At 37.9% G+C, this 272,377-nt stretch overlaps 1 protein-coding gene, 1 long non-coding RNA gene, 2 other non-coding genes and 1 pseudogene across 7 annotated transcripts; 3 read left to right on the forward strand and 2 right to left on the reverse strand.

Moving 5' to 3' along the window:
• Positions 1-9,880: 9,880 nt before the first annotated feature.
• CSRNP3 (cysteine and serine rich nuclear protein 3) lies at positions 9,881-211,473 on the reverse strand. Of its 3 annotated transcripts, XM_061436413.1 has the most exons (7): positions 211,374-211,473; positions 196,949-197,119; positions 174,039-174,127; positions 96,154-96,324; positions 38,729-38,988; positions 22,603-22,899; positions 9,881-20,372 (listed from the first exon to the last, which is right to left on the reverse strand). In XM_061436413.1, the coding sequence occupies exons 3-7, from the start codon at positions 174,049-174,051 to the stop codon at positions 19,323-19,325; spliced, it is 1,791 nt and encodes a 596-aa protein (XP_061292397.1). In that variant the 5' UTR covers positions 174,052-174,127; positions 196,949-197,119; positions 211,374-211,473; the 3' UTR covers positions 9,881-19,322. The 3 variants fall into 3 exon arrangements, with proteins under 3 accessions (XP_061292397.1, XP_061292413.1, XP_061292405.1); XM_061436429.1 differs by lacking the exons at positions 174,039-174,127; positions 196,949-197,119; positions 211,374-211,473 and adding an exon at positions 113,950-114,424; XM_061436421.1 differs by lacking the exons at positions 174,039-174,127; positions 196,949-197,119; positions 211,374-211,473 and adding an exon at positions 112,145-112,619.
• On the forward strand, positions 20,189-28,845 carry LOC133259220 (uncharacterized). 2 transcript variants are annotated; one of them, XR_009740318.1, is made up of 3 exons: positions 20,189-20,276; positions 22,780-22,963; positions 28,670-28,845. It is a non-coding gene; the product is annotated as an uncharacterized LOC133259220 (long non-coding RNA). The 2 variants fall into 2 exon arrangements; XR_009740319.1 differs by having other exon boundaries at positions 22,780-22,935.
• LOC133236513 (U6 spliceosomal RNA) lies at positions 52,410-52,516 on the reverse strand. Its single transcript, XR_009732917.1, has one exon. It is a non-coding gene; the product is annotated as a U6 spliceosomal RNA (small nuclear RNA).
• LOC133235257 (small ribosomal subunit protein eS4, X isoform-like) lies at positions 121,834-122,594 on the forward strand (annotated as a pseudogene).
• LOC133236420 (U6 spliceosomal RNA) lies at positions 162,462-162,568 on the forward strand. The gene has a single exon (XR_009732884.1). It is a non-coding gene; the product is annotated as a U6 spliceosomal RNA (small nuclear RNA).
• Positions 211,474-272,377: the final 60,904 nt, after the last annotated feature.

Here is a 272,377-nt window from a genome sequence, read left to right on the forward strand (position 1 = left end):
CATTCTCCCTTCTGCCACTCCCTTGTGGTCTTATGTTTGGTGAACTTGAACTTTGCACAGTTGCCTTGACTGGAAACACCCCTTCACTCCTTCATCTGGCTGACTTATACCTGCACTGCTTTATTACTTGGTTTTAATTATTACAATTACTTTCTGTATATTATGAAAACTTCTGCCTGGGTTTTAGGAAGCATAACTTCCCTGGTGGCTGAGATGGTAAAGCATCTGCCTACAACACGGGAGACCCGGGTTCGATCCCTGGGTTGGGAAGATCCCCTGGAGAAGGAAATGGCAACCCACTCCAGTGTTCTTGCCTGGAGAATCCCATGGATGGAGGAGCCTGATGGGCTACAGTCCATGGGGTCGCAATGAGTCGGACACGACTGAGTGACTTCACTTTCACTTTCACTATGAACAAAGCTAGTGGAGGTGATGGTCCCATCACTCCATGGCAAATAGATAGGGAAACAATGGAAATAGTGACAGACTTTATTTTCTTGGGCTCCAAAATCACTGCAGATGGTGACTGCAGCCATGAAATGAAAAGACACTTGCTCCGTGGAAGAAAAGCTATGACCAACCTAGACAGCATATTAAAAAGTAGAGACGTTACTTTGCTGACAAAGGTCTGTCTAGTCAAAGCTGTGGTTTTTCCAGTAGTCATGTATGGATGTGAGAGTTGGACTGTAAAGAAAGTTGAGAGCAGAAGAATGGGTGCTTTTGAACTGTGGTATTGGAGAAGACTCTCAAGAGTCCCTTGGACTGCAAGGAGATACAACCAGTCCATCCCAAAGGAAATCAGTCCTGAATATTCGTTGGAAGGACTGACGCTGAAGCTGACGCTCCAATACTTTTGTCACCTGATGCGAAGAACTGACTCATTGGGAAAGACCTTGATGCTGGGAAAGATTGAAAACAGGAGGAGAAGGGGATGACAGAGGATGAGATGTTTGGATGGCATCACCAACTTGATGGACATGAATTTGAGCAAGCTCCAGGAGTTGGTGATGGACAGGGAAGCCTGGTGTGCTGCAGTCCATGGGGTCACAAAGAGTCGGACACGACTGACAACTGAACTGAGACTTGGCAGTTAATTCCACAGGGGATGATTTCAAGAGTCCTTAGGTATCCAAAGAAAATTTCTATGTAGTGTAAACATCAGTTCTTTAAGCAGACTTCTTTCGTTATAGTTTTTTGTCTCTTTACAATTCTGATCCTTCTTCTCTGAATACAGTTCAGGAAGTGGATGTTCTTAAACTGCAGTAACCAGAACTGAAGTCAGCACTTCACAGCGTGGGTGGGTATCAGGGTGGTGGTGTAGGGGGAGTGTTCATTTTTTAAATCTAAGTCCAACACTTTACGTTTAGCTCTTAATTGTTACACATCTTCACTTCCTTCTTTTGAATCCTGAGTTTGTGATGGACACAGTAATGTCCCATTCCAATTCATGTCAGGCTGATGTTGTTTCTCTTTCAAGGACGGCCTCAATTACAGAGAGATGCCTTGCTTAAAAGCATGACCAATCCAGGGTACTCACATGCAATGATTGATCACGGTGGGCTTAAAGACCTGATGTCCTTGGTTCACTAGGGGACAATTCCCATGGGCCATATTGGCTCTGGGGCTCCCTGTGGGTTGTACTGAGTTCACATCACAGTTTCATTTATTCCTCTGTTTAATTCCTTCGGCCTCTTTGATTCTACAGGTATTAATACCTAATAAATATCTGCATGTCAACCCCCATTTTAGAGTCTGTTTCTCTAAAATCCAGTCTGATAAGAAATGGTTCAAAAAAAGTAGTCAATATGATGGGATTCTGGAGCTGCACTTGCCCTTCACTGATGGTATATGCACCACAGATGCCCAAGGTGGTAGTCCATTGGGGTTAGCCGAACTCAAACACAATGAAGGACAGGTAGTGGCACCTAACTGCTAAAAGCCAGAAGGTTGCACTTATCATAATGAATGTCAGAGACAGAGTAGCAGGAAAGGGTCCTGACACAGAGAGCTATGGAAATGGCTCATAGATACTGGTGTATCTACTGACAAAATAGATGGGCAGCTTTTATACCATCACAAGAAATTAGGATAGATGACTAACAGCCTAAAGGCAATCACTCTGATAAAAAAATCGTAATAGCTCTTGCCCATTTTCCAGACCTGAGTTAGTTTTCAGATTCAGGATGCACTGACCCAAGAAGGGGCTAAGTCCCTAGGAGGAGGAAGGACCCAACTGTATCATACAAGTCTATATGGTAATGGTTCCCCCAGTCCTCCTAAAATGGGACCTACAACCATTTACTTAGATGACTGTGCACCACGGAAAGAGGAATATCCCAACATTTAAGGACTGTTTGATGCTGCATTAGACTTGACTATATCTGGAGAGTTGAAGCCTCACCATGAGCCTCCTGTTTAAGAGGGGACCTGTAAGAACCAGAAAATAAACAGAGTCCTAGTCCAGGGCTGGCTTAAGTCCACTAGGTTTGTAGATCCACCAGTGGTCAGTTCCCCTGTCTCAGATCACATAATTGGGATTGGCATATTTGGTATACATGAAGTCCCTACACAGGACATTTGGCTATGGGATAAAGGCTATAATAGTGAGGAAGGCCAAGAGGAAATCTCTGAAACTGTTCCTTCCCCCTCCCTCTAATCAAAGTAAAATAAAATAAACAAGATTGCATTCCAGGGAGGATAGTGAAAATTAGTCTTATCCTTAATGTGTCCAGGGGTGGAGGTCCCATCACATCTTCACTTAAGTCACTTAAGTCCCCGTAGAATGCAGATAGATCTTGGAAAATGAGAATAGATCATTGCAGATTCAACCAAGCGGCTGCTGCAATTGCAGTTGCCATGTAAGATAGAAAGAACGTTTGCTAGAGAAGGCTAATGAACCTCAGGTATGTGAGTGAGGTCATTGATTTGGAAAATGTATTCCTTTCTCTTCCAACCAGAAAAGAGAAGTGAAATTGTTTGCATTCATGTGGATTGGGTGACAATATACATTTAGTTTTGTACTTTGTCATAATATAGTGCAAAGAGATATTGATTCTCTGGACATCTTGCAGTTAATACCACCCCATCTCTGATATTCTGCAAATCAGGCCAGGTGAGTAATAAATGGTCAGCATGCTGGAGACATTAGGTGCTCTAAAGGGCAGAAGATAAACCCTTTGAAGACTCAGGAGCCTGCCACATCAGCATAATCTTTGGGGATCCTGTGGTCTGGGGCATTCTAAGACATTTCCTTCACAGTAGAAATAAGTCATTGCTTCTCCTACCATGAGAAGGGAAGCACAGTACCCAGTAGGACTCTGGGTTCTGGAGGCAGCGTGTTGCACACCTGGGAATGCTGCTCTGACCATAAACTGGACAACGGGACAAACTGCCATCTCTGAGTGAACGCAGAGCACACAAGGTCTGTGTAGCAAGTCCGGGCTGCGGTGTCAAAGTGTGGCAGAAGCTATGACATCAGAGGTGATGGCAAAAGATGTGGTATGGAGGTTAGGGCAAGCACCTGTGGTATAATCACAAGCCAGGCCTGTGCATCAAGGCATGGCCATTTGTGGTGGTAATTTACATGCCTTTTGAAAAAAACTCAATATATTCCTGAGGCTTGGTAGAGACTAAATACCTGACTAGGGGATGCCAAGTGACCATGCCTTTGGAATCAGATCTCAGAAGTTGGGTTCCAACAAAGCCACTAAGTCTAAAGATAAGGCAGGGCTACCAGTGATCCATGGTAAAATCAAAGCAGAAAGACTGGGGCTAAGCACAAACCAGACTGGAAGGTATAGGAAGCTGCATGAACAGGGAGCCCCATCTTCCATCTCTGTGCCAGCACCTCTCACTCAGCTCACCCTTCTACCATGTGGAGGATTCCTTATGTCCATTCCTTATGGAGGAGGAAAAAAAACTTGAATTTTGTTTGGAAAGTAGATGCAATATAAGTTTAAAACGCATGGCAGCTGTTCTTCAGCCTCACTCAAGGGTTCAGTTCATTTCAGTTCAATTGCTCAGTCGTGTCTGACTCTTTGTGACCCCGTGGACTGCAGCACACCAGGCATCCCTGTCCATCACCAACTCCCAGAGTTTACTCAAACTCATGCCCATTGAGTCGGTGATGCCATCCAACCATCTCATCCTCTGTCATCCCCTTTTCCTCCCGCCTTCAATCTTTCCCAGCATCAGGGTCTTTTCAAATGAGTCAACACTTCGCATCAGGTAGCCAAAGTATTGGAGCTTCAGCTTCAACATCAGTCCTTCCAATAAATATTCAGGATTGATTTCCTTTAGGATGGACTAGTTGTATCTCCTTGCAGTCCAAGGGACTCTCAAGAGTCTTCTTCAACACCACAGTTCAAAAGCATCAATTCTTTGGCGCTCAGCTTTCTTTATAGTCCAACTCTCACATCCATGCATGACTACTGGAAAAACAATACCCTTGATTAGACAGACCTTTGTTGGCAAAGTAACGTCTCTGCTTTTTAACATGCTGTCTAGGTTGGTCATAACTTTCCTTCCAAGGAGTGAGTGTCTTTTAATTTCATGGCTGCAGTCACCATCTGCTGTGATTTTGGAGACCAAAAAAAATAAAGTCTGCCACTGTTTCCACTGTTTCCCCATCTATTTGCCATGAAGTGATGGGACTGGATGACATGATCTTTGTTTTCTGAATGTTGAGCTTTAAGCCAACTTTTTCACTTTCCACTTTCACTTTCATCAGGAGGTTCCTTAGTTCTTCTTCACTTTCTGCCATAAGGGTGGTGTCACTTAAGGTTAGTTTTGAAAGATAGTGGCTGGGGAAGACATTTCATATGGGCAGAGCATCAGTGGTGTGCCTGGCTGTTCTGCTGTAGAAGGGAAAATGGCTCTGTTAAGATATATGGATCATGAACTGAAGTGCATGGCCTGGCTGATAAGTCAGGGCCCTGAGATGAGAGAGATCAGAAGATTAGGAAAAAGGAGGTCTGGGGTAGGATCATGCGGGTGGGCATATGAGAGTGGGCACACAGTGTGAGGATTATGGTGTTTCATGTTAACACTGACCAGACAGCATCCACGGCAGAAGGGCCATGAGACGGCACTATGGACCCATGCTGCCTATTACTTTGTCCACTGTGCACATGTGGCTTGTCCAAACTGAAACATGCTGTTGGTGAAAATACTGGACTTCAAAGATTTAGGAGTACAAAAAAGGAACGTAAAATGTTTTTTGTTGTTGTTGATTACATATTGAAATGTTTTTTAATATCAGGGTGAATAAAAGTATTTTGAAATATCTTTTTTTTTTTTTTTTTACTATTTTCCATGCAGTTACTAGAAAACATAAAGTTGTATGTGGAACTCACCCTTGTGGCTCACATTATGCTGATGTAGGCAGAAAAACTTGGCCAGCTAACGGCAGTGAGCCTCAGCCATTGTCTACTTCAGTGCTGCCATGATAGGCCCGTGAATTGGGCAGCAGTGGGAGACAGGAAAGTTATGCTGGCCCCTTGAGCACAGCCTTCCATTTACCAAGGTAGATAAAGCCACCACTGCTGCCCAAACTGCAAAATGCCAGCAACAGAGACTCAATATGGTAAGCCCTCGATATGATGCTATTTTTCCAGAAGTCTAACCAGACACTTATTGGCAGATTAATTACATTGGACTTCCTACATCCTAGATGGATAAGAGGTTGTTTTTCATTGCTGTTATTGTTTGCTTCTAATTTATATATATATATATATATATATATATATATATATTCCAAGTCTGATTTTGGTTTTCTTAGCTGCAATGCTTACAGTATATTTAATCTGCTCATATGAGACCCCCTATCACACCATATCAGAACAGTGAACTAACTTATAGGAAAGGAAGTGTGTAGTGGGCTTGTGACTATGAGCTTTCCCTGGCCATATCATGGACACAGAAGCTGCTGACCGGACAGAGCGCTGACCAGCCTGCTAAAGGTGCAGCTGGAGAGCAAGTTTGGAGGTGAAATTCTATAGGATGGGGTTATGTAGTCTATACACTGGATCTTTATATACTATTACATCCCCAGTAGAAAGAACACATGGGTCTAGGAACCCAGGCGTTTCTTCCATAGGGTGAAAGCAGAAGTGGCCCTACTTAACAGGACCCACTGGGGAAAACTCTGCATCCTGTTCCACAACTCTATAGGCTCTGCCAGCCTGGAGGTCCCAGTTCTCAAAGTGGGCACACTTTTATCAGGGGACTAAAGATTCCCATAGAATGTAAGCTGCTGCCTGGGCATTTGGGGCAGGGAGAAGAGTTGCCATCTTAGTAGAAGTAATTGATCTTGATCATTAGGAAGAGATGGGTTTACTGTTATACAGTGGGAACAGGAAGAACTATCCATTAGGATGCCTCCTGGGCCTGGGTCTTACCACCAAGGAAGCCACTGAGATTAGCAGAAGTGGTTGCTGAAGCTGAGGAGAAAGTAGAACGTATAGAGAACGAGGGAGATGATGCGTATCAGGGTGGTTCTAAGACCATCCGCAGTGGCAAAAGCTGTAGTTCATTCTACTAACCAAGCTCTTCTAAGTTTTCTTGAATCCCAGAGGGCCTGCTTCCTGAAACTTAAATGAAGAAGTGGGTCTGAGTTGTGGTCTGTGAAAGACACAGAGTTGCCACCTTTAAGAATTCCCCTCCAGGGTAGGGCTTCCCCAGCTTCTGAGAGTGCTCAGTAAACAGTTTCCAGCGTGCAGCTCTATTTTGGGGCATTTCTACTACAGAGGACCAACTTGCCCCAGAGCACTCCCTTCCCAGGGGACCACGTTCAGTGACTGATTGTGGGGTGGGTATAAAGTTCCAACCATTTTCAGCCCCCAGGCTTGGAGAAGCCCTTTCTTGTCCAGAGCACCCAACTGGGGATGGCTGGCTGGGGCTTTGTTGGATCTGCTCTGTAGCTTGATCTCCTCGTTACCTGTGTCCTCCTCAAGCTTCCACAAGCATTAGTTCCTAGGGAAAATCCTGGTTGCTAAACTGCATCTCAGCATTTCTGCTGGAGAGCACAGCCTGCAACCCCAGGCTCTGCGAGGTTCAGTCCTCTTCTTTGTACCATTCTCATTCTCTCTCTACAGTTAGCTCTTTAAACACCCTTTCACTCTCAATCTCGCATCTTTATCTAAGCTCTAGATTTATATTTCCTTCTGTCCATTTGGTATTTTCACTGAGTATTCCAGCAACACTTCTTGTCCAAAATGAACACACCTCCTTGTAACACTAATTTCTGTTCATGATGTATCTATTCACTTGAATTCTTCCTTGTTCACTTAAATTCTCCACCTGTAGTGTCTTGAGTTCATCATCTTTTTGCTGCTCTTAATCTCTCTCACCCAAGCAGGCTTTCAAATAACCAACCTTTTCTTTGCCATAATCGTCTGGATCCCTGTCCTTGCTTGTCTGGAGGGGACCTGTCTTGTTCATGCTGCCCCCTTGTAATCTAGCAAAATGTCCTAAACATAGTAGGCCCTTGACAATGATTTGATGAATGAGTAGTGACTTCAGTAGCTACAAGGAAGTTTTCTACTCTGGCATTCCCATCTTCCCAAACTGTCTGCATCCTGCAACCACTGTGCTCTCACACTGTTAAGCATCACTCTTACTTGGTTGAACCTCCTCTTCTAATACCTTCAAGATTTCCTTCCTTCCCTAAGGATAAAAGGAAGACTTTCCAGACTAGTCTTCAGAATTTTGCAATATCTGAATAGATTTTCCTCATCTGATTGCTCATTTGTCCCTCCAGGTATATCATCTGCTCTTAGCAGCGTCTTTCTACCCTGCACAGAAGGGGGTGACCTGGTCCTGACTCAGTCCCTCCTCAAGCCATCCCACATCTTGGAATCTGGATGTCCCCTACCTGTAAAATTTCTTCCTCCTGTTGAATCTGACACCATCTCCACCCTTTCAGACAGCCATCCTTCCTTCATCTGAACTCCTGCAAACGCACCACTCAGATTTGTACTGAACATATGTCAGTAAACATATTTTAAGCATCTACTATATTCTGGGTGTTAAGTTGGATGCCAAGGACATGGTGAGTAAAAAGACACGTTTTTGGTTCTCAGGGAGTCCTGTAGAGGGAGTAAATAGGTAAATAAATTCAGTGAGACTTGAAGTGCTGTGCTGTTACTCAGTCATGTAGGCTGCCGACTCTTTGCAGCCCCAGGGACTGTAGCCCACCAGGCTCTTCTGTCCATGGAATTTTCCAGGCAAAATACAGGAGTGGGTTTCCACTTCCTACTCCAGGGGATCTTTCCGACCCAGGGATGGAACCTGCATCTCCTGCATCTCCTGCACTGGCAGGCAGATTCTTTACCACTAGCGCCCCCCGTAGCATCTGCATTTACCATGAAAGAGCAGGCCATCAAGGAGATTCAGAAAGGCAGCATGAAGTTTGAAGGGGCATTTGAGTTTCTGTTCAAAAAATAAGTACTCACTAGAATTGTGCTGTCAGGATGTAGTTGTGGGGTGTATATTCTGGGCAAAGGAGGAGGCAGAGAAAAAATAGTGTAGTAGAGTCAGACACACGGAGAAGGCAATGGCACCCTACTCCAGTACTCTTGCCTGGAAAATCCCATGGATGGAGGAGCCTGGTAGGCTGCAGTCCATGGGGTCGCAAAGAGTTGGACACGACTGAGAGACTTCACTTTCACTTTTCACTTTCATGCATTGGAGAAGGAAATGGCAACCCACTCCAGTGTTCTTGCATGGAGAATCCCAGGGATGGGGGAGCCTGGTGGGCTGCCGTCTATGGGGTCACACAGAGTCGGACACAACTGAAGCGACTTAGCAGAGTCAGACACAACTGGGCAACTGAACAAAAACAGCAAAGGCAAAGTCTAAGCAGTCTGTCTGTGGGCAATGGAACAAACAGTCTGACAAGTAAAACAGCTAGAGAGATTTGCTGTACCCAGATCTTACATCACCTCGTGGGGACATTCCAAAAGTGAAAGTCGCTCAGTCATGTCCAACTCTGCGACCCCATGGACTATACAGTCCATGGAATTCTCCAGGTCAGAATACTGGAGTAGGTAGCCTTTTCCTTTCCCAGGGGATCTTCCCAACCAAGCGATCAAATCCAGGTCTCCTGCATTGCAGACAGATTTACCAGATGAGCTATTAGGGAAACCCTGGGTACATTCCAAAGAGTTTGTGTTTTATCTTGTCAACAATGAGAAAGGAACTCCACAGATTTTTTAAGTAAGTGAGCAACATGATCAAATTTGTGTTCGGGGTGATCAATCACATATTATGATTTAACTTTCAAAAATATAGATCTAGTGTTCAAATGTAAGAAAAACAAGTTGTCTGAAGACAGTGACCTGTACATAATAGGAAATTAGGAAGGATCCATTTTCTTTTCTCTTCATTCTACTGCCAATGAAAAGAAGTTTGGTTACCTTGAGTCAGCATGATTAAACAGACAGGCATGTATGTGTACCTATGTGTACATATTCTAAATACCAAATCACACAGATTCTGCTTCCAGCAAAGCAAAACACAAATACTGCTAAACATGGGAATTGCAGGATACTACTTACAAAAGACTGGATTTGTCTTGGTAAAAGTATCCTCCCCAATTTCACTGGAATAGGAAGTTCCTTTCTGGCCCTCATATTTGTTTACATGTCATTACTTGATGAAAGGGTTGAATACAGCTGAGGAAGAAAAATGTTATTAAGCATCTCCACTTAGAGATCAATCACAGTAGAGTTAGCACATCTTTGAGTCATTTCACAGGAACTGGCTTCACACACAACTTTTCAGGAATGTATCTATTATACCGAAGGAGGGAGGTATTCTTGTATGTGTGTGACCGCTTTGAAGGTAAGAACAAAAGATTTACACAAAATGCAACAGTAGATACAATTTAGAAACTGGTTTTACTCTGCTGCAAACAAATGGACAAGATATTTGTACAATATATAATAAAAAGTACAGCATAATACAAGTGCCACTAATAAAAGAAACTTAAGGATAAGACTTAAAAATGCTTATTTGTAATATATATATATATACACACTGCAATAAAAAGCCACAATAAATACACGAATTTCCATGTCATTCATAATAAATACTGAAAATATAAATACAGAAGACTACAGCTAATATGAATAAATTATTACAACATAAGGTCCAGGTTAAGTTCTGTTGACTATTACTGTAGCTTATTTCATATACCCTTTGGCATCTTTGATGTTATAACTTATACACAAGAGAAATCAATCTAGAAACTATGTGACATACAACATGATGTCTTAGTGTAAAGTGAAGGTATGTATGACTTGTAGTTTGATTTTCTTCCCGTCAACCTTTCTAAGTGATTATATTGAGCATAACAGTAATAAAGTATCTATTGAAATATTGTTGAAATTGAGTAAAGGTCATAATAAGAGTCAACAAAAAGATAAAACCAATCACAATATAGAAAATGTTATATGGTGAATTGATCCCACTGTGTTTAGATTACTTTTTTTTTTTTTGCCAGTGAAATCCAACAGATAAGAAACAAAAAAACTCCACAAATACTCTCAAAAGACTTCCCTTGTGTAAAGACCATTCCCAATGTCCGAATGGTTCAATGTAGACTGAAGGATAACACCCAAGTGCTTTGGATCATTTGATCTACCATTACATTCAGCTCACAAAGTTTCACCAGAATTTGCAAATGTACCAAATTTCTATGGCAGCTGGAAAGTGGACACACAGTTGATGTCTAAGACTATGATCAAGGTAAAGATACTGCAAAAGGTGACATTTGTCTATGCAACCAATTATACATACACATTTTAAATGGGGAGAATGCATTTTTGACTAATGTCAGATGACCTTTTCCTATCAAACTGTTATACCCTGTGACACTGAGGGAAACACATTGAAAGAACAAAGTGCCATTTTCTGCATTAACAGGCATTAACCAGTACATATGTATTAATAGTTCTATCTTAAGAGGCTATTACACCAGAAATGCAATAAACTAAAATGAAAGCAGATCAGCTTTACTAAGACACAATAAAGGCTGAGGTTCTTAGGAACAGAGTTGTAATCTACATTTTTTTAAAAACTATTTCTGTACTGTAAATGTCTAGCATTTATTTTACATCAAACACTTTTGAAACATGTTTCACAAACTACGCCTCAGACTTATTTCCAAAGAGGTGTCTAGAGTCAATTAAAACATGGGCCAAATGATTCAACATTCTTTACATAAGCAATATATAGGGTTTTTGTTTTTTGTTTTTTTAAAGCAAAAAAAGGTTATTTCCCCTAATGTTATTTATAGGGAGAAACCACATGGATGTGGCTGTCATTTCACAAGATCATCTGAGTTGGGGGAGTTAAGCAGCTGTACCTAGACTGGAAAAAATCCTGTAGAGAGAGGAGAAATTGATTTCCAGGGTGCTCCTTATTTTCCTGCTAGTTCTAACTCCAAGCTGGAGGCAACTCTGAACAAACAGAAAAAGCTCTCTGCAGGCGGTGCTTGGATCAAGTGATGTAATCAGAAAAAAATCACCACCCTCCTGGACTCCTCCTTCTGTTTTCAGGCCTTGTCAGGACAACACATTTTTAAATTATTGTGTGAAACCCTGAGAAGGCAAGCAGCCACTGTTTCCAGAACATGGGGACAAAGGCTGGGATCAAATGGTGGCTGAGTAATTTCTCTGGAGTCATTCTATCCCACACCAGACTCTCCATTGCCAGTCCATTCCCCAGAAAACGTGGGAAAAGTAGAGATTCTCCTTTGTCATTTTAGGGTATAGAAAGATGAATGCGAAAGTACCTATTTGGAAGCAAGAAGGGAGAAAATGCTCCCTTTTTGTAACTGTAACTTCTCAGAAAATTGAGCAGTTTAAAAGCGGAGTCACTTGATCCTAGTTCTGATATCTGTCACTGGGGATCTGAAACAGTCACTTTTCCTGATATAGCAGTGGCAAAACAAAAAAGAAGATAAAAACAAACCAAAAACTATAGCAATATTTGTCATGAGCAGGTCAAGTTACTGAACATTGTCCCAATATCCACATCTTTATTTTTAAAACTCTGATTTCTTAGGAGTCTTAGGGAATCATCAAATGTAACAAACACCAAAGGTAAAGGAAACCCAACTTTCTGAGGCTCCCAGGACAATGGCCCAAATCACCACATCTGTTGCCAGGTGCCTAGTTCACAAAGACAGGCCAAGACATTTTCCTACTGTGAGAAAAGCCTAAGAGAACTGCATTGTGTTGCTAAGGAAACCATCTTCCCCAGAGATGTTAAGAATAGATGGGTATCTATCCTTTAGAGCATGCCTGAGTGACAGTCTTCCCTAGAGGTAGATGGATGAGTTAGATGACCTCTGGAGCCACAGGGCTATAAAATTTGAAGAATACAGAAGAATCTCAAACTTTCCATTATTCACACACAGTTGGCCATCTTAAGTATCTTTGAAAAGATGAAACTATGCTGAGATACCCGTTTGGCATGACTAGTGCCTAATGAATCAAGACAGACAGTAACCTGTGGCAGTGAACCTTATTTGGTTATGGTAAAGACGAAATGACTTTGCCAACTACTAAAATTTCACATCAATTATATTCAGAAATCATTTGGGTATCATTAAAACATTCAAGGATCAACACTAAATTAAAAATAAAACAACAGCTAACCTTGGGCAATTTATATTCTAGTTTTAGATATTTGGGTTTTTCCTCTTTAGAAGAATTCAGATAAGGATTTCATTTCATTTCTTCTTTCTCTTTCATGTTAAAGTATCTTTTCAAAATGGTATATAGATCTTTGGATTTTTTTTAAAGATAAGCGCTTTATTTATGGCTAAGGAGAAAAGCTTGGTGGCCAACATAAAAAGAAGGAACAAAACAAAATTGGATAAATTTTGCTACAAAGTTAGAAATTTCAATTTTATTTTGTATAGGTTCCCTACTTCGAGACAACAACAAACCATATTAGGAGGTCACACCCCTGACAAGGTCATTTCTGGTCCTACGCAACATGGCAGGAGATAAAGAGCTTAGGTGATAGAAGTTCCTAGACAATTTTTAAAGAGATATTTTCTAAGCCAATTTCCCTTCTAAAAATATTCATTAATAAATAACTTGCAATATCCTGCTAAGCCAGATAAAAATATTGGGAGAAAGCCACAAGAGAAAGGAGAATATCTAACAAAGAAGTATTCCAAAATTACAACTGAAGTCATTCAAACAGGTCACATAAATTAATTTAGACAAAGGCTAGGCTAATTTCTATCATAAATTTGTCTTCTCCTAAACCCTTCTAATCAATATATATTAGCTTAAAAATATTTAAGCGGCCTCACACGGCACTAGAATGAGTCATTGAACTGAGCTGACTATCACCATGGTAATGAGTAATGCAAAGAAAGGAATGCCACCATTATGCTGAATACAAGCATTATCCAACATATCACCAGTATGCTGAATACAAGCATTATCCAACATAAATTCTACATTCTTGAAACTTCAGTTCTGCCAGAAGCTTCTATGAGATGAAATAAAATGACACACTAGAGTTGGCTTTTCTTGAATTATAAGCAAGTATAGAGTATCAAGTGGAAACAATTACCCTGTATAGTGATATATTTATCACAACTGAAAGAAAGTAGTCAACAACCTGACTTAAATCTTTGAAATTCATTTTCCATGAATGTACTAAGTATCTGAATTTACTAAAATCACAGGCTATATGTTAGATTACAAAAACTGTATATAAAAATGAACTGGCTTAGGTTTTGAATCTGGTTGTAAAGACCTTCCTGCTTCCCATCATTCTGTCTGAATCACCACTGCCAGGATACAGAAATCAAGGCATTATTACACTTACTATCCAGACAGCGCAAAGTTAGACTAACCCCAGGGCTGCTTATCAAGTAAAACCCAGGTCACGTCAAGCTTTTCAATTTGAATTTCTGATAAGAAAGAAAAAACCCAAAATACTTGCATTGTTATAAAGGGAGGAATCTCCTGCTCCCTTTTGTAGGAGAGGGGTTGAAATAAAACCAGAAACAACTGTTTTAAATAATCACATTCAATGTAAGATTTGGCAGGTGAAATATTAAAGAGCTCTTTCATTTCCATATTCATAACTTTTGACAAGAATCTATCAGTCTTTTTAATATAAAATGTGTTTACATCTTTAAAATAGTTTTTTTTTTTATCATGCTGTAGCTCTGTATTTTTTTTTAAAAGCATCAAATTATTTTTAGATAGTTAGATGTAATTGATGGGAATAGTAGGTCACAGATGTGAACACCAACTGGGCTGTGAGGGCCCACATTGTAACTTCTAGGTTTGGGGTTGCCATTTATGAATCCAGTTTTTCTAGTAAAATAAAATTATAGTTTCTCAGCTCAGCTCAACTTTGATTCTTAGGAGATACCATAACTTTTTAAGCTTATAGTCCATTCTCACCCCACCCAAAATTTCTATAATTCTAGTGAGTTTTCAAATTGCTGATATTCAGTTAAATTAAGTCAATTACATTCTTTAGTGCTACAGAAAACATCTGATGAGCTGTGCTACTTGCGCAGAGCTGTGGCAATCGGCTTAGGCATTTAAGTTACTCTAGCACAAGTTAGCAGATTTCAGAATGAATAATGTAATCAGTAGTTGCAAATGCAAGAGTGATTAAGGCTTTAGTTTTTGGTGTTGGTTATGGTAAGAATTCATAGCTTAGTTTTGAATTATAGTTGTCTTGCCTTTGAAAGCATGAAGCTAGTTCCCATTTAAGGTTGGTATTTTCTACATCGACTACAATAATAAACTGTGAACTATCTTGAGACAACAAGGAGCAGATGCCATTTGAAGAGAAAGATTAAGTCTGTATTTGGAGAAATGGAAGTCTCGTGGCACCTTTTACAAGGGTAGTCTCTTAACTTTGGAGGATGTCGATTTTCTACCTGCTAATTCAATGGTTTGTAATCCCTGGCTAGAAGTAAGGATGCCGAGTGACCTGTTTTCTACAAGCTGCAAGGCAATGCTGTTGGAACCAGGAACTCAAGCTTAGCTATTTTATAGGCTCTTTGTAAACAGAAATGAGTGATGGTGCTCTACATTGTGGCTTCAAAGGTTTCCTGAAAGGTTTCCTGGGTTATGTGTGAGTCAACCTGCCTTTGAAACTGTCTGGTAGGAGTGCTGGTATAACTTTAGTATAACTTACCTAGGTCTAACACCAAAGAAGCAATTATGTGAAAATCTCTTTTTCATTGGGTTAAGTTCTTCTAGTTGTGGCCAGATTTAATTCATAACTTTCAGATAGAGAGGGAAGTACGAGGATCCAGTGAGTTCTACTAATTTAGGCAAAAGAAGTATCTTTTTTAGTTGCAGTTTTCATGTAATCAGACAAGAATTGATGTCATCTTTTCTAACATCACTTTATAAAGTCATAACTTAAAAGGACTGTAATGAGGTTTGATTATTTCATTCCACTTTTCATCATTATCATAATCCCTTAGAATTTGTAGTGTTTCCCCCTCTTTTTAACCACCTAGGACAGTTCCTCTAACATAGTAGATGTTCAATAAATATTTGTTAAAAGAAAGAATTGATAAACACATTGTAAATATGTTAAAACCAAAGGATTTTGACTTGTACAACAATCTCAGAAGTTTAACCAAAGAATCAGTGATATATCAGTTAATAAGAAATAAATCTTTCATTTCCTTGCTTAATGACAACCAAACCAGAATTCTGCCTAGAAATCATCTGTCAGAGGATACAATTTTAAAGAACATAATCATTTATAATCTCCTTTTTCCTTTGTTAATGTGTGACCAGTGTTTCTGTAATTTATTGTTTTTATTGGGGGAGGTATCGCTGGGCTATATATGATTATGAAGATTTTAATAATAAAATTAATTAGTAAATATTAGCTTCAAATTTTATATGTGATTGGCACTCTGGGAAACATGCTGTTTCACCACAAAGAAAACACTGGCTTTCAGAAAGTAACCATATTCTTCAATTAACCAAAAGACAGAAGACAAATGGATTTTACTGATGTCTTAAATAATCAATGATCAAGAGAAGGGAAAAAAGTAAATCTCTTTGATTGATTTCTTTCTCCCAGAGGAAGCCTAGAATGACAAAGGAAATGCAAGCTGCTCCAGCCACTTGACTTGCAAATCAATTTGGCCTGGATTATAACTGGGAATTAAACCCTAATAAAAGGTAGAGGGCTGGTGCTAAAACAACAGTGACTAAAGCACGAAGCTTTGCCATTGACAGTGAATGACTAAAAAGCCGTGTGTCAAAACAAGACTATAATTTGGCTAGCTAGACTACGGGGGTAATACAACAGCTGCAGGTCATGTTACTGTGTCTCCATGTAAAGATCTGAAGAATCCACTGGCTGCGTCCAGCTCTTGGTCCCCATTTAAAAATGCTTAGAAAAACTGTAGCCCTTCCTGGCATGTGGGCATTTTTTTGTTGAATAGATGATCTATTAATGGAAAAAAAAAAAAAGTCAAATGGCACACTGTGCTCTCTCAGCTTTTCTGGGAAAAAGTAACAATGAAATGATTCTACCATTAGTATCATTTACAACTTGAACCAGTATATTTAAACTATAGCTTTAAAAATCATCTTCATTTCCAGACCACAGTTGTAGATCATAAAACCCAACCAAATGCTAGGGTAGGGAAAATTCAGTACTCCTTATTGGCCTAAAATCTGTCATTCTCTGATGTGTGGTATTACACCTACTGTGTGTGTTGAGGGAGGCATGTGCGCGAGTGTTTTCATAGGTAATCTGTGTATGTAGGCAATATTTAGGGGTTAGGTTATAAATATATATGAATGTTTGGCTGGAAGGTTAATCCTGTGTAGCAGTGACTTTTGACCCCAATTAGACAGATAGGGGAAAAGCTCTGTTTTTTGTTTGTTTTCCTGTTTCTAGATTAAGCATCTTTTTGGAAATGAAGCTACAAAACAGAGTCCCCGTCCAACATAAACAAGTAGGTGTCAACCTTCTTGTGAAAATAAAGCTGAACTGAATTAAATATCCATCCTTTCAGAATCTAGACTGGCATTCTACCCTTCAATTCTGCACAGAGACACCTCTGCCCCACTCTGCCGCACTGTGTTCCAAGCATACGCTGAGTGCTTCACATGTAAGTAACTATTTCAAAGGCTTGCAATGGTCTAATCAATATGGCACACAGGATTTTTCATGTGCTCAAATGAAGGAACAATAGTGTCTTGTCATTTTCTCTTTGGGCCTGTGCTCTTTAGATTGTATTGATAGGGGGAAAAATTTGGAGATCAAGCACTAAAAACTGTAATTTTACAGACAACATGAGATATGCTATCAAGATTTGAGCAAAACCCCAATCTGAATAGCCCAAAGGGCCTGTCATTCAAAAGGAGCATCCCTGCCCCCATTACTGCTACCTCCATAAAGACCAGCCCAAAGCTGCTTTAATATGAATACTAATGGTTCTAAGGTTGGGTTGGCTCATTGTGGGGGTAGAGTAGGGGCTGTAACCAACTGCACAGTGGAAGAGCTGCCAAGTAAACATGTTTTCCCCAAGTCAAGTCTTAGTAGAAACTCTTCCATTGGAGGACTTTCTCTAGACCAAACATTTTTAAATTCAGTGAAATAAAATAGTATTTTCTAAGGACTTGAGATCTACAATGTATTTATATCCATATTTCTAAACACCCAAGTCTAAGAGACAAAAAATAAGTAGTGATGCAGTCACTGAATAGCAAGGCATGTCCACATTTCAAAGAGGCATAAAATGTGAAATGACATAACAATAGAAGGTCAAAAATATGAAACAGATTTAGCATAGTCATATTGCATTGGAACTAAAAAGTTAGAACACACTATTTAGTTACCTAAACTAATTTACAGGAAAACAGGATCTTAGAAGTCCTCCGACGAACCAAGTGCAGATAATCTAAAGGTGGGGAGTGCATGTTTTATTTCTATCTGTCCCCTTTTATAAGAGAACATGAGGTAATTAGAAAGTATTCAATGCATTCTGGACTGTTCTGCTAATTGTCCCAGGCAAGAGAAATCAAAATGCTTCAGAAAAGTAAGGCCTAGTTGAGTATTTGGGTAGAGGCCCCCACTTCAGTCAGCTAGTCACTAAGTGTAAATTTCATTAAACACTCATTTTTGTAGAGACGGATTGATCACGCTGTAGAAAAAGGCTGGTTGCTGAGGCTGTGTCTCTTCCGTGTTTTCTCAGCCTCCTCTGCTTTGACCGAGTTAGGTCTTGAGAGTGGTGAAGGAAAACAGGTCATTTTTCCTTCATAAAGTATCATTGGATTGATTCCTCTATTTAATTCTATGAACCTTATAATAGTTACAGATTTTAAAAATGTTTTTTGTTTTTAATTTTTCATCTCAAAGAGTTCTTAGTCCCCACCCCTCACAAGGTACCATGAAGGGGCACTAAAGTGCATTTTGATGCAGGGGAGTAGAGTTTGAAGGTGCTGTCCAAGCTAAGAACCAAGATGATGCTGTGTTTAAAAAAGAAAGGCAATAATACCTTCTACCTCCATCTCTGGAGTCAGCTGAGGGAGGGCAATGAACTAGGCCCTCACCAGAGGATTGTCCTAACTCTTGACTTTAGAGAAAACTGTGTAAGGACCTGCACATACAGACTCATTTGTTTGTCCAAAATAGCAAAAATAGGCCTATTTCACCCTTAAGAAAGTATTTGCAAATCTGATCAGACATGATCATAAAAACGTGAATGGATTCCAGAGGCAATCCATGTGGGCATGCTCGGTGGTACTAACTATGCATCTTCAGCTGAAAAGAACATGCTGCAGTTCGTTTTCATCAGAACATGACTTCTAGCTACCATAAATAAAATACACGTGGGGCAATTAAATCTTTTTCTTACAATAATAACTTTTACATTAAAAAGTCACCGTCATCTTCAGATATATTGAAAATTAGGACTCTAAATCTCATTTCCCAGTCTCAGTTAACAATCTTGCACAGGCCCGATAATCCAAAACTTGGAGCTCTGATCTACACAGCTTGGCAGGTTTCACACAGTTTGACAGGTAGGCAACTGTGAGATATGCTTTTTTTTAAAATTAGCATTTTCTATCAAAACAGTCTGAAATCATTTAAAATCCTCATAGAGATTGCGTTTGTGCAATGGCACAGTCGCATAGCTAGAAAGGAGAAAACAAAATACAGTCTGGAAGCTTCACCACGGGCCAAGTTTTCTTGGTCCTCAGTTGAAACCACAACGAGCCCAGGAAATCCAATTAAATACAGTGCTTTAAATAGGAGAAGAGTTGGTCCTAGAATAACTTAAACTACTAAACAGGGACAGTCTCGACCACAGGCGATTTGATGCACTCTTCGTGCAATCTACTCTTTTCTGCAAGGCTCAAAGGATCTTCAGCAGGATGCTCTGAAATGTGACTGTCACCATTCATCGCAGAGACAAACCCTTCCTGGGAGGGGCCTTTCAAGTATGAGTGAAATTCCACTTGAGGATGATTGGACCTGTGTTCGGGATATAAGCTATTGCAGGGCACGCCGCCGTCATTTTCCGAAGAGGAGCAGCAAACGATGACGGAGGGGTTGGCCGCTGGATAGTGGGAGGCGCCGTACGCCTCCTCGGCTTGCCGGGCGTAGTCCACGAACTGCTCCGGGGTCATGGTGTAAGGCACCAGCGAGAGGGTACCGCTCTTGACAGTCTCTCTTTCCGGATAGTTCTCAGACATCTGGCTGGGAGTTCCTGGAATGTGGCTATCTATTTGGTAATAGAGGGTCGAAGAGTTGGCATAAAAAGGAGCGTTCTTCGCGTGGCTCTCGTGGACGGCGGTGCCATCGGAATAACAAAGGACGGAAGGAAGAGGAACCACCTCGGCGTGGGGACCCAGACCTTCCACGAAACTGTCTCCTTTCTCGTCGTCGTCCTCTTCCTCCTCCTCCTCCTCTTCCTCCTCCTCTTCCTCGGACTCGCTCGGGGCCAGACTCTGCGTGCTGGAGTCCGTGACTCCGCTGCAGAAACTGCTGCCATCCTCTTCCTCCTCCTCCTCTTCCTCCCCCTGGCAGTCTAACTCCTCGGCCGACTGCAGGTGCAGCACGGCAGCCTGCGGTTCCGTTTCAATCTCGAAATTGTCTGCGAGAGCATATTCGACGGAGTGAGCCACCGGGCCCATGGAACTACCGTGCGCACTTATCTCCCCGTGGCAGCCGTTCAGCGCGGGGATTTGCTGCTCTCGGTTTTTCTCCAGTTCGAGTTTCATTATTGTGTGCAAAAAGTGAGTCCGGACACGGATAGGATTAAATTCAATTCTACCTGCTGTGTTACTACATCCTTCTTTAGTGCAGCCACAGGGGAAAGACATTCGATCCACCTTGGGAGGAAGAACACAGATTAGGCCCCCTGGAACTCTTAACAAATCAAATCAAAATCCGGTACCTCACGGCAAACCCTTGGAATCTGGGATGACAAACCCACTTAGGCCAGAATAAATGACAATCAAACAGCAAACAGAAACAAAAGGGGAAGTGAAGGCTTAGGACAGAAGAGTTAAAACTGATTTTAAACCTATGCTCCATATAAAAATGAGTTGATGGTATGGTTTTAATCCGTTTATCCCTCCTGCGCTTTCTTTACTTCTGTTTCCATCCTCCCTTACCCCTTCTCTCCTGCCCATTAATTTCGGCCCCATTTTTTCCCCCCAGTGCTTCTGTCTTTTTCCTGAGCTCTTTTTTCAGCAGCAAGCCAGCTCACACGCCCAATTTTAAACAAATTTACTGCCCTCATACCCATCTGCTATTTTTAGTCTAAATAACATGACATTCCTCACACTAGCCATGAGTTTTTTCTTTTCTTATTATAAAATGAACTTCTCTGCCTGAGACACCATTTAGTCTCATGCAGCCTGATAATTCACTCGCATTGGTTCACTGTCTTTTTCTTTTGGGTCCTTGGTACTTGATGCACTGTGGGGGCTGCGAAAGGTACGCACATTCATGACTGTGACTGGTGGACTCTGGTTTAATTGCTGGCTCCCCCTCCCCTGCTCTCCCTTAGACTACAGGCTTCTCTAGAGAAGCTGCTTATTTAATCAATACCCCCGAATTACTCCAATAATTGGAGTGATCGAGTGATTGGGTTCAGCAAAGGGTGTAAGCCCGAGGTCCTCACTCAGGTGATGAGTGGAATTCTGGGCATCCCAAGGAACGCCTAAGATACGCTTACTGTCTTAGACCCCATCTGTATGCAGACCAGAGTACAGGCAACCAGGAAGAACTTGCCTTTCTTGCTACCTTATGCAAGCTCAGGAATTTCCCATGTTACAGAGAAGAAAGCAGATTCGATCCCAGTCATCCTGGCCCCAACAAAAAGCAGTAGCAGATGTCAGAGCCAGAATCTAGAGCCACTTTGGAAGCAGTGATTTCCTTTTCTGTGAATCCACCTCAAGCAACTGCTCAACTGATGAGAACTGCCTTCTCCTTTTGTCTGCCTGAGGGCTTTAACTGAAAAAGTTGAATTTCTGCATAAAATACCACCCCCTATTTAATCACATAGCACCAATGCTGCAGATGGACAGGAACCTGAGAATCATCTAGTTCAGAGGTTGGTAAGCTTTTTTTTTGTACAAGGCCAGAGAATAATTTTAAGCTTTGTGAGTCATATAGTCTCTCCAGCAACTACTCAATTCTGCTGTAGAAATATGAAAGCAGTTATAGGAAATATGTAAACAAAAAAAGAAGAACATGGCTGTGTCTCCATAAGATTTTATTTACAAAAATCAGGTGGCAGGCCAGATTTGACCTGTGAATAATCATTCCCCAACCCCTGATCTAGTCTAGCCCATTCAGGTCAGAGGTGCAAAAATTGAACCCAGTAAGCTTACCTGACTTGCCAGTTTCACATAGTGGCAGAAAACAGAGCCAGAACTCAGTTTTCTGAAGTTCCAGTCTAATCATTATTCCACTAGTCTGCACCACTTTTAACCAATCATCATATTATAGCCCATGGATGGATTAGAGAATGCAAACTCAAATGGTGGGGATGACATGATCTCCTTGGCTGCTTGTTAGAAGCCAAAGTGAGCTCGTATAATAAATGAATCCAAGGGGAAACAATTTCAACTGATAATTGCAGTTTGGATTGCCTTTCACACATATATGTCATATATGTGTGTATATATATATATATATTAATGTGTATACATACACATTTATATATATATACACATACACATTTATATATTATGTATACTATGTATGTAATACATATAAATATTATATATACAAATAATATTATATAATATATAAATAGATATATGTGTGTATACGTAATACACATACATAATATATAAAATATTATGTACACATATATTTACATAGATATGTACATATGCATGTTTATATAATATATATTATGTATAAGTATATATATTACATATACTCATGTCATTGAATTAGTATTTCTCTCTTCTTGAATCATGTGTCTTGCCTTGCTTCAGAGTTTTTTCCACGTGTGGGAAACTTCATTATATGTAACACAACTGCCTCTTTAGTGGGTAGTGTATAATGTCTTGCCTTTGGGTTCCCTGAAATCCCAATCCTTACCTGACACTTAATGCCTGCCAGGCTGCAGGTACATGTTTCTGGATCACAGAACACCCGGCAGTCACAACCACAGTCCTCTCGAGACAGGCGGATGGCCCTCAGCTCATGCTTTTCCTCCACATCAATCTTTTTAACTCCAGAGGCCCGCAGCAGTGCTCTTCGTTTTTTTGTTGGCAGGGGTTGAAGAAAGAAGTACTCATCCACCTCGGTATTGTCTAAATCAATATCATCATCAGAAATGTCATCCACTGTAAGAGTGCTCGCTTCTTCAGATTCCACGGTGCCATTCTTTGTCATCTAGAAATACAAAGCAGCAAATAAGAGACTTAGCAGGTTTGAAAATTCCCCACTTTTGCACTTGGTAAGAATGAAGTTATTATATAACACTATGTCCCTATAATCCATAAGTGTTTGTGGATAAGTGTGGGAGATTAAGAGGTCTACACTTCCACTTACAAATGATTCATATGGGATGAAAACAAAACAAAACAAAACTGTGAGTCAAATCATTTCCTCTTACTTTTCTCTTTAGAGAAGTTACAGGAAGGTACATGAACATATCAAAATGATAGGCTTTTATATGGACACAAGACCTGTTAATTGGAACTCTTAACCTCCTAATCTAGGAGCTACAGTTGTTGGAGCTTTCAGCCAGCATGATGTGAAACAGGCCAAAGGTTACAGATGCCCATCAGTGAAAGCTATCTTTAGACTCAGTTCGTGATGGACACATTTGATGTTGGGATAAATGTGTCCTTGTTCAGAGGTGATAGCATCTTAGTGGAAGCTGCTGCCACCTAAATCAGCAAAACATGTCCTTGAAACAACAACTCTGTCTTTTGGGCTCCAGAGAAGCCATGTACTAGGAAATAAAGTTTTGCTGCCCTGTGCTGTTGGGATTACAAACATGGTTTCTGTACAGAATGTTCCATGAACAAGGCCTTGATACGAAGCAGTCAGTCAGGTCAGTGTGCTCTCAGTAAGACAAGAGCAGATGGCAGTGAGGCAGGCTCTTGCACACAGGTACCCAAACAAACTCCGCCCCCAAAGGAGTTCATAGGAGACGACCCACAGCAGTACCTTCCGCAATACAGCCCCTGGGCGGCTGGGTCTCATACTGTAACTGTTCTCTTTCGTGTATATTTCTTTCCTAAATTAATTTCATTCATCAGGAAACCCAGAGTCAGTATTTCACTTCTTACTGCTATATCACCACAGAACATGTTTTCTTCATAAAAAAGCATTTAGAAAGAGACACTTTCTCTGAATATGAGCAAAACATATATTCTGAGAAGCAGCACAGGAATAAATGCAGAAACTCAGTAAGGGACTATTCAAAGAAGTTCTAAATAGAACTTTTTTGATTCTTTAGCTTTTCAATGTATTACTTTATGGATTTCATTAACTGTAATCATTACTATGCCTTTTGATCTTAACAACAATTCAGTTATTACACAGTAAAAATACCCTGGTGACACCAGACATCATTTTCTCATCTTCATAGGAAAAAGTCTGACACTTAGAGAAGAATATTTATTACTGACCAAAAATCCCAAACTTGACAACTTGACAACTCTGAATGTATTGAAAAACAAATAAAAGGTTGATCTTTGCCCTCAGGTGGAGGAAACTACACAGTAGCAAGTATGTGTGTGTCTGTGTGTGTGTTGCAAAGAGTCCCTGAAATACATTCTCAAAAGCTGTTGATTTATTTTATATATATATTTATATATATATATTTATTTATTTTACTTCAGAGCTTAAATCTATGTTCTAACAAAGTTAGGCATTTCCTTTTATTGGGTTTTGTTTCTTGCTGTGATCTGTAATTTATTACCTTCCTTGAAATTTCTTTATAAATGCATTGGTTAAGCTGTTTTCACTTTTCTTTGATGTCCACTAATAGGATATTACTTTGTTTGGCTGCTACTAGCACTTTTGTTAATTCTTATTTGCCCACAGAAGCATCTTTCTATCTGTAAAGATTTGATTTTTGAAGGAATTCAAGTGTATAACTGCCTAACATATACTCAGTCCTCTGAGATAGGTAAATCTGCATTAACCAACAGGAGGGTTACCTTTCCTATTTTGTCATCTCTGTGGCATTTAAATTATGTTTTCATTAATTCTTGGCTTGTCTATGTGAACTTCATCGAAATTCTGACTCCGTAGCACATGCAGGGCTCCCAGGATTCATTTCAGTACCTCCTTCCTACTTAATCTCCATGTTCTATAATATTTTTGCTCCCTTGTGAAGCTGGTAATATAACAAAAACAACAAAGAACTTCATTTCATATTAATAGAGCTTGATTTTTTAAAAAATAATGGTGGCTGTCATATAACACATGGAATTTAAAAATCAATAAAAATAAGTAAACATTTTAAAGACATGAAAATTTTTAGGACAACATGAATAACCCAACTGGCATCTAAGAATGAAAAAGAAACAACTGTATCTCAAATAAACTACAGATGATTCTTAATCCAATACCGCATGATCCACTGATTCCATTCCTGAGCATTTCATTCCTGAGCATTTATCTGGAGAAAACTATAATTTGAAAACATACATGCATTCTTGTATACACTGTGTGTATGAATGAACAATGCTGGTGTTCATTCACAGCAGCACTGTTTACAGTAGCAAAGACATGGAAGCAGCCTGAACGTCCATTGACAGAAAACGGATAAAGAAGATATGGTGTGTGTATATATACGTATGTATATATGTCTGTGTGATGAAATATTAAAACAAATGAAATGATCCCATTTGCAGCAACGTGAGTGGACCTAGAGATTATCATAACAAGGGAAGTAAGTCAGGCAGACAAAGATAAATATCTTATGGTATTGCTTACATGTGGAATCTAAAAAAAATGATAAAATGAACTTATCTACAAAACAGAAATAGACTCACAGACAGAAAAGAAATTTGTGATTACCAAAGGGAAAGGAGAAAAGAAGGATAAGTTAGGAGTTTGGGAATAAAATATACACACTACTATACATTGTATAAAATAGATAACCAACAAGGTCGGTTGTTGGTTCCCTGTATAGCACAGGGAACTCAATATCTTGTAATAACCTATAATGGAAAAGATTCTGAGAAAGATATATATATATATATATATACAAACACACACACACACACAAAACTGAATCACTTTGCTGTGTACCTGTCACTTAAATTACAATAAGTAGTTTCATTTTAAAATAAAAATTCAATTAAGAATCTAAAAATCCTTGATACAGAGTGCAAATTATTTTTACTCTTGTTCAAGAACATACAAGGGCTCTAATCAAGATTTTCAAAATCTCATATTATCACTGAAGTGGTCTGGCAAGGTTTTCTCCTCACCTATCCAATATCATCTCTGCCATTTCTAGTGAAGACTGGAACTATTCCAGTTCATCCTAGTTAACTGGCTTGTCTCCCCTCCTCACAGTATCTGGTTTGGTGTGTAACCACTGACAGGTACTATTTTCTCCGCTGTCCCCTCGGAAGTCCTTCTCCAACTCTCTCCTCCAGGATATGCCCAATTGCACCTTTAAAACTCAGGCCAAACCTACTGAGCTTAAATGCTCTTTTAAATTAGAGTATTGCATACATTATTTTCAAATGCATTTTCTACATTAGAGCAATGGAGAAATAAGTCAATGAGCATTTTATTTCTGTTCACTAACTCATGTTCATTTCACTTTCAAGATCTGGTACAACAAACTCTGGGGAGTCTTCCAAGATTTCCTCATCTGTTTCTGCTGACTCCTTTACCCCATGACCCATCTTCACAGGAATATTTATTCTGTACAATTTTTTTCTCTTTGACATGAATGATACCTTTAAATGTCTTTTTCCTATCTTAAAACAGAATCCTTGAGTTTTCAGACATTAGTTCATCAAATGCAGCCTCCTTATTCTATGCATTCCTGAAGCTCAGATTATTAACAATTACATCTTCTCTAAGACATGCTTATAGAATCTAATCCCCTAACTTCTATTTTAGTATGCTTTTCCCTGTATAAAACAGATGGATTCCAAGTTTCCAGTGGTACCTAATGCAGTATGGGGACTATTAATATAATGTGGAATTAAACCACAATGTGTCTAAAAAGTTCCTTTGTTTATAAAATAAATGCATACAGAGTAACGAGCACATTCAAAAAAATGCTCTCTTTTGAAGTTGATTCCTTAAAAGACAATCTGTATCTTGGACCATTTCTGGCTCAGTGCTGTTTTCCCAAAGAATGCTGCCTTTTCAAGAGCTCAAAGAAGGCTTGCCAAAAAAATGTGATTTAAGGAGACCATCAAATGATACTGACCTTCAAACCTGTTTGTGTGTGTGTGTGTGTGCGTGTGTGTATGACAGAGAATGAGAGAGAGAGAGATTGGAGGTGGGGGTGAAAGAGAGGTGAGAGAATCAGATATGAGATAATAATAGCAATATGAATAACAATAGTTTTGAATCTGCATATCACTGCTTCAAGCACTTTACCTGCATAAGCTCACTGAGCATCAAAAAATATCTCATAAAGTAGATATTAGCATTAGATTGTTTAACTGATGGGGAAACTGAGGCACAGGAATGCTAAACAACCTGTTCAAAATCATAGGCAGTGAGGTATGTACTATGTCAGAATCCTAAATATTTAACTCTGCAGCTTGTGTTCTTAACTGCTTTGGTAATTACTTAGATACACTCTTTTTATATATTTAATATATATCCAGTAATCTTTTGTGTTTATTTTGCATTAGGCTCTAGGTGTGTTGGTGCACAAGATATGGGTCTTGAAATCAATGGATTAAAGAGAAGAGGAATCTAGTAATTTTTGAAGGTGGGAGGAGAAGGGGACAACACAGGATGAGATGGTTGGATGGCATCACCGACTCAATGGACATGAGTTTGAGTAAACTCCGGGAGTTGGTGATGGACAGGGAGGCCTGGCGTGCTGCAGTCCATGGGGTCACAAAGAGTCAGACACAACTGAGAGACTGAACTGAACTGAACCGATAACGATTTCCTAACTGAACTTGGACACAGGGCATTGAGACTATGTAGAAGGGGCAACTGGTGGCTCAGATAGTAAAGAATCCACCTGCAATACAGGAGACTGGGGTTTGATCCCTGGGTTGGGAAGATTCCCTGGAGAAGGAAATGGCAACCCTCTTCAGTATTCTTGCCTGGGAAATCCCATGGACAGAGGATCCTTGTGGGCTACAGTCCCTGGGGTCACAAGAGTGATACAACCAGCAGAAGCTGCATCTGGTGGTGGGGCAAGCAGTGGAGTGAGGAGGGTAGACGGCACATCTAAGCTTGAATCTGAAGATGGAGTAGCAGTTAGCTGAACAGGTGGAGGCAGAAAGTCCCTGCTGAGCAACAATAGCTTTACAGGCCTGAGATGGGACAGAGCTTTCCCTGGCCTACAAAATATCCAGACTGGATGAACTTGTGTGGCATCCCTTCCTGTCTTGGCCCATAAGCAAAAAACAAAAAGTAAATAAACAGAACATTTTCAGAAAGTAGCATCTCCCTTCCTCTGCCTTCGCCATCTTCAGGTGATAAGTAATGTCTTAACTCATAATTTGATTTAATGATCCTTATATTTATCTCATTTATGTGAATGTGTGCTTATCCTGTATTGGAAATATCTTGAGGAATGCTGTGTGTTTGTGTGTGTGTGTATTTGCTTTGTTCTAATGATGCTACTTAAGATAGAGCTTAGTTCTTGAGCCACTGTGTAAACTTGTCCAGACTCACTCTACAATTTAAAGGATTATAGCTTTTCTTAAACAGAATTGAAACTCCTTACTTTTGCAAATCTATCTGATATGTACTGATAAGTATGAGTAAACTGTTTCCAAAGCCCAATAGAGTAAAAGTTTTGCCCATCTAAATATATTTGAGGGATGGGACATGTTACACATTACTTCCAGAATCAGCAGAGTGATTCTTAGACTATCCTGAACCAAGGACCAGATGGGATGGGGGAGTGAGTGGGGTGGTGGATTGGTGAGTGGGAGATTGTCAACTCAGTAGTCAATCTTTTTTTTTTTTCTGTACCATGTAGTGAATATATTCCACTGTAAATTCCAACAAGATGAACTTTTTGATGAATCGAAGGCTTGAAGAAACTAACTTAATGTAAAATAATTATAGCGAGGGAAACTACTGAAAACGTGGATCGACCATAATGCTAAAAACAAAGCAAAATCCCACAAAAATAAAAACACTTCCTTTCAGTGGTTTAATGTGTTCTTAATAATAAAAACTCCTGGTTATTACAAAGTCATTAACACATGTATCAATGATAGTGGCAATAGAAATGTGAAAAAATAATTCAGTTCCACATACACTGATTGCTGCCTACAATAATGAGGATGATGTGGAGAATGACCCAAGCCATCATAGCTTGAAAACCAGGTGCTGAATTCTCTACTTTATATAAATTATCTCACCTGATTCGGAAACAATCTTAGGAAGTATTTTAACAGTTGAGAAAATTTGAGCATGAAGATAATTTGCCAAAGTCTAGCTACTTAGATAATTGGTGATTGCACTGAGAATCAAACTCAGGTTTGGTTTGACTCCAAAGCTTGAGCCAGGCTTACAAGACCAGTCTGGAGTGAAAATTCTTAGAATAATATTAATAGAAAACCTGTATAGAAGAAAACAGAAGGATATGGTTACAGTTACACTCCAAGAGCTGATCTTAGTGCTGTGGGGCAGGAGGTAAGAGAACAGAAAAGCTTCCTTATAATTAGCTCATTCAGAAATTAAAAAAAAATATATGATTCATACACAGAGAACAAGAGCTCAAAAAAGAATACAGGAAGCCAGCTGAAGATATGACATTCTCACCAGTTAGCATTTCCTTTGAGTAATCTATTTTGTGAGCTTGTGGAGGTGTTCTTTCTAATAGACATGCCAGCAAAAGAAGCTAGTCCAAGTGATAGCTACCACTGTTGAACTCATGCGTTACTTTTGATTTTCTCAGCTGACTTGTAACTCATTTACCCTGTACTATATGCTTAGTCACTCAGTTATGTCTGACTCATGGGACCCCATGGACTGTTGCCCACCAGGCTCCTCTGTCCATGGGGATTCTCCAGGCAAGAATACTGGAGTTGCCATTCCCTTCTCTAGGGGATCTTCCCAACCCAGGGATCAAACCCAGGTCTCCCGCATTGCAGGCTGATTCTTTACCGTCTGAGCCATCATTGCTTACCCTGGGGGCATTTAATCAGCATAGTATGCTGCCTAATTTTGTAGTAATATATTAGTTTTGGTGATTGGTTTTATGTATATCTCCCTCATTATAATAGGAATATGTTGAGAATAAGGACCACCAGCTACTAGTCTGCTGGGGAGATGACCCTGTAATAAATATGATAGAGTGTGGTAAGTGCAACAAAATATATGAGCAAGTTATAGAAGCAGTGGAGAGGAGGAAATGACAAATAAAATGGGAGGCAGATACAAAGACACAAAGCAGAATCATTTACTTCCTATTCTGATTCCACAGTCTGTATCAAGAAGAAAAACCTTTAAACAAGAAATGGAAGAACAGATACATTAGGAAGAATTTCATGTAAAAAAAGAAGGTGGGAGATAGTGAAAGAGTGCTCAGCAGTTTTATGTAAGAATCCTTAGGCCTGGGCTATTCATGTTTTAAATCAATGAAAAATTTGAAAGTTACGACTGCTCTGCTTAGTATCTGCAAAGAGTCATGGGGAAAGGAATTAAAAGGTAATCAAAATGCAAGTGAATTATTATTTTTAAAAGTGCAAATTCTAGATAAAATTCCAAAAAAAGATGATTTAAAAAGATGGTCTCTGTACAGGTGGGAACAGGGAACAGTAACTATAAGACTATTGCCTGGGCTCACTAGGGAGAGAATGTCCATTTGTCAAATTAAAGTCCATGCAGAATCTTAACCTATTAAACAAACAAAAGTGAGAAAGGTATCAACAGCCCTGACCCCATGGAACATAACTGGAAAACCAGTGATCTAGTCTTGAGATTCTCTGACAAAGTTTCTTACGTTCTATACATGGAAGGATGGAATACCAGCTGATTAATAAGGATATGGTTGAATGCATGGATTTCAGTTAGTTGAAATGTTGAAAATATTTCAAAGAACAGAGATACTTAGCCTCTTTGCACCACCAATAAGGCGTGTGCTGCCTAGAGATCCTATTGGCAGTAGAGACTAGCCCAGGAAAGGAATCGCCATGAAGGTCACCTGGGGTGGTGACAAGGACCCTCTGACAGGGTATCATGAACTTGGCCCTGTCTTGTTAAATGTAGTTTTTAAATAATATCTTGGATGGACTAAAAGGCAGGTTAGCACATTTGTCAGATGACAAGATCAAGTTCATTCAAATAAAAAAACCCCAAATTTTATTCACTGCTCTGTGTACACCATATATAGTACTAAAAAAGAGTCTTACCCAGGAGATGTTAAAAAGTTTTAATTTGCATGATGATGCAGACCTGATTTACCAGGCCTGATATGCATGTTTGCTTCCTTGTCTTTTTGTTGTTGTTGATTTACTTACCACCAGCATAATATGAACAAACAAACTGATTAAGATCCAAAAAGCTCCTGTACCTTTAGCATATAACTGTGGATAGAGTATCTACAGCTCAGTTAGCAGGTAATATAACATATCCTTATGTACTGCAACAATCCCATCTTGAATGCAATGTCCAGATCAAGTTCCATAGTTTTTAACTGGAGTATAATTGCTTTATAATGTGTTTGTTTCTGCTGTACAAAACATGAATCAGCTTTATGTATACACGTATCACCTCTCTCATGAGCCTCACTCCCACCCCACCGCCAGGTTCCATATTTTGAGGTGGACATTAATAAACAGCACTATATTCAGAAGAAGTAACCAAGGCTATAAGGTGTCTGGAAAACAGAAGCATTAGAGAAAAGAACTAAGGATGTTTAAATCTATAGAACAGAGACACATGGAGCCCATATAACCTATTGTCAAATATTTGCATGTCCATCAAGACTGCTTTCCGGCGAAGGCAATGGCACCCCACTCCAATACTCTTGCCTGGAACATCCCATGGATGGAGGAGCCTGGTAGGCGGCAGTCCATGGGGTGGCTAAGAGTCGGACACGACTGAGAGACTTCACTTTCACTTTTCACTTTACTGCATTGGAGAAGGCAATGGCAACCCACTCCAGTGTTCTTGCCTGGAGAATCCCAGGGATGGGGGAGCCTGGTGGGCTGCCGTCTATGGGGTCGCACAGAGTCGGACACGACTGAAGTGACTTAGCAGCAGCAGCAAGACTGCTTTCAAACACTTGGAGTTTGGAGAACAGGAACAAGATTTATTCTGTGTCTCTGGAGGCCAGAATTAGGGTCAGAAGGTAATATTAGATGATAGCAGGTTGATCAATATGAAGAGCTTTCTAACAATTATCACTACAAAATGGAATGGGCTTTCTTAAAAAGCAGTGTGTGTTTATATTATAGGACACGACTAAGCGACTGATCTGATCTGATCTGTATACATATATATATATATTAATCTATATATATATATGTTAATCCCAACCTCCTAATTTATCCCTCCCTTTCTTTCATCTTTTGTAACCAACTGTACTTCGGTAAAGCGTCTGCCCGCAATGCGGGAGACCCGGGTTTGATCCTGGGGTCGGGAAAATCCCCTGTAGAAGGAAATGGCAACCCACTCCAGTATTCTTGCCTGGGAAATCCCATGGACAGAGGAACCTGGTGGGCTACAGTCCATGGGATCACAAAGAGTCAGGCACGACTGAGCGACTTCACTTTCACTTTCACTATACTTCAATACATGTTTTTAAAAAAGCAATGTGTTGGGTTGCCAGAGATGTGTAATAAGAGGATGGATATACATATCTGCATTTGTATACCCAAATACACATAGGATATATATTTGATGAAAGGAATTCCTGGTTACACGTTATGTGTTGAATAAATAGCCTGGGTGCTAATGTCTCTGGCAAACCAAACTAAAACATTCATATCACTTTGATGTTCAGTCAAATCTTACAGTGTAAGTCTTTGGTTCATTAGTTGTTAATTGTAGGTGGCAATTTGGAACCAGATTCATTATGTTCGGCTGTTTTGTCAGCTAATAAGAATTTCAACAACCTGAATTTACAATGAGTCCTTGGTTTACATATTACCCCAAAAGTCACCAGAAAAGATGATAATATCAACAAATAGACATAAATTTTCCATACATTCCTTTATTCTTCCTTCTGGTTTAGACAGGCATTGTCTCTTTTAGCAGAGGCTAATAAGTGAAATGAATCCAAGAGTGTCCTGGTAAATATTTAATAACTATGTCTCTGAAAAAAAAAGGAGGGGTGTTTCTAATTTGTTGTCAAGGTTGCTGTGTTTGTCTAATCTTGTGTTTGTTTTGTGCTTGTCAAATCCCACAATATGACTATTCCCATCATTGGTGATTTCAAGATACAATGGGGGAAGAGATGAGTCCAATCCACTTTAGTGATGAATTTTTATAAGCTGACTCCAGAACACCACTGTGTGAACCCCACATATTAATGAGAAGAATCAGCTGAATGGATGTCTCCTGAACTAGAAGATCACTGTTTATTGCATAGGAAAACTGTAGAGATTGATTACATATGTTTAATTTTTCCACTTAAATAAAAACGCCAGCAGTTTTGAAGGAACCTATTCTTAAATGTATTGCATTTGCTCAGGGCTGAAGCCCAGCCTCTCAGGATGCACCACTTTGGTTAGCTGTATTTTCTCTGATCCTCTCAAAATATGCTGCACATATGACATGACAAGTATTTGGGAAGTCCATGTTTTCCATTTGGTGTTGGAGCAATGCATTCTGAAGTACTGGTCCTATATAAGCTTTTGAGTAATCTCTACAGAGGCTGACAAAGAAATTCTGTACGGAGTTTAAAAATATTAAGTGGAGTTTAAAAATATCAAGACCGGCACACTCTTGTCAGTAATGCCTAACGCAGCCCCCTCTCCTCATTCCGCAGGCACGGATCCCGGGATGAAGGAGTCACTCTGATCCATCTAGTAAGAACTGTCGTATGAGGAAATAGTTAAAAACCTATCCCTAAATTTGGCAACTATAGGTTAGAGATACTTGGCGTCAGCCATCTCTCACAAACCTCTAATGGCTTCTATCTCCTAGAGCATTTAGGAATTTTACTTGAAGGTTAGTTAAATTATAAGACTGTTAAGAGGAAACAAGAGGGCAGGGCTGGAAGACTGGGCATGCAGGTGGAGAATTATAATACTATACAGGTAATTACTAACTGAATAAAGCACAGTCATAAATCTAAGACTGGGTGAAGGAAATTTAGACAGAGACATTTTAAAGTTTGCTCATTAAAGGAAGAGTTACCATCTGGCAACTCTTTTTTTATGACGAAAGAGAGCAAACAACCAAGCATTCCTCAAGGAACACATGGTAACCCCACAATGTAGAAACAGCTTTGACCTTAGAAAGGAGAGGAAGAACGATCAGGGTTGGGAAAACATTGAGAAAAAGAATCCAGTGAAAGTTGTGAAAACTAAGTTACATTTCCTATACCATGGTAACAGAATCCAGAAAAATATAATCCAGGTGAATTCAATGCCAAGGTTCCTTTGAAACATAGAAGCAGCCGCCTAATGGATTTTACAGATGCACGTGAAATGGGAATAAAGGCTAATGTAATTGTTCAACAGTGTGGTGCAGATGATGAAATCTAAGTACTTAATTTGGAAAAATGTGTAGTATTAAGATGACTGCAATGATTACTGTGAAGGGCATGACATGTCTGAATGGGCTTGACAGGGAAAAAGAGCTGTACTCTGTAATTTAGAAATTTAAAGCTAGTTATTTCTTCTAGAAACATGTACTTTATTCAATAAGCTTTCTCTATTAATTGTTTCTAGACAATGTTTGGAACAAACACCACCACCACCAATAAAGGCACAGTTGAACACCCCCCCCCCAAATAAAATTGGATTCATTCTATAAATCTAACTATACATATTACTTCTCAATATATCAAACTCATAATTAGATTGAGAAGAATCACTAAGACATTTTATAATGAAAAACTAAATTTCTATCCTTATTTTGTTTCTGAAGTATTTTATTATAAAGAAACACAAAAACACATGTCTGTGTTCTTTTTACTAATCTTAAGACTATCATATGGGCTTCCCTGGTAGTTCAGCTGGTAAAGAATCCACCTGCAATGCAAGAGATCCTGGTTTGATTCCTGGGTCGGGAAGTTCCCCTGGAGAAGGGATAGGCTACCCACTCCAGTATTCTTAGGCTTCCCTGGTGGCTCAGATGGTAAAGAATCTGCTTGCAATGTGGGATACCTGGGTTCAATCAGTTGGGAAGATCCCCTGGAAGAGGGCATGGCCACCACTCCAGTATTCTTGCCTAGAGAATCCCCATGGACAGAGGAGCCTGGCAGGCTACAGTCCATGGGGTTGCAAATAGTCTGACATGACTGAGCGACTAAGCACACAACGCAAGACCATCATACAGAGTAAAGTAAGTCAGAAAGAGAAAAACAAATACTGTATATTATCGCATATATGTGGAATCTAGAAAAATGGTATAGATGATCTTATTTGCAAGTAGAAATAGAGACAGAGACTTAGAGAACAAATGTATGGAAACCAAGAGAGGAAGTGGGGATGGGATGAACTGGGAGATTGGGATTGACATATATACACTATTGATACTAAGTACAAAATATATAACTAATGACAACCTGTAGTATAGCTCAGGGAACTCTACTCACAGTGCTCTGTGGTGACCTAAATGGGAATGAAATCCAAAAAAGAGGAGACATGTGTATACACATAGCTGGTTCACTTTGCTGCACAGTTGAAATTAACACAACATTGTAAAGCAACTATACGCCAATAAAAATGAATTTTAAAAAAAGGCCGCATTGGAGGAGATGTCATTGTATAAACTGATTCACTGTTTACAACCTGAGACACCTTGGAAAGACACACAGGTAGAGTGGAAAGAAAAACATCTCCTTTATGTCCTGGAGCTTTTGTTTCTGAGGTAAGTAGGAAGGAAATGACCCAGTACCAAGTCCACTGAGTTTCTTGGTGTGTTTTATCTGGTTGCCATAGTGAAGGCTTTGGAAGAAGTTTGACACTGAAAGCTTTGCAAAGTGGTTTTTGTTTTGTTTTTGGTCAGATGTTCCTTCTATCTCCTCCCTTAATGGGCAGTTCACTGTCACCCACAGAGGACCATCTCCAGGAAAAACCAAAGTGGCAAAGTTTGTCCTTAATAATCCTCCCTTTCTTCTTTCAGTCCCTCTCTCTGCTACTGACCCTCTCTAGCTGCTTTAGCCAAAAAATGGAATCAATTTAGTCACATTCTGTTGCTTATCCCAGAGGTATATTTCAAAGAAAACGTCATATTGAAAGTGAAATCTCAAGTATCTGATTGAAATTGTTGGATCCGTAATGTTTTTGGATGGCTAATTTTAGATTTTGGATAGCTAAACCTTAGACAAACATAGTCAATGATATTTAAAAACTCATTAAAGTTAATATACATTTTCCTCCATTAATACCCCTCAGATTTTTTAGTCAATGAGTCCACATTGCTTTGATCTTTTATTAGTTTTCTGTGAAATGTGTTTCCCAGTTTCTGAATACTTTCAATAGGCTTAGATCAGATCACCTTAGAATCCCATTCATTATCTTTTTCGCTTGGCATTCATTTGAAAGGAGTGATGATATCCAAATGCCTTTTGTTTGTATCTTCACCAAAATGGAAAGCTGCATGTTTTCAGACAAACCAAGGCATGACACCCACTCAGAAGACTGCCTCTTCAACTTGTAACAGTAAGCAGAATGACAAAAGTAAATCAATAACAGAAGCCTCTTTTTGCTTCTTCTTCAGCTTGCTAAAAATAAAAGGGTAGAAGTAACTGAATACGAATTATAGTATCAGAATACATCACTGCCTGGTAAGGAGGAATGTTCCTGAAGGCATGTAGCTCCCCCAATAGTCATTGTGTGTGTGTGCTACAAAGGTCACCACAATAAATCTTCTGGTTCTCAGATAGAATTACAGTTCCCCACCTGTTAAAAACCACTACACACAGTACCAAACCCCAGACAGGGATGACTCCCAATAGGTACAGAGATTGTCTTTCCCAACACCTATGGGGGGTAATCAATTAATTTTAGAATAGTAAGTAACAAGATAATAGTTTTCTATTGAGTGAGCCAGTTAACATCTTTGTGCTTCTTTATCTTCAGTTGTACACATGGTCTCATAATTTACCTATTCCAGTGGGTTTTTGTCAGGATTAAATTAAATAATGTTTATAAAATGCCTGGCAAGTAAAAAATCATTTAATGAATGGCAGCCATCACTATTGTTCCACCAATATTTTGAGCTTGGAGAATGACTTCATCTTTTGAGTAAGGGTTACCATTGGTTTGTAGTGAGTTAGAAAAGCAGAGAGTGTATTTCAGAAGCAAATCTGAGAATTATTATTAAATTAGGCTACATTCAAAGCTATCATGAAGAACAGCAACAATAGTGACTTGTTACCAAAAAAAAAATCTTAAGGGCCTTTCAATGAACTGTGTCAAAAATACCTCCAAAGGAGTTACGAGACTTGCTCTAGGCTAGGTTGTAACTAGCTTCGTTTAAGCAACTGTCTTCTTGCGCAGTTGGGAACAAAGCACATACATGAGGTGCAAAATACTTAAAAACAGGGGTTTTGAAACACACATCACACCTCTGCTATCTGACTTCATACTGGCAACTAAAGGTACAGGTAACACAGGTGTGCTTATGGTGTTTCTGCTACTTAGCCAGTGATCCTTTATGTTAAGCATCCTGGATTATGTAAGAAAAATCTTTGTCTTTCTTCCTTTGTCCTTAGATAATAATGGGAGGCCATTTACTATGAGCTGATAAGCTGATGGATCAATACAAATATAAAGAGTGTCTCTGATCGAGGAAAAGGTTTTCTGAGCTGTGTTTCTCTCCACTTAATCTCTAAGATGGCACAATGATAGTTATCTCTACCTGGATCCTTCCCTGACATCACTTTAATAACTCAAAAGCCTCTCAGAATCACCTGGATTCCTTGTCATATTCTTGTCATTGAGAAAGGTACTATCACCCACAACCCATTCAGTTTTGCAAGCCAGAAATTTAGGAGTCATTCTTGACAGTTCCCCACTTTCCTTCCAAATCCAACCCATCATCAAGGACTGTTGATTTTATTTCCTAAATTACTCCCTCTGTCCATCTCTCTTCATCTCCCCTACCATCAGTGTAATCTAACCTACCATCATCTCTCTCCTGGACTATTGTAATAGTTTCTTAACTGGTCTGACTCCATAAGCTCCCCCGACACGGCTACCCCTACCCCTAAACCATTCTCAAATCAGAGCATGAACCAGATCACATTATTCTGCCAACCGACCCCATGCCTAAAACTCCTATATGACTTCCGATAGCATTAGGATGAGGAGAAAAACAACGTCTTAATCAGACTGACAAAGCCCAACCCTACCCCCTTCATGATGCTCTACTCCTTCCATCTCTGCTCCAGGCTCACTAGCCTCTGTGTGCTCCCGGTGCTTCCTCCTGACACAAGGTAACTCAGTGTTCTCTGCTGCCTGAACCACTCTCACCAACCCTTTCTGGCTAGTTACCTGTTCAGATTTCAGTTCAATTGTCACTTTCTTAAGGAAACTCCTTGATATCTGGCCCCCATCAATTCTCGGGTACATACCTTCCTAGCACTTAGCAACTTCCCTTTATGGTACTTTATGAAGCTGTGATTTTGTCTACATGATTAATATTTTTCTTTTCTGTTAATATGTAAGTTCCAGGAAGAGTGAATAAATAAACGATGTCAGGGAAGTTTTCTGCCCTGTTTTCAGTGATGAGACTATACTCTTTTTCCTTTAAAAAAGCCTCAGCAGAGAGTCTGCTCGGAAAAATACCCATTTTAATCTGCGGATCTAAATATGAAAATGGGTTAATGCAACCAGATTGAGGTAAGGATTGGGGGTTTGGTAAAAAAAAATAAATAAATAAAAGTGCACTTCTAAGGTTTTTTTACCTTTAGCTTTAGAGAGTTCAGTTTTTCCTCCCTGAGGTGTTCTCTCAGCATCTCACGGTGGAGCCTCTCCTGCTCTCTGGCAAATTCGCCCAGGGTGTACTGGCGCACGCTGTTGTGGCGGCTGGACATGCCCAGGGTGCTGCCGCCCTGGCTGGGCACACTCGTGAAGCCCTGCCTCCTGGTGAAGTAGTACACAGTGACGCAACTGAAATGCACATTCTTGGTCCTCAGCCGCTTCTCTCTTTTGAGGATGGAGGAAGCTGAAAAGGAAAGAAACAACTCAGAGAACAGCCCCACAGCAGTTTTCGGATGAGGTGACGAATTAGAAAATGCCACTTGATGATCTTAAATTTATGGTCAACCCTTTCTGGCTGGGAGACACTAAAAATGTTGTCACTCAGAATTGGCACAGACTCCGCATTCCTTGCTTAGATTTTCTCCTAGCTGTGGTGGAGTAGACTTTTAAGACCTCTATAATGGTAGTCCAAGAAAACATTTGGGCAAGTTGCCAGTAGTCTGTGAATCAGTGGCAGAATTTAGTTTCTCATTTCCCTTCACCTTTTAAGTTTTGCTTTTATGATTTTCACATGAGTTGTATTTTACTATAATCAGAAAAGACACATACTACAAACTCTTTGGCTCTCATTTGATATGGAGGGCACTTGGTGTGAAATAAATGTCTATTTTTAAATTTTAGAAAATTCCAAAATGCAATAAACATTTATAGAAAAAGGCTCAATGGCACTATTTAGGCATTTTTACAATCTAAATGTAACCAAGTTTTCATCTGATGAAAACACCAATAAGTAATATTATGGACAGTGGGACTTTAATCTAAGTATACATTGAGAATACAGAAAATGTCATGAGATATATCAAAACCTTTACTATTAGTTACAGAGACATCCAGATGCGCAGAGCACCATGGAAGGTTGAGATGAACTCTGTAGTTGAGAGGAACAGAGTTACACATTGACCTTTTGAAGTTGGAAGATGTGCCGGTCTGTTTATTTTGTTGTGAAGTAACCCAGTCTTATAGAATTTGAGTGATTTCTTTCAATGAAACAAAAAGAAACAATGAACCCTTCAGATGTTTTCTATCAGCTAACATTTATGGACTGTTCAAAGAACTATGCAAAGGACTATGCATGAGTTATCTCATTTTATTCTTATGACTGCTTGAGTTGGAATAATCCAAGCCTCCATTTTGAGGAAAACAATCCACAAAAGGTTAAATGACATGGCCAAGGTCATATAACTAGCAGTGAAAATGGGATTCATTATTCTAGAGCCCAGTCTTTTAGCCATCAGGCCACAGTAGAAAGCTGGGATCAAGCTAAGCAAGATGAACAAGGCTAAGATTTGGTGCCACACTGCTTCTGGGAGATGTCAACTGCTCCAGACTCCAAAGATGATTTTTATTTGTAAGACTGTATAAACAATGAAAGAAAAGTAACTACAGGAGCACTGGATTTATATAAAAATATGCTTCTAAGGGAATAGAATGAACTTCCAAGTTCAGTTGTCTCATTTTCTCCTTATAAAACCTTCAAGCCAAATAGAGATGTTGCTGTGATACATATCATTTTGAGGATTTATATATTCAATAAATATAAACCAGTAGTTTTCCCAGGCACTTTCTAAATGATTGGATATATTGGTGGAAAAGACATCTGTGATCCCTGCCCACATGGAGCTTTCATTTCCAGTGATGAGAAACTCAGAATAAATAGACTCAAACAGAGTAAAAGAAATAAGACATCTGGGCAAGAATTTAGCTATCTCAACTTTTCCTCCTCATTAGTGCTTTACTTCTCCAGAAGAGATTGCCAGGGAGCAAATGCTTCCAGCATGTATGTAGTTTTTCCATTTATTTTTTTCTAGTTATCTATGTACATGTTCACGGCAACATACTTGTACTCCTGGAAGTAGTGACAATTTTCAACTTAGATTTAAAAGCTCTGATCTGCTTCATAACTGTAGGTTTAAATCATCTCAAAACAAAGAAGAATTTGTCAAAATGTAAAAGATTTCACCATAAAAGGCAAAATTCAACCATGTGCCCAGTAATTTGCTACCTGATCCGACAACCTCATCCATCACCACCTTACAGCAGGCTAGAGCCTCTGCTTTTTGGGTGATAACCTTGAACTTATTTTGCTCTTCATATCATGAAGATGCAAATGATGCCCTGAAAATACTATCTTTCAAGGCCATAATTTACAAATAAAAATATTTTAATGTACTCATTTAAAATAATTATTATAAACACATCTGATAATTTTCTTACTTGTTTTTTAGATAATTCATAGTACTCTACATGAATTTCCTTTAGAAATTTTTATTGAAATTTTGTACCTACGTTTTTGGATTATAAAAGAATTCCACCTTTTGGATGAATCTACTGTACCATCCTTTCACAAAAAGCCATATTATGTTTTCCCCAGAAAACTGTTAAGAGATGATTTTCCAAGGCTTGGAAAAAGACAACAGTGGCAGAGAGTAGGAGCCCTTCATCTGGGCTCCTGGCATTTCTAACACTGTCACAGTGCACATGGACTTATGCTTTTTCCTATTCACTACAGCTTATAATTCAAACGTGCTTATACTTGTTTCAGTACTTGCATATTATAAGTAGCACTGTAGAAATATGATCAAAAAGCCTACAGAATACATTTTAAAGGAAGGCTTTGAGATGTAAGATTAGCCTTATGAGGAATATTTTAAATGTGGCTTTCCTAAACTTAGGAGGCACTCATGTCTCTCTCTTCTGATGATTGATCTGGAGCCCTAGAACAGGCCCTTGTGGGCTGTCTCTTGCCTCCAGAACCAATTTGACTAACAATCACAGAATGAAGTTATCAAAAAAGAGTCTGTGTTTTTCAAACCTGAGAAAAACAGATGAAATCCACTCAGCACATTTGCCATAGGGAATCTGAAACCTCGATGCTACACCTACCTAGTAATCTGTGCCCTTTACAGGATAATTGAACTCAATGTTGTGTCTCTACAGAGTTCAGGGTTCATTTTACTACTGTGAAGTCAAGAGCAAGAAAAAAAAAATGAAGGAGACAGTGGCATTCATTACTGCTTTGAAAAATAACTAGTCTGTTTTCATATGCAATGCTAATTTTTTGCTGCCTTCCAGCTCCTCTTCTTTTATCTCACTCAGTTACCATCCTGCAGCAGAGGTGTCTAAGTGCAGCAGTATTATTTGTTCCAACCAGGACACAGCTCTTGGGACCACCATTATGGCTAGCACATCAGGGTGTACTGGTATTGCTGTAAAATCATCACATATTATGGAGATAATATTGATCCTTGTAAATTAAAGGAATAAACAGCACAGAGTAACCAGCATTAGCTATCTGCAGAAGCTACCCATCTTTAAAATGCTTTTAAAAATGAATGAAGAAGAGAGTTGAGAAACTAATTCATGATGCCAGGGTGAGAAAGTAAGTAGATAAAATAAAATAAGTTATACCATACATTTATATAAAGAGTTCATGCTCAGAGTGGATTAAAAATGGAAGCCATTTGGGATTATCAGATGCAAACTATTATATGTAGAATGAATAAACAACAAAAATCCTACTATATAGCAGAGGGAGCTATATTCAATATCCTGTGATAAACCATAATGCAAAATAATATGAAAAAGAATATATATATATTTTTATGTATAACTGAATCACTTTGTTGTATAGCAGAAATAAACACAGCATTGTAAATCAGCGATACTTCAATAGAACACACATTTAAAAAATGGAAGCCAAAGCTAAGAGTTGTACAGTGTGTTTTCAGGGCCATCCAGGGGAGCCAGTGCTCTGAGGAGACACACATTCTGAATATTCTGATCCTACAGAGAAGATGAGTATATCAAGATATCAAAGCGGCCTCACATCAGGCTCTAAGAAAATGCAACCAACCTTGCTCCATTTCGACACGCATAAACCAACCTGTTCATTCACATTGGAATATAACTTCAAAAGTCAACAAGACTATCTGATTGACTTGTCAATTCTATTTCTTGCTGAAAATAATCAAATTTGCTTTCAGGTTTATACTTCAGACATTTGTGAATGCGTGTGTCATTGCATCTGAGATTGCTCTCTCTGTATGCACAGAGACCATTGTGCATCTGAGTCTGTAAATCTGAAGACAAGATTCTCGATTATTGATTCCACTCTAGCGCAATCATTCTGGGGCCAGTGCTTGAGGAGTGATTCAGTTACTCTTAATGCACATTTGGCTCTTTTAGTGTCAACAACTATCAGCAAAGTCCAGATATAGGTGGAAAGGCAGAGAGCAGTAAACAGAACTATGTATTTTGGCTCTGAAGTTGCCACACGGAGGTTGAGAGTTTTTGGTCCAGTCTGATGTTAAACAAGGGGAAAACCGTGGAAAATATTAATTCTACCGTTTGGGTCTGATGAAGTTAATAGTATACTTCTTTCTCCTATGCAGTATGTTCAAAAGGAAAATACCAGATGATTTGTAAGTCAATATTGAGTTTACTTTTCTTCTTTGCGGGGTGGGGTGGGGTGGGAATTTAGTAGAAGCAAAGTGAGATTGTTGAAATTAGTTTATCTTGGTAAATCCCGGGTAATAAAAACTTGTTTTCTTAAATTATACAGGCCAAGTTAATCAGGGGCTCTGAAAGTATGTTGTTTCTCGCCTTTTGAAGAACAAATCAAGATCATATCAGTTATGAAGTCATGAAACCTAAAACCCCACTGTCATAAGAAAATATTTTGCATAGGAATTAACAATAACAGCTTAGATATTAAATCAACTTCCAATGGTTAAAGTTATTAAGACTTAAAAAAATATATGTCCTCAATCTTTCCAAGGGACTTCTACAAATCTCCTGTGATCATATTTTCACATTTTCTCCAGCTTGACGCAATTGTCAAGATCGGCCCCTCTTGATCCTGGTATCACAAGCATGGTCTCAGGTCTCAACCACAGGTAAGGAGTGAAATGGATCTAGCAACCAAACAATATAGGAATAGTTCCTTTGAAAATGAAGCCAGTTTGCTGTCAAAAGTAATTCTTCCTTGTTCTAATTGTTCCCTTTTATTCTTTTATGTCACATTCTCAAGTTTTTCAAATCTACTTACCACAGTTGTATTTTTGTGGTTTTTTTTGTTTGTTTGTTTTGTTATTTTGCTCAAGTAAGGTATTTAGGGAAATAGTAAATCTTTCAAGTGGAAACAATTCCAAAAGACTAATAAAAGGAAATGTCTTGAGGCATTGGGTAAACGAGAGGCAAATGAAAGTAAAGACTATTTGGGAGTATTTTCCTTCCAACTGTGAACAGAATTCAAATTACCTAAAGTATATAACACAAAGTGGTGGCCAAATCAATAGTATGTTATACTCAGGATGTTATTTTATATTCAGTGATGAAAGATATAGGGCTTCCTTGGTGGCTCAAACAGTAAAGAATCTGCCTGTGATACAGGAGACCCGGGTTCAATCCCGGGATTGGGCAGATCCCCTGAAGGAGGCATGGCAACCCACTCCAGTATTCTTACCTGGAGAATTACAAGGAAAGAGGAGCCTGGTGGGCTACAGTCCATGGGGTCACAAAAAATCAGACAGGACTGAGTAACACTTTCACTTCATGAAAGATATACCATGTGCAAAAATAATCATGAAAGAAAGACTTTTCCAAACACTGGATCTGTTAGAGACAATATTGGGATATCCCCCATGTTTTGGAATTGAAGGGCTTTGCATTTCCCAAAAGGACATCAGAATGGAGACAAAGTCGGTAAATGTAAGAAAATGTCAGGACCCATCAAATTAGGGACTTTTTTACTATTCCCTTATTTCTATGAAAGCAGCATTCAAAAACAAAAATCAAGGAAGAGTAGCTCCCACTTGAAGTGATGCTTGAGATATCAAGTCCCAGTTTGTTTCTGGTTCCCTGTAGTATGAATGATAGCTCTAACTGCTTTTCAAACTGCAGCACATCTGTCTCTCCAGCCCCTAAATGCCATTCTTCCCCATCTCCAACCAACCAACCAATTTATGTGCTAGCAATGTGGCAAACTGACTGGAGAATATAAAGTATGATAAACATACATAAGAACCAGTCAGCATTCTGATGTCAGTCCTTCTGTAGAGGAAAAATAGGTTTATAACTCACAGACAAGATTAGGTAGTTTAACCATTTAGCCCTAACTATTTTCCATCCTAATAACAGGTTGAAAATATTCACAATGGATTACTCTGAAGACTAATAAGTCCTTGTGTATTGAAGCTTCTGAGTGGAAATAACTCAAGATGAAACCCTTTTGTTTAAATCGTTAGTTTTACAAAAACAAAAGAAAAAACCCTCTCACATAAGACTATGTGATAATAAATTTTCTATCAAGACATGTACAAATACTGCATACGCATTTAAGCAAAAAATTTAACAAGAAAACAGAAATAATATAAAAAGTTGACCCTTCAGGCTGGACGACCAAGGCTTTGTTTTGGATAATGAGCATGCGCATCACGTCGTCATCTATTCAGTCTGTCAGCTGCGTCCACACAAGCAAGCCAGAGATCCGCGTGCAGGGAGGCAGCTCTCTCCCCAGTCTCTTGACAGCTACAGCCCAGGCCGCTCAGCACACTGCAAGCTGAATTTGACATTACAGAGCGTGGTTTAATAGTGTAATCATCTACTTGTAATTCTCTGCTTGAAAAAAAATAAAGTTTACTGCCCAGGATTTTGATATATATTTAGAAAGCTGCAAATAAAAATTGAGAACTTCGACCTTCCAGCTTTGATGTCATAAATAATTATGATGATTAACTCACAAAGAGTGGTCATTTCTCAGAACTAGCTCTTTTTTATTCATACATTTGAATTTATTAAAAATGCCCTCTGCACTTTCCCCCTAATTCTTGTGAGTTACCTAAAAAAATAGGGAGGGGGTCATTTTATTCTCATTAGAACAAAAGGAATAAATGCTGTATTTTGAAGTTATAAATTTGAAATTAAAAAACTGAAAGAAATGAATAAGGACCTACTGTATAGCACAGGGAATGCTACTCAGTATTCTGTAATAACCTATACGGGGAAAAAATCTGAAAAAGACTTGATATATGTTTATAACTGATTCACTTTGCTGTACACCTGTAACTAATACAACACTGTATCAACTATACTCCAATATAGTTTTTTTAATTTTTTTCAATTTTTTTTAAAAATTGAAAGAACAAAAATTTTAAAAAGAAATCATGTCCTCTCTTATCTTTAACCTTTATAGCTGATTTAGCACTAACCCTTTCACTGCTTACATTAGATTGATGCCCACTGAAAATGCAGTGTGACTTAGAAAGCCCTATCCATCAACATCAAATGCAATTAATACTGGGAATAGTGAACTGTTAAACTCAAACAAATTTAGATTAAACCATTGATTAAAATAGTACCATTAACTGAACGATCAACCAAGTTTCACTCTAATTTTCCTTTCTCATCAATTCATCCATCAAATTTATAGTACTAGGCATCATGAATCTTGGGATTCTAATTCTATATTTGATATGAAGTCTTCCTTCTGGTCTTTATATGATAAATAGTGTGTTTATATAACTATCACTTAAAGTTTATATATTAAAATCCTTTGGCAAGATATTTGAAAGACAATATAATATTAAAGTGTTTTGCTAAATTTAGACCCTGCATTCTGTTCAGTTCTGTCTCAAACAACTGAAAGTTCAGAAATTTTTTTCCCTGTTCTATATATTCAACTGGCCATCTGACTTTATTTCTAGTGAGAACAATTTCACAGAAACTGATCAATGTTATCACTACTTTTCTCTGTTAACAGTATGTATTTTCCTTTAGATAACATAATAATTTTCCAGAGAATCTAAGATTTCTACAGAGATATTAACATTTATATATGGAACATTGATTATTACTGAGGTCTTTGTCATCTCATTTTTAAAGAATGCTTCTTTATTGTAAGCATACCATATCACTAATGAACTGGAGAAAGTGTTATCCTATCCTCATACTTGGAAAATAATAAATTGTTAGATAATGTTAGATAATTCAAAATCTGAATTCTAAATTTGTTAATTTCCATTATACAGATTAAATTAAGGGGCACCTGCATTTTTCAGTCCCTCTGTTAGTATTTTTAGAATTATGTTTACCTCAGGAGTATTATCAGAAATATTACCTTTGTAAAAAACCTTAAGAATCACAGATGGAAAGCATTACATATGCAGACTACTATCGTGGTGATGCTGTTAAGCCAAACAAAAAGTGTGTTCCTTTTTTATCAGTGAGAAAATAAATACCACCTACTTCCCAGGCTGTTTCCTTAATCTCTCATATGTGCAATTAAACCCTAAAACTACATGCTTAAGAAATACATTTCACTGCTATTAAAGTAACAGCTATTTCCAAAATATATAAACTCTCATTTTATTAAAATCTCAACATGGATACCATCTTAGGACCATATCGTTTTTTCCTGGGAAAAAAAAGGTAGTCGTCACTAAACATAAATATTCGCAGCTCTGGCTGCAGTCCAAGTTGTAAGCACTTTCCTCTGCTGTCTCAGCAATTCTCCTGATGTCAAAGACACATTAAAATAAATGGGAACCATATGGCTCCGCAGCAGAATACCCGCGCTCTTACAACTGAGAGGGCAATGCAATTCATTACCACCATCTGAGAAATATTTGGGGGACATGGAATATCTCAATGCAAAATAAAGCTGCATGAAGCAGGCCATTTGATTAAAATGCTCACACAATGACAGAAGGAGATATTTGCTATTCTTTGGCTCCACGAACCTGTTTTGCTGCTTTTTACATTTTCTCAGTACCACCATGAGCCTCCACTGTTAGAAGGATTAAACAGCACTTCCCACCTGCTCAACGACTTCCCCACACTCTATCTCATCTGGCCCAACAATGTAGCCCCATCAAGCCTAATATATCATGATAATCCAGGTCAGAGCATCACTGAACAACAATAACAACAAAATGAAACAAAATCCTCAAAAATAACAAGAGCAACTAAGATCAAGTCATTCTGGAGAGGACTGGGTCAAAGGTAATGCACTTGAACTTTGCTATAAATGAGGAAATCTGGAAGCACATTTCTTTTTTATATCCTTAACCTAAAAAGCCTTTACTGTACTAACCCCAAACAAAAATCGAAATCATTAAAAAAAACATAAAAGGAAGAAATTCATCAATGCTGTATTACTGGCTCCATATGTCAGACATTCTAAATTTAAAAAAGAGATCTAGGGCTGCAGAGTTGGGATTAAAACGGAGTCTGGAAAGGCAGCTGGGAGTGGGGCAGCTGGGGTTACTGTGGTACCTTCTGTCTCCTGGCTGTCAACGAAAGATTTGGGAGGGTTGTAAACATCAAAAAGAAAGAAAGAAAAACAAAAGAAAAACTTCATGATTTTTCTACAAAAATAGTTGTTGGTTGATTGAGCATAGGCTTCAACTTCTCATAATCCTCTCATTGTCTGTTTTAACACTTTTAAAAGCTACAAATAAGGAAACTGCTTAAAGTATCATGTTTGGCATAAAATTACCACCCCATATCTACTATTAATAGAAAAATTAGTTGAGATTCAGCTCAAATGTCAACTTTAAGAAGCCTTTCATAGGATCCCTAATATGTGGTATGTGCCCTTTCTACACATTTCCAGAACACCCCTGACTTGGTATATAATATGAGTGTGTGTTTCTCCTCCACTGCCTGATAAACACCCAGATAAACACCCAGTTCATGTTGCTCCCTGCAGAACCCTCAGGGTGCAGCACACACCCAGGCACTGAAGACTCACTTGATAAATGTTTGTGTAACCAAATGAGATGAATGAATAACTGAGCTATGAGGTAAACATGTAAACATATACATTTCCTGAATACACTTTCCTTAATTTTAAATGATAAGATGGCATTTGACAGTTCTCCCCTAAAGCCTCGTGGTCAGTGTCTTCCTTCCTTCCTTCTTAGTTTCTAGTCACTTTATTTTTTGAAGGTATCTTTCAATAAAAAACATAATATACTGAAGGGAGGACACATTGCCTTCATGGCTTCAGGGTACACATAACTTTTGTATTACAAACCATTTGAAATATGCAATATTTTCCATTTCAATAGATCTGACATAAAAAAAAAAACCCAACAAAAACCCTAGCACCATAATAAACTTCTAAATAATCCATTAATAATAAGCTGGTAAACCCATCTCTAAAAAGCAAGTAACTAGTAGGGGAGTTACCTGAACATCATAAAACAGTTTTGAAAGAGAAATCCTGCTGATAAAACATCACTAATTGGTACTGACCTCTAGCAAAAACAAGGCTGAAATTTGTGCCTTTAGCAGTTCACTAGTGATAGATCTACAAAACAATTCTGTCTCTTGGTATTTAAATTATTATCTTTGCCTTAGAGTCATGACTATCCTGTAAAAATAAAATCATATCACACAAGATTTATTAATTTCCTATGGAATTTTATGATATATAGCCATGTTCTAAGACATCTAATTTACCTCTTTTTTGTGGTTGGTAGAAATGAAAGTAAAAGCCATGGTTGTTGAGTTCCTGAGACAAACTGCAGAAGCAAGCAAGGAGAATTTTGAATTTTTATTGAAATACAAGAGCCAGGCAGAACTGATACAATATAGGCAACTATGTAATTTGAGAGAAGGCAGCTATTTATCTTGTCTGGGACAATTTTACCCTGCAACTAAAGAGTTGTCCTCTTAATATTTCACAGATGGGGGCAAAAACATGAGTTTCTGGGTCAGAAACAAACTATTTCATTATTCACAGTACAAGAAGTAGAAAGAGCATCTTGTTTCTGTTGGTACTCCTTGTTCACCAGATTCTACAGGGGCAAGGTGGAGGAGCCAAATAGATGCTGCACACACAGTACGTTTGCATTATACCAAAAGCACAATGAGTTTGGGAATCCACTGTTTTTCTTAGCAAGCAGTAAACAAGCCTGTTGTTCATTGGGAAGGAGACATTACCTCATCCTTCAGGATGGTGGTGCTTTAGCTGCTAAGTCGTGTCCAACTCTTGCGACACCATGGACTATAGCCTACCAGGCTTCTCTGTCCATGGGATTTCTCAGGCAAGAATACTGGTGTGGGTTGCCATTTCCTACTCCAGAGAATCTTCCTGATCCAGAGATCAAACCCTAGTTGCTGCACTGAAGGCAGATTCTTTACCACTGAGCTACCAGGATCTCTTTGTAGCTCACAGATATCTCCCTTTGAAAACATCTTGCCAAAGGAGAGAATCAGCCCAAAGTTCTTGGGAATGTATCTGGCAGTTCCCAGGAGTGGACCCGGTTATGATTTGATATCACATCCAAATAGGAAAAGGAGTACGCCAAGGCTGTATATTGTCATCCTGCTTATTTAACTTCTATGCAGGGTACATCATGAGAAACGCTGGGCTGGAAGAAGCACAAGCTGGAATCAAGATTGCTGGGAGAAATATCAATAACCTCAGATATGCAGATGACACCACCCTTATGGCAGAAAGTGAAGAGGAACTAAAAAGCCTCTTGATGAAGGTGAAAGAAGAAAGTGAAAGAGTTGGCTTAAAGCTCAACATTCAGAAAACAAAGATCATGTCATCCAGTCCCATCACTTCATGGCAAATAGATGGGAAACAGTGGAAACAGTGTCAGACTTTATTTTTGGGGGCTCCAAAATCACTGCAAATGGTGACTGCAGCCATGAAATTAAAAGACGCTTACTCCTTGGAAGAAAAGTTATGACCAACCTAGATAGCATATTGAAAAACAGAGACATTAGTTTGCCAACAAATGTCCGTCTAAGTCAAGGCTATGGTTTTTCCTGTGGTCATGTATGGATGTGAGAGTTGGACTGTGAAGAAAGCTGAGCGCCGAAGAATTGATGCTTTTGAACTGCGGTGTTGGAGAAGACTCTTGAGAGTCCCTTGGACTGCAAGGAGATCCAACTAGTCCATCCTAAAGGCGATCAGCCCTGGGATTTCTTTGGAAGGAATGATGCTAAAGCAGAAACTCCAATACTTTGGCCACCTCGTGAGAAAAGTTGACTCATTGGAAAAGACTCTGATGCTGGGAGGGATTGAGGGCAGGAGGAAAAGGGGACGACAGAGGATGAGATGGTTGGATTGGCATCACCAACTCGATGGACATGAGTTTGAGTGAACTCCAGGAGTTGGTGATGGACAGGGAGGCCTGGCGTGCTGCGATTCATGGGGTCGCAGAGTCAGACACGACTGAGCAACTGAACTGAACTATGGGGCAAATAGGGGGATAAAGGTGTCCATTGGAATCCATGGGAAATTGGTTCCAGGACCCCCATGGAACCAAAGTCCATACTCAAGTCCCTTAAGTAAAGTAGTATAATATTTGCATATAACCTATGTACATCCTCCTGTATACTTTAAATGAGCTCATTATTTCTTATAATACCTTGCTGTTCAGTTGCTAAGTCGTGTTTGACTCTGCGACCCCATGGACTGCAGCATGCCAAGCTTCCCTGTCCTTCACTCTCTCGGAAGTTGCTCAAACTCGTGCCCATTGAGTCAGTGATGCCATCCAACCATCTCATCCTGTGTTGTCCCCTTCTCATCCTGTCCTCAATCTTTCCCAGCATCACAATGTAAATGCTATGTAGATTATTGCAAATATAATGTAAATATTATGTAAATAGTTGCCAGGGCACAGCAAATTCATGTTTCTCTTTTTAAACTTTCTGGAGTTTTTTTCTGAATATTTTGAGATCATTTGTTGGTTGAATCTGCAGATGCAGAATCCACGAATATGGGGGGTCAACTGTGTGCATCCACATATACTCTCAGGTACCTCAGGATGTATAGAAACAGTCCCCCTTCTCGGGTCTATGTTTCCCCTTTTCTATGCTACTCATATGACATATGGGTTGTTACAGGAAATATTTTTCCAAAGCTAAATGTGACTTTGGGCTATGAAGGACAAACAAAGGCATAAAAAGGTTTCTTTTCCTTCTACATTTTAGGATTTTCTATTCTTTGGGATGGAAGAGAAAAAAATAAGCAGAATGTGTATACTGAGTTTCATAAAAGTAGGATTCAACCCCGTCTATCTTCAAGAGCATCACTTCTCAATGATTTCTATGTTTCTTTTACATCTGGAGTGAACTCAACCTTGGATCCTTGGTTCTCAGCTTTCTCCACTAACCAGTTCCCTGACCTCCTCTCATGTATATATGGTCTTCAATGTCTCTAAGTCTAAGGTTTTCTTTTTAGTTAAAAAAAATGTGGCGTATATATTACTGGGGTATAGTTTCTTTACAATGTTGTGTTAGCTTCTGCTGTACAGCAAAGTGAATCAGTTATATATATACATATATCCACTCTTCTTTGGATTTCTTTCCTATTTAGGTCACCACAGAACAGTGAGTAGAGTTTCCTGTGCTAAACTGTAGGTTCTCATTAGTTATCTATTTTACATGTTGTTGTCTGTTACTAAGTCCTATCTGATTCTGTGATCCTACGAACTGCAGTACGCCAGGCTTCCCTGTCCTTCACTATCTCCCCGAGTTTGCTCAAACTCATGTCCACTGAATCAGTGATGTCATCCAACCATCTCTCTGACACCCCCTTCCCCTCTTGCCCTCATTTCATACATAGTAGTGTACATATGTCAAAAAAGTCTGGAACACTTCACAAATTTGCATGTCATCCTCGAGCAGGGACCAGGCTAATCTTCTCTGGATTATTCCAATTTTAGTATAAGTGATGCTGAAGCCAGCACTCTAAATTCAAGTTTTAAGTGACTTTATCTCCAGCCCTTGCCAGGGACCAATTCGCTCACCAAAGGGAATTGGTGCTGGGAGATGGCATAAGGAAAAATGTGAGAAGCAGAATCAATTTGAGGTCGACCCTGCCTTGACCCCCCAGACTTCTGGTCTTTGATCAAGGATTCAGTAGGGATAACACAGGATGTTTTTTGAGTACTTGAATAATCTTGAGAGAGTTAAGGGACTATTATTGTTCCCAGATGGTAATGGATATAATTACTTTCCTTCGACAGAAGAAGTTACCCTCTTTTCTACAGCAAGCCGTTGAAACTGAGAAAGACTAGAAAAGGCCATACGTAGCTTTGAGCAAAGAACTCTTCGGGGAGGAGAGGTCTGGGTACAAGAATCCAGGGGCAGCTTATGGGCATTAGGAAAAGATAAACCAAGACTTGGTGAATCATTGCTGTGACCCAGTTTAAAGTTTCATGCAATCTATTACTACAAACCACTGCTACACATTTTGACAATCTATACATAAAGTAAGGATATTTGTACATAGGCCAGTTTTAATGGTAGAGGTGTGTAATCACAAAGTTTGAAAACTTACTAGTACACAAGTGGTGAAGCTGTAAAACTAGTAATGATAATTGGGTAATTTTTAAATGCTGCTTCTATTGATGAAGTTTTATTTGTGTGTTGACCACGTGCCAAGGCCTTTCTAAGTGCTTCATAGGTATTAATTCTTTGAATCTTCATACCAATACAAACATTGTTGGAATAGGTAGACTGTTCAATTTTATAAATGAAACTGAGGTCCAGAGAGGTGAAGCGATTTACCAAAACCTCACAGCTGGTAGCAGAGCAGCCTGATGTGAATGCAGACAGCATCAGTCCAAGGCTCAAGCTGTTAATCTTAACAATCTCCTGCCCATTCTTAGTTCTGGAATGGGCTAAGACTCTTTTTTCTCCCTTCTTATGTTCCATGACGTAAGTATGTTTGTCAGATCAGACTTTAGTCAAGGATTGGCATCCATAAAAATAAAGAGGGCTTATGCCAAGGTATGGGCTTCCCTAGTGGCTCAGCTGGTAAAGAATCCCCCTGCAATGGGGGAGACCTGGGTTCGATCTGTGGGTTGAGAAGATCCCCTGGAGAAAGGAAAGGCTACCCATTCCAGTATTCTGACCTGGAGAATTCCATGGACTGTATAGTCCATGAGGTCACAAAGAGTTGGACAGGTCTGGGCGACTTTCACTTTCATGTTCCATGAAAATCAGCTTTCAGGACTCAGAAAAAAAAAAAAAAAACCTGGAATTATAGCAATGAAAATCTAACTGCATTATTAAGAAAACAGGAAGAGAGAAAGCAAGATGCTTTTGTTTTAGAAGCAGTTAGAAGCAACATAGGTAGTAAACTGTTGTAAGCCTCTGCTGTTTTATTACCAGAATGCTAGTGGCCTGGAGCTATAAATCGTAATGACACAGGTTTTAAAGTCAGACACACCAGTAGGCTCATTGCCAACTCAGGTCAGTGACTTAACCCCTGCTTCTTTATCTCAAATTTCCTAGGGCTGTTGTGACAGAGTAGAGGTTATAAACATGAACTCCGAAGATAAAACACTTAGTTCAAATCCTGGGTCTGCCATTTGCTTGTGGTGTGACCTTGGACAAGTTACTTACTCCCTCTATGACTCATGTACTAATATAAAATAGTTTTAATAATAAAACCCACTGTATAGTGTTGTTAACAAGGGTTAAACAAATTAATATTTGTTAAGCATTAAATAAAGCTTGGTGCATAGTAAGTACTATGCAAGTGTTTGTTAAATAAAAATAAAGAAATCAATAAATCATATAATTTGAATTGACATAAATCATTTATATAGAGCAGTAGAGTATGTGAAATGGAGACATCAATATGTGTTAACTATTCATTGGCAGGGACTAATCCCATATGACAAGTGTTTTACAATGAAAATGCTCTATTTTGTATTTTCAGCTCAGTTCAGTTGCCCAGTCGTATCCGACTCTTTCAGACCCCATGAATCGCAGCATGCCAGGCCTCCCTGTCCATCACCAACTCCCAGAGTTCACTCAAACTCATGTCCATCGAGTCGGTGATGCCATCCAACCATCTCATCCTCTGTCGTCCCCTTCTCCTCCTGCCCCCAATCCCTCCCAGCATCAGGGTCTTTTCAAATGAGTCAGCTCTTCGCGTCAGGTGGCCAAAGTATTGGAGTTTCAGCTTCAACATCAGTCCTTCCAATGAACACCCAGGGCTGATCTCCTTTAGGATGGACTGGTTGGATCTCCTTGCAGTCCAAGGGACTCTCAAGAGTCTTCTCCAACACCACAGTTCAAAAGCATCAATTCTTCGGCGCTCAGCTTTCTTTATAGTCCAACTCTCACATCCATACGTGACCACTGGAAAAACCATAGCCTTGACTAGACAGAACTTTGTTGGCAAAGTAATGTCTCTGCTTTTTAATATGCTGTCTAGGTTGGTCATAACTTTCCTTCCAAGGAGTAAGCGTCTTTTAATTTCATGGCTGCAATCACCATCTGCAATATTTTGGACTTTAAATACTTTTTTTTTCATTTTTGGTACATTTTTGTCATTGAGTATCTGACATATATATACACCCAACATAGCTGACATATATATTTTGGGAATTACACAAGGTCCTAGGGTTGTAGCTGAATAAGAGACAAAAGGTACCCCAAGTGAGGTTTAGTCTAAGGAAGATATTTTAATCTTGATTTTATGTAGGAGAAAATAGAGGCCCAGAGTGGTTCTCATCCAAGGTCACAAGCTGGTCGATGAGACGCATGTTCTACTCTGTCTGGCTTCATGCTGGTGCCCTTCGCATTTCCCTGTTCTACACTTTCTCCTCAGGTGTCAGCATACATCCTTCACTACTCTCAGTTTTGCTCCTTCTGTGTTGTGGGTACTGCAAATCCTCTCTATACCTCAAAATTATAGGATTTAAGCAACACTTTTCTTTTACCGTCAACAAGAATTGATTTACATTTACTTGTGTATTCATTTCTTTACCCACCCATATTTATCACCATTAACCTGGGGCTAGATCACTAAGATAATGAAGATATAGTGATTCCTCATTATTCATCGATTCTAGATTTGTGAATTCGCCTGGTGGCTCAGATGGTAAAGCATCTGTCTACAATGTGGGAGACCCAGGTTAGATCCCTGGGTTGGGAAGATCCCCTGGAGAAGGAAATGGCAATCCACTCCAGGACTATTGCCTGGAAAATCCCATGGACAGAGAAGCCTGGTAGGCTACAGTCCATGGGGTTGCAAAGAGTCGGACACGACAACGACTTCACTTTCACTTTCTTCTTGTTGAAACTTATTTGTAACCTCCAGTCAATACTTATGGTACTTTCATGATCATTCACAGACATGCCCTGCTAAGTCACTTCAGTCGTGTCCAACTCTGTGCGACCCCACAGACGGCAGCCCACCAGGCTCCCCCGTCCCTGGGATTCTCCAGGCAAGAACACTGGAGTGGGTTGCCATTTCCTTTTCCAATGCATGAAAGTGAAAAGTGAAAGTGAAGTCGCTCAGTCGTGTCTGACTCTTAGCGACCCCATGGACTGCAGCCCACCAGGCTCCTCCATCCATGGGATTTTCCAGGCAAGAGTACCAGAGTGGGGTGCCATTGGCTTCTCCGACAGACATGCCCAGAGCAGTGCAAACTCTGAGTAGCCTCATGTTCTCAGCTGAGGCTGAACAAGCTGACTGCTTGAATCTATTTCAGCTCTCCTATTGTAAACCAGCATCCTTCACATGGTATGTTTAGTGTCACAGGATATGCACTTTGGGGCTTTTTGTTGGTCAGTTTGCTGTTTGAAAATGGCCCCAAACATAATGCTGAAATGTCCGGTGTCCCTAAGTGCAAGGCTGTGATGTCATGCTAGATAAGCTTTGTATGGGCATGAATCACTGTGCTGTTGACTATGAGTTTAATGTTAATCAATCAAGAATAAAAATTAGGTAAGCTTCCCTGGTAGCTCAGATGGTAAAGAATCTGCCTGCAATGCAGGAAACTTTGGTTCAGTCCCTGGGTTGAGAAGATTCCCCCAGAGAAAGGAATGGCAACCCATTCTAGTATTCTTGGCTGGGAAAGAAAAGCCTGGTGGGTTACAGTCCATGGAGCCGCAGAATCGGACACAACTGAGCAACTAACATTGCCACTACTACCTTGAAACAGAAACACACTAAACAAAGTATGCATTGACCGGTGGATGAAAACATGACCACAGGCTCCCAGAAACCTGACCCTATATTTCCCAGGAGCAGAGGTTCAGTATTTGCTAATTTATTGTTTGCTGCAACTTTATAGAATATATAACTACTAGGAACAATGAGAATTAGCCGTACTTTTTCTCTGTTCATAGGCCATTTTCCAACAACTGACGGCTGAGCAAAGTTAATAGAAAAGTGACAAAAAGTGGTACGTAAATGATTAAAATATATAAAAAGTGTTCAAACTCACTAATAATCAAATAAGTAAAAATCAAAACAATAACAAAATACAATTTTTCCCATTTAATTAGCAAATAATGAAAAATTAGAATAACCTTAAGTTGTGGCAATAGTACAAAGAGATGAGCATTTTTCTATACTACTGATTGGTATATAAATTATTACAACATTTTCAGAAGGCAAGTTCTCAATGTATATTCCAAGAACCTCAGAAAAGTTTCATCTTTTTTTTTTTTTTCAATAAAAATAATTCTGGATCTAGGAACTGACCTTAAGGATATAGTAATCAGAAGTTTTAAAACGTGTGTGTCCAAAATGTTCATTAAGTTATGTATAATAATGACAAACTGAAAACCACCTAAATAGTTGACACTGTAGAAATGGTTGCGTTAAAAACAGGCTTTGTCTATATGAAGGGATAGTTCTGTAGCCAATAAAATTAATAAGATTTTGCAGACATTTTAATAATACTGGAAAATGCCTGATACAATGTTCAGTATAAAAAATAGATTAGAAAACAAATGTTTACCAATATATAATAGCTATATAATAACACACAAAAGAAATACTGAGAAAATACATCACAATTGATCATCTTGGAGTGATAGTATTACAGTTTCACAAAATCCATTTCTTTACAGTTTTGAATTTTCCAACTTTTCTACAGTGAATGCCACAAAAAGCAGAAAACTTACAGACATAAATTCTCCGTTTTGTACTTCAAGATCATAGTATCTCTTTTGAATGTAAGACAATAAAACTGTTTAATGCATTCATGAAGTGGCATTACTATAAATGAGTCATCTTATACTCTAGCATTTATGACCATATGTTTCACATTTTCAAAATTCCATTAAACATAACTACAAGTCCTTATACATAGATTCCATAGAGTATGTTTAAGACCTTAAACTACTTCAAAATAGTTATGAATGTGTCATTTCTTGTCTATCTCATCACAACCAGCTAAGTACTAATTCAGAGACAATGCGGATGAACCTAGAAATGTTAATAACTTCATCTCCATTAGCATGCCAGGTATACAATTGGTCTGTTCTTTCTTCACAGGACACCTTCACAATCACTGGACAGTCGTGTTTCTACCAATCTCTACCTAAAGATTCAGACAGGTTAAATCAGCCTCATTCTTGGTTCTGAAATCGAATTCCATTTCCTTGTCAGAACTGAAGTTTTCTTATCGAGAACCCTAGTCTCATTTAGTTTCCTCCTACTCAGAACTTGGTTTTACTCCTTCAATTCCAGCTACTTTATGAATAAGACTTGTTGAATCAACCAAGAATCAAAGCTCTATGACCTGCCTATTTCCTTGATCCCACACTATCTTCTGCCATACTTCTTTTCACCATATCAGCCATTTTAGCTAAAAGGAAATAAGTGGCCTAGATCAGAGCCATATGCCATGATACTATGAGTAGGATTGCTGGTTTTCTTACATAGGGGTCAACCCTACTGCCCAGTCCCTACTGCCCTCAATCCCAAGCCACTAGTCATAAACCAAATCTCTGTGTGCTCTGCTCCAGCATCGGTAAAAAGCAAAAGAATTTGTCGGTTATCAGTCAACTAATGCTTAATTCTCTAATTACTTAAAAAATAATACAAGAGTAGGAGAATTATCATGATGGAATTTTGGAATGGATGGGAAGAATATCCATAGAGTCTAGGTTTTGCTAGAATTCAAATATATGTGTAGTTATATATACAAATAACATAGAGGTATGTCTAAATAGTCATATATCCATTTATTTCAAGTATCTGGTTGATTGCTAATTTGGTTCTAGTGAAGCCAAGGTTGTACACAGTAACAGTAATTACCTCTCCTGTGTTGCACATCAATGCTATAAGTTATGAGAATTAAACGGGAGAGATGAACCTGAATAAGGCAAATACATCAGCGCTCCTGAAGCACCTCAAGGCATATGTCTATGATGGGAGTTAGAATAGTTTTCCTCATATAGTTAGAATAGCTTTCCTCATTTCAAATCTCTGAAAACAGATCATCCTCCTATGTTATTCACTCCTTCAAAGAGTTCCTCACAAATAAACACCTAATTTATGCACCCAATTATGCAGGCACACATTCATATTTATTCGTTCATTGAATAAACATATATTAAGCACCTATAACCCTGGCAATTTCTATGTGGCTTCCGCATAAATTGCCAATCTGCTGACATAATGAGTTTGCCACTGGCCCCAAGCTGATAAGATAAGGATGTTCATTTGACCCAATGGAAGACATTGTTTTTCTTAATGTTTGTAGGAACACTACTAAAACAGTGTCATGTGTTTACACAGATGTAGGAACTTGTTAGAACAAGAACCAGGTTTCTTTACTCTTTAGTCTGCCACTCCCATGCTGTGTTTGAATGTTTGAGAGCAGAAGCTGGAGGGAGCTAAAGGGCTTTGCATAATGAAAGGATGTGCCTTGCAGCTCTCAGGGGAGCAATTCAGGAGGCAAACGAAGTGCAGAGGAAGAAAAGAGCTAGGGAGAGAGGCGAGGTTGCACTTTTTATCATGCAACGATTCCCTATGACTCTGAAACAGATTTTCAATTCTGCAGAATCGGGTCATTCTCACGTGCAATCCTGCTGCGCTTGCATTGGACTACGGCCACAACTCCGAGATGACTTCTGCTGTCTGACACAAAATCTAGACCAGTCCAGACTAGTTTCACCATTAGGTGAGATACTGTGTGTAGGCAGGATGATATTACCTCATATGTAAATAGTGTAACAAATAAGATTAGGGATTCAAAATAGCTATTTGTACTGCATGCATCAGCACTCTATGATGCCATGTTTCTACCTGCATACAAATCACGCACTTGCTCTTTCTTCCTTGCTGTCTTTCTTTCTGCTTCAACAAATGGCCAACCATTTTATTAAATGGCCAACCAACTTATTAAAGCAGACAATTATCCCAGACAGTAAACTCTCAGACATGCCTTGTGAATAAGGGTTACAGTTTCTGAAGACTTTGGAATTTAGTTTCCAATTAAAATTCTTTCTTTTCCAGGGAAAAAAGAGAGGCAGGGTTTTGTCAACCTGGATAAATCAAATTGCCCCGTGTGGTACTGGAATACATTTTTGATATATATATATGCGGACAGAAAAAGAGTACGACTTTCTCCAAGTTCCGCCCACTCATCTCCACTGTGATCACAGTAAGTTTTTCAAACAGAAAGCTAGAGGATGAACCTCACTGGCGGCCGGAGGGCCCAGCCTCCTCGCACTGCTCTGGCAGCTCTCCCACTCATCAGACTCTCTGCTGCGGGGTTCTCAGTGTGGACAGTAATTCACAGAGGAGAGCAACTGGCTCCCTCTGCAGAGAACGCCCGGAAGGAACTCCAGGCGCCTTCTCCCCCAGCTGCAGGCTCTGCAGGGAAGGTTCTGCTCAGGACCGCACTGGCCGAGCCTACCAGTCTGCTGGGCCGGGAAGGCACCAGGCACCGCGAGCACGCTGGTGGACACCAAGATGAACAATCTGTCATTTCTTCCTAGACAAATTGACAATATAGCAAGGAACACAGAAGTACCTAAAATAGCAAGGCAACAGGCGCTAGAATGGCTTTCCTCTAGAGGTCGTGTTAGCTGTAGTTTTCCGACACAGCTGCTGCTGCTGCTGCTAAGTCGCTTCAGTCATGTCCGACTCTGTGCAACCCCATAGACGGCAGCCCACCAGGCTTCCCCATCCCTGGGATTCTCCAGGCAAGAACACTGGAGTGGGTTGCCATTTCCTTCTCCAATGCATGAAAGTGAAAAGTGAAACTGTGTGCAATAATTATCGCCTAGCAGGTCAGTTTATCCATGTTGATGAGAGCAAGGAGCATGCTTCACGTCTTTATCTTTTCAGCCCCTAGCACAAGGCCTTGCACACTTCCTCGTGTAATCCAGGTCTCTGTTCACGTGCCTTTTGCTCAGAGAAGCCCATCCATCATTCTTCAATCCTTTACCTCCTTTGTTGTCAGAGTCCCTATCACTGCCTGATATTATACATTTGTCTGCTATCATTATGACCATCAGCATATAAACTGACAGGGCCTTATCAGTCTTTTCACCGCTGTATCTTCAGTGCTGGAACATTGCAGAATGGGTGTTCACTGCATATTTTATAAATAATATTTTACAACAAATAAATACTTGCAGAATGAATGGATTGCTTTAATATTATAAAATAAATAGGGAATGCTATGAAAACTCAATGGAGAAATTCATCTTGGCTACTGAAGGATCAGGAAAGGTTTTATGGAGCAGGGCCTTGGAAGTGTGGGTAAGATTTCAATGGTACTGAAAAGAACCCCAAGGTTGCCAGTGGCAGAACACATTTAGGGACCACAGAGTGGATGGTTGCAGATGAAGTTCTGTTTATACTATAGTTACTAGTTAAATTTAACAGATGTTTATTGAGCACCTGCTATATGCCAGGCACTATTTTTAGCACTCAAGAAATAAACACAGGAGTTAGACACAGTACAACACAGAATAGACCAGCTTGGTTTTAAACTCAGATTTTGTGATTAGGAGACTGGATTTTTAGTCTGTTCTCGGCAGGGTGTCTCAGAAAGCTTGTAAACTAGGGGATTGAAGTTATTAGGTGGAAAACAAAGAAAGGCATTAGCATGTTGAATAAAGCAAGACTAAAGAAGCTCCAATTATCAGAAGAGATTTCTTTCTTCTTGTAATTAAAAAGTAAATATTTCCCAGGCTGGTTCATAAGACATTCTAGAAAAATAACAAGATCAAAATACAATGAATGCCAGAATCTGAGGTTTCATGATAGACCACTGCATTCTTCCTGAAAGATAGAAACCCAAAACCTGCTGACTCTGGGAGGTTAATGATCTGTAGTCCAATGTAGTTACAGGTGATTTAAGTGACAGAAACAATAAAAGACAGTGCTGGTTGCCTTTCTTTTAACAATATTATTACATTTTCAGCCCTCTGGAGTGAGCATCCCTACGTTTTAATCACTTGAAATGGTATTATCAGGTAATGACAGAGATGAAGGCTTTCAGAGACAAGGAATCAGCTTAACCATTCAGTGAGCATCTGGTTCACTCGGGTGGTCCTTTTGCTATGTTTAAGGTGACAGGAATATTTGCATTAAGCATGACATGAAAGAATGGTCAAATATCACAGACTGTATTAAAAAAAGAGAAAGAAAATAAACATGTTCACATTTATACCACAGTGCTCAGTGTTTTTCAGATTTGATCTCATTAACTCTTGGCACAGTCCTACAAATGAAATAAAGGGCTTCTACTCTGCAGATAGGAAATGGAAATTGACAGCTGCCTAAGTCGCTTTGTCCTTGTCGTTCAACTAGACTGGACAGTGCAAATTCTGATAAACACAGTAGCAAAATAAAAATGTAAGCGAATCATGAGGTATGCCACAACCATATTTATTGGGACTATCCCATGAGGAGACGTTCATTTAATCCAAGGTTTTTTTTGTTTTTTTTTTTTAATGAATCACAGTCAAGTATTCTACTGGAGAATTTCTTTAAACACAAATGGTTTCAATTTGTTGATTTCTAGATTTAGATTTGAAAAATGTAAATGTAAGACTCTCAAATCCCATTGCAGGGAGAGACTGTTGAAGAAAGAGAAAACATTTGGTTTTTCTTATTTCACTTTCTTTTTTCTTAATAGGATGTCAGGCTTGCGACATTGCTAAGAAAATACAAAGAACATTTTCTCACTAAATTCAGAATTAGTACCTAGGCAGTATTCTAAGCATTTATACAATGCTTAATGGTATTCTATTATTGCTCGTGTGAGGATGGTCATATTTCATTATTGTTTCTAGGTTTGACCACACTGCACAGAAATTGTGAAAATATTCCAAGCAATTCTCGAGTTGAAAGCTTTAAGTGCCAACAGTATTTGAACTCATCACTTTGAAATAGGTTCATGCATATTTTATTGCAGGGGTCAACAAACCTTTTTTCTGTAAAGGGCCAGATAATAACATTTTGGTTTTGCAGGCCATTCTGTCTCCTGCAGCTATTCCACTCTGCCATTACAGTGCAAAGGTAGCCACAGACAATGTGTAATATGTAAATGGACAAGGATGGTTGTGCTCCAGTCAAACTCGACTTACTAAAGCGGGTGCAGGAGAGGCTAGGCTTGCAACGACTGTAGTTTGCTGAACTCTGAATTATAAAATAGATTACTGCTATAAAATATCATTTAAGCAGAAGACATATTCTGATTGCCTGATTACTAGTTTGTGCAACTAATCTGTTTTCACTGCTGCCTCTTTTATTGGGTTGAGGTCTTTCAGAGCATGGAGTGCATCTGGCTTTCCCTTAATATCCCTGGTATATTAAGGGCAGGACAACTGGGTGGTTGCCAAGGGTTCCTTTTAGGGCATCCATAACGGGGTATTAGAATATCACAGGAATAAATAAAATATATGTGCCAGTAAAGCTGGATTTCTAGAGACTGGCAACTTGTAAATTGGTCTCATTCCCACTAAAGTATATAAAAAAGCCTTCACTGTCACCACTTATCTTTGTTGAGGATACGCATGGCACACACCCCAGGCTGCTTCTTGCAAGGAAAGGAACAGCCATTTCCCTGCACACACAGTGCCCACCCTCACCCAGCTACTAAGTCAGTTGCCTGAAGTAGTAGTCATTGGGAGCTGAAATACTGGAAGTGCCTGATATATGGCATAACTACTGTTTACCAGGAACATGTGATTTATTTTATCATTTAAATTAAAAACCGTCTTCTATGCCTCCTCAGAAGTGATCTGGTTCAGAAAATTGCAATAGCGAGGCAATTACATTTAAGTTGTAAAGCTATATAATGTGTAGTGCAGGTAATAAATCTCTCATTTTAAACATAATGAAAAAGGTATACAAATAATTGAAAACCCTGGCCCTAGTAAGAGGATGTGGAACAAACAATTCATCTCCCCAGGGCATCCACATGTTCCTGTGTGTCCCCGGGTAGGCTTTCAACAAATGTTTGTTGAATGAATGAGGGCAATAGGCCTTTGCTCCACCAGTTTTGAGGGACTGAAGGGCTGACATGGAACATGTTGAATATTAGCAATTTTATGATAAGAGATATAAAAGAATTTCTGATAACATTCCCACTGGAGGATAGCTGTGCAAGGTCAATGTCTCTTAAAATGGTGCTGAAATTCACCATGAGGGAGAGATATCCATGTCCAGGGTAAATATGAAGTTCTACCTTGTTTTTCATCTGGTATCGGGGAGGAAAAGAGATGCTGTGGAAGAGCAGTTTTGGGGAGGATCCTGGAGACCCAGGCTGGAGAAATTATTGGCGTCCAACTGAAGGGACAAAGCTCCATGACAGGTTCTCATGAGTGCCCAAAATGTGTCCACCACTTGCTACAGCTAGTGCCCTAGGGAGGATGTATGCTAACGGGAGAAAATACGGTGGATTTCAAAGTGATTAAGGAAAAGGCATTACAAATGGGCAAACCAAGAAAGGCAACAAAGCAGGGTGAATAACACTGGAGGAAAGGGAATCAGATTTAGCAGTAGAAGAAATAAAAATTTCAATGCTAAATGCCGTTTTAGAAGAAAGAGAAAAGACCAATCCAAAATATGTATGCATGATTAAGATTAATACATTGTTCACCAAAAACACTAGAATTTAATTTTTCAGGCAGAAAAGGAGACAAAAAGGAGCTTTAAAATGTCTTTAAAAATCAAAGAACAAGCACCTCGGATGGTGCACCCCAGGTCTTATTTTAGTCTATATACAGATACGAAGATTAAGGTTTTGTACAGTCTGTTGAGATTCTTTGAAAGAAAGCTTGTTTTAAACAATCAAACCCACCTGACTACAAAAGAAAAAGCTGCAACCTTTCTTTTAAGTGGTTGAGAACTGAACCACAGGAAATCAGCTTAGACTCCTCTAGATCTGAGAGAAGGAACAATCTGCTGAATACAGCAGGCAGGGCGTCCAGGATTAAAAGAGGGAATCAATGAATAGTAGAGTGCAAAATGAAGATAAATAAAGATGAAAACTTTTAAATGGAATAAAGAAAGGGTGATCAAATAGGACTAATGCTCAGCTGATGCTTCACATTTTCATGAACCCAGTAATTTGACGGTTCTGGAATTTCATGTTTACTAATTTGGTTTCTGAATGAAACATAACTAGAGATAGCTTCACTTCTCACTTGGAGACTATATCACGGTATCTGGAGGAAGATTACACTCTGCCTCCGACTCTGCCCTCTCTCCTGACTTGCTGCTGCTGCTGCTAAGTCGCTTCAGTCGTGTCTGACTCTGTGCGACCCCATAGACGGCAGCCCACCAGGCTCCCCCGTCCTTGGGATTCTCCAGGCAAGAACACTGCAGTGGGTTGCCATTTCCTTCTCCAATCTCCTGACTTGACAGGTACCCAAATGACCTTATGATGCTTCAGCTATTTCACAGAGATGGATGGATCACATGCACCCTCCTGAATTCAAAGCATGTGGGAAAAAAATCATGGGCGCTTTTCCTATGTGAAAGAGGTGCATGAACTGGGGAATGAGAAAGCGCAGCTACGCCAAGTGAAGTGAATGTGGGAGAGTTCCAGGGTCATGGGATCCGCTGTTGTTGCACATTATTTAATGAGTCAGGAGGAGGCAAATGGTGAGCATACACAGTGGTCCTCTATCTATCCATGGGACCCGAAGCAGAAAGGAGGGAGGAACATCAGGAGAACAACTTGGCGAGAGCCTGAAGAAGCAGATCACCCCTCTGAGCAGGGTCATATGTGATCCATGAATATTTTCTCAAACTTAATGTGTATCACACTCTAATATGTATCCATACATCGAACAGGCTGAAGCTAAAAACGACCCATTCTCTTCTTCAAGAATTCCACAGTGGCTCCAAGAGAGGGCACCAAAAGCATGGTTTGCATGTGGTGTGATCAAGTACAATGTTAAGGGAGAAGAGGGCTTTCAAAATGGAGAGACTGTCAGTGCGTCCTTTTAGACGAGGGGGAAAGGCTATTTCTAGCAGATTGCCACAAATAGTTTCTCAGTAAAAGTGGGCTATGCCTACTTCAAGGGTCCAGAATGAAAGAGAACTCAGGGAAGCTACCTGTGGCTACCATAGCACAGCAAGAGCAGCTAGTGCGAAAGGCCTTGCAGGCAGGGTGGCAGAGGATTTCAGGCGATGGAAAGCTCAGCTTGGAAGACACAGAAATCAAGAAAATGAAAAGGAAATGATTGCACCTGCTGAAGAGAGGAGATGGGTGGGCTTGTATCAGAGGAAGAGGTCTTCTCAGGCTCTGAGGAGAAGAATATTGAAGGGCAACATCCAGCCCAGTTAAATGGGTTCCACAATGTCTCAACACTGTCAAGTCCTGGGTGACAAGAAGAATCTTTAAGAGCATATCTGAGAAAACCAGGTAGGAGTAAAAGAGAAAAGTGTCACAGGAGCTGAGGGGTACTCAAAGGAAGCCATGAAGAACCTCTTCTCCAAAGTGCATGAAAACATAAAGCCAGAATAAGCAACATGTATCACATCAGAAACAAGGAGGCCAGAGACGCCGTCTGTACAACCGCAAGGGGAGTGCTGCTGGAGAAAAAAGGAAGAAGCTGTTCATTGTGCTCCTGGGGAAGTGGGATGGGGCTGGGGGTATGGGAAGCTACAGGCAGGAGTAGGGATTTTCTATGGTTTGAGGATAAACATAAGTAACATTATCCTTGTGTTAAAGAGCTTGGCAGAATAAAGAGTTTCCACACTGGGAGAGATTGGTCCACCCTGGGGTGAAGCTACTTGGCCACTGGGTACAAAGAGGAGACAGCGAGGGCAGTAAAAGGTGTTGGCAGCAGGCACAAAGAAACTGTGCATCTTGGCAGTGAAGTAAAACAGGAAGTTTTAAGACGTGTGCAGCTCTCGCCGATGCTTTACACAAGGAACTATCGAGTGTTAGCAACACACGAAAACTTTGAAGAAGAAAACACAATATTTATGCACCTGAAATACACCAGTCTGTATGCACTGTCAGGATTAATTTAATAGTTACAAGCTTTTGTGTTAGTTACTACTAAATCTTGCTTTTGGCCCTTTCCACTCTCCTGCCTAGAATATTCTTATCCCAGAATAACCACATTGCTCCCTCTGTGTATTGCTCCTTATTTATTACGGGTCTCCGCTTAAGTTTTACATTCTTGGAACAGTCTTGTCTTCCCCTCTTTTCTTTCACGCTCTCCTTTCCCCTATTTTATTTTTCTTTAAAGTGCTTACAAGATATGTATATTCATTATCTGCTTTCCCACTAACATGTTAGTTCCTTGAGAGCAGGGTAACATCTACCTACCCGAGGCTGTGCCCTCAGAACCTAGAACTGTGGTCAGCATATAAAAAGTACTCCACAGGGACTTCCCCCATGGTCCAGTGGTTAGAATTTTGCCTTCCAGCGCAAGGAGTGCTGGTTCAATTCCTGGTTGGGGAGCTAAGATCTCACATGTTTCATGGACAATAAGCCAATGATTAAAAAAAAAAAAAAAGCAACATTGTAACAAATTCAATAAAGACTTCAAAAAATGGTCCACATCAAAAAATTCTTTTAAAAAAACATGTTCCATAATATTTTTTTGAATGAAAGAACTGATCATTGGCCCCATATTACAAGTGAGAAAATGAACTCAGAAGTTTAGTAACTTGGCTAGGACACAAACAAACGATGGAGTCAGGATTTGAAATCGAATCCTTTGGACTGTCATGTTGTTTCAATTCCTCTGTGTGACCTCTTTAAAAGCAGAGCATGTACGTCTGAAGGGCAGTGTGACACAGTGTCGGCTTCCCAGCCAGACTGGGATTTCAATCCTGGCTCAGCCACTATTTAGCTTCCCACCTTCTTCAGGCTTTGTAACCTCTCTTGCCTGTTTCCTCTCTGTACAACGAAAATATCTACCTCGCTGGGATGTGGAGATTAACACGTATAACGTCTGGCACCTAAGCAATTCCTAGTGAATGGTAGGTGAGACTACTGGAGTGGACAGAATAAATAAAAGAATGAGGTGTTAGGAAGGAGGAGGAAATAGGAAAAGGCTGGGAAGGAAAGGTGAGAACTTCAGTGTGTTCGGCTTTCCTTGAGAGCTGTGGGATGGAAAGAAGCCTTCTTGGTTAAGAAGCAGAAACCAGGCAGCTTTTGTAAAGCTTTGTAAAGGAAATTTATGAGGCCCCAGTTTAGCAATGGAGGAGAGCAGCTGGCCAGCAATAGACTCTGTAGATACCACGGTACTTCAGAACGGTGAACCTTCATAAAGTTGCAGTGATACAGGATGAATAAGTTTAGACAGCTAATGTACAGCATGAAGACTCTACTTAATACTGTACTGTAGACCAGAACTTTGTTAAGAGAGGAGATTTTAGGTGCTCCAACCACACACACACACACAAATGGTAACTATACGGGGAGATGGATATATTAACTAGCCTCACTAGAGTGATCATTTCACTGTATATGTATATAATAAGACATCATGTTGTATACCTTCCATATATACAATTTTTATTTAAAAATTACAAAAAAGAAAGGGTATCTTGACCCTTTATGGTAAAAATGAAGAAAATCAAGGTGAAATTTTAAAAATATATCCTACATTGAGTGTATACTTTAAAATGTTGATTTTATGTGAATTTCAGCTCAATGGGAAAAAAATACAAGACGGAAAAAAAAAAAAACAGGTGAACCCACAGAACATTTGTTGTAATTTAAATCCCTGAAAGTGAGGAAATTGTGAGCTTACATCAAAGGGGGAAAAAGGCTGCCTTTGGAGGCCGTTTTAGGAAGAAGAAAGGGCTGGCTTGACAGAAGCCCTCTGTGTGATTCTGCAGCGCAGGCAAGGAGGCTTTGTTCATGCCCTCAGGAGGTCTCACGGAACCAGGCTGGGGCATAGATACGCAGAATCCCAACACAGTTCTGTTTTGATAAACCCTTTAGCTTCTGAATATATCGGGAAAAGTCTAAGGTAAATAAAATATTTAATAAAATGTCCTTATTAAAAAGACCAAATTATGTAAAACAAGGGCTATTTTCCTTCTGCTCTTTCCCCCTAAATTCCAGGATGACTTTTCTGAATTATCTTTAGGGCCCAACCCAGGATGAAAGAAGAAACAAAGCAACTGACTGGAGTAACAGTGCAGGCAGCTAGGACTCTTGTTATTGTTTGCAGGGACTGGGGGTGGGGTGGGGTGGTTGGCAAGAGAAAGCTCCAGGGAGGAACGGGAAAATGAGGCTGGTAGACTTCCTGTGGAGTCCAGGAAAATGCTAGACAAGGAGAACATAACTTTTGCAGAGAGGAGACAGTTAGGGTCATTTCACTTGAGACTGCTCTAAAATTGAAAGGAAAGTGAAAGTGAAGTCGCTCAGTTGTGTCCGACTCTTTGTGACCCCATGGACTGTAGCCTATCAGGCTCCTCCGTCCATGGGGTTTTCCAGGCAAGAGTGCTGGAGTGGATTGCCATTTCCTTCTCCAGGGAATCTTCCCGACTCGGGAATCGAACCCAGGTCTCCCTCATTGCAGGCAGACGCTTTACCGTCTGAGCCAACAGGGAAGCCCAAAATCGAAAGGAAGGGTGTTAGAAAAAGTGATGGTAAGAGGCAAAAAGCCAAGGCAACAGCCACCTATAAGAGGAGTCTGAGGTTCAAAAGTGGGAACTGGAAGAGCTGGAGAGAGATTAATGACATCACACCATGATATCTGATAACTGAAGACTCTGCTGGGCAAGGACATCAAAGAACCAATAAACTAACTGTCATACAAAAGGCCTGGGTACGAATCTTCAGAAAGGTGAGGAACAAGTGGATTTAAAGGCAGGAGGTCTGGGTTGGAGGAGGAGAAAATGGGATATTACAGGTTAATAGCATAGAGACTGGTAGTTCTTTTACCAATATTTTGACTATTTCTCTGCTAATGTCATTTCAAGCTAGTCACACAGCCTCCCTGACAGTGAAATGGGGTGATGAAGTGTCTAGGTTCTAACCAGTGGGGATGTGTAAAAATCATATGGGCAATTTCTAGGTCTTGTGTTTAAAAGAGGTGTCTTTTTCCTCATCATTCTTTTCTTATCCCCTACCCACGAGTGAGAATGGAACATGCTGGCAGGAGACGAGTCAACCTACAAATTGTATGTGAAATATCAAAGGTCAACAGGATAGAAGTAGCCTGAGTTCCCTCAACCAGGGAGCCGCCAAATGGGCTGCTGCTGCTGCTGCTAAGTCGCTTCAGTCGTGTCCGACTCTGTGCGACCCCATAGACGGCAGCCCACCAAGCCCTGCCGTCCCTGGGATTCTCCAGGCGAGAACACTGGAGTGGGTTGCCATTTCCTCCTCCAATGCATTTAAGTGAAAAATGATAGTGAAGTTGCTCAGTCGTGTCCGACTCTTAGCAACCCCATGGACTACAGCCTACCAGGCTCCTCCGTCCATGGGATTTTCCAGGCAGTGGGCTGCTTAGGCTTAGACCTTTAGGTTTAGGGTGAAACAAACTTTTATTTTCTTTAAGCTACATAATATCCTTAACCGTAAGCTATATTCTATAGTGTAGCTAAAGTGGCTATTATTCTGTTACATCAGCCAAACTAATACATAGATACTAGAGAGAAGGCTTAAATATAAGCCTCTCTTTAACATACTATTTTTAAAATATATATTTGACTCTTACAAAAATATGCAGACCCAGAACTAACCCATCAAAAGGTCTATAAAGCCAGATGTCAATTAAGGAGACTTAGCTGGATACTGATGTGGTGGAAAAATACATGTACGAAAGAAGAAAATGGGCTATTAGAATTAAAAATATTTATTTGCAAGGGAGAACCTTTTGAATTCAATTTGAGACACAGTCTCTTTTCTCACTGCCACAGTAACTTCTGAAATTATTGTTCAAAGTGGAAAATATGGCAGAACAAGTAAGATGCCTATTACAAAAGAAACATTTAAAAATAGAATAGAAAGACCAGAGCAAAGAGGGAACTTCTACCTGTCTTTCAAGATCCTTAGGAGTAGTGGAGGTGATGGAATTCCAGTTGAGCTATTTCAAATACTAAAAGATGATGCCGTTAAAGTGCTACATTCAACATGCCAGCAAATTTGGAAAACTCAGCAGTGGCCACAAGACTGGAAAAAGGTCAGTTTTCATTCCAATCCCAAAGAAAGGCAATGCCAAACAATGCTGAAGCTGCACAATTGCACTCATCTCACACACTAGTAAGGTAATGCTCAAAATTCTCTAGGCCAGGCTTCAACAGTATGTGAACTGAGAACTTCCAGATGTTCAAGCTGGATTTAGATAAGGCAGAAGAACCAGAGATCAAAGCTGCCAACATCTGTTGGATCATCAAAAAAGCAAAAGAGTTCCAGAAAAACATCTACTTCTGCATTATTGACTATGCCAAAGCCTTTGACTGTGTGGATCACAATAAACTGTGGGAAATTCTTAAAGAGATGGGGATACCAGACCACCTGACTTGCCTCTTGAGAGATCTCTATGCAGGTCAAGAAGCAACAGTTAGAACTGGAAATGGAACAATAGACTGGTTCCAAATTGGGAAAGGAGTATGTCAAGGCTGTCTATTGTCAACCTGCTTATTTAACTTATATTCAGAGTACTTCATGAGAAACGCTGGGCTGGATGAAGCACAATCTGGAATCAAGGTTACCAGGAGAAATATTAATAATCTTAGCTATGCAGATGACACCATCCTTATGGCAGAAAGTGAAGAGGAACTAAAAAGCCTCTTGATGAAAGTGAAAGAGGAGAGTGAAAAAGTTGGCTTAAAATTCAACATTCAGAAAACAAAGATCATGGCATCTGGTCCCATCACTTCATGGCAAATAGATGGGGAAACAGTGGAAACAGTGACAGACTCTATTTTGGGGGGCTCCAAAATCACTGCCGATGGTGATTGCAGCCATGAAATCAAAAGACGCTTACTCCTTGGAAGAAAAGTTATAACCAACCTAGACAGCATATTAAAAAGCAGAGATGTTACTTTGCCAACAAAGGTCTGTCTAGTCAAAGCTATGGTTTTTCTAGTAGTCATGTATGGATGTGAGAATTGGACTATAAAGAAACCTGAGCGCTGAAGAATTGATCTTTTGAACTGTGGTGTTGGAGAAGACTCTTGAGAGTCCCTTGGATTGCAAGGAGACCCAACCAGTCCATCCTAAGGAAATCAGACCTGAATATTCATTGGAAGGACTGATGTTGAAGCTGAAATTCTAATACTTTGGCCACCTGATGCGAAGAACTGACTCATTTGAAAAGACCCTGATGCTGGGAAAGATTGAAGGCGGGAGGAGAAGGGGATGACAGATGAGATGGTTGGATGGCATCACCAACTCAATGAGTGTCAGTTTGAGTAAACTCAGGGAGTTGGTGATGGACAGGGAGGCCTGGCATGCTCTGGTCCATGGAGTCGCAGAGTCAGACACGACTGAGTGACTGAACTGAACTGAACTGAGGAGTAGGGGAACATGTTAAATTATCTAACGAAAATTCTCTTTTTGGTAAAGTTGATGGCTCTAAGGTGAAAGTGAAAGTTGCTCAGTTGTGTCTGACTCTTGGCTACCCCATGGACTATACAGTCCATGGATATCTCCAGACCAGAATCCCTTCTCCAAGGGATCTTCCTAACCCAGGGATCGAACCCAGCTGTCCCGCGTTGTTGGCAGATTCTTTACCAGCTGAGCCACAGGATGTCTCTAAAGAGAAAAATAAATATTCAAATCCTTTGTGGAAATAATAGCATACTTAGAAATATCAAATGGGAAGACAAAACAACGAGATGCAAGGAGGAAACAAGACTAAGGCTATACTTTATATCTCACAGGTATGAAGATGAAAATGTGTTTAGACTTTAATTAATCTATTTAAAAGATTAATTTTTTTCAATGGTACAAATCATTAAGAACAAGATAGAGAATTTGATGATAACATATATTAATCTTTCTTTAACAAAGAAATACTATTATTTGCAGCTAAATAAAAACAAAGCAGTTCAAATATCCCCTCATCTGGATGATGTTCTTGGTCCATATTCTTTTAAACAGAAATATTCTGCTTCTGCACTGCTTCACACATCTTTCCCTACTTCTATGGAGTCATTTTATGCTCCATTGAAAACTGTTTGTATCTCCGTTTCCAATCACTAAAATTGGGAGTTCCTTGAGGGCCAAGTCATGTTTTATTTCTTTGTGTCTTCCATTCTTAGCATATCAAACGAAAAAATACTTGAGGACAATTTTGTCTGCTGGGAGGAAAGTGAGATGAAAAGCCAGAAAAGAAAGCCAAAGCTGGCATCAATGGTATTTCAAAAGAGGATTGAAGGAAGTGAGCAGAACACAAATAATAATATTTTGGTAAGACGCCTGCAGTAAAAGCTGCCAAGAACAGCTGTGGTTGGACAAGACTCAGCAAAGCACCCAGGACTACAATGATCCACAACTGCTTACCAAGGATGGTATTTGTTTAGTTTGGCTTCTGATTTCCAGCTTAAGATGTATCATAATGTGACCATATCTGTATGTTCTTTCAAACATCAGGGAAATAAAGTAAGAAAAGCAAGGTTACTATATGATGGTCATTACTCTCTTAAAGTATAAGTTTGAAGAAAGACAGACTAGAAAAAGACCCACTAAAGAACTGATCATTACATATATTATACTATATAAAATATATAATCTTATATAATATATAATTATCATATATATAAATCATTACGTATTCCCTGGTAGCTTAGCTGGTAAAGAATCCGCCTGCAATGCAGGAGACCTTGGTTCAACTTCTGGGTCGGGAAGATCCGCTGGAGAAGGGATGGCTACCCACTCCAGTACTCCTGGGCTTCCCTTGTGGCTCAACAGGTAAAGAATCCGCCTGCAATGCAGGAGACCTGGGTTCAATCCCTGGGTTGGGAAAATCTGCTGGAGAAGGAAACAGCTAACCACTCCAATATTCTGGCCTGGAGAATTCCATGGACTATATGGTCCAGGGGGTCGCAAAGAGTCAGACATGACTGAGCGACTTTCACATTATCTATTTATATATACATCACATACACATATGAAAGAGAAGATAAAATTAAGGGATGGTAGACAAAGCTTGAGGCCACTTAATCCATAGGTAACACTGACATTTTGTTGTAGAGAAGGAATTATAATGTAATATCTTTCAGATAAACTCCTTCTATGAAAATATATGAGCATCCACTGAATGAAAAGGCACTTTACAAATTCCAAAATGTAGGAAGATATCAGCCACAGAACTTCCCTGGCAGTCCAGTGGTTAACAATCTGTGCAGCCAATGCAGGAGACATAGGTTTGCTCTCTGATCAGGGAACTAAGATCTACATGCTATACTATATGACCAAAATAAATAAATAATTTAAAAAATATATCAGCCACCATATTTATGAGATACCAATACTACCCATGATGACCTTACATTACAAAATATAATGGAAAGTCAGTCACAATTTATCAAGAGTGTGCTTGCAGTATTTTACAAATTTGATGGTAATATTTAAGTAAAACCTTTTTCTGCTTTATTAAACTTATAAACAATTCTTAAACAAAATAAACATTTATGTAGAGTTGATCTGAATACTCATTTGAAGTGACAGAGGCATCTAGGAGATACTAATAAGTCCTGAACTGTCTTCTTTATCAACCCCATTGGACTTGTCCTTATTTCTTAATAAATCATATTGGAGTATCTAGAACAATGGTTTTTCAATGTTTTCAAACTGAGCTCCCTTTTACTATCAAAATTACCATCCCCCACATTAACTTTTAATTGGAAAATACACATAAAAAAGCTACTTTGGACTTGTAATTATTTTAAGTGAACATGTTTTATTTAACTACAACAGCATCTACATAGATTTCAAAAAAAAAGAAAAGAAAACTTAAAATATTTATTCACTTTACAACATTCCATTTTTTTTTTGTTTCTGTTTTTGAACAGTAGATGACCAGATATCTTAGATATTTTTAGAATGTTTATATCATTATAAGTTCTGTCTGGATCAAATTGATCATAAGAAAAACTAAAAATTTTAAGAGCTTATATGCTTTATCCAACAACATTTATAGAAAACCACATAATAAGCAATTATTAACTACAAAGTTGCTTTAATTCTACTTTAAAAAAACTTTGCAATTAAATAGTTTTGCTTAGGTAATACATGAAATCTCTAAAAATACAGAAGAAAAAGGCTGCATGTCTTTTGAGTGCCCACTTCAGATATATGCACTTCATCCGAGAATTTTTGATTTCCAAACCTTACTGTTACTAAGCATCTATTCCTTCAATGAGAGTAGCAGGTTTAGTCTTATTAATAATCAAATGAATGAGTTCACTAGTATGCTTGAAAAAACTCTAAAATAGTTTTACTCAGAACTTCTAAGTCCTTCTGACTTAAGTGACTGTATAAGCAATTCAGTACCATTATCAGATTGAGCAAGTATAAGGGAACAGCACAGGTGGAAATTACCTATAGCAGGATATTTGACAGTAAACCAACTCTGGATACAAGACAAAAATTTCTGAGTCTCTAACGCGTCTATTTTTGATAGTGCTTTTCATTGTGTGTGTAAAACTTTTATCACTGATTTTGAAAAGACATGTTCTCACAATATTTATACCATTTCTTCATTTTGCTAGCAGCTACCAGGTACAATCTCCATATTGGGAAGATCCCCTAGAGGAGGGCATGGCAACCCACTCCAGTAAGCTTGCCTGGAGAATTCTGTGGACAGAGGAGCCTGGTAGGCTACAATCTATAGGGTCGCACAGAGTCAGACACTACTAAAGCAACTTAGTACACACACTTGAGGTACTATATGGGGGAGAAATGACACGTGACCCCACTCACCGAGAAGCATTGTTTGCTCCCTAAGCTCACTCTTAATGTAATATAATAGTCTGTGGAAGCAAAGAGTCAATGTGATTCCACAGTTGCTATCTTTAGCATGTGTGAATCTGACTCTAAAAGGAGTTGGTTGTTTGGTCGCTCAGTTGTGTCCGATTCTTTTACCACCCATGGGCTGTAGCTGGCCAGGCTCTTCTGTCCATGGGATTCCCCAGGCAAGAATACTGGAGTCGGTAGCCATTTCCTTCTCCAGGGAATCTTCCCAACCCAGGGATGGAACCTGCATCTCCTGCATTGGCAGGTGGATTCTTTACCACTGAGCCATTAGGTAGGTAAAAAAAACACAAAAAAAAACTTGCAATTTTTTTTTACTTCACAACTCAGTAAGTGGAAAATGAAGACACAGAAGAGGACACTCACATTCTTTTAGAAATAATTTCAGGTAAAATTATAAATTAGGAGAGATTTGGCTTTTGTGCTCTTTTCCTGGATTTCATTGTAGCTCTTCTATAATTCAGACATGCAGGGCACTACTGGGGCCCCATGCACCTTCTATTAGAAACCAAGTCATTCACTACCTTGGCTATGATTGACAACTTCATGGCTTTAAAGCCCTGATGTTAACCATCCCCAAAGAAATAATGCAAAGGATGGGTTTAAATGAAAAGGAATGTGTTCCTAACGTGTTACAGCACTTTTGAACAGCCTTCCAAAGTCACACCACATAAATAACAACATTCATAAGGGTAATCCAGCATAATCCTGCTATATAATTCTTTTTCCAAATTCTAACACATTGCCAAATCATTCTTTAAGTCAAACCCAAGTTTGGTTCTCCTAATAAACCCTTTATAATTAACCTCAGAGCATTTCCCAACCCTGTGAAGGCTATTATTTCTAGCACTCCATAATCCTTCCACATATATAATTTTCTCTGTGTGGGCCTGTAGAGAGGGGGAAAAGGTGAGTGGATAGCAAAGATGTCTTAATGCTGGCTTCACAATTATATGAAATGGTGTAATTTGTGTAAATGTCAATTTGTTTAGTTCTTGGTTCATACTGTCTTTCTGTTAAATAACAAAGGTACCTAACTTTGTGAATTTAAGAGTCCAATTAAATGACAGTATTGTTTGGGTGTTAGTAAATATTCGCTAATGTTGATGACAATAAGCGCTGTGTTAATCAGGTAACACACTTCAATTTCTAAGAGGGGAAAAAAGACTCAGTTTTTCAAGCATCTACTTAAAGACAGCACAGCAAATGACCTGCTACCACTGTGCTAAAAAGTCACAGATGGAATATTTTTGTTGGTACAATCTGTGTACAAAGATCACTGAGGACCAAACAGTTTGAACTGTGTTTTTCTGTTGCTGTGGCACATTTTCATGTACTTGCCCTCTACCTCATTTCTGTAGAATTGGAGAATAGACAGTGTAGCTATCTGATCAGAATTGGGGCTAGCCTGTGTCAATGGAGGAGAAGGAAGCTGAGGCAGTGGTTAGTCTGGAATTGTGCCTGATAGTCACACTTGAATTGTAACTGAGCTAACTGACCACAAATCAGACAAAAGCTCATGGCATAAAAAGACTGGAAATGGTTGAGAAACATAAGAGAAAAGTTGATATTTTTTAAAATATTTAAGTATGTATAAATTATCACCCAAATTATTTTTTCATTTTATTATAATGAGTGCTGTTCCCCCACCAATTCTGAACAATTTTAAGAATTTGTAATGAGTCAATACTTATGATAATTAACAAAATACCATTTTATCAGTTAAGGAAAAGTGTAGAAAAAGTTTAAGGTGCGTAAAAACTGGTGGGTTTAACAACAATCACAGAGCTAAATCTAATAGTTATCAACTGGCTCTCCACAAAAATGTATTTATTTATATAAAGAATGCATAGACCCACTATTTACAAATAATAAAATATAAATATTCTTTATTATAATTCCATTTAATGAATTGATTCTCACAGAATTGATTATTAATTGAGTTTTGCCTAAGTTTTGTACCTATCACCAACGTCCGGCTGCAAATGATAGATGAGTGTAGTTAAGATATGAATACTGGCTGACATTTTCATTTAAGAAAATGGGTAACAGGGTTTCCCAGATGGTGCTAGTGGTAAAGGATTCACCTGCCAATGCAGGAGACATGAGACATGGGTTCGATCCCTAGGTCAGGGAAGATCCCTGGAATAGGAAATGGCAACTCGCTTCAGTATTCTTGCCTAGAAAATTCCCTGGACAGAAGAGCCTGGCAAGCTACAGTCCACACAGCTGCAGAGAGTCAGACATGACCGAGCAACTGAGCATACACACATAGGTCAAAGGAAAATGAAATATCAAAAACATGCTGAAACTTCACTCATCCGTCAATGACATGAATGACTCCTCTGCTAAGTAGGATAAAAATTTTGAAAACCAGAAGAATATTTATTCAGCTTCTTGTGTATGCACACTGTAAAAGCTACAGAAATGATTTAATTTGCATTATTCGCATTTTTCCATTGCTTTTCTACTGTACGATCTATAAAATAATAAATTGATAGCCCTGATGTGGGGGTATTTGCCAATTTCTGTGGAGCAAATAATCCCACCAGGGCTGGTAAGTTAATATAATTTTATATCAATATAATATTTATGGGAATAACTCAAAGTACACAATAAACATACAGCAAAAGCAAAAGAGCTCTGATGATAACCATCAAAATAGAGTCAAACAGTATTTTTAGAATTTCTCTGTTTTGATGATTATGATGTCATTTTTAAGATCATTTAAAAATCAAAATGGAATAGTTATAGTTCAGGCATCCAAAATGAAGCCAAGTTACCATCGTAGATGTGGTTTCAGACACCTTTCTTCATCACTAAGAACTTGAATTTTCTCTAGAACATATCAAACTCAAGGAAAACTCAAGCCACTTCAGACCCCAACCAATCCTTGCTTAACGAATTCTCTTACTGCTTACTAGCTCCAATCCTAATTATTGAAAACAATTTATGTAACCTTGCAGTTCTTTGCTTTCATCAGCCTCCACCATTTTGTAGTCAGGGAAACACAATTTCAAGGGCTTCTTAAATCTGTCGTCTCCCAGGTTTTGTCTTAACAAACCCCAAATAAATGCCTCTTTACTTCAATCAGGTCTGTTTCTGAAATTTTGGTTAAGAGTTACAACCAATATTTTCACCCATATGTCCTCAGACCTTTGGAAAAATGAATGAAGGTCATGTAGTACTCTGACATACACTCTTTTATACATGCATAATTCTATTATTCAAGAATTCTAAGGTAATTGACTTTGCTACTCCATATAAAGCATAAAATTGAAAACTGGAGAACTAATTGAGTACCAAGAATAACCACAAAAATAAAGTTAAAAAAATCTTTGCATATGGCCAATATGCATTTAATACTTTGGCAAGCATTTTGTGGTTTTGTAAATATTACATAGACAATATAAAGGTAATCTTTATTAAAAGCAAAAATATATATACGTATATTATAAATGTTTTTACTTTTAAGGCAATACAAATAAAAGCTGTACAATGAAGTTTTTTGGATTAAGATTATATTTTATACTTAGAAAATTAAATTATTTCATTTCATATTTAGAAAATTAAATCACACCCATACAGTTTTCTGCAAAGATTAAAATCAAGCCTAGATTAAGAACTGTAAATCAGAGGAGAAAAAGTTTCATTGAGCAGATCATTTGATGCTTCCGTAGAAAGGTCCCTCTGTCCTTGGGATTCTCCAGGCAAGAATACTGGAGTGCGTTGCCATTTCCTCCTCTAGGAGATCTTCCCAACCCAGGGATTGAACCTGTGTCTCTTGTGTCTCCTGCACTGGCAGGCAGATTCTTCACCACTGAGCCACGGGGAGAAGCCATAGAAAAGTAAATGTGCATGGTTAAAAATTCAGGTGCTAGTGAAGTGACCAGGGTTTGAATGTGGTTCTGCCCTTACTAACAATAGGACCCAGGAAGACATTAGCCTCTGAATTCCAGTTCCTTCATGTGCAAAATTAGGATTAAAAGTAACAGCTGTTAAGTGTATTAATGCATGAAAAGTATAGCAGTAAATATAATTTTTTAAAAAAATCTCACATTTCTTTTACCATTTGAAAGGAAACCCACCCTTCTAGTGAGTTTGGAACAGATTTTGTCTCTTAATTGGAAACTTTAAGAGATGCTAACTAGAACACCAGAAAAAAATTTTTTTTTTTTTAAAAATTTATTTTTTAATTGAAGGATAATTGCTTTATAGTATTGTGTTGGTTTCTACCAACATGAATCAGCCATAGGTTTACCCCTCTCACTTGAACAGCAATTGTTTTTTTAATGCATATTCTTATTTATTACTTGTTTACTGTCTGTGCTGTGGGCCTGGGCCAAGCACAGGCCTCCACCCTGCGATGCTTCTCCTGCTTGTTACCCTTTTTCCTTTCTGGATCCCATATTCTGAGTATGTAAGTATACATTTTCAGCGCAACCAACTGCACTATCTTCTTTCTCGCTCCCTTCCTCCTCCCTCCTTCCCTGACTTTTAAACCTCAAGTTACTATTTCTTCTAGTACACTGTCCTTGATAAATGTTATAGAAAACTGTCCAGAAATACCTGTGCCAACACCGTACTTCTCTGTGCTGGTATTTACACAAAAGTCACCCTTTATTGATGTTCTGATAGTGCCTAGAATTCAGGAGAATAAGTCCAAAAGACATCAAACACCTGCTGTGACTCTTTCCCATAAATCCTGTGGTGGAGTGCACTCATAAAAGCTCTCACGGTTCCATTAAGATGGTCAAAGAGAGAACTCTGCAAACGGCTGATGCTAATGAGCCCATAGATACTTTTAAAGCCTGATGTGGTCAATCAAAGGGGAGGCAGCTGCCAAGACACCCTCTTCTCTGCAGCTCTGAAGCACTTCCTGCAGGGAGGTGGGCCTGGCTGCTGGTGCCACAATGCCCAGCCTTAGGCCTCAGTCATAACAATGTCAGCAACTCTTCCCTGCTCCTTTTACTCTAAGAAGAAAATACAACTCAGAAAAAAATTAAGGGGTTCAGCTTCAAAAAAACTTAAGAGGACAAAACTTTGATTATCTGTCCTGCATTTTAAATACAAAGAAAACAATAAGCCAATACACCTTATTTACTTTGAACCCAATCCATGTAATGAGTGTCAAATTAGCACCTCTCATTTGAAATGGAATCTATGTGCTATTTGATTAATTGGCAGTAGACTGTATATTTTCTGAATTGCATGAAGACAGTTAGGAAATGTTTTCAGAAGTCTGAGAAGTGATGCTAGAATGAGAAAGATTGTCAATGCTGTTTTCAACAAGAATTATGGGAAACAATATGATCTAACAATACAAAAGTACAGGATCCAGAGTCACGCTGACATAAAGACCAAAAGCTGGCCCCATTACATATTAGCTTTGTGATTTGGGGCAACTACTTAAAATCAGCATCATATACCTCATAGGTTATGCCAATTAAGTACAATAACATGTGTAAAGTGTAAGTGCAGTCCCCACTACAGATGTTTAATAAAAGCGCAATTAATGCCAGTTATTACTGCTATAAGAATGGAGAGTAAACTCTGGAAATTCTTACTTCCATATCTGTTGTATTGAATCTTGTGATGTTCCCTAAATATTGTTCCCCTGCCTAGATCATGAGTATCAAACAGGTAGTAAACTGAACGTGGCCTCAAGAAGAATTTCACTGGACTAGATTTGCTGTTCTTATTGTTACTATTAAATCTAAAGTCTTTTGGGGAGGTATACTCTAGATCCACCACTCCTTCTCATCATACACTTGGATCCTTTCTCATAGACCTACGACTTGCCTGGATCTGAAGATTTATCTGGATTTTCATCTCTGATCTAGATTTTTTCAGACTTCTATCCCACTCTACCAAAAACACAACTGTCATATGTCTCCTTCCTCTTGAAAGCTATTCTCTGCTCATGTAGTTTTCCAAAATAAGTATTAATAAAATTTGTGTTGTCTCTCATTAGAGCCATCATTATAATAACAGCTAACACTTCCTGGGCACTTAATAAAAATCAAGTACAGTGAAAGCATTTTGCCTGTATTCACTCATGTAAGCCACAAAGTTCCAATGTAGATATATTTTTTACCAGTGTTTATAGATGAGGACGGCTTCCCAGTGGCTCAGGGGTAAAGAAACTGCCTGCCAATACAGGAGACACGGGAGATGCAGATTCGATCCCTGGGTCAGAAAGATAGATCCCCTTGGAGAATGAACTACTACTCTAGTATTCCTGCCCAGAGAATCCCATGCACAGAGGAACCTGGCAGACTACAGTCCATGGGGTCTCAAAGAGTCAGACATGACAGAGACTGAGCATGCATGCACGCATAGATGAGAAAACCAAACGTTAGAGCTACTACATTGCTTGCTACTGAGTAGACAATCTTTGAAGAGAATATAGGCAATCTGAGTCTAGACATTGTATTTTTAACTAACAGACAGACTAGAAGGCCATTTATTGTGGATTTTAATAGTCATTCTGAAGGAATCATCCCAAAGTGATTATATTAATGGTGGGAGTTTCAGTCATGTGGTAGAAGATATTTTCGGACAGAAAAGCCTCTTAAAATATACTCCCTAAAAGTGTGCACTTTGTGTTGACAAGTAGGGTTGACCTTACCAATTTTAAAACACAATTAGCACATAAATGAGACAAATGTAGATATTTACTTTTATAAATAACATTTCATGACATCAAATGACTATATATTTTATATTTTTAACATATTCCAGACAAATCATCCCTTCTAATTCTTCATTCTTTTGTGGCTTTCTTTAGAGATTTTTAGTTAGAATACTCCTTTGTGGTAATGAGATATTTCAGAATGTTCACTTATACATTTCAGATGAAGACAGCATTGAAGATAATTTTTTAACACCATAATAAGTACATGAATATTCTATTTATTTTCTAACATTTCACCGTTAATAGGACAACATACATTAACTCTTTATCCAACCATCATCACTTATTTATACTCCGTCCTCATTAAACTGTCTTTTTTTATAGTTCTAATGTACTATGGGTTTCCCAGGTGGCACAGTGGTAAAGAATCCTGCCAGTGCAAGAGACGCAGGTTCAGAAAGAGCTCCTGGAGAAGGAAATGGCAAACTACTCCAGTATTTTTGCCTGGGAAATCCCATGGACAGAGGAGCCTGGCAGGCTACAGTCCATGGGGTGGCAAAGAGTCAGACACGACTAATCGACTAAACAACAACAATAACGTACTATACTTTGAGTGCATTATCTATTTAATCAGGACATCCTAAAATGTCATCAATTAAAATAATTCACATGATTTTCTGTTCTTTATCTGTGAAACCTATAAACTAAAAATGCCAGATGGAATATTCTATGGGACTTGTATATGTACATTAATGGTATACAAACATAAACACTGAAAACACTAAGATGTCCTCAAGCATGATACCATAAATAACTCAAGCTAAAAGACCGTCAGAGGCGTATTATATTTGGAGGGAAAAAGGATTACCTGAATCTTACATAATTTAAAATACCTTGAAAATCAATCTATTTCATTTTTTTTTCAAATAAACGATATAATCATGGTCAAAGCTACTTCTAACAGAACTAAAACTAGACTGAGGATCTTCTGGCTCCTCAGTTGTGACTTTTTCAATTACAACAAACTGAAGGAATTTGCAGTAGAGTCTCATTCTCGCAAATTCAACTGATGCAATCAGGAAAGCAACATCATAGCAAACCTAAATATTTTTCTTTCACAATAGCTCTCAAATACAAGCAGCTATTCACTGATAATCAAATAAAGAAACAATATTCCTTTTTAACACCACAAAGGAGACATAAAGGTTATGTGGGACTTACTGTATATACAGTGTAGTAGTGTATTTTATAAGTACAAGAAGCAAATTTTGATGAGTATTTTTCTAGATATCACTGTGCAGCCTGGAACATGACACCTGGGAAAGAGATGGCTCCCTACATTTTAGGACCCAGGCAATGAAGGTATGAGGTGTCAGGAAAAAATTTGATAACATCACTTGGCTATCATTGTGGACAAGAGAAAGGCACTAAATGAATACATTAAATTTAGTTCTACCTAATGAAGACACACAAGCTGGAAATATCAATAACCTCATATATGCAGATGACACCACCCTTATGGCAGAAAGTAAAGAGGAACTAAAAAGCCTCTTGATGAAAGTGAAAGAGGAGAGTGAAAAAGTTGGCTTAAAGCTCAGCATTCAGAAAACTAAGATCATGGCATCCAGTCCCATTACTTCATGGGAAATAGATGGGGAAACAGTGGAAACAGTGTCAGACTTTATTTTTTTGGGCTCCAAAATCACTGTAGATGGTGATTGCAGCCATGAAATTAAAAGACGCTTACTCCTTGGAAGGAAAGTTATGACCAACCTAGATAGCATATTCCAAAGCAGAGACATTACTTTGCCAACAAAGGTCCGTCTAGTCAAGGCTATGGTTTTTCCAGTGGTCATGTATGGTTGTGAGAGCTGGACTGTGAAGAAAGCTGAGTGCTGAAGAATTGATGCTTTTAAACTGCAGTGTTGGAGAAGACTCTTGAGAGTCCCTTGGACTGCAAGGAAGTTCAACCAGTCCATCCTAAAGGAGATCAGTCCTGGGTGTTCTTTGGAAGGACTGATGTTGAAGCTGAAACTCCAATACTTTGGCCACCTCATGCAAAGAGTTGACTCATTGGAAAAGACTCTGATGCTGGGAGGGATTGGGGGCAGGAGGAGAAGGGGATGAAAGAGGATGAGATGGCTGGATGGCATCACCGACTCGATGGACATGAGTTTGGGTAGACTCCGGGAGTTGGTGATGGACAGGGAGGCCTGGCGTGTTGCGATTCATGGGGTCGCAAAGAGTCGGACATTACTGAGCAACTGAACTAAGAACTAACTACCAAATTTGGCCTGAAAGTTTCTAGTGGGCTGCAGGGCTCTACTGTTTTTCGTTATTCAGAATACAATGGTAAATAAAATACATATGCAATAGTAAACAAATATAAAACAGTTGCAAATTGTGGTATGTGCTATGAAAGGGAAAAAAGGTGCAGAGAAAGAAAATAATGGGGATGTGGAGAGTGGTGATTCACAGATTTTTATCCCAAGTGAAAGATACATAAAACTTGTCAAAAATTGTAAAATATTTCAAAGTTACAGATGTAACATGTACTTATTACCTACATTTAATGGATATTAGTATTTAGCATATTAACTTTAGATTCCTCCTTTTGAAATATAAATGAAAATGAGAAAGTACAGTTAAAGCACCCACCATCCATTCTTAGACCCTTCCTTTCTGGACTTCCCTGGTGGCTCAGATGTAAAGCATCTGTCTACAATGTGGGAGACTTGGGTTCGAGCCCTGGGTTGGGAAGATCCCCTGGAGAAGGAAATGGCAATCCACTCCAGTACCATTGCCTGGAATGAAAAAGTACAGTTAAAGCACCCACCATCCATTCTTAGATCCTTCCTTTCTAGAGGTACCAATTTTCACATCCTTTTTGATCACCCCTTCCTATGTATATTTTTTGTTTCATAAAATAGATTGTTTTTCTGTGTGCGTTAATGATGTAAGCACTGTCTTGAAACTTGTAATTTTCACTGAACGGTACATATATATACATAAACCTGACTATTCAGTTCAATCTATTACCTATTTTGTCATTATATGAACAAAGCACAGCTTATCCGACCCTATACTGATGGGCGCATGCATGCATGCGTGCCTGCTCAGTTGTGTCCGACTCTTTGCAACCCCATGGACTACAGCCCACCAGGCTCCTCTGTCCATGGGATTCTCCAGGCAAGAATACTGGAGTAGGTGCCATTTCCTTCTCCAGCGGTTTATCCAAACCAGGGATTGAACCTGCCTTGCTTGTGTCTCCTGCCCCAGCAGGCAGATTCTTTACCACTGAGCCACCTGGGAAGCCCATGTTGATGGACAGTTAATGGTTAACTTTTCACTACCAGATTTCCTAGATGTCATGCTCACATAGCATCTGACACTTACAGTGCATTTTGAGAGCTCCTGCCTCAATATATGCTTATCAATAAATGATATTGTCAAACTTTAAAATTTTGCCATGTTGATAGTATGTCATGTGTGAAAGTGTCTTCTTTCAACTTTAATTTCCCTAATTACTAACCACAAAATTGAACATCTATTCATAATTGTATTAGCGTTTTTCTGTGTATTATATATTTATATTCTATGTCTATTTTTTATTGGATTGGCTTTTATTTTTATAAGAGTTCCTTTCATATTGAAATAGTAATTCCTTGTCAGTTAATGAATTACAAATATTTTTTTTCCCTGTCTGTGCCCACTGTTTCACCTTTTTAATTGCATATTTGGTCATATAAACAAGCTTAATATATGCAAATATATATTTCCTTATGCTTTGTGTTACTCGCATCATACCTGACATAAAGATATTCTACATTTTTCTACAAGTTTTATAGTATTTGATTTTTTTTTTTTTACATTTAGATATTTAGTTCATTACTGAACTGATTTAGTTCATTGGGAATTTATTTTCATATATGGTATGAGTCAGGGATCTAATTTTATATTTTTCAATGTGACTGGCCAGTTGTTCAAAGATATTCACTAGAACAGTCTCTGCTTTTCCATCTCATTTGCAATGTCTGCTTTGATGTAAACTAAGTTGCCATTTACATGTTGCTGTTTCTAAGCTCTCCATTTGTTCCATGTGCAGGCCCATGTTCTTTAACCACTATAACACTTTCAGTACTGAGATATGTTAGGGTAAGCACATCCTCCCCTTTCCTTATTCTTTTTCAAAATTTTACTGGGTCATTTTTTAAGCTCTTGACCTTTCACAGAACGGAGAAGGCAATGGCACCCCACTCCAGTACTCTTGCCTGGAAACTCCCATGGACAGAGGAGCCTGGTAGGCTGCAGTCCATGGGGTCGCTAAGAATCGGACATGACTGAGCGACTTCACTTTCACTTTTCACTTTCATGCATTGGAGAAGGAAATAGCAACCAACTCCAGTGTTCTTGCCTGGAGAATCCCAGGGATGGCAGAGCCTGGTGGGCTACAGTCTATGGGGTCGCAAAGAGTCGGACACAACTGAAGCGACTTAGCAGTAGCAGCAGCAGCTTTCACAGAAATTTTAGGATAAATAGTACCTACATATTTTAATGTATTATGTAAAATTTTAATTAAATAAAAATATAAGGAGTAGCATACTTTTAAATCTCATTTCATCTAGCTCTTTTTTTTTTTTCTTTTTTTGCTGGGTTATTGGAAAGCAACTCCAAGATAGTACCATTTTTCCTGTAAAAACTTGGATATATATCACTAACAGATGAAGACTTTGAATCAGCATGCTCTGGATGGGGTGATCAGAGACAGCTACCTCAAAGAGCAGATATTTAAGCTGGAACCTCAAATACCAAGAGTCAGTTATTGGAAGACTCTTCCAAGAAGGATCTTAGAGCAAGAAAGTTTGTTACATTCAAATAACTGAATCAAGATCAGTATGGCTGGAGTTTGGAGATGGAGGGAAGGCAGGAGAGGAGTTGGAAAGGAGAGCAAAGTCTCAGTCATAGATTTTTGGAGGCTGAGGTAATGAATACAACTGAAAGCAACTAAAGGACTCAAATAGGAAAGAGATGTGATCCAATACACTCCTGCATAAAGAAGAGGCTGATTTTCCTCCAAGAGAGGAAGCTCAGAGCAGCTGGCAGGCTCCTGCAGCAGTCCAGAGGAGAGATGCAAGTCGTATGTACTGGGAGTACAATACACAAGGGGATCGGTGGACAGATTTGAGACCTATTATATAACATGTGACTCTAGGGGAAAGACAATAAGACCAAAACAGAATTTTTAAAAAAAATCTTAGGGCTGAAATAAACAGCTCAATATAGTAAGTCATCATTTATTAAGGCTACATGTGAGGTTCTGATTCTAAATTTAAACCAAACCAAACCACACTAAATGAACTGTACTTATATAATGTTAGTGGTATGAGTTGGTAATACCTTTTTTTCCCTAGCTGTTTCAAAGAATGGTGAAGGTGAAAGCATCTTGGATTCTCTCAAGTGTGTTATATTGCTACTGCCTAAATAGCTGCACAGCATCCAATTAAATAGTGATGTTTCTGCCTGGGAAAGCTGTATACAAGCAAATGAAACCAGAAAGGTGCATGTACATGCTGGGAATACATAATTACAGTGGGAACCTATTTAAAACCCAGTTCACCATTACACATATTTGGATATAATAACCGATAAATCAGGATCCTGATATATCACAATGACACCCATCCAAATCATAAATTACAGAGTTAGCCTGAAAATTGGTATTTATTTCCACTAATGTCCATATCATTATGAAGTCCTACAACAAATGCATCTTTTTTTCTTTATGTGATTTATTTGTACTAAAAAAGAAAACTCTTTACAAAGCTAAGTGCTATTTATCAAGGATTTATTAGCAATTGAACCAGCACCAGTCTTAGGGCTGAGACTATATGCTTAAGCTCTATACATCTCCAAAAAGATAAGGTATACACACAAATAACAATGGTGTAAAACAGAATACAATAATTTAAAGAAGGGCTGAAGAGCTATTAGACTGTAAGTTTCTACAGAACTGGATGGTGTCTCCTTTACTTTTGTATTTCCAGCTCCTAGTACTAGTGCTATGGCAAACAGTAAGTACTTAATAAGTGTTCATTCATTCACTTACACAAATATTTATTAAGAGGTTACTAGATACGAGACATACAAAGACCTAGCTCCTGCCTTTGCTGAGCTTACACTCATTCCTTTGAAACTCATTTTGAATGCCCTATTTAAAGACAGAAAGAAGGACATGCAGAAAAGGAAAAGAGGAAAGTAGGGTTCGTGGTGATGAGAAGGCAAGGTAATCTGTTCAATATGATGTCAGAGCTGGAGGGACTTGATGAGTCTGGTAAGTACTCTGTGCTTTGAGATGGAAGAGAAAACAACCCTAGGCACCTTAGGAGGAGGCCGTGTGGCAATAATGGGCAGCCAAGTTGAAAACACCCAGTTTTATCATTTTCCCCAAAACTTCTTAAAGTGTTCAGCTGTTTTGAATAAAAAGGAAATATGGAGTAAAGGATAGGGGAGGAAAATGGTTAAGAGTCCAGGCCTCACCGCACTCTCGGCAAAAAAAGCCAAAACAAAAGAGTGAATATAAAAGGTGCTCTGGAAAGATATGTAAAGATAAAAAGTGGGTATTATGTTGGGGAAAGGGATTCCCAGCTAGTGCTAGTGGTAAAGAGTCCACCTGGCAATGCAGGAGACATAAGAGATGTGAGTTTGATCCCTGGGTCAGGAAGATCCCCTGGAGAAGAGCATGGCAACCCATACCAGTATTCTTGCCTGTAGAATCCCATAGACAGAGAAGCCTGGTGGGCTATAGTCCATGGGGGTCACAAAGAGTTGGACGTGACTGAAACAACATAGCATGCATCCACATGTTGGGGAAAACAAGAGTATGAGATAAAAATATGGGTAGAGGGAGAAATGGAGTGGAAGGAGAAGGGGTATGGTCTGAGTTTATTTATTTATTTTTTTTAATTTAATTTAATTTTTTTTTTAATTTTTTTAAATTTTTTAATTTTTTTTTTTTTTAATTTCAGGTATACACGTGCTTGGTCTGAGTTTAGAGCACTGAGATTTGATATTTCAACGATAGAGCTGTACTGGTTTGTCAAACTATCATGGGTAAAGCTGTGGACACAAGCAGCTATGGGGAGTGGAGAAAAATGATATGAATGGAATAGAAGACTCCAGAATAGAGGTGGTCAAGGAAACAAGAGGCTAATGGTTCAGTCAGCTATCACATGGCTATTCACATCATGGTGGGAAATACTGGGATGGAAAGAAGATAGAAAACCATTGCCAAAGTGTTTGAAATACCAGGAGATTCAGGAAAGAGGATGAGTAGAATAAGAGACTTGGTAAAGTTTTCATAGAGAAAAAACATTTGATATGAGCCTTGTAGCGGGTACAGAACTTCGTAGTCAGAGATTGAGAAGCAGAGGAGAAGAACTTTCAGCCTGAGGGATGGGGAAAGTAAGGTCAGAGGAGGCAGCCATGGTTGACTATTTCTGATTCAATGCACTGGATTTCCCAGACCTCTCAGGCAAAATAATCTGAAAATAATTCCACTGTATATCAGTCAATGGCTTTTATAACACATTCAAGTGAGTATTAAATATTTTCCAAATGGACCACTAACTTGTATCTATTTCTTTCACTCAAACTACTTAAATCCCATATTTAAACTAAACTAAACACTTAATGACTTAACTGGTCCGTGGCTAGTGTCCAGATAGGGACATGACCTACTATGTAAATCTGCAACTGGTTCCAGATCTGATCTTACAATGCCAGGCTAACTGGTTCTTTTCTAGCACAAGGAGATGAAGGGAGTCAGGGTCTGGGAAGGTCTTAATTTAACAGCTTATCAGAGGTTCCTTGCCCTATGTTGCTTCTCTTTTCCTACTTGGTTTCTGCTCTAACTTAAGACCAATTTTGATCCTTGTTCTTAGAACCATATTACCACAAGGTAGGAAGAAGCTTTTGAGGGTCACATGGTGCCTACTCCTGCTCAAAGACTTCCCTAAAACTTCGATCTTCACTTTCTGCCTTAACACACCTCCATTGTTTGAAAAATTATTGATTCAGGGATTGATTGCTACGTTTGTTTTTGCTATAGTAAGTTCTTAAGTTATTATCACAATGCTGAGTAGACACGACCTATAATCTGAGCTGTATTTACCGCCGGTAGTCTATCATTTTGACATGTCTAAAAGCACCTACCACAGAGACTGAACATAAGATACACCATATCTGTCAAAACGGAATCTAAATGTTCAATGCATGTTAACTGCTTGGTAAAGAGAATAGATATGTTTTGGTTGTACTTCCACCACAAAGTTTCACGTCAAGATCTGATTTCCATTGATTTTTAATCTCTAATCCCTCTATAAAATGTGCAGTCAGTGGGAGGGAATTGACATTGGAGGGAAACGGTGACTTGGATGCACGTGGCAGCATATTCACGCCCTATGTATTCAGAGAGAAACTGAGGGAAGTATGGAAGGAGGGAGGGAGGGAGGGCGGGAGACAAACACAGATTATAACTCAGCCATCGGATAAATTAATATACCTCTGAATGTTAACTTCTACTTGTATAAAATGGGTACAATAATGGCTCCTAATCAAACAATGATTTTAGGCTACGCAGTGAACTCAAGAATGTGGAACTGTACATTAGAAACTCTTATCCTATGTAAGACATCCACCATCAGATTTCACATGCCATTTAGAATACCTATCATTTTGCCTTTTGATATTTCCACTTCCTAAATACTATATGTTTATTTGTAGAAAGACTGTGTTTCAGGAAAAATATGTGTTCCTTGGGGGAGGATGCTTTGTCGAACAGCTTCTCATTACTTGTGGGAAGTGCCAAGAACCTTGAAAGGGTAGGAAAAAATCATACCGGCTTCTCTGTAGCTCTCCCTGTGACAGAGCTCAAGTGCAGGCTGATTGGCTATAGAGCCACAGGGATTTGATGAAACAAAGCGTTCCACAGCAATACAGAATCCAGCGGCTTCTATCTCAAGGGAAGTACAAGATATGACCTTGGTTGATCGCGGGCGAGTATGCTAGTTGCCTAGCAAAACTCCAAAGTCCAAGGAAAAAGGCATAATGTCTTTACTGATTTACATTTCGAAGCTTTTAATATCATAATGTGATGTGCTACAAACTGAATAGGCTTACAGAAAGCATGGAATAGCATGGAATTTTCTACTACCATAGATGCTGCCTCGTTCCACATGATTTGTATCAATTCCTATATTTGTAATGATAACAAAATGTTATGTTACACAATATGTTAGTGCTTATAAAGCACTGGGTGTACCTGACATTTTAAATTTGAAAGATGACCTCACAATGAGTGAGATTTAAATAACCATATCTTAAAAGATCTGTGTGAAGCTAAATTTGATTTCCTAATACCACATAAATTTGATAGTAATCAAAAATCCTTCTTTACGGTAATTACTTTTATTTTGAAAGTAGAAAAATATATTAAAGAAATAAGATTCATCAATAATAATACATATTTCTATAAATGACTTCAGATCAGTACATACTTTAATCTAGCTGAAAAAATAAATAAAACATTTTACAAAAATTTGTGCCTCTATTTGGGGCTAGCAAATGATTTGAAATACATTTCAAGAAACAAGAAATCTTTTTAAATACTCTCACATGGGTTAACATGTTCAGATCTTTTATACAGCAAATACTAATAATCTAGGGAGAATTTTTGTTTTTTGATGTTTTGCCTTTTTTTCTCCCACTTTTTCTCCTTCCCCATAACGTTAATATGGTAAACTAAACAGACTGTTAAATCAAAAGGGCACTTTTGATTAAATCAATCATTTAATTGTCTTTAAAAATGAAAAATCTCTGCCAGATTTCATTTAATACAAAGTTCAATCATCAAGTTTGAAAACTAACTATTGCCAACTACCACTGGCAATAAATGATGAGTTGAAAATTTCAGTAACTTCTTGGGTACCACAAAATATGTCTATTTTATTCAACAGGAAAAATAACATCTGTTGGACATAACTCAAAAACTCTTTACTAGCTAACTGAAGCATTGCATGATTTAGTGATCATGCCATTTGCTTACATAAACACAATCTAAACTATAGTTATTTTAGTTTAAATTTAAAACACTTTTTGTGAAATATATAAATATTAACTGAAATAAAAATGAACAAATATGAAATTAATCTATCATTCTAATACTTCAAAAAACCAATTGCTTTCAGTTTTTAGAGTAATTTAATCATTGGAGAAGGAAATGGCAACCCACTCCAGTGTTCTTGCTTGGAGAATCCCAGGGATGGGGGAGCCTGGTGCGCTGCCATCTATAGGGTCGCACAGAGTCAGACATGACTGAAGCGACTTAGCAGCACTTAGCAGCATGATACAAAGACATTCCCTGGCAGTGTAGGTAAAATTGTGTGTTCTCCTTTTCTTAACACTACCTCATGTCTTCATGCTGTGCTGTGCTAAGTCACTTCAGTTGTGTCCGATTTTTTGCAACCCTGTGGAATGTATCCAGCCAGGCTCCTCTGTCCGTCATACTCTCCAGGCAAGAATACTGGAGTGGGTTACCTGTGCCCTCTTCCAGGGGATCTTCCTGACCCAGGGATAGAAACTGCATCTTCTGCATGCCCGCAGATTCTTTACCGTTAGCACCACCTGGGAAGCCCCATGTCTTCATAATTATCATGAAAATACATTAACTGTATCAGCTACCATAAACGTAATGAATCATTTCCCCACTCCTAGACACATGACCTTCCTCTTCCCTGCCCCAATCCCCATTTTTTGGCATTGCCCTCAACCATCAACATTTTCAATTATTTATTTTCCCTGCGTTTTTGATGTTTTCCCCTTTAGACAAATTATCTATAATTGTATAGATGTATAGAGATGAATATCATTATGGCTCTTATATTTCCAAAGTGCTTTATAAATTTCATTGCCATCAATAGCAATATGGATGTACATACAATTTGTACTGTGACCGTCACCAGCACTTAAGTACTGTACTACTATTTTTTATTGGAGAGAGGAATTTCATTCATAGAGATGAAATTTCCACGATTTCATACAATGAAGTCTCACTAGTACTACTTTACTCTGTTATTACTACTGTAATGCTTCAAAATATTTGCTAATTATATTTGCTATCATGTTGATTATCTTTGAAGGTATGTATCTTAATTTATATAAAAAATTTACATGTGTATTTTTGTATGCCATTAGACAATAATGCTTGGCTATACTAACTGCAAATTTCTTTCCAATATAGATTATTTTACTTTGGGCTTTTGGGGGGATCAGGTATGTTTAATACTTTTCTATTATTAAATATTTTAAGTATTTTGCAATGTGACTTTTTTATGTTACTTCAAAGCTCAGATAACAATCCTACCAAACATTTAGCAAATATGTAATTTCCCCCATGATATGAATTTTAAAAATCTTTGTCTACTTACTCCATCTGAAATGTATTTTGGTATAAGTTGTGAGATGGGTTTCTGAATTTTTCTATTTCAAACTCTAGCACCAAAATCATTTATTAAATACTTCCTCCCTCACATTGTTTTATAATGCTCTATTCATATAACATGTATATATAATATATAATTCTTATCTATACTACATTGAGATTTTCTCTATTTTCTTAGATCTAATACAGTACCAAAAATGTTAAACTATATAATTTTCTACGATTATTTGATATCTGGGGTAGCTTTTCAAGATTTATGGCTTCTTTTTAAAAATATCCCTTTATTCTCATTAGCTTATTTTTCCAAATAAATTTTATTATTCCATCACCTCTAAAAAAGTCTAGCTGAGGGTTTTATAAAGATTATACTTTTATATCCACAAATTAATGTGGAAAGATTTAATAGATTTACCTTTATATCCAGAAGCATAACCTGTCTCTTCATTAATTCAAGTACTTTTCTAACTCACAATAAATCGCATTATAAAGACATGTCCAATATTATATAATTAAAGGGCAGAATGAGATAATAGAAAAGGTGAAGACTATGGGATGGGACACATAAATATATGGAGATATATATATATATATATATGTATATATACACATACATGTATATATGTGTGTCTAGTCTTAAATCCTATGTGATCTTGGGCAAGATATTTAGCCTCTTTGAGCCTCAGTTATTTCCTCTGTAAACTGAAGGTAGTGGTTCTTCCAGGATGGTTGTAAAGGGTAGGAATAATGTCTATAAAGCTATTGGATCACAGCATGTGCCCAATAAATGTGAGCTATGAGAATAAATTTTAATATAACATGTGCTCAGTACTTGACATTTTACAAAGTTCTTTCATGTGTATTATCTCACTTGCTCTTTGATCTTCACAAAACCATCTTAGATAATGATGTTGTTGTTATTATCACTGTTAATATTAAGGCCAAACACATAACATACATCTTTAAAATCAAAACACAAGCTCATTTCACACTATCATGACATTTGTAAATATATCTGAAGATCAACCTACATCACACAATTACTTTGTCCCTGAATATTTGATGACATTTTTGTTATAATAATTGTAGATGTCCTCTCATTCTATTTTCTATGAGTTTTGCTTGCTTAAAGGAATGCTGTTGATTTTAGTATATGTGTCTCATGTTCAATAGTTTTATTGAGCTCCTTATTAACTCTTAAAAATATGATTAATTCTCTTGGTTTTCTCGGTAGTCACATTACCAAAATAAATTCTATATTATGTAATGACATATTAATAAAATCAGCTACTTAACTGAAAAATAAAAAACTAAAATTAGTTATTTGTCATCATATCACGATATATTAAAAGCTTCCTGTGGGAAACATAAACTCAAGATTATTTAGCTAGTAATAGTTTCATTTAGCCTGTAGACTGTATTACCTTATGAAATTCCCTTGTCAGTCCTTCAAACCTCACAGTACCTTGCCTGACAGGAAGCTGTGATGCTACAGGGCAGTGGAAAAAGAGAAAGAATACAGCTTTTTCATTTTGTGGGCTTTAAATATTATTCTTAAGGATAAGAGAAGAAAGGGATGTGTAGAAAGAGGTATAAACAGTACTTGCACATTTGGGAGAGTTTTGCTGCTGTTTAATCTCTTAAATCATGGTTGGCTATGCGCTTTCTCAGTGAGCCCAGACTTTCCACTCCCAAATACATCTTCCCCATGTTGTTGTTGTTTTTTTTTTCTCCTAGAGTATCATTTTAGCTATGATGAGGATACATTTTTTGTGCCTAGACATGTCTTTCCGCATCCCAGAGTAGGACATTTCCTTTGAAAAGTAATAATAATAAAAAGTCATTTTTCATTGAACCTGTTGGTTAACACTATCAAATAATCCACTAAACAAAGGAATCCACTGATGCCTCAAAAATCTTTCATTTTTCCTTAATCATGTCTTGCTTTTAGTTCAATTGTACAAGCAAAACAAAATTAGGAATAACAGTTAAAAAATCACCACAATGATACAATTGTTTTCACTGTAGAACCAAACAATCCGTCTCAGTCATGGCTTTTGTACTCACGGGGAAAATGATTAGAAGTGGATGGATTGACACTGTCCCCACTGTCAGCGCTTTCACTGCTGGAAACTTCATCATCTGATTCCCGCACAGAGGAGCAGGGCGAGGAGCCGTCAACTTCTTCAAACTTCCTCTTTAAAATTCCACTCATCGCTGCAGCGCTGTCACATGTACCTGTAACAGGAACGGGAGCAGCGGAGCATTGAAATATTTGACCGCTGGATGTGCAGCCAAGGTCTCTGGAGTCATTTTTATATGGCTTTTTATACATGAGCTGAGTTTTCCCTTGAAAGGATCACTAAGCAGTTTTTTAAAAAATATTTTCAGAAATGAAATTAGATTAAATATGAGCATCTGACCATTTGCTTACCAAAATGTAACAATTTTTTAGACATATTTCATTTTAATGCACTACCCCTATTCCTTTTTGTTGGCAAGTTGAGAAAATCCACTTAAGTCTGTAAAATTCTGTAACAAAGATAAATGTTAATGTTCCCCAAAGTCCTAAACGATTACTGGAAGGAACACGGATAAGTATGCAAAAACTTCATACTCAAGTTTTAAAATGCAAGAAACCCAATTAGCTGAGCACAACGAAGCATATGCAATCAGGTCTAAATTTTAGGTAGTTTCCGCTTAACTATTACAATAAAGTGAAACGCTTCCACATGATACCTGGTTGCTGAAGCTGTTGCTACAGTTTCAGAAACCTCCTAAGGATATTTACCAGGGATAGAGCACTAATTGGGTGGGAAGAGTGAAGAGTGGGAAGTGGAGGTAGTTTCTCCTAAATTCTTTCTCTAGGCTGAATGATGTGTCTTCTCTCCTTGAGCTGCCCTCTCTCCATCTTCAGCATTCACCTTGACGTATGCACAGGGCATAAACTTTCTGCCAATGTAAACATATTTCAGAAATAACTTATCTACATATTAGCTCAGATATAGGTGGATGGTCTAACATTGCTAAATTAAATTAACTAAGCTGAAGGTATTACTAGGTTGATTCCATTCATTCTATCTTCCATCTTATTTATGTCACCTGATTTTTAACTCCCATTTAAGTTCTTTGTTACATTATCTAGGTACTGGCTTCAGAAATTGCTGTAATTACCTCCTTCTCTATGCAAATCACACAGCGCACAGCCTGACCAGATCCCCGGAGCTGGGCCAGCTTTTCAAATTCTATTCGGATTAGCAGCATCAGAACCACCTAAGGGGGAAATCTCAGAAATGCAAACTCTAACTAATGCAAACTCTAAAGCCTCATTCCGGATCTACTGAATCAGAAACTCCCTTGGAGGTTAGGGCCTAGGACACTGCTCTCTGAAGCCCTCCAGGTGATTCTGACACATACTCAAATTGAGGGCCATTTGCCTAATTTCTAGTCTGTTCTCCAGTAGCTCCTTCCTTGAGTGTGGCCACACATCAGCCCCAGAGAGTTACATAACTCAGCACTCAATTCCTAATAAAATCTTCTGCGTCCATCACTGGTGTGACTTCTAGTAAAGTTAAGGACAGTATTAGATGTCTCTTAAGTATCATTAATTTCAATTTACTCTACTCATCTATTCATGTGTTTAGTAACCAGTAGGCATATGCTTGACTCCTTCGGTGGAGTAAGGGGATACAAAAAGGAGTAGAACGTGTTACCTGCTCCCAAGAAGCAAGCATTCACTATGCTGGGCTGCATGGAATTGAGAATACCTCCAAATTCATGTTCTATTGCCTTGTTTTACTAATTTATGTCTTTTCATGACTTATATTAACAATAGATAACTGATAGCAATAAGAAGATACTGCTCTGTCCACTCTTTTGAGAATAAAATCTCTACTCTGACACTTCTTTTACCACTATTCAGATTGGCTTATTATTTTCTCTGTTTTAAAGAGTATGAAATGCATATAATGTTCATGCATATCTGAGCAGGGTGGAGGGGGAAAAAGATATTTTAAGTAAAGTTCCTGAAATAAAAGTAGGACAGGATATAAATTTGAAAACTGTTCACTTCAAACAAGATGCAAAGTAATTCATGAGGGAGAGAGACCAAGACACAAAGTAATACAAGATGGAAACCCATGTTTAAAAAGTACATTTTAAAATAAGATATTACAATGGTAACACTTAAAAACCATGTCCTTAAGCGCCACTTAACCATCTGATCTCCCCCAACTTCCTTAAGAAAGGCAGATTTCTTGACAATCAAGAACACCCAACTGGCCAAAGGAAACTACATTCCAGCATGGCAAAACGTGGTACTTGGCACTCTTCTCTTCCTTTCTCACTTCCTCAAGCATGAGAGGGGAAATGTTTGGAGGGATGCTAAGAGAATTCAAAAATCTCTTTTCCCATTGTTGTTACATTTGTACTGGCAAGACCTGAAGCAGTGGAGTTGAAGGCTGACTGCAATTTCTGTCTACATCTTTGGGACTGAAAGAGCCTAAGCTCTTCCCAGGTCAAAGGAAAAAAGGAACTGACTGCTTAAGATGGGATTAGTATCTATGCTGAAAATTAAACATTCAAATAATTACAGGTGGGTATAACTTTAACTTTGGGCTTCCCTGGTGGCTCAGATGATAAAGAATCTGCCTGCAATGCAGGAGACCCATTGAAAGCAAACAGTAGTGGATGGGAGAGAATAATTAGGAGGTGGTTGTCCTAGTCCAAGTGAGAAATGGTGATACCCTTGATTAATATGTGTTTCAGGGTTTGATCCCTGAGTCAGGAAGATCCCCTGGAGAAGGGCATGGCAACCCACTCTAGTATTCTTGCCTGGTGAACTCCCTGGACAGAGGAGTCTAGTGGGCCACAGTCCATGGGGTCACAAAGAGCGACTTATACTTTATAACTTCATTCATACCAATGAAACTGGTTAAGTGCTAAACTGCTTGTGCAGCAACCAAGCATAACACCTGTCTAGTTTCACAGCCTTTAAAAAATATTATTTGAGTGTAACAAGATGTTATAACAAATCATGAGGGCCAAATGACCTATTGCTTACCAGCAGATAAACCTTGATCAAGACCTAATAGTGGAATGGTAAAAGGAGCATGTGGTTTTCTCCTACATCATCTATATTATCTCACTAGGAAGAAAAGAATACAAGAATTTAAAGGGAAGGCCTGTTAACAGAGGAGTTGTATATACTTGCTTTGCTTGTACCCTGTATTGTTTCTCTCAGAATTTGAGGACAACCATATGTAGGTAGCTAGGTATAAACGCAGGTAAGCAGAATCAATGCTTGTCCTGTGGCTGCATAGCTCCTTAACTTGTCATATATTTTCTTCCTAAAGATGAGACATAATTAAACTTGGTAGGTACTAAGCCAGTGAAAAAGTGGTCAACATTTCAAATTGGTAAACAGCATCAAAGCTTGAAGAACAGAAGATAAACCTGGACAGGCATTAATTTACTCTTAATATGATAAGCTGAAAATTTGTCTCATTAACAGCCATTTAAATACAGCTACCATTTTCCAATTCAAGAAACACATGTTAATCAATGGTATCACCATTTCTCACTCGGACTAGGACAACCACCTCCTAATTATTCTCTCTCATCCACCACTGTTAGCCTTCAATGGGTTTTCCAGGTTGGAAGCAGAACGATAAATTTAAAATGTAAATGTGATCATGTCCATAGCTTAAAATTCTTAAGTGGCTTTGGATTGCCTGAGGATAAAGTTCAAAATCCTCAAAACGGCTTATAAAGTCTTTAACAACATACTGTTGTTAACTTCACCTTTTTGGACCATTTGGCCTTGTTGCCAGTATTTCAGCTCTAAAAATAATTCACTTTCTCCAACCTGTCTTTTCTCTCTGGACTCTAAGCCCTTTGATGTATGCATGATTTCTTGCAATCTCCTTTTTAATTTCTTTTCCCATAGCACTTACCACCTTCTAAATCTATATTATTTATTTATGTACTTTTAGGTTTATTGATTATTTTTCATCCCCTGCTGGAAGATACAAAAGTGGGAATATTTGTGTTCTCTACAGATGTTCCAAGCATCTAGAACAATGCTTTATATCTAATAGGGGCTCAGTAAATATTTGTATGATGAATGAATGAAACTCTTCCATTTCCATAGTTTAATTATGTTGTCAGTGTCTATTTTCTCTGATAGACTAAAAGCTCCATAAAGCAGAATCATGTTCATCTCATTCACCATTCTATCTCTCCTAACAAAATATCTGGCATATTTGATTAGATGAGAATCAAAATGAGATGAAATTGACCTCAAAACGTCATACAATTTCTTTTTGCTTGCAAGCAACCCAAAAGCCAATTCTAGCTAGCTTAAGCACAAAGACATCTGTTGGAAAAATACTGAACTAGTTGATGCAATCTAAGATACAGCTGAAATGCAAAATTGAGGAACAGCAGGAATAAGGACAGCTTCTAGATTACGGCTGTAGAAATTCCTTGATGTGTTTTTTTTTTTTTTTTTTTTTTAACAGCACCACTGTTACTGGGTTTAAGTCTAGCAACTTCTGTGTCTCACAGTTTAAGCCTAATGTTCCAAGGCATGAGCAACCTTTAGCCCACTTTGGGTCAGGTGTCAGTCCTGTGACCATTATACTACAGGGCCAATGGGCAAGGAGCCACCCAATTAGGCATCACTACAAAGAACCTCACCCAGAGGCTTCAATAAGCTCACCGCATTTCAAAGTCAATAGTCTCTCCTTGTCTAGCACTGATTTCTCTAATTTTTTCATTTATTAATATATCCATGAATTCATCACTTGGCCAGCCTCTTGGTTTGGGATTCCTTTTTCCCTACACTCAAGTGCCCTTTCTATTGCCAAATTCAACTTTAAAATTCTAAAAAACATCTTATAATCCTGGGTATCTGTTATTCTTAATTAACATATACTATTTATTTCATATTTGTATTAGATGTGAGAAGCCTCTGGACACGTTTAAAGAAAAAGTAGTTGAAAAGTAGAAATGTCTCCATCTCTACTCAAAAAGATACTGATAAACTATACCAGATTTTCTATGATATAAGGGCTTCCCTTATATATATCTCAGCTGGTAAAGAATCTGCTTACAATGTAGGAGACCTGAGTTCGATCCCTGCGTTAGGAAGATCCCCTGAAGAAGGGAACGGCTACCGACTCTGGTATTCTGGCCTGGAGAATTCCATGGACTGTATGGGGTCGCAAAGAGTTGGACACGACTGAGGAACTTTCACTTCACTTCACTTCACTAATGAACTACCACATATGAATATTCCTGTCCTTTATCAATCAGACAAAACCCAGTAAATGAAACATGTAAGGTCATTAGGGTAAATCACAAGTTCATCAAACAACTGAAAAAAAGATGAAGGGGGTGGGAGATAGTTAATAAGTTAAGGGCAAGTGTGCCCTATTGCTGATGCTGGAAAAAATGCATTTAAAAGGAAGTAATTCTGGCATGGCAAGAATTTCTTTATATTGAAATGGGGAGATATTTTCAGTGAGATGCTGTTTCTTCCCTAGGCTGATGGTTCACTTGACCTGCAGGTCCTTAATTCCATGGAGGCTACTTAGACCAAGAGCTATACATGGTCCTCTCTCAGGAACAAAGAGGTGTGTCTAGAGCCCCTCTGCTCAGTTTTACCTGGGTGTATCCTTTGCATTGGTTGCTTGCTAGTTTTGTAGTTAATCAAAATGAGAGTAACCTTTAACCGCAAAGGTCATTAACAAAGGCCCTTCTGCCTTGGTGATGTGGCATATATCAAAGGAGCATGTTAGCCTGCATTGTAACCTGACATGAAGGACATTTCTTCCTGGTTTATCAAAGAAGAAAATAATTTACTTTACATCCTCATCAAATTCTTCCAGCAAGCACAAAAAGCTAAGAAACCATAATAAAGTTCTTTCCCAACAACTCTGATAAGCTAAGCCTGTTCACTTTGGTCAGCAATGGGCCCAGAGCCCAGGAACTACCAATGTCAGGATTCAGTTGCACAGAAAAAGCAGCTTATTCTCCTTTACTGTTACGCAGAATGGAAAGCAATTTTGATGTTTCCTCTGGTTGCTTCACCAAATTCAAATGATGAGATGAGAAGCACTGCAAACAGGTTGATGAAAATACTGGTGTACAGCTCTTCTGTGACAGCAGGTGGGAAAAGCTTAGCTGGCAAAACCAAGATTATTCACAATGTCACACTTCATCAACTAGATTGTCTACAGGGCCAGAGAGAGGATGAAAAGGACGGTTGCTCAATTGATGGTGTGCAGGTTTTATTCCAGTACTTAAGAAAAGAGGGCTTGTCTGAAAATATCATACTGAGTATTTTCTGGTGGGATATCATTAGTTATCCAGATATGTTCCTAATTGCATGCATGCTTAGTCACTCAGTCGTGTCTGACTGTTTGCGACCCCATGGACTATAGCCCACCAGGCTCTTCTGTCCACGGGATTCTCCAGGCAAGAATCCTGGAGTGGGTTGCCATGCCCTCCTCTAGGGTATCTTTCCAACCCAGGGATCAAATCTGGGTCTCCAACATTGCAGGTGGATTCTTTACCACTGAGCCACCAGAAAGCCCATCAGGATACAATTTTAAATGAGTTAGTTTAAATCAAAATCCTTTTCCTCCTCAGTTTTTTACAGCATGAATTTGAGTAATCTTTGTTCTGCCCTAACATTCACACTGCTACTGCCCTTACACTGTTACATGAATCAAACACTGACTATTGGCTGAAGTTGCTACTAAATAAGATAATTATAATCTTAAGAAGTTGGCATCAGACTTCAATGCCTTGACCACACCATGCCAAATGGTCTCAGAATGCTTATGCATTTCTTTTTAAAAAGGGGGGATATCTTCTTCCACAATACTAGGCCATATCTGCCTTAACCCATTTGGCAAGAAATTAACATAGCTGCTGCCAAGAAGATAGGGATTTGGCAATGAATTCACAAGGTAAAATCCTGCAAGGTGTTTCCATGGGGCACCACCAATGTGAAAAATGATACTGGTGGTTTGCCAATTCAAGGAGTGCAAGTTAGCCAAATACATTTCTCTTGTCCAGGTGTCTGCTTAAGCCAAAAGTGCTGGGAATGCTCTTGTCTAATGAATATTTTTGTTGGAGAAACAATTGGAGGGTTCCCCAATTATGTATGAATTCCTTATGCCAGAGTTAACTGTGACCTTGAGTTAAAGGTCTGAGTTACTTTATATATTTTGAATTTCGACAATTTTGTAGCTTGATGATTTGCAGTTTGAGAATTTAATTAAAGAAATGAATGCTTGCCCCTGAAACAAGTGCACACGTGCATATGCCATTTATCCATGGATTTCCTGGTTAAAAACTTCTGCTCTAGTGACTTAACGCCATTTCCTCAGCTTTGGTGGACATCCAGAACTTGAAAGAATAACTGATTGTGAACACATTAGTTTAAAGTATTCTAGAAGTCTGAGCATCTGTTGCCTCCTGTTCCTTTTACACTAGGGTCATCTCTCTCCTAAGGCAAGGTTCTTTCTCCCCTAGCTTCTTCTGCCATAGGTGCCAAAGAGTGAACTGCATCTCCTGTGGACATTCCTTACTGATTTCAAGGGTTCCTTTCTAAACAGTGTCTGTCTTTCCTAAGATGTAGTTTAGACTGCCTCATTCCTTTTATAATAATGCCAGTCACCATTTGATGAATATCTATTATGGGCCAGACACTTTGCACCTATCCTCTGTAATCTTTTCTCAAAACCTGCAGGTTAGTTTTAGCAAAGGAAACTGTGGTTTCAGAGATCTAGGTCATTGGTCCAGGAGACCTGAGCCAGACTTTCTCTGAAAAGTATTTCCTGACCAACATCACACTGGGTCTAGTGACCTCCCTACATTCACAGCACAGCACCTGGTTGATGCACTGAGCAGTATTTACTATACCGCATCAGAATTACTAGTTCACCTGACTGTTTCACATACTTGACTGTAGGGTTCTTCCTGGACTGAATATGTATTCCAGTGCCTGTTCAGTAAATGAATGGTCATCAATTTGGAACCTAATCCTGGATCAGCTACTAACAAGTGGCCTAATTTTAGGTAAGAGGATTACCTCCTCTGGGTCTCAGTTTCCACTTCTATAAAAATAAGGGGCAGGGCATACCTAGTAAGAACAGGCTCTGATGCAGTACAGTCCCCACAACCAAGGAGTACATGAGAAAAGCCTGGCCTCCATCAAAGGTGGGTGCCTCTAACTCAGCACTGTCCTGCCTCACTGTGTGCAAACTGCAGTGTCTAAGCTGATGCATGCCCTATTGGCAAAGAATGGAAGGCCACTCCACTTACTAATGCTAAAGGGGTTCTACAGAACCCCAATAAGCTTGCCACACTACCTGTCATTGGGATTAGTGTCCATATAAGATAGCCAGAACTTGGTTTTCAATGCTTCGTAACCCTAAAAACGTCGTTCATTAGTTGTTATTTGGCAACATGATATAATAGAATACATGTGGACAGAAAGCCAAAGTTGTTCCCTAAAGTTAACTTTCAGGATGCACTTTCAGTTAGCAAGAGCAGAGAGACCCAACCAGGAACATGATAAGGCTTTTAAAACTGTTGAAAACTGATCAAGTGCCTGCTGTAAGCCTATTTTTCCTACCCCAGTGACAAAAGTACCAATGAAAAATTTATTTTATATGCTTCTATTAAGACTTAGTCTAATTTCTTGGATGACTGGCAAGGCTTCCCACATTAAGGGGAACAAAAAAACCACACAAATGTGAAAGAATTTAGAACTATTACTGCAGCACTGGAAGTTAACATTTTTTTCTCCTGAGCACTTAAGAAGTTTCTCTTCAGTCGTTTAGAAATGTTCTGACTAAATAGTAGAGTAGTCAGCATAGATCAAAAGATATTTGAGAGATATGACATCCTTTTCCTTCAGAAGAATCATGGGAATAGACTGAAGTGAAAGATCTTTTAAAAACACTTCCTTGTAAAGTACCCTAAAGTGGACTTCATAATAAATATGGTCAAACTTCAGGACCATACCCATCTAGGCACTGGGATCCTGCCAAAGATACTGTGCAAAAAAAAAAAAAAAATTAAGAAGATTTGAAAAATTAGAATAAGTAGAAAAAGCACTTTACATGTTCTTTAAAATGATCACTACCTTAGGCAAGATATAGATTTTTTTACTATCAAAGGCAGATAGTAAATAGTTATTCAACCTGCAGCTGACATTGCATGAAGCAGCAATTAGTAAAAATAATTTAGAGAGTAAGATTAAATACCTGAATTTTCAAGTCTCAGAGAAGGTTCTCGGCATAAATTAAAATCATTTCACAATAGAAATAAATCACACCAAGCTCAAACAATCTTTTAAAACTTGGAAACCCACTATTGAGAAAAGTTTCATCATTCAAACTAGTTTCACAAAAGCAGCATCATGATATCCCCCACCTCCCACCACCAATTTATCCAACACCTGCTATTCATGTATAGTCATCACAGAGCACTTCTAGGTATGCTACTGTTAAAATAATTTGTAAGTTTCTTCTAGATTTCTTTTGAAAAACCTTGTGGCTAAATCAATTGATGCAGTATTTCTAGACTTCATTCTGATACAGAGGAAGTTTAAAACAGCAGTGAGTCCATGAATATTTTTTTCGTGATTTGAACGAATTAGCGCTTTTAAGTCACGAGGCAGAACTGGAATCCTGCTCTACAACAGCATTGGATCAGCAAACGTTTCTTGGGCACCGAACATGAGCCATGCTCCCTCTATAGCTGAAAGGTCCATATGTTAGGGGAAGGACACTGACGGAAACAGCCCACCCTGGCCAGGCACCATAGTAACCATTTGCATGAGTTGTTTTACGACAGAAGGTCCTGGTAAGGAACACGGAACTAATAAGCCACCACCAACCGCAGGAGTTCAGGAAAGGTCAAAAGGAAACAGCACATATCCGACCTCCTCCCAGAATCCTTCTCTCCGGCATCCATTTTGGCTGAGCAAGGCGTGTACCACCAGGAAGGACTCTGAATCAGAATGACTGGCTAAAGACAACCCGGAAAGAAATCCCATCACCATAAAACCCGAGACTGCGAGACATGTGGCAGAGCTGTTCTCCTTGGTTCCCTTACCCTACTGCTCTCTGCCCGGGCGCCCTTTCCCAATAAAATCTCTTGCTTTGTCAGCACATGTGTCTCCTTGGACAATTCATTTCCGAGTGTTAGACAAGAGCTCAGTTTCAGGCCGTGAAAGAGGTCCCCATTCCTGCAACACATAGTCTATGGATAAAGCAGGAACTGTGGGTGGAAAATGAACAACTAATGCCTTAATTGTACAAAGTCAACATGGAAAAGAAAAAATGGTAGAGCAAAGCCTTAAAAATGAAAATTTTTAAAGTAACAAAGGATATAACACCAGAGAATTAAAAAAAAAACATATTACCACATATGTGAGGATTCTGTGGCTATTATACTTACAGTTGGTGGACTACGAAACCACATATTTTGAATTTGATGACTATGGTGGCTGCCACCTCTACTTGTCCCATCTGAATATAAGGTATCAACTGCTCAGTACTTCCGAGGTATGACCTCTAAGAAACTCCTAGTGGGTTTCTATCTTTGGAAAACATGTCTTTTTCTCATCCATTGAAATCTTATCAAGAGTGTTGTAACTATAGACTTAAGCTGAACTTGTCATATGAGGACCAGAGAACCAACTCCTGTAGGCTAAAAAATATTACTAATTTATTACCATCAGTTCAGTTCAGTTCAGTCGCTCAGTCGTGTCCGACTCTTTGAGACCCCATGAATTGCAGCACTCCAAGCCTCCCTGTCCATCACCCAAACTCATGTCCATCGAGTCGGTGATACCATCCAGCCATCTCATCCTCTGTCGTCCCCTTCTTCTGCCCCCAATCCCTCCCAGCATCAGGGTCTTTTCCAACGAGCCAACTCTTTGCATGAGGTGGCCAAAGTACTGGAGTTTCAGCTTCAGCATCAGTCCTTCCAATGAACACTCAGTACTGATCTTCTTTAGGATGGACTGGTTGGACCTCCTTGCAGTCCAAGGGACTCTAAAGAGTCTTCTCCAACACCACAGTTCAAAAGCATCAATTCTTCGGCACTCAGCTTTCTTCACAGTCCAACTCTCACATCCATATATGACCACTGGAAAAACCATAGCCTTGACTAGATGGACCTTTGTTGGCAAAGTAATGTCTCTGCTTTTTAATACGCTATTACTATAGTTACCACTTATAATGCTCATATTCTATGCCAGGCATTTATCATGCCATTTTGTTTTCATAAAATCTCTTTGATGTGGATACAATTATCTCCACTTTGCAAATGAAGATGAGGCTTACAGTTTTCAAGTACTCTGTCTAGGACCACATGGATTGTAAATGGCAGACCATGCTTTAGAAGTGACGCCAGGGTTGGAACTTAAAGGTAAACTCCCAAACACTATGCTATTCAGTCTTTTCACGCTCCACAATATAGTGTGAACTCACACTCTTTAAAACTACATAATAAAAGCACTTACTTATCAAGAAAACAATATACAATATTTTCCTGATTTTTCAGTTGTTCATGAATTCCCCTAGATTTACGATGTTCTGTTGTATTAGAGAAATTACCCAGGCTTGTTAAAGTAGTTCTCAGGCATTTTTAAATGCTAGTGGGCAAAAGAAGACCATGATATAGAACTTTTCCCCAGTACTTTGGACTATTCTAATTCTTACAGAATGAGAAGCAACATTTCTTCAGCTCTTCAAAAATCTTTGGAATGTAAGAGACCATCTATTAACGGGTATGATATTAACCACTGTATGTATCGTAACATATACACTATACTAGTGAATTTTGAAGAAATAGGGATTGATGGCTCTGTTGTCTTACTTTTCTTGTACATGATTGGGGGGAATATTAGGTGTACATACATGTATACATGCATGCACACACACAAATGACTAAATAATGCATTTCTAAATGAATATGTGCATTCATAAGCTTACACGGAGATGAGAGATTGCCTGAGTAATAATTAGCATGGTGGTAGAAGGTGGTGTACCTAAAAGTCCCAGGATTTAAGAATGAAATAGACCACAACTCCTGAAATTGGTAAGAATAGATACATGCACCAGTGTTTAGTCAAATGCCACCAAGATAATTGGTCTGTGTGTTTTCTTTGGTATACCTGTTAGAAATTCCTCATTTCCCTATTAGAAAAGGTAATTTCAAATCCCTGTTGGTGATTTAGTATGACAGATTCTCATTGTAGCAACAAAAATCAATTTCTCATTTATCTGGAGTTCCAACATGATTTTAAATATCCTAAATGTAAGAAAAAAGAAGACAAATTCTATGTTTCTATGCTCAGTGTACTACATATCTGCATGTGTCAGAAGGTCAGCACATGGGGTAGTATAGAGGGATGTTTACCTCTCCCCACTTTGCCCACCAAAGTTTAAGCTATATAGAATTTAATGTAAAATAAAGTACATATACTTCATTTTTAATTACTTTCAGATAAGGAGTAATTATTAATTACTAAAATAATAAATATTAACAGGAGAAAAGAAAGAGTAAAATATAAAAGGCACATAAAGTATATAGAAAGTATATAAAGCTACATGCTAAAAAGTGTATAATAGCAACACTATTTAGTACTAGACTTTCCTGTAGCTCAGATGGTAAAGAATGTGCCTGCAATGCAGGATACCCGGGTGCAATCCCTGTGTGGGGAAGATCCTCTGGAGAAGGGAATGGCAACCCACTCCAGTATTCTTGCCTGAAGAATCCCATGGACAGAGGAACCTGGTAGGCTACAGTCTGTGGGGTCGCAAAGAGTTGGACATGACTGAGTAACTAACACTATTTAGTATTGGGGTACACAGTTGAGGAACAGTGTTATAATTTGCTATAAGTCAGTGTAATGGTGAAAATAATGATTCTTTTGCCATAAAGAAGGACCTAAACTGATTTCCACTTTGCTCAACAAAGCAGAATGATATGTACCATATCTTACTTCCATGAAACCAATAACCATTAAAGAAAAGCTGGCCATTTAAGTTATAAACTTTACATATTTGGAAAATTGGTTAATTTAGTAGATTACTTTCCAACTGTCCTAGACAAAGTATTACTATAATGTTGCCATCTGTCTAATAATATGGAATAAAAATAAGACCTTTAAAACCATCTTACAATTTTATTATCCTTATACTCTTCAACAAAATGAATACAAGTCTATTTACATTTTAGAATAGGCAATAAAAATGCAATCATTTGCTTTGTTTCCTAAGAAATGCCAGGTTAAGATGAAAAAATGTGATTGTTTTGAATATTCAATTATTTTGAACATTTTCCATCTATATGTTGTAATTTTATTCTTCTTTCTTTTTCATACGCACCAGAAGTTCAGGAGAAGGACACATATATTGATAATCCAACCTAAAACCTACACACACAATTTTGAGACAACAACAGTTATTTGTAGATTTTAGATTATGTTCCATCCTGCTAGACTGAGTACAACATGTTTGCCCTAAAATCTTTTCCAAGCTTACAATATGGTCTCTCGTTTCAAATGATGACAAAGACAGATTGGTAATCAGAAAGCAGGAAATTAATTTTTGAAAAATCCTTAAAGATTTCTTTGAAGTCTGATATAATACCACCTCTTAAAGTACACTAAGTGTATGTCCTTCAATGATTTGTTTTTACATTATTCTATTTACTCTTAACTTTCTAAATTTAATTTCATTTGCATTTATAGAAATGCATTTTTCTATATGCATTTAAGTATCCAGACCATGAACTTACTAGGTACCTGCTGCTGAGATTTGTATGGAAGCTGTATGGTTCAAGCAAATGCAAAAAAGACTTCAAAGTTTTGAGTGAATTTGCATAGAGACATAAATTCTCCAGGATATTCAAAGCCATAAATTTGCTGCAGGACATATATAGCTCTCTCATGGCTCACGAAAGCACAACAATTCTCTTTATTTCACATTTGTCTATTACCACATTTTCTACAAGACTCTTCACAGGCGCTCCTTCTTTGCCCGCACTGTTTTTATTTCTACATTCAGAATGTGCTAACGGGTAGTAGCAGTTGCATTTACAAAGTTAATAGTGCTGGACAGGCTAAATGAACTTTAAACCTAGTTCTTTCCTCTTCCCTGTGCCCTGCCTGTAACACATGTAGAGGGTTGGTAGGTATAAACTCTGGGCATGACCTGAGCTAAAAGTAAAGAGGTTTGCTTTTCAAAATTGTTGGATAAAATATAGTTGACTGTAAGAAAGACTTTATTTGGCTGTTTGAAATACATGTATGCATGTAGTATGTATGCATACATATATAATATATATATCATATATATTATATATAACATATAAATATATAAAATATATGTAAATATGTATTTCAAAACAATTATATACCTATATATAAAACAAAAGTAACCAAATATATTCTTTGGACCAAAGGACAGCATTTTCCATTCAACATAAAAAGGAGCGATTGACTTAAAATATACCCCCTTAAGCTGCAGTCATTACTGAAAGTTACAAATGAGAGTTTAGAAGAAAATGGCAGTTTATTTCTTTTTACAAAACTCATACAAAATATGAGTATCTTTTCCTAATTTAATCTCAGGATCCTAGATAAATGTCAGAATGTCCCCACAGAGAGATAAAGGATGAGAATCTGGCCCTAAACGACTACTATGAAGTGATTTCATAAATATTTAAAATACTTGTCCTTCACTGTTTTAAATGGCCATTCTCTTGTTTTGGTCTGCCCCTCATGCTCTCCGTACCCCATTTTAAAATAACAGATATTAGTGCCAAACCACCAAATCTTGATAATCATTATAATAAAATTAATACCCCCCTTTTTAATGCAAAAGAAAGTAATTATCTAAACATGTGCTAGCTCTTTGTAGGTAAGGTTCATAAAATTCACTCAAAATATCTTAGGCAAATATGAAAGCATAAAGCAATTTCACGACAAAACATTATTTTGCCTCTTCCATCTTTCCAACTTATTTTCATACACATATAACTATAATGTAAACATATAAATATCTGATGCAAATTACAATAACATTTTTCCCCATCAGCATTGTAACTGCTGAATTGATATATTTGAAAATTTTAATGACATAGATAGTCTGATCATGCTGCTTTAATTAAGTTTACTTAAAAATATGCTTTTTAAATAAAAAAGCAATATGAACAATAAAAGTGAGGACACATTTGTTTGGTTCAGGTCAGACTTTACTATGATGTAATCACACATTTTACGAAAGTGTGAAATTTAGTCCATGGAAAAAGACTTTTTTCCTGCCTGTGACATTTATGAGGTTCACTTCACAATCCAGACTTAACTGAAAGGAAAAGTCATAGGAAGCTGAACATGTTGAGTTCAAAATAGCATTATCTAAAAAGTCCCAAAGAAAATTAATAACAATTATGAAAATTAAAGTATTTAAAGGATGCAACCCCCAAATAAGAAATTATTTCTTTGATAACATGTTTAGTAATGAAATACAGAATGAAGACTCTCCAAAATGAACCCTCTCTTAAAAGGAAATGAAAATATAACTTATTGAAACTGTCCTTATGGTATCATGTGGGTTATGAACAAAAGAATTCCATTATTTAGTTCCAGATACCTCACAAGAATCTTAGGTTCTTATTTAAAACAAAATTCTTAAAAATGTGAAAATCCTCTAAAACTTTAAAGTCTTGACATTCAACTAGATGTTTCAACCCAGATACCTCCCTGCAATCAAAAACTTTCTCCAAAATGGAATTATTTAGAATCCTCAATCCAATTTTTTTCTCCCATGACATTATTCCATTGGAACAAAACACCCACGTTTCAAATTGAGACAACATTAAGAAGATTTAATAAACTAGTTAAGGGAATCTGAAAATCGAGAACACCCTGCCGATTTCCACAATGAATTAAAATAGCCAATCCTCATCGGTGTCTTTTATAGAAATAAAATCAGGCGCATCACGAAATCTGTCACCGTACCTGCGTGCACTTTAAACGACTACGGCACACACGCTGTAAGATCTTCACTCTGAGACATAAAGCACACTTCATGTAACTGCTGCAAAACACTGCTGCAGAGGAGCCCAGTGCATTTTTTTCGGGCAACTGATCCAGCTTTCCACCAGCCCTGTGACCTTTGAACTCCCTTCTGCCCCCCCTCCTCTCGCTTCTGCAGTCAAAGCCTCGGAGCTGGTCTCATTTGCATAAGGCTCGGGCAGCCCTCCAGCAGCTGAAACGGAATGCTGGGTAAGGAATTGTGGAACTGCAGTTCTGCCAGAATACCTGAATCACCCGAGAACTGGAATCCGCGATAGGGGGTGGGCACCGACTGCGCCGGGCTGCCCGCATCACAGCCCCACCCCCAGCCCCCCTTGTCTATTAATGTATAAGTGTTTTTAACTCTTTGTTTTAGAGTCCTGCTTTCCCCTTCCCCACCAAAAAGAAGCTGTCAGCAGCGACTATGGTAACCAAGGAAACCCAAATAGTCAAATACTTCATTTAAATACATGTGGAAGGCCAATTTAAAATTTTCATTAACTCCTCTTGTTTTTGAAACATAGCTATTTTTCCCCCCTTGGAAGGCACAGTGCACGCATAATCAGGAACATAGGATATTTCTTTTTGTTGTGGTTTAAACAGCATCTTACAGGCATTGAGTACATGAAGTCACTGTGGTAATTCTATAAAATGTTAAATGCGCCCTAGTGCCTTAAGATCATCCTAAATGATGTCCGAGAAATTAATTGTAAAGAATTTAGGTCCTACGATGCCTTTAAAACAACACAGCAGTAAAAATGTGGAGCAAAGTTAAACTATGTGTTTTGATCTAAAGATTCATGCAGCAGTAACGCTTGTCTCTCTTTGGCAGAGATGTTCAGTGTTGTGCTATTATTTGCTAGAGTTATTTCTTCCCTTGTCTTCCTACACACAGCAGTCTCTCTATTTAAAACACAAACTCTCTTGCTCATAAACCTAAGAAGTGATTATCTTCTAGGTACAGAAGGTCATGTATACATATTTTTATAAATACCCATGAAGGCACATATTCTTTTCTAAATGGTGAGTCAATGGAAGTATGCATCATCACATAATTAATCCATTCTTCTTTTTAAAATTAAGCTAATTTGTTTTCTCCTTTAATGAGTGAGTAATATTTAGGAAATAAAAGGTTTAATGCAATAAAGAAATATAACATGAAAAATAAAAGGCACACAACAGATTAATATAGATATATGCTATTTTATACTTAAATATAAAATGCATTGTTCTGGGAGATAGCATTATTAACATTTCAAAATTTTCTTGGTTTTAAAATTTGTTATTTAAATAATTAACTATGTTAAATCTCTTGTAGTACACTGAAAGATATCAATAAATTTTGAATGCTATATCATCCAATTCATAAAACACAAACTATTGCAGTACAGAATTTTTTAATCCTGGAAAAATAAATGTGAAGATTTTTATTTGAGCTATTTGTTGGTATTCTGCCATATGTTATTTCTGCGTTATAGAAGGTTAGAAATTACTGAATGATTTTTTTAACCCATAAATTTTTAAATAGGATAAATAACTTTTCAGTTTACTATAATCATATAAACATTTCTCTATCACATCTGACTACATCAGCCATTTAATTGAGTTGGGTCAATTCAAGTGCATCCTTCATATTACACACTGTAAATATCTTGCAAAGTTTTTAAGGCAAAATGCACATCAGCCCATCCTAATTTAAATCCAATCAAACACAAGGAAGTGTTGGAGTAATTTATAAAATCACTGACCTGTTCAAATAGCTGTAGTCTTAGTCCTTGCACTCTTTTTTCATTAGAATCCAAAATAAATTGATTAACATTTTCTAATGTGTGTCAGCATCACCGAAGGCACTGTTCTTCCTGGTTCAGCGGAATCTTCTGAAATTTGCCAGCCCTGTGTTTTATTGCTGGTACCGTATGCTTTATTGTTCATCGACAAGAGCTTCACTCTGCACAAAGACTCATTACCTACTGCTTGCTGCACGGCATCAGCCTCACTGAGGCTGCCTATATGTGATCACATGGGAGTTTTGTCTGAGAAAGCCAGGCATGCCACTGACTTCACTGTGTCTATGGATATTTTTATCAGCTGAGGTCTGCTAGGAGGAAGGAATAACAGATTAGGGAGCTGCTCTAAGTCATTAATGCAGCACAACTTATGGAAATCCCTTCACAAGATTTTTTTATTATTATAATAGAAAACATTTGAGCAGGAATTCAAAAGAAGTTCACTAGATTTCATTTTAATAGGAGGCTGGAAAATAATTTAAGGAAGGGGAACTAAGGAAAAAGCTGTTTCCCACCTTTTGCTTTCTGAAAGTACTTTTGTACAAATGTTATTAAAGAACCTTACTGAACTGAATGATTTGACAGTATGTTTAACCTTTAGATTGCTGGTGTTTCTTTTTCTTGGTTGTTTTCTAAAGGATAAGTCACTGTTTCCCTCAAAATCGCCTCAATGAAAATCTCAGTCACTAATAGATACGACATATGAATAAAAATAGAGATGTTCTAATTACTTTTGATAAAGTAGATGAGAGAGTGGGTGTCTTTTATTGATGTATATAAGTGAGGTAGATGATTAATTTATCTTCTCAAAAGATGACACATTCCTAGAAGAGCTGACTTAAAAGAACAATGAAGATTTCAATTTAAAGATCTAAAGGGCATGTGGTTCATATTAATTCTTAAAATCGCAGTAACTTATTTTAGACAGCTTACCTCAATAAAGCATATGGTTTACCTTATCTGATTTCAGTGTTAACAAGTAGTTTCAAAGCTGACTACTCAACATTTATAGTAAATTTTCTTCTATGTAAATATTGAATTAATACATGTACATATATACACATAGGTATAGTCAGATTATCTTTCCAAAGTATATTTTAAAATAATTACCTAAAATTATTTCTCAAAATTTGAAAATGGATAGTGGATTTCCAAATGAAAAAGCTATTTAATAATTGGAAGTTGATGAAAAAATAAACTTCTTATCTCTTTAATAATCTAAATTGAATTGGTAATTGAAAGCTTGTTTCTTGTTAATCTCAATGGAAATCTTAGGACAAATACATGCAATGTGCAACAAAGAGCACGAAGTAAAAGTCAGAAACACCATACATAAATATCAGAAAATAAAATTTTCTGTACAGTTAGATATATGGAACATTTTAATAATGCCTGTAAGTAATATAGTAATCCTAAAAATAGTAAATCTATATACCTGTTTAAACTTTTCATTAATGAGAAGTTATTTTTTGGAAATAATTATAACTTAAAATTTTTTTGTGTCAGCTGAAATTTTAAAAAATAATTTAAAGCCAAAATAGGCATGTGTGGCTAAATAGCCAGTCTCTAAATATGATGATTTAACATCATTCTTTATAATATTTTTTGTAGTGTTAACATTGATTTAGAATGTTTCATGACTTAAATAAATGTCTTTTCATGGATTTTTCTTAACCTTGAAAAAATATTCAGATATGTTTCAAATGCCACCATTTTAATGTATTTGTTCCAAAATGCTCATGTTCATTTTCCCCTGCAAACAAGAGATGCGCTAAAGCTAGAAAACCTTGGGGCATTAAAAGAAAAAGGAAAACAAGGGTTTCTGGCTTATAGTGGAATTCTGGGTTCTTAAAGATATGCATATTGTAGCTAATATCTTTGATGATGTCATCATGTTAATGTACAAGGAAATAAACAAAAGGCAGCCATTTTTCTGTTACTGCATCACTTCAAAAACAGTGAAATAAAATGGTCGCCAAATGGAAAAAAAGAATCAGCAGAAAACTAAGTTACTTTCAAATTTTGGGGAGAGGGAGGGGCAAAGGTTGTGAAGTTAAAAATAAAAATCTATATGTATGAATTTTGTATGAATGTATGTAAAGAAATAATTTATAATAAGAAAGAACTGTATAAATACAAGGGATATAGATATAGAAAGCAGTTTAAACAAATTATCAGTAAAATAATATCTCCAATGGAAAGACTATAGTCTGTAAATAATGTATTAAATGTAAAAGCTTATGAAATTCATTAATGTTGAAAAAGGTATTTAAAAATGGACAACAGAGTTGGAAAGATCTAGAAAAAACAAAATGATCATGAAACAGTAATAAGCTTCCCAGGTCTACTATTGTCTTAAATGACCTTGGTGAATTATTCTATCATCTTATGCCTTATTTGTCAAGTCTGCAAAATAGGAACAGAAAAATCCTTGGAAAACATATCATGGAAATAAATAGCAATATTTTTATACTTCAGTTCTCTAAGTAAGTTTTAACCAAGCATTGTCAACTAATATTAGTAAAGTAAGGAGAAACAATGTAAAATTCTAATGAATAGTTGAGAATTTTTAAATGCATTTTCCTAATAGCAGAGATTAACAGTTCTAGTAAGTAGATAGGACTTTCTGAAACAAGAGGTGATTTTTCCCTAATACCTGCAGAAAATAAACTAGAAATGAATTTAGTAAGTAATTTGAATGAATCTCAAAATTGCCTCAGGATTAAAACAAATTACAAAATATACCCATCCTTGCAATCAAAATTCTGTTACTTGGTCAGGGACATGACAAGAGAATTGCAGCAGAGTTTCTGATTCTCACACAATGAACAGCAATGCCTCTGCTTATATAACAGGTTCATCAGCCAAGAGTTCTTTACATTTGAAATTACCAGAGAAACACAAGATCACAGCTTAAAGAAGGAAATTCCATCCAAGATTAAAAGAAAATTTTAATTTGCTTTGTATATGAAAAGCTGTGAATTCAAAAAAGATATGTCAATTCTTATTATTGACTCTTACTAGCTTGACTTCTCTCTAATGACAAAGAGGCATAATAGAATCATTTTGTTTGCCCCTTTTTTCTACAAAATAACTAAAGCTTGTCAGAAGTAATCCAGAATGTTTGCTATCCAATTCATTCAGTTACTTGGATATAGACACCCCAAGTGAATGGTCCCTTGAAAATTCTACTGCATGAAGAAAGATGAAGATTAACAGATACCATCACCTGCATTAACTAGAACCGTATTAATTGGCATGTACATACACACACACACACACACTGGCATATACCAGTATGTCATGTTAGATGTATCCTTGATAAGGCTGGATTTTCAAGTTACCTTCACCCTTCTTTATAGTACATTCAAAGAAGTCAATAAGTTGGCCACGTCAATGTCAAAATCCAGGACTAACTCAATTCAATTCAACAAACATTTGAGAGTTTACTATGTACTAAGCTTGAGAGAGTTGCTAGGGATATAAAAATGAAAAATACACCATACCCAAGAAGATTATAATCTATCTAGCTAAAAAATAAAAGTTGCTCAGCAAGTTATGGGAGGAGTAGTACAGCAGAGATATGTTTTCTTAAGTTTGACTATTTTATTGACTTAACAGGTATTTTAGGTACAATGAATATAATTTCTTTTCAATATTGTTTCATAAAATCAGAAAATCATTTATCAAATATCATATCTAGATGTCTATACCTATATATATAAAACATGTAATAGCTACATATTCCTGCGGTATCCTTCTCATCAAAAGTTTGAATTTCATTTCCCTTGTCTTCATTCTAAGTTAGCCTTAATGATTTGCTTAACCAATAGAGGCTGCACAAGTGATGTTTTCGAGATTCCAAGGTTAGGTCCTAAGAAACTATAAAGCTTCCACTCCAGCTCTTGGAGTCTCTTGAGTCTTCCAGGAGCCTTGACTTGCCATGTGAGAGGAATAACTACAGTAAGACTGTCACAAAGAAGCCAGATAGTAGCACTGTGATCAAATGATCTGAACTGAGCCCAGGATTCTGGCCATTCCTGATGCCTAACCCATAGGTAAAGCCATCGTGGAGCCTCCAAATCTACCTATCCACCAAAGGTGTATCGTGAAGTTACCCTAGTTGTTACTATGGGGCAAGAATTGCTGAGCTGACTTTTTCTCAAATTCTTGTCCTAAATAATTCAAAAGATGTAATAAAATGGTTGCTGTTTTAGGCACTAAGTGTTGTGGTAGTTACTCAGATATTGGTATCTAGAACCTATTTACATGTGTGGGACAGAGACAACATAATAAACATAAAAGTACAAGAAAGGGCAATCATATATATATGTATATATATATACATACACACACACACACAAATACATATATATATATACACATACATGTTTCCCAAGGAGTGCTAGTGGTAAAGAATCCATCTACAATGCAGGAGACTTAAGAGACAGGAGTTCGATCCCTGGGTTGGGAAGAGCCCCTGAAAGAGGGCATGACAACGCACTCCATTATTCTTGCATGGAGAATCCCATGGACAGAGGAGCCTGGTGGGCTACAGTCTATAGGGTTACAAAGAGTTGGACACGACTGAAGTGAATTAGCATGCAAACATTCAGTGAAATGGATGAATTTAATGGATTCATTAAAAGAAAATACAATTTGGGAGGGTGGAGAAAAAAAGCAAAAAAAAAAAAAAAAAGAGTGTGTCCAAGCCCATGAGGACTGAGTTATTTAAGACGATTGTATTGCAGGAATGGGATATCTGAACAGAGACGAGATTGCTTCACTAGCCAGAAGAAAAGGGAATTCCCAGTAATGGTACTTTGGGAAAAACCCAGAAACAGGGGCAATAGCTTTACTATAAAAAGAGGAACTTTGAGGAAGTTTGGGTGGCAGGAGATTTAGGCATGTGCTGGGAGGCTAAAAGAGAAAAAAGGAAGTCTGGTGCCCCTGCTTGGAGTGTGATGAAGCTTGAAGTGCAGAGATTTTTGCAACGTAGGAGACACTGGGAAGTGACCAAGGCATAGAGAAGGCGGTATGGTTAAAGTGATGAATAAGGAAAGCAATGTTGGCAGGAGAGGAGCAAGGCTGCAGGCAGTCTTAGGAAGAGGAGATACGAAGAAACGATGAAACCCTGGCAACTGAGGAATGGAGAGAAAGGAATTCATCATAAAGAAAGCAGGAATTTTAAAGTGGTTGGATAAGCCAAGCTCTCTGATTTATTGCATTAAATTCAACAGTTCTGTGATTTAGTTACAAATTATATATGACCAGTAAAGAGCATCTAACGAGCTTTGTTAAACAGATTTAGTAATTTCATGGGTAGTTTGATTTGTATTGGCCTCAGTTTGTCCACTTTCAAATATTGTGAAAATTGGTTTACATCAGATTTTGTTAACATTGTGTTTGGGAGCTTACAAAAGACTATAAAACAACAGGATCTTCCTTAAATAGATAGAGTACATAGAGGAGACCACTTATGTTTCTTTCTGCTATTTGATTCCTAACTTGGGAAAATAAAAATATGTCTTAATTCTACAAAGATTAAAAAGGTAGATACTTTTGGATAATTCAAACTAAGACAAAATATGCCCCTCCACACCCCATGAAACTACACACCATCACCTATAAAAATATACAAGTCTACTAGAGCTATATTTTTCTGATTCTTCTATTTGGATACTAGACTACCAAAGTAGCAGATGTTAGGTTAAGCAGCCAGTGAACAGCCATGCAGAATGATGCAGGTTAAATGGTAGGTATTGCTATAATTGCTCTGCTGCATATACAATATGTACATAAATCATCTGAACATGGCTGCAAAGAAGTCTTTATGCAAAGTGACCCAGAGAAGAAAGTATCCAGGTTTCCCCCTACCCTTCATTTTCTTTATCAGCACAAAGGCATAGAAAACAGCATTTATCCAGAGAAAAGAGTAAATGAAGCAAACATCCTCTCTGAGAACACAAAGGATACATTTATTTCTTAGTGACCACCAACTTTGATTATAAAGATTTCTTTTTATGCTGAATTAGATGTCTAACATGGGACCAAAAATATGGAACTGGGCACGTAAAAAAAGAAAAAGAAAAAAATAATAATTTAATAGGACCAGTGGCTTTTCCATATCAATGGGAAGGTTATATCATAACTGGAAGAACTATCAGTGGTAAAGAATCTGCCTGCCAATACAAGGAGACACAGGACATGGGGGTTCAATCCCTGGGTCAGAAAGATCCCCCGGAGAAGGAAATGGCAACCCGCTCCGGTATTCTTGCCTGGGAAATCCCATGGACAGAGGAGCCTGGCAGACTACAGTCTGTAGGGTCTCAAAGTCAGACATGACCAAGTGACTAAGCATGCACACAAAAGAGCTGTGACACTGCTTTGGGGTTCAAGACACAGGAAGGAGTTTCTTATATTTTATTTCACTAACACAAGTCTATAGGTACTTGACTAGATTGAATCTACTCTGATTTATATGAAAGAAAGAAGAAAGAAAGTGAAGTCGCTCAGTTGTGCCTCTTTGCAACCCTATGGACAGTAGCCTGCACGAAGCTCCTCTGTCCAAGGGATTTTCAAGGCAAGAGTACTGGAGTGGGTTACCATTTCCTTCTCCAGGGAATCTTCCCAACCCAGGGATTGAACTCATGTCTCTTGCATTATAGACAGACAATTTACTGTCTGAACCACCAGGGAAGTCCCTGATTTATATGAGACACACAGAAACAGTTTTAGCATATTATTTACCTGAGTTCATTCATTCATTCACATATTCATTTTACATTCACTGATTACTATATGCTCAGAATCTGATTCAGTGCTCTGACAGGTTAAAGAGATGAATAAGTCACAGGCAGTAAGCTAAGTGGTTTTCCATCTAGAGGGAGGGACCTATATAAAGAAATAGATACAACATAATGGGATATATCCTCTAATTGAAAAATGTATAAGAACATAAAGACAGGAGTGAATACGCTATATAAAAATAGCTAATAGTTATCAAGTACTTAACTAAGACTGAAGTGTTTTATTTTACACATATAAATTGACTCTTATAACAACTGCAACAAGCCTATGAGGTAAGTTACTTTTACCATCTCCATTTCATTGATGAGAAAACTAAGGAATAGGCTAGTTAAGTGACTTGTTAAGTGACTTGTCAGTTAAGTGACTGACAGAGTCAGTATCCAAACCCAGATAGTATAACTTTAATGCAGTGTGTCTCTACTGCTATCATGTTACTTGAGATAGTCACAAGTGGGCTTCATAGAAGAGGTGATATGGAAGATGAATCTTAAGGGATGAGTAAGAGTTCTTCTGTGGAAAAGGAGAAGAGTATTCTGGGCAGAAGAGCTAAAATATATACAGAGTCTGAGGCATGACTAATGTATATGTGGAAGAAATTAAAAACTTTACTGTGAAAATGGTAAGTTTATTTGATCTTGATATGGGGTTGTGCATTTGTAATGCTGGCTTATTTGGAATTCAACTAAGAATCAGTTTGTACTCCTAGGGGATGTAAAAATTGCTCGACTACATCTATGTTTTGTTATTAGACGATTCAGAAGAATGAATTGGAGAGAGGGTCTGGAAAAAAAGGACACCAAATGAGACAGTTGAAATACCCAATAGGAAAAGGTTACAAAGCTATGAATGAAGGCTGTAGCAGCCCTAGTTATGGAAAGGAAAGATATTAAGGAAGTAAGTCAGCAGATACTTAGGTGGGAATGAGGGGGAACCCTGAATCCAGGATTTTTTATTTGGGGCACAGCATGGATGATGATATCAGTAACCAATGTTAGAAATACAGAGGAAATCTTTTCATGCCTAGGGCAGCCATGACTTGTGGTGAAACGTGTAGCAGCTCCAGAGCATGGCATGCTGGATATACTGACTGGTGTGTTTGCTCCTTATTCAGCTACCAGTCCCCATAAGCTGAGGGAATGTTTCCCCCAAGTTATTTTCCTAAGGAACAGGCTTAAGTATGCCCCAACAAAGGATGAAGTAGAGAAGATCTGCATACAGAATTTCGTTAAGATTGATGGCAAGGTCCACATTGATACAACCTACCCTGCTGATTTTATGGATGTCATCAGCATTGACAAGACTGGAGAGAATTTTCCTCTGATCTATGATATCAGGGATTGCTTTGCTCTTCATCATATTACACCTGAGGAGGCCAAGTATCAGTTGTAGAAAGTAAGACAGATCTTCATGGGCACAAAAGGAATCCCTTATCTGGTGATCCATGATGCTCACACTATCTGTACCCTGAATTCCTCATCAAGGTAAATGACATCATTCAAATTGATTTGAAGACTGCAAATATTACTGATTTCATCAAATTTAACACTGGCAACCTGTGGAGGTACCAACTTGGGAAGAGTTGCTATGATCACCGACAGGGAGAGACATCATGGTTCTTTTGATGTAGCTCATGTAAAAGATGCTAATGGCAACAGCTTTGCCATCCAGCTCTCCAACAATTTTGTTATTGGCACAGGCAACAGAACATGGATCTCTCATCCTCGTGAAAGGGTATCTGCCTCAGCATTCCTGAGGAGAGAAACAAGAGATTGGCAGCCAAACAGAGCAGTGTATAAAATGATCTCTAGGTGACATGACTCTCAAAGTCTTTGTACTTAATTAAAGATATGGAGCCAGTCAGTGGTAAACACTGAATGCCTAAAATGCACCCAGAAAAAGTACAGGCCCTAAGAACACAAGGATTCCATTCTGAGTGTTCAGTGCCTGGCAGAGGAGTTCACAGACAAAATCAATTACCCAGATATACATTTCTCTCCATTCTCTCAGTGGCCTGATTAAAGGTAAAGAAAGCACAATCAACTTCACAATCAAACTTCAAATCTGGAATACCATTAATTGAACTTAACTGTGATACTCATATAAGGAAACTATATAAAAGTGTTCTATGCAGACTAAGATCATGGTCCAGATCACAAAATCTACCTCCATGCTTTATATTAATCATACAACATGAAGACATACAAAAAATAAATTAGATTTCTCCTTTAGGCAGGTGTTTTAATGAGCTTAATCCCGAGGCTTGCTATTAATGCTAGTGACTGACTTCTTTGAAATGAGGAATGCGTTTTCTTTCCTATTCATATAGTCAGCTTCCTGTTTAGTATTCATTATTCATATCTATTTTTATCAAAGAGCACTATTACATGAAACCATGATCCAAGCATGTTTGGCTCTAATTTTTAACTCTCCAGGGAAGGAAATTATACACCCTTATTGTACTGGTATATAATTGACTTTCTTGGTGGCTCAGACAGTAAAGAATCTGCCAACAATGCGGGAGACCTGGGTTCAGTCCCTGGGTTGGGAAGATCCTCTGGAGAAGGGAATGGCATCTCACTCCAGTATTCTTGCCTGGAGAATCCCATGGACAAAGAAGCCTGACGGGTCCATGGGGTCGCCAAGAGTTGGACACGACTGAGAGACTAAAACACACACACACACACACACACACACACACACACAATTGTGATATACACATGTGATCAGAGTATATATGTGTTCCTTTGTATTAGACAGTGGTGTTATTTAATTCGGGTTATCAGGCTAAAGCACTTTTCACACCTATCTTAATTTGGAACATCAACATGCCATTGAAGAAAAGCCATCAGTCTTGCAAATAAATAGTAAAAAAGACTTTTGATCACAGTCTCATTTAAACTCTGTCTAGGTATTCTAAGAATTTCTTACCTTGGATTAAGAATAGAAAGAACTGTAAATACATTTTATCTGAATACTGTGACTCCTGAGGGATTCCTGGGTGACTCCTGATAACTTTAGCTGACAACCAGGGATACCACAGCTATTGCTACTCTTTTGAAGCTAAAGCAAGATTTTAATCTTTGCCTCTTTAATTGCTGATAGTTATCTACGTGTATGCTGTCACTTCAGTTGTATTTAACTCTTTGCAACTCTTAGACGGTAGCCTGCCAGGCTCCTCTGTTCATGGGCTTCTCCAGGCAAAACTGCTGGAGTGAGTTACCATGCCCACCTCCAGGGTATCTTCCTGACCCAGGGATCGAACCTGCATCAGCTGCATTGGCAGGCAGATTCTTCACACCCGAGCCACCTGGGAAGCCTGGTAGTGATTGACTGTTGTTGCTGCTGTTACTCAGTCACAAAGTCATGTCCTACTTTTGGCAACCCTTAGGACAGTAGCCCACCAGGTTCCTCTGTCTATGAGATTTCCCAGGCAAAAATACTGGAGTGGGTTGCCATTTCCTTCTCCAGGGGATCTTCCTAGACCAGGGATTGAACCTGCATCTCCTGCAGTGGCAAGCGGATTCTTTACCACTGAGTCACCTATGTGGGAAGCCCATATTTATCTGTGAAACACGGGAATTATGATGACTGAGACAAAATTGGGCATTATATTGCTACCATTTTCCAGCCATGCACAGTGAGGTGACTTTAATGTGGTCTACTGATGCTTATTACATTGTGTCTGTACAGTATCACTTTGACCAGGAAGCCTATGACTACATTATTTCACTTCCCCTTTATTTATTTATTTTTTCCCTTTGCTTTAATTTACTATATATTATAGCCACCCTGAAACCAGGTGGAAGCAATAAATTTAAGACTTAATAAACTACAAGTATTACATTATTACTTATTACATATATGTAATTAATATTAATACTTATTATATATTACATATTTATCAATGTCATAGAATGTCATATAGCCATTAAAGTCAGCATTATGACTATATAAAAATATAAATGTTTAAAAGATAATAACTAGTGAAGAAATTTACCAGAAATATAAACAAACATGATTACAACTAAAATGTATAAAGAAGACTGGTGAGGAATTAAAGGAATTTAGGGATTATGTACGAGTTTAAAACAATATACACATGGCAAGTTCAGTGTTTTAAGCATAGGATAGTTAGAAAAGTAGAATTAAAATCATAAAAAATAGTTATCTCTTGGACATCAAGTAATAAGTGATTTTGATTTTTGACTTTGGCTTTTTCTAAATTTTATAAGTGTTCTGTTGCCTGTTACTGATACAATGAAAAATTAATGATATTATAATTTCTATATTAAAATTAATTATGTTAAATTAATTTAATTGTAGAAAAAGAATTTAAAATTAAGGCTATTGTTCAAACAATTTTAACTGCTATGATTTTAAGCCTTCAGATATCAAGGAAATTAAACTCTGCCTCCACACTCCACCCTTGGGCCGGATTTGACACTATGCCATCTGGTCTACCAGGTTTTTCAAAGATGTGATTTTTTTTCATTGATGAACAGATTCCTTTTCAACATTTTCTTCAAGCAACTACACACTGTGTGTGCTGTTTTTCGTGGCTCACCTTTGAGGTACTGCAAGAATGGTCACGTGTCCACTCCCAGGCCTTCTCTCAGGGGCAGTGAACCAGAATGGGTGACTAGAGGTGGCACAAGAAGTCTCAGTTCTGAATGAGCTGCTGAGCCTTACATTATGATACATTATTTTACTTGCCTGGAGGAGGTGATTGTTGTTTCACATGCAGAAGAAGGTAAGAGCCCTAGAGTAAGAGATACATGTTTAAATTGGAAGAAGATGTTGGGATGAAAAATAAAAAATCTATAGCTGGGCATTATGTAGTTCTAGTTGAAACTCAACAGCAGAAAAATTGGAAAGCCTGGGGTAAAAGCATCTAATTGGGAAAATATTAATGTATTCATACAAAATATTCCTTATGCATGAGAGTTCTGGAAAACAAATGCCCAGCCATTTAACTCTGGCTTTCTTGCTATCCCAGAGAGACATGATGCTAGAACTTATGAACCTAATATCCCATCATCAGTTTTGTTACAGTTAATCATATACTGGAAAAGTATAACATAGTTAGGGAGTTTCCCAGCCAACAATTTGAGGGGTGACTTTTAATCTGCAATGACCCATAAATCTTTGGAGATAAATAGGAGACTCTGGAATAGAAGCCCATCCTCGGTCCACAGGCCAGTATTAACTGAGAGATGGTTCTCTGGTTCCTTATTCTCTCTTCTTTCCTTCATCAATCAACTCTTGCTCACCCTTTAAGACTTAGCTCAAAATTGCCTTCCCTTTAAAACCTATCTCCATATCCCTTGCGCACAGAAAGAAAAGGCCATTCCTTTCTCTCTCTTTCACATGTCTTCACTTATTACTCTACTATCCACCTTACAATATCATACTGTAGTAATGTGTTTGCATTTCTAGAAAGATAACAATAAACTGGGATCTCAAAGATAAGGGCTCCACATTATTCACATTTATATCTTTAGTGCCTCCCACAAGACTTTCACGCTGGGGGATGCTCAATGCTGTTGAACAAGTTGTTGCAAAAGTGTTTTTAGAATATAGACATAAAATGTACACAAGATTTTAGATAGCTGTCTTTAGAATATTTGATAACACTGGTAACACACAGGTTGCTATTCAGAGGACAGAATTATTGTTTAATACCAGCTTCCAGTTTGTGTTTTCTGAGCTTGTCTCAATAGAAAACAGATGAAAAGCTGGAAAGATTGTGCACACTTCCTCCTCTCACCCATCACAACAGGGTTATGAGAATTGGATCGGACAGGATATCTTGCAATTTCTCTCTTCTAGTAGCTGTTCCACAGCTGATAACACATTTTCAGCCTTGTTAAAAATTTCTCCAATGGATAAAACTTCTTGGGCCTTTTCCTCAAGTACCAATCATCATTACTATCCCCTTTGCCAACAATTTTTCTCCCTTCCCTCCTTTTCTTCTAAATACAGAAGAGATATGCTTCAACTGTTGCTATGTCCAAGAGCGGGGCCTGTGATTTTGCTTGTACTTGTTTGCCTAATGTGATCTCTTTGAAGTCAGAGGTCCGTTTCTTTCAGAGTATGGACACTTGCACATCAAGAGGTATTCAGGCTTTGCTAATGGGCCTTAACAAACATGTCACATTTCAGCTCAACACGTCTGCCAATATGTAAGCCATTTCAAGAACACTTTTTCTGTCAACAGAAGCTTTCTGTCAATTCATGACATGTGTTAAATGAAAGTATGTTAGATAGACTAAAATGTCCACACAGTAATAGTACATACAGAAGAGCTTTGTATTTATATTCGTTCAGCATTAAGTTCACAAGACTCTAACGGTCATTAACATAAGAAATGCTTATTGAGACTTTGATTGATGATGAGAACCCCCTCCCCCATCAAACCTACAGCAGATGGACCAGAAGCAAAAAGGGTTTACAAAGTAGAAATTTCTTACTCCGTTTTTGTTTATTGCAACTGTCTATTCTTTCCTCTTAAGGCAAGGGACATACTGTGCTGTAAAAAACAGTGAGATTTCAGTTTAGTTGTAGAGAATTTCATAGGACCAAAGAGATTATAAGGTGACCTGTATTGCAACAATTTTGTAAACGTTGCTGCTAAATTTATAGAAAAAATTACAATTTTATAATATTTGCAGAGAGAATAAAACCCAAAAGGTTTCAGTGAATATATTGCCAAAATTGAAATGACTTTTTACTGAATATCAAGAGCACAGAATAAACAGAAATATCATTATTAAATTGGAAAAGTAAGAAATCATTCTTGGAGAGAAAGAAAAAATATTTCAACCATTCTCCCTTTCTGAGTCCAATTTCATATGGCCTTTTGAGGGGGTTGTGCTGGGTAACTTGAATTTATTCAACCTTTTGATGGACCTGAATTTTCTCCTGAGATGTTTTAAACATTTCTTTCATCCTCAAGTAGCCATGCAAGAAAGAAGTACCACTTGTAACTTTATCCCATTTTACTGATGGGAAAAGTAAGACATAAATATTTCAAAGGACCATTTTCTTAGTTTAGACTAATGCTCTTTTCAGTCAAGCACTCTGGCTTTTTATTATTTAACTACAGAAATGTATTTGACAAGCAACAGTCCTTAGTAACTAATATAAGGAATTAAAGTCTTTCTTTTTATATGTTAGATAAATGGATAGTATTTAAAGGGATGCTTCCTGTTCCTAAATGCACTATATGAAAGTGGACAGCTAGAGCCAAATATAAAAATAATAGCATTTTTTGCTTCTCAAAAGTTTAAGCTTCAGTGAGCCAAATCATATCATAGACACCAGTGAAACAGTTTAGAGATTGAAGACAAATCACGAATGGAGTAGATCTGCAAGCCAAGCACATAACGGGAAAATGTCTGGTTTGCCATACGGACCTGAATTTCATATCTGATAAGTAGTTAGCCAAATTATACACAGACATTTTGAGCTTTGCTTTTAGATAGGACTTTATCACCTGATTACTGTATTGCTTTTCTTCTTGTCAAAAACAGAGTGATTTGAATAACTCAAGCTCAACTAGGGAGCCAGGCTTCTGGTTGTTTGGGTGGATACTGTCACTAGAGATGGAAGGTTGTGGGGCATGAATGGAATCATTTGGTGAGAACCACATGGCTTTAGGTTAGATAGAAAAGACAGTATGGAGCCTGGGTTGGCTATGGAATAACTTGATAGATGAAGATGCAGGAAAAGAGATGGGCACATAAGGATTATTCACACGTGTTACAAAAACTATGTTTGAAGTAAGTGCTAAAAAAGGGTCAAACTACCTTATTCTCTTATTTCAGAGACCTGTACCTTGGGGCATTTTCAAAAAATCTTTATAGAAGTCACTAAGCAACTTCTTCCATCCCTAGGAATATAGGTTTAATATTTTAAATTGATATTCATATTAAAAATGAATTTTTAGGGATGAAGTCCATTGATCCCATCATTTAACAAGGAAGAAATTTCCAGATAAGATAATAGTCTGTGAGCTCTCTAAGACAAGAAATAGGACTTAACTATAACTTAATATATAACCTTTTGTTCCTGGAACAGGATGAATTAAAAATGATATTGGTTTTGAAAAGTATCACAGAGCGTAATTCCATAATATGGGATAAATAGGAGACTAGAAAGATGACTTAAAATGCAAATGTGATATTTTCTGATTTGTTCTTATAGATCTCTTAACTTAGCTGTATTCCCTTAAATTCTAACATGTCAAAGCTAAATGGTGACCATAGAACCTGATTTTGTTCATTAGTACAACTATTAATCCTATTATACATTCCTTTTCTTTACTTGTGAATAACTGGGACTCCTTCCAAAGAATAGTCTGCTAATAAGTTATGTTTCATTCATTTTTTAAAAAAAAATCTCAGCTTCCCAACATTTATCTTAGTTTAATGCATTTAAGTGTTGTTCAGTTAGAAAGCCTAAAATAAGATACTTAATAAAAAGCATGTTCACTTGACAATCATATCCTATTTCTCTTAGTCTTTATCTATGCTGAGTTTGATACCATTTAAAACAAGTGCTCTTAAAAGTGCACCTCTATCAGTAGAGATCAACAGTTAACAGAATATTTTTATTGCTGTTTCTGTCACCTTTATGCACTGTTTTGTTTTGGGTTTTTTTTTCTGGTACCAGAGTGATTTTTTGAGGAAAATGGCAAAGAACCAAAAATTGGTATTTTTTGAAAACTGATGTAGTTGGAAATACAAAATGAAAATTCCTGTATTTGTAATCTCATATCCCAAATTAATTGATTAATATGCAAGAGGTTTTGATTTTTTTCTTTAGATATGCCCTCTCTTGCTCTGCCTCCCACACCCAAAGCTTCTGATATATCATTTTACTGTATGTTTGTCCTTTACTTTAGATCTAAAGTGTCTAGTTTAGAGGCAGCAGCCTATGAGTGTGAAAATGTGCCTAGTTACTATTGTGGTGCATGTATAGATATGTTTCTTTGTCATTGGGCACTATAATGCTATCATCAGTAATTCAGAGTATTATTTTCAACAATCTATGCCTTACTAGATGATTAATAATTAGGATGATCATGCCAAGAAAAGTATCATCATATATTGCCACATGTATAGCTCCCTTTGGAGATGGAAAACATTTATTGGGGGGCTAAAGAAGATTAGATCACTGAGTGCTTGCAAAATCAATCTTCACATTCACAATGGATTAATAGTTAAAGTCACTAACACTTCCACATACATGCTGTCACTTTTTAAAAATGTTGGTGCTTACTTATATTTGCTTATTAATTTGTTGTCTTGTAATTGACATGCAATATTGTGTAAGTTTAAAGTGTACAACATGATGGTTGGATATATTTATATATTGCCATATGATTACCACTGTCTTGCTGTTACTTTTTAAGTAAACAAGAGAGAGCTGATTGGGGTGAGTTTATGTATATTTATGTAAATATCCTTGTATGTGTATGTGTGTAAGTATATTTAAGTCACGATAAACATAAACCTTAAGCTAATCACTGTTCTTATGATTTCAGATGACTCTTCATTAGCAATTACAAATTTAATTTGTATGGGCCAGCAGTGTATTCGTATGAGTAGGTATAAAGCAGGAGAAACTGTGACAGTGGCAGTGAATGAGTAGTATATACCCAAAGGTGTTAGAATTCAAACTCTTAAAACCTAACATGCTGGCTAAATAAAATAACTAAAGAGCTGCCATATATTCTACTTGATAATAATTTTCCCCCTTAACTTTTCAACTTTCCTATGGTTTCTATTTTCCTCTTACATTGTAGTAGCTTTTTAAAAATCTGTGTTAACACCTGATATTTGTATAGTATTTATTTTTAAAACCCTTTAGAGATATACAATACTATTCAGGCTGAAAGAAAAGGGAAAACAGGCCAATTTTAATAAGAACATTAACTCTCTTTGACTACATTGACTCCATTTAGTGAACTGGAAATGAACTGAATAAGAAGCCAGCTTCCATTATCTTTACACCTCTAAACATAACATCAAACTTTAATAAATGTGGGCTCAGATAGTAAGAGAATTAAATGCAAGGCCCTAAGGGCAGAGGTTTCTAGGAATGTGCTTATAATAGAGTTTCACCTGGGATTCAATTAAATATTTAGTGAGAGTGGCTGAAAGAAAGGTAGTGTGCTGAAAGCTGTGTGGGAGACAGAGATGAATACGACACAGTTTTTGTCCTCTAGAATGTCATGATCAATGGCAGCTAACACATTTCACCTCAAGTGTGGGGTGTATGCGGTGGTGAGGGGAGCTCCCTTCCCTTTCTCCTCCAGCCCCTACAAAACTGTTTATATTTGTACAATCCTATCACGCTTTCCCTGTTTCGTAGGACGAAGCATCTTTTTTCCTTTTCTTGTCCAATACCTCTGCATGTGCCCTTGATCCCATGTCATCCCTCTCTCTTCTTAGGAATTGTGCTATAAATCAGTGGTCAACAAGTTTTTTCTGTAATAGTGCAGATAATAAATATTTTAGGCTTTTTCAAGACATGCGGTCTTTGTTGCAACTCTTCAGCCCTGTTGTTGCAATGCTAATGCTGCTATAGACAGTATGTAGATAAATCAATGGGTCTGTGTTTCAATACAATTTTACATATGGACACGGAAATTTGAAATTTTTATGAGTCATGAAATGTTATTTTTCTTTTTTCCAATTATTAAAAAATGTTAGAACATTCTTTGAGCAAATACAATAAGTAGCAGGTCAAACTTGACTCTCAACCAGTTTGCTGACCTCTGCTATGAATAATGGCCATTCTTCCATATCATCAACCATTCCTTTTCTACTTTCTTCCTTTTAGCCTATAATCACACTAAGGAGAATATAAAAAATATTTAGCAATGACTCTGGATACTGACTGATGACTCTAGATTCTGACCAATCAGAATAGGGAAATCTGCCTCTCATATATCTAATAGGAGCCATAAGCAACTAGTGAATAATTTTGATGTGTTTAGGACAAATACCAACCCAGAACACACCTCATTTCATTTGAAAAATGAAACAAAGCACATTTTGCACTGCCATCTTAATATTGGTCTACTCTCTTTATACTCAATATTTTTGAAAATTATTGTAATTTATCATCTCTCATCTATTCTTCAATAAGACATCTGTTTCCATCATTCCTTTAAAACTGGCTTTTTCAAAAGAAACTTTCTCTTTTTAATTTTTCAGCCCTTTTTATGTGTTCAGTTTATGTCACTTGCATTAAATCACCCTGCTGCTGCTGCTGCTACGTCGTTTCAGTTGTATCCAACTCTGTGCGACCTCATAGATGGCAGCCACCAGGCTCCCCTGTCCCTGGGATTCTCCAGGCAAGAACACTGGAGTGGGTTGCCATTTCCTTCTCCAATGCATGAAAGTGAAAAGTGAAAGTGAAGTCGCTCAGTCGTGTCTGACTCTTCATGACCCCATGGACTGCAGCCTACCAGGCTCCTCCACCCATGGGATTTTCCAGGCAAGAGTACTGGTAAATTCCCCTACGCATTTTCTACTTTTCCAACTTCTGATTCTTGGTTGCCATGGCAGATTCCTCTTTATCCAGCCCTCTTTTCTGCAACCATTCCCACCTGGTATTCCCCAGCATTCTCCACCCACTTCTCCCTGTTCCCTGTTCTTGCCTTGGCAGTCTGATCCACTCTTCAGTTCAGTTCAGTCGCTCAGTTGTGTCCAGCTCTTTGCGACCCCATGAATCGCAGCACGCCAGGCCTCCCTGTCCATCACCAACTCCCGGAGTTCACTCAGACTCACATCCATTGAGTCAGTGATGCCATCCAGCTATCTCATCCTCTGTCGTCCCCTTCTCCTCCTACCCCCAATCCCTCCCAGCATCAGAGTCTTTTCCAATGAGTCAAATCTTCGCATGAGGTGGCCAAAGTACTGGAGTTTCAGCTTTAGCATCATTCCTTCCAAAGAAATCCCAGGGCTGATCTCCTTCAGAATGGACTGGTTGGAGCTCTTGCAGTCCAAGGGACTCTCAAGAGTCTTCTCCAACACCACAGTTCAAAAGCATCAATTCTTCGGCACTCAGCCTTCTTCACAGTCCAACTCTCACATCCATACATGACCACAGGAAAAACCATGGCCTTGACTAGACGGACCTTTGTTGGCAAAGTAACGTCTCTGCTTTTTAATATGCTATCTAGGTTGGACATAACTTTCCTTCCAAGGAGTAAGCGTCTTTTAATTTCATGGCTGCAGTCGCCATCTGCAGTGATTTTGGAGCCCAAAAAATAAAGTCTGACACTGTTTCCACTGTTTCCCCATCTATTTCCCATGAAGTGATGGGACCGGATGCCATGATCTTCTAAGATCCACTCTTAGGGTCTCATTTTCACTTTTTTGCAGATGACCTCTATGTCTATATCTCTGACCTTGACCTCTCTTTAGACTTCAGAGTCATTTCATCACTTGGATTTCCCTGAGGTGTCTCCAAAGTCACCGTGTCAGACAACAAACCTGTAGACATATTCCCACCAGATATGCTTCTGTCTCACATTCCATATCTTAGTCCAGCAACGCCACCCCTGTTGCTGAAGCCAAGAAACTTAGAATCATTCTCAATGCTTTCCTGCCCTTACACCTAATTCCACTTAATTAAGCACTGACTTCTCCATCAAATGTTTCTTAATTCTGCCCCTCTAGCCACATCCCAACTATGGCTGCCTTTGCTCAGGCTTTCTCACTGAGCTGGACCGCTCTGCTGGTCTAGTCCCTGCTCTCCCTTTTTATACCTGCCATCAGGTAGGCCATCTCAAACACAGTGTAATCAAGGAAACCACCCTCTCCACTAACCTCCTGAGTGACTCACTATTAGGATACTTAGCATGGCCCCACAACCCTCCACCATATAGATTCTGCTTCCTGCCTCAGGAAGCCTCTTATTTCCTATCAAATCCTATATGTTTTATTTCCACCCCACTAATAGGGGCATGGAAAAAAAACTAATAAAAAATAATAACACACATATATATAATGCCCTATTATATAATCCAATCCTATACCTCCATGTCTTTGAATATGTTATTTCTATCAAAAATACCTCCTGTTTTCTCCTCTGCCTAGTCCTACTTATTTATTCAGCCTCTGAATCCATAAGACTGCTCTAAGAGACTTTCCTCATTGTTTCCATTTTATTTTTCATTTTCTGTTGAAAATATGATTACTCTTTTCTCTAACTATCTCAGCTTCACTATTACCAAACAGTATGGATAGTCATTGTCACTCGAGCTCCTACTCCAGTAACTGGTAAACAGGTCTAGGTGAAGACTACTTGGCAAGGCACAGGATTTAGAGTGTCTGGGTTCTGTTTCCAGCATCACAGCTTATTGCTCTATGGTTTGGGGTTTACGCTTTCTAAGCCTCATATTTAAAATGGAAACTCAAGTCATTCATGAAAAAAATACCTTTGGGACACAGATTATGTTTCAGGCATTTTTCTAGGCACAAAACAAATTCTCATCTTCAGTGAACTTTCATTTTAGTAGACATAAGGGAAGGAGGGGAGAAAGAAAATAAATAGATAATAAGAAAATAACTAAAACATACACTCTAACATATGGAAAGTGCACAGGGCATAGGGAGTGAAGTGACAGGATGGGGGAGGAAGATGGGAAATTGCAGGCAGTGATTAGGAAAAGTCTCACTGAGAAGTGATGTTTGAGCAGAGACCTGAAGGAGGTGAGCCATGAGAGTATCTACAGTGAAGAGAATTCCAGGGAAAAAGAAATAGCAACTACAAAAGATCTGGCCTGTTCCATAAATAACAAGGAGGCAAGAATGCTGGAAAAGAGTGAGCAAGGGAAGGAGAGAGGAGGAGACAAGTTGTGGGGAAGGTGGTCACGGGATCAGAAGAGAGCACACAGTGCTATCATTTGTAGCCTTTTGTAAGGACTTTGAGTGAAGTAGTCATTCGGGGATCTTGAGCAGAAAAGCAGATGATCTGAATAAGGTTAAAGATGACTCCGGTTGCCGTGTTGAAAATATATTGTGGGAGAGGAAGGCAAGAAAGAGGGCCATTTTGGAGGCTGTTAGCAATGAAGCAGATGAAAAATGATGGAGGTTTGAATCAAGTGAAGATGACAAGACATGGTTTATTTTGAACATATTTTGGAGTAGCGTAAAAAGAAAGACTTACTGGATTTCGGGTGTGCGAAAAGAGAGGAGACAACCTTGACTCTAAGGATTGTCACCTGTACAATTATAAAGGGTGTTAGTGCTTTTACTGGGAGATCCTGCAAAAATTTCCCAAGGAATAAATATGAATAGGAGTTTAGGTTAGATAAAAATAACTTTGAGTTGTCTATTATATATTTAAGTGAAGAAGTCAGATAGATAGTTCTGTCTATATATGAGCTGAATTTTATGGAAGGTCTTTAAGCTCAAGATTAACATTTTCCAGTGAACAAATTATATACAGAAAGCCTCTAGATTGTAGATAAAAAAGAGAGACAGTCTGAGAACTGAGTCCTGTACACCCTAGTATTTAGCTACTGGGGAAATGAGGGATAAGCAGCAAAGGAAACCAAGAAGAGTCGGCAAACATGGCAAAAAGAAAATTATGAGTGTAGCTTCCTGGGAGCAAAGTAAAGAAAGTAAAAAAATAAAATAAGACAGTGCACGAGAGGAAGTGATCAGCTTTCTCCAAAGCTACTGATGGGTCAGGTAAGTGGAAGACTGAGAATTGAATTTTATTTAGAAACTCAAATGCCACTGTGACCTTGATAAGCAGCTTTGATGAAGTGGTAGGGGCAATGCGTGACCAGAGAGCATAAATAACTCTTTCAAGGAGTTTTGCTAAGTGCGTGGATAGTAATGAGGCATAGATGGAAGGTGATATGAAAGAAAAGAGATTTCACTTTTTAAGAAAAAAAAAGGCATACTTACATGCTGATATAACTGATATAGTAGAGGGAGATATTGATGATATGGGAAAGAAGAGTAAATATCAGAGTAATTTCTTTGGATAGGCAACAAAGAATGAGATCTCATGTATACACTGAGTGTCTGGCCTTGGATAGCAACATGAATAGTTCATCCATAGTGACGAATATTAACGGAAGGTAGAGCTATGGAGGAGAGCCTGCACCATTTCTCTTCTGCTTCTATTTCTCAGTGAAGTAGTAAACAAGATCATAAGCTGATCACAAAGATGTCAGGAAGAGGTGTTAGAAATTTGTTATAAGAAGAGAAAGAATGTCTTTCAACTCTAAGGAACTTAGTGAACCTGGAGAATATGATAGGATTAGTGACTACCAGCAAAGCTCAGTTGAAATTAGTGGTTATAAGTTTAAATAGAAATAAATCAATACAGTTGTACATTTTTCTCCAATCATGTTCAACTGGAAATAGGTCTGAAATAGGCAATGTTAGGTTGAACCTGGGGTCGGATCATACCAGGAATGTACTATAAAGTGGGAGAGATGGGCAAAAGGAGTTGAGGATAAATTTAAGGAAGTGATTATAATAATGGGCAATGTAATCTAGTTTATTACTGTGGTGTTGGAGAAAACCTTGTGAGTCCCTTGGACTGCAAGGAGATCCAACCAGTCCATCCTAAAGGAGATCAGTCCTGGGTGTTCATTAGAAAGACTGATGTTGAAGCTGAAACTCCAATACTTTGGCCACCTGATGCAAAGAGCTGACTCATTTGAAAAGACCCTGATGCTGGGAAAGATTGAGGGCAGGAGGAGAAGGGGATGACAGAGGATGAGATGGTTGGAAGGCATCACTAACTCAATGGACATGGATTTGGGTGGACTCTGGGAGTTGGTGATGGGCAGGGAGGCCTGGCGTGCTGCGGTTCATGGGGTCGCAAAGAGTCGGACACGACTGAGCAACTGAACTGAATCTAGTTTATTTGGGGAAGAAAGGAAGACATGAGTATAAAGGTGGTGAGATCCATGCCTGGTAAGTCCCTAAGAGGTTGAAGAATTACAAGATTCATATTACTAGAGGGAGAAAGCAAGTAAGACAGGAGGTAGTTAGAGAATGGTGATCACAGAAGAGTTCCAGGGAGATTGAGATCATGGAAGGGCTACAATTATTGGATATGAAAAGCTGTATGGTATATACATAGAAAGAAAGCAAAACATAAAGTTATTGGAGAAGGTAGTCAGAAACCTACCACTGGAAGGCTTATCTGCCTGGACATTGATATAACCAAGAATTAGATTATGAAGGTATGATGTTAGGGAGTGCAACAATAAGACACTAAAATTTTCAGGGAAGGAAGGGGTGATATGGGGTTTGTAGATAGCTGTATATAGAGATATTGATAGCTTGTACCTTTTAGGTTGCTGAGGATTAAAGAAGACATGCATATAAAGTGGTTTCCAGAGTACTAGTCCATAGTGAATTCAAAAAAATATTGCTTATTATTATCCTATCAAATCCATAGCTGACAGCTATGTTGCCAGCACCAAAGCCTATCTCACCTTAACACTGGCTGATGGAGGATAAGTATTATACTAAAACAGATGGTTAGTTTTCTCTCTAGATTACTAATAGAGATGGCTGTAGGAGTCTGAAGGGAATGGGCTTAAGAGCACAGGAAGTAGAATTTCTGTGATGTGATGATTTTCGTAATATATTAATCAGAAATTCCATGAGGTCATAATTTACCTATTTGCGTAAAAACTAATAGCTTTTTTCTCTTTTAATTAAATTTCCATTTGAGCCACTCTGCCCAACATGCTTCTAAGTGAAAATGTAGGGCAACAGAATGGGTCACAGATTTTGTCAGGACACTGGCCTTCCCAGCAACATGAGTTCTCAATATTTTGGAGGATAGTGTTCTTCATAAAATGTCTGTAAATAAGGATGTAGGCTCTTCTGTTGTTTATCATCACATCATGAAAATTAATAGGCTAGATTCTTCATTGAAAATAAATATGAAGTCTTTTTCACACTTTCTCTATTTACTGAATTTCTGTATTTCTTTGGCAACTCTTTAAAACCCTCTGAAGATTTCCTTCCATGTATCTGTCTCATTTGGGAACAAGTTGACATTACAGCCTAAAGTTGATTGGACTTCTGAACTTTTTTTTAGAGTAATCTACATATTTTTGTTTTGCTCCCAGATCCAGAATGATAGCCCAATATTTTATGACACATCCACAGAGCTTGCAAATCAGTGAACATTATTTTTACTTTGTTATGAAATGCTACCATTTAGATTCCTCTGGTAATGCAATTTTGTTCTGCTCCCAGCTTTCTATTTTAGCAACGAACAACCAGAATTAGAAAGAAATCATCATTATCCAGATCTGCAGGGGCTTTTGAAACTGATTTCTGCCATTGCTGGATACACATGAGTGTTTTTAATGTATAATTTCTCTATCTCTATTTGCAATTTAGCACTCAGGGACAACAGAGAAAGAGAAAGATGAGTGGTAGAGAGACAAACAGTGGGAGTCCCACTATTCACTTGGGTGTTGGGGGAGACTAAAAGATTGTGGGGAAAATAGATAAGCACTCTGGAAATAAGTTGTGAAGGATACTTCATTTTCTCTTAATGGGAACTTCTAAAATGTCTGTTTCAACATCTTTTTGTAGAGTCACACTGGGGTGGAGAGAACTCATAACAGTGTGTCTATCCTAGGGTTCTAGTGGAGATGAAATGACTAGGGATATTAGCCTGATCTAGCCAGTGTGAAACAAGAGCTTCAACACTCCGTAAGAGAATGACCTTGGAATTGCATTGAAAGCTCAGGCAGATTTGGAATCAAAGAATGAGAGCACAGGAGGGGACTGTGAAAGCTGTGTAGTTCTGGAAGCAGATCATAGAAAAAGGGTAAGAGAAAGTGGATCTAAAAGAGCAACTTCAGAGGTTAAAAAAAAAGTCTTTGGGATGTGAGGTGGAGAAAGTGAGATTATATGATAAAATTAAAAATGCAGAGAAACTCTGAGGAAAAGCTGATCATGACTGTTTCATCAAATAATTGTTCTTGTCAGAGGCCTGAATCCAGGCAGAATGACTGATGAGAAAACCTTAACCCCCTATGGAATGATGGTGGCCTCTTAAGACACAGCTAGTGAATGTGAGCTGGAGACAGAGAAACTAGGACAGCAAGGAATGGGGAAGATTCCGAAGAGCTGGGCCAGATTTTTGCAGTGAAAATGTTATCTCTATTAGCCTAAATATAGAAACTTAAAAGGATTTGTGCCCTGACAGTGTTCTAGAAAACAATAATGGGTGAATCTTCATTTCTCCTCAGCAGATGAAGCCTTTTCTGGCTTCCTCTGTTGTCAACAGGAAAGATGTAAGCACATTTTAGTTCACATTTATGTGTAACATAAAGCAAGTTAGAACAGCTAGAATTTATTTGTCCCAGGAAGACAATGACTCTCAGTGAATTCTAAACCATTGGCACTTAATTGAGCTGTTAATACCATTCCTACTCTATTCAAAATAAATTGTCCACTCTGTTCCCCTTGATTTTTCTTTTTCCCACAGGATCACACTATAATTCATCCACAGACTTACTGATGTATTGAATTCTCTCTAAAATAAGGCCTTACTTGCAATAATATTCTGCAACATCAAAATCACATTTTTCCTTCTTTCAGGCATCCAATTCTTTTTTCTTTTCCATTTTGTTCATGCACAACCAGTGATATTTGAAAATTTTGTTGATGTTTTATTAATGTCTTTTTTTGCCCTCAAATCACTAATAATCATCACCATGGCCTGGGAAGATCGTTTATCATTTTACCACATCTTTAATTCCTTCCTAAAGCTAGGGTTATTTAGCCAGCTCTTAGAATATTCAAGGTCCTACGCATACAGTGACAATTAAATTGCTTAAAAACATGGTATACTTCCCACTCTAAAATGTTATGATTCTTTAGTGATGAACAACAGACTGCAGGAAAACCTTTGGGCTGGACTAATGATTTATTTTCCTCTGTACATTTCCAAGGTCATTTTGATGATTATCTCTAGATGTCAATATAAATGTGGAAGGACACATCACCTACAGCATATGGACTTCAGAAAAACTGAAAGCTTCTTTAGGCAGCCATAACAATGAATCTTTATTGCACTCTAGAGCTGTGTGGCCTTGTAGGGGATTTTAATAGGTAGAAAAAATATGGTCTCTATCTTGTCATGCTGGATTCTGTCACATTTCCCATCCCTTCAATTCTTCCTAGTTTGAGTGCTGGTGAGGAGATGTATCTTTCAGCAATTTTGTGAAGATTTAAATAGAATAACATGGAAGGAAAATATAACAGTTCACTGAGAACAATAATATTACATGTAATTGAGAGCTATCATATTTAAACTTAAATTACAGTTGAGTAACTAGCGGGTATTTCTTAAGCAAAGCAAAAAAACTGACTCTCTAGCATAGGAAACCCCAGAGCTTTCTATGCCAGAGGCCAAGCTCTGTAGCAGCTTAGTTTCATAAGCAGACAGTTGCTATTAACTTGGATTAATTGACTATAAGTGTAAACTTTCAAACTGGTCCCTTAAGTTTAAATGTACATTTATTAACCTAACTTTCAACTCTTCCAAACAAATCTGTAGTTTATAGTTGTGAACCTTGGAAAAGCTATGTATTTTTACATTGAAAAATTGAGAAGTATTTCTGGTACTTTCCAGATTTAATAGGACTCTGAGATGAAGACTTCATAAAAATGCAGTTTCTATTAGCTCAGATTATAAATAGAATCATCTTCACAATATGAAACACCAGCTCAAAATTATTCCTTCAGGCAATCTCAATATAACTAAGAGCAGATTAAATAGCCAGATTCAGAGAATTCAAGAATTCAAAAGTAGTTTTCCTTAAGTAAGTCATAAAACTCTTTACTAGTCTATGTATATTCAGTGTTTGTGTGTGTGTATCTCCTCAGTAAAAAAAAATATATATAAATATATATATATATATAAAACCTCAGTAAAACAATTACCAAAAAAGTTGAAAGGATGGGAAAGTAAGTAATGGGAAAATATTTTTAAAAGTGAATTCTCTCTTTATTTACACTGGAATAGAAATTCCTAAAGGAGTAGTTTTGAAAAATACCATGAATATGTATTATATTAATTTTTGACATAATTCTGTCTAAATCTTCTATTTAAAGAGTATCTTGTCCATGATGGATTCTTCACAGAAATATTGAGATACCATGATTAAATATGATACTTTAATGTCACTTAAAAAAACAATGCTATTGGTAGTTTTTATGTGCTTGCTCATGTTTACACTTCTCAATTTTTAGGATATATAACCATCTCCAAACAATTTAGATGCCTTTTTCTTGAAAATAATAAATGTTAAGACTTAATATGAAGCTCTTATGTTTTATGTCACAATATTAAAGTCTTGTTTGCTGTCTTTGTGATAAGACACAAAGACTTTTGGTTATATATTTATAACTAAATATATATATATTTAAATTATAGCATGTGAAAATAACATTATTTCCTATGTAAATCTAGTTATAAGGTAGATATAGTTATATGGAATAGTTTGGATAATTCAAATTCAAGCATATTTATTGGGCAGTTTGCCATGTGTCAGGCAGTAATGTCATTTAATCCTCAGCATATCTTGGATGGAGAGGTCTATGTTACTAATCCCAGTTTACATCTGAGAAGGAGAGAGGTAGTTCTTAATGTCAGACTATTAATAAATAGCAGAAATGGGACTCTAATCATGTCTTCATAACCAAAGGCTGTGTTTTATTTGTGATACTTCAGGAAAAGCAAAGTTCTGTGATTAATTATTCCCAGTGCATACTTTGAAGGAATTTCCACTTCATTATTGCCTAAGTAGTCTTTCTCCGTGGATCTGAATTGGCTTCGCTGGTGGCTCAGAGAGGAAAGAATCTGCCTGCAGTGCAGGAGACCTGGGTTCGATTCCTTGGTTGGGAAGATCCCTTGGAGAAGGAAATGGCAACCCACTCCAGTGTTCTTGCCTGGAAAATCCCATGGACAGATGAGCTTGGAGGGCTATAGTCCATGAGGTCACAAAGAGTTGGACACGACTGAGAGACTAACACACACACACTCCGTGGGTCTGAATACCAAAATAATAAGGCAATTGTTGAGGAAATGATTTAGCAAACCAAAAAATTAGCTTGTGCAGCAGCAGGGCTGAGCATGAAGTTTTGAGTTCCATATCATACTTTTCTAGCTGTTTGTGTGCTTTACCATGAGTGTGCATTATTTTCATAATAAAAATAAATTACAATTTAAAATACTTGCAGTTTAAAAACAGTATGCACTAATATCTTTTATTAATTTTGTAAACTGGCATGCTACAAAATAATATAAAGTATACATATCCACCTAAATGTTGATAGTGGTACCTCTGGATTGTTATTGTTAAGAGATTTTAACATTTTTCTTGTGTATTCTTAGTAGTTTTTTTTTTTTTAATAGTTTCCTGCACACCTGGATTTTATTTTTCTTATCATTATCATGACTTACTTTTATAGTAAAAAAATACACAAAAAGAAATATGCTTTTTATTTTGAAAATAATTATCTGCACATGTACTCTTATTTCCTGGGTAAAGTTTGACTACCCTTTGGACTATTTCAGTCAGATCTAAAAGCAAAAATCACTGAGAAACTGGGAGTATTTTGAATTCTATGCAGGTACTTAATAGAAAAAAGAAACACTGACTGTCAATATACATATGAAAAGATCCTCAACCTCTCTAATAATCAGGGAAATGCAAATTAAAACCCAGAGATACCAATAAAGCACACACACTAGATTGGCAGATTTCAAGACTGATGATATTCTATGTTGGCAAAGGGAGGGATGTGATAGCAGGCTTTCGCCTACTTCATTCCAGAGACAGTTTTTTGTTGCTGTTGTTCAGTAATTTGGCACTGTCAGAATTTTTGAATGTCCAACTCTTTTGACCAGCAATTCTACATCTAGGAGCATATTCTCTGGAAATACACAGGTGCTTTCTGTAGCACTATTTGTAACAGTGAAAAATTGAAAAGAATTTCAAACGTCTTTGAATGACAAAGGGGGACAACACAGGATGATATGGTTAGATGGCATTCCTGGTTCAATGGACATGAGTTTTGGTAAACTCTGGGAGTTGGTGATGGACAGGGAGGCCTGGCGTGCTGCGGTTCATGGGGGTCGCAAAGAGTTGGACACAACTGGGTGACTGAACTGAACTGAAGTGATGGCAAAAACTACCACAATATTGTAATTAGCCTCCAATTAAAATAAATTAAAAAAAATAAAGTTTATGAAGAAAAAAATACATTTTAATACAAGATAAAACTGCTAGAAAACAATTTTGAATTTATGGGGTGAAAAAACGCTTTAGGATGAATCTGATTCAAATAAAATGTTGCATTATCTTTTGGAGCAATATTTTTATGCAGAGCACCATCACTGCAAAGGACAAACTTATGTAGTAGAAAGAGCAGGAAGTCAGACAGACCCAGATTGAGCCCATGTCTTTCACTTCACCTTGTGATATCAGGGAAGATACTTAACATATCTCAGCTTCAGGTTCCTCATCTCTAAAATGGGAGTATTTGTAATATCTTACTACATAGTATAAAACTCTACCACATTATTGGCATCCAATATATATTATTTTTATTTTGGTTTTGCTATCTAAAAATCAGTGCCTTGTGAAGGCACTCACCGTCTGCCTCCACAAGGATGAAGTCACTAGCCACTGCAACTGCTGACCTCCAATATACTCTGATAGGAGTTTGGGGTGGAGATCAGGAAGGAGGCACTTTGTGCTCTGAGGAAGATTGGCAGAACAGGCCTTCATATAGTCAGATATTTTCAGGAGAAGATTTTATGAGCCCAGATTCTTGCATTTCCTCATATCTAGAAAAGCACTAAAATCATTAACGGAGACATCTGCACCACGTGACTAGCAGCAAGCCTCTGCCAAAATGGATGCCTGACTGCACGTACGCCCCTTCACATCCCCGCCATGTGTAACACTGACCTTCACCCTTCCTCTCTGGTGCAGACTCTCAGAGCTGAGATGTCCCCTGAGCTATAGTCCTTATTTTGCCCTCAAATAAATCTTAACTCACAACTTTCATGTTGTGCTTTTTTTTTTTTTCCCAGTCAACAGTTGAGAATTACATAGTATTTAGCAAATCACCCAAGATAGACTATTTTTCAAATACTGGATTTCATTTGAAATCACCAATTATAGGTTCCTGGATCCATTTATTTCTTGAGTGAGTATTATTAATAATATTCACTTCTTTAATTTAGAATGTAATAAAGGTATACACCTTAAAAGTATACAGTGCTATATGTCAACGGTCTCTCAATAAAACTGGGGAAAAAAGTAGTAAGGGTAAATTACACTAAGTGTAATAAATACAGAAAATAAAATGTCTCCTTCATCAGTCAGTTCAGTCACTCAATCGTGTCCGACTCTTTGCAAGTCCATGGACTGCAGCATGCCAGGCCTCCCTGTCCATCATCAACTCCCAGAGCTTACTCAAACTCATGTCCATTGAGTCGGTGATGCCATCCAACCATCTCATCCTCTGTCATCCCCTTCTCTTCCTGCCTTCAATCTTTCCCAACATCAGGGTCTTTTCAAATGAGTCAGTTCTTCACATCAGGTGGCCAAAGTATTGGAGTTTCAGCTTCAACATCAGTCATTCCAATGAATATTCAGGACTGATTCCTTAAGGATGGACTGGTTGGATCTCCTTGCAGTCCAAGGGACACTCAAGAGTCTTCTAAAACACCAGAGTTCAAAAGCATAAATTCTTTGGCACTCAGCTTTCTTTATAGTCCAACTCTATGGAAAAACCATAGCTTTGACTAGATGGACCCTTGTTGGCAAAGTAATGTCTCTGCTTTTTAAAATGCTGTCTAACTTTTAGACAGCATAACTTTTCTTCCAAGGAGTAAGTGTCTTTTAATTTCATTGCTGCAGTCACCATCTGCAGTGATTTTGGAGCCCCCCCAAATAAAGTCTGTCACTGTTTCCAGTGTTTCTCCATTCATTTGCCATGAAGTGATGAGATCAGATGCCATGATCTTAGTTTTCTGAATGTTGAGCTTTAAGCCAACTTCACTCTCCTCTTTCACTTTCATCAAGAGGCTCTTTAGTTCTTCTACACTTTCTGCCATAAGGGTGGTGTCGTCTGCATATCTGAGGTTATTGATATTTCTCCTGACAGACTTGACTCCAGGTTGTGATTTATCCAGCCCGGCATATCTCATAATGTATTCTGCATATAAGTTAAATAAGCCCGGTGACAGAGGTATAAGCAGGTATACAGACTTGACGTACTCCTTTCCCTATTTGGAACCAGTCTGTTGTTCCATGTCCAGTTCTAACTGTTGCTTCCTAACCTGCATACAGATTTCTCAAGAGGCAGGTAGGTGGTCTGGTATTCCCATTTATTTCAGAATTTTCCACAGTTTATTGTGATCCACACAGTCAAAGGCTTTGGCTTAGTCAATAAAGCAGAGTAGATGTTTTTCTGGAACTCTCCTGTTTTTTTGATGATCCAATGGATGTTGACAATTTGATCTCTGGTTCTTCTGCCTTTTCTAAATCCAGCTTGAACATCTGGAAGTTCATGGTTCATGTACTGTTGAAGGCTTAGAGAATTTTGAGCATTACTTTACTAGCATGTGAGATGAGTGCAATTGTGTGGTAGTCCGAGCATTCTTTGGCATTGCCTTTCTTAGGGATTGGAATGAAAACTGACCTTTTCCAGTCCTGTGGTCACTGCTGAGTTTTCCAAATTTGCTGGCATGTTGAGTGTAGCACTTTCACAGCATCATCTTTCAGGACTTGAAATAGCTCAACTGGAATTCTTTCACCTCCACTAGCTTTGTTCATAGTGATGCTTCCTAAGGCCCACTTGACTTTGCATTCCGGGATGTCCAGCTCTAGGTTGGTGATCACACGATCGTTATTATCTGGGTCATGAAGATCTTTTTGTACAGCTTTTCTGTGTATTCTTGCCACCTTTTCTTAATATCTTCTGCTTCTGTTAGGTCCGTACCATTTCTGACATGCATGAAATGTTCCCTTGGTATCTGTAATTTTCTTGAAGAGATCTTTAGACTTTACCATTCTATTGTTTTCCTCTATTTCCTTGCATCGATCACTGAGGAAGGCTTTCTTATCTCTCCTTGCTATTCTTTGGAACTCTCTATTCAAATTGGTATATCTTTTCTTTTCTCTTTTGCCTTTCGTTTCTCTTCTATTCACAGCTATTTGTAAGGCCTTCTCAGACAACCATTTTGCCTTTTTGCATGTGTTTTCCTTGGGGATGGTCTTGATCACTGCCCCCTGTACAATGTCATGAGCCTCTGTTCATAGTTCATTAGGCACTCTGTCTATCAGATGTAATCTCTTGAATCTGTTTTTCACTTCCACTGTATAATCCTAAGGATTTGATTTAGGTCATACCTGAATGGTCTAGTGGTTTTCCCCACTTTCTTTAATTTCAGTCTGAATTTGGCAATATGGAGTTCATGGTCTGTGCTGCAGTCAGCTCCCGGTGTTTTTTTTTTTTTTTCTGACTGTATAGAACTTCTCCATCTTTGACTGCAAAGAATATAATCATTCTGATTTTGGTGTTGACCATCTGGTGATGTCCATGTGTAGAGTCTTCTCTTGTGTTGTTGGAAGAGGGTGTTTGTTATGACCAGTGCATTCTCTTGGCAAAACTCTATTGGCCTTTGCCCTGCTTCATTCTGTACTCCAAGGCCAAATTTGCTGTTACTCCAGGTATTTCTTGACTTCCTACTTTTGCATTCCAGGCCCCTATAATGAAAAGGACATCTATTTTGGGTGTTAGTTCTAGAAGGTCTTTTAGGTCTTCATAGAACCATTCAACTTCAGCTTCTTCAGCATTACTGGTCAGGGTATAGGCTTGGATTACTGTGATATTGAATGGTTTGCCTTGGAAACGAACAGAGATCATTCTGTCATTTTTGAGATTGCATGCAAGTTCTGTATTTCAGACTTTTTTGTTGACTATGATGGCTACTCCATTTGTTCTAAGGGATTCTTGCCCACAGTAGTAGATGAATGGTCATCTGAATTAAATTCACTCATTCCAGTCTCCTTCATATAATCCAGTCTCCTTCATATAATCAGTGAATTAGAAAATATTTATTAAGCACCTCTTTAATGTGCCAGAACTCATCCTAGGTCCTAGGCACAATATAGAATAAATAAGATAGATATGGTTACTATCCTCATGGTCCCTGGTTAAAAATTAATACTTAGAACTAAGTGACAATAAGCCCAGATACCTATCCACACGCCCCCCATCTCCGCTCTGAATCTTGGACTCTTTGTACTATTTATAATGACACTGTCATACAGTGCCAAAGCAGTATATTAGAATTTTCCCAACATGCTAACTTTCCTTATGCACTAGACCCTATCAAATCCTGCTTATTCAAGGACATTGTGTCAGCAATTCTTTCCTTTTCCTATGTTATTAATTTTTTACTGTCTACTGGATCCTTCTCACGTGAACAGGCTGTTGTCTCTTCCAGTTAAGAAAATGACAATCTTTTCCCAACACCATTTTCTATCCAGTTACTGCCCCCTCCTTCTTTACTCCCCTTTGTGGCAAAATGCACTGAAATAATTAGGTACACATACATTAAATCTTCTCCACTCAGTCTCTCTTAAATCCACGTAAATGGGGCTTTAATTCCACTGGCCCACAAAAGCAGCTATTAAGGTCATCAGTGGTCTCCACGTTGTTAAATGCAATGGGCAATTCTCGATCTGCCTTTCCTTGGCCCATCAGAAGCAACTGACACAACCCATCACTTCCTTCTCTTTGATGCACATTCTTGTGACCCATGATGGCACATCCTTTGTCTTTTCTCCTACTTCACTTTTTGGTCCTTCCCAGTCTCCTTTGCTGGTAGTCCTCTCTCCCCAACCTCTCAGTTAAATTGGAGACGTTCAGGTCTGTATTTTTGGATCCTTTCTCTGTTTACATTGACTGCCTTTGTGAGCTCATGCTCGCTTTCATGATTTTACATATCATCACTGAGTGCTGAGTGCTAAGTTGCTAGGATGAATCCAACTCTGTGTGACCCCAACCCTGTGTGACTGTAGCCCACCAAGCTCCTCTGTCCATGGGATTCTCTAGGCAAGAATACTGGAGTGGGTTTCTGTGCCCTCCTCCAGGGTATTTTCCCAGCCCAGGAATCGAACCCCTGTCTCTTACGTCTAACGGCATTGGCAAGCGGGTTCTTTACCACTAGTGCCACCGGGAAGCCATCACTTCCCTGTTGAAGCTGTATATTTGGTCCTAACTCCACGCCCCACTACCTGGCTGCATCCTCACTATCTCACTGGGATGTATAATGGATATTTTAAACTTATTGTTTTCACCTGAACTTCTGATTCCCCCACTCAGTCCTGTCCTATGTGGCCCTCCCCATCTCTACTCATCGTATTTTGATCCCAGTTGCTCTGTTGTGTCTGTCCTCTCTCTTTTCCAGCACTTCACAACCTGTCAATAGGTCCCATTGGAAATACCTACAGCACATCCAAAATTAGACCACTTCTTACATTTCCACTGTTATTGCTCTGTCCAACTCTTTTTCTTAGTCATTCTTCTTAATTATCCTAGCCATCCATGGCCTCACTGATGTCTTTGAAGTGGAGCCACTCCCTGCTGAAGGCCTCCATCCTGGCCAATTGCCCCTGATAGCCCTTGACTACCCCCTCCACTTCTCCACGTCCTTCAGTTCTTTCCTTCTCTCAGTAAAGTGTCTACCTTATTTAATACTACAAACTGCCCCCATCCCCACTCTGTTCTTCAGATCTCACTTTCCTAGTTTTATTTTTCTTTTTCCTTCATCTCTTTTTAACCTACTATATGATAATCTGGATAGTTTACATATGCAGAATCTATAGTATTCTATATAAAGAGCATATAGGATACACATATATAACATATACACAGAACATAATGTTACATTAATTGCTCATTGTCTATCTTCTCTTTCTACGAAGTAAATCCTTATAAGTAAGTTATCCTTATCTCTTTTCTTTGTTGATGTGTTCAAGGCCCTAAAATAATGTCTTGCACATAAAATAGAAACTTAATCAATACTTATTGAATGAATTATTTAAAACCATTTATTTTATTGCAGCTTCAAAATAAGTTAAGTCTTACTATTTTAATTAACTTCTGCACTCATTAGAATATCAACACAATCCTGAATAAGAAGAAAATAATTGAGTTTGATGACTGAGAAATCTTCCCTTCTCCCTTTAGTAAATCAGCTTTTTAAAAATAGATAGAAAATAACATATCTGACCTTTTAAAGCTATAACTAAATGATAATGGAGATGTGGTAATAGTTACATATCCAGTTTCAAATTCTGATTAAAATAGAATTTAAATATTCACAGGAGCTTACTTAAATAATTTCAACTAATTTATATTTCTATCTTTACTACTAAATGTACTTTTAAGTTGCAAGCTTTTTGCTACAGATATTTTCTTCTATTTTTAAAAAGGCAGACCAATTAGATAAAAATTCCAACAGTAGAAAGAATAACAAATATAAGAATCCAGGAAGACCTTAGAGACAAGGGCAGCTATAGCTCTGTAGTCCAGGGAGATGTTGGGGATAGTTAGGGAAGATGATTGAAACAACCTGGTCTAGTAAATGTAGGAAATCCCCAAACCTCAAATTAAACATGAGTCAGTTGATGTTTCAGCCAATCCAGGAAGCCAGATAACTGTCCTCAGCATGTTCAGGAGAGGATACAGCCATATAACATATTTCAACTACTAGTAAGAGCTAACTGATTGCTTGATTTGTTTCAGAGGAGTATGAGAATCTACTGCTGCTTACAAAAGCACAGATTCTTAATAAATTCAGAGAATATTATTCAGATTTACTTCTGGATACTCCCATTAAGACTTGTCCCCAGAAATCTTGAAGATTATGAATATTCCTAAATAATCGTATCTATACCAACATAAACTTTACTACTAAGAGAGAATACTATGATCAGTTGAAATTACAATATGCAAGATAAATGTCCACTGAGTTGTCATTTCCAATCCAAAGTCTTAAAAAATTCATTTCCAAGAATTTCTGCAGAAAGAAGAACTATCATAAATGTATTTAAGCATTTAACTCTAAGGATCACTATGAATAACGGGAAAATATAAGCAATCTCATTGTTTAGAAAAGAGAATTTACCATATAATTTGATATAACCATAGTATAATATTATTCAGTCATTAAAATTGTGAGGCCATGTATATCTGCTGATATGAAAAGAGATTCATAATATATTGACAACTGAAGTGAAGTGAAAGTCACTCAGTGGTGTCTGACTCTTTACGACCGCATGGATTGTAGCCCGCCAGTCTCCTCTGTCCACAGGATTTCCCAGGGAAGAATGCTGGAGTGGGTTACCATACACTGCTCCAGGGTATCTTCCTGACCCAGGGATCGAACCCAGGTCTCCTGCACTGCAGGCAGATTCTTCACCCTCTGAACCATCAGAAAGTTAATATTACATAATGAAATGCTTGAGGGCTTCCCAGGTGGCACCAGTGGTAAAAAACCCACGTGCCAAATGCAGGAAATGTAAGAGTTGTAGGTTCAGTCCCTGGGTTGGGAAGATACCCTGGAGAAGGAAATGGCAACCCACTCTAGTATTCTTGCCTAGAGAATCCCATGGACAGAGGAGCCTAGTGGACTATGTCCTATTAGATTGCAAAGAGTCGGACGCAACTGAAACGACTTAGTGTACACACACACACACACACACACACGATGAAATGCTTGAATCTTTTGTTTAAGTAAACATGTAGATACTTACATGCATTTCACTATATATATTTCACAACATATATCTTACATATTTACGTATACATACATTCGCTAATATTGACAGGATCAACACCAAATGATAATAGTGAGTTTTAAGAGATTTACGAGTCCTAGGAAAGTATATACAAATATTTGTGTGTATGGGCCTTTTATTTTTCCCCCAGAAAGCTTTATCTAATTTTAAAAGGTTTGGTAGTCAACACTTTTACTTTCTCCACACAATTCACTTTCCCAGAACAGTCCCATCGGGGATACTCCGCATTCGGCAAACTAGTTTTCAAGAGGAAGGAGTAGAGTGTCATGAGTGCTGGGATGAAATTATAAAAAGGTATAGGAAGGAATAGGCAATTTGGAAAATACCTCTGAAAATTCTAATCACGGCTCGATGGCTGCAATAGCTATGTTTGGAAACTACCAGCAAGGACATCGGAGTGGTGAACAGATTTCCAAGTTCTAGACTTGGCCAAGATTTTGGACAAATCACTAGACCATAGACCACACACCGTCTCAGGTTCCTCATTGGTAAGAAGCCAATTCTGCCATCTCCCTATGTGACCTTGCTTTCAGGACACTATATAAATGTTTTTAGAAATATAAAATCTGTAGAAGGAAATAATTGACTCTCTTCCTCATTATGCTGGCCAGTATGAGTTAAGTCCCCTAAACCTGGGGTAACTGGGGAGTTGTGACCTCATCAAGTGCACAGTGGAAGGAATGGAGACAATTGCTTGGGTTGTGTGCCACTTAGAGTAAGAGTTGCTGAGGGTATGAGATCTTCAGGGATACCATTAGTGTTCAGTGGGCATTGCACCTAGATTCAATTGCTTTTATAGGCATAGATGATCTAATTCACCTTCCTCTCCCATGGAGTGTGTCCCCTGGGCTGGGTACCCCGTAATGCTCTAGATGTGTGTGGAGAAGAATTTGTACTATAAAATGTTCAGAACACTTTGATAGGAGGTGCCGTCCATTATCTGGTAGTCAAACTTCCAATTTCAAGTCATTTTAAAGTAGTTAAACACAGAGGAGAGGGGCCTTAGGATAGTCAGTGTCCTATAGGACAACCTCTAGTAGTGCTCATGAGTCACTGAGAGCCTGCATTCTAGAAGCGATGTGAAAAGTCATCACGTTGAGAATAAGGCAAAAGGACTTTTCCTTTACGAACATCTCTAATCTCCAACAGGTAGGTTACACAATAAGTAAAAGAACTGATAACCTTTGTCACTGTCTAAAATATCCATTTGGTAGAGAGGATGTGATTACCTTGCAGGTAATCAGGTAGTGAAGTTCTAGAAAGGGATTGAGTCAAAATTTGAACAATGAACATTAACTGATCCTTCAGATAGATCAGTTAAAAAGATCAAGTAAAAAAGATTGATTGATGGAATATAGAATACAGACTCCAAATTCAAGACATCAGAGCAATACAAAGTGTTATAATGCAGCATTTTCTTTGGAAAGGCATGCTTTTCACAGAAAATCTTGCCACATAGAAATATTGGATTTTTAAAAATATATGCAAAATGTTCCTGTGATGTTATTTCTAGATGCATAAATTATACAAATTATCCAGCAACTGTGTTAAAGATAAATACAGAATGACTACCACACTATCAGCCACAGAAATGGATTGTCCTTTCCAGGCAGGCAGGCTAGGCAGCTAAGTTCTCTCTCTAATTTACCAGAATCCAGAGTTCAGGCTTTAGAGATTTAGACTAAGTAGGTACTTCAGAATTCAGCCAGAATCCTGTAGGGACAAGCTAGCAGGGATTCCTGTGGAAAAAAAAGAACAGGTGCAATAAAACTGGAAAGATCAATGAGATGTCTTGTGGAATAGAAGGAGAAAGTCCACATGTGTCTCCAGGGCTTAGTGAGCAGAGAATGATGAGGAGAAGCTGACTTCACAGTTAAGCACTGGAAGGAGATACAGACTGAGAATGCCTTGCCTAGCTGTAGAGCAAAGGACAAGTTCACAGGTATTAATTAAGTTTTCCATAGAATTAACAAAATTTTAAAAGCAAAAATTAAAGACTTTCCAGGTACTGAGTAAAAGAATTCCAAATAGAGGATGAGATACATTTTATAAGCTCCTTTCTCAGAAAAAATATTAATATATCCAATATTGCTTACACTAGTGGAAATGTTAAACATTGGGCTACCACCTAAAATTAAAACACCACCAGTACACTGAATTTAACAATAAAGACAGGGAATAATTTGCCAAGGCAAGCCACTGAAGCAAATAATATAAACAAGTTCAACAGCCTATTCAATGCATTTTAGAGCAAAAAGAGAGAGAGAACTGGTTGCCTGCCAACACCTTGCCTCAGTGAGACAATGCAGTCTGCTCTCCAGGAATAGTAACAGGTTAGAGGTTTGGGTTGGAGAGTATTGTAATTTCATGTTGTTTTATTGGGGATGGACTACAGGTCAATTACTTCTGGCATTTCATCCTTTGGGTTTATTGGCAAATTACCAGCAACTCTGGAGATCTCTCCAGTTTAAGGATTAGGCATCACCTAGGGATTTATTCTGATTCCAAGTACTTCTAGCTTTAAGTCAAGAAATCGCCTTACAATTTACTGCAGAATAGTCATTAACAGACACCCTTAACCAAGAATCCGTCTCACGTGAAAACAAACAAAAAATCCCAAGCATGTATTAAATTAATTTTTAAAATTTATGCCATTTCTATATCAATAATCATTACTGTTATTTCTGATTTCTTTCTTATTGTTAACCATATCTCCAACAGGTAATCACTTGGATTGAAAATATAAATCCACATTCATTCAAGAAAAAAAGTTATACAAAGAAAGCTATGGAAAAAGAAATTATAAAATTATCATTAAAATGCAGTAATTAAATATCTTGTTATACATTTGCTGTACAAGTCACACTATAAGTTAGACTAAGAAACAAAACTTTTGTCTTCTTGGAGTCTTCAGACACCTAAAAGGATCTATGTAAAAATATTAAAAAATACACATAAATTTGGGGAAAATAACCAAATATTGGACAAATTGGTGAGGCTTTTATATCATGTAAGGTGAAATGTCACATAGGAGTGAGTGGAAAATTAGAAATGTACATGATAAGGAAGAAAACCAAATTGATTAACCATAAAAATTCAGTGTCCTAGTTGGGCGGGGTGAAGGAAAAAACAAATTATTGTCTATTCCTGTTTCTCTGTCAGGGAGACATGAGAGACCTAACATGAAACCACAGAATAAAACAGTGCATACTGATCTGTCGATTTTACTGAAGAAACCTAGAGGAAATGCAGCAAGTAGTCAAAACACCCTATTGCATTATAATAAACATAAATACACCATGGAGTTGTATGCACAGAGTGTGTGAATTTTAAAGATAAAGGGCAAGATTCAAAGTTTAAGCCTGTCTTGGTTGCTTAAACATCACTTCACCTTCCCAACCTGATGTCCCGTGATAGTTCATACTTTCCAAAAATCTGTCATTAAAAATATTTCTTCACCAAATGTGGGAAAAATTGAAATATAGTTTGGGTTATTTTGAAGTAAGAAGTGATAGAAATTTATACATAACAATTTTTGCTATTTGAGAATTGGCTAGGGCAGATACCTAGCAATGGCAACAGATGCTCAATCCTTCAAAAATTAGGTGTATGTCCCTAAAATAGTATTCACAAATGTTATTGTCACATTCCAGAAAATATGTCAAGATCCGATGAAAGAGAAGCCATTTCATTATTCTTTAATGAAAGGTAGGGGAACAAATCAACTGAAGCAAGAGACTATTTGTATTCCTGGAGACGATGAAAAAATGGGAGAAATGTCAAGGCAAAATACTAAGAAGGATGTCACTGAAAATGTCAATGACTCATTTCAAAAACAATTCCACGAAAGGGCCCTTTAAGACCATATGAAAACACTGGAAGACCAGACACATTTCCGTCATCCCGAGTTATGGAGGAAGAGATGGAATGGAAGTGCAGGCAGTGGGTAAGTGGTGTAGAACACAGAGCTACCTACTTTCATGCATTGGAGAAGGAAATGGCAACCCACTCCAGTGTTCTTGCCTGGAGAATCCCTGCCGTCTATGGGGTCGCACAGAGTCGGACACGACTGAAGTGACTTAGCAGCAGCAGAGACAGGTAAGGCAATCTTCAAAGAAGCAAGATTACTAGGGAGAGGGATGAAGGTGCTGCAGGAAACTAGAATCTCAAGCCTTAAAATGGCTTGTCCCACTTTTCTCCTACTGTTTTGGGGGAAACAGCATAGTTAGAGGCAGGATAGTATATAATAATAAAAATAACAATAATGAAAGAAATTAACCAATGCACCACAGGAATCTCAAATAGGGAGAGCTTAATTAACTAGATTTCTCTCAGGGGTATTTGTATTTATAGACATTCCTATAGTGTAGAATGAAAGATTTCGCCCCTTTAAAGGCTTGTAGTCACTACTGAACTGCTGAGGAATCCTGCAGGAGCAGAGCTGGTTCTTGCTAATAATGCTAAAGATAAAAACTGGATTTGTCCTCCTCCTTTATGCATAAACATTCTGGCTTTGTTTTCCTTACTCTCCTCAGAAGCCAAAGGTGTAAACTCCACAGTTCCTTAAGACAGAAGCTATTTCTTCTTCACTTAGGATTCTCAGTGCCTGTGCACACGGTAGATAATACATGTTTCCTGAATTGAACAAATCAGAAAAAAAAATGGAAGGCAAACAGCAGTTCTAGGTCATAAATTTAATTAAGGTGAGGGAAGGAAACTCTAAGATGAATAAGAAGAGAAGAAAACAGAAAGGGGAGGATGGAGAAAAGGAAAAGCAAGAGAAAGAAGTAAGGAAACATTAAGAGGACACAGAAAAGGAAGTTTAGAGTGAGTAACATAATATTTCTTTGCAGTACCATAAATGAAAAATGAAAAAAATTATGAGCTCTTTGAGAGGTGGCGTTACATTCTGAAAACTGCTAATAATTCATAACAAATGAGTATAAAATTAATGATAATTTTTTCTCCCATGTACACTTATAATACTGACAAGAGATATTGATTGCAAAAGCTCAGCTACCCCTTATATAACAGTGATATGAAATTGCATATAAATATCATTCATTATGTCTAGTATTTAGTGATACTGTTATTCAGAAAATTTAAGGTTAGGTTTCTGGTGTAAAGGGCTTTTGGGTCCCCTTGTTGTTCGGGCTCTGAGTATCTTTACCATGTGGAAACAAATCCTGAAAGCTCAGCATTCACAAAGTCAGGATCTGTAAATCCACTGGCATTCAGTAAGTTGCCTCCTTCCCCCTTGTCTGTTCCTTTGCCATAAACATGAAAAAAACAGGATGGCACCGAATGTGTCAGTAACAGTAGAGTTTGCTGTTTGCTATCCACTATCCTTCTCTCCTGACATTTGAAGACATTGTTTCATCTTCTATTCTGTGGTTCAGCTGGTAAAGAATCTGCCCTCAATGCGGGATACCTGAATTCAATCTCTGGGTTGGGAAGATCCCTGGAGAAGGGAAAGGCTTCCCACTCCAGTATTCTGGCCTGGAGAATTCCATGGACTGTATAGTCCATAGGGTCACAAAGAGTCAGACACAACTGAGTGACTTTCACTTTCACTTTCTGGGCAGCAGAGACAATAAAGGGATGTGAAAAATAGAAATCAGGACTGCTGGGTTTTGTTCTTGTGGAGAATCCACTGACATAGAGGAAAGGAAAGGTAGAATTTCCTGCTTGATTGTTTGTTTTATAGATCACATTTTCAGTTTCAGTTTGGAGACTACCATGCATCCAATACAATATGAAAACAATGGCTATAGCCACCACAACACACAGTCTTTTCACAGATCTTAATACATATTGACTATTATTAATGCATATTATTTATTCATCTACTTAATTGAAAACACAATTTAAAATCTTGTTCTCCTGTGACACAACATTAAATGTGTCCCATGACTGACAAATGAGAAAGAATTACATGTAGTGGATCATGATTAAGTATCACATTTGGGAGAATGAGTAGATTCTATCAGAATGTGTCTAAGCCAATGTCTCTGTGGCAGAGTGCTTAGCCGTTCAGTCACGTTAGAGTGCATAGTCGTTCAGTCACGTTAGACTCTTTGTGACCCTTTGGACCATAGTCTGCCAGGCTCCTCTGTCCATGGGATGTTTTTAGGTAAGAATACTGGAGTGGGTTGTAGTTTCCTTCTTCAGGGATCTTCCTGATCCAGAGTTCAAATCCGCATCTCTTGTGTCTCCCATATTACAGGCAGAGCACAATCTTATACACATTTCCATTGACTGTGTTGAATTGAAGGGTCTGACACATGTTTAACATCAAACACTCTAGAAATTCTAGGGGAAACTTGTAAAGGTGTGGTCAGTAAATATGCAGAATAATAGTTTTAAAGACAGTTATTATATATTTCACTTCTGACATTACCAATATTTTAACAATTAAGTATAGTTTTCATGTGGTCATTAGATATTGACATGTTATTAATGGGGGAATAAAGTGAAATCATGTTCAGCTGAAATTTATGGAGACATTGCAGAAAACTTAGTCAATTGATTCTTAAGGAATAAGTAAAAAGAATTCCTAGATTCACTTTGAAGAAATCTGTTTAATCATGATCAATAATAAAGAGATAACCAAGAGTAATTTGAGGTCAAATAAATCTACATTATAAAACTTTGAGTCTGCATGTCTTGGACTGATGTTAAAAAGCAGTAACAACAATAAAACTACTGTTTTGGTTTTTGTTCTGGTTACTGTTCAGAAAGCTACCAGAATATTTGACACCTTAAACTGACAAATGTGCAGAAAGGTTGTGTTGCCATATTTAATTAAAGTGAATTTTGGGAGCGTACTACTGCTGCACACATGTGTATTTTTAACCTGGAGTTGAAAACTAAACTATCTTTTCCATCTTTTGTGTTTAACCCAAGAAAATCCTTTTAAAGGGGAATCAGGAACCTATGGCTGAGTGAACTTCTGATTTTACATGCAAAATTTGTGTGTATTTTTTTGAGGAGAAGAGTCACAGTTTCATAGGAAACAGAAACTTTCGAATGTTATCAATTCTGGTGATGTCAAGAATGACTAAATATACCATTAAATCAACTTTATAAACATACTTCATTCTGTCAGCTTCTCCTGTGGGCTTTCTAACATCAGCCTCACCACACTTAATTCAATGCCTTTCATCTAGTGAGTTCTCAGTATGTTTGCCATTGATAATGATACAATAGTCCAAGCCATGATCTCATTTTCCAGACTATGATCCTCTCTCTATTTTCAAGTTCCTCTCTAGGCCAGCCAGGTTTTAATTCTCTCTCATAAACCTGTCATTGTGATCAGGTCAGACATAAAATTTTCCAAGGCTAGCACACAAATTCTTTCTCCCTTATGAAAACTTGCCTCATTCTTGATCCTATCCTTGATGACAAGAAGGTCATCTTGTATATCATCTGTCCATTTGTAGACCAAATGGGTCTATAAAGGGAGGGCATCTAAATTTTGCCAAGTTTATTTTACAACCCACTGCCTAGTTCATGATTAAGGCTGAGATGACAAATTTTTCATCTTAACATCAGGAGGAATATGCTTTATTTTCCTTCCAAAACGGATTTTACAGAATTTTAAAATGTGACTCAAAAAAATATCTAACACATTGAGAATAGACCTGGTCCACAACATAAAAGGATTTATGAAGCTCCAACTAAGTTTTTCTTCTTTAGTCTATGAAAAATATGTAAAATATTTAAGTGTTTTTCTTCTTCCTAAGAATATGTTAGAGTCTAACACTTTTAACCTATATCTCTAACAATGCATTTTATTCATTTAAATAAGAAAACAAAAAAAGTAACAAAAATGTGGTAAACATAATCCAGTGAATGTTTATAATCTGGACCATATAATATATCTCTATTCTTAAATTATACCTAAGGCTTATACACGGGCTTCCCAGGTGTCTCAGTGAAAAGAATCTGCCTGCCAGTGCAGGAGCTGCAACACATGTGAGTTCAGTCCCTGGGTCAGGAAGGTCCCCTGGAGCAGGAAATGGCAACCTGCTCTTGTATTCTTCCCTGGAAAATTCCACTGACCGAGAAGCCTGGCAGGCTGCAGTCCATGGAGTCCCAAAAGTCAGACACGACTGAGCAACTGAGCACACACTCTGAATATAAATGTATGAAAATGGTTTCTTAACTAATTTTTTTATAGAAAATTTCAGTGTTTTGATGTCTATAGTTTAGCTTTTTATTATGAGTTGTGTATGCTTGCTCTAATAACTTAAATATTATAGGAATATGGGTTTGCTGCTGCTACTGCCAAGTCGCTTCAGTCGTGTCCAACTCTGTGCGACCCCATAGACAGCAGCCCACCGGGCTCCCCGTCCCTGGGATTCTCCAGGCAAAAACACTGGAGTGGGTTGCCATTTCCTTCTCCAATGCATGAAAGTGAAAAGTGAAAGTGAAGACGCTCAGTCGTGTCCGACTCTTAGCAACCCCATGGTCTGCAGCCCACCAGGCTCCTCCGTCCATGGGATTTTCCAGGCAAGAGTACTGGAGTTTAAAATACATGAAATCCATCATAATCCCACCCCAGAAAAGACAGTTACCATTACCAGTTTGGTACACATTAACACAATGCTCGTGCATTATCATTTTAATAATATGAGAAAATTATTCATAGAAACATGGAAATATTTTGCCACTTTCTTTTTTCACTTAATATTTACTTAATATATTTCTATATTAAAATGCATTTGGGAGAATGGCATTGAAACATGTGAAATATCATGTATGAAATGAGATGCCAGTCCAGGTTCGATGCACGATACTGGATGCTTGGGGCTATAGCACTGGGACGACCCAGAGGGATGGTATGGGGAGGGAGGACGGAGGTGGGTTCAGGATGGGGAACACATGTATACCTGTGGCGGATTCATTTTGATATTTGGCAAAAGTAATACAATTATGTAAAGTTTAAAAATAAAATAAAATTTTAAAAAAAGGAAAAAAAATAAAATGCATTAGAATCACCTCATTCTTTTATTAAAGAGCTATGTAATATTTCATTATATATATTTACTATAATTTACTAATCCATTATTGACAGTTATTTGGAAGGTTTCCTATTTTTCACTCTTCATCAGTTTATCAGTGAACATCTTTTTATGCTCTTATATGAGTGTTTCTGCAGAATAACTTCAGTGAGATGGAAGATTCAAAGGAATTATTGTGTTAGTAAATATTGGCAAAGTACCCTCAAAAAACATTGTAAAGAATTGACATGTCTACTGATAGTAAATAAGAGAATCTGTTTTACATACTTGCTAATGTTTTTAAAATCATGCAATAAAAATTTTTTTGAAGCTGGGGTTACAAATCCAGATGACTTCAGGGCCACATAGATAACAAAACATGTTAATGTCTTATGCATAGAATAAGGAAATCGGAACAGTGGATACTCAGCAAATTAATTTTTTAAAAAGCCAACTATAATACCCAAAAAAATATATCTTGGGTTTTCAGGCTTCCAGTTTTCAGCCTTTGTCTTAATGGAATATATTTGTTTTAATTCTTTAATTTTAAAGCATAGGTCTTTACTAAAGAGAGCAATACAATCTGTGATAAGATCATTTCACCACATACATTATCTTTACCGTATTTTCTTCCTTCATACATAACAGATACATTGAAAACAATACAAAACATAGTCATATTTTGCCCATTAGTAAATACAAGTAAAAGTTTTTATCAACTAGGTGCAAAGCTTTCAAATTTAAATATGTTCATTTTAATATATTCATATATCAGTAATAGAGGGAAAGAAATGGAAACACTACTTGTTCTGAACATAAGCAATATTCTGCTAAGATTTATATTTGATTTAGTGAAACGTCCTTGGGAAGAAAAAAGAAATTCCATTATTCTAGCTTTATAAAAAGCAGAAGAGGAAAATTTTAGTTTCCTTTTGATAATGGTGGTTATCATGTCGTCTGTGGGAAAGGGTGAAGGCCAGGGAAAAAATTGGTTCTGCTTTCATTTTTCTAGTTCCACTGCATCAATAAACTTCTGGAAGTTTCAGTACAGCACACAATGTGAGCATGAGGCAGCTTGGCCTCTGTTAGTACCTTGTTATGCCCTTTAACCTTATAGGGATGTCAAGTTGAGGTGGCTAAATAAGGGATTCCCATTGTTACAGGATGCATCAAAAAGTGAATTTCAAAGCAGAATGAGTTTCCCAGTCAGTCTCACAGGAGGGTGATGCTGATTAAAAGGAGAGTTTGGAAATACTCTTGTTATTATAATTCTACTTTTGTGTTTTTGACTGTTATTTAAGCTGTATTTCATTTTTTAGAAATCTGAAAAGTAGAATACCTAGAGATAAAATTGCATCTATTTCCCCAACACTTTCCATTTATATTTACCATCTCTGCTGGATGTAAAAGAAATTAGTTACATACTGTTGACAACTGGAAATCAAACCTATGTTGAAGACAATCCCTAAATGTTTATCTTCAAAATGTACCATATTATCCTGGTTTTAAAAATCATTTCAGAGAATGAAAAACTTTGAAACTAAGGGATTTTTTTAGGTGTTCTGAAATAAGTTCCATCTGTTAGTTTTTATTTTTTCTTAATATATGAGGCCAGGAGAGAAATACTGCAAACCATAGATCCATTTCTTTTGATTCTTAAAGGTAATCATGAGTGAGATAAAAATATCATTGTTTCAGGAATGTATGTCTTAGAGTAGGACAGAATTGTCAAAGAGTAACACAGATTTTTAGATGCTTATGTTTGGCTTGATGTTTAAAACCTAAAAAAAAAAAAAAAAGAAAATCAACAACTAAATTGGATAGGCTCTAATTAAAATGAAGAAGGGGCAGGAAAACATAAAGCTATAATATTTTGTAAGAAAAAAAAGTCCAAGGGGCCTCTTTATTCATCATATTCATAAAGTTTTTTTTAAACTAATTAGAAGAGAAAAATTCCTTTTTAACATCTGTTATTATATTTAAATATATACTTTAAATTCATCCTGAAACCAAAACCAAAACACAGCTTGTAAATTTTATTCATTCATTTGTGTACCCATTTGTTCTTATACAAACCATAATGACGACTTTCCTTAGATTTTCCTTACATTCTATGTCTGGAGTTTCAAATAACTAGAACTATGATTTTATTAAAATCAGGAGAGTAATTCACTATAAAGTAATCAAACATTTGAATGGAATTTTTCTCTCAGATTTAGACTTCTGGTCCTTCTATCAGTATTAAAACTAATGTACAGATATTCCAATGCATATATAAACTGAATGGCTCCTTGAAAAGGGAGTTTTTAAAGGACTTTCACCGTCTGAGCTTACAGAATTGGAGTATACAAACACAGTCTAGTGGGGCTTCCCTGGTGGCTCAGTGGTAAAAAAAAAAACTGCCTATCAATACAGGAGATGCTGGTTTGATCCTTGGGTAAGGAAGATCCTCTGGAGAAGAAAATAGCAACTCACTCCAGTATTCTTGTCTGGGAAATTCCATGGACAGAGGAGCCTAGCAGCTATAGTCCAGCGGATCACAAAAGAGTTGGACACGACTTAGTGACTCAAGAACAACAAAACACTCTATCCTTAAAATTTAATTTCCTTTGAAAAGGGATACTCTCTTTTATAAATTCTTGTAGATCTAGTCTAAGACAATGTTGCATTTTTACTGTATCTGGGAAACTACAAGCATGCATCTGTTAAAACTTTGTATTTCTCATGATTTAAAACCACTTGCAGTGCTCGCTTCGGCAGCACATATACTAAAATTGGAACGATACAGAGAAGATTAGCATGGCCCCTGTGCAAGGATGACACGCAAATTAGTGAAGCGTTCCATATTTAAAAAAATAAATAAATAAAACCACTTGCAATGATGAACATCACTTAAGTATAATTTTTTCCTCTACTGCTTTCTATTTGTCTGTCTCAGATTTCCTCTAACTCTCATACATGTCGTTTAGTAAACAAAAAAGAATTTTCCACCTTAATTTAAATTTTTAATCACTTCACAACTACCTTCATAAATGTGGGTAAGAGTTTGGTAAAATTTTACTTTCAGTTAAGATGAACAGAGTATCTATGCCCAAAATTTTGCCATATGCTATGGATAAGAAGGCATATTCCCTGTCCTTGCAAAGCTTCAGAACAATGGTCTTCAAGCATGGCAAACCATAGATTCCCACCAGCAGAAAAAAGATTTCTGCATGAACTCTACTCTTATGAATATATATATATATGCATTTATACATAATACAATGTATTATTGTACAAACATAGAAATTAGAAATGAAGAACAAATATAAATGGAGACAGTAATATTTTTGTTTCTCAAAAGACCTTGTTGCTCATTTCTAGGTTACATTCATTATACTTTGGAGCTCACTGGTTTTGAGAGGAGGATAACACAGTAAAAAGATAATTTTAAAAAAGCAGTTAATTATCTGATAGACAGTAAACATGAGGAGCTAGAATATGGAAAAAGCTCTGAAGAAAAAAAACCTTTTCTGCTTGAGGAATCACTAGATCTAAGACTTTCAGTATAAAGAGGAGCTAGCAAAGCAATAAAAAAAGAGAAGAGGATGAACAGAAGAGTACTATAATCAGAACAAGCATCTATACCAAGGCACAAAGTTATAGAACCAAAGGGGTGAGTATAAGAGTTCAGGATGATGAAATGCAGAACCAAGGTTGAGCACAATCAGTGAAGATGCTGAAGAAGAATGCAAAAGGCAGGTTCTTGAGACAAGCAACTTGGATTGCATCAGTGTAGGAGACACTGCTGAAGAAATGTAGGAGGGTGAAGGAAGACATTTGTTTTAGATTGAGTCTCCGGGGAGCCGTGTTGAGAGTGGATTTGAAGGGACACAAATGGAATCAGGAAAACTCATCAATTAGGCTGTCACCATATCCAGCTGAGAGATGAAAAGCAGCAGAATTGAAGTGGTGGTCATGACAGTGCAGCTCTCAGGAGGGGATGAGAAGAGCATGAAGAAAGACTCAGTCAAATTTGGTTGTAATTTTCTGGAAACACTGATGAGTGAGAAGCTTCCTGATTTTCATGACTGGCTATTCTTAAATGAGATGGTAAATACAGCAGCAGGAAAAGGTTTGAGACAGAAAGGAGATAAGCAAATTTTTAAAAATTAAGATTTACATATTAATGAGAGTTCCTTGGATTGCAAGGAGATCATACCAGTTGATCCTGAAGGAAATCAGTCCTGCATATTCATTGGAAGGACTGATGCTGACACCGAAACTCCAATACTTTGGCCACCTGATGTGAAGAACTGATTCATTTAAAAGATCCTGATGCTGGGAAAGATAGAAAGCAGGAGGAGAAGGTGAAAATAGAGGATGAGATGGCTGGATGGCATCACTGATTCGATGGACATGAGTTTGAGCAAGCTCCAGGAGTTGGTGATGGACAGGGAAGCCGGGTGTGCTGCAGTCCATAGAGTTGCAAAGAGTCGGACACAATTGAGTGACTGAACTGACTGAACTGAAGATTTACATGATATTAACAGATAAACAGATAAAGAAGATGTGGTATATATATACAGTGGAATACTATGTCAAAAAAAGAATGAAATTTTGTCATTTACAACAACATGGATGAACTTGGAGGGCATTGCTGCTGCTACTGCTAAGTTGCTTCAGTTGTGTCCAACTCTGTGCCACCCCATAGACGGCGGCCCACCAGGCTTCCCCGTCCCTGGGATTCTCCAGGCAAGAACACTGGAGTGGGTTGCCATTGCCTTCTCCAATGCATGAAAGGGAAAAGTGAAAGTGAAGTCACTCAGTCGTGTCCGACTCTTCGAAACCCCATGGTCTGCAGCCTACCAGGCTCCTCCGTCCATGGGATTTTCCAGGCAAGAGTACTGGAGTGGGGTGCCATTGCCTTCTCCATGGACGGCATTACTCTAAGTGAAATAAATGAAAGAAAGACATACTGTATGATATCACTTATATTTAGAATCTAAAAAATAAAATAAACTAGTAAATATAACAAAAAAGAAGCAAACTCAGATATAGAAAGCAAACTAGCAGTTACCTGTGGGCAGAGGGAAGGAGGAAGTGGAAATATAGGGAATGGGGATTAATAGATGTATTAATATTATGCATAAGATAAATAAGCTACAAGGATATTTGTATAGGGAACATAGCCAACATTTTATAAAAATTAAAATTGGAAAATATCATTAAGATTTGTGAATCATTATGTTGTACACAAATCTTACATAATATTATATGACTATATCTCAATAGAAAAAAACTATGAACATTTAGAAATGAAAAAATCAAAACCACTTGCCATTCTACCTTTGAAAAAAATCTGTATTTCAAATACTATTTATAATATTTAATTATTATAAAATAATTTAAAATATTTTAACTTCTCTGTCATTGATCTACTTTAATGCTCTTTTTATATATTATCTCCACTTTTTCATGTCTATTTTTCTCATCGAACATATTATGAGTATTTTTCATGTCATTAAAATTCTTTGTAAGAGAAATTTCAGTAGACGAATAATATTTTATCTTCTGGATGTACCACAATTTTTCAAGCAATTCTATTACAGAACATGTTTATTATTTTCAATGATTCAAATATTTATATATAATGCTATGATCTGGAAATTTATTGTTTGTTTAACATAATAAAGCATAAGCATATGGACCTTTAACATATTTTGCTACTAACATATTTCCATTGACAGTATATGTGAGTGAAACAGGTAATAAAAAATCTGTGCTAATTTGATAGACATAAAATTACAACACTCTATTTTCATTTCTTTGAGTACTGTTAAAGATGAAATTTTTTATATGTTTATCAGCTATTTATATTTCATTTTTATGCATGTTGTTCTTCCATTTTTTAGCCCATTTTTCTATTGGTATCTTATTGATGTTCATATTAATTTGTGAATTTCTTTAAATAATATGGCTAAATAATAAAGCTAACCCTTCACTGTCATCTATGAAATAATGTTTTAAGTAGTTGACTGTTTATCTTTTTATGTAGTTTATGATTTCCTACACCTCCATCTTCTATTTTTTTTTTAATTACCCAATTTTTGGTAATAATAAGGTATATTTTCAGAAAATTTGGAGACTATTGAAAAACACCAAAAAAGCAATAAATTAAATCTACATCCAGCCACTCAGACAAAACCAACTTTCTATATGTGTGTATGTGCATACACCCATACACACATGCATTTATTTAGTCATCATTTCTTCCATGCATATTCATCATTTAAAAGCATAAATGGCATCATACTGCAAAAACTGTTTTATAGCCTACTTTTGACTTATTGGTATATTGCAGATAATTCTGCAATAATAAAATATGCTGTGCAAGCGTCTTTATTTTAACCATCTCAGGATATTACTTTAAATGGATATTAAATAATTAATTTATTTACTTCATTATTATCAGACTTGTAGATGTTTCTTATTTTCATTTTTTAAAGCATTATCTTAATAAACATTTTTGTATACATAGTTTTGTGTTCATAATTGATTATTTCATTAAGGTTTTTAAATATATTGAATTCCTAAGAAGATGCAAAGAATACAATTATCTGACACATAATGACAAATTACCTTCTAGAAAAGTTGAACCAATTTACTTGTCCATCCCTATATTATGACACAGTCCAATTCTCCACATCTTCACCAATAATAATCCACTTCTATATTTACAATGTGTCAGACTTTATATCTACTTAATTGATAGAATATCTGAACATTAAAAAATTTAAACAGTTTGCATAAATCCTCAGAGATAAGAATGAACTCAAAGTTCAGGCTGACCTTTAAATTGGTACTCTCTTTCCATATGCTACACTATCTTGAAAAGTTTTATATACTTATATGACCATTATTACACATCAAATGTTTCTGGTTACTTAAATTATTTTAATATATATATATATTTTAATTTAGAGGTGACTAGAACAATTTTGGAGAAGGAAATGGCAACCCACTCCAGTGTTCTTGCCTGGAGAATCCCAGGGACGGGGGAGCCTTGTGGGCTGGCATCTATGGGGTCACACAAAGTCGGACATGACTGAAGTGACTTAGCACCAGCAGCAGCAGAACAATTTTTGCAAAAAGTTCTCAGAAAGCCTTGCTGCAGGTTGAGTCTGCCCAGTTGTGTCCAACTCTTTGTAACCCTATGGACTGTAACCCAACAGGCTCCTCTGTCCATGGGATTTTCCAGGCAAAATATTGGAGTGGGTTGTCATTTCCTTCTTCTGGGAATCTTCCAGACCCAGGGACTGAACCTGTGTCTCCTGCATTGGCAGGCAGATTCTTTACCACTGAGCAGCCTGGGAAGCCCCAGAAGGCCTTAGAAATTATCTTAATGAAGTTTATATTTTCTTTTTTTTAAATTTTATTTTATTTTTAAACTTTACAATATTGTATTAGTTTTGCCAAACATCCCTAATAACTCTATATTTTAATTATATTGACTATTTTATCTTATATATTCGGTGAATATGTTTTCAAGTGTTTTTTAATTTAAATTTAATTTGAGGCATTTAAAAATGCATATCAATGAGCTTCCAATCAAAATTTCTGCAGGATTTTTTGTAGATATTGACAAACTGATTTTAAAATGCACAGTGCAAAGAAATTTTGAAAAAGAAGAGGACACACACTATCTGATCTCAAGACTTGCCACAGAGTACAGGAATCAAGACTGTGATAATGGGAAAAATTACAAATGCATACATCAGTGGGACAGAAATGAGAGGCCAGAAATAGACCCAGACAAATGTGACTGATTTTGATGAAGGTGTAGAGGCAATTTAATAGAGAAGAGAGAGTCTGTTTAAAAAATAAAACATCTGGATGTCTGTATGCAAAATACTGAACCTCAATCTCTTACCCTATATAAAAATTTACTCAAAATTGATCATATATCTAAATGTAAAACATGATGTTGTAAAACATTTTGAAGAAAAACAAGTGAAAATCTTTGTGACCTTGGGATAGGCAAAGAGCTCTTAGATACAACACCAGAATCGTAATTCAGAAAAGAAAAAATTAATACCTATAACTTCATCAAAGTTAAAACCTCTTATTCTTTGAAAACAAAGTCAAGAAAACAAAAACAACAAAAGGAGAAAATATATGCAAATTTCACATCTCCCAAAGGCTTTTTATACAGAACATTTATAAAGAACTCGCAAAAGCAAACAACAGAAAACAACTCAATAAAAAAAATTGGCAAAAAAATATATACAAAGAATTCTTAAAACTCAACAATAAGAAAAAAGATTTAAAAATGAGTCAAAGACCTGAACAGACACCTCACCAAAGATATACAGATGGCAAATAAGCATATGAACAGATGTTCCACATCATATGTCATCAGGGAAATGTAAGTCTTAAAAGTGAGATACCACGAATGGCCCCAAATCCAAAACACTGACAACACCAAATGCTGAATAAGATGTGGAACAATGGCAATTCTTTATTGCTGCTGGGAATGCAGAATGGTACAGATACCTTGAAAGACAGTTTGGTGGTTTCTCACAAAACTAAACATACTCTTACCACATGACTTAACAAATACACTTTTTGGTATTTATCCAGAAGGTTTGGAAACTTAAGTCCATGCAAAAATCTGCTATTGAATGTTACTAGACGTTTTATTCATAATTACCAAAATTTAGAAGCAACCAAGACGTCCAACAATAGGGCAATGGATAAAGTGTGATACATCCAGACAATGAAATATTTTTTAGTGCTAAAAATAAATGTGGCTTCTTAAGCCACAAAAAGACATGGAGGAAACTTAAGGGTATATTACTAAGTGAAAGAAGTCAATCTGAGAAGGTTATGGACTATACGATTGCAACTATATAACATTATGATAAAGGTAAAAACTATGGAGACAGTAAAAAGATTAGTGGTTGCCAGGGACTGAGGGTGGGGAGGAAAGAGAAATAGGTAGAGTACAAAGGATTAGGGTTGTAGTGAAAATACTTGGTATAGTATTACAATAATGGATACGTGTCATTATATATTTATCCAAACTCATACAATGTACTGCACCAAGAGTGAAACTTAGTGTAAACTATGGACTTTGAGTGATTTTGATACGTTAATGCAGATTTATCAGTTACAACAAAGGTACCACTTTGTTAAGGGATGTTGGTAATGGGGGAAACTATGCATGTATCGGAGAAGGCCATGGCACCCCACTCCAGTACCCTTGCCTGGAAAATCCCATGGACGGAGGAGCTTGGAAGGCTGCAGTCCATGGGGTCGCTGAGGGTCAGACATGACTGAGCGACTTCACTTTCACTTTTCACTTTCATGCATTGGAGAAGGAAATGGCAACCCACTCCAGTGTTCTTGCCTGGAGAATCCCAGGGATGGGGGAGCCTGGTGGGCTGCTGTCTATGGGGTCGCACAGAGTCGGACACGACTGAAGCGACTTAGCAGCATGCATGTATAGAGGTGGGAAATACATAGAAACTCTCTGTACTTTCCTCTCAGTTTTACTATGATCCTAAAACTGTTCTAAATAATTAAGTCTTTTTTAAAAAATTGGACAAAACATTTGAATAAACACTGCACAAAAGTATATATAGATGGTGAACAAGCCCAAATAAAAATGATAAATATTATTATTTATTGCTGCTGCTGCTGCTCAGTCGCTTCAGTCCTATTTGACTCTGTGTGACTCTATGGACTGTAGCCCACCAGGCTCCTCTGTCCATAGAATTCTCTAGGCAAGGGTACTGGAGTGGGTTGCCATGCCTTCCTCCAGGGGATCTTCCCAACCCAGGGATCAAACCCAAGTCCCCTGCATTGCAGGCAGATTCTTTACCGCTGAGCCACCAGGGAAGCCCATATTATGTATAAGGTCACACTTTATTTTTCCCCAAGTAAAGAATTGTTCTAGTACCTTCTACTAAGTAAGCTATTGTCCCTCCTACTTTTCCCCATTCAAAATGCCTTCTTTATCAGACACTAACTGTATACGTGGGGTTGCTAATAGACTTCCATTGGAAGGCCTCCCCCATTGACAGATGATTATTTCTTTGTTGCATTTTATGATCATATGTATATAGTGTCTGTTTTTGAACTTTGTATTTCCATTGCTCTGATGATCTGTCTTCGTGTCTGTCCTTACCAGGCATTAATATTCTGTAGACATGTGTGTGTGTGATATGCAATTCTGTAGTTAAATCAAAGAACAGGGTTGGAGTCACTGCCACTTATGTCTTTAATAAACTCTTAAGTATGGCTTTGCTTGATCACAGATGGCCAGGAGGGTGGAGGAGCAGGAAGCTGAGGGTGGGTCTCTAGGGAGCACTATCCTCTGAGCAGGAGTAAAATACCAAGACTTGTTGCAGGCATGTTGTTTGGTTTCTACAATATTTATTGTTTTCAATGAGTTGATTTCACTCATTTATATTACTTCTGGCTGCCTATTGGTATTTGAGTTATGGTTCTGACTTTGGGAAAGAATACAGAAAGAAGAGCCCATGAAAGGAGAGTTTGTGAAAAGGTCTCCAAGGGATAAGTAGACCAAGAGGGAGGGGTGTCACAACAGCCCAGGAAATGAAGGAAGAAAAATGAAGTTAAAAGTGTCAAATACCCCTGAGAGAGCCAGTCAAGATAAGGGCAGCGGGTCATCTGAGCCTTTAGAGAGAGCGTGCTCTGTTAAATGGGGTTAGATATCAGATCGCACTGTGCTGAGCAGGGCCTGAGTCTTGGATGCTGGAGATAATGAATGTAGACCGCTGCTATGGAGAGCCTGAATGAGCTGGGGAGCAGAGAAATTGGATGGTAGCGGCGGTGAAATCCAGTGAAGGGGAGGTCAGTTTGCTTTTGTTTGTTGACTTACTTTTTTGGATAGAAGTTTGAAGAGCATGTATAGGTTGAAGAAAAAGGGTCAGCAAAGAAGAAAATATTGAAGGTAAAGGATATAAAAGAAATTAATGGTAAAAGCTTTAGCATCAGTGATAGGGAATAAAATCAAATCTGGGCTTTGCCTTGAATAGCAGGAAGGACTTCTGATCCCTTAAGATTGGAGGAAAGAAAGAATGATGTTAGATGTTGCTGTTTGGTGCTGGAGGGAATCACAAGGGTGCACAAGGAGCTTCTGTACAATGACCTCAATTTTCTTGTCAAAATAGGAGGTTCACTGAGAGTGAAGGGCAGGGATTGTATGGCTTAAGTTGGGCAATAAACTTTTGAAATGGTGGCTGACCACAGTTAGAGTGAGAGGATTAGTGAATGCTACTGAGGGACTAAACTCAGATTAGAAAACCATCTATCTGCAGAGTGGTATAATTCACTCCTATAGCGTTCATGGGCCTGAATTTAAGAAAAGAAATTTCTTATATGAATTTAGGTTTGTGTGTACAGTGTAAAGGACAGGCTGTAGAAATGTGGAGAGTAAGCTCCTGGTGTCCAAGCCAAAGTCCAAGTAAGGCTTGGGAAAATGGAAAGAGCCACGGATTCAAGAAAAACAAGAGTGAGAGAAAAAAGATTTATTCATTTGTAGCTTAAGACCTATGTGCTCTTGCTGCTAAGTCACTTCAGTTGTGTCCGACTCTGTGCGACCCTATGGACAGCAGCCCACCACGCTCCTCTGTCCACAGGATTTTCTAGGCAAGAATACTGGAGTAGTTTGCCATTTCCTTCTGTGACTCCCAATAAAAACTTATGTTTTAACCTTATTTTTTCCTTTCCCCTAATTTTCTAACTTATTTCATATTCACTCATTATTCTGTTAGACACATTTTAGATACAAGGACAGATGAAAGCAAATGAAACTAAAAACATATACAGATGGTTAGAAGTGAGTTTCACTTTAACAATGGTGGCTGGAATTTAAAGTGTCTCAGTTGAGCTTTGATTGAGAATAAGATGCTGTTGGTGGTTGGAAGGATTTTTGTTGATATGGGGTGGATGTTTATTGAGGTTGTGGAGGTTAGGATGTGATCAGTGATTCTCATGTCGGGATAATTTTTCCCAAGGGGTTATTGGGCAACGTCTGGAGACATTTTTCGTTTTCATGGCTTGAGGGGTGGAGTCCTACTTGTGGCTAATGCTGGAGATGCTGCACCTTAAGACATCCCCTTTTTAGAAGCATTTTGTGAGAAGCATAGTGCTGTGCAATCCATCTCCAGCGGAGTTTAGACTCCCACTCCACTGCAAATCTCTTTACTTACCCAGCTATTTGCATATGGATTCCTTAGGGGTTTATAGCATTCAAACCTACATTACAAGCATTGAAAATCTACATGCCTTTCTAGGTCTTTGGGGAAATGATTTAATTCTCTGGTTAGCTTAATAAAGAAGTTGCCTGTACAGGAATAAGAAAAGCTAAGTAGGCAATGCTCACCTTTGTTCTTTTCATGTGTTTGCATAACTATTTTCTACAACATTAAATTTGCAGTTGTGGCAAAAAAGAGACTTTTCTTTCTTAGAATCTCATATTACTTACTTGTATTGTACTTGAAGAGCTTTAATAAAAGGTCATTTGAATGTGGGTTGTAATGGAGCATCACTCCCATTGGTATAAACACTCAGTATGGTTGGCTAATAAAAGCCATAATGTGAACTTATGAATAATCCCCAAATAATTCCCCCTGTGCTTTAGGATTCATTATTTGCCCTTTTAAATCTAGCCTGTCTTTTTAAATATGTGTTGCCTGCATTAATAATACAATTAATTTCCCAGTAACACATCAGTTGCACAGTTCTTGAGAACAAGAACCGTATCTTATTCATTTTGAAACAACCGAAGCTTCACTCAGCCCATAAATTTTGAATGATGTATTCTTGGATGAGTGAGGAAAAGAAGATTCTGAAGGCCAACACGATCAAGGCAATCAAAATAAAAGATCATTCCAGAGAAAAGAGTAGTTGTTACCAGAAAGGAAGGGGCTGGGAGGCAGTGAACAGGTAGGGGATGGGTAAGGAGGCTCAACTGTATGATTACAGATAGAAATTAAATTTTCTACAGTGAGCATGCTATGTTTTATATAGAAGCAGAAATACAATGTACATATCTAACTTATATAATGCTATGAATCAATGTTACCTCAATAAATGCACAAATAAAAATAAATAAGAATCATTAATATATTTCATTTAAAATTATTAATATTTGACACTGGGTCCCCATAATACAAAGTAGTCAGAAATTATCCACTTTCTCAAGTTATCCCATCAGAATGAACCATTTTTAACCTACATTGTAACTCAAATTTCCAAATGAATACTTTATGTTCATTTATTACTGTAATCTGTTTATTATTGAATTGTGGTGTTGAACTTGGTGTTGGAGAAGACTCTTGAGAGTCCCTTGGACAGCAAGGAGATCCAACCAGTCCATCCTAAAGGAAATCAGTCCTGAATATTCATTGGAAGAACTGATGCTGAAGCTGAAACTCCAATACATTAGCCAGCTGATGAGAAGAACTAACTCATTTGAAAAGACCCTGATGCTGGGAAAGATTGAAGGCAGAAAGAGAAGGGGATGACAGAGGAGGAGATGGTTAGATGGCATCACTAAATCAGTGGACATGAGTTGAGTCAACTCCAGAAGTTGGTGATGGATAGGGAGGCCTGGCGTGCTGCAGTCCATGGGGTCGCAAAGAGTGGGACATGACTGAGTGACTGAACTGAACTGAAGCTATTTAATAAGAGCAGGCTTATTTTGCATTGCTTTTCTAGATTTATGACTCTAAACAACTTGGAAAATTCCTCACATATCCTTTTGCTCATTCACACCAACTGTCATTTTATTGAGGTCACACTTTTTGACGAAAGTAAATTTTTTTTTACTGTACTTGGGAAAGTCAGGGAATGAGGTTCTAAGAATTTTAGAAGGATTGCTCTTTAGCGGTCCTAAACAATGTATGTATATGTGTGTATGCAGTAACATAAGATACAAAAGAAATTTAAAAATTTGCTAAATAGGTATACATTCCTTAACAAATTCAAAATAAAAATGTATAGGAATGCATAATGTTTATTTTTATCCTAACACTGTTACCCTTTAAAAAATTAAAGAAAACTTTAATAAAAAATGAATTCTATACTAAAAAAAAAATTCTTGTAATTATCCCCAATTGAATAAAATGATATATGTTTAGTATAAATGAATTTCCTGAAATCTTAAAGAGATCATTTAAATATATGTATTTTATATAAGAGCATTTTTCCTTATTATCCAATTACACATTAGCAGTAACAGCATGGGGAACAGTGTTACAGTTACATCCCAGATCTGCATAACTATGAAAAGGATAATGTATACTAACCTTGAGATCTCATGAATGCCAGTATCTCCCTGAAGACGCTACGCCTCTGAAAACATCTTTTCAGTCTGTTGATATCGCCTTATTTTTTCCTTAAAAAAGAAAATATGCTTCAATATGTTATATAAGGTTATATTTTTAAGAAGTAAAGTTGACAACAAGGTGTAAATATAACACAGAGCAAAATCAATAGGATTCTTGGAATATAAAAACAAGGCATTAAATTTAGAACTGAATGATCATACTGTATATAAATTAGTGCAGAAAGAATATCCATCTTAAAAGAATATAGTACATTTCTAATCATTCATATGCTTTCATTCATTTGTTTACCTGTTATTCAATCACCAACTGTTACTAGGGACAAAAATATTAAAGGCACTTTATCTTAGCAATCAACATCACACTAAATTTAAATAACTTTCTCCAGAGATTCATATCTTCAAGAAACAAAAATAAACAAGAAAACCAACCAAAATATTGTAGCTAGATAGTTGATGAAACTCACAATAAATATTTATTAGGATTAGTGAAATAATTTAAAGAGATGATAAAATCCTGGCAGTAATTAAAGGCTTTAATTTTTCCAGACTAAAATGCATCAAATATAATCACTTTTTCTAAAGGACTAACAAACTTTCCATTCTAATAAGTTAAGATAAATCATTAAATCCATATACAAATGTAAACTTTTTCCTTAAACACAACATAGAGAAACTTATGAACTGTGGTTCATTTGTTGTGTTTGCACAACAGCCAGGAATGAACTATCACTGATCATAGCCAATAACAAGAGCTAATGTAAAAGGGCTACGAATGGATAAAACTGCCAAAATCTTTGAGAAAAAAGTTGTCTTAGGAAAATTATGTCTCTAGGAGCCTCTTTCTCTGTTTAAACTTTACGTGTATCTTCATGGATATACATTTTAAATAGCTTTAGAACACACACAACAGTAGCATAGTGTTATCAAATTGTGGTTAGCATTACAGAGTTAATAGAGATAATTGAGTTCAGTTTGCTTCTGAGAAAGCCCAGATTCAGCAGAAGAATGAGAAATTTTGGAAAGATAGATTCAAAATTCAATTTTAAGACATTTAAATGTTAAGAATATTATGCATAACATGATGACATACTGAAGACCATTAAGGCAATAATTTACATCACCTTTGCACTTATTTTGAGGAATATTTCAGAAAATAACTGTCTTCTCTGTTATGATACATATCCTAGATTGCATGTCAAGCAACCGAGAACCAACGAGCAAGCATGCCAACAGAGCTCTACCTGTTTGTAATGTGTCCATTGAATACAGACTTTAAAAACTTATCTGAAATTAAAATCAAATACTAAAAATAAATTAGATGCTGAAATGAATCTGTCTATAAATGTCATTTATAATCTCAACTCTAATTTTCTTGTTAATGAAAATGAATCCCATATTATTTAAATGTCATTTTTATGTATTGAGGTATCATTAAGATTTTATCCTAAAAATAAATAAATTTTTGCTTCTATAAAAAAGTGGGGAAACTTAAATATAAAAACAAATCAAGAGGGAAAAAAAAGTGGAGAAACTGCTATCTAGTTCAGTTCTCCCTATCGTACAAACAGGAAGGCTACCATATATTTGTGATGTGTAGCTAACTCTAAAGGAAAAGACTGTGTTTTTTGACTACCAGTTGGAAAAATTGAAATTTAAAGCATAATTGCATTTTACAACCAAATAAATAAAAGACTTTCTGCAGTCATTTAAGGTAGTCTATAGAGTAAAGCAAAAATATTGGTGCAGAGTACATCATGAGAAATGCTGGGCTGGATGAAGTACAAGCTGGAATCAAGATTGCCGGGAGAAATATCAATAACCTCAGATATGCGGATGACACCACCCTTATGGCAGAAAGTGAAGAAGAACTAAAGAGCCACTCGATGAAAGTGAAAGAGGAGAGTGAAAAAGTTGGCTTAAAACTCAACATTCAGAAAACGAAGATCATGGAATCTGGTCCCATCACTTCATGGCAAGTAGATGGGGAAACAATGGAAACAGTGTCAGACTTTATTTTGGGAGGCTCCAAAATCACTGCAGATGGTAATTACAGCCATGAAATTAAAAGATGCTTACTTCTTGGAAGGAAAGTTATGACCAACCTAGATAGCATATTGAAAAGCAGAGACATTACTCTGCCAACAAAGGTCCATCAAGTCAAAACTATGGTTTTTCCAGTGGTCATGTATGGATGTGAGAGTTGGACTATAAAGAAAGCTGAGCGCCGAAGAATTGATGCTTTTAAACTGTGGTGTTGCAGAAGACTCTAGAGAATCCCTTGGATTTCAAGGAGATCCAACCAGTCCATCCTAATGGAGACCAGTCCTGAGTGTTCATTGGAAGGACTGATGTTGAAGCTGAAGCTTCAATACTTTGGCTACCTGATGCGAAGAACTGACTCATTTGAATAGACCCTGATGTTGGAAAAGATTGAAGGTGGGAGGAGAAGGGGACAACAGAGGATGGAATGGTTGGATGGCATCACTGACTCAATGAACATGGGTTTGAGTCAACTCCAGGAGTTGGTGATGGCCAGCGAGGCCTGGCATGCTGCTGTCCATGGGAGTTGAAAAGAGTCGGACATGACTGAGCGACTGAACTGAACCGAAGTGAAAATTACATACCTGTAATTAACCTATAATTCAGACTTGAGGCTAAGGAACCCTCCGTGATGGAAAAAAAAAAAAAAAAATGGACTCAAACTCTGATCTGTTTGAAGGTTAAGGATGTAAAAGTAAATTTGATGGGCAGGATTGATCCTAACTCAGGTCAGTCAAGTTCCTGAGAGGAAGTCATCACAAAAGTAAAATAATTTTAGAAGAATAAGGCATATTCAATGCCATGTTCCAAGACCTGGAGATATGAGAATCAACACCAGTTCTGGGCACAGTGTGCAGTGGCTGAATCTGGAAACAATTCCAGTTCAGCACCTTGGCTCTCTGGATGTGACTAGGAGACACTGGCTGTGTGAGACTGTGTGAAGAAGTGTGTGTCCACAAGTGAGAAAGAATGTCAAGAGGGGTGGAGCTAGGATCCATCAATCAATAGCACTCACTTGAGACCCAGGCAATGTGTAGAGGAATACCACCTAGATGATATAACCCAGGAAGATGCAGAGGCTGCTGGTCTTCCTTTGGAAGCCCTGTAGGCACATCTACATTCCCACATCTATGGGAACTGCCACTTTCCTGAAATCCTATGTCTATGATGTAATCATGCCTTAAGTAGGATCCCCCCCTAGCGTAGCCTGTTATACTTTTCGTGAATGAGATTGCAATCCCATGGGCAGCCTTAAGAATGACAAGTGACATCTGGGACTGATTTGTGGATACATATAACTATCTCAGGAACTATGAAAAATATTCAAGGAGGGTGGCATTGATGGAATGGAGCATGTATACTATTATAAATGTTGTGTTCATCTAAAAAACCTCAGTTTCTGCTTATGAGTTCCATGAAAAACAAACTGACATAAACCTACATTATTATTTTAAAACGTGCACCTAATACTTACAGTTCACATCTGGTCTTTCCTCATACCTGGGGTTCAATTGAGAAATTCCCTGAGAACCGTTTTTTATTTACAGAAAGTTTTGCAATATTGCAGGGGGAAGGTGAATACCACCTCTTCTAGTTCTAGGCCCATACACATTACTGTAAATCAGCCCAAGATCCCAGAAGCAATTCGGAGTGGCAAGCGAGGGTCAAAGAACTCTCCCATGTTTGTCAACATTTTCTCTAAATGGTACCTTTAGCAGGTCAGTGATGCACCAAGCTCTTGATGGCATGTTTTAATCAATAGCCATGCTAGACTTCACTGAGGTCATTGAAGGTCACATCTCAGTGGTAGCCTTGACTGAGCTATAAGATCAGTTTGTGTTGTTTTTAGTGGGTGAAGCAGTGCTTAGATAGGATGAGATATAACTTGCTTATAACACTCTTTTAACTTGCTCCCATCCTTAAAATATTTATTTTTCTTGCAATTGTGTGGGGATTTTTCAAACTAAGCTTGTTCCTCCAAGGATCATGGAGTTTGAGATCCTCAAGTTGATCACGTCTACATATCTAGGAGCCTGGCTTATATCACAGTTTCAATATGTCAAAAGGAAATATTCTATGAACACAAGTGAAGAAATGTGAATTGTCTTTTCTGTGCTTCTAAGGTGATAATACAACTTGTAAGTTTGGTGCAACAGTTTAGTTACATTTGCAACTGCATCTCAAAACACAGTATTGTGTATTTAATATGCCTGCAACCAGCAAAAGCATCTTTCACTCTGAAGGACAACTTCCTGGACAAAGGAATCTAGCAGGAAACACCAATCTGTCATGTACAGTTTGGCCCTCTTTTTTAAAGACAATAAAACACCACTGAAAATCACATTGATTCTATTTAGATTTATTTTTTTAAGTAACAATACCACTTCATTTTGTACCTACATACACCTGCTAAAGTACAATTATCAAAATACATGTAGCCTTAATCCATTTTTCCTAACATGTGCTGAGCTATAGTGAACAGTATCATATGACCAAAGAACTTTCTAAGATTATAATAGTACTTAGTCATTCTATTTCAGTAAAAGTGGGCAAGAGTTACTGAAACAAATTAAATCAGTCCTAGTTAGGATATTTATATATCAGGTTCACCATGGGATTCTTCCACTCAATCAGCTGTGCTCTCAAGTGTACAAAACAAATCTCTGAAATAGTTCAGATAGATCTCTATTTAAAGAATGGGGAAAGACATAACTATAATTACTAGGAATTTGCAAGAGCTAAAATAAAATTTGGGTGAAAATTTAGGTAAAAATTTAAAAACCCAAAGAAGTAGATAAATTCCAAGAAAATTGTAAGTTAGCAAGACTGACCCAAGAACAGGTGCAAACTTGACTTGACAGATTATCATAAAAGAGATTTAAAATATTTTCAGATTCCACCATCGCAAGAGCAGATAGCATCAATAGGGTGCAGGGAAGCCTTAAAGAATCTTTACAGTAAAAGTCTCCAATAAATCATACACTTCATCAACAAGAAAGTTTCTTGACCTCTACATATTTTTTCCTCATCCCACTCACATTCACATTTCCCCACTTACTGAATTTAGGGTCCATTATTCATCATTGTGGTCTCTCCCTCACACATACACTCACCATGATGGCCTTTTTCCTTTCTTCTTCAAATAAATGTGACAAAAACGGCTAGTTAAACTCATCTCTCTTCCTACTATGAACATATTTTCAGCCTCTCATAGCTGAACAGATGATAATGACTAGAGAAAATGTAGGCTCTTGCAAGTGGGTCCACAGTAGCCGTGTCTGACAATCTTGTTACATTTCCCTTACTAATTCATGCTTCAACTCTATACCACAAAAGGCATCTTTACTTCTTTTCAACTGTCCAACATTTCTTCCCATCTTTTCCAACTCAGTTTATGATATTGCTTCTAAGAAAATTGAAAAAAACCCTATTCAGTTTCCCCTTCTTACCACAATATTGTGTATACTCCTAACACTTATACACACGGAGTCAACCTTCAGTCCTGTTATGATGGAGAAACTGTTTTTTCTCCCACCTAAGGTGATTTCCTTCTCTTAAGCTTTGGATTTCACTTCCTCTCACCAGTGCTAGGTCTTTGCCACTTTAATAATCCCCTTTCTCTTCTGCATCATCATTTCCCCCTCTTTTTACTGGATTATTTCCATTTGTCTGTGAATATGCTGTAATGTCTCCAAACTTAAAAATAAAGTCCCATTCCATCAGTTTCCCCATCTCACTATCACCTATTTCTCTATTCCATTTGTAGCAACTTCCCAGAGGAAGGTATTTTCTGTTTCTCAGATGTAATTTTACATTGAACTCCCCCAAATTAGGCTTAATTTTCGCAGTTCCACTGAAATAACATTTATAAAGGTTATCAGTGAGCTTGAATATTACCAAATCCAATGGTAAATTGTCAGTCATTTTTTTCCCTTAATATCTCAAGAGAGCTTGACTCAGATTTCCTGTATTGACCTCTTCCTTTACCTGGTTTGTAGGATACCACACATAAGGTAGGATTTTCTCCTCATTTGCTGCCCTTTCTTAACTTCTCTGTCTGATTTCTTCCATTATACCTAACCTCTAAAGCCTCTTGTGAATTGAACTTTGAGACTTTTCTATGTGACTCATAGCAAAGCAGATCTGGTCCTGTGTCTTTAAATGCTACTATTTATTCGTGAATCCCAAATGTAGATATGTAGCCTGAACCTCTTCTCTGAGCTTTAGATTCTTATACTCACTGTCTACTCTATAGGTCCACTTACATGGCTAATAGGCTTTTCAAATTTAACATATTAAAAATAGTAATAATAACAAAAGAAAGATAGAAGGAAGGAAGGGAGTAGGAAGGAAGGAAATTGAGAAGGAAGGTAACATACTCCAGGCTTCCTCCCCTTCCTCCAGTCTTTCCCATTTCACTAAGTTGCATCACCATTTACCCAATGACTGGTATTAAAAAACTTCTTTGAGAAATGGCTAATTCTAGGATTGGGGCAGGTAAATATCAGATGAACCTGAAGGATCTTACAGTGATGAAAAGTAAGAAAGGGAAGGAAAAAAAGAGGCACAATCATGTCAGAAGGACATAAGAACTGACCCAAAAGAACTCTCAGTGGTCAACGTTGGAATAATTTAAGCAAGAAAAATTAATGACAGTATTAGATTATAACCCAAAGAATAAAATAAATATCTATGAGTCAATACTGATATAAATAAATGACTGAATCAATGAATAGAGGAGAAGGAACAAATCTCCCTTACATTAAACAAATTATGTGATATATTTATGACTTCACATAAAAATGCATATGTGTCTGAATAATAAAAAATTATTCAACAAAACCAATTTTGAAGCACAGAACGGTTTTTAGATATTGGGTCCACATTTTTTTTTTTCAAGCAGAAACCAACTTTTAAATATAAAATTAATTGAAGGGCTCTTAAATTTACAGAGAAAACAGAGAAAGGCAGCTAGAATTGATCAGATTCCCAGGAAGTGCTTAAATTCTTACAGATGGTCCTAGGAACACAGTTAAATTACAGACTATGTTAGTCAGTGTACTTTCATGCTCAGTTGCAGAAAATAGAAATCAAACCTAAAAAAAGAAAAGCAGCATCCACTGACAGGAATGAAAGAGGAAGATCTTTACAGCATTTGTTCCCTCCACTTTCAGTTAATGAAGCAGTCTACAGTATCTACTTTAATTATTTAGATTCTCTCTCATGGAAACCATGCAGGGTTACTATTCTGCAGGGTAGGAATGCCAAAATAAAGTCTCGAAGGCTTGCTCGCACTGCCCTGATAACTTCCATTATCTCAAAAGAAATGAGAAAAAAAAAACCCCACCAATTTGTTACATAAGAATGTGTCCTTATCTTCTCTGCCACCATAAAATGTAAGAAGCCTCACCAATATTTCCCTGTAGAAAGTGCCCAGAACCTAGTTAGTACTTAATGTTTTTACATACTTTTTCCACATTTCAGAAGCAATGCATGTAGTAGCAGACAGATCTTGGGGATATATAATTATGTAATTAATCTGTCCCCAAATCGGTCTGCTTGTAACATGAAGGAGCACATCCTGCTAATGTCAGGTATAATGTAAGGATGAAGAAAAGAGGGATGCAGTCTAGATATTATATTAGAAAATTTTGTTACAGATCTATCTGTTGCTACACTTCATGATAAATGACTTAATAATAAAGTAATTTTACCATAAAGTGAACAATGAATGAAACTTGGGTGGAGATATTTACTAATAAGAGTAGACAAATGAAGATTCAGTGCAGTTCAAGAAAAGTATTAGTGGCACGACATCGTTAGAAAAAGTGCTTAGGTTCTGGAATACCAAAGAACAGAGGTTGCCATCATTTTTATGTTTTCATCTTTCTTACTTCTGTGACTTTGGGCACATCAGTTTACTTAACATCAGTTTCTTCATCTATTAAATGGGCATATGAACTTCAATTTTGCATTTTGTAGTGAAATCAGTGGTCTCAGGTGGCATTGGTATTAAAGAACCTACGTGCCAGTGCAGGAAATGTAAGAGATGTGGGTTCAATCCCGAGGTCAGCAAAATTCCCTGGAGGAGGGCATGGCAACCCACTCCAATATTCTTGCCTAGAGAATCCCATGGATAGAGGAACCTGGCAGACTACATTCCAACAGGGTTGCAAAGAGTCAGACATGACTGAAGTGACTTAGCATGCATGCACACACTCAGGGAAGTCAGTAGACAAGCAATCCGGAAATGCAATTTTCAGAGAAAGGACAGAGAATGAATACAAACGAGTACCTAGTTGACACACTATGAAGACACGAGCTATTTCACCACCTAAACTACTGGAGCCAGGGGTGGAAGAGACAGCTTCTTGTCTTCAAGAATATAGTGCTAGGAAGCTATGTATGTCTACATGTAGGCAGATATCTTTCATAGATCTTAAGGGAAACTCATAACCCCATATTCAGTGGGAGAAAGTAAGGCCCTCCTATAGTGAGAACAGAGCCAAGTCATGGGGGTGGGAGGATGCACTGAGGTTGTTATTTGAGCCCTAGAACCATTTTTGCCTGCTATGATCTCACCCATGTCTCTCTCAGTTACATGAACTAAGATATCTCTTTTTTGTTTAAGCCAGATTGCATAGAGCTTTTTTCACAAGCAATAAAAAGTCCTGACTAACATAACCATGACTATTAACTGAATATTTTAAAGAAGTGCTAGGACAAATGCCAAGTATTACCAGTAAGAAATGCAATTAAAAAACGGATATAGTTATTTATTACCAGTAAGAGAAATTAAGTGACAGTGATTGTGTTGATAGGTCCTCAGTGAACATCATATCTTAAATTAGAGAATTTAAATATCAAAATAAAAAAAGAAGGAAAGAAATCTAAAAAAGGAAATTTCTTCCAGCTTTTTAAGATAGAAGAACTAGTTGATTTCTTTGATTTGTGCCTGGTAAGCAGACTACAAAAAAATGCAGATCAATACCAGATGGAGGCTATCAAAACAAAAAATGGCCACAAAGAAACAAAAATGTATTTAAAATTAATCTGCAGCTACAATATGTGGGCTTCTAAACAGAGCAGTTTCATTTCCTTTTATCGTACCCCAATGTTGAAGACTTTTTAAATAAAGTGGATGATTCATCCTTTAACTCATTTGCAGAACAGATAAAGGAGACTCAACAAACCATTATATCTATTTATTTGTATTAAAAATTAATATTTCTAGCTTTTCCTTCTTTCACATTAAGCAATATCTATACTTTATCTTTTTACTACTCCCCTGATTTAACTGATTTAATCACTTTGTCCTCATGAAAGTGAAAGTCAGTCAATCGTGTCCGACTCTGCAACCCCATTGACTATACAGTCCATGGAATGCTCCAGGCCAGAATACTGGAGTGGGTAGCCTTTCCCTTCTCCAGGGGATCTTCTAACCCAGGGATTGAAGCTAGGTCTCCCACATTGCAGGCAGATTCTTTACCAGATGAGCCACCAGGGAAGCCCTAAGTGGAAAATAGCATACAGCTTTTTTGCACCATTTTTATATTATTACCATCTGTGTGTGTGTAAATTTCAAATATATTTTTGAAATATTTAATTTAGTTTTTTAGCCTTGACCAACGTCTCCTTGTTTCCTCCATCTTCCAGCTCTGGTAACCACAACCCTATTCTGTTTCTATGAGTTTTCTGTTTTTTAAATATCACATATAAGTGAGATTATACAGTATTTGTCTTTCTCTATCTGACTTATTTCACTCAGCATTAATGCCCCAAATTCCATCCATGTTGTCACAAATGGCAGGATTTTCTCCTTTGTATGGCTAAATAATATTCCACTGTACACACACACACACACACACACACACATATATATTTGTTGCTAAGTCACTTCAGTCGTGTCCGACTCTGTGCGACCCCATAGACGGCAGCGTACCAGGCTCCCCCGTCCCTGGGATTCTCCAGGCAAGAACACTGGAGTGGGTTGCCATTTCCTTCTCCAATGCATGAAAGTGAAAAGTGAAAGTGAAGTCACTCAGTCGTGTCCGACTCTTCGCAACCCCATGGACTGCAGCCTACCAGGCTCCTCTGTCCATGGGATTTTCCAGGCAAGAGTACTGGAGTGGGGTGCCATCGCCTTCTGCATATATATATATATATATATATATATATATATATACACATACACCATAACTTCTTTATTCATCCATCCATTAATGGACACAGGTTGACTATTGCAAATAATGCTGCAGTGAACATAAAGGGTGTAATATTTCTTTTTAAGATATGACTTTATTTCCTTTGGGCATTTACCCAGAAGTGGCAATATGGTTTTAATTTTTTGACGAACCTCATGTTGTTTTCCATAGGTTCCTGGAAACCTATGGAAAACAATTTACATTCCTAAATATACCAATTTACATTCCAATGTAATGTAAATTACACTGGACTGTACCAGTTTACATTCCTACCAGTAGTGTACAAGGGTTTCTTTTCTCCACATTCCCCCCAACATTTTCTATCTCTTGTCTTTTTGATATCAGCTATTCTAACAAGTGTGAGGGGATTTCTCATTGTCATTTTGATTTGCGTTTCCTTGATGATTACTGAAGTTGAGTAATGAGTACTTTTCATGAACTTGTTGGTCCTTGTATGTCTAGAAAAATTCTATTCCATCCTTTGCCCATTTTTTTAATGGATCATTTATTATTCAGTTTCATGAGTTTCTTATATATTTTGGGTAGTAACTCCTTATCAGATATATTATTTGCAAATACTTTCTCCATTCCATAGATTGCTTTTCATTTTTTTGATCATTTTATTTGCTGTGCAGAGCTTTTTAGTTTGGTATAGTATTACTTGTTGATTTTTATTTATGTTGCCTATGCTTTTAGTGTCATATTCAAAAAATTCATTGCCAAGATGAACATCAGAGAGATTTTCCCATATGTTTTCCTTTAGGAGTTTTGCAGTTTCACCTTACATTTAAACCTTAGATCCATTTCAAGTTAATTTTTGTGAGTGGTATATGACAGGGGTCCAGTATCTTTATTGTTATGTGAATATACAGTTTTTTCAGTATCATTTATTTAAAAGACTATCCTTTCTTAATTGAGTGTTTTTGACTCCCTTGTAAAATATTAGTTGGCCAAACACGCCTGAGTTTATCTTAGGGGTGTTTAATCTGTTCCCTTGTTCTGTGTTTTTACCCTAGTATCTTAGTGCTTTAACTAGTATGGTTTTGTAATATAGTTTGAAATCAGGAAAAGTGATGCTTTCAGCTTTGTTTTCTTTCAATGGAACATTTTTAAGTGGATTTTTAAAATAACCTTGAACATTTTTAAGGACCTCTTGTGTTCATGCATGTTAAGTTGCTTCAGTCATGTCTGATTCTTTGCAACTGCACCAACTGTAGCTCACCAGGCTCTTCTGTCCACGGGATTCTCCAGGCAAGAATACTGAAGTGAGTTGCCATGTCCTCTGCACTCGCAGCTGGATTCTTTACCACTAGCCCCACCTGGGAAGCACATTTTATTTAGGTGGGCTTCCATGATAGCTCAGTTGGCAAAGAATCCGCCTGCAATGCAGGAGACTCTGGCTTGATTCTTGGGTTGGGAAGATCTGCTGGAGAAGGGATAGGCTACCCATTCCAGTTTTCTTGGGCTTCCTTTGTGGCTCAGCTGATAAAGAATCTGCCTGTAATGTGGGAGACCTGGGTTTGATCCCCGGGTTGGGAAGATCCTCTGGAGAAGGGAAAGGCTACCTACTCCAGTATTCTGATCTAGAGAATGCCATGGACTGTATAGTCTTTGGGGTCACAAAGAGTCGGACACCACTAAGTGACTTTCACTTTCATACACAAGGCAACAATGATTTTAATATTAAGAAAAATATTTTTTAGCTCATCGTATTAGAAGTTTGAATAAAAATAGGATTATTTTTCAAAGTCTCTAATAGGTAGAAAAATATTTTTAAAACTTAGAGACTCAGCAAAAAAATGCACTGCAAGAAGAAATGCACAAAACTCTTCTGTGGGTAGAATGACAGTTAAATATGGAAAGATATCTGGTATTCCTGGAATGGAATTGTAAAGATGTCAATTTGCCTTGTAGCTCAAATTAACCTATAAATGTAATGTAACTCCAGTGCCATGGTTTGTTTCGCAGTTTGACAATATTCTTATAAAATTCAAATAATAATTATATGAGAATAACTAATATGCAGAGTATATCATGAGAAATGCTGGACTGGATGAAGCACAAGGTGGAATCAAGACTGACAGGAGAAATATCAATAACCTCAGATATGCAGATGATACCACACTTACAGCAGAAAGCGAAGAACTAAAGAGCCTCTTGATAAAAGTGAAAGAAGAGAGTGAAAAAGTTGGCTTAAAACTCAACATTCAGAAAACTAAGATCATGGCATCTGGTCCCATCACTTCATGGCAACTAGATGGGGAAACAGTGGAAAGAGTGGTTGACTTTATTTTTTTAGGCTCCAAAATCACTGCAGATGGGGTCTGCAGCCATGAAATTAAAAGATGCTTGCTCCTTGGAAGAAAAGTTATGACCAAGATAGACAGCATATTAAAAAACAAAGATGCTACTTTGCCAACAAAGGTCCATCTATTCAAAGCTATGGTTTTTCCAGTGGTCACGTATGGATGTGAGAGTTGGACTATACAGAGAAAAAGCACCGAAGAATTGATGCTTTGAACTGTGGTGTTGGAGAAGACTCTTGAGAGTCCCTTGGACTGCAAGGAGATCCAACCAGTCCATTCTAAAGGAAATCAGTCCTGAATACTCTGGAAGGACTGATGCTGAAACTGAAACTCCAAAACTTTGGCCACTTGATGCAGGAGAAGAAGGGGATGAAAGAGGATTAGATGGTTGGATGGCATCACTGACTCAATGGACATGAGTCTAAGTAAACTCTGGGAGTTGTTGACAGACAGGGAGGCCTGGCATGCTGCAGTCCACTGAGTTGCAAAGAGTTGGACATGACTGAGTGACTGAACTGAACTAATAGAGTTCTTAAAGAGTATAATAATATACTGTGTTTCTGTTTATAGTAGTGAGTTATAGAAAATTGGGAACTTTTATGTGAGATAAAATTTACTACAGAGTCAGTATTGTTGGTTTAGGCATAGCCATCTAGATGATGAAATAGAAAATTACAGACACTGATCCTACTGTATATTAGAATTTGGTTCAGGAGGAGGACAGAACTTCAAATAGCAAATATTATATTACTCAATATATGATTTTAGAAAAACTGAAAAAATTGTCTATTTTACACAGTATGCCATCACAATTTTCAATTGATCCAATGATCTAAATTTTTAATAGAAATCTATAAAAGTTTTAGAGGAGATTATTTGTATGCAATTAATCTTGGGAGCTGAGATCTGCCTAAACATTTCTTAAAAGCCAAATCCATGAGTATATTTGCCCACATAACATAGTTCTGTGGCAAACATATACAGAGTTGACAGACCAGTGACAAAATAGGAAGGATCTTATCACATAAATGTTAATGTAATAATACTTAATATAAAATAATAAAAGAGAAAATCATGATAAAAAGGAACTAAAGTAGACCACTTATACACACAAAAAAGGGTAAATAAATAACGTAAATAATTTGCTTTCTACTATTCAGAGAAATTCAAGTGAAAGCATTAAGGAAATATAAGTCTTTACCTACCAAATTGGCCAGGTATATATGCACAGAGAGAGAAAAAAAAAAAAAAAGCCTAGTTAGTTTGGTAACTAACTAGGGGGATTACTTTAGTTACTAGAAGTGAGCACATGAATTGGTAAAGCTTTCTGGAGAGCAATTAAAATGATACGTTTGAACTATGATTTCTATCTTTGGGAAAAATTATAAGCATGTTATAGCAGCAGTAACTGTATTAGTGAAAAATTCTAGAAAGCTATTGTAATGAATGGAGACACTAAGTCTTAAACTAAAATAAATTAATATAAATTGAGAAAATATATAATCGTGAAATATTGAGAAACCCATGCCACTATTCAGAGAAAACTTAAGATTTTCTGTTTCTATAGCAAAATACAATGGACATGAACTTGGGCAAACTTCGGGAGATGGTGACGGACAGAAAGGCCTGGTGTGCTGGAGTCCTTGGAATTGCAAAGTGTCAGACAAGACTGGGTGACTGAACAACAGCAACAATAGGAAATATGTGTTTCCCTTTCTGTTTCTAGATCTTATTGCTTTCATACCTCATGTGCGATATATTACAAATGGGATGAATCTGCAAAATAATTTTGCAATTAATGTGAAGTATTTATTAATTTGAATATATTTTTATGTCAATGGATACATTTGTTCAATTCTTTTTAGTGGCCACATGGTAATCTATTGTATCGGTGTTCCATATATTATTTAAACAATTGCATAGTATATAGTTTCTTTAAAATTTTTCACTGTAGGGAAAATATTGCAAAAATTAAAGCTAAATTTTTTAATATTTATTTTTAAGTAATAAACTTTAAGTATATTTATTAAAAATATTTGTGTTCTCATCTTAAAATATTGAATTCTAATATTGATATTAATAAATTTAAAACTATGTAGGAAGTTTGGAAAGTGATTTCATTTATACTGACAATATTATATGCATAGTTGGAAACTTCATGAACATCTTATATAAAAACATTTTTCATATGGGTCTGTACCCATTGAGGAAGACCCTAAATTGTATCCAGCAATCTTAATCATTGGGTTAGCATAAAAGGTCATTTGGGTTTTCCTGTAATATCTTATGGAATAACCTGAATGAACTTTTTGGTCAACCCAATAATTTCTATACAGTTAGCCTGTTTTAGTTCACTCATTTCACATTTAAGATGACAGAAATCATTTGATCAATTAAGACATGTACGTTTTAGAAAAAGTCATGAACATACCAAACAAAAATAAATTTATTTAGGACCGTGTATTAAAAGAATCAAAATAATTGGGGAATTACTTGGTGACCTAGTGGTTAGGACTGGGTGCATTCACTGCTGTGACAGGGGTTTGGTCCTTAATTGGGGAGTTAAGATCTCATAAACCACTGAGTGTGGTCAAACAAACAAAAAAAAAGGAGCCTCTGGAAAATAAATTCTATAATGAAACTCAAAATAATAATAATGATAATAATTATTTGAAACATCTAGTACAATGCTTGGCAAATGACAATGCTTAATAAAGCTTGCTATTATGATTATTAACATTAAGTAATATGGGGGACATATGGTTGTGAGAGCTGGACTGTCAAGAAGGTAGAATGCCAAAGACTTGATGCCCTTGAAATGCGGTGCTACAGAAGACTCCTGAAAGTCCCTTGGACAGCAAGGAGATCAAACCAGTCAATCTTTAGGGAGATAAACCCTGAATATTCACTGAAAGGACTGATAGTGAAGTTGAAGTTCCAGTATTCTAGTCTTCTGATGTGAACAATTGACTCATTGGAAAAGTCCCTGATGCTGGGAAAGATAGGGAGCAGAAGCAGTAGAGGGCATCAGAAGATGAGATGGCTGGAAGGCATCGCCAATGTCATGAGCATGAACTTGGGCAAACTCCAGGAGATGGTGTGGGACAGGGAAGCCCAGCGTGCTGAAGTCCGTGAGCTCACAAAGAGTTGGACGTGACTGGGCAACTGAACAGCAACAACAACAATGTGGGGGAAATAAAAGACACAGTTCTTGACATCAAGGAACTTAAAATATTGCAATTATAAATTCCAACAGTTTCCATATTCTAGCTGCAAAACTAGCGAATGCTAAAAAAAGTAAGAGTTGCTCTGCTGAAAATAACAATTCTTATTTAGGTTGTTATCCTGAATTTCATTCATTCTTTAATTTATCATCAAAATATCTCATTTTGAGAGGACTTTTTAAATATATATGCTTCTTTGTTAGTATCTGTAAATTTTAGTTAAGTTTACTCCTTGGTTTGCTTTTGCAGTTCCTCTAGCTTTATGCATATATATTTTTTAAAATCTAGGCCAAATACATGATATATGTTTTATGCAGCCACGATCTTAGCATAGTATTTTAGTGCTGATTAATGACCATCATAATAGTTAGATTAATCTTCAATTCCGTTAGTAAGTAAAAAGTTCTAAAAGTGTGTGTGTATGTGTGTGTGTGTCTAGAATTATGAATGTATATATCTGAAATATGTACTACTCTAAGCCAACATAATGGTTGCCATAGAAACAGCAAACAGCAAAAACTCACAGCTGACATAGCAAGAAGATAAAGGGCAACACTTTTGGAGAAATTGTGAAATACAACAGGCCAAAAAGTTAGAAAAATTAACTGTGTTTAAAATTAATAGTCTTTATTTCTTCCAAACAAGTTTCCTCAAAGATGGAATTAAATACCCCAAATGCTGGCACTATTAAGATTCAAAATATATACATTTTTTTAAATGTAGAAACTGTAGGCATTAGTGCAAATTTTAAAATGAAATATGTTAAGTAGTCTTCATGAATAAAGTAATTTATTAATATTATTTAAAACTAAAATATGTACAATTTTTATATCTACTAACATTATCATTGAGCATAAAAATATATACTACTGAATGCATTTCAGCCTCCAAACATCACAATTAGTGGTACCCACTATTGTAATTCAGCCAGAAATATCTAGTGCTTTTAGTATTTGGTGAAGCAGTCTTTACCAGCTTTCACAGTGCTTTGATAATCATTTTGATAGAATTTGCTTTTAGGTTTTTATTTCTATTTTTTGTCATGCTAAGACCACTGCAGATATCCATGAAGGATCTTAAAATGATTTAATAGTTCATTATATAAACCAAATTTCATAATATTTCATGCAGATTTCTAGAGTTATAAATTACATAAATCTTTATTACCACTCCATTATTATAATAGTTGTGAGATGAGATAAAACCAAATGCAAAAAATTGAGTGTCCATTTCAATTTTATCTCACTACAAATACCTCCCTACCTGAAAATTAAACGCCATTCAAAGAAAATGCCTTTCTAGTTTTTAAGTATTGATCCTTGGTTGAAAATAAAATATTTATGTTTTGCTATATTTATTATGATTGCCCTTTCTTCATTATGCTTAAAAACTGTAATTTTAACCTTAATCTAATCCTCAATAGAATTCAGTAAATTTCAGACATTTATTATTATAGTTCATGCCAGATCACTGCAGCTGAACACATAAAACATATGGTACAACAATTCTGTGGCCCTAACACATTCCCAGTTTATTTCCAAATGGTTCAGACAAAAAAGAAGCAACATTAAAAAAAAAGAAGCAACATTTTCAAACTACAAACAAGTTCTTTCCAGAGTGAAATGGTTAAATATTGCAGCCAGTTCAGAAATAGCAACTGGCTTTTTTTTTTTTTTTTTTAAGCAGAACCAGGTTTAATTCTTTTTTACATTCACATGCACACAAATATACTTCCCTCGAGCTGTCAGAAAGCATCAGATTGCCTGATTTGCATGATGAATTTTAAAATCTTTTGAGAAACACAAGGACATTTGCTTCAGGCACTATGATTTTATCATCACCATCATAAACAGCAAGTAGAATGCCAGTCAACCTCTGGTGATCCAACCAAAGCCAAAAGGTCTTAAGACTTTGAATGGTTAGTAGAACCATTGTTAATAGAATGGTTAGTAGAATTTTAATCACCTAAATTCATGTGGATCCATTTTTCAAGTCACAGTATTTCGCAGTTCGATAATCATCTCTTTATTGCCCATGATCACTCTGGATGACCCCAAAATCAAAGTATGATTCTTATCAAGAAGCTTAAAAACTCAAATACTGTAAGAAATATTTGTAAACAAATTATATTGTCAGACAAAAATATTATGATCAGTAATGTAAAGGTGGTGTCTTTACTATTTAATTCAACTCTAATTCTCATAGTGTTCGTGAAATACCACTACAATATCAATTGCATCTATAGATATCCTGAGTAAAAAAGAGATGTGAGAAAATGGAAGATTTTTCTATAGTTTTCTATTTTGGATTTCATGCTAATAGGGTCTTATCCCTTGAATGACGTGAGAAATAGTACATTAATACCACCAGAATTATCTTTATAATGAGTTTCTGTAATACCTAACTGAGAGTTAAAACCACAAGTGATGTGCTGTTTTCCTAGATTTACTATGATATAGACATATAAAATTTCATTTGAAACTTGGTCTAATTGTGTTTTTATATTTAAAGTCAAATTTAAGTTTTTCAGGGCTTAAAACAAGCAAATATGAAAGCCAGTTCTTTACCTAACCAGTAAAACAATATAATTACTGCATTTAGTCAGAAGATGTGACTGAGTCTCATTGAAATGCAAGGTAAGAGGGTTTTTGAAGTCTTGAATTATTGAACAAGTAATGTAGGGTCCTAGAGTTCAAGCGATGGAAGGGTATCATTATCTTTTTTTTCTTCAGGGAATCAAGGATGACCATTCACCCTTCTGGCAAAAATGGAATGCACAGGGTTCTATTTCTAAGTAAATCAAAGAAATTTCTATTTGTTAGCTGCTGTTGAAGATGCACACTGCAAACTGCATCTCACCTACTTTCATCGTAATATTTTCACATTATCACAAGTAGCATTATGTCACCAAGACAAACCAATTTCATTCATGTAAACATAAAACATGTTTGCTCTAAGATATTTCCATCATTGTCAGGGACACACAAAGTCTCAACAGTCTGCCCTGTCACAGAAAGAGGAAGAGGAATTGTTCATTCACACTCAAATTGAATTCTCTGTCCAGTATTTCTTTAGGCTCATTGAATTTATTCATAAACTCATCCCTGGTATTGTATTACAGCCAGGAAATCATACTTTCTATAAAACTTTAAAAAAAAGGCAACAGAAGATGAGGTGCCAATTACCTTCACCAAAAGATGTGCTCATTCTGTTTCTAAGAGGAGATGGCACAAAAGATAAAGCATGTCTTTGACTTGATGATTTGGGTCCTCTACTTAAATAGTGACGAAACAGACCTGTTAGAGAGCAGCACAGTCTAGAGAAAGGCCGACCCTCTAGGGATCTACAATAAAGTTCTCTACCACTATCTCACATCTGGATTCTTGTCAAGTTAATCTCCCTTGGCTGTGGTCTCCGTATCTGTAAAATAAGGGCGTCTATCTAGATGTTCTCAAAGGCTCTACTAGTTCTAAAATTCTTTGAATTCAAAATGAGGGTTGTCAGTACTAATTTTTTTTTGTCTTACTCATATAAAAGATCATTGGATCCTCTAAAAAAATTAAAATGGAATTTCTTCCTCAATTGCCCAATTTTATAAAATAATCTCCAGTTTTATACTGGAGATCAGGCTGAGAATAACCCACAGAAAACAAGAAATCTCCCCATTACTGTTACATTTCCATCTATTCTTTTTGGCCCCTCCTCCCCACTGTTTATCCCAAATCAGAGTTTTGATCACACATTCAATTACAAGTTGTTCAATGATTCCTATCTCTGTTTTCTTACAGAGGAGTATCAGTAAATATTTCCCTCAAAACCCTTGAAAATTTGCAACAAAGATGCTGAAAAAGCTAATCAAACGTTGCAGCTGCTTTCTTTACTAGCCTGCCATCTCTGTACACAGAAGATGTCTCCTTCTCCACAGACTTGTGCCGTGGTGATGAAACAGAAAAGTTGTGACCAGATAGCAAAGTAGTTATCAAATAGTTTATTTCATCAAAATAAAACCACTCTCCACTCAAACTTTTACCCTCCAGGGAACTGTTCAGGTGCTCATAACTAGTGCCTGACCTATAATTTTTCAAACCCCTCTAAACCACCAGAACATCACTTTCATCTGGAAAGTATCTTGAACTGCAATTGTAAGAGCGGATGGTGTTTAAATGAACATTATAGGTACTTTGTGAACTCACAAGCTATAGAAATCAATAGGCACCTTGCATAGAGAAGGCCTGAAATTGATTTTTCCAGGAGAGAGTCAATTTGTAACTTTAGGAGAAGCACAGACACCAGGGAGGGGGTTTAAGCATGCTGCAGGCTTAAAAAAAAAAGTGTGAAAAATGCACTGCACTAGAGGAGGAGAATCTCAAAGAAAGAGGGTCTAGGTTGGTGGTGTTTTTCAGAAATGGCTAAAGGGGAACGAGTTGAGAAATACTAGGAGACCCTGCCATTCTCTGGGACTTGCAGAATGAGCGCTCTCAAGGGACACACAGAAGGTATTTAATAGAGTGTTCTGAGGGTCTTGAATTTAAAGGCATACTGTTGCTTTTTGAAGGACAAGGGCATCCAGTGGACTCTTTCTCTCCAGTTTTAAAAAATTTGTCTGAAATTATAAAAATAATGTATTTTGTTCTTGAAACTGGCCAAGAGAGTAGATCTTACATTCTCACTACCACCAAAAAAGAAAAAAAGTAATTATGTGAGATGATGAAAATGTTTTTAGTTTGACTGTGGTAATCATTTCACAATGCATATGTGTATTAAAATATCATGTTGTGCACATTGCTGCTGTTGCTGCTAAGTTGCTTCAGTCGTGTCTGATTCTGTGTAACCCCATAGACGGCAGCCCACCAAGCTCTTCCATCCCTGGGATTGTCCAAGCGAGAACACTGGAGTGGGTTGCCATTTCCTTCTCCAATGCGTGAAAGTGAAAAGTGAAAGTGAAGTCGATCAGCCGTGTCCAACTCTTTGCGTCGCCATGGACTGTAGCCTGCCAGGCTCCTCTGTCCATGGGATTCTCCAGGCAGAGTACTGGAGCGGGGTGCCATTGCCTTCTCCAGTTGTGCACATTAAATATATATAATTTTTATTTATCAAGAAAGTATAAAAATTGTCTAAAAATTAATCTGTTCACTCAATATAGGAGTCTAAGCATCATTTGCCTCACTGGTGGCTCAGACAGTAAAGAATCTGCCTGCAATGCAGGAGACCTGGGTTCAATCTCTGAGCCGGGAAGATCCCCTGGAAAAGGAAATGGTAACCCACTCCAGTATTCTTGCCTGGAAAATCCCATGGACAGAGGAGCCTGGTAGGCTACAGTCCATGGGGTCACAAATTGGACAAAACTGAGTGACTTCACTTTAACTTTCAAGCATCATTCAGTGTTCAGTGCTCTTCCAGGCACCATGGATGACAGGGAGGTACTGATAAATTTCAGACAAAATGTATCCCCCCAATAAATCTAACTTCCCTTTGTAACCAGAGAATCTTATTCTGCAAACAGCTATTGTTTTCTCCCTTTGCCTGAGTGTTCCTTTATCTTCTCCCTACTGTTTTATACTTTGTACAAGTTCATTAGAACTAAGTTCTACTTTAGTCAAGAGATAAATAATACAGAGGCTAAACATTATTATAAAGTTTTACCTATTTTTATTCTAAATCCTTCTAACAGTGATGATGGAGAATTCATGAAAACCAAACGATTTTTTGAATTCTTGGAGGTTGGGGAGAGGAAGTTTAAAGATGGAATTAGAGGGGTCACATTGTATAAATGTCAGTGTGTGGAGAAGGAAATGGCAACCCACTCCAGTACTCTCGCCTGGAAAATCCCATGGACGGAGGAGCCTGGTGGGCTACAGTCCTTGGGGACACAAAGAGTCGGACATGACCGAGTGACTTCCCTTTCTTTCTTTCTTTGGTGAGCTAAAAAAAAAAAAAAAAAACCCAAACACAAATGCCCTACAAAAATAATTCTAGGAAATACTATTGTGAAAAAGAAAAAACTTCTCTTTTGTATTGGATAATTTTTACTTTTATTTAAGGAATGTACCTTTAAAAAGAAATTTATACCAGTCAGGGTGAACTTAAGGGGCTTTTACTGACGTTTTTTAGTTTTTCTTTGAATGATACTAACTCTTCTAAAAAATAATTTTAAAATCACATGGTGTTGAATGGACATGGATACGTTAGAAAAGATTTGCCTGTTTCAAAGTCTTCATATGAGCATCTGTCATAAAGAATGCAACTTAAAATGGCTACAACCTCAAGTCTGAATGTATCACACTAAATTAAATGATGCTGTTCATATTAACAGCATAGGAGAAGTATATATGTACGTATGTATGCTCAGTGACTCAGTCATGTCTGACTCTTTGCAACCCCATGGACCGTAGCCTGCCAGACTCCTCTGTTCGTGGGATTTTCCAGTAAGAATACTGGAGTGGGTTGCTATTTCCTTCTCAAGGGGATCTTCCTGACCCAGGAATCAAACCCATGTCTCCTGTGTCTCCTGCATTGGCAGGCAGATTCTTTACTGCTGAACCACTTGGGAAGCCCATATATGTGTAGAAAGCTACATTTACTGTAGTGCGTGAATCTGGCCTTTGGTTTGAGGTTAACCAGTGTTCAAACAATTACAGAATCTTAGGGTTTCCAAGGCTTTCATTTCGGAGTAGCATTCTTTTAAAAACAAACATCAATTTCTCACCCTGGAAGTGAATGTTTTGTACTCAGTACTGCAAATATTCCACAACTCATTAACCAGTATTAGACGTTCAAAAGAGCTCAAGTGATTTAGATTTCAAAAGGATGGCTCTGCTTCAGAAAGCTGAAGACACACAGGAAATTATTTTCACTTGCTATTTGCTTACCTTAGTTTGGACTCATTTCTGCCTCACATACTCACTCTGCAGAGATAAACAGGAGTAGACTACTGAGAGTTAATGAACCCAAATGGTATCATGTTTTACAAATTAAGTCTGTTTTGATAAACAGCTGAGGGGCAAATATAAGCCAATGGATGCAGATAAAAATTCCAAGAATCGACTATACAACACAGTTTAGAGTACAATCTGAAATACAGCCTCAGACACTCACCAGTAAAATGGTTAGAAGTGGATGGATTGACACTATCAACACTGGCAGCACTGTCACAGCTAAAAACTTCATCGTCGGATTCCTGCACAGAGGAGCAGGGGAAGGAGCCATCAATTTCCTCCAACTTCCCCTTGAAAATTCCACTCATCGCTGCAGCACTGTCGCATGTAACTGTAACGAGCATGGGAACAACAGAGTACTGAAACATCTGACCACTGATTGCACAATCTAGGTCTCCAAGTCGTTCTTTGGAGGTGGCGGGGAGGGCTGTCATTTTTTGAACCACATCTGCCAGACTATCATATCCATGCAGAAATAATTCTTTCCATAATGTTCGAAAGTATTTCTACCCTGATTCATTGTTATTTGCATTCTCATTCTGACAAGAGTATTTTATAAGAAAAAGTCAAAATTAAAAATGTGAAATCAGAGGGCTGCATAAGGAAATATGTTTCAGCGTTTTGAAACGTCAAAACAGGAGTCAAATACATTTATTTGATTTGTTCTAGTAAATCGTGTTCTGTCATTGACAGAGCCAAGGTTCAGAACGAAATAGATCACTCACTTGCATGCTGTCATACCCAGAGCATACTGATTAGGGCATGTCTATCTTGCTTGGGATTTCTTTCTTTCTCAGGTACAAAGGTGTCTACTTTCCTGGGGCTCTTTGTCCGTCAAAAATCAAATTGGTTGCTAGGAACGGCTGTACCTACAGAATTTAGATGCCTTATTGTGTTTCCAGTCAGTTCAGCAGAGCTACAGGGAATTCTGGAATCCTGTACCATGGAGCCTGGCTGAATAAATTTTATACAGGCTAAATCACAGTCCCTAAATCTTTTGCTGGATAAAATATTAATTTGAGCCTCTTCATTCTTTGTATCAACATGGTCACTGAAAGCCAGTGTGAGGTAGCCTGATACATTTTTTTAAAATTGTTAATATCAATTTAGATGAGTCATTAGACCTCTGAGAGTAATAATTTCCTCATAGCCATAAAGTAACTGATGATAATCAGTGGTTGCAAACACAAATTCTTACAATGGCAGTTAATTTCAATGAGTAAAGAGGATCAGATATAATAAAATCATCTCAGTCCTCTCATTTTTCTCCTGTTATTTGTAACAAAGGTATCAAGAAATACTTCTCTACCCTAAGAAAAATGATAGCGTAGGAACCATAATAAATGATCTCACAACCAAAGAGACCATGGGTAGTAAACAGCGTAAACTGTGGAAAACTGGAGATGCACACACAGGCCAAGGCGGGAAGCCACTACTTAGGTCCAGGTCATTTCACCTCCATGTTCTCCCAATATAACCCACTCTAAAATCTGGCCAATGCCCCATTCACATTCAGAAGCAATCCTTTACACTGTTAGCTTTCACATGTCCCACCTCCTTATTAATTTTGTTTATAAAATTAAAATTAAGGAGTGATTCTTATGTTACTTTGTAATGTAAAGCCCGTCTTAGATTGGCTCTATAAGATAGACAACGCTTTAGATCTGTGGCTTAGAAGGATTAACAGAATAAGTATTCAAAACATTCTCTTCCATACTAGCCCAACACAATACCTGAAATGCCTTTGCTAGAGACACATAAATTGGGAGAACAAACTTATTTTACAAAGATGCTTGCATAAAACACGCTACCAAGGAGAGGTGGTATCTTAAGCCATCAAACCTCAGCATGGCAATCCTATCTGTAACAAGGAACAAATCAAAATAGACTTTCTTAAAAAGTCTGGCTACTTTCATTTGCCTCTCAGTGACCTCATGGAGTCTCAATGTTGGTACCTCATGTCAATTTTGGTAGCTATACTTCTGTGGGGGAGTATTTGCTCCAAGTCCTTCCATTGACTAGCTTCCTCTGTTTCTATATTTTCTGCTTTCTAGTATTCTTAACTGCATACAGTTTTATTTCTGAGATAACATCTTCTATTTTATTTTGAAAACCTCAACACTAAACACCAATTCTCTTGTTCTTTTAATATATTCCAGTTCAGATTGTTGAGTAAGGGAATCTGAGTGTGTTCATTCAGATATTTATGCCATTCTAATAGAAAAGAAATCTGTTTGTTTTCCATACTTCAAGGGGCCATTTATTATTTATTCAATAAACATTTCTTGAGCTTCTACCATGTACCAGTGACTATTTTAGATGCTGCTGCTAAGTTGCTTCAGTCGTGTCCGACTCTGTGCGACCCCATAGACGGCAGCCTATCAGGCGCCTCCATCCCTGGGATTCCCCAGGCAAGAACTCTGGAGTGGGTTGCCATTTCCTTCTCCAATGCATGAAAGTGAAAAGTGAAAGTGAAGTCGCTCAGTTGTGTTTGACTCTTCGAGACCCCATGGACTGCAGCCTACCAGGCTCCTCTGTCCATGGGATTTTCCAGGCAAGAGTACTGGAGTGGGTCGCCATTGCCTTCTCCATTTTAGATGCTAGAGAATGCTAAAGTAACCACACAGGAAAAAAAATCATTCCTCTAACAGTGCTCCCCTACTCAGTGTTGTTGGGGAAAGGGTAAATAAACAGATAAGTAAATTACGTATGATATATGTTCTATGGAGTTAAATACTATGAAGAAAGTTAAGCGGTCAAGAGATATAGCGATCAGAAATTTGGCTGTTAAAGAACACTGCATTTTGAATTAATTGGTGAGCTCATGTTAGAGTAAGGAAAGTAAGGGAGCCAGTCAGTCTGACATTTGGGTAAAGAGCAGATCAAGCTATAGGAGGCAGGTGCCCAAGGTCCTGGTCTGGGCATAGGAGGCAATGAGTTTAAAGACAAGTGGTGGGGGCTAAATTGTGTAGAGACTGTCAAAACTTTGGATGTTACTCTACATGAGCTAGAGGGCTTAAGTAGTGGAGTGATAAGATCTCACTTATACTTTAAAAGGACCACTCATTCGCCTATTGTTTCATTTTTTTTAAAAAGAGGGCTTATGATAAAGGAGTGGGCTTTCCTGGTAGCTCAGTTGGTAAAGAATATGCCTGCAATGCAGGAGACCCCAGTTCAGTTCCTGGGTGGGGAAGATCCGCTGGAGAAGGGATAGGCTACCCACTCCAGTATTCTTAGGGGCTTCCTTGGTGGCTCAGCTGGTAAAAAATCTGCCTGAGATGTGGGAGACCTGGGTTCAATCCCTGGGTTGGGAAGATCCCCTGGTGAAGGGAAAGGCTACCCACTCCAGTATTCTGGCCTAGAAAACTCATAGACTGTATATCCATGGGGTCACAAAGAGTCGGGCATGACTGAGCGACTTTCACTTTCACTTCACTTATGATAAAGGAAAGGTAGATTTGATGGGGAAATGGAAAAGTCTAGAATTAAGGAGGACTTAGCAGCTCAGATGAATAGTTCAAATCAGAACCTGATAAGTCAGAGGGCTTGAGATTTCTTCTGGGGGAAAAGAATTTAGAAAGAGGTTAGAAGGGTGAGGAAGGTCAAAGTGCTTCCCAAAGCAATGTGGTTACTTAATTTTACCTACAATCACCTCTGGTATCTAAATCTAACAAATATTTGAGGATAATGGGAGCCACCTTACCTGTTAGGTTTCAAATAGGACCAATTCTGATATATCTGAGCACTTTGTGATACTGCTTTGGCAAATAAAATTAACAATGAAAATGTAAGCTTTCTTTCATTATTCTAAAGAAATACTTTTAATTTGGTAGAGAAGAGGCATTATATGGAAGGTGACCATTATCAAAGATTTACCTATTGATGGGAAAATGGAGGCAAAGAGTTAATAACTATTTTATCCACCACCTTCCCCAAAGTTACTCATTTAAGATTTTTTTCAACGTAAAATCCATAATTACTACTTGTTACTGCAAGGGTTATAGGACTCTGGCTTGGAGCTGACCCTTTTTGAAGGCCATTGGTTGGAGAATCTCTCTTATCTGTAAGCAAATTATGGAGATTTTAAAAGAACTGCAGAAAACCTCCTAAAAACGGAGAGCTGTTGACAGATTTTTTAAAATGTTGATGTACTCTGTTTATTAGTTATAGGAAACTATTTGGAAGTTTTTCTTTAATTGGTATGAAATCAATGTAAATAATTTGTGTGAATTTGCTCACATTTTTACTTTTAGTTCTAGTGACCTTGAAGAAAGTTGAATAGTCATTAAGGAGAAAATGAACCATGTAATTACATAGCTCAGTAAATACAAAGAAAGGGTGGGAAAAAATGTCTCAAAGCAAAAGAAATACTTGGAGAGAGAGAAGAAAAGAGATTCATCCTACTTTGTGCTTGCCAATTTGATTCTGCTATAGTGTGCTCCAGTTGTAGTACCAAAATTGCAATGTTACAATTATTTCCATGGCAACAGACACTGAGCTCATGCAGGAGAAGTTAAATTGTGAGAGAAATTAAGATGCTACCCCCATTCAGATGTCTGTAGTAATAGGTGGGAAGGAAGAACAGAATTATTATAAATATCCTTGATTGAATTTGTCCCAGCCACATAGCCCGGGGAGAGCAATTCTAAACAATATTAAGTCACCCTATAACTCAGAATGCTCTTTTGAAAGTACATGGCTGGAAGAAACTGTTAGCAGAGAGGAGTATGAATGACTTAATTTATATTTTCTAGCACCTAAACAATTACAATATTTGTTAGAAGTCAAAGGTTTTAGAATTCTAATTCAGGGTCCCCTAACAAGGTCATATGTGTCCTAGGTCCAAAAAAAAAAAAATGGAGTTAAATTAGGTTTTCTTTACCTAACTTAGAGGAATGCAGTATTGTTACTGATCCTACATCCAACAATTCCTTTTACAGAGGTATATATTTCCTTAATACTTTTCCTAATATGAAAACAGTTAAAATTTTGTTTGTCAGTCAAACATGAGTCATATTTTAATTAAAATATTCAAAACAATAGCTGAATGCTTTTATACAAAACTAGACACTCGGAGAAGGCAATGGCACCCCACTCCAGTACTCTTGCCTGGAAAATCCCATGGACGGAGGAGCCTGGTGGGCTGCAGTCCATGGGGTCGCTAAGAGTTGGACACAACTGGAGTGACTTAGTAGCAGCAGCAGCAGCAGACACTCAAATACACTGTCTAGGTGTGTCATAGCTTTTCTTCCAAGGAGCAAGTGTCTTTTAATTTCATTGCTGCACGGTCCACAGTGATTTTGGATTCCAAGAAAATAAAATTTGTCACTGTTTCCACTTTTTCCGAGATAGTGTATTAAAAAGCAGAGACATCACTTTTCTGACAAAGGTCCATATAGTCAAAGCTATGGCTTTTCCAGGAATCATGTATGGATGTGAAAGTTGGACCATAAAGAAGACTGAGTGCTAGAGAATTGATGCTTTTTAATTGTGGTGCTGGAGAAGACTCTTCAGAGTCCCTTGGACAGTAAGGAGGTCAAACCAGTCAATTTTAAAGGAAATTAGTCCTGAATATTCATTGAAAGGACTGATGCTGTAGCTGAAGCTCTAATACTTTGACCACCTGATGTGAAGAGCCGATTCATTGGAAAAAGACCGTGATGCTGGGAAAGATTGAAGGCAGAAGGAGAAGAGGGTGGCAGAGGACGAGATGTTAGATAGCATCCCTGATGCAATGGACATGAGTTTGAGCAAACTCCAGCAGATGGTGAAGGACAGGGAAGCCTGATGTACTACAGTTCATTGGATCACAGAGTTGGACAAGACTCAGCGCCTGAACAGCAACAATGCTGGATTCTAAGGTGGTGGACAAGATTCCCCACCCTCTAGTGGGCATTCTTTATATAACCCCAGGGTTGTGAATAGGGTGAAATATTACTCTTTCCACATCATATGGCAAAGGAAATTTGCATATGTAACGGAAGTCCCAAATCAGTGACCTAGTAGATTATCTAGGTGGGCCTGACTTAATCACATAAAATTGAGATTCTCTCTGGTTGACTTTGAAGATGGAAGGGGTCATGTAACAAGAACTATGTGCAGCCTCTAGATGCTAACAGTGGCTCTAGCCACAGCAAAGGAGGAAGCAGGGACCCTATAAGCACAAGGAACTGAATTCTGCCAATGAGCTTTGAAGTAGATTTTCCCCCAGAGTGATCAGATAAGAATTCAACTGAGCTGACCCTGCGTTCAGCCTTATGAGACATTAGGCTAAGAATTTAGCCACACTCTGTCAGGCTTCTGATCTACAGCACTATATGCTAAAAGCAGGCATTGTTTTAAATTGTTAAGTTTGTGGTAATTCATTCTAAGGCAATAGAAAAGTAAGACAACATATATTAACTTTTTTAACTTTGTTGTATACATATGAGGTAAGCGTTATTATTGGTAAGCATTGTTATTAATATCATTTTCAGATTAAAAACTAAAGTACAAAGAGGTTAGATAATGAACCAAGGTCATAACTAGTCTTACAGGCAGCATTCCAACCCAGGTGTTTTGGTTCTTGAAATCATATTTTAATCATTATACTCTTCTTTGATTCTTAATGGTATCTTACTGCTTAAATGGTTTTTGCAATTTCACTAGCTCATACAGTACTAATTTAGCTAGCTGATATCCAATGAGTTAATTGCAGCTAATATGGAAAAATAGGAAGAAAAAAGGAATTTTTTAATCCTCTAATGAGGAATGGTATTTAGGAAGCCATTAAAAACCCTGGGGATTACTTTGCCCTTTCCATTCTGTTTGTTAACAGAAAAGGATGACTAGCAATAACAACTGAAATTGCATACCATTCGTGATTATGCCTTAAATTCTGTGGTGAAAAATGTACTATGTGGATCTATCAATCTTTACAATATCATCCAGGTAGATTACTGAATTTCACAGAAAGGGAAACTGAGGCTTAGATAGCTTAAGTAACTTGCCCACATTTACACAGGCAGTAAGATAGCATGTCTGGGAACTGAATTATTATCTATATAGTGGCAAAGTTTACTATGCATTCCATCAATCATTATGCTATACTATCTAAAGAACTAAAGGTTAGCCACGGTTATCACTACAATACCCAATTTGCACTAGATGATGCACTTCTAGAAGCAGATGTGCTGACTGGCTGACTGAATCCTCCATTCAGGGGATATGTACATATGCCACTTAGCAACAAATGCAAAAATGCAATGTACACCACAGTACAGTCCCCACACACATGAGTATATTTGAAGATATATTAGCTATTGTCAGTCTTCTTTCTCTACAGTCTCCCCAGACAATACATCGTGTAATTTTTTTTTTTTTTTTAACTGGAAGTTCTATTCTACCTTGCTATGGTAGACTGGGACTTTGAATTGTCCTGTATTATTGCTTACCTTTGCCTTGGGACATACTGCTGCTGCTGCTGCTAAGTCACCTCAGTCGTGTCCGACTCTGTGCGACCCCATAGACAGCGGCCCACCAGGCTCCCCCATCCCTGGGATTCTCCAGGCAAGAACACTGGAGTGGGTTGCCATTTCCTTCTCCAATGCATGAAAGTGAAAAGTGAAAGTGAAGTCTCTCAGTCGTGTCCGACTCTTCGTGACTCCATGGACTGTAGCCCACCAGGCTCCTCTGTCCATGGGATTTTCCAGGCAAGAGTACTGAAGTGGGGTGCCATTGCCTTCTCCGTGAGACACACTAAACCCCAGTAAAATGGGTATGTGAACTCTCAGCACACACCCTTGGTTTCTCTGTAGCCGATTCAGCATTGTCACCTGCCAAACATGATGACTTAAAAGTGTTCACCAGAATACAAGAAAAATGGCAGAAAGTGGATCTGAAGCAGAAGAAAAATATTGCTGAATGATTTAACCTTTAATCAGTGTTGCTGAATAACTTCAAATCAAGAAAGTCAGTATTAAACAAGAGTATATATATTATAGATTGATAAAATACATATTAATGTATTTTCTTACACAAACACTAAGATTCGTGTTAATATAAAATTATAATTAATTACATTAATATATAATTAGCCCATTGATTTAATATATGATGGGGGGTGTGTGTGTGTGTATTCTACTCTTCAGAAACAGAAGAGTGGTATAGAGGAACAGCACGGTGCAGAGAGGCAGGGTGAGTGAGGACTGTGCACAGATGTGATTCCCTGCTAACGTCAGAGAGAACTCAAATGGAGTTTGCACAATAAAAAGTCTGTGATACAAACTTTTTTGTGGCTTAATGACATTTATGTAACACAAACACTGTCACACTGAAGGGTGTTGACAAAGAAAGGGACGATCTTGGCATGTAATGAGTGTCTGTCATTGAAAAGGAACAGGAAAGGGGTAAGATGACTCTCTGACAAGATCATTCACATATTTACTCTGAAAGCAAAACAATTTTGGTACAGTTTTGATACATCAAGCATATCAGGTATTATGATAGATGTTGATGACATAAGACAAAGGAAACCTCCTGCCACAGAATTATAACTGAGATAGTTGTAAAAGGTTATAGAGAGGTCAGAGAAGTGACTGGAAGGACCACGCTAAAAAGCCATGGCAGGGAGTTCAAGACAGGCCTGAGGTGGTCTTGAGACTGCTCTTGGTGGTCCTGCCCGTAGTGCGTGATGACCTCTGAATACAGAAGCTTATAATGGAGTCCCTAAACTCAGATTTCCATTTGACCCTCAGTTCTTGGGAACCTCAGTGGGCAGGTTGGGAGAGTCCGCTCAGGGCCCTGTACTGATCCAGACATCACAGTGGCCAAACAATCTAAGGTGTAAGTTTTATGAGCTATTAGAAAGGAATTTTAAGACAGCAAAGCAAGAATTTTTTTAAACGACTTTTGAGAATCTTTCTCAATCTTTCTGCCTTAATATGCTGACAACATCAAAACCAGTTTTACCTGGGTAATGACTGATGAAAAATATTGATTTTCCATGGCTAGCCTAAGCTGACATAGAAAAGGAAATGAAAATCTTTGTAAATACAGTCAGGAGTCCTGTTTAAGAAGTTGCTTGTTTCATTTACTAAATATATTGTGATAGATCCACAAGATGACAGCAGCTAACTGAATCAACACTTACTAGAAAACAAAACTAGAATGCAGTTTTGACCCTGAGAGCAAACTCACAGAAAGTCGAGGAGATTATGACAATAAGTCAAAGTGACCAGGATGACAGGAAACCCAAAGTAAGTCTAAATGGGGAGTTCCGTGCAACTCTTAAATTCCTGTGTTTTTGCACATTAGGGAGCATCTGGTACACCATGTTTCTTCGCCCTCTTCCAAAGTCTTCCCAACTCTTCTTTTCATTCATCCAGTATTTAATGCATTATAACCTATACTTAATACAAACATAGTGTTTGGCTGTTCTTGTTTTGCGTAGTTCTCAGTTTCCCACTACAATATCATTGTGAGAATCCTTCTCTGTGCCTTACTTTCTTCACAGGCAAAGTAAGCAGTCCAGGAAGGAATTATCTCTAAGGCCATCTCCACACTTCTAGAATGATGGAAGACTAAAATATTTAAAGGGAATAATGAAAATTAAATGAGTGCTTGCCAAAGGACTTATATAGTCATTATTGTTTAAAGATACAAAATTTTACATAAGAACTAATATTGTTACAAATGTGCATGTGAGTCAGGAGAAATGTATCTATGGGAATGTGTTGTGTGCACTAACTTTTGTTGTATTGGAAGATGATGTGTTAAGCCCTTGATCTAACTAAAGTACACAGACTCTCTGGCAATAAATCACATGTCTACTATCTATCTTTTTGGCCATGAGACTAAAATGAATGAATGGTAAAATTGAACTCCCACTAAGTAATTTTCTTGGTGAAGTGTCATCCTTAGAATTAGCATTGCCATTTATCAAGGTCATCATAATCTTCCATTAAATGCTTGAAAAGTTATATTGAATCTCTATTCTCAGAGTATGTACATTCAGCGATTTTCAGGTCAAACTATTTAGTCTATTTGTCATCCACTGAGATCTAAACAGTTGACTAAGAAATAGAATAAGTTGCCCAACTGATACACTGAGATATGTAAAACATCCAAATGTGATCAGTACCTTGATAAGCAAATCCATTCCTTTGCGCTTTGATTCACAAAATGGTAACTAAAGAATAATAATGCTGCTGTGAATCAACGCCCTTTCTATACTGATATAAACCTTATACTATACTATCAGGTAGTAGATATATACCAAGTCAAAAAGTAATTCTGATCAAGAATATTTTTGAGTTAGGCCTGTGCTGTGCTGTGCTTAGTCACTCAATCATGTTCGACTCCTTGCGAGCCCAATGACCAATAGTCTGCCAGGCTCCTCTGTCCATGGAGATTTTCCCAAGAAAAGTGAGTGGGTTGCCATTCCCTCCTCCAGGGGATCTTCCCAACCCAGGGATCAAACCCAGTGGGTGGATTCTTTACTGTTTGAGCCACCAGGGAAATCTGAGAATACTGGAGTGGGTAGCCTATCCCTTCTACAGGGGATCTTCCTGACCCAGAAATTGAACCGGGGTCTCCTGCATTGCAGAGTTGTGCTACCAGGGAAGCCCGAATCATGGCCTACCAGAGTACAAACACTAACGTGGTTTTTCATTTGCTTGAATTACTTGAAGCACCTAGCACAGTTTGAACAGTGAAACCTGACCTGAGCTCCCTTATCTTAGTGGAATTCCATTTCTCCTAAATCCCACCTTTCCGTTTTCAGCAGTGTAGGGTTATTTGCCAAGGCAGCATATTCTCATTATAGATATAAAGTTGCCTACCTATATTATAGGGGTAACTATTAATATTTCATATTCCTGAATACATTTCGTGAGACTTAAGAGACCTATGTAAACTCACCTATGAATCTGGCAAGCTACTTTAAGCAAATAGAAAGCATAAAGCAGTAAAGAATCACTATTAACAAACTGTACTTAGAAATTATCTGTAGCTAAAGTCCATGCAATGCATTCTTTTCGGGAACTTGAAACATACTTGATAATTTTGAATGTGCCTGAAATGAGTTATTTGCACAGGTTGCATAATTCATTTACTAGTCTATCTGATTTGTTAGCATGCTCTTTAATGTCATCTGTGTTTATGATGAAAGTGCTGCCATTGAAGTGCTTTGTGTGTGTTAATTGATAAAAACTAAGTACTTCCCATTATCCTAACTCTTTTTGAAAAATAACATAGTGACATACCAAATTAATTTAACTTTAAATAATGTATTGCCTACATATTAAATATATTAAAACATGGTTTAAGCTTGTAGTACTTTATTTGCTCCATTGCTAACAATTAATCTAATAGACTAAGGTTAATATTATTAAAATAAGATATTATATGTCAAAAGCATTTAAACAAGTGGTGAAAGGGAAGATAGAATTAGGACTCTCATCTGATTTATAATAAAATGCATCCTCCTGCAATGTAGAAGACACAGGAGGCACAGCTTTGATCCCTGGGTCAGGAAGATCCCCTGGAGAAGGAAATGGCTACCTGCTCCAGTATTATTGCCTGGGAAATCCCATGGACAGAGAAGCCTGGCGGGCTACAGTCCATAGGGTCCCAAAGAGTCAGACATGACTGAGCCCACATGCTTCTAATGAGCCAGGAAATATATAGCAGCTTTATGCCGAATTTTCCTTTTCACCAAATAGCTGAGATAAAGAATCATAATGATAATGTTTTAATTTAAAAAATTGCCTAGGGTAAAATACGATGATTGTTGTGATTTTTATTTCTTTTCTTTTTTTTTTTAATTTTTATTTTTTAAAATTTATTTATTTTAATTAGAGGCTAATTTACAATATTGTATTGGTTTTGCCATACATCAATATGAATCCACCATGGGTGTACATGTGATTTTTATTTCTTATAAAGAAAAGCCACATAAAAATTTCATGTCCAAAAAATAGCAAAAGGTTTCAAATAAAACAAAAAGTATGTATATTTATAATAATTCCTATTAAACTTCAAATATATTGCCTTAATACTACTGAAAAACAGTTATTAGGTTGTTGAAATATGCGATTTTTTATATATGTTAGATATACTACAAAGGTAAGGAAATGACTACATTAATCAAAGATGGTCTGGACATTAAGTTAAAAGACATTTTTAATCTCATATGTCAAAATATGTATTTAATCCTTTTCACGATCCATAGACTGAACATATATCTCAAGCTTTTCTCGTTTTATGATTGAAATGACTGATACATTAAAAAATGCTTCTTAATTTATTGTCTTGCTCAGTATCCTACTAACTGCTACAAATATAAAGAGAAAAAAGAAAGAAAGTATTCTGCCCAGGAGACAAAGTTGGATATAGTGGTCTCTATTAAAAACCTACATTTGAATCTTTATGTTTGCACTAAAGGAAAAGCAAATGACCTTCCTTTGGCATCACTCACTCAGCAGCCTTACATGGGTTTCATGTGTCTTGTTTCATTCTTCACTTAGACAGGAACCCCTAACTGTTTTCTTTCACACTTTTTTTTCTCTCTTGCCTCCACTCCAGTGTGTGCATGCACACACGCACACATACACACACACACATTCTTTTTCACGTAGTCTCTGCAGGAAAAGCTACCATAGTTATCTCATGCAGACAGCTGCCCATGGAGGATAGAAAAGTCTGACTGAGAAAGGGTTTAACTACTTTTCATCCAAAATATGAGAGCCATTAAGCAAATTATAAAAAGCAGCAACAATATACTCTGGTTTTATTCAGAACCTTTCCCTTAGCGATTATTAAAAGGATGATATTTTTAGCCAAAGAAAGCAAAATGCATCTGCAGCAGCTGGTTTCCAAGGAAACAGAATAATTTAAAACCATGTGGAACTCTGCTCTCTAATTTTCATCAATTCCCCTTCATTCTTTGAGGTAGATTTACTTGGAATTTATAATTTTCAAAAAAATGTAGCTGCCGTAACTTATTTTCTTTAACACATATCAGGAGATGAATATCTGATGCTACATATCACCTTAAATTCCAATCTAAGGGGTGTATTAATTTCTACCATCATTTTGTTTTGAAAAACAAGATCAGAAGAATCCATAATTAGAAACATGGCAATATTTTAACATCATTAAATTTTTGAAATCCAAAAATAGCTCAAAATAAATTATGCAAGAGTATTTGCTTGGGTCAATATGACATTTAAGTGTGTAAACATATTATTAACTATGCTTGGCACATTTAGATAATTAAAGATAGTTCTCCATTCATTTAGATAATCATTTCATTCAGTAGTTTTTCTTCCCCTCTTTTTTCAATTTTGCAAAAATTGCTATGTTTTTGTATGTTCTTCAAAGGTAAAATCCATTTCTCAACAAAAACAGAAAGCAAACACAACACCAAAAAAAAAAAAAATCCAAAAACATTGTATACATCCATTCCTATTAGTTTGTGAATCATTCAAAAGAAGCATTTTAAAAATATATGAACAAGTCATCATTGACTTTTATTAATATAATCAACAAGTATTAATTGATGGTCAGTGTGTTCAAATCAGTAATAACCTTAAAAGGAACTCCATTTTAATGAGGTTTCCCAACCTAAATTGACCTATATTTACAAATTAAAATCATTATAAAATTAAATGTACTTGGAGTAGATTATTTTTCATATGTCTCTGTTATAAGTATGTCATTTAAGCCTATACATATATCCTAAGGGTACATAAAAGACAACATTAAGAGAGAGAAGGAACTGGTAAAGTAAAACCTCAATTTTTGAACCGTTAAAAATATTGCCCTAGGGGTATTACCAACCATATAAATGCTGTGATGGAATTCTTATATAGATACATTTGATTAATAAAACTACCAATGAAACTTTTCTAATAAGATGCTATTTTTTATAGCAATGTTTAATTCTTCAAAAACAGGTTTCCGGACTTTGAAAATGAAAACAGCTCCATGCATGTTGATAAAGATAATTACTTAATTATCATATGAGCTTACAATTCACTAAATAAAATGATATAACTACTCAATAACATGTTCTTTATCAAGAGGAGTGAGCTAAATAAAATGCATAGAAATCATTCATGCTAAATTATTGTTCAAAGAGTCTACAACCTGCAAAAATTATTTTCCTAAGCCATTTCTTGTGTTGTAAATATTAAACACCACATGAAATTTTATACTGTATATTTAGAGAAAGCTCCATTTTCTCAGGACCTGTGGAATTTACCGAGCTTTCCTCAGTCTTCCTTCGATTCACAATAACATACACTTGAATAAAAACGAACAATAAAAGACACTCGATGACTCATTTTATCTATTAATTTTGCTCCAGTAACACTTGCTAGAAAGTTATCCAGGATAAAACATGCCTCTGGTGTTTTTATCAGCTAAGGATTTTATAGGGAGAAAGAGCAGCTCATGGCAAGCTTCCTCAAGTAATATGAGGGACACACTTTCAAGGAAATGTCTTATGGAATAATTTCTAGATCATAAAATTGTCTCAGTAAGAATTGAGAAGCATTCTCTTTTGAAGAAAAAGAACGTTTTCCCTTCTCTTTTGCTCTTACCTGTAAATATGGTTTCTGTACTTCGGCTCCGTCAGAACAGACTGAAGAGTTCACGCCTCCCTCTTCTATCCATCAGGCAGCAGCCAACCAATAACAAAAGCCAGATCCTGGCATTCTCCGGCTCATGCTCCCTGTCTGCTTTCATCCCTGTTCCCTCCCACCCCCACTCTTTTAGAGGACAAATCCTTGCAGCTGGGAGAGAGGCAGGGAGTGGGAAAAAAGGAATATGGAGAGGAAAGGAATAAAGAGATGAAAGATATTTCAAAGAACAGTTGCAAACTATGGAAAATATCTGCAGGTGAACTCGACTGAAGTAAAAATGTCTTGCTTTAGCTTTAGGAAAATAGGGCTGGTTAATCAATGCCTTACCCATCTGAAATCAAAGTGAAACACTCATGGTGGAGCTTAGGGACATTGCCTATTTTTCAGTTCCCAGTGGAAAAAAAAATGATCTTCTCATTGTACGTTTTGATATGTAGATAGAAGAGGTTGAGGCTGAACATCAAGATAACATTACGCACATTTAGTTTGCAAAGAGATAAAATGAATCAAGACCCTTTACATTGATGTATAATACTATTTGCATTTCAACCTTTGTTGGGCACTGTTTTCACTTAAAAACAGCTTCTGAGCCTAGTCACAATGAAAAAGATGTTTAATCCCAAGCATTAGAATATTTAAATATTTCAAAGTTATGTGGTTTGCTTTACTTCATATTTCTTAAATGCTGGCATCAATTTCTCTAGGTGAATAACGGAACTTGTTAAAGATTAAAGAGGACTCAGCCATTTTGTTGCCATGTTTCGAAGTGACTAATTGAATTCCAATATTATTCTATTAACCTTGGGCAAAATCATTTTACTTTTGAAGTAAGAAGCATAACATATATATAAGGACATTTGAAGAAAATATCATCAGACTTCTCTAAGGCAATAAAGCAAATTTGTCCATAGCTTAAAGGAAGTTTGTCTAGAACTGACAAAGAATTTAAACTATATACAGCTTGAACTCTTAACTTACAAAATATCATACAAATCATGCCTCTTTATGATAAAAAGTGCTATTAATTGAGCTTTCACTAGTGAAGGTCTGAAAATTTTCCATGGGGAGACATAAATTAAACAATGAATGTTATCTCAACCATAAAGATGTGCACTTTCTACCTGAGATATTTAAAGGCTTTGCCATTCAATTTCTTAAATTAGTAATATGTCCTCATGGAAATAAGGCCAAAGAGAGAAAAATAGAGAAGTGACAAGAAAATATTTTTTAACTCCAAGAACAACTGGAATGAAAACAAGTCACTGGTATTCCTGGTAGTCCAGAATATAACTATGGGAAGGTTTTAGGGGTGTCAATCCAGTTAGGTGGGGAGTGACTGTCACTGAAATTGACTTTAGATAGAATTGCACTGGTTATTTGGGTTAGATTTGGGTTAGATTTGGGAGGCTCTGTCAGAGATAAAGGGAAGCTTAAATTATCTCTGATTCCCATTTCAAGTCCTTTCCTGTGAAAGATGCTTTCAGAGCTTCTGTGTAGGAATAACTGGAGGAATCCCTCGGATAGTATTTAACTTGGAGGCTGGGGTCCATCTTCAAGAGAATCATTGCAGGAACATTTATGAAAAATTCAGATCTTCAAGTCACAGGCCAGACTTCAGGAATCAGCATTTGGGGAGTTTTTGGCCTAGCATTTTTAGCAAGTTCTCCCAGGTGATATTTATGCCAACAATGCTGTAGGTCATTGATTCAGTAGATGTGCATTTTTTTGGAAACAAACTCTTACAGGAATTTTTGTTCTTGTTAGATTATAGCCCTATTATGTCAGGGAGAGGGGAGAAAAAGAGGTTTTGGAGACAATGGCACCCCACTCCAGTACTCTTTTGCCTGGAAAATCCCATGGACGGGGAGCGTGGCAGGCTTTAGTCCATGGGGTCGCTAAGAGTCGAACATGACTGAGCGACTTCACTTTCACTTTTCACTTTCGTGCATTGGAGAAGGAAATGGCAACCCACTTCAGTGTTCTTGCCTGGAGAATCCCAGGGACAGGGGAACCTGGTGGGTTGCTGTCTATGGGGTCGCACAGAGTCGGACACGACTGAAGCGACTTAGCAGCAGCAGCAGCAGCAGCAGCAGCATAACAGATTCAGCTTTGACATTTTGAAGTTTTTTAATAATCCAGGTTGAATTATTATGTAGTCAGTTGAAATCATGATGAGGTCTGGGGTGTAGATTTAATACAGACATCATCTAGGGTTTAACTAGAGCAATGAGAGTGCATGAGTGTCCTTAGACAGTGCTTCTCAGAACTGTGGTCCAAGAAACCCATTTATCAGAATTTAAAATGCATCAGAGTTATGCCACTGTTATAACAAGCAACTATGCATTTTCATCACCCTCAAAAAGAAACCTCATGCTCATTAGCAACTACTCTCATCACTTTCCAACCCCTAGTTCTAGCAGCCATTAATCTATTTTCTATTTCTCTCTATATATAAATTGCCTATTTTAGATATTTTATATAACAAAATCAGACAGTATATAGCCTTTGTGTCTGGTTTCTTTCACTTAGCATAGTGTTTTCAAAGTTAATGTCTGTTGTAGCATGTATCAGTACTTCATTCCTTTTTATTGCTAAATACCATTCCGTATCACATTTTGTTTGTTCATTTGTTAGTTGGTGGACATTTGAGTTGTTTCAATTTCTGGTTGTTGTGATTATGCCACAATGAATACACAAGTTTGTATACAAATTTATGTATGGACATATTTTTATTTCTCTTAGGTATATGTCTAGGAGTGGAATCACCAGGTCATATGATAAGTCTACGTATAACTCTAAAAATATAATTAAAAATGCACACTAACAGACTACTCCATACCTACTAAATCAGAATCTCTGAAGTGGGGCTTAGGAAACTCCATTTTAATGCATTTCCCAGCTACCTTTCCTGTTATACTAAAGTTTGAAAACTCTCACTCTGGAAAGAGAAGTAGATTGAGAATGACACTCTGGGCATTGAAGAACAACCAGAGGTAGTGGAATGAAGCAAAGATGCTTGGAGAAGGGGAACAGGAACAGTCATCCTGGAGGGAAACCAAGATGATGATGGAGCAAAATCCAAAAGAATAAAGAATTTCAAGATTATGTCTTATCAAGGCTCTGACAAGTCTGGTTCCTTGCTGTACATAGTGCAGTCCACTGAGGTCAGCTTAGGCATCCTCTGGATCTTGTGATGATGCAGAATCTCAGATCCATCCCAGTAAACTGAATCATAATCTGCCTTTTAACAAGATCCCCAGGTGAGAAATATGCACATTTAAATTTTACTATTTTTTTCATGAAAATATTTTTGACATATAGCACTGTGTAAATTTATGACATCAGATCAGATCAGTCGCTCAGTCGTGCCTGACTCTTTGTGACCCCATGAATCACAGCACACCAGGCCTCCCTGTCTATCACCAACTCCCGGAGTTCACTCAGACTCACATCCATCGAGTCAGTGATGCCATCCAGCCATCTCATCCTCTGTCGTCCCCTTCTCCTCCTGCCCCCAATCCCTCCCAGCATCAGAGTCTTTTCCAATGAGTCAGCTCTTTGCATGAGGTGGCCAAAGTACTGGAGTTTCAGCTTTAGCATCATTCCTTCCAAAGAAATCCCAGGGCTGATCTTCAGAATGGACTGGTTGGATCTCCTTGCAGTCCAAGGGACTCTCAAGAGTCTTCTCCAACACCACAGTTCAAAAGCATCAATTCTTCGGTGCTCAGCCTTCTTCACAGTCCAACTCTCACATCCATACGTGACCACAGGAAAAACCATAGCCTTGACTAGATGGACCTTTGTTGGCAAAGTAATGTCTCTGCTTTTCAATATGCTATCTATGTTGGTCATAACTTTTCTTCCAAGGATTAAGTGTCTTTTAATTTCATGGCTGCAGTCACCATCTGCAGTGATTTTGGAGCCCCCAAAAATAAAGTCTGACACTGTTTCCACTGTCTCCCCATCTATTTCCCATGAAGTGATGGAACCAGATGCCATGATCTTCGTCTTCTAAATGTTGAGCTTTAAGCCAACTTTTTCACTCTCTTCTTTCACTTTCATCAAGAGGCTTTTTAGTTACTCTTCACTTTCTGCCATAAGGGTGGTGTCATCTGCATATCTGAGGTTATTGATATTTCTCCCAGCAATCTTGATTCCAGCTTGTGCTTCTTCCAGCCCAGCATTTCTCATGATGTACTCTGCATAGAAGTTAAATAAGCAGGGTGACAATATACAGCCTTGACGTACTACTTTTCCTATTTGGAACCAGTCTGTTGTTCCATGTCCAGTTCTAACTGTTGCTTCCTGACCTGCATATAGGTTTCTCAAGAGGCAGGTCAGGTGGTCTGGTATTCCCATCTATTTCAGAATTTCCCACAGGTTATTGTGATCCACACAGTCAAAGGCTTTGGCATAGTCAATAAAGCAGAAATAGATGTTTTTTTGGAACTCTCTTGCTTTTGCCATGATCCAGCGGATGTTGGCAGTTTAATCTCTGGTTCCTCTGCCTTTCCTAAAACCAGCTTGAACATCTGAAAGTTCACGGTTCACGTATTGCTGAAGCCTGGCTTGGAGAATTTTGAGCATTACTTTACTAGCGTGTGAGGCTCTTAAGGTGTGGTAGTCCAAATGCACCCACAATTATGTAGTTTAGAAGTAAGAAGACCCCTCCAAGGAACCAGATGGTCAAAGATAAAAGATTTTCAATGTATTAATGTAAGCTGGAGGATCAGTAGAACTATTTCATATCTCTGGTCTCATAAGCATGAAAGTGAAAGTGAAGTTGCTCAGTCGTGTCCGACTCTTTGCGACCCCATGGACTGTAGCTTACCAGGCTTCTCTGTCCATGAGATTTTCCAGGCAAGAAAACTGGAGTGGGTTACCATTTCCTTCTCCAAGGGATTAAAAATATAGAAAATCATTTTTTCATTCCAATCTTCACTATGGATTTCATTAAAGGATTCTTAAATTGTCTTTTGAAATTGAGATTCAGAAGCATCAAATCAAAAGGTAATAAAGAATACTAAGACTACTCTAGAGGTAGATGAGCCACAGAAAAGAATGGATCAGCAAGACTTGTTGGCAACTACCCAAATGCTTATAAGAACTCAAGGGTAAAATTTGGTGCAACTGGCCAAAGTATTTTACATGTTTTTATAAATTACCTTGGTGCCAGGAGACTATCAGTGTGACTTCTACCCATGTGAGAACACCATGATAATCATCAAAGAGTAAGAGATGTTCAAAGGTATTTAATTAAAAAAACAGATGAAACTAGCTTCATTAGTTACTTGTGAGATATTAACAATGTACTTCTGAAAGCATGAATTCATAAATATTTATTGAGATTTTTATATGAAAATTATTGTTGTTCGTATTAAAGTACAACAGTAAAGAAGGTCATATCTCTGACTTTATGGAGCTCCCATGCTAATAGAGGTTAATTATAATCTTATCTATATACATTTATGGTCTACACTATAGAACAGGAGTGCTGAATTAGGCAGTGTGTAGAGACCCAAATTAAATAGCAGATATACTTCCTGTCCTTGAGATGTATCCCAGGAGAATGTGTAACAAAGAGGAGGATCATAGATTATAGCAATAACTGGAATAACTAAGGGAGCAAAGATGACAACATATTTTAGTGAGGAAAAAATGTGCCTTGTGATCTCTTTGTTAAAGAGCTTTAAGAGTCTACATTTTTATATGGGTGTTAATTAAAAAAATATTTCCCAGAGTACCACAAAATATAGAAGATTGTGAAATATGATGTATCAAAAATAAGGAATTTACTGAGTGATAAGATGCTCTGGATAAAAATAAAATTGGCAAAATGGTTTCCTCAGGAATTTATGCTTAAGACAACTACAAATAGGGTTGTTAGTTTTACAATAATTGATATTAATAAAATGTTTTGAAAAACAGTAAAATAATTTATGTTCTGATTCTACTTATATTTCCTGGAGAGTTACATTAAAAACAAAACTAAAAAAAAATTATAGGTCAGCATTAATGAATAATAAAGTAGTGGGTGATTTTCATTAGGGTTAAATATAAAGTTATTTAATTTAAATGTGATGATTTTTGAACACCAGCTGTAACTCAGGAGGGGACATATCATTTTGGTTTATGTCACCCAAAATGCCCACAAACCTACCTGTTTTCTAGAAGTATAATAAATAAGAAAATTTTAAAAGAAAAGTGTATTCATATAAAATTTCAGTTTTTCTATCTACACTTGAAATGCCACAGTAATTTCTGGTTACCACATATCAAGAAAGAAACAAACAGAAAATATATGGAGAAAGGCAAGTTCAATGATCATTGGAATTAACAAGTTTCAAGTGAGTTTAACCATGAGATTGGAAAAAGAACATAATCCAAGTTCTTAAAATGTTGATGATTGTGGATAATGTAAAGAGAACTTTATTTACCAAATTATAAGGCATCTAGAACACTTGAGAGGGGAATCATTTCATGATCAATAAAAGCAATTAATTGTTTCCACTTGCTCTTCTCCCAAACAGTCCACATTTTAATTACCCAACATGTATGAGAAATTCAGTGATTTAGACTGGACTGGTTTCAAAATAATTTGAGGTTTAAATTTTCAGATTTGAAAAATGTACTAGAAGTGCATTTTATTAATATTTAAATATGCAGAGCATAGCACAGTGATTGGCAAATAATGTGTTCAATAAACATGGGAAAGTATAAATCCACAGCAAGAGAGGAATGAAGTTGGGAGAAAATGTTGAGAGAAAAAGAAGAAAACAAAAAGAAATGAGAGAAAGAGAGACAGCATATGCAAATCATGATAAATAATGATAAATTGATCTTGTCATTGTTGGTTATCCTCTAGAATTATATAGAGTAAGAATTTCAAACTCTGTGAGCAAAGCCAACTTCTAGAATAAAGAGGTAAAATAAAGATCCTAGAAATAAACAAAAAGTAGCAACCTTGTGAACCAGACCTGAGACCACTGTTTTCTTTGGGATTCATCTTTCTAATTGTTCTTTGTCCAGGATGTTCTGGACAGAAGAATAAAAGTAGAGGAAAGCAAAATATTGCCAAACTCCTTAATAGGAAGCAATTTGGCAGGTAATAGTAAGAGAGAGCCCAACTAACATGGAAATATGCAATACATCTTTAAGTTCCCTGCTGATTTTTTGGTTAGCTATCAGAGCCAAGAATTTGAAAGGATGCTTGCATTTACGGCTGGTGAAGACTACAGAGAAAGTCTTTACTAAAGTGTGAGTTGGCTTTCCCCCAAACATTACATTACCCTTGAATGGAAAATTGATCGGATGACATATGGTGATAACATCTGCCACCCATGGATAAAGCCGTAGTGCCATGTGGGTGGTAATGGAAGCTGTAATAGTGAGGGTGGAGAATTTAATGACAGTATGTAACACTGACGAAAGTAACAGCAATCTGAAAGAAAGGAACAATTGCTGTAAATCTTAGTGAAGTGTCCTAAAGGATGATGCATCCTGTTCTTCCATAGTCATCTCAGAGGGAATGATGGAAATGAAAGATGCTTTGTCATTTTATTACCTCCAACTTGATCTCTGTTATAACCCTCTGGGAGGCATTTCTCCCAGATAGCATTTGGGTAGGCACTCTTTCCTTATCGGTACATAGATATTTATTACTAATCTGGCATGGTCATAGCAAGAAATCATAGCACATCAGGGTTATTTATATAAAAGACAAAAATGAGGGTCAACACATTACTTTTAAAGGTTTCTTTTATAAAATGTTTGTGTGGGAAAAAATTACATAATAAAAAACATAATATTTTAACCATACTTAACTGTGCTAAAGGCTTCTTTAAAATGTATTATTTAAATATAAATTTCCTGGAAGCAAAAGAAAACAAGTAGCAGAATAATTCCTAGTGTTTCATAAATGAACTATGTTTATTTGTTTTGTCCCTCTCATACAGGTAGCTCAGCTGGTAAAGAAATCACCTGCAATGCAGGAGACCCTGGTTTGACTCCTGGGTCAGTGAGGTCCACTGGAGAAGGAATAGGGTACCCACTCCAGTATTCTTGGGCTTCCCTGGTGGCTCAGCTGGTAAAGAATCCGCCTGCAATGTGGGAGACCTGGGAAGATCTCCTGGAGAAGGGAAAGGCTACCCACTCCGGTATTCTGGCCTGGAGAATTCCATGGACTGTATAGTCCATGAGGGTCACAAAGAGTCAAACACGACTGAGCAACTTTCACTTTCACTTTCCTCATACAGGAAGAAAAGGTGTAGTACCTGCAGCTGCACATTGCAAACAGAAGAGTTTTGTTTGTAAAATAGCAAAAAGAACAAGGAAAATCTTGCCATGGTTATATGATAATGTGATGTTGGGCCAAAGTTTCCCATGGAATTCAAATATTTGAATTGGTAGCAGGTGCTCTGAGAGACTTGGCCAGTAAAATATTATCAGGTGAACTTTCTGTTTCTCAAAATGGCCTTAATATCCTAATGCTGTTTTTAAAAGTATTCTTGATTAGTTCAACGTTTCCTTAAATTTCAAAGAACAACTTTCGGGTTTCCTCTTTCCTCAAGTAAAACAAAGCAGCAGCTGATTCACCATGCAGCTCTGAACACTCAGCGGATGCTAAACTGACTCCTTCAGTTCAGTTCAGTTCAGTCGCTCAGTCGTGTCCGACTCTTTGCAACCCCATGAATCGCAGCATGCCAGGCCTCCCTGTCCATCACCAACTCCCGGAGTTCACCCAGACTCACATCCATCGAGTCAGTGATGCCATCCAGCCATCTCATCCTCTGTCATCCCTTTCTCCTCCTGCCCCCAATCCCTCCCAGCATCAGAGTCTTTTCTTTTCTTTTTTTTTAATTCAATTTTAATTAAAAAAAAATTATACATGTGTTCCCCATCCTGAACCCTCCTCCCTCCTCCCTCCCCATACCATCCCTCTGGGTCGTCCCAGTGCACCAGCCCCAAGCATCCAGCATCGTGCATTGAACCTGGACTGGCATCTCGTTTCATACATGACATTTCACATGTTTCAACGCCATTCTCCCAAATCTTCCCACCCTCTCCCTCTCCCACAGAGTCCATAAGCCTGTTCTATACATCAGTGTCTCTTTTGCTGTCTCGTATACAGGGTTATCGTTACCATCTTTCTAAATTCCATATATATGCGTTAGTATACTATATTGGTGTTTGTCCTTCTGGCTTACTTCACTCTGTATAATAGGCTCCAGTTTCATCCACCTCATTAGAACTGATTCAAATGTATTCTTTTTAATGGCTGAGTAATATTCCATTGTCTATATGTACCACAGCTTTCTTATCCATTCATCTGCTGATGGACATCTGGGTTGTTTCCATGTCCTGGCTATTATAAACAGTGCTGCGATGAACATTGGGGTACACGTGTCTCTTTCCTTTCTGGTTTCCTCAGTGTGTATGCCCAGCAGTGGGATTGCTGGATCATAAGGCAGTTCTATTTCCAGTTTTTTAAGGAATCTCCACACTGTTCTCCATAGTGGCTATACTAGTTTGCATTCCCACCAACAGTGTAAGAGGGTTCCCTTTTCTCCACACCCTCTCCAGCATTTATTATTTGTAGACTTTTGGATCGCAGCCATTCTGACTGGTGTGAAATGGTATCTCATAGTGGTTTTGATTTGCATTTCTCTGATAATGAGTGATGTTGAGCATCTTTTCATGTGTTTGTTAGCCATCTGTATGTCTTCTTTGGAGAAATGTCTATTTAGATCTTTGGCCCATTTTTTGATTGGGTCATTTATTTTTCTAGAGTTGAGCTGTAGGAGTTGCTTGTATATTTTTGAGATTAGTTGTTTGTCGGTTGCTTCATTTGCTATTATTTTCTCCCATTCTGAAGGCTGTCTTTTCACCTTGCTAATAGTTTCCTTTGATGTACAGAAGCTTTTAAGTTTAATTAGGTCCCATTTGTTTATTTTTGCTTTTATTTCCAATATTCTCCAATGAGTCAACTCTTCACGTGAGGTGGCCAAAGTACTGCAGTTTCAGCTTTAGCATCAGGCCTTCCAATGAACACCCAGGACTGATCTCCTTTAGGATGGACTGGTTGGATCTCCTTGCTGTCCAAGGGACTCTCAAGAGTCTTCTCCAACACCACAGTTCAAAAGCATCAGTTCTTCCAGGCTCAGCCTTCTTCACAGTCCAACTCTCACATCCATACATGACCACAGGAAAAACCATAGCCTTGACTAGACGAACCTTTGTTGGCAAAGTAATGTCTCTGCTTTTGAATATGCTGTCTAGGTTAGTCATAACTGTCCTTCCAAGGAGTAAGCGTCTTTTAATTTCATGGCTGCAGTCACCATCTGCAGTGATTTTGGAGCCCCCCAAAATAAAGTCTGACACTGTTTCCACTGTTTCCCCATCTATTCCCCATGAAGTGATGGGACCCCATGCCATGATCTTCGTTCTCTGAATGTTGAGCTTTAAGCCAGGTTTTTCACTCTCCTCTTTCACTTTCATCAAGAGGCTTTTTAGTTCCTCTTCACTTTCTGCCATAAGGGCAATCAAATAGAGCAGAATGGCATGCCAGGGCCACTTTTTTTCATCCAGTTTAAAATTTTTCATCTACTTTAAACCAACCCAGCTAAAATCACTGCATTTACTTACCACTCACATAGAGTTCTAAAATGTTTTCATTCTCTTAATTTTTCTCCCGGTCTCCATGGGAGCAAAAATGACATCAAGATTTTAAGTTCTGATCGTGGCTCAGATGGTAAAGAATCTGCCGGCAGTACGAGAGACCCAGGTTTGATCCCTGGGTTGGGAAGGTCCTCTGGAGAAGGGAATGGCAACCCATTCCAGAATTCTTGCCTGGAGAATTCCAGAGACAGAGGAAACTGATGGGCTACAGTCCATGGGGTCACAACACTGAACAACAAAGGCTTTCACTTTTCACTTTCACTCACCAAAGAGGATGCTGTCATGTTGAGACAGGAGGGAATGGCAGGGCACAACCATTAAGAGAATGACACAGCCATGGAGAAAAGCAGGACATGGGCAAAACAGGTTAGAACTGACTGGCCTCAAGATGGAGGAAGGCTCAACTTCCCATAAGACCTTGAGCCTTCTGTGCTCATTGTAATATAATACAGCATATCTAAATGACACACTCACAGGCACTGGGACAGTTCAGAGGCTGACCATAAAAGGCCAAAAAGTGAGTGGTGGAACAATTCCTGGAAATTCCCACTCCTCCAAAATAGACTATTCTTTCCACTCATTAGCATGTGAAAATACCTAGCCCATAAAAACTAACCACTTCAAATTTATGCACTCTCTCCTTCTAAGACAGACCACATTCTGCTACGGAAAGTGTATCTGCCTAAATAAAATTGCTTTCACCTTACTACAGGTTGCTGTTGAATTCTTTCCTACACAAAGTGAGAGACCTTGCTTGGCAGCTCCTCCTAGGAAATCTCCTGAGATGGCACCCCCTTCTCCTCCAATAACATGATTAATATTATTGTTGTTATTGTTATTTTTGCTGCTGCTGCTAAGTCACTTCAGTCGTGTCCGACTCTGTGCGACCCCATAGACGGCAGCCCACCAGGCTCCCCCGTTCCTGGGATTCTCCAGGCAAGAACACTGGAGTGGGTTTCCATTGCCTTCTCCATTGTGTGAAAGTGAAAAGTGAAAGTGAAGTCGCTCAGTCGAGTCCGACTTGTAGCGACCCCATGGACTGCAGCCTACCAGGTTCCTCCATCCATGGGATTTTCTAGGCAAGAGTACTGGAGTGGCTTGCCATTATTGATTGATAAAAATCAGTCTGCAGTTGTGAACTCATCTGAAGCAAAGGATTAAGAATAAACATAAGCTTGCAATTGTGCTCAGTCGTTCAGTTGTTCGGTCATATTCCACTCTTTTCGACCCATTGGACTGTAGCCTGCCAGGCTCCTCTGTCTGGGATTTTCCAGGCAAGAATACTGGAATAGGTTGGCATTTCCTTCTCCAGGGGATCTTCCTGATCCAGGGATCAAAACATGAGCTTAGAAAAAGATAAAAATGAGTAGGTAATGTTTTATGATATTTTTCTCATCTAAGTGAAGCAAATAGTAATTGATCATTCAGAGGCATATATAATTAGCTTTAAAATGTCTCAGCATCCAACCTTTGTTTTCTGAATTTCTCAGGAAAAAAGTGAGGCACATGCACTCACTTCAAGAGGAATAACAGAAGTTAAAAATGTTTGAAGTTTTCTCAGATAAAAGAATTAGATATACCAGTGAAATGGTAGAGAAAACAGGAATAAAGGTTAACTGTTGTCTCATTGTGAAGATAAAAACACACCTTAAAATTATGGCAACAGGGTATAGGTAAGCAGAGTCATAGGTCTTTATAAGTCTCCTGGCCCCCTACCTACATGGATCCCAGGCAAACCTCTTGGCCCTCTTTTTCTTTTTTGTAGTTGTTTTATTTTTATTTTTTAAATTGGAATCCTCTTGTTTTGCCATACTATCTGGTTCAAACAACTATGAAAAGAAATCTTTATCCTATCTCCAACCTCTAGGTCTCCCTTCGGGTTACCCTAATGACTGCATATTGAATATGGGCATTTTATAGATCCTTAGTTCTAGATTCTTTACTTTTACTATTCCCCTCACTTCCACCAGGAGGTTCCTGATACTATAAATCTGCCCATAGTTTTATGAGACAATACTCCTCATTTCTCTTTATTAATGTTTCTATCTGTGCACCTTCTTCCAACCAAAACAGGATCTTGGGTTGGAAATTCTGAGAGTTCCTCTGGAAAACCTGATTAAGAAAATCTTTTTTCCTCAGTCTGCCAAGGCACACATTTTATGAGCTTCCTAGATAATTGGGCCTGAGAAATAACTTTTTTGGCAAAGAGTAAATTGGTCTCAGGCCAATACTGGGTCTCTAGGAAAGATTGCTTAAAAAGGAAATTCCAGGAGAGTTATGATGTGGGAGTGGCCAGTGACCAAACAGGCATGTTTTCCTTTTAAATGCCATTACTAGCATTGAAAAATATGTATTTTTCTGCAGATGAAAACACAGTTATGTCATGACTTCCTCCCATTTTAAGGCTCAGGCTCAGATTATGGAAGGAGGAAAAAACTCCATTTTCATGAGATGTTGCCCAGTGTATTCCATCCTCTACTTTAAATTCTGATGTGTGAAACAAACATGCATAGCCAGATAGCTCCCTAGTCACCACGCAGGTGCAGCTGCCGAACATAGCATGATTGCAACGAGTTTTGACACCAGCCATTTGTGCTTGAAGAAGTGTCTGATTTTTACTTTCTCACGTGGTTTCCCACTCCTGTTGCAAGCGGGGGCTTTTATATAACACCCATTTTGGGTCAAATGACATCCATTTTTGGGAACCCACCAACACAAATGTTAATGATATGCAGATCTGGCCTTTCCTAAGATGGCATTGCATCAGCCAAACTTCATTTCCTGGGGAGGTTGCTAAGACAATTCATAACTCTTGCCAAATTTCATTAATGTGCTGAGTAGACCCAACGTTATCATATGGGTGTTTGTCAGAAGCCAAATCTCTGTACATGCATATTGATCATCTCCTTTTGGTGTATTTTTCCTGACTACTAATTTCCATAAAAATAGAAAGTTTGAGGAGTCTCGACAATGTGTGTTCCCTTTCAACAATATCCATCACAATATTTTTATGTACTTTCTCACATGAAAGCCAAATAGCTCTGCAGTCTCAAGAGATAGTCTCGCATTTTAATGCAGACTCCGGTTCCTCTGTTGGTCTTGGGTTCTCTGTTTTTATAGGTCATAAAATCCACCTTTGTGAAAAGCAGATTTTTTCTCCAAAGTTGGCAAACTGGACACTTCCACCTCCATGTCTCACAAGGTGCATATCTATCCTGGCTGATCATTTGCCGTGGCTTTCACTTGATTTCTGGAATTCGAAGTTCATTGTAACTTTGTAATTATGGAATATTCTCTCATTTCCCTGCATTTATACATTTTATTTCCCCTGCTCTCTTCCACTGAAAAGCATGGCAATAATCTACTTAGTCGTAGAGCCTCAGACAAGACACTGCCTGGTCTGCAGCCTTTCCTGTTTCTTTCAGGGAGATTGGGGCAGTCTTTTTTCCCTTTGCCCATCATCTCCATTATAGAAATGTGCATTGTGTGATAATGGTTTCTTTCCTGCCTGACTCATGTATTATGAGATAATGGTTTGTTTCATGCATGTGGGCATACATGACTCTCAAATATTTTTTAAACTTTAACCCATTTTGGGTGGGGGGGACCTTTTGTTAAAACATGGCACCCCACTCCAGTACTCTTGCCTGGAAAATCCCATGGACAGAGGAGCCTGGTGGGCTGCAGTCCATGGAGTCACTAAGAGTCGGACACAACTGAGCGACTTCACTTTCACTTTTCACTTTCATGCATTGGAGAAGGAAATGGCAACCCACTCCAGTGTTCTTGCCTGGAGAATCCCAGGGACGGGGGAGCCTGGTGGGCTACCGTCTATGGGGTCGCACAGAGTTGGACACGACTGAAGTGACTTAGCAGCAAACTCTACTTATGTCTAAATTCCAATGTGGAAAATAAAAGTACCTGATTACAGCAATAAAGTACCTCCTTATAAGAAGACTTGGGATATGGAATTATGTACACATTTTCTGTGGATAGGCATCACTGTTTTTGTTATGGACTGAAAGTTTGTTGTTGTTCAGTTGCTAAGTCATGTCCTACTCTTTGTGACCCCATGGACTGTAGCACGCCAGGATTCCCTGTCCTTCACCATCTCCCAGAGTTTGCTCAAACTCATGTCCATTGTGTTGATGATGCAATCCAACCATCTTATCCTCTGTCTATCCCTTTTCCTCCTGCCCTCAATCTTCCCAGCGTCAGGGTCTTTTCCATTGAGTCTACTCTTCACGTCACCTACCCAGAGCAGACAATCAGCTTAAAGATTTACTGAGCATGGCTCTGCCCAGAAGAACAAGACCCAGTTTTGCCCACAGCTAGTCCCTTCCATCAGGAAGCAAGAACTACAATCCCACAGCCTCCAGAATGAAAACCACAATCACAGAAAACTGACCAAAATGATCACATGAATCACAGCCTTGTTGTGGTGAAGGTGTGTGGTCTACTGGAGAAGAGAAGGGCAAACCACCTCAGTATTCTTGCCTCAAGAAGTCCACGAACAGTATGAAATTTCGTGTCTCCCCCAAATTCATATGTTGAAGTTTTAACCATTTAATTCAGGAGGTGGGGGCTTTGGAAAGTGATTAGATTATGAGGGTGAAGTCTTCATGAATGGGAATATTTCCCTAATTAAAGACTTCAGACAGCATCTTGTTCCTTCCACTGGGAAGCAGGAGCTCAGCAGAACTGGAATCTGCTTGCTCCTTGATCTCCGACTTCCTAGCCTCTAGAAGTGTGAGAGATAAACTTCTTTTGTTTATAAGCCACCCTGTGTTATACCAGCCTGAATGTACTAATACTTAAACTATAACCTGTATTAATCTCCAGGTAATATTGTAAAAATTATAGGCCAAAAATATTGATGCAAACACTGGACATTCCAGATGGATGGGGTTAAGCCAAAAATTTTATGGCCCACTAAATATGTAATGCTGCTGCTGCTGCTGCTAAGTCGCTTCAGTTGTGTCCGACTCTGTGCAACCCCAGAGACAGCAACCCACCAGGCTCCTCTGTCCCTGGGATTCTTCAGGCAAGAACACTGGAGTGGGTTGCCATTTCCAAATATGTAATGAAGATAAACTAAAAGTAATTCAAATTCAAAAGTAACAAATAACTTCAAATAAAAATCTCAGACCAAAGGCATAACAAAATATTCTTCACAAAAATTGAAGAAATTTCAAATATGTCTTTGTGTTTATGTGCAGTAGATTTGCAAATCTGCCAAGGTTTTTGAGGTAAATAGAACTTAGGGAGATTTAAAGTCACTGAATGGATTCTCAAAGCTCCCAGGAAAAGGACAAACATTCCTACCATTGCCTATGGTCTACTACAATCTGGTCTCTGATACTTCACAGATTTCATCAAATTTCATGCCGATTTCTCCTTAATAGAGGTTCTCAGCCATTTGAATTTCCTTTAGTTCCCTCTGCCTCACAGCCTCATCCTCTGTCTATGAATACTTTATTTAACCTCTAACCCCTTTTCCATTACATGCACCAATTTAAAACTTGTTTATACTTCAGAAAGCACCCAAGAAAAGGGCATGAAATTTGATGAAATCTGTGAAGTATCAGAGACCAGATTGTGGTGGACCATAGACAATGTTAGGAATGCTTGTCCTTTTCCTGGGCGCTTTGAGAATCCATTCAGTGATTTTAACTTTTTGAGTTGTTTTCTCTTACCCTGTCAGTTTATGTCTTGTTTCCCATGGTAGTTTTGTTCTGTCTCATATTTGCACTTCTGAGTACTAATTGCTATTTGTGTTTACATATCTGTGTAGTGATTTAGTTAATATCTGTCTCCTCAATTAGATCGTAAGCTCCATGAGGTGAGGGAAGGTTTTTGATGTACTCATCATTCAATCCCCCAACATTCGGTACAACTTAATTAAAGCATGGGATCCAGATCCAAACCCTGATTCCAGTCCTGGCTCTAGAATGAAAACCTCCCAAGTTTAAGTTTCTTCTTTGATATTATGGAGTTAGAAATAACACCTTCTTTATGGAATTGTTTTTTGTGTGTGTGTGTTTAAAGAGACAATATTTATATTTATAATATATATACATATGTATATTTACATAGCGGCTTTCCTGGTAGCTCATTCGGTAAAGAATCTGCCGCAGTGCAGGAGGAAGATTCCCTGGAGAAGGAAAATGGCAAACCACTCCAGTATCCTTGTCTGGAAAATCCCATGGACAGAGGAGCCTGGTAGGCTGCAGTCCATGGGGTCGCCAAGAGTCAGACACGACTGAGCGACTTCACTTTCACTTTTGACTTTCACGCATTGGAGAAGGAAATGGCAACCCACTCCAGTGTTCTTGCCTGAAGAATCCCAGGGACGGGGGAGCCTGGTGGGCTGCCATCTCTGGGGTCGCACAGTGTCGGACACGACTGAAGTGACTTAGCAGCAGCAGCAGCAGAGTCCAGTACATATTATTTCACTGCTGATTTAAGTTTATGAATAGTTAATAATAGGAACCCCTGGTAATTTAGTTTTGAGTTTGAAATCCAACCCATGGACATTTCTATCATTCTTCTACCAGATGGAAGGAAACAGATTAGTATGGAGCTTAGCTCTGGAAGCTTCTTAAAGGTCAGAGACTTTTATGCATCCTTAGGTCTTCACTGTTTAGCACTTGCCAGATGTGTAAAAAAGTGTTCCAAAATATAATTGATAAATAACACTACTTCATGTCGATTTATATTTGGGTCTAAGACCAAATGTATGGTGTTATTTCTGTCAATTTATCTCAGTTTATAGGAAATGGGAGATTTGTTCAATGAGGATAGGTTGGTGAAAGGGGTTATTTTATTACAACTTCAATAAACTTTAAAACAAAGCCTTCCTAAATTTTGAAATGATGAAATAGAGTCTAAATGCTTACACTCTTTTCTGTCAAAGTTCACAAAAAGGCAGAAACTAGCAAACCTCATGAGCCAGACACAATGGGTAGCAAACTGAATATAAGGCATACATTGAATAGAATGCTTAGTCTGAATACAGATTTCCTTTTTCCAAAAGTGAGAATAAACACTCCTAATAGAAAGAATTTAATAGCAGAAATGCCACTCTTAGTCACACAAGTAGTATCTGGCGCATATTAAGCACTCCACGAATCTCCTCTGAGGAAAGGAACAGAATGTGTTTATTTTGACCTCTCTTTTAAAATGTTTAGGTCTTCATGTTGCAGCAGAAGCAAAACAGTAACACAGCTTGAGCAAGTACAGCCCTAAAGAGTAAAACAGCATGAGCACAACAATTTGCACAGTACCAAGGTAAAAGCAGACCCCGATAGTGCAGAAAGCATAGATGAAAGTCGCCGCCTACTAACTTCTGGAAATATTCAGACAAGCCCACCTAGGGAAAAAGGAAAGAAAAAAAGAAAGAAAGGAATAAAATGTCTGGTATTAGAAGTGCAAGGCTTGCAAATAAAGATTAACTAATTCCCACCTAGCTGGGGTTTTTTTATTATTATTTTATAGGGTGGAGAAATAAAGACATGAATTTTGTATATATATAAAAATCATGTACATGTACACACATACACCAAGCACACATATTTGTTCTTGAGCTGAGTCAAGATCACTGGTTTTATCTTTCTTTTAAATTTATTTTATTTGCCATGCTGTGCAGCATATGAGATCTCAGTTCCCTGACTAAGAATCAAACCCGTGCCTCCTGCATTGGAAAGTGTTAGTCGCTCAGTTGTGTCCGAGTCTTTGCAGAAATGTACTCTTAGTCACACAAGTAGTATCTGGTGCATCTTAAGCACTCCACGAATCTCATGGACTTTGCTACCCCATGGACTATAGCCCGCCAGGCTCCTCTGTGCCTGGGATTATTCCGGCAGGAATACTGGAGTGGGTTGCCATTTCCTTCTCCACCGCATTGGAAGGGCAGAGTCTTAACCCCTAGACCACCAGGGAAATCCCAGTGGTGTTTTCTGTTTAGTAATAATTCTTAGAAAGAAACCGTTTTGATAAAGGTAATATGAAGGATTGATAAAGCATTCCTTGACAATATCGTGTGTGTGTGTGTGTGTGTGTGTGTGTATCCTAGTGAGAAGGGATAGAATTTTTCTTGCTTTATTCCTTCACTTGCTGGGTAGGTTTGTAGGTGCAAACAAATCTATGAGATTTGAACAGATTATCTAAACAGCTTTGTCAAAGAAAAGTAACCACTTTCTTTATTACTTAACTATTATGGAAAGGATGTAGAGAGTAAACTGTCAGAGTATCATATCATTATTTTCTTTCAAAGGCCAGTGTATTCCATAAGCACATGGTGAATATCAACAGAAACTGAAGTGATATGTTCATAATCCAACAGGATTTATTGCATTTTGGACTTTGTTAGTTTGCCAGATAGGAAAGAATTAAAGAGAGAGGAAACAAAATCAGAGGAAGACAAAAATTGTAAGAATGTGTAGTGCTTAGAATAAACAACTGAAAAGCATATTGATAAAAACCATATGGAAATAACAGCAGGAAGTATGGTTTACTCATAATTGTTCAGTTCAATAAAATATGTTTAAGCATTTTACAGAGTTAAACATGTATTTACTCATGCATTCAACTGACTTGAAAAATCATGGATTTTATTTCTGAAAAGGGGAAAGTTTCATTTATAAAACGGAAAATAAACTCCATGCTTTTAGGCACCAGGGACTTTAAAAGCGTGATCTCATTTAATTACAGTGATGCATCAAGGTGGATATCATGACTCTAGGTCACAGGCGGAAAAATGAGATCAGAGAAATTAATAAATTGAAGAAAGTGAAGAGGAACTAAAAAGCCTCTTGATGAAAGTGAAAGAGGAGAGTGAAAAAGTTGGCTTAAAGCTCAACATTCAGAAAACTAAGATCATGGCATCTGGTTCCATCACTTCATGGAAAATAGATGGGGAAACAGTGGAAACAGTGTCAGACTTTATTTTTTGGGGCTCCAAAATCACTGCAGATGGTAATTGCAGCCATGAAATTAAAAGACACTTATTCCTTGGAAGGAAAGTTATGACCAACCTAGACAGCATATTCAAAAGCAGAGACATTACTTGCCAACAAAGATTCGTCTAGTCAAGGCTATGGTTTTTCCTGTGGTCATGTATGGATGTGAGAGTTGGACTGTGAAGAAGGCTGAGCACCGAAGAATTGATGCTTTTGAACTGTGGTGTTGGAGAAGACTCTTGAGAGTCCCTTGGATGGCAAGGAGATCCAACCAGTCCATTCTGAAGGAGATCAGTCCTGGGTGTTCTTTGGAAGGCCTGATGCTAAAGTTGAAACTCCAATACTTTGGCCACCTCATGCAAAGAGTTGGCTCATTGGAAAAGACTCTGATGCTGGGAGGTACTGGGGGCAGGAGAAGAAGAGGACGACAGAAGATGAGATGGCTGGATGGCATCACCGACTTGATGGACATGAGTTTGAGTAAACTCTGGGAATTGGTGATGAACAGGGAGGCTTGGTGTGCTGCCATTCATGGGGTCGAAAAGAATCAGACACGACTGAGCGACTGAACTAAACTGAACGCAATAAGGAATAATAACACAGAAATATCTGGTCTCAAGAATGTGTCACTAACATCTTTGAAAACCTTGAACTCTACAGTCTCTCATCAGTAAATGACATACACTCAGTATTTTGCACACAATAGGTGTCCACAGATCCCTCCAGCTTTAATCACAGATAAGAAACCTGTGCCGTTTCAGGCTTCATAGACGTGAATATTCATATCAAAGAACTAAGTCTCCCACTAAGTTTCTCTTCCTAAGGAAGTTTTTCTTCCTTAGAATTGAAAGCTTAGTGGTAAACACAGATATTCATATCAAGTACTTGGTTAAAGGTGGCTACAGTAAGATTTTTTTATTTAATTTGAAGTAGGAGATAGATGGGGCCCTGGGCCAGGTAGATGATGATTGTCAAATGGAACAAAACTTCAGTTTTGTCCTCAATCGGGCAAGAATGATTCTTTTTTCCCTTCTTCCATTGAAATGGAGGGAATAGTAATGGGGTGGGGGAGGTGAGGAATTTGTTGCAGCAAAAACAGAAATGCATGAACAGCCTTTGGCACATACTAGCCAAACAGGCCTACAAGAGTTAAACAACTTGGTTATTCTTTAGCCATTACTATTAATACTAACAAACACTGGTAGCTGGACTAGGCCTTTACAAAGCTAATTACTCTCTCTCACAAAGCTAATTCTTCTCCCCCTAGCATTCTGCATTTCAGAAAGAAGGTCACTGATAATTTCAGGGACACAAGATTCTGCTGCTGAGTTGCCTGGTGCCAGCTGTGGTTATTCTGAAACTGCGGAAGAAAAAAAATGCAGTCTTTCATGAGGATATAAAACCTCCCCCTATTCCCAAGAGACAGGGGCACATTTCTTGAGGTGCTAGCCAGCTCTGTTTCTCTTTTGCTTGGCAAAAATAATAAAGCTACTCTTTATTTCCTCCAAACTGTCTCCATATGTCTGTTTAACATCAGTGAACAGGGAGTCAAGATTTTGGCAACAAAGTTTGAACAATCATTTCAAAGGAAAATGCTAAAATTGTTTAAGGAAGATTTGGTAATGTCATACCCATTAAAATAAAACATGAGAAAAATATAATAGGCTCATATCTTTTCCCAACATATTAGTATCTCAAGCCCATAGTATCAGTGTTTGATAATATGTTTGATAAAGTTTGATAAAACTTATTAATAAATAATAGAACACTATTATGTCATTTAAGTGACTATATATACATAGTAAAAGTGTATTTATTGATATGAAAAGAATTCATAATATGTACTTTATAAGCCAATTTTTTAGTGCATGTGTGTGTATATGCATACAGAGAATCCTCCTGCCAATGCAGGAGACATGGATTTGATCTTCATCTGGGAAGATTCTGGGAGAAGGAAATAGTAACCCATTCCAGTATTCTTGCCTGGAAAATCCCATGGACAGAGGAGCATGGCAGTCTATAGTCCATGGAGTCACAAAGAGTCAGACACAATTTAGTGACTGAACAGCAACAACATCAAATGTTTGTAATTTTATTTGTGAAGGCAAGGTCATGTCACATAGATTTCCCCCCTTTTTCTTTTGCTTTTTTGCATTTAAACTTTTCTACATAGTAAATATACACTATCTACAATTACATAATAGATTAGCATAGTACATAATTGCTTAAATGTCAAAACTTCATGGACATTAAAAATCCTCTGGTTAAAGCCAAAGGTTCCTTTCATGACTTTGAATCATTTTCAACACACAGATATCCCATTAAGTTGGAGGAGAAATAAGAGGTTTCTGCCAGGAAACCGAAGGCACCTTCCTGCTAGTGTGTTCTGTTAAAAAAGAAAAACATCAATCCTGGCACAAGTGTGGGGTGACATCTAGTGAAGCGTTGTTGCAGACAATTGCCGGGTTATGTCCTCAGGGCTCCCTCTCCTGCCTCCTTTCTTTCAGTACACAGTCCTCAATAATTGTTCTTTTACAAAGCATGCATGTTTCCCCAATATAAAGAAGAAAATCTAGAGTCATGCATTTAAGAGAGTCCACATTTTGTGGAATTTGGCAAGAGAGAGCTGTTCAGTTTGCCATGTAAATAACACACACTCTTTTCTGTGGAAAACAATGGTAGAGCTTCAGACTTTGGATCATGATATATCTAGCTTTTCATCTGTTAGTAGTTAATAAGATGACTCTAATTTTCTAAGGCTTCCCAGGTGGTGCTAGTGGTAAAGAATATGCCTGCCAATGCAGAAGACACAAGAGACACAGGTTTGATCTGCGGGACAAGAAGATCCGCTGGAGGAGGAAATGGCACCACACTCCAGTATTCTTGCTTGGAAAATTGCGTGGACAGAGAAACCTGGCAGGCTACAGTCCATGAGACCACAAAGAGTCGGACATGACAGAGCAACTGAACACACAGGTATTTGCTAAGGCTTAGGATAGGCAGGAAGTCAGTGAAGCCAGTGTCTGCAGTCAATCAACAGGTCACAGACCAACTCACCCCCCACCAACAATCTTGAGTTTTGGAGAACAGACAACTATCCCCATGGAGGGCCAACAGAGGCAAAATCAAATGCCTTGGTCCTTGGGTTCAAGACAAACAAGTTAGTGATCAGTACTGAAGCTCAAGACTGGACTAGCATGACCTGTAACTTAACGCTAAGCTATATATTAGTGAAATGGAAACTGTGGTATAAAGTCAGGATTGCTCCTAAAGAACTGGGTAGACAGTGGCCAAGTGCCCTTGGCAATGGGGAAAAATACTGCAGGCAGAACTTGGTATTATATGAAATAGTCCTCTGTAATGTTCTTACATAATCGTCTGCTAACTTAACACCTTAATTTAAGAGTTACCAAGATCTGATTTAAAGACTTGCCATGGGATAAATTATTAAATGCAAGTTTGGGATCATACCTCTCTTCCGAGTTTTAGAGAAAACTAAACCATAAGCAGAGATTTAAGCACAGGATATTGTGTGGCATCATACTCGTACTCGGAGAAGGCAATGGCACCCCACTCCAGTACTCTTGCCTGGAAAATCCCATGGACGGAGGAGCCTAGAAGGCTGCAGTCCATGGGGTCGCTGAGGGTCGGACATGACTGAGCGACTTCACTTTCACTTTTCACTTTCATGCATTGGAGAGGGAAATGGCAACCCACTCCAGTGTGATTGCCTTGAGAATCCCAGGGACGGGGGAGCCTAGTGGGCTGCCGTCTATGGGGTCGCACAGAGTCGGACACGACTGAAGCAACTTAGCGTCAGCATACTCGTACTAAAAAAAAATGAGATCCACTAAACTACAAAATTTAGAGGGTAGAATGCGGATGGGAAGTGATGAAAATGCAAATAGTTGGAGTCACATGACAAAACTTGCTACTCATCTTTAAAAAGCATTATCACATGTTATCAATATTTGCCCTAAAACATGGGGTTGGGGGCTTCCCTGGTGGCTAAGTGGTAAAAAATATCTGCCTACCAATGCGGGAGACATGGGTTTGATCCCTGGTCCAGTAATATCCCACATGCCACAGAGTGAGTAAGTCCATGTGCCAAAACTGCCTGAGCCCATGTGCTGCAGCTACTGAAACCCACTTGCCCTAGAGCCCATGCTCTGCAACAAGAGAGGCCACCGCAATGAGAAGCCCGCACATCGCAACTGGAAAGCAGCTCCTCCACGCCTAGCTGCAATGAAACTACAGAAAAGCCCATGGTGCAACTGATGACCTAGCTCAGCCAAAAACAAAACAAATAATTTTTTAAGAAGCCATGAGGTTGGCTGAAGATTCTATTACTCTGGAAATTCAGATTCTAGTCAATAAATATCAAAAGAGTAGAATAAACAGCTTTCATACTGGAATAAAAATAAAGGCAGTAAAGCATTATACTCAAAATCTGGAGATTAAACAAAATTGCCTCAAATCAAGTTGAAGGTACCAGTATGTACCCATTAAACTAGAAAAAGCAATAAAGAGCCATCAGTGACAGGTTAGGGTATAAAAGGGTACGCTTATATATTTTAAATGACATTGTAAATTGGTTCAAATTTTCTGTAGAGCCATTTGTGACAAAAGCTATACAATACTTTCTTTTCTTTGACCTAGTAATTGCACTTTAGGAAATATACTCCCAGAAAATAATCTAAAAGAAAACAAATAATTTGTTCCAAGTTGTTCATATGAAGCAATTTATGAAAAGGAAACTTTGAAAATACTCAAAAGTCCAACAATAAGTGATTGTCCAAGGAAAATGTTTAATATCATGGAACACTATTAATAGCCTGCCTGTTAAGCTGTATGAACTACCTTAAAATAGGCCCATCTTTATAGTAAGTAAGTAAATGAAGTAAGAAGAAAATACACATGTGAAATTTTGTTAAAATCATACAAACATAAATTAATGTGCATGAAGGCCATTGTAAGAGACTTAAGTGAGAGAAGGGAGTGAATTCATTTTTCTTGATATATTGAGGACTTCTGCATTTCCATAATTCCAAGATATTTACATAATTCATATATTTTAATCTCAGATCAGTCTTATGACACAGATATTATTTATATAATTTCTATTCAAGAAATCTATTTGAGTAGTTTGTCCACAGTCATACTGATGGACAAGTGACAAAGTGGGATTTGAACTCTGTCTGGGATTCCAAATGCCATAGCTTTTCAGTGTATCGTGTAGAACACACTTCCTGAGGTTCTTTTTAAAACACACTAACCTCATCACATGACCCTTCAAGATAGATCGATTGGCTGAATACATTTGAAAAACATGCTAAAATAAATCCTCTTGATATTAATTGGCATAATTTTTTGAAGTTTTAGAGCAATTAAGCCAGTTTACATTTAATTAAAACAGCATTTCCCAATCCTGTGAATTCTGTGTGTCTGTATGTGTGCGGTTGTATTTACACGAATACATGAGTGAACAGGGCACCTGCTAATAAACCATAGAACTGTAGGTCTGCAGAACACAGTTTGGGAAATACTGATTTAAAGTCTTGTGTTCACTAGATACATTCTTTTGAAGTTAAGTATTAAAATTTAAAATATTAAAATTTATAAAAGTTGATTATCTCTACTGTGTAAACCTCTAACTATAGGCTCTCAGAGGATTAAATGTAAATTAGGGAATTATTCAGAGCTTCAGTGGAAATAAACATATATCCATATTTTCTTCCTGCCGCAAAGTGATAAGTAGCAACTCTAAATACTGGCACAGAAAATTACCAAAGACTCCCAGAGGTTGCTGCTGCTGCTGCTGTTAAGTCGCTTCAGTCGTGTCCAACTCTGTGCGACCCCATAGACGGCAGCCCATCAGGCTTTCCCGTTCCTGGGATTCTCCTGGCAAGAACACTGGAGTGGGTTGCCATTTCCTTCTCCAATGCATGAAAGTGAAAAGTGAAAGGGAAGTCGCTCAGTCGTGTCCGACTCTAGCGACCCCATGGACTGCAGCCTACCAGGCTCCTCCGTCCATGGGATTTTCTAGGCAAAAGTACTGGAGTGGGGTGCCACTGCCTTCTCTGCTCCCAGAGGTTAGTTACCCTTATAGAAGCAAATTCATGGCCATTTGTCCTGGTTATCCTGTAGATCAGGATAATAAGAATTTTGATGTTCTGAAGGTCCAATATTACTGTCCAAATGGACATTTAGGAAGAAGTAGAAGGTGAGGATTCTGAATCCATAAGGTGGCACATACCAGAAACAAACCTGACCCAGCACCTTGGGAGATGACTGAAATAAACAAACACTAAGAGCTGTAACCTTCCGAGGTCAAGTTTAGTCAGGAATGAAGTTCTCAGCACTGAGCGTGATTGAGAGGGCTGATGTTTTCCCCAAACCCAACACTTCAAGGTGTGTGCCAGTGGCCATTCTAGAGCATTCAGCCTCCCTCTCTGTACCTGACCTATGTTAAAATTTGCTTTGACAACCAGCCAGCTCTTAAACTAAACCATCACAGATGTCACAGATAGATGGCTGGCTTGGGTATTTGGTTAATTCCATAATCTCCATCAGCCTTTCATGGCTCTGCAACTTCTTGTATTGCAAATAAATATATGCTTTAGGTAAAACTAGTGATTTGTTATGGAAATATAGCTTTAAGACAGGTTTCAAAGGATTATTCTCCTCCCTGCCAGCCAGAGTTCAGCCTCCCATGTAAAGTTCAGCCTCCCATGCACAACTCTGGTGCTATCTATGGAACGCTCTTATATTTTCTAACAGGTGGACTCTAAAGATGATGCTGTGAAAATGCTGCACTCAATATGCCGGCAAATTTGGAAAACTCAGCAGTGGCCACAGGACTGGAAAAGGTCAGTTTTCATTCCAATCCCAAAGAAAGACAATGCCAAAAAATGTTCACACTACCGCACAATTGCATTCATCTCACGCGCTAACAATGTAATGCTCAAAATTCTCCAAGCCAGGCTTCAACAGTATGTTAACCATGAACTTCACGATGTTCAAGCTGGATTTAGAAAAGACAGAGGAAACAGAGATCAAATTGCCAACATCTGATGGATCATCAAAAAGCAAGAGAGTCTCAGAAAAACATCTGCTTTATTGACTAGGCCAAAGCCTTTGATTGTGTAGATCATAACAAACTGTGGAAAATTCTTCAAGAGATAGGAATACCAGACCACCTAACTTGCCTCCAGAGAAATCTGTATGAAGGTCAAGAAACAACAGTTAGAATTGGACATGGAACAACAGACTGCTTCCAAATACGGAAAGGAATACGTCAAGGCTGTATATTGTCACCCTGCTATTTAACTTCTATGCAGAGTACATCATGAGAAACGCTGGGCTGGAAGAAGCACAAACTGGAATCAAGATTACCAGGAGCAATATCAATAACCTCAGATATGCAGATGACACTACCCTTACGGCAGAAAGTGAAGAAGAACTGAAGAGCCTCTTGATGAAAGTGAAAGAGGAGAGTGAAAAAGTTGGCTTAAAGCTCAACATTCAGGAAACTAAGATCATGGCATCTGGTCCCATCACTTCATGTGAAATAGATGGGGAACCAGTGGAAACAGTGTCAGACTTTATTTTTATGGGCTCCAAAATCAATGAAGATGGTGGCTACAGCCATGAAATTAAAAGACACCTGCTCCTTGGAAGGAAGGTTATGATCAACCTAGACAGCATATTAAAAAGCAGAGACATTACTTTGCCAACAAAGGTCCGTCTAGTCAAGGCTATTGTTTTTCCACCAGTCATGTATGGATGTGAGAGTTGGACTGTGAAGAAGGCTGAGTGCTGAAGAATTGATGCTTTTGAACTGTGGTGTTGGAGAAGACTCTTGAGAGTCCCTTGGACTGCAAGGAGATTCAACCAGTCCATCCCAAAGGAAATCAGTCCTGCATATTCATTGGAAGGACTAACGCTGAAGCTGAAACTCCAATACTTTGGCCACCTGATGCGAAGAACTGCCTCATTTGAAAAGACCCTGATGCTGGGAAACATTGAAAGCAGGGGGAGAAGGGGACAACAGAGGATGAGATGGTTGGATGGCATCATCGACTCAATGGACGTGAGTTTGAGTAGGCTCTGGGAGTTGGTGATAGACAGGAAAGCCTCGCATGCTACAGCTCATGGGGTCGCAAAGAGTTGGACACGACTGAGTGACTGAACTGAATTGAACTGCGACCATGACCCTGAGCATGCCCAAAAAGTGGTGCTTCCTTCTGTCAGTGTGCTAATCTCCTCTACTGCTTTGGGTCCCCAGAGAAGTGAAGGGACTTTAGACAAAAGCCACATAATCTGAAAACTGTTGTGCTGGTCAGGGAAATAGACACTGATAAAGAATTGTGAACTGATCAGCCTCGGCACTTATGATGCAATTATTAAACCACGGTTCACTCTTGGCTCACTCTTCAGTACCCAGCACATCACTATGGGACTGAGATGGACATGTCACTCACATATCACTCCTGTCTAGTTACTGATGTAGGATGTTAGAGGATGCAGGGCAAGCACTGTTATGTGCACTTAGAGGAGTATTCACCCTACTTCTGGACATTTTGTTATTTCCAACATGTCTCAGTATCACTACACAGAAGTGGACTGGGATAGAATATCTGTGTGCCCACCTCCCAGATCAATTCAATCAGAATTGTTTGTTGGGAACTGGTTTTTGTTTTTGTTTTTTAAGTTTCTCAGATGATCTGGGCTGAGGACAACTGATATAGAGGGTCATTTTTATTTACCATTTCAAGTGTGCCTTGTTAGGTATTTTGTGATTTAGGCATTTCTTAATCTTTGCAGCCATACTCTCACTTTCAGATTTCAGCCATTTCTGGTCTTGTGTGGTTTGTGAGATAAACACAATGTGTGATGAGCCAGTATAACATAAAATCTTTTCAATGGTGAAAATTTTATCTAAAGAAATAGAAACTTTAATTTTCATAAGGAAGATCTGGATGAGTTTGCCGATGATCTACTGAAAATTCCTTGAGCCATTAGGGAAAAAATACTTTAAATGCAGAAAACAAAATGTGATGTAATAATGTAAATGCAGGGAAAGGGATTATTCTTGCAATTTCGGTACATAATTTTCTTTCTCTAAGTTACAAATCCTAAATCCTGATGCATCCATCAAAATAATAATCTAGTAATAGAAAAGATATCAATTTCCTTGCACTACTGAAACTTTAACTGATATTCAGAGACTGCTATGTTATTCTGCACAAAAGAACTTGGAGTTATTAAAAAATTCAGAGAACACAAATTAAACGTTATTATTCTACTTGCCTCTCAGATGTTGGACTACTTACCTACTCAAACAAAGTTTCATTGGCACTTTCTAATCACAAAATAAATGCCTTCTGGCTTCCATCAGAGATATAGAACAGTTTCCAGACGCTTCATCTCTGCAGAGTACATGCTTACATACTTCCTTCCTGACTTGTTAAGAAAATATTTATATCAAGCCACCAACATTTATGGTTGAGGTACTGGAATTTTTGTTTAAGATCTGGGATGGTCTTAGGCAAGTTTTTATATTTGTCTGAATTTTATTTTCCTCAGCTATAAAATGAGAGTTTGGTCTAACCACATTTTGAGAACTGGTAGCTCATGGACTAATTTTGGCCTGAGGATATGTTTTATTGGACAAAGAGTACCTTTTTTTGTTTATTTTTTGGCTACACCTCATGGCATGGGAGATCTTAGTTTCTCCATCAGGGACTGAACTACAGCCCCTTCAGTGGAAGCTCAGAGTCTTAACCGCTGGACCACCAGGGAAGTCTTGGAATAAGAGTACTTTTTTGTGCGTGCATCAGTTGCCAGCATTTAAAAGATGGGATGTTACTGGGCAGCTATGTGTAAAAGAAAGAAACTAGAAAATTTTCTCATACCATATACAAATACAATCTCAAAACAGACTAAAGACTGAAATATAAGACCTGGAACATAAAACTCTGATTAAAAAAATAGACAGTAAACTCTTTGAAATCAGTTTTAGCAATATTTTTTTTTGATCTCTCTCTGCAACCAAGGCAAGAAAAGCAAAAATAAATAAAGGGGAACTAATTAAAGTTTAGAGCTTTTCCACAGTGAAGGAAGCCATCAACAAAATGGAAAGGGAATTCCTCCATTTCTACTCAATGGAAAAAGATATTTACAAATGATATGTTTGATAATGGGTTAATGTCCAAAATATATATAAAGAACACATATAACTCAATATCAAACAATAAGCTACCCAATTAAAACATAGAGGACCTGAATAAGTATTTTTACAAAGAAGACAAACAGATGCCCAATAGGCACATGAAGAGATGCTCAATATCACTAAACATTCAGTCAGTTCAGTTCAGTCACTCAGTCGTGTCCGACTCTTTGTGACCCCATGAATCACAGCATGCCAGGCCTCCCTGTCCATCATCATTTTCCGGAGTTTACCCAAACTCATGTCCATCGAGTCGGTAATGCCATCCAGCCATCTCATCCTCTGTCGTCCCCTTCTCCTCCTGCCCCCAATCCCTCCCAACATCAGAGTCTTTTCCAATGAGTCAGTTCTTCACATCAGGTGGCCAAAGTATTGAAGTTTCAGCTTTAGCATCATGAGAAACCTTGGGCTGGAAGAAGCGCGAGCTGGGATCAAGATTGCCAGGAGAAATATCAATAACCTCGGATATGCAGATGACACCACCATTATGGCAAAAAGTGAAGAACTAAAGAGCCTCTTGATGAAGGTGAAAGAAGAGAGTGAAAAAGTTGGCTTAAAGCTCACCATTCAGAAAACTAAGATCATGGCATCTGATTCCATCACTTAATGGCAAATAGATGGGGAAACAGTGGAAACAGTGTCAGATTTTATTTTTAGGGGCTCCAAAATCACTGCCGATGGTAATTGCAGCCATGAAATTAAAAGATGCTTACTTCTTGGAAGGAAAGTTATGACCAACTTAGATAGCATATTCAAAAGCAGAGACATTACTTTGCCAACAAACATCCGTATAGTCAAGGCTGTGATTTTTCCAGTGGTCATGTATGGATATGAGAGTTGGACTGTGAAGAAAGCTGAGCACTGAAGAATTGATGCTTTTGAACTGTGGTGTTGCAGAAGACTTTTGAGAGTCCCTTGGACAGCAAGGAGATCCAACCAGTCCATCCTAAAGGAGATCAGTCCTGGGTGTTCATTGGAAGGCCTGATGCTGATGCTGAAACTCCAATACTTTGGCCACCTCATGCAAAGAGTTGACTCCCTGGAAACGACCCTGATGCTGGGAGGGATTGGGGGCAGGAGGAGAAGGGGACAACAGAGGATGAGATGGCTGACGGCATCACCGACTTGATGCACATGAGTTTGGGTGACCTCCAAGAGTTGGTGATGGACAGGGAGGCCTGGTGTGCTGTGATTCATGGGGTCGCAAAGAGACAGACATGACTGAGCGACTGAACTGAACTGACTGAGTGTTTGTCTTATGTATTCAGATGCTGCTATGTTGGGTGCATAGATATTTACAGTTGTTATATCTTCCTCTTGGATTGAACTCTTAATCATTATGTAGTGTCCTTTCTTTTCTCTTATAATCATCTTTATTTTAACGTCTGTTTTGTCTGATATGAGGATTGCTACTCCAGCTTTCTTTTGCCTCCAGTTTGCATGGAATCTATTTTTCCATCCTCTCACTTTCAGTCTACATGCGTCTCTAGGTCTGAAGTGGGTTTCTTGTAGACTGCATATATATGTGTCTTGTGTTTGTATCCATTCAGCCAGTCTGTGTCTTTTGGTTAGATTAGGTAAACCATTTACATTTAAGGTAATTATTGATATATATGTTCCTATTGCCATTTTCTTAATTGTTTAGGGTTGATTTTGTAGATCTTTTTCTTCTCTTGTATTTCTTGACTATATAAATCCTTTTAACATTTGGTGTAAAACTGGTTTGGTGGTACTGAATTCTCTTAACTTCTGCTTGTCTGAAAAGCTTTTTATTTCTCCATCAATTTTGAATGAGATCCTTGCCGGATACAGTAATCTTGTTTGTAGATTATTCTCTTTCAGTACTTTCAGTGCCATTCCCCTCTGGCCTGGAGAGTTTCTGCTAAAAGATCAGCTATTAAATGTATTTATAATAGCCAAAATATGGAAGGAAGTTAAGTGTCCATCAATAAATAAATGGATAAAGAAGATGTGATGTGTGTGTGTGTGTGTGTGTGTGTGTATATATATATATATATATATATAATAGAATATTAATCCACCTTTAAAAATATGAAATCTTGCCATTTGTGACCACATGGATGGACCTGGAATGTATTAGGCTTAGTGAAATAAGTCAGAATGAGAAAGAAAAATACTATATGTTTTCAATATATGTGAAATCTGAAAAACAAAACAAAGAACAAATATAATAAAACAGAAACAGACTCACAGATACAAGGAATAAACTAGTGGTTATCATAGGGGAAAGGGGTGGGGAGGGACAAAATATATGAAGGGGATTAAGGGGTACAAACACTCAATTATAAAATAAATAAGCAACAGGGACATAATATATGGCTCAGGATTATAGTCAGTATTTTATAAAAACCTTGTGTGGCATATAATCTACAGAAATATCAAATCACTATGATGTACCCCTGGAACTAATATAATCTTGTAGGTCAGCATAACTTCAATTATTTTAAGTTTAAAAAATAAAATTAAAATTGAGATGTTTATGTAAAAATCCAGTTTTGAATTTTCTTGAAGGAATTGGCAGAGCTGGCCTACATGCTCTCTTGGCAATAACTACCTGCAGCTGAGTCTGCACTGCCTCCTTCAGGTGGGGCTTGTACTCTTCAAGACATCACAGTCCTCAGAGTGCCCACTTCATCCACTACCCAGATCCAGGGGCACTGGAGATAGTAACCTTATAGTCTCTTAGGTCCCTTTCAGCTCTGAAATCCTATGATTCTCCTTTTCCTAAAAGACCAACACATAGAGCAGGAGACAATGAGAGAAGGATGAAAAGAAATAGAACAGAATGAGCAGAAAGAGGACTCTATCCAATCCCTGATTGAGTACTGATATATAATTCTCTTGGACAAGTGGACTTCATCACTTCAAAATTTTATTTTATTTATTCATTTATTTTTTTGCTGTACCCAGAAATTTTATCTATTTATTTATTTTTTCTTTTTATTTTAATTGGAGGCTAATTACATTACAATATTGTGATGGTTTATTGACATGAATCAGCCATGGGTGTACATTGTTCTCCATCCTGAAACCCCTTCCCACCTCCTTCCCCATCCCATCCCTCAGGGTCATCCCAGTGCACCAGCCATGAGTACCCTGTCTCATGCATCGAACTTGGACTGGTGATCTGTTTCACATACGATAATACACATGTTGCAATGCTATTCTCTCAAATCATCCCACCCTCGCCTTCTCCCACAGAGTCCAAAGGACTGTTCTATACATCTGTGTCTCTTTTGCTGTCTCACATATAGGGTCATTGTTACCACCTTTCTAAATTCCATATATATGTGTTAGTATACTGTATTGGTGTTTTTCTTTCTGGTTTACTTCACTTTGTATAATAGGCTCCAGTTTCATCCACCTCATTAGAACTGATTCAAATGTATTCTTTTTAATGGCTGAGTAATATTCCATTGTATATATGTACCACAGCTTTCTTATCCATTCATCTGCTGATGGACATCTAGGTTGCTTCCATGTCCTGGCTATTATAAACAGTGCTGCGATGAACATTGGGGTACACATGTCTCTTTCAATTGTGGTTTCCTTGGTGTGTATACCCACCAGTGGGATTGCTGGGTCATATGGTAGTTCTATTTCCAGTTGTTTAAGGAATCTCCACACTGTTCTCCATAGTGGCTGTACTAGTTTACATTCCCACCAACAGTGTAAGAGGGTTCCCTTTTCTCCACATCCTCTTCAACATTTATTGCTTGTAGACTTTTGGATGGAAGCCATTTTGACTGGCGTGAGATGGTACCTCATTGCAGTTTTGATTTGCATTTCTCTAATAATGAGTGATGTTGAGCATCTTTTCATGTGTTTGTTCACCATCTGTATGTCTTCTTTGGAGAAATGTCTGTTTAGTTCTTTGGCCCATTTTTTGATTTTGTTTATTTTTCTGGAATTGAGCTGCAGGAGTTGCTTGTATATTTTTGAGATTAATTCTTTGTCAATTGCTTCATTTGCTATTATTTTCTCCCATTCTGAAGGCTGTCTTTTCACTTTGATTATAGTTTCTTTCATTGTGCAAAAGCTTCTAAGTTTAATTAGGTCCCATTTCTTTATTTCTGTTTTTATCTCCATTACTCTGGAAGGTGGGTCATAGAGGATCCTGCTGTGATTTATGTCAGAGAGTGTTTTGCCTATGTTTTACTCTTAGAGTTTTATAGTTTCTCATCTTATGTTTAGATCTTTAATCCATTTTGAGTTTATTTTTGTGTGTGGTGTTAGAAAGTGTTCTAGTTTCATTCTTTTATGCGTGGTTGACCAGTTTTCCCAGCACCACTTGTTAAAGAGATTGTCTTTTTTCCATTGTATATTCTTGCCTCCTTTGTTGAAGATAAGGTGTCCATAGGTGAATGGATTTATCTCTGGGCTTTCTCTTTTGTTCCACTGATCTATGACCAAGCGACTGATCTGATCTGATCTGATCTATATTTCTGTCTTTGTGCCAGTACCATACTGTCTTGATGACTGTAGGTTTGTAGTAGAGCCTGAAGTCAGGCAGGTTGATTCCTCCAGTTCCATTCTTCTTTCTAAGATTGCTTTGGCTATTTGAGGTTTTTTGTATTTCCATATAAACTGTGAAATTATTTGTTTTACTTCTGTGAAAAAACCATTGGTAGCTTGACAGAGATTGCATTGAATCTATAGATTGCTTTGGGTAGTATACTCATTTTCACTATATTGATTCTTTCAATCCATGAACATGGTATATTTCTCCATCTATTTGTGTCCTCTTTGATTTCTTTCAACAGTGTTTTATAGTTTTCTATATATAGGTCTTTTGTTTCTTTAGGTAGATTTATTCCTAGTATTTTGTTCTTTTTGTTGCAATGGTGAATGAAATTGTTTCCTTAATTTCTCTTTCTGTTTTTTCATTGTTAGTATATAGGAATGCAAGGGATTTCTCTGTGTTAATTTTATATCCTGCAACTCTACTATATTCATTGATTAGCTTTAGTAATTTTCTGGTGGAGTCTTTAGGGTTTTCTATGTAGAGGATCATGTCATCTGCAGTGAGAGTTTTACTTCTTTTCCAATCTGGATTCCTTTTATTTCTTTTTCTTCTCTGATTGCTGTGGCTAATACTTCCAAAACTATGTTGAATAGCAGTGGTGAGAGTGGGCACCCTTGACTTGTTCCTGACTTTAGGGGAAATGCTTTCAATTTTTCACCATTGAGGATAATGTTTGCTGTGGGTTTGTCATATATAGCTTTTATTATATTGAGATATTTTCCTTCTATGCCTGCTTTCTGGAGAGTTTTTATCATAAATGGATGTTGAATTTTGTGAAAGGTTTTCTCTGCATCTATTGAGATAATCATATGGTTTTTATCTTTCAATCTGTTAATATGGTGTATTACATTGATTGATTTGTGGATATTAAAGAATCCTTGCATCTCTGGAATAAAGCCCTCTTGGTCATGATGTATGGTCTTTTTAATATGTCGTTGGATTCTGTTTGCTAGGATTTTGTTAAGGATTTTTACATCTATGTTCATCAGTCAAATTGGCCTGTAGTTTTCTTTTTTTGTGGCATCTTTGTCAGGTTTTGGTATTAGGGTGATGGTGGCCTCATAGAATGAGTTTGGAAGTTTACCTTCCTCTGCAATTTTCTGGAAGAGTTTGAGTAGGATTGAGTTGGATAGGTGTTAGCTGTTCTCTAAATTTTTGGTAGAATTTAGCTATGAAGCCGTCTGGTCCTGGGCTTTTGTTTGGTGGAAGATTTCTGATTACACTTTCAATTTCCATGGTTGCGATGGGTCTGTTAAGATTTTCTATTTCTTCCTGGTTCAGTTTTGGAAAGTTATACTTTTCTAAGAATTTGTCCATTCCTTCCAAGTTGTCCATTTTATTGGCATATAGTTGCTGATAGTAGTTCCTTATGATCCTTTGTATTTCTGTGTTGTCTGTTGTGATTTCTCCATTTTCATTTCTGATTTTGTTGATTTGATTCTTCTCCCTTTGTTTCTTGATGAGTCTGGCTAATGGTTTTTCTATTTTGTTTATCTTCTCAAAGAACCAGCTTTTAGCTTTGTTGATTTTTGCTATGGTCTCTTTTGTTTCTTTTGCATTTATTTCTGCCCTAATTTTTAGGATTTCTTTCCTTCTATTAACCCTGGGGCTCTTCATCTCTTCCTTTTCTAGTTGCTTTAGGTGTAGAGTTAGGTTGTTTATTTGATCTTTTTCTTGTTTCATAAGTTAAGCCGATATTGCTATGAACTTTCCCCTTAGCACTGCTTTTACAGTGTCCCATAGGCTTTGGGTTGTTGTGTTTTCATTTTCATACGTTTCTATGCATATTTTTATTTCTTTTTTGATTTCTTCTGTGATTTGTTGGTTATTCAGAAGCGTGCTGTTTAGCCTCCATATGTTGGAATTTTTAATAGTTTTTTTTTTTTCCTGTAGTTGACATCTAATCTTACTGCATTGTGATCAGAAAATATGCTTGGAATGATTTCAGTGTTTTTGAATTTACTAAGGCTAGATTTATGGCCCAGAATGTGATCTATCCTGGAGAAGGTCCTGTGTGCACTTGAGAAAAAGGTAAAATTTATTGTTTTGGGGTGAAATGTCCTATAGATATCAATTTGGTCTAACTCATCCATTGTATCATTTAAAGTTTGTGTTTCCTTGCTAATTTTCTGTTTATTTGATCTATCCATAGGTGTGAGTGGAGTATGAAAGTCTCCCACTATTATTGTGTTATTGTTAATATCCCCTTTCATACTTGTTAGCATTTGCCTTACATATTGTTGTGTTCCTATGTTGGGTGCATATATATTTATAATTGTTATATCTTCTTCTTGGATTGATCCTTTGATCATTATGTAGTGTCCTTCTTTGTCTGTTTTCACCTTTATTTCAAAGCCTATTTTATCTGATATGAGTACTGCTATTCCTGCTTTCTTTTGGTCTACATTTGTGTGAAATATCTTTTTCCAGCCCTTCACTTCGATCTGTACAAGTCCTTTGTTTTGAGGTGGGTCTCTTGTAGACAGCATATATAGGGGTCTTGTTTTTTTATCCATCCAGCCAGTCTTTGTCTTTTGGTTGGGGCATTCAACGCATTTATGTTTAAGGTAATTATTGATTAATATGATTCTGTTGTCATTAACTTTGTTGTTTTGGGTTGGAGTTTATACACCCTTTCTGTGTTTCCTGTCTAGAGAAGATCCTTTAGTATTTGTTGAAGAGTTGGTTTGGTGGTGCTGAATTCTCTCAGCTTTTGCTTGTCTGTAAAGCTTTTGCTTTCTCCTTCATATTTGAATGAGATCCTTGCTGGGTACAGTAATCCGGGTTGTAGGTTTTTCTCTTTCATCACTTTAAGTATGTCCTGCCATTCCCTTCTGGCCTGAAGAGTTTCTATTCAAAGATCAGCAGCTGTTATCCTTATGGGGATCCCCTTGTGGGTTATTTGTTATTTTTCCCTTGCTGCTTTTAATATTTGTTCTTTGTGTTTGATCTTTGTTAATTTGATTAATATGTGTCTTGGGTTGTTTCACCTTGGGTTTATTCTGTTTGGGACTCTGGCTTTCTTGGACTTGGTTGACTATTTTCTTCCCCATTTTAGGCAAGTTTTCAACTATTATCTCCTCAAGTATTGTCTCATGGCCTTTCTATTTGTCTTTTTCTTCTGGGACTCCTATGATTCAAATGTTGGGGCATTTGACATTGTCCCAGAGGTCTCTGAGGTGGTTCTCATTTCTTTTAATTCTTTTTTCTTTTTTCCTCTCTTCTTCATTTATTTCCACCATTCTATCTTCTACGTCACTTATCCTATCTTTTGCATCAGTTATTCTACTATTGGTTCCCTCCAGAGTGTTTTTGATCTCATTAATTGCATTATTCATTATTGATTGACTCTTTTGTTTCTTGTAAATCCTTGTTAAGCTTTTCTTGTGCCTTCTCAATCCTTGTCTCCAGGCTATTTATCTGTAACTCCATTTTGTTTTCAAGATTTTGGATCATTTTTACTATCATTATTCTGAATTGTTTTTCAGGTAGACTCCCTATCTCCTCCTCTTTTGTTTGGTTTGGTGGGCATTTATCATGTTCCTTTACCTACTGAGTATTTCTCTGACTTTTCATCTTGTTTAGATTGCTGTGTTTGGGATGGCTTTTCTGTATTCTGGCAGTTTGTGGTTCCTCTTTATTGTGGAGGTTCCTCCCTGTGGATGGGGTTGGATGAGTGGCTCGTCAAGGTTTCCTGGTTAGGGAAGCTTGTGTCAGTGTTCTGGTGTGTGGAGCTGGATTTCTTCTCTCTGAAGTTCAATGAAGTGTCCAGTAGTGAGTTTTGAGATGTCTGTGGGTTTGGTGTGACTTTGGCCAGCCTGTATATTAAAGCTCAGGGCTAAGTTCCTCTGTTGTTGAAGAATTTGTGTGATATGACTTGCTCTGGAACTTGTTGGCTCTTGGGTGGTGCTTGGTTTTAGTGTAGGTATAGACGCTTTTGGATGAGCTCTTATTGATTAATGTTCCCTCTAGTCAGGAGTTCTCTGGTGTTCTCAGGTTTTGGACTTAAGCCTCCTGCCTCTGGTTTTCAGTCTTATTCTTACAGTAGCCTCAAGACTTCTCCATCAATACAGCATCAATGATAAAACATCTAGGTTAATGGAGAAAAGATTCTGCACAATGAGGGACACCCAGAAAGGTTCGCTGAGTTACATGGAGAAGAGAAGAGGGAGGAGGGAGATAGAGGTGACCAGGAGGAGAAGAGGATGAATCAAAAGGGGAGAGAGCAATCTAGCCAGTAATCAAATCCCTACGTGCTCTCCACAGCCTGGAACACCCAGAGAGGTTCACGGAGTTACATAGAGAAGAGACGAGAAGAGGGAGGAAGGAGATAGAAGTGACCAGGAGAAGAAGAGAGGGAGTCAAAAGGAGAGAGACAGATCTAGCCAGTAATCAGTTCCCTAAGTGTTCTCCACAGCCCGGAATACCCAAAGAGATTCACAGAGTTGGGTAGAGATAAGAGAGGGGAGGTAGGAGATAGAGGTGACCTAGGGGAGAAAAAGGAGAGTCAAAAGGGGGAGACAGCAATCAAGCCAGTAATCACACTCCTAAGTAAAAATGGGTACTGAAGATTGGATTCTTAAAGGTACAAAATTGATAACAAATACCAAAAAGCAAGATTAAAATCCTAGAGTAGAGGTTAGACTCTCAAAAATACAATATTTAAAAAAAAATCACAAAAATTATTAAAAAATATATATGAAGTTTGCTTTAAAAATAGGGTCTTTTTTTTTTTTTTTTTGCAAGGTAATAGTAGGTTATAAAAGAGAAAATTAAAGGAGTAATAGAGGACTTAAAATTTTAAAAAGTTTTTTAAATGATAATAGTAAAAATACATCTAGGAATTTCTCTGGTGCTGTTGCAGGCAGTGTGGGGTCAGTTCAGTTTCAGATAGTTCCTTGTTCCAGCTTATACTTCGCAAGATCCATAGGCCCCTTCCAATGTAGTCAGTGCTAGCTACAAGGTTTTAATCTGTTGCACCTGTCACTTCCAAAGCGGTTCCCTCTGTTTATTTTGGCTTCTTCTGTTTGCAAGTCTCTTCAGTGTCTAATTTCTGCCCTGACACAAGGGGGCAAAGGTGGTCACTTATTTAGGTTCACTTGTTCAGTTGTGCTGTGGGGAGGGAGGAACACTGCAAACAAATATCACTGGCGTGTGTGGGGAGTGCTCGCAGTGTCTTGGCCACACTGGGTTTGCCCCCGCTCACCGCATGCGTGTTTTCCCAGTCTACGCTACTCAGGCTCCAGGTTGCTCTGCAGGGGAACTGTCTAAAGTGGGCCCTGGGTTGCCTGTACTTCCCAGGTCTAAGCTGCTCAGGTTCAGGTTCTCAGGTACTCCACAAAGGTGCAGACTCAGTTGGGTCTGCGTTTTTTGCCCTTCCCAGGTCTGAGCAGCTCAGGAGACCAGGTGCTTGGCGAGGGCACACTCCCCAGGTGCCGTGCGTCTTGTCGCCTCCCCAGTCCCAGCTGCTCGGTTTCCAGGTGCTCAGCGGGAGCGCCCTTTCCGGTGAGCCATGTGCCTCTTCTGGGGAGTTGATCTCTGGCTGCGACCCTCCCAGCGGATGTTAACCGTCCAGGATCCCAGGAAGACTTGGTTAGCAACTAGGAGGCTGCTCGCAGTTTGGTAGTGGATGCCATCTCTGGGGCCGAGATTGCCCCTTTCAGGCTCTGGCCGTTGCTTGCCCGCCTCCCTGCCTCCAGTGAAGGATGGGCCAGTCCGCTGCTGGCTAGCTCTCCTCTGATATTTGTTCAATCCTTTTTTCTGTGAACAGGCTAGCAGTGCCTTAGGTTAGGGCTTTTCGCGGGAAATTTCTCTCTCTCTCTTCCTTTCTCTCTCTCTCTCTCTGGCTATCCCACAGTTTGGGTTGCTATTTCACATTAGCTCCCTCACATTGCCCTCAGGGCATTCAGGCCTGGTCCTTATCCTATGCAATGCAGCCTGTGCCTCCATCGTTTGGGCTATTTCTCTGCTGGGAGTTGCCGTTAGGCACGTAATCTGTGGGGTTTATTTATTTATTTTTCCTCCTGGTTATGTTGCCCTCTGAGATTCCAAAACTCCCCACAGACCCACTGGTGAGAGGACTTCCTGGTGTTTGGAAACTTCTCTTTTAGTACTCCCTTCCAGGATGGGTCTCTGTCCCTAATTCTTTTGTCTCTCTTTTTATCTTTTATATTTTGTCCTACCTCCTTTCAAAGACAATGGGCTGCCTCTCTGGGTGCCTGGTGTCCTCTGCCAGCATTCAGAAGTCGTTTTGTGTAATTTGCTCAGCGTTCAAGAGTTCTTTTGATGAATTTGTGAGGGAGAAAGTGGTCTCCCTGTCCTATTCCTCTGCCATCTTAGGATCGCACCCACACTTCAAAATTGTAAGTAATAATTTCAGAGGCAGTGGAGGATGAGAAAAACCTAGGAATATCACTGTTGTATTTACCCAGTGATGCAGAGCTGAGAGAAATGTCAAGGCAGAAAGGTAACTACTGAATTTCACTTTTGCTTTATTTTAAAATGTAGATTAGTTTTTTTTCATATTACAAAAATTTATTAACTTTAGAATCTGGAAAATTCAGAAATGTAGAAAGCAATACATGATTAATATTTGCTCAATTGAAATATACAGGAAGATAAAATATTTTATTTTAATTGATTAATCAAGAATTTGTTTTGTTGTGCACCTATGTTTATGTTAGGCATTACAAGGGATACAAAGACAAACCAAAGAAATAATATTGAACTTTAGGTAGCATATAATCTACAAGTAAGAAACAATAAAAGTACATACACCCCTTATGCAGTACAATAAGATGCAACTGGTAAAAGGAAAATACCAAATATAATTAGTTCAAGGTGTATAATTCAGCAAAAGTTGCAATGAAAGAATATAAAGAATTTTTATTTTCTTGGAGAAAGAAAAATGAAAATATTTTCAAATTTTCATCGAGTTATAGCAAATTAAAAAATAATCAATTAAAATGGAACAATTGCATATCAATATGATGTGTATTTGTTGTTTAGTCACTAAGTCATGTCCAATTCTTTGGGACTCCATGGACTATAGCTCACCAGGCTCCTTTGCCCATGGGATTTCCCAGGCAAGAATACTGAAGTGAATTGCCAGTAAATTGTCATTTCCCTCTCCAATGCTTCTTCCCAGTGCAGAGATTGAACCTGAAGCTCCTGAATTGGCAGGCAGATTCTTTACCCCTGAGCCACCAGCGAAGCCCCATGGTGCATATACCTGATTATATTTAATCAAAACTATTCCAAAGCAATAAATTTAAAATATTGCAAAAACAAGTAGAAAATGGAGCCCCTCTCTACTTACTTTTGTAGTAGAAGAAATGCCGTTAGATTTTACAGCTTCCTAGATGAACATTTTACTTTGACCCTGACTTCATGGGACCTAGAACGGAAAGTAATAATTTAGAATACCTCTTTTGAAAGATTTCCCTTTTCATCTAGGTCATAAATTAACCAGAATATGATTTCAGTATGTTATGAGTATTTGAGAGAAAAATGGTCATGCCCTGACATACACTGGTAGGAAAAAAAAAAAACAAAACAGACAGACAAAAAAAAAAAAACAAACTTGTTCCTGATTTAATTTAAAAATGATAATTGGTTCATTTTTCAAAGGCCTTAATTCTGAAAACATTTTACCATAGCATTTTTGTGTATGTAAAACCTAATGATGCCCTAGATAACAAGTTTCCAAATAAAATTACCAACAATTACATGTTACATACATTGCTTTCAAGTCTACAGTGTTATTAAATTATCACTGCTTTGCAAATTAATACTTGCTTTCCTTTTTGTAAAGTGACCAAGGGGAAAATAGGTTCAAAATGAGTGCAAAACCATGACTATGAATCACCAAAATTTGTGGCTCTTTTCCCCTGGAATCATCTTCTCCTCCATGAAAAATATGGTTTATAAGAATAATAAAACATTTTCCCCAGCTTTTTATAGTTTTAAAGACTGATGTGCTTACCAAAGGATCTCTATTTGTTTAGAAAATTTAGTGGAAATAGCATACTGTCCACTGGATAAAGCATGTTTAATAAATGTGATCCTGCAAATTTACTGCTGATTTATCAAACTACAGTTGTCAACTTATTCAATTCCTTTAGTGGATCAGCATTTCCATTACTGAGAAAAAAGGTATACCTCTGAGCTGTATACTATTCTCTGCAGACAGAAAACTGTGGTTGTCATGGCAACTGCAAACTGTGCAGAGTCTGTCATGACCCAGTAACAGTATAATGGAAAACATCTGCTGGGAAATCACAGACGGACTGGCACAAGGTCTTTGGGAGGAAGTATTTGTGAGAATTTAACCTTAAAATATTTCCTCAATTCTAGTCTCAGATTCCCCCAATACAAATATTTAAAAAGGTTCTATCCTTGCCAATATCTGCAGCACATAACTTAAAGGAAACACAGAGAGAAGTTTTTTTTCATTGTCAACAGCACAACTTTTAATGAATTAAGTTAGTTTTTAAATATGAAATTATTAAAAAACCTTTTCTCCCCACAAAAATGGGACAGGTAATTTTCACGATTTGACCTCAACCAGCAGCATTCAACATCAGTGTGCATCAGAATTATCTTCAGGTCTCCTTATAGCACAAAGTGCTCAGCCCCGTCCCAAAGTTTCTGATTCAGTGAGTGGGGTGGGATCTGAGAACCTGTATTTCTAAAGTTTCCAAGTGATGCTGTTGCTGCTGGCCCAAGATCCCTATTTTGAGAACCACAGATCTAAGCTAAGAATCTCAAAGAATTCTTAAAACTTTGCTAGCCATGGAATCGTGTGAAGAATAAGAAAAGTGTCAGTTTTTATTTAAAAAGTTCACTTCAATGATGGAGACTGCAGTGGTTTTCATACCGGTTCCTGCCTGAGAAATCGCTTTAAAAATACAAAAGTCCGGGTCCTATTCCTAGAGATTTTAGTTGCTTTTGGATGGAATCCAGTTTCTGAATATTTTTAACAAGCATCCCAAGTTAATTCTGATATACGCCTATTTCTCTACTTTGCTTGGGAATCACTGATTCAAGACAAGTTGTCATTTTGTAGTGTATAGCTGTAAAGCTTGTTTTTAAATCTCCCATCATTGCCCCAGTAGGTCTGGATGGGACTCAGGAATTGAAATTTTATCAAGAATCACCAGGACTTGGTGAAGGGGATGAACAACATCATTCTTCAAAGTGAGCTGTTCAAGACATCTATTTGAGATGGGGAAAGAAGAAACTAAAAATATTTTATTTTAATGTGAAAACTAAGAAAGGCATTAGGTTTTTCTCATACTCTGGCCCTCAAAATGAACCCATCAGCCTGGCCAGTCATGAGTCACCTACTGTGGAAGGAAAGGTGGATCTTTAGCATGGAGAGGTTGATAGCAACATTCTCATCAGTTAACATTATTATAACACAAAGCAGTTCACTGAGACTCATTTAGGTGAACATATGGATTTTTTCCCCCCTGATTTTCACTGACCTAGGTCTTCAGAAAATGGACTAGTGGCTTAAAAGGAATTGAGATTGATTGAAGACATTGTGAGTAATGCAACCACAAGTAAGCCATCTGAAAATGATATTGCTGACACATTTCCTACTCTTAATGCAATTTATTTCCCAACCTAATTAAGAGGAATAAGCTACTAAGATCCAAGAAGTTGATCAATAAAAAGAACTCTTTTTCTGAAATAAATGCAGGCTGTGGAAAGAGCATTTTGAAAATGGATGTTTCTATCATTACATAATTTTGTTGCTAAAAATCTGCATACTTAAAAACACGGAAAATGAATTTTCTACCCTGAAAATCTTCAAAAGTGACTCAGTGGGTTTTGAACCATTATTTAAAGATATAATTAACATTTGATTAGTTTATAAGAAAAACTGACAGACTTTAGGGGAAGATTAAAGCTTGCTTGAATTTCAACAAAAATCTTTAGTGGACAATATAGAGAAATGAGTAGGATGATTTCATATGCAAAGTAAAAAAAAAAAAAGATATTTTTTCCATTTGTATCTCCATCTTTTTTTTTTTTTTTGGTCAGCTAAGATGGGTCACTAAACCCAAATATCTAAGCAAACTGAACTTAAACTCATATCTGCAAATTCCTACATTATAAAGCATTAGGCTGAAATATTTTTATAAATAGAAAAGCATATGAAATATTGGTTTTGTCCCCATATCATACTATGTATTGTTTATCTTCAAAGAAAAATAGTTTTGTTATTCTTTATATTAAAATAGTTATTAAAATATTTGTGGATTTCTCAGTTCAATTTTTAAAAACTTCTATTGCATCCTTTGTAATTTAAGGAATATATAAATAAATTTATTTATGGCATAAGTAAATATCCATGTGCTGAGGATATTTATTTGAAAATACTGACTTTCAGAAGCTGGATTAGAGAGAGTATTTTTCTTAGAAATCTGTTAATAAATAAGAAATTCTTTCTTTTCTCACCTGTGGATTAGAAATATGTGCCAATAGATGGTAACAAAGTGAATATTAGTTATTTGAGTATTATAAGCATTGTCTTAATGCTACCTCTTATAGATGTTAAAAACTTTGGCAATTATTAATTAGTGGATCCAAAGTAGCTGACATTTATTATTCTTTTTGTAGCTAAATAGTGTTTAGTGTCAAAGAAAGGTTTTGGCATCACAGTTGAGTGAATAGTCATCAGGATCTTGAAATTGAAAATTTGTGAAATAAAATGAATATTTTAACTAAATTATATTAACCATTTGGGAAACTGGTGACAGATTCATCAATGAAAAACAAATGCCATTTGCTTTTCTACAATAGACTGAATAGACTTATAGCAATGAACATGATAAATACTTTTTAAATGGTTACAAAAATTACACACACATGATCACCCCAAATGGAATGCACAATCTAGTTGGAGAGAGAAGACAAAAAAGTGTACCCCATGTGTCTTTTTACCTGAGGGGAAAGAATATCATATGACTGGGTCTTTAACAGTCCGTCTACACCAGTGGAACATGCACACTGTGGGTACTGAGGAAAGTTCTCGCCACTTTGTGCGTGCATGCTCAGTTGCTTTAGTCATGTTGGACTCTTTGCAACCTCATGGACTGTAGCCCGCCAGGTTCCTCTATCCATGGGATTCTCCAGGCAGGAATCCTGGAGTGGCTTGTCATGCCCTCCTCCAGGGGATCTTCCCAACCCAGGGACTGAATCCAGGTCTCCTGTGCCTCCTGCACTGCAGGCGGATTCTTTACCACTGAGCCACCAGGGAAGCCCTCTCACCACTTCAAATAATAGCACAGGCAGCAAGGAAATGCTGTGAGAGTGTTTATGTCATAATGAAAAGAATGGAACTCTAGCACCACCTCTAGATAAGCCTATTTGTTTTCTACTGCTGTGTAACAGTTTACCAATGATTTAATAGCTTAAAACAAGCTCCACTTACTATCTCAGTGGCTATAGGTCCAAAGTCCTGGCAGCATATTACTGTATTCTCTGCTCAATCAAGCCGTCTGTAGAGCTGGAGTCTCATCCGAGTTCCAGAAATCTCTTCTTGCAATTTGGTAGAATTTGTTTCCTTGTAGAACTCATAGTGACTCATCCTTTAAGGTCAGAAGAATGGCTTTCTTTGAGGCCATCTCTAAAGGGCTCACTTTGATTAGATCAAATCCAGGAACAATCATCTCCATTGTTTACTAATTTCAGTTAAATGTGAGATATGACATAGAAAATAAAATTTCTTATAATGAAAAACATTGTGGAAAAGAAATTTTATTTAAAAAAACTTTTTGTTCCATTGGCAGAGATATATAGGTATAGAAAAATTGCATTTCTAAACTATTCTCTGCAAAGTCTTATGAGTTCTTTGTTGTTTAATCACAAAGTCAAGTCCAACTCTTTGCGACCCTGTGGACTATAGCCCACTAGGCTCCTCTGTCCATGGAACTCTCCAGGCAAGAGTACTGGAATGGGTTGCCATTTCCTTCTCCAGGGATCTTCCCAACCCAGTGATCAAACCCATGTCACAGGGTATTATATTCAATATCTTGTGATAACCCATAATGGAAAAGAATATTAAAAAAAAAAAAAAGAATGTCTATATAACTGAGTCACTTTGCTATACGGTGGAGATTGGCATGACACTGTAAATCAACTACACTTCAATTTTTAAAAATACAATTAAAAACCTTGTCAGCTAGGAAGTAGTTATGGAACGAGAACGACGCCCCTTTTCCCTAGGCAACATAATTCTCCTAAAAGAAAAGGGGGGAATGAGAGACTCAGTTCCTAGGCAGGTTGATAGGGAGTCTAGGGGTCCCCAAGGAGAGAAGGGTCTGGAATTCTCAAGGAGGAAGAAAGGACAAACTTTTTTTCTTTCTCCACATTCCTTAGGATTATATAACAATAATGTATCCTGCCTGAGGACAGTCTCTGGATTAAGGACAGTCTTTGGATTAAACCTTCTGGCTAATTCTGTTATCTTAAAATGTAAATTATGGGAGTAGGTCTGATGAGGTCTTTACAACCTCCAGACATTCTTTGGATTCATTAGAGAGTATATAACTTCATTGTTAACACTAGCAAGCGGGTACTCTTTCTACCCCCTTCTGATGCCTATGTCAGAAGCTTTCTCTATCTCCTTTATACTTTAATAAAACTTTATTACACCAAAAAAAAAAAATACTTAGTAGATGATATAGTATCCTGTGTGACAATGGTTAGAGAGACAGTCTCTGCAATCATGTAGAAATGTGTATGATAAAATGCGCTAAATATAAGATTTAACATAATATAGCATAACTGCCAAATGATAAGTCCATGTTATTTGAGTGGTAATTGAATTTATATAAATGTCACATCTTTTATGATAATGTATTGTAATAATAATCTTTGCATTGTTCTACCATGAATGGCAAATGGTAAAACTTTCCAAATCCCTTGATGCTTTAACTTTCCAACCTATCTTCATCTTTCAAATACACTTGTTAGATATTAAAGATTAAGAATGCAGTATTAGTGGTGGGCTTCCCTGGTGGCTCAGGGGTAAAGAATCCACCTGCCAGTGCAGGAGACACAAAAGATGTGGGTTCAATCCCTGGGTCAGGAAGATCCCCTGAAAAAGGAAACAGCAGCCCACTCTAGTATTCTTGCCTGGCGAATCCCATAGACAGAGGAGCCTGGCAGGCTACAGTCCATGGGGTCCCAAAAGAGTTGGACAGAACCGAGCAACTGAACAGCAAGAACATTGTTAGTGAAGGGGCTTCCCTGGTGGCTCAGACAGTAAAGTGTCTGCCTGCTATGCAGGTGACCTGGGTTCGATCCCTGGCTTGGGAAGATGCCCTGGAGAAGGAAATGGCGACCCACTCCAATACTCTTGCCTGGAAAATTCAATGGACAGAGGAGCCTTGTAGGCAACTGTCCACGGGGTTGCAAAGATTCGGACACAACTAAGCGACTTCAAAAAGAGTTGGACAGAACTGAGCAACTGAACAACAAGAACATTATTAGTAGTGATATTCAAAGAGGAAACAGACAGGACAGGCTCCATCTTGAAAGCAGGACTCCACCTTGGGCCAGACATGTATCTCTCTATATAGATATATGCCCAGTATCTATGGAAACGACATACCAACTGCAAAACCAGACTCCCCAGATGGAAGAGCCCCAGGGCTCATACCTAGACTCTCCATCGACTAAAAGAATACCCTAATTATCTATGTAACTGGGGTATGACCACAGGTCTATTGATAATTGTCCACTGTTAACTACCTAGGCTTAAGGCATATGAATCACAGGTTAACTTTGATTGTATCTTTCTTTTCCTTTGTTCAGGCTAGTTCAGGGAATTCGGGGAGGTGGGTTTGGGCACAAACACTTAAGGTATATAAGGTTTTCACAAAAACTGGTCAGGGTTCCTGGCTAAGAGAAGACTGTGCCTTGGGACTGCTGGTGTAATAAACTGTGCTCCACTATTTGCATTATCCTTCTGAGTGAGTTTGTTTCTCGGAATGTGTGGCTACAACAATACCAGGTGTGGAATTATGCTTTGCAGTAGGAAAGAAATATAACATTGTTGTTGAGTCACTAAGTCACGTCCAACTCTGCAATCCTGTGGACTGTAGCTCACCAAGTTCCTCAGTTCATGGAATTTTCCAGGCAAGAATATTGGACTGAGTTGCCATTTCCTACTCCAGGGGATCTTTCCCACCCAGGGATGGAACTTGAGTCTTACATGTCTCCTGCATTGGGGGAAGATTCTTTACCACTACACCACCTGGGAAGCCCTTTTAATACTAATTTACAGTGCCTCAAATTTGATAAGATTAAACATTGCCTGCAAACCAAAATCTTTTCCTTTACCCTCTTAAATGAAGTGTATGGGGCCTCCAATTAAACTGACAAGTGACAAATTAGCAAGAAAAAAAGACTTAATTACATATGTACACAAGGAAATTCACAAAGAAATGCGACTCAAGGAGGGGAGTTTGGAGCTTACACCCATTTTAACAGGGGACTGGGTGGGGCAGAGTGACACTTGTGGGAGAACAAATGAGTCCTTGAAAATGAAAGTGAAAGTGAAGTCGCTCAGTCGTGCCCAACTCTTTGCAACCCTGTGGACTGTAGCCTAAAAGGCTCCTCTGTGAAAGGGGATTAAAAGGGCCACTTAAGGAAAAACAGTTTTAAGAGATAAATGGGCTTTAGGATAATAAATGGGAGATAGGAGTGTGTCTGCTTGGGTGTGATACTGACTTCTGTTCTCCAAAAAGAGACTAGCATAACTCCTAGGGAGGTGATTTGTGACAATGGGGTTCTTCCATTTGTGACAATGGAGGCTCTGCTTTTAGGCAGAGGAATTTCAGGAACTCAAAGGTCTTCAGATCAAAATAAATTTTTACACCACCGTGGTTTATTCTGGATCCCTATAAACCAACAAGCTACGAATATATGAAAAAAAAAAAAAGACAGAAAGCTTTCATTGTGAAAAGTCAACATCTAAGCCTTCTTAGATTGTATCAGATTCTCACTGAAGTTCATATTTTTGTTTAGTGTAATGTGTTAGAACCACAAGTCAACAGTTTAATAAGCTTAGGGAAAACACCTTTTTTTTTTTTTTTAAAGACACTTCCCAATTGCTGAATCACAGATCACAGACAGGTGAGCAGAAATAAAAATAATTAAGAGTAAATCAGTGGTTTATCATACTCTTTAAAGATCAGAGACTTTAGAATGTTTTTCTGAACTCATGAGTTTATCACCAATGTGATTCAGTAGTTTTGTTTTTAATTATTTGCCCAAGGCTGAATCTGAGCAGAGTAATCTGGATTCTAACAGGGAAGCAGATTTCTTCCAGAGTGTACACAAGATTAAAGTAAAATTTCTTCAACTATAGATGTTCTCAGGTTAACCAATCACCCCTAAAAACATCTTCCCTCTGCACTTTTGATTCTTCCTCATCTTCCTAGGATCATTTTCTTATCTTCATGGGCCTTCCTTCCTCTGTAGAAGGATGGGGATGAAGTAAGATTTGTTTACTTTCCAAAAATATTTCTACTACCCACTGGCAGAAATTTAGCATCACAAAGCACTCATGGATCAAACATAGGGGAGCAGCTGCTTGAAGACAAGAAAAATGAGAGAAATGGATGAAGGTGATTTTTAAGTTAGATCAGTGCTTTTCAATCATTAACAAGCATACAAATCTCCTGGGGGACTTTGTTAAAGTGGATATTTGGGGGCTTGGAACTGAGAGTTGGCATTTCTAATAAGCTCCCAGTGAAAGTAATGCTGCTGGTCCGGGGACCATCTTTTGTTGGTATGTCAAAGAGCTGGGCTTCCTCTTTACGGATGCACCTTTTTCTTGAAGCTTCTGGAAAATACTGAAGAAATAAAAAGGCAGCAAGAAAAATAATAAAATGCAGTTTATTTCTTCAGTGTTTTTCTTCAGTTTATGTTTTTCTGCAGTTTATTTCTTCAGTACCAAGATTTATAGTGCATTTTTGAAATCTGGTTTCTCTGAGGTGTAACAACCAGTAATGCTGAAGAAGCTGAAGTTGAACGGTTCTATGAAGACCTACAAGACCTTTTAGAACTACCACCCCAAAAAGATGTCCTTTTCATTATAAGTGACTGGAATGCAAAAGTAGGAAGTCAAGAAACACCTGGAGTAACAGGCAAATTTGGCCTTGGAATATGGAATGAAGCAGGGCAAAGGCCAATAGAGTTTTGCCAAGAGAACGCACTGGTCATAGCAATCACCCTCTTTCAACAACACAAGAGAAGACTCTACACATGGACATCACCAGATGGTCAACACCGAAATCAGATTGAATATATTCTTTGCAGCCAAAGATGGAGAAGCTCTATAAAGTCAGCAAAAATGACTGGGAGCTGACTGTGGCTCAGATCATGAACTCCTTATTGCTAAATTCAGACTTAAATTGAAGAAAGTGGGCAAAACCACTAGACCATTCAGGTATGACCTAAATCAAATCCTTTATGATTATACAGTGGAAGTGATAAATGGATTTAAGGGACTAGATCTGATAGACAGAGTGCCTGATGAACTATGGATGGAGGTTCGTGACATTTTACAGGAGACAGGGATCAAAACCATCCCCAAGAAAAAGAAATGCAAAAAAGCAAAATGGCTGTCTGGGGATGCCTTACAAATAGCTGTGAAAAGAAGAAAAGTAAAAAGCAAAGGAGAAAAGGAAAGATATAAGCACCTGAATGCAGAGTTCCAAAGAATAGCAAGAAGAGATAAGAAAGCTTTCCTCAGCAATCACTGCAAAGAAATAGAGGAAAACAATACAATGGGAAAGACTAGAGATCTCTTCAAGAAAATTAGAGATACCAAAGGAACATTTCAGGCAAAGATGTGCTCAATAAAGGACAGAAATGGTATGGACCTAACAGAAGCAGAAGATATTAAGAAGAGGTGGCAAGAATACACAGAAGAACTGTACAAAAAAGACCTTCACAACCCAGATAATCACGATGGTGTGATCACTCACCTAGAGCCAGACATCCTGGAATGCAAAGTCAAGTGCGCCTTAGGAAGTATCACTATGACCAAAGCTAGTGGAGGTGATGGAATTCTAGTTGAGCTATTTCAAATCCTAAAAGGCGATACTGTGAAAATGCTGCACTCAATATGTCAGCAAATTTGGAAAATTCAGCAGTGGCCACAGGACTGGAAAAGGTCAGTTTTCATTCCAATCCCAAAGAAAGGCAATGTCAAAAAATGCTCAAACTACCACACAATTGCACTCATCTCACATGCTAGTAAAGTAATGCTCAAAATTCTCCAAGCCAGCCTTCAGCAATACGTGAACTGTGAACTTCCTGATGTTCAAGCTGGTTTTAGAAAAGGCAGAGGAACCAGAGATCAAATTGCCAACATCCACTGGATTATTGAAAAAGCAAGAGAGTTCCAGAAAAACATCTATTTCTGCTTTATTGACTATGCCAAACCTTTGACTGTGTGAATCACAATAAACTGTGGAAAATTTTGGAAGAGCTGGGAATACCAGACCACCTGACCTGCCTCTTGAGAGTCTGTATGCAGGTCAGGAAGCAACAGTTAGAACTGGACATGGACAACAGACTGGTTCCAAATAGGAAAAGGAGTACATCAAGGCTGTATATTGTCACCCTGTTTATTTAACTTCTATGCAGAGTACATCATGAGAAACGCTGGACTGGAAGAAGCACAAGCTGGAATCAAGATTGCTGGGGGAAATATCAATAACCTCAGATATGCAGATGACACCACCCTTATGACAGAAAATGAAGAAGAACTAAAGAGCCTCTTGATGAAAGTGAAAGAGGAGAGTGGAAAAAGTTGGCTTAAAGCTCAACATTCAGAAAACTAAATCATGGCATCTGGTCCCATCATTTCATGGCAAATAGATGGGGAAACAGTGGAAACAGTGTCAGACTTTATTTTTTGGGGCTCCAAAATCACTGCTGATGGTGATTGCAGCCATGAAATTAAAAGACACTTACTCCTTGGAAGGAAAGTTATGACCAACCTAGACATATTAAAAACAGACATATTAACCTATATTAAAAAGCAGAGACATTGCTTTGTCAACAAAGGTCTGTCTAGTCAAGGCTATGGTTTTTCCAGTAATCATGTATGGATGTGACAGTTGGACTATAAAGAAACCTGAGCATAGAAGAATTGATGCTTTTGAACTGTGGTGTTGGAGAAGACTCTTGAGAGTCCTTTGGACTGCAAGGAGATCCAACCAGTCCATCCTAAAGGAGATCAGTCCTGGGTGTTCATTGGAAGGACTGATGTGAAGCTGAAACTCCAATACTTTGGCCACCTAATGTGAAGAGCTGACTCACTTGAAAAGACCCTGATGCTGGGAAAGATTGAGGGCAGGAGGAGAAGGGGATGACAGAGGATGAGATGGTTGGATGGCATTACCGACTCAATGGACTTGAGTTTGGGTAAACTCTGAGAGTTGGTGATGGACAGGGAGGCCTAGCATGCTGTGGTTCATGGGGTCGCAAAGAGTCGGACACAACTGAGCGACTGAACTGAATTGAACTTCTCTAAGGTGATAATGCCATAGTGGAATAGGTATCATGATCTATCTGTGTGATAATCAGAAGATAGAGATTTGCTGAGATCCTCTCAACAGGATAATAATATTTACTAAAAAGCAAGACAAAACACAGCAGCAACAATCCCAAAGATCATTTGCTAAATATTTATTCTGTTTTAGCCTCTGAGGACCCAAAGTTGAAGATTACATCATCCCTGCTGATAAAAATTTTAAATTCATCATCATCAGCGCTGCAGTGTGGTATAAATGCTGTGGGGAAGCAGACGAAAGCATTGCTTACATGTGGGAAGACAAGGCTATAGAGAAGAGGTGAGATTGTGTTAAGGCTTGAGTGACAGGGAAGGTTTTACCTGTCAAGAAAGGGCAGAGGACATTCTCTGCAGAGAAAACAGGAGGTGCAAAGGTGGGGAGGCCCTTGCCCTTACAGCATGACTTTTATTGGAGGGGTTATGCTTCTCCCCCAGACAAGTTCACTACTGAACAGATACAATTAGACCCACAGTGAGAAATATTCTATTATTCACAGTAACTTATAATTGAAATAAACAGGTACTTAAAAAAAAAAAAAGACATTGAAAAGCAAATGGACATTAAATGCTTTATAATCATCCTCCCCACTGCCTTTTTAAAGGAAGCTTTTGTGAAAAAACTAAAAAAGGAAGGAATGCATTTTGCACCATTTGTTACAGAGGTTGTCATGGAAAAGCTGACCTTCTATGCAGGGCTTGAGGATGGGAAGTTACTAGGGCATGCACCAGAAACCACTTGTCTTGCTTTCAGGCATAAGACCGGTTCCCCCACGGAATTAGAGACAATCTATTTTGACTATGTAATTTTTAGGGTATTGTTACGTAGTTAGAGTAGGAAAAAGGAGAATGCTGGTGGCCAAAAGACAAAGAAGGGAAAAGTTTGTGAAAATAGAACAAAGGAAGGTCAAAGGACTGGAGTGAGGACCTCAGGTAAAACAAACAGCCCTCTGGTTAGTCCAGTTTACAAAGGGCAGGCTCATGGGGAGGAGAAAAAACATAAAAAGAGGAGCTTTGGGCTTCTCTTTGTGTCTTTTGGGTCAGCTTGCCCTCACGCCTTAAGGATGTATTTTCCTTTGCTTGCAATTAAAACTGAGCTGTAACACGGAACTGTAACATTGGTCTGTCCACAGCTTCAAATTTTTGCTCTGGCGAGACAGAACAGAGGAAATTACAAACTTCCCCGACAACATTGTCGTGTGCAGGGTAAGTCTTTTAAGAGATCAGCTTTATAGAGTCTGCTTTTATAACTGATAGATATTTACTAGGGGAACATCGAAAGCAAAACAGTGGAGTACAAGGTTCAACTATAACCAACATTAAATTCATTTGTTGCGTACATATTTATTTTGCAATATTTTATTCTGAGCACCTTTCTGGGCTTTGAGACTAAAATGACAAACAAGGCAGGAGTGAACCTGACTCCAGAAAGCTTTTGTTTTAGTAGAAGCATCACTAAGCAACAGGGAGTGCTATTTCACCAGCAGTTCTCAAAGTGTGTACCAGGGACCCTTTGGTTGTCCCCAGTACTTTTAGTGGATCCATGAGCTCAAACTGCTTTTCATAATAACATAAGACATTTTTTGCTTTTCCCCCCACTTTGTTGACATTTGCGTAGATGATGTAGAAGCAATAATGGGTAAACCAGCTGGTGCTTTAGCACAGATACCATCAGTGTCACCCTACTGGTTTCCATTTCTAGTCAGCTTTGTTCTTACTGCTGCAAATGTGTGGGAGAAAGACAAAGAAAAGAAACAGCTTCACTTAAGAATGCTCTTAATGAAGCAGTAAAGACTAATTTCACTAAATCTTGACCCTTAAGTATATGTCTTTTAAGTATTTTGTGTGATTAGAAAAAGGCAGATCTAGGACTTTAGCAAGAAGGCAGAGTAAGAAATGTCAGTTTTCATCCTCCTATAAAAAACATACTGCTATTCATGAACAAAAATAGCTCTAGCAAGGCTCAACAGTTCAGTTAAGAGGCTACAGCAGTAGTGGAGAAAAAAAAAAAGGAGAATAATGGCACAGAAAGGATTGCTGGGGAGACCAGCTTGGCTGAAACATCTGGAGAAAGCTGGAAACAAAGAAGAAGGTCAGAGGCTATCATAATCAGCACAGTATCAGCCGCGTGGTGGGTGCCATCAAGATCCCCATTGGCCTGCCCTCTAGAAGACACAGGCAGCCTTTGTCCCTGAGGAGCTCAATAGTCCTGGCAACAGCTGTAAACCCTGCAACTTTCACAGTAAAGGACCACAAAGCCTTTGCAAGCAACCCACTGGCCTACTCCGAGGAGGGTACTGGTAGCTTTTGTCACTGCATTAAACTGGTACAGCGCTTGGAACAGAGTAGATGTTTAACAAATGGTCTTTGGGATTGTTTGTTTGTTTTAGGTCAACAAAGTATTGCCAACCAGGGCAAATTACCGAAGCTTCAGTGTCTAGCTGCATCAGTTGTTTTGTTAAACTATGAGTTTCTCAGTGAATTTTTCTTGGTTCAGTGGAAACAGCTTATAAGCATGAGGTGGACTTTTAGAAACATGGTCCAGGCCTGTTCTCCTTGTTAAAGCCATTTAAGATGCCATGCGTGCATGCGTGCTAAGTCAGTTCGGTTTTATCCAACTCTTTGTGAGCCCACCAGGCTCCTCTATCCATGGGATTCTCTAGGCAAGAATACTGGAGTAGGTAGCCATTCCCTGCTCGAGGGGATCTTCCTGACCCAGGAATCGAAACTGCATCTCTTGTGTCTCCTGCATTGGCAGGTGGGTTTGTGTGTGTGTGTGTGTGTGTGTTTACCACGAGCACCACCTGGGAAGCCCCTTGAGATGCTATAGGTTCACCAAATAGAAGTAATTCAGGTAATGAACATAGTTGGAAATAAATATATATGGTAATAGGAAAAGATAAAATTCTTAGTCAGCTACCCGTTTTGTTCCCTGACTCATTTTTTTCTCTAGATTTCCAGGTTTCTGGCTCCTCCCTGAAACCTTTTTCTGTGCCTCAACTTATCAGTGTCCATGCTAACCCATTAGCTTGTCTGTATGTTACCTCCCATGATGGCATCACAACCAAATACCTAATTAGACAGCCCTGTGATCAGGGTGGCTGTGCCAGGAAAGGGAACTGCCTACCACGTCTAGCCTTGCATCCCTTTCCTGTGGTGCTTGCCTTTTTCTTGGACAAGAGCCCTTCATTCCATTCCAGCTCTCGGCTCTGAGTCACAGGGTGGGATTCCACCCTTGCACACTGCTTGGGCATGGCACTGTGCCTTGTACAGAATGGGCACTCTTACTCAGTCACATTATACCCACAAGCACTGATTCTCCTGAAGTCATTGACTACTATGCTCTACATTTACCCTTTTCTGAAAAACATGGATGGTATATGATATATGGCATATGATAAACTAGTATCTGTTCTGGCTTCCAAGAGCTTCTCAGCATGGTTATAAGCTAGATGCTAAATGAGAAATGACATGAGCCATTTCTCGATGGACATGAGTTTGAGCAAGCTCCAGGAGCTGGTGATGGACAGGGAAGCCTGGTGTGCTGCAGACCGTGGGGCTGCAAAGAATCGGACACAACTGAGTGACTGAACTGACTGAAGCGAGAAATCTGGACAAATGAAAGGAGCCCTGACTTCATAAAGCTGACAGTCGAGTGGGTAGCTTATAACTTTTTTGAATATAAACACTACTAGTTAATTTTTAAACATATCCCTATTACAAATGTCTACTTAATAATTACTATAGTAAGACAGTTCTATATTCTTCAATCCTTTAAGTGCACAAGATGGGTTCTTTTCTCAAAGTGGCCATCCAAAGTGGCCTGGAATGAAAATCTCAAGGTAAGGTAAGTCACATGGACCTAGATTCTTCCTCTGGAATTTAATCCAGAAAAGAGAGAATCCGCAGAAGCAGAGTATGTAGGAGCAAAAACTGAGAAGATGTCAGGGCAATGAGAACCATGACTGATGTGAAGAAATGAAAAAGAAGAAACTACAAAATAGATGGACAAGCTGGTTGAGGAATAGTAGAAGTAAAGAGACGTCTCCATAATTGCCCAAGAAGGATGTGCTCAGTTAATGAGGTGATCAAATAAATGAACCCTAGTGCTGTGTGGAGAAAGCAATGGCACCCCACTCCAGTACTCTTGCCTGGAAAATCCCATGGACAGAGGAGCCTGGTAGGCTGCAGTCCATGGGGTCGCTAGGAGTCGGACACGACTGAGCGACTTCACTTTCACTTTTCACTTTCATGCATTGGAAAAGGAAATGGCAACCCACTCCAGTGTTCTTGCCTGGGACAGGGGAGCCTGATGGGCTGCCGTCTCCGGGGTCGCACAGAATCGGACACGACTGAAGTGACTTAGCAGGAGCAGCAGCAGCAGTGCTGTGTAGATGATTCTGCCCCACTGTGTTAGGTTTCACTACATCTCAACCATTCAGCTGTTCCTGACTTCCCGGGGAAGGGGGCGGGGGCGCGGGGGCCGATGGTTCTTGCCTCCTTGATTTCCACAAGTATGCTTTTATTAATTCTGTACATCCCCAGGTGGCGCTAGTGATAAAGAACCTGCCTGCCAGTGCAGGAGATATGAGATGAGGGTTCCATCTCTGGGTGGGGAAGATCCCCTGGAAAACAGCATGGAAACCCACTCCAGTATTCTTGCCTGGAGAATTCCATGGACAGAAGGCCTCATGGGCTACAGTCCATGGGGTCACACAGAGTGGGACGTGGCTGAAGCAGCTTAGCACGTGCACACACACAGTGCAAGGTAATCTAACTGAGTTTCTGTTTCTGACCAACATGCAACTGGAATCAACCTGCATGAGGCCATTCAAGAAATATCCACTCTTGTTTGGAAGATATGATGAAAATAGGCAAACAAGGGAAAGAACAGATTTGTACATCCTTTAAAAAACCTGTTAATAATATACTATTACTAAAAACCCATGACTATGGCCAAAACAAAATCATCTAGATGAGTATAAAATAAAAGGTAAACTTTCCAGTACAACCTCTAGCCCCCATTTCTACTTTCCAAAAGTAGTAACAGTTTCATGTTTATCCTTCCAGAATATTTCTTCATATATATAAGTTCTTATGCAGATAGACTCATTCTAAACTTGCTATTCTTTAACTTTATTTTCTTACAGCAACTATCCATTTCCATTAATACAAATCTGCCTCATTCTATCAATAGCTGTGTTGTATTATATGAAGTAGTTGTCACATTATTTAACTAGAGCTCTACTGTCAAGCATCTAGGCTATTTTCAGTTCTTTGCTCTTATAAATAATGCAGCAGTGAGCATTCTTCTTTTTGTATCATTGTGTAGTTGAGTGAATATTAAAGGATAAACATCTAGTAATGGATTTGCTGAGTAAAGGAGATATGTTAATTTAAAATGTCATAAATATTGTGAAATTGCCATCCCAAAATGTTATTTCAATTTACAAGAACCTTGTTAAAAATGCCTGTTTTCCCACACCTATGCTAGACTGGATATTATCAAATCTTTTCATCTTTGCCAATATACTGTGTTAAAAATACTGTGCTGTTTTAATTTGAATTTTTAAGCACTAGTGATGCCAAACATCAGATATTTATTGGTGATTTGAATTTTGTTTTCTGTGAACTATTTGTTTTTCTAAAAAAGAATTCTTTGTCATTCGTGTTGAAAATATTGTTTCACTTTGTAATTTTTCCTATGGATTTATTTATTGAATGTTATCCTGCATGTGCATGTCTTTTAAAAAATATTTATACAAATTTAAACGAATCAGTCATTTCTTTTGGACTCTGAGGATTTTTGTATACTTGGAAAGACATTTAACCCCCAAAATGACTTTTTTCCCCCTATATTTTTATGTTCTTTTAACATTAATATTTAAATTTGGATAAATTTATTTTGTTCTAAAGGGAAGATTGGGATTCACTTTTCTTTCAGATGACTGTACAGCTGCCCACCTAAATCCAAATTTTCCCAACTGATAAGAAATATCATCTTTCATATCTTAAATCTCTGTCCATATTTAAGTCTGTATCTGGATTTGAATAACTATAAATGCATTAATATAGCTATTCCTATGCCAGTACAGTTTATTTAACTTTCCATAGCTTTGAAAATGCCTTAATACTTGGTAGGAGGTGTATTCTTTCTCTAGGGCAACTTGAAAATGTGTGTCAAAAAAGACAAAATTAACTGCAATCTTTGACCCAGCAATTTCACTTCTAGAATTTTTAACTAAGAAAATAATAAAATGTGTGGTTTGTTATTTAGTCACTAAGTCATGTCCAACTTTCTGCAACCCCATTGACTGCAGCATGCCAGGCTTCCTTATCCTTCACTATATCCTGGAGTTTGCTCAGATTCATGTCCATTGAGTTGGTAATGCCATCCAACCATCTCATCCTCTGTTGCCCTCTTCTCCTCTTGCTCTCAATCTTTCTCAGCGTCAGGATCACCTCCAATAAGTCAGCTCTTCACCTCAAGTGACCAAAATATTGGAGTTTCAGCTTCCAAATAAAATGTATATATCATTTAATATGTTTGATCCCAATTTCCCCAAGTCTAATTGGAATATGGGACTCCCCAGAGGCTCAGTGGTAAAGAAGCTGCTTGCAATGCAGGAGATGTGGGTTCGATCCATGGGTCGGGAAGATCTTCTGGAGAAGGAAATGGTCACGAAGATATCCTAGAGAAGGAAATGGCAACCCACTCCAGTATTCTTGCCTGGAAAATTCCATGGACAGAGGAGCCTGGCAGGCTAGTCTGTGGGGTCGCAAAGAGTTGGACACGACTGAGCGACTAAACACACACACATACACAAAGCAGATGAGGGGATGCATTTTTTATGGTCAATAATACTTAACTTTGTATGGTGACAGATGGTTACTAGACTTACCATGCTGATCAATTCTGAATACATGTAGACATCAAATCACTGCACTGTACACCTGAAACTGACATAATATTGTATGTCAACTATACTTCAATTTTAAAAAGAAAAAAAAAGATTTCTCTGTGTGGTTAGAATATCAGTAATCTTTTTGTTTCTTTGTGAGGGCATACTTTTAATATGTGTCATAAAATATTTTGTGGGTGTAATGAAGGTATCCAATTGGTTTAAATTTATTTAACACGCAATTGCTCTTAGAGCACTTTTAGGTTCACAGAAAAATTGAGAGGAAGAGACAGTAGTTTCTCATATGCCCCGTGCTCCTACACAAGCACAGCCTCCTCCATTATCAGTGCCCTCTACCAGCCTGGTACCTTTGTTTTAACTGGTGAACCTACATTGGTATATCATAATCACCAGCCCACAGCTTACATTATAGCTCGCCCTTGGTGCTGTACATTCTATGGGTTTGGACAAATGTAAAATGACATGTATGTGTCATTACAGTGACCACTGAGACTTCACTGCAAAGAAAGCACAGAGTTTCTTCTGCTGACTTTGAAGAGCAAGCCACCATGGGTTCTATAGCTAAAAGAAAATGAATTCTACCAATCACCACGTAACTTTAAAGAGGACCTCAGGCATCTGATGAGACCTCAGCCCTGGCCGCTACCTTGACTACATCCTTGTGATGCCCTGAATAGAGGACCTAGGTAAGCCGTCCCCAGCCTCTGCTCCATAGAAACTCTGAGATAATAAGTTGTTTGAACCACTATGTTGTGAGTGTTACTCAGCAATTGAAAGCCAATATGTTATCTAATTGGTATTTCATGTGTTGGTTTTAGAACAATTGAATTGAAGCACTTTAGAAAAAATCTATATATGATTTATATATTGATTATAAAGTAGATTGTGGTATATTTCCAGATGTTCCTAAATAAAAGCCTATGATTAAGCTTATGTTCCTAGATATTTTTTGCCAGTTCCATATTGAGCCATTTCAAACTGTCTGTACTGGTATCCCTGCTTCTTGTTGTATAGAAGACTT

This window comes from Bos javanicus, chromosome 2 (genome assembly GCF_032452875.1).
Source record: "Bos javanicus breed banteng chromosome 2, ARS-OSU_banteng_1.0, whole genome shotgun sequence".
In the NCBI taxonomy this organism is placed as follows: Eukaryota; Metazoa; Chordata; class Mammalia; order Artiodactyla; family Bovidae; genus Bos; species Bos javanicus.

Coding starts and splice junctions, on each gene's coding strand:
- CSRNP3 (XM_061436413.1), bottom strand. Junction 38,989..96,153: donor CACTTCTAATCATTTTCCCC/GTGAGTACAAAA, acceptor TTTCCTTTTCAG/CTTCCTCCATCCTCAAAAGA. Junction 20,373..22,602: donor TGGCAGGCATTAAGTGTCAG/GTAAGGATTGGG, acceptor CTTCCTCCCAAG/GTGGATCGAATGTCTTTCCC.